Source organism: Delphinus delphis, chromosome 7 (genome assembly GCF_949987515.2).
Source record: "Delphinus delphis chromosome 7, mDelDel1.2, whole genome shotgun sequence".
Classification (NCBI taxonomy): Eukaryota; Metazoa; Chordata; class Mammalia; order Artiodactyla; family Delphinidae; genus Delphinus; species Delphinus delphis.
The window spans coordinates 61,152,642-61,433,029 of NC_082689.1; the positions used below are offsets into that span (position 1 = coordinate 61,152,642).

Below are 280,388 nucleotides of genomic sequence, written 5' to 3' on the forward strand. Positions count from 1 at the left end.
ATAAACAAAACTACCAAAGTATTAGAAGAAACCACAGGAGGATATCTTTAAATTAGGAAGACCTTCCTGGATAGGATAAGAAATCCAGAGGTCGTAAATAAAACTATCAGACTTGACCCAATAAATATTCAAAACATCTGTAAAGTGAAAAGTACCACAAGAAATTTACAAAGTTAAAAGATAACCATCAGACTAGGAAAAAATATTGGCCACATAAATAACAAAGATGATACCTGTAGTATATAAAGAATATTTACAAACGAATAAGGAAAAAACTTAGAAAAATGGGCAAATGATAAAAAAGATGATTTAAAGATGAAATCAAAGCAACCAATAAATAAAGAAGGGGGAAAAGCTAAATTTCTTTAGTTATTAGAAAATATTATTTAGGAATTTCTATATATGTGGTAAATCTTTAAAGAAAAGAAGGGAATGATAAAACATATTCAGGATACTATTTCCTGGGGTGGGGGTGAGGTGGAGAGGAGCACACTGGAAATTTTAACATTATTGATAAATATTTAATTTCTCAAATTGAGTGGTAAATTCACAGGAGTTCATTTTTATTTTTAAAGGTCATAACATATATACATTATACTTATTTTGTGCATGTATGTATCCAATGATTCTTGATTTTAAAAATGGAAAAGCAGGTTTGTTTTTCACTTTTTTGGGGTTTTTTTTTTTTGTTTTTTTTTTTGTTTTTTCACCTTTTATTTGGAAACAACTTACAGTATTTGAAAAAAATTTCAAACTTACAGAAAGTTGCAAGAATTATGCAAAGAACTCCCATATATCCTTTGTCTAGAAGCCCTATTCAAGTTTGGCAATTATCCCAATAATATTCTTTATAGCAAAAGGATTCACTCCAGGTTCACATGTTTGTGATGTGATTTATAATAAGAAATATATATTTGGTCTTCACCCCATTTTTTTGGCACAAAGGTCCTAAAACCCTTGGAATTTTCTAAGCCATAAAGGTGTCTTGATATTCATAACAAACCCCTTTCAACCATACCTGAGTTATGTTTTCTTTCTTTTTTTTTTTTTTTTAAGAACTTGGCTCATTGAAGGAACATGGTGTTTTTTTGTTCTTGTTTTTAGATGTTGGGGGTAGGAGTTTAATTAATTTATTTATTTTTGCTGTGTTGGGTCTTTGTTTCTGCGCGAGGGCTTTCTCAAGTTGTGGCAAGCGGGGGCCACTCTTCATCGCGGTGCGCGGGCCTCTCACTATCGCGGCCTCTCTTGTTGCAGAGCACAGGCTCCAGACGCGCAGGCTCAGTAGTTGTGGCTCACGGGCCCAGCCGCTCCGTGGCATGTGGGATCCTCCCAGACCAGGGCTCGAACCTGTGTCCCCTGCATTAGCAGGCAGATTCTCAACCACTGCACCACCAGGGAAGCCCCATGTTTTCTTTTTAAATTTATTAATTTATTTTTGGCTGCATTGGGTCTTCGTTGCTGTGTGCGGGCTTTCTCTAGTTGTGGTGAGTGGGGCCACTCCTTGTTGTGGTGCTCGGGATTTACACTGTGGTGGCTTCTCTTGTTGTGGAGCACAGGCTCTAGGTGTGCCGGCTTCAGTAGTTGTAGCTCATGCGCTCTAGAGCTCAGGGTCAGTAGTTGTGGCACACGGGCTTAGTTGCTCCACGGCATGTGGAATCTTCCTGGACCAGGGCTTGAGCCCGTGTCCCCTGCATTGGCAGGTGGATTCTTAACTTCTACCAGGGAAGTCCCATACCTGAGTTATGTTAATGAAGTGAGTTGGAAAGCCTGCAAGGTTGGGGATGGTTGCCATGGTAACCAACCTTGTGATAGATAGAAGGTTGGAAATTTCAGTCCCATCCCTTGACCTCCAGGAGGGAGGGGCTGAAGGTTGAATCAATTACCAATGATCAGCGACCTAGTTAATCATGCCTATGTAATGAAGCCTACTTGAAAACTCAAAAGGATAGAGTTTGGCTGGTGAACGCATGGAGGTGTGGGGAGAGTGGCACACCTAGACAGCGTGGAAGCTCTGCACCTCTTACCACATCCCTTGCCCTAGGCATCTCTTCCATCTGGCTGTTACTGAATTATATCCTTTTATAATAAACTGGTATACGTAAGTAAATGTTTCTCTGAGTTCTGTGAGCTGCTCTATCGAATTAATTGAACCCGAGGAGAGGGTTGTGAAAGCTTCTAATTTATAGCCAATTGGTCAGAAGTACAAATAACAACCTGGATTTGTGACTGGCATCTTAAAGTGCGGGAGGCAGTCTTGTTGGACTGAGACGTTAACCTGTGGGATCTGATGCTATCTCCAGGTAGATGATGTCAGAATTGAGTTAATTGCTTGGTGATGTTGTAAAAACACATATTTTGGTTCTGTACCCAGATGTCACATTTCTCTAGTTGCCCTCACCCTGAAACAGTTCTTCAGTCTTTCCTTGACTTCCATGACCTTGACATTTTTGAAGACTACAGGCCAATAATTTTGTAGAATGCCTCTCAATATAGGTTTATTTGAAGTTTCCTTATGATTAGACCCAGATCATCCTGGAACATCACAGAAGTGAAGCTGGATTCTTCTTATTGAACCCCAATATGTAGCCTATGACGTCAATTTGTCCCATTTCTGGTGGCATTGATTTGATCAGTTGCTTAAGATGGTATCTGACAGGTTTCTCAACTGAAAAATTACTCCTCTACCTTTTTGTAATTAATAGGTATTTGAAGGAAGTACTTTGAGACTGTATAGAGCTCTGTTCCTCATTCCTCTTTCAGACTCTAGTATTAGCATCCATTGACGCCTCGTGCCTGAATTGTTACTATGCTGATTGCCAAAATGTGATTTTCTAATTCCATCATTCCTTCTACATTTATTAGTACAGAGAGTGAAATTTCCCTATATTCCCAGATATCCATTACTAACATTATTTTTTAATTTAATTTTTTTGTGTGTGTGTGGTACACGGGCCTCTCACTGCTGTGGCCTCTCCCGTTGCGGAGCACAGGCTCCGGACGCGCAGGCTCGGCGGCCATGGCTCACGGGCCCAGCCGCTCTGCGGCACGTGGGATCTTCCCAGACCGGGGCACGAACCCGTGTCCCCTGCATCGGCAGGTGGAATCTCAACCACTGCGCCACCAGGGAAGCCCTAATTTTAATTTTTATTTCTGTAATTGAGGTATAAATGACCTACAACACCATGTTACTTCCAGGTATACAACATAGCAGTTTTATATTTCTATATATTACAAAATGATCTCCAGTACTATCATTAATTTTTGATAGCCTGGTGATTCTTATTACTAACATCAATTTTTGATAGCTTGATGATTCTTATTTCTCCAGATGTTCAGGTATAAGAGGGAGAAGCCAGTGCTTGGATTGATTCAGAGTGGGTTCAGTGAATGACTTTCAAAGGAATAAGGAAGTTAATTGTTTTGGCAAGAGTGGGGTTGAAGAGATGGACTGTGGGGTCTGACTGGATAATGAAGGAAGTGAAACCAGAGGGAGCTGACAGATTAGGAAGAAATGGAGAGGGGTGAGGACCTAGAACCTTGATGATGTTAACATGGTGGAGAGGCAGGTCTGGAGACATACAAGACATTAGAAGACTTGGGTTCAAGTGTTGGCATGGCTTTTCACTTTGGATTTCTCAGATGTTCACTAAAGCTTGAAAGTGTTTATATTTTCACCTCACTGCTTAAGCACATGGAACGATGCATACCTATTGGAGTCAGGAAGAAAACCAACATTGCCTTCACTTGTGAGTCTGACAATTTGGGGGTCTTGGTGATGTTAGAGTTTTACACCACCAACTTTGATATTTTATTTCCATTTCCTAAAAGAAACACCATATTTTGTTTCAGCTACTATTTTTCTTAATGAGACATTAATTCTTCCAGCTTCTGTTGAAAGATGAGAACAAATGGCAGACCTTTATTGTCCTTGTTCATAATCCAAACAGAAACTTTCTTGTGCTCAAGGTTTCTTACAGAATGAATCTGTTCCTTCATGTAAATACAACTCCTCAATCATCATTATCAGAGTTAATCATCTGTGACCTTTTCAACATTTTTGTTAGGCCTGTAGTTTTATGAGTGTCATCTTCTCTAACTTTGAACTTTATGTTAAAGTAAATATACTTCCTCTTACCATTGTTTTCATGCCCATATACTCCTTCTAACATGTCAAGTGACTCATTTGCAGAATTTACGTGACTGAAAATTTGGTTTCTAATCTTTGTCTCCATAACAGTCACTCATTTTTAAGCCAATTTAGAAAAGCCTTGTGTGCTGCTGAAGCAACAAGTTAAAACATGTTGCAATCTTCTCTGCTGAGATAGTTCCTCCTCTGTTTCGAGGAATCATAGGAAAAAACAACTGGTCTCTTTAGTTTGCAGCACTACTATGTTGCTAACCTGTGGCTTCAATTATCCATACTCCAGAAGAAAGAATACAGTATGGATAAAACAACTAGGAGTATGCTGAGGCTGGCTTTCTCATCAGCTCAGCATCAAAATTCCTATGATAAATACCACCTACTAACACACCGGGACCTGGAGGGTGGACGTGTTCCTCTGCCTTCTCAGATGACTTTTCTTTCTTTTTTTAAAAAAATTTTTATTTTATATTGGAGCATAGCTGATTAACCATGTTGTGCTAGTTTCAGGTGTACAGCAAAGTGATTCAGTTATATGTATAGATGTATCTATTCTTTTCCAAATTATTTTCCCATTTAAGTATTACAGAATATTGAGCAGAGTCCCCAGTGCTATACAGTAGCGTCCTTGTTGGTTATCAGTTTTAAATGCAGCAGCATGTACATGTCAATCCCAAACTCCCAATCTGTCCCTCCCCTTCAACCTTCCCCCTGCCCCGTGCCACCCCCCAACCTGATAGCCATAAATTCCTTCTCTAAGTCTGGCCTGTGAGTCTGTTTCTGTTTTGTAAATAAGTTCATTTGTATCTTTTTTTTTTTTGATTCCACATATAAGCAATTGCATATGTTTGTCTTTCTCTGTCTGACTTACTTCACTTAGTATGATAATCTCTGGATCCATCCATATTGCTGTAAATGGCATTATTCCATTCTTTTTAACGGCTGAGTAATATTCCATTGTATATATGTACCACATCTTCTTTATCCATTCATCTGTTGATGGACATTTAAGTTCCTTCTATGTCTTGGCTGTTGTAAATAGTGCTGCAATAATGAACATTAAGGTGCATGTATATTTTTGAAGTATGGTTTTCTCTGGATATATGCCCAGGAGTGGGATTGCTGGATCATATGGTAGTTCTATATTTGTTTTTAAGGAACCTCCATACTATTCTCCATAATGGTTGCGCCAATTTACATTCCCACCAACAGTGTAGGAGGGTTCCCTTTTCTCTACCCCCTCAGATGACTTTTCTTTAATGGCTCCTTTAAAAATTCCATATTTGTGAATAATGAAATTGATGTATAGAGCAAATACTGTCTGCTTGATTGTCAAACCAAAAATGACTTCCTCCTCTCCTCTTTCTCTTCCTCTTTCCTTTTTCATAAAATGAATGGAAGGGGCTAGCTGCTTAAATGTCAGTCTCACAGCAACGAAGAGCCTGGCTGTGTTTCAAAGCCTCTGAAAGATGTCTAGAGGACAAGGAGGGGGCAGTGGAGGAATCCACACCTTCTCTCATCTTTTCTTCCTCTTAGCCAGGATTCCAACTCATGTCTGTCTGATGCTCTTGACTGCAGATTATGAAAAATTAAGTCTTGAAAATGAGAGTAAGAAAGAAAAAAATGTCATCATGTATATTCATTTGATTTGGGAATAAAAGGGTGCCCTATAATTTAGAATAAGAGAGAGGGATGACTCATTACAGCTATGAAGCTTATTAAGGAAATGAGTAAATTGGTCACACCACCACAACTGTGCTTGTCATCAGAGAAGCATTGTCAATTTCCCTATACAGTTGGGAATTGCTATTCCATACCTTCTTATATGGAATGTAAGGCCTATTCTGGTGTAACAATAAATATTAGAATAGTCTTCAAATCCATCATTAGATGCGGCTATAAAAAGCTGTAACTAGAGCAGATGCAAGCTACCTCAGAACCTTGGAAAGAGTCATTCAAAATTACAGCACTGAAAATACACTGAATTATCCAATGCGATAAAAAGTGTATATATTTTTTAAAAGTATATATAAGATTTAATAGTCATCAGTGTATGAGTGACTTAAGAGTTCTTGGTTTTCTCTTCTTGTCCTTCTTCCCTCCTCTCTGTCTTTCCATTGGTGGGGAAAGGGTGTTTTGAGTAGAGCTTGATTTCCAAAGCACCTGGCCTCTTCAGTCTCAAGTGGCAGTTTCATTTAGAATGCAAAGTGGAACATCTTTTGGATACCTTTCCTATATATTCTATAAAGCTTTACATATGTGAGGGTGTGGGAAGGTGTTTATAAAACACCCTAGAACTTTCTTCCTTAATATCAGAAAGCAAAAAAAAAAAAAATTAAACCACAATTAAGATTTGCCTTTCAAACCCTCAGGTGTTACCTCTAACCAGGTGGCCCTGGTCACCATCAGAGTACTGGAACCAAGAAGACCTTGTTCCTTTTTTGAGTTCATTCTGGACTCTTGGAGTGGAAATGAGCTTGTTCCTACTGGAGTTTAATTCCATTGCTTTTGACTCCAGAAGGACCCCCATGCCTTTTGGCAATGGCCAGGGTTTTATTTTCACACCAGTCTTTCCCAAAGGAAACTCATTCCAAATACTTACCTTTTCCACTGAGGTCTTAGAAGGAAAATGGAATTCTGGTTCATACTGTGGTCTCTTGTAATGTCAGGTCTTTAATGTGATCACTTTCAAATTTAAAAGATCCAAGTGGAAGAACTTTTACTATGCTGGTAATAATTCTACAGAATACCTGAATTCTTACACTGTTACGTTTCAGTATGAGTGGTGATTTTTCTCTTTACGTCTTTGATCTGTTTTCATTCCTGTAATACAGCCCCCTGATTTTGTGAGGGGGGAATAATATGTGGTTTTTGTACAAACATGTTTCTCAATGTGTTATTTTGGAAAAGTGAAGAGAGGGAGTTTGGGGAGATTGGAAGAAATTCATCAAGAAGGCCTAATCTCCCTCTTTTTCAGTGAATAAATGGAACATCATTTCTGGAAAAAAAAAAAGTCATCAGTGTAAAAGGCTATATAATACTTAAAAATTAAGCTTGTTTTGATAGTGTTAAGTTAAATTGATACCCCAAACCAGAAACGTGACACAAAGCATAACTCACACTTATATTTCTTTAGTTTAATAAGTCTATAAATGTTTAGCAAAAAGTATAAAGGCAATATACATTATAGCAGCTTTGTTTGAATCTACTTAGGAAGTGAGATCTGAAGCTTCTCTGTAGTTTTCCTTATAACCTGACAGATAGTCCATTTCGACTAATACTTTGCTTAAATGTATCTTGGTTACTTTGATCATCAAGCTTGGAGATATCTCTCCACTGTTGTTCTGGTGGTTTGATAGCTTTTGTTACCCTTGTCTCAAAGTATGTCTGCAACGAAGTCTGTTTATCTTATATTTCTTCTTCAAGGAAGAAGAAAGATGGTCAGGAAGTAGGAAAGGGTGAAAAGCTAAAAAGCACACTTCCTTTTGGCTCCAGTCTGTAACTGAAAGCTCCATGACATTCCATCCAGAACTGTAGAAGCATAGTCTTCTAGTCATAGTCTAGTGGGGATAGAAATATATAAAAAACAGTATCCAGAGCAGTTGAGAGCATGGACTTTGGCCCCAAGCAGACCTGGGTTTCAATTCTGGTTTCTTCCCTTAATATCTGCATGACTTTGGACAAGCTCTCTAATTCCTCTGAGCCTTAGCTTTCTCATTTGTAAAATGAGGATAACAATAGTACCTGTCTCATAGAGTTTATTGTTAGAATCAAATTAGATAATGCATACAAACACTCCGCGTGGTACCTGGCATATGGTAAGCATTAAAAAATGCTAGCTAGGACTTCCCTGGCTGTCCAGTGGTTAAGACTCCGGGCTCCCAATGCAGGGGGCACGCGTTCAATCCCTGGTCAGGGAACTAAGATCCCACATGCTGCACCGTGTGGCCAAAAACCAAACCGAACCAAACCGAAAAATGCTAGCTAAAAAAACACTGGTGCTATTAATATAAAAATATATTTGTTTTTAAAAAATGCACTAAACCCTTGGTAGGAGATACTCCCATATCTTTGGGGGGATCTTATTCAGCAATGACTTTGAGCCTAAAAAAATGCTATACTTGTACCACTTTGTTAGTTGAGAAGAGACAGGTTCTGGACAAACCTTTGTCCAGTATCCTTGCTGCTTCTTTTTCTTTGATGATCAGTTCTGTTCCAAATTTGATTTCTGTTTCCAGTGACTCTCTCTTTGCCCTCAAGACACCTAGGGTTCTGCATGCTGAGGGCTCCCACAGCAGTGTTTGAGGTGCAACCCAGGGTTTTCTGCCCCTCTCACACCAACGAAAATCTCCTATTTCTATGGTGTGTTTCCTCTCTCTATATATTAACCAGGATATAATTTTTTTGGCCCAGATATATAACATTTATTCTAATTACTTATATGTTTATTCAGTTCCCCCAGCCCATTATGTTATTTATTTGAGTACTTACTACCATGTTTCATTGAGTCTAAATTACATTGACTATTGGTGGTGGTGGGGGAATTGGAATAAGGGGGTCAAGAGGTACAAATTTTAAATTATAAGATAAATAAGTACTGGAGATGTAATGTACAACATGATGACTTTAGTTAACACTGCTGTGTGGTATATATAAATTTGCCAATAGTAGATCCTAAAAGTTCCCATCACAAGGGAAAAAAATGGAGGTTAGGAATGCAGGAGTGTAAGCAGGGAGATTAATTACCAGCTATTTCTTTAGCTCTATAAGAGATAATGCCAGCCTAGGCTAGGGCAGTAGGCTTGGAGGAGATGGGAAATGGTAAAATTTGGAAAATACATTTAGTGTACAACAGATCAGGACTGAATTATGTGGCTGTGAGAAGTGAGAGGAGTGTGGATTCAAAGATGATTCCTAGGATTTTGGTGGGAACAACTACTAAATGATGGGATCATTTGCAGAGGTGGGAAGACTGGGAAAAGAGCAGGTTTGGGGGCAAAAGTCAAGCATTTAGTTTTGGACATGGTAGTTATTAGCCCAAGAGAAGCTGTTGAGAACCAATTGGATATTTGAGGTTGACGCTCAAAGAAAGGTCAAGGCTGGGGACATATATTTTGAACTAATCTGCATAGAGATGTTATTTAAACCCATTCAATGTGATCCTCAATACTGGTCCCTCATTAGAATCACTTAAGATGCTTTAAAAACCTATGAAATCCTGGCTCTGCCCCCAGAGGTTCGATAGAGTTTCGGATAGAAAAGGGACCTGGATTTGGCGTTTCTTTTTAAAAGCTTCTCAGGTGATTCTAATGTGTAGCTAGGCTTGAGAACCAGGGCCAAAGGGAGTGAGGTAGTTGGCTGCAGGAGAGAAGAGAGGGGAAGCATGGATTGAGCCTTGGTGGGCTCCAACATTTAGTGGATCAGAAGAGGAAGCAGAGAGCCCAGCAACAGGACTGATCAGAAGAAGGTAACAAGGTAGGAAGGAAACCAGGATAGTGTTCCAGAGGTCAAAGAAAGACAGAGGTTCAAGGAGGACAGAGTAATCAGCTGAATCAAATACATACTAGAAGGACTAGTATGATAAGGAGTGAGCATTAACTGTTAATTAGGTACAATGAAAGTGTGTTACAAATAGAGCAGGAGATAACAAATGCTTTTCCAGGCTTCATTGTACACATACATATTAAGCAAAGTTGGGAGTTGTAATATGTTTGATAAATCAAAAATAATTTGAAGTAGTAAAGGTAATATAATACTACTGAAAACTATATTCTAAATCCCGCAACCCCCCCCCCTTTTTTTTTAAGATGGCAAATCTAAGTAAATAAGTAGCCACAGAAAGTTTGGGCAACTGAGAAAAGGAAAAAAAATATATTACCATATTCTCTTGAGCTAACTCAACCATTATTTAGTCATTCGTTCGCTTTTATTTGGTGAATTCCTACTCTGCAGCAGACTCTGTGCTGGGGATATAGAAACAAATACAACAAAGGTCTCTTCCCTCAAATAATTCAGGGCCTAGTGGGGGAGGTGAACACATACAAAAATGACTACAAAACAAAGTGATAGGTGATGTAATAAAGGTTATATGGAGCATACGGTGGGAGCAAAGAAGACAGAGAATTTATTGCATGTTAAATGATTATGAAGAGCACCTTGGCAAACTAGAAAATTGCTCATGCTGTAATGTTAGTGATAGAAACCAGGTGGAAAATTGAGTGTACCCCATGATTACAACCATATAAAAATATGATCCCTGAAGTTTTCCCAGTCAAAGAGAATCTTGAACTGAGTTTTGGATGATGGGCCAGGTAAATAAGGTTGGGAAAAGGTGGGAGAAAGAATTCTGGTAACTGGAAGAAGTCAAGGGAAGTGAGACAGAGCATACAACCTGTTTGGCCACTGTAATAACTTTGTTGCTGGAGTGTGGGATTCCCGGGAGGGAGTAACCAGACATAAAACTGGAAAGATAGGCAGGAGATAACAAGATAAAAAGAATCACCATAGGCTGTACTAGAGAGTTTGAACTTTATCCAGTCACTTATGAGTAACCACAGAAGAATTTTATTTTATTTTATTTTTAAAATTTATTTTTTTTTTATTTATTTATTTTTGGCTGTGTTGGGTGTTCGTTGCTGCACACGGACTTTCTCTAGTTGCGGCGAGGGGTGGCTACTCTTCGTTATGGAGCGCAGGCTTCTCATTGTGGTGGCTTCTCGTTGCGGAGCCCAGGCTCTAGGTGTACAGGCTTCAGTAGTTGTGGCTTGTAGGCTCTAGAACGCCGGCTCAGTAGTTGTGGCACATGGGCTTATTTGCTCCACGGCATGTGGGATCTCCCCGGACCAGGGCTCGAACCTGTGTCCCCTGAATTGGCAGGCGGATTCTTAACCACTGCGCCACCAGGGAAGTCCCCAGAAGAATTTTAAAATGGAAAAGCACACTCAAATTTGGTATTACAACTATAACCACAGCAGCTGAATTGAAAGAGGCTGAAAGCAGGTAGACTAGTTAGAGAGATCTTGCAATAATCTAGGTGGAAAATGGTAAAGGCAATGGCAGAAGGATGGATAGATGGATGGATAGATGGATGGATGGAGAGGGATGAATTCAAAGGGCTCTTTAGGAAACAGTGTGGACTTAGGGAATGGTAAGGGATGGGGGTATTAGGAATGTATAGTGAGGGATGACAAGAATGACTCTCAGATCTCTGGTTTAGATAACTATCCCTGTTCTTATTCTTGGCTGAGTTTCCACCCAAGTTAAAAAATATAGGAGGAAAAAATTGAGGGACCTGTGAAACATCCAAGGGAAGATGTGTAGTGATGAGTTTGAATATCCTGGGGCTCAAAAGATATGTGTGAGCTGGAGATACAGATTAAAGGGGCATCATTACCTATGTGATTTATGGAGTGGTTGAGACTGGGCAGGGATGTTGTGTATGTGTCATTTGTGCGTTTTTCTTTCTACTCATTTTATTCTAAGTTGTATCTTTATTTAATTATAATAATTAGGTGTATGCAATTTCCTTTTTCACCTTACATTATACCAAAAGTTTTTCTCATGTTGCACTAGAGTTTTCAAAGCAGTCAAAACTGAATAAAAATATACCAAGAGGATATGCTATAGTTATAGTTGACCTTAGCTTTGTGATAAAAACTTTTGTTCATAGTTTTCTCCCATGTTTTGGATTTTTTCCTTAGGAAAGATTCTCAGAAATGGGAATATATGTGTGTTGTTATATAGTTAATGTATGTTGCACATATACATCCAAATTACTTTCCAAAATGGTTGTACCATTTTCTCCTTGATAGCAATAATGTATGAAAATACAAGTTTAATTAGGTCCTTGCTATAATTTGGTATTATGTATTTGTGGAATGTATATATTTTTATTATATATGTTAAACATTTCATTGAAGTAAAATATACATGCACCAAAGTGTACAAATCTAAGTGTACGGCTTGATGAATTTTCAAAGTGAACGCACTGTATAATCTGAACCTAAATCAAGAAACAGAGCGTTACCAGCATCCCAGAATTCTCCCTCATATACCCTCCAAAGGTGTGCTGAATGATTTCACATTATAGGATGGTTTTAACTGTTTTTGAACTTTATATAAAGGGAATCACATAATATGTAATCTTTTGTTCGACATTATGTTCGTACAATTCATCATGTCACTCGTGTAGCTATGATTCGTTAATTCCCATTTCTGTATGGTATTCTATTGTGTGAAAGTTCCACAATGTATTTATTCTGGTAGGCATTTGGGTAGTTTCTGGTTTGGGGCTATTATGAACAGTGCTGCTTTATGAACATTCTTATATATGTCCTTTGATGAATATATGTATGCATTTCTATTGGCAATGTACTTAGGAATGAACTGATGGATCATAATATATGTATATTCTCAGCTTTGGAAGTTACTGCCCCGTTTTCCAAGGGCACCACTTTTCACTTCCACCAGTGTATGGGAGTTCCTGGTGCTCTACATGCTGTCTGATATTTTGTCTTTTTCATTTTAGTCTTCTGGTGAATGGTATCTTATTTGGCTTCAATTTGCATTTCCTTGTTAACCAAAGATGTTTAGCATCTTATCATATGTTTTTCAGCCATTTGGATATGCTCCTTTTGAAGTAATTGTTCAAGGTTTGTGTCTACTTTTCTACTGTATTGTCTTTTCCTTATTGATTTGTAGGAGGTTAATGTTCTTATTATTGTTGTTATTTTACATATTCTGAATGTGAGTCCTTTATCAGGTGTATATATTGCAAATATCTTCCGACTCCATGTTTGCTTCCACCATCTTAGATAAAGTCTCTTAGTGATCAGAAATTCTTAATATAGTTCAGTCTGTCAAATTTCTTGCTATGGTCAGCACATTTGTGTTCTGTTTAAGAAATCTTTGCCCACCTGTAAGCCATGAAGATATTTCCCCATGTTTTCTTTTTTTTCTAATTAAAAAAAAATTATTTATTTATTATTCATTTTTGGCTGCATTGCGTCTTCGTTACTGCGCGCAGGCCTCCTCTAGTTGCAGCAAGCAGGGGCCACTCCCCGTTGCGGTGCGTGGACCTCTCACTGCGGTGGCCTCTCCCGTTGCGGAGCACGGGCTCTAGGCACACGGGCCTCAGTAGTTGTGGCGCACGGGCTTAGCTGCTCCGCAGCAGGTGGGATCCTCCCGGACCAGGGCTTGAACTCCTGTCCCCTGCATTGGCAGGCGGACTCCCAGCAACTGCACCACCAGGGAAGTCCCCCCATGTTTTCCTTTAAATGCTTTATTTTTTATTTTCATATTTAGATCTGCGATCCATCTGGAATATGTAGTTGGTGTAAGGTAGGGATCAAGATGCATAGTCTATGTGGCCATCCATTTGACACAGTCTAATTTATTGAAAAGATCATCCTTTCCCCCACTGCACTGAGTATTAATATTTTAAGGTTTTTTCCCTCTCTTCTGTTTAACACATGGGAAGTGGAACCTCATTGTTAGACTCAAATTTCTTGATTGTTTGGGCAGTTTGCCGTTTCTTTATTGTATTAATTAAGACAGGATAGTAGCAAATAAAGCACCAAATTTCAGAGGCTTAAAATAACATGGGTTTATTTTGCCTCAAGCAAAGTCCAGTGCCAGTGGGCCAATTTATAAGGCAGCTGGTCTCCCTGCAGTGACTGGGAGATCCAGGTCACTTCCATCATGTGATTTCACATTATTGTGTGGTCTCTATAATCCCTGTTAGAAGAAAAGAGAGTGCTATGGTGGCACATTGACTCCTAAATTCTTGGCCTGGATGGGACACACCCAATTGCAGCTCATGTTCTGATGTCTATATCTAGTAACATGGCCCCATCTCACTGAACGGAATCTGGGAAGTATAGTTTTCCCATGTGCCCAGGGTGGAGAGGAAAAACAGATACCAGAGAGATCGTGATTCCATCACATTCCCTCAATTAACTAATCATATTTCCACTGTGTGAACTGTTTGTCTATTGCCGCTTATCTTTTTTGGGTATCTAATATTCATATTAAATCAAAATAACCTTTAAGATTTTTTGCCTTGGATTCTATTTTGACTTAATAATGCTTCTCTAATTTATTGCAAGCTTGCTTACTACATTTCACCCATCCTTTTCTCTAGTCTTTTTATGTTACTTTATTTAGATGTATTTTTTATAAGCAGCAAAGTATTGGATTTTGATCTTTAACACAATCTGAGAGGCTTTTTCTATTAGTAGGGAATCTAAATTTAATAAGTAAACTGATCATGCTTAGTCTCACTACTGCCATGATTTTGTGCCTTTGTTTTCATACATGCATGCTGTTTCTTTGCAGTTTTGTGATTTGCTCTGCAGACTTGGTTTTGTTTTCTCATATTTTCTACTGTGATTTTTTGAAGGTGGACATTCCTCTGATTCTGCTAGTGGGTTCCTGAGAGCTTTCCACAAATACTTTTAAAATCTACACTTGTTTAATTGTACCAATAAAAAGCCAAACAATAACCTTTGGAAACTATGGAAAAGGAGGCACCAAACATTTTTTTCTTTCCCTGTCACCTGCTGATCCTTCCTTTTGTTTGTCTTCATTAATCTAATCTGGGGTAGTAAACCCAGTCATTTGGAAAAATACAGTTGTTTTTTTCTCATAAACTAATTGCTATTCCTATAAAATATTTGGACAATACCCAAAAGTACAAAGGCCAGCAACAGAAATCTGCCATCATTTTATCACATGAAGACAACCACTGTTAATATTTTAGTATATGTCCCTTCAGTCTTTTTACTGTATACATTTTATGTGATTGAGATTATATTGTATATATAATTTTTATATGCTGCTTTATTCACTGAAGTGCTCTTATAAGCAAACCAGTTGTTTTTGGTTATATAAAATCTTCACAATCATTTTAATGACCTTCTCATATTAGACGAGCCATAAATTATTACCACATCCTTATTATTGTACATTTAGGTTATTTTCAACTTTTAATTATTGTAAATAATATTGAATAAAATTATCTTTGTGCGAAAGGAGAAAAAGCACTTTTTTTCTAATTTAGGATTATTTCATTAGGGCAGATTTCCGGAATGAAATTAGTGGGTCAAAAGGAATACCTTTTTTTTTTTTTTTTTTTGGCCGCTGTGTGCGGCATGCAGGATCTTAACTCCCCAACCAGGGACCGAACCTGTGCCCCCTGCATTGGGAGCAGAAAGTCTTAACCACTGGACCAGAGAAGTCCCAAAAGGAATACATTATTAAAGGATTTTTGATCCATATTGCTAAATTGCTTCCCAAAAGAAATCCCATCATTTTAAATAAAATGTTGTTGCTATAGTTCTTTTAGCATTTCAGACTTAACATCAATTCATCTCTCATTATTGTTTTGGGCATCTCCACCAACTCTTTCCAACCCTATCTTCCAAATCATGAGTTCTTTTTATGATTCAGTGACTCATTTTATGATTCATCAAATTGTGTCAGATTCATGGGAGAATGTTCCTGATATGCTTTTTTGTTGATTACCAATAAAGTCAATGCTTTATGTAACTTAATTTGTTTTCTTTTCTCCATGTTGCATAGCAGGTGACTTAGTTTCAGTGAGGAAAATTACTTTTTTTTTTTGCTTTCTCTTCTGTTTTACTCTATATTTTTGGAACTGTCCATATTTTTTTAAACATCTTTATTAGAGTATAATTGCTCCACAATGGTGCGCTAGCTTCCGCTGCACAACAAAGTGAACCAGCCAGGAAAATTACTTTTTGATACTAGTGTCCATGTCCTCTCCCAACTCATAGAGCAAGGAGAAGCCTATGGTAAATTGAAAGATGCAGTTCTAGGAGGGATTGGAAAAGTGTTTTGAGGCTTCTAAACAGGGGAAAAACGGGAAATAAGCAAAGATCTAACTAGGTGCTCAAGACTATCTGAAACTGAAAATATAATAAAAAAATAGAATAGAGACTTAAGTTGGTGTATGGAATAGATCCAGACTCTGATGGATAAATTTTGAATCTTGAAAAGGAAATAATAAGTTAGATCACTCTGATGCACTTCAAGGCCCAGCTGAAATTGCTCCTCATTTAGGAAGCCTCAAATGTGATCTTTCCTGCCTCCAAATTCTCCCATTTTTCTAGAAAATGCATCATTTTCTACTTTGGATAGCAGTCATTTGCTGGACTATTCTTTGATCATTACCTCTAAGCTACATGTGTGACTCACTCTGCACTTCCACAGCAGCTGGCAAATTGCTTTATCCCCGATAGGTGCTCAACAAATAATTCCTGAAACCAATGCTTATCAGTCTGTAACAGTTTTCAAAACCAATGGATATACAAGTTATAAACCATTCCCAAACAACTTTATTAAGTGCTCAAAGTGAGCAATAGCTAAGTAGATAAATATTTACTTGAGGAAGTTTTCATGGTGGCAGTTTTGGAAATTTCATCGTGTGTTTATTGATTTCAAGACATTTTCTTTCCATAAGAAACTGCCATTCATTTCCCCTCATATTAACAACATTTTCCTTTTTAAAAAAAATACTCCTTTTTATTTTCTCATTAAACAAGAAATTTCTCTTTAGAGTGTATGCCCGCATGCGTGTGTGCGCATGCACGTGTGCAAATACTTAGAATCACAAATGCCAGGTTATTTTTTCTAAAAAAGTTTTTCTAACTTTTTACTGTAAGTGTGCAGTTTCACAAACTAGACACTCATTTCTAACCAGCACCTGGAACAGAATACTATTTGCATCTCAGAAACCCCTCTCTTGCTTCATGGTGACTTTTTGGCTTTTGGGGGTGAAGGGGGAGAAATTCTCATCAATATTTGATGTTTTTATATTGTTTCAAAGTTTCTAAATATGTATGAGGTTATATATATCTCACATTATTTTTTCGTGTATCTAAGAAAGATTTAGCATTTTTTATTTGCTAGGAAAGCATTAAGTGATTTTTAAAAATTAATTAATTAACTTTTTGGCTATGTTGGGTCTTTTTTTTTTAAATTTATTTATTTTTGGCTGCGTTGGGTCTTTGTTGCTGTGCGCGGGCTTTCTCTAGTTTTGGTGAACGGGGTCTACTCTTCATTGCCGCGTGTGGGCTTCTGATTGCGGTGGCTTCTCTTGTTGTGGAGCATGGGCTCTAGGTGCATGGGCTTCAGTAGTTGTGGTGCACAGGTGTAGTTTGCTCTGTGGCATGTGGGATCTTCCCGGACCAGGGCTTGAACCCGTTTTCCCTGCATTGGCAGGCAGATTCTTAACCACTGCACCACCGGGGAAGTCACACATTAAGTGATTTTGTTTGCTTTTTTGTTTTTGTTTTTTTTTGCATTAAGTGATTTTGAAAGTCTTGAAACCATACAGTTGGAAAGATATTGTCAAAAATCAAGTATATTTGATATTAATGTTTATGAAAAGGAACATCAGTTTTTTTGCCTACAAAAAGATTCGGACTGCAGAAACAAAGTCCAGCGTAAGTAAGGTTTTGGGAATCTTTGTTCTTCCCTCTGAAGTGATGAATTTATATTTTAGTTTAATCAGTAAGACTTAGGATGAGTGAAGTGGAACACTAGATTACAATTGGTTTTATATGTTTTCTTAATCGCTTTTCTAAGTAGACTGCTTTGTTAAGGGGTACATTGTTGATTTAAAATCTGCTATGAGCACTGTTTGCTTGTTGCACTTTGTTTTTGTAAACATTTCATAATACTCATGCCCTTGGAGGACAGCCTCTAGTGCTCTTTGGGGGAGGTAATATTGTTTTGAAGCTGATTATAATTTTTAACCTAAGCTGAAATGAATCTGTTTTGAGAATCTAATAATTCCAGCTTTTGTTATGTATAGATCAAGCCCCCCTCCCCCAATGAGTTGACAAACCAAAAGGAAACCACTTCCACTGCTAGAGAGAGCAGAGGAAGTGTAACCTAGCCTATTATGCACAAAACCCTGAAACTATCTCTGCAGGGATTTGGAAACCATAATCTTCAAGCAGTGGCTTTGTGAATTGTGCAGGGCAGGTAGAACACACTCAGTGAAATGAGAATTCTTCATAATCCTATGCAATGGAGTCATCTGTCCAAGCATCTACCAAAAAGAGGACTACTAAGGTGACATGTCACGATGGTAGGGCAGGTATCTTGAGAGCTCCGATCTGTGTGCATACATTCAGACAAAGAAGGAAATCAAATCTGGGGGTGAGTTCAGGCAAGAGGAGACAGGCTGGGCATTTCAGTTCACTCTAATAAAAAGGCCCAGCACACTCCATTTCCTAAACATTTGTAATGTAATATTTCATACATATTAGAGCAGATCTGATATATATATATACATTATAAATATATATAGTTTAAAGAAAAAGAGTAAGGCAAACATACCTCCACACTCTCACCAAACTTAACAGTAGTGCATTTATTGATGCTTTTGAAGCCCCTGTGGGTCCTCCATGATCACATTCCCCCCTTTTCCCTGATGGAAGTACCTACTCTGATTTTGGCTTCTCATTCATTTTTCTTTCTGGTTTTGCCACATATATATTCCTGAACACTATATTATTTAGTTTTGAATGTTTTATAAATGAATCAAACTGCCTTCATCCTTCTTTAACTTGGTCTTATAAATCAGCATTACGCCTGTGAGCATTTTAATTGTTGTATAGTATCCTATTGTGTGAATATACATAACTCCATTTATCTATTTTCTTGTTGTTGGACATTTGGGTGGTTTCCAGTTTTCGGCAGCTATTAACAGTAGTGCTACGGACATGCTTGTTCTTTCTCCTGGTGCACATGAACAAGAATTACTCTAAGATATATTATTTGGAATGGAATTGCCAGGTAATAGTATCTTCAACTTTACTAGGTAATACCTCATTAACTATGTTTTGCTTAGTTCAAAAGGGCTAGGGTTGCCAGGTGTAGCAAATAAAAATACAGGATGCTCAGTTACATTTGAATTTTACATAAACAACAAATAACTTTTTAGTATCAGTATGGCCCTTGCAAAATTTATATTTCATCTGGCAACCCTAACAAGGTCAGTGAACTTTATCAAATCACAAACATTGGCCAATGAAGTGAAAGTGTGAGGGGGTGGGGGAGTATTTGGCCTCTTCTTCCTCTGCTAGCATGGCCAACAGAGTTGTTTACAAGGAGATTAGCTCAGGGGGCTCAGGTGCTTGTGAACCAGCTCTGTGGGTAATTGATTGGCTCAACAATGTATCAGCACCAGCTGTATGCCAAGCAGGTGCTAGATGTTGGGACTATAACTGTAAACATGACAGACAAGGTCCTTGCCCTCCCTAGGCTTTTAGCCAAGGCGGGGAAATGGAGGATAATAAGGCAATGATCTATGTACTGTGGGAGCAGTGGTGTGCTGGTGAGGAAGCCTTGATTTGTAGATTTTGCTGACTTTGGTGTTGTAAATACTCTTACCATGACCAGTTTCAAGCTACCAATGTGACATCATTGAACTCTGAGTTGAGGGAGAGACTTGTACAATCTGCTCTCTGGGTGGTATGAACTGGCTCCAGCAGCCCCCTGTATGGGGGAGTACTAAGAAAGGACATTTCATCCAGTCTCTGGGCTCATTTCTGACTGGTTTGGGGGAAAGAAACTTAAGCATTAATTGTTTCCTCAAATTTAGAAGGAATCAAATGTTAAGAGGTATAAAAATAATTTATTATATCTATAATATTGGATGCTTTGTAAATATTTTTTAATATGGTATATAAATAGAAAAGAGTCTAATAAACATAGTTGTAAATTATGACTAGCCTATAGATCAGGGCTTAGATCTCCCCTTCTTTTTTTGCGGTACGCGGGCCCCTCACTGTAGTGGCCTCTCCTGTTGCGGAGCACAGGCTCCGGATGCACAGGCTCAGCGACCATGGCTCATGGGCCCAGCCATTCCACGGCATGTGGGATCTTCCCGAACCGGGGCAGGAACCCGTGTCGCCTGCATCGGCAGGTGGACTCTCAACCACTGCGCCACCAGGGAAGCCCCAGGCCCTTTTTATGCTTAAATTACTTAAGAAATACATGATTCATTGTACAAAATTTGGCAAAGCAGAAAGTAGAAAAGAATAATTATGCAATCTTACAGCCCAAGGCTAGCCATGCACTTTTTGGGGTACAACCTTGCAGTCATTTGTTTTGCATACTTACAAACAAATCGGGATCAAACCCATGTTTTCTCTTACAATATACATGAAAATTTTATCATCCTTTTCAGTATTCTTCAAAGACATGATTTTAAGTGATGGCATAACATTCCATTTTCAGGCTAAGCCACGGTTTATTTAAGTAGCTCCCTATTGCTGGCAGTAGCCTCTTTATAAGTCAGTGTTGACTATCTTTATAAGCTACAAGAAAGCAGGAACCAATCATTTAATTGTCTTTCCAAGGCAGCACTTGTAACAAAAATAAATCGAAAGTAATTGGATTATGTTATTTGCTGTGATCCTCTAGTTACCATTTAAAATAAAAGGAGTCAGTCTGCATAAAATGTAACCGGGGTTGGTGTAAAGGTAACCCGAGGCTCTGGGGAGGGTTGGGAGGAAGATAACCTACTATCAAATCTCTTTGGTCGGGTTTTGTTTACTACTCTCGAGAGGAGCTGAGCTCCATATAAAGTCTTGGAATTGGTAGGAGCTTTAGAGATCACCTAGTGACTCTAACCTCTTTTTCATAGATGAGGAAATTGAATAGAGAAGGACTGTTACCTGCTGAGACTAGTACCCAGGCCTCTTGACTTCCTTCCTGTCCTGTGCTCTTTTCACCACAATCAGCTAAGCTTACTCTTTTAAAATACTGAGAGAGCATACAGTTGCCTATTACCTATCATATAGGAATTCTTGTTTTGCCTTAGGGTTAATGTGCTTTGGTATAAAAATCTAATGGTAAGGTTCTAGATATGTATCCAAGAGAAAGGAAGGCATATGTCCACACAAAGACTTGTACACAAATGTTCATACTAGCATTATTCATGATAGCCAAAAAGTGGAAACAATGCAAATGTCCATCAACAGGTGAATGGATAAACGAAGTGTGGTATAGTCACACAATGGAATACTCAGCAATAAAAAGAAATGAACTACTGATAAATGCAACAATGTAGATGAATCTCAAAATAATTATGTTGAGTAAAAGAAGCCAGACAAAAGTGTACAAACCGTACGATTCCATTTATCTAAAGTTCTGGAAAATGCAAGCTAATCTAAGTGACAGAAAGCGTATCTGTGGTTACTTGGGAATGGGGGTGTAGGGGAAGAGGAACCACAAAGGGGTAGAGGAAATTTTGGAGGCTGATGGACATATTCACTATCTTGATTTTATAAATGGTTTCAGGGTTGTATACACATCAAAACTTATCAAGTTGTACAGTTTAAATATGTGTAGTTTATTATATCTCGCTAAAATTGTTTAGGGGACTTCCCTGGTGGTCCAGTGGGTAACACTCCTGTGTTCCCAATGCAAAGGGCCCCGGCTTCCATCCCTGGTCAGGGAACTAGATCCTGCATGCCTGCCACAACTAAGAGCCGCGTGCTGCAGTGAAGATCCCGCGTGCAGCAACTAAGACCCGGAGCAGCCTAAATAGATAATTTAAAAAAATAATAAAATTGTTTAATTTGTGAGATGTCCCTCTTAAGTTTGAAAAGCAGAACGTTACTAAAAGCTCACTGAAGAATCTGAAGCATAAGAAAACTAAAATTACCTCTGGAGATAACTGACAACCAAGATTCTATTCTAGTATGACAGTTTATCTGAACAAAACATTACTATGAGAAATGCAAAGTCACAAAAATAAGAAATAGAAATGACATTTTTGTCCCCCTGCATGCCATTTCCTCGTGCCAGTACAATTGCTGTATATCATAATCTTTTTAGTGTTCTATTCAATTTGGCTTTTTAAAGAGAGCAATCGCCTTGTATTTTTCCTGAACTATTAGACAGCTCCTTTATGTACAAGATGCCCAATCCCTGATGTGTCTGCCCGTGTGTGGGTTTGTAGAAAGTTACACTGTACCTATAAATTTCAGCAAATGCTGCAATTTGCTTTAGGATTTTGTAGTCAGGGCTCAGCAGCGGCCCTGGAACTTTCTAGAAACCATGCCCTCTTCTACAAGATGAACCCTGGATAGTTTCCCTAAATATGTGAATTCGCTGATCAAAATTTTCTTAGATTTCCCACCTACTGTTTTAAAACAAAGAACTGCTAGACCACACATAACAGCGCAGAACACCGGTAAAGATTTTCTTTTTTGGAAAACATTCATAAAGTTTTATTTCCATCCCCCCCCAACTTATTTTCTTAGCTCTTTTATTCGATAATCACTCCCATTCTGTAGACGGGGAGAGGCACACCGGTTTTTTTGCACAGTACAGAGGGGCAAGAAAGACGCGACTCTCAACTTTTCAGTTCCATTTTGAGAAATGATCGCATCGAACTCCTGAGAAACGACAGCCCAGCGAGAGCAGAAGCATTTCTCTCCAGGCTGGGTGTGGGTCGGAAGCCAGGCGCGCTTCCGCGAGAGAGAGGGGGAGTCAGGTGGCAGCGGATCGGGCGCGGGAGCCAGTGCTGCGCGGCGGGGGCGCGTGCGGGTGCGCCTCCCTCCGGCCGGCTCGGGGAGGCCACCCCCGCGCACGCCAGTCGGTCGGCCGGGCTCCCGCGCAGCGCTGCTATCCGCTGGTGAGCCAGCAGCGCCCGGCGCCCGCGTCTCCTCCCTCGCGCGCTCGTTCCCTCCCCAGCCCCTCCGCCCCCGCCCCCGCCCCCAACCCCTGGCAGTCCCTCCCCCAAGCCTGCTCCCGCGGCCGACGCCGCCGCCGCCGCTACCGGAGGCGCAGGAGCCTCGCGATAGTGTTTGCACAGGCGGCGCGTGACGCCGCCGCCGCCTGTAACTGATGCAGAGGTTACCCCGCCGCCTCAGCCGCCACCCACCACCCGCCGCCGCCGCCGCCACCCGGGCGACGCCGGGGGCCGACGCACTGCAGAGGTGCCGGCAGGTTCCGCCCGCGGAAGTCTTCTCTGCCGGCGCAGCCCGCGCTCCGCCCGCTCTCCGACCCCGGCCCCAGCGGGCGCCCCCTCGACACCTCTGCCGCCGCGCTCCTTCTCTCTGCCTCTTCTCCGGCGCGCCCGCCGGCTCCCTCACTTCTCCCCCTTTTCCTCCTCCCCGTCCCCTCTCCTCCCCTCACCTCTACCCTCCCCACCTTCCCCCTTCTCGGTTTCCTCCCCCATCCCCTTGAATCTCCCCTCCCTGCCCTCGCTCTCTCGCTCGCCCTCAGCGCGGCCCCCGCCATGACGGAGGCGGGTGCCGGTGCCGTTGCCGTTGCCGCCGCTGCCGTCGCAGGGGGGGAGTCGGGTTCCCAGAAAGTAGCTTGATGAGTGTCCAAAGTAGCAGTGGAAGTTTGGAGGGGCCGCCATCTTGGTCCCAGCTCTCCACGTCTCCAACCCCGGGCTCGGCGACGGCGGCCAGGTCCCTGCTGAATCACACGCCGCCATCCGGGAGGCCCAGGGAAGGTAAGCGCCGTCGCGCCCGCGCCCGCTCGCGGGCCTCCCCTCCTGCGCCGCGGTCCCAGCGCCCCCGCGTCTCCTTCCTCCGACCCCGGGGTGGGGGAGGGGGCGAGGTGGACTCGAGGCCTCCCGGCTCCAGGGAGGTAGTGCTCCGTGTGTGGGTGGTGGTTCGCGGGTGGCTGAGAAGACCGACGAGGGGGTGCGCGCTGGAGGGGCCGGAGCGAGGCGCGGCGCACAGACTCGCCTGGGCTTCTTAAGAGCCAGTCCTGCTGGGATGGGAAGCCTGACCCCGGACGCGAGCCCCTTTCTGCTCCATTTGCTAGTACACTCAGTACTCTTAACCTCCTGGCCTCGGGTCTCTGGTGGATTTTCCCTCTTGGTGAAGCATTCATCCTCGAGCCCCCTCCCCTTCCCTCGCGCACTCCTCCCCTAGAGGCGGTCCCCGCTCTGCGAGCTTTGCTGCCCAGGACCTGGAGGATGCCTCTCGTTTGCAGGGTCTCTGCCCTTTGGGGGGAGCCTCTGAAATTATCAAAGCCGACTTTGATCCCTTGCCTGGCCTCCTAGAGCAGTTTAAACGACAGACTGATTCGTGGGCAGGCTTTTAAAACCATCCCTCCAGATGGTTGCAACTTTGCTTCGCCATCATCATCTGCGTGTTTGTGCGTTCTCTCTCTACTGCAAGTAGGCTACGGTTCTTTGACAGGGTCGTGGGTTTTGTGGGAAATATCTGCGTAAAGGTTACTGCAAACACGCACCAGATCGGTTACAATTGTTTTCTAAGTTTTCTGGCTTCTTGCATGCAAGTGTGCTGCCACCAGATGTAGCAGTTACACAGCTAGTAAGACATCGGAGTGCTTTTGACTAAAATTTCAACTTGCTGTATTTAACTTTAAGTATACGACATAAAATGAAATTTGGGAGAATTGTGGGGGAAGAATAAATGTGCGTAGAATCACGTTTAACGCTCTTTTGTCTGGAAAACGTTTAGCGGTATTCATCAGCAATTGGTAAATGGGTTGTTCACCGCCGGTTGTGTCACACAGGGAGATTGTAGCCACATTTTCAGAAAAAACGACTGGAAGTCCAGTAGTCTAGTGAATCCTTTAAAGATACCAGGAGCTTTGATTTATGCAGGAGTCGGTGGGATTAATTTATCTTGAAAATATCTGTCAATATTTACGACTCAGAGCCTTGACATTTGTTAATCAAGTGGTTTGTGCCCTGAATCCAGTGGTTCAGGCACAGCATTCTTTGTCATTTTGTTCCTGTGAGCATGTGTGAAAGTGACAATAGGCTCAAAGATTGGTATGAATTTGCTCTGGAAAATTCAGGGGAAGGTTTGATTTATGGCATCCATTAAGCATGCTGAATACATTGACATGACATTTCTCCTTTCCATCTCACCCCCAACCCTGAGTTCTGATTATTAGAAGATAAAAGTTTATTTATTGACTCACTCAAATTTAGTACACCTGGAGATTTTTCTTTTTGCATTTGAAAATTTGTAAATGAATGTTTTAAAATCTATTTTGTAAACAGCAGTTGGTGCTTTTAGCATGCTTTTACTTTTGTCTGTACTTTCATTAAGATGCTTAATGATAGTGTTAGGAATGATATGTAATGAGTGATAGTAAATGATGGTCTTGGGAAAGACTCTTTTAAGGCTATATCTTTTTTTCATTCATTTCTTAAATATTTGCTGAGCCATTTCTGTGAGCTAAGCACTGTGCTAGATACTGAGGGCATATAGTGTCGAATTGCTCATCTGTAACATCTGTAATTAATAATTTGGGGGCTGAAAAATCTAGATTGTGAGTTTCTGAGGTTACTGCAACTCTAGTTAAAAAATTTTCATACTATTCTGCAATTTTCCTGATGTTTTAAATTTTTCAGGGGTTGGAATAATTTAGCTTGACCCTCCAAATAACCAGAAATTTTGTCCAGCAGTTTGGATTTTTATGTAACCTGAATAGTGTGTCTCTATTTACTAATGAAATAACAGGACATGCTTTTGTGGAAGTTATACTTCACACCCAAGTACCTGTATGGTGACAGTGGTACATTGCTTTTTTTGACCAACCAGGAAGTAAGTTAAAACTGTTAATTCTCTCTAGGATTATATATATTCATCTTGAAGCTATAGTTTCAGATTTCACAAACGCTAATAGGAATTGCATATATGAAGCCCTAGGTATCAAGATGGAAACATTTTCTTTTGAGTGTGATCCCAGTTTTTATTTTAACAAGTGCTTTGCATCTTTTCCAAGTAACATTAGTATGTTGTGTAAAGTGATGTAAATTGAGAGCTTTGATTGCTGGTGACTGATAGATAGTAAGAACCATTACTATTAATGGAACTTGAGTGTGTGTATCAAGGAGAGAATAAACTTTGTTTGTTTGTTTGTTTCTTTTTTTTTTTTTTTTTTTTGCGGTACTCGGGCCTCTCACTGCTGAGGCCTCTCCTGTCGCGGAGCACAGGCTCCGGACGCGCAGGCTCAGCAGCTATGGCTCACGGGCCCAGCCGCTCCGCGGCATGTGGGATCCTCCCGGACCGGGGCACGAACCCGTGTCCCCTGCATCGGCAGGTGGACCCTCAACCACTGCGCCATCAGGGAAGCCCTAAACTTTGTTTCTTGAAAAGTGGAGCAAATTTAATATATAATAGAAAATTTTAAACTTAAAAGAGATACACACATGTGTATATGTACATATATAAAGTTACATATGTGAAGAACTCCTTTTAAGCAAACTTTACTTTGAAAATGGGCTATTTTCAAAGTTGTTCCATAAGTATCTATAAGCCTAACTCATAAGAATTAGGAATTTATATGATATAGTATAGACTTCTTTCTTCCCTTGGAGTGCCAAACCTTTTCCTTTATCAATCTTAAAATTCTCTGAGAGGTGCTCAGCAGTGTAGCTCTAGATTGCACATTGGGTCTTTTAAACCTGTGGCCAAATTCTCTATCCCACTTTATCTTCTAATCTGTGAATAAGGATGTGGGAAGTTAAGAAATTAAATTTTCAAATAAGGTCAGGTTTGTTTCCGAGGAACCTGGTGTGTGTACTGGCTAGATGAGCAGGTGGTTTTTTTGCATATCAATACATAGGTACTTTTGAATGGGTTACTGCTAAGAGTCAAATAAATGGTTATACAAAAGACTTGGCTTTTCTGTTTCATCTTGCCAGATATGAATAATTTGCTTTACTTTTATATAAATAATGAAAGTAGTTTGGTCAAAAAGATAATATTGCAGTTTAAATAAACTTGCTCTCTGTTTCCATATTTACAGACTGCATCCTTTAGACAAAAGAGTTAAAGTATTTGACTCCAGATGATTGAGTAATACCTGTAGGGAGATGTTAACAGTTAAGTGTACCAGATGGCCCTTTAATTTCTTGAAGTCACCTGCTGGAGCAAGACAGGGTTGTATGTTTAAGGATTCTAGCTCATGAATATATAGATATGTGGTAGGTGCCTCCCTTACAGAGGCATATGTACATATTAGAGGAGAGAGGGAAATCCAAGATAGTTAGAAGTCTGTGAATCTGCCCCTGAGAAATAGGCTGTGCTTTAGCCTTTTTGGTCTCAGGACCCCTTTACTCCCTTAAAAATTATTGAGGAAGAGATTTTATTTATGTGGGTTATGTCTATTGATATTTACTGTATTTGAAATGAAATAACTTCAAAAATGTTTATCTAACAATAACAATCTGATTACATGTTAACAAATTTTAAAATGAAAATAGTCTAAAACAACAACTTTAGTGAGGGGACTTCCCTGGTAGCACAGTGGTTAAGAATCCGCCTGCCAATTCAGGGTACACCGGTTTGATCCCTGATCCGGGAAGATCCCACATACTGCAGAGCAACTAAGCCCATGCGCCACAACTACTGAGCCTGCACTCAATGAGAGCCTGCATTGAACCTGCACTCAATGATAAGCCCACGCACCGCAACTAGAGAAAGCCCGCGCACAGCAACGAAGACCCAATGCAGCCAAAAATTAAAACAAAAACACGCTTCAGTGAGGCTGGTGGCATTGTTTTATATTTTTACAAATCACTTTAATTTCTGGCTTACTAGAAGACAGCTGGATTTTCTTCTTTCAGTCTGTTGAGATATATTTTGATTGAGGCATGTGAAGAGAATCCAACTTCACATAGATATGTAGTTGCAAAAGAATTAATTTTTTTTTTTGCGGTACACTGGCCTCTCACTGTTGTGGCCTCTCCCGTTGCGGAGCACAGGCTCCGGACGCGCAGGCTCAGCGGCCATGACTCACGGGCCCAGCCGCTCCACGGCATGTGGGATCTTCCCGGACCGGGGCACGAAGCCGTGTCCCGTGCATCGGCAGGTGGACCCTCAACCACTGCGCCACCAGGGAAGCCCAAAAGAATTGTTTTAATAGTCTTTTTGGAAGTTATTCTTTGATATTACACCAAAATTCGACAAGTGGCAGTTTTTTTAAAGGTACTTGTGATGTGGAAGTACATTTTATCCCGGAAGTGTCTTCAGGACCCACAAGAAATCTGTGGACCATACATTTAGACTAAAGAAGACACTAAAGGGTGGGAAAAAGTATAGCTGTTTTCAGGCATTTCAATCACATAAATTGAAGAGAGAATGTGTTCATTATGCTGTTATAGAAGATGGACCAGCAGGTGAAAGTTAGGAAGGCGCAGAATGAATTCAGCATCATTTATTGAGAAGAATGTAAAAACTGTATAACTACTAGACTTGGCCAGCAATGAAAGAACTGCTTTAAAGAATTTAAAGCAAACTACGGAGACTTTTTTGGGGGAGGTAGAGATAAATTCTGTAGATTCTTATTTCGTGTGCTATTAGATTAAGTGACTTAAGGTCCCATCCAGTTAGAAATTGCAAACATTCTGTGATTCTTTGAAAATTCGTAAATATAGTTAAACTGTACTTACATATCCATGAATGTTTTTGAATATTCTCTTAAGTCAGTAGCATGAAACTATCATTGACTTTATTAGTCTTTTGCATTTTTATTGTGCTTTTCCTCTGAGGATTTTTCTGTATTTTCTGGAATCAACACTGTCAGTCTTGAAATCCTGATGAATTCCCTGTGAAATATAATAAACTTTGAAGACATTTTAGGGAATCAGATGCTGCTTACGATACAGTTTAGTAGAGTTGTCATATACTTGGGCACAGAATTTTAGAATGCTGTGGGGGGCTGATTTTCAGTTCAGAAAGAGAAACTGTCAGCAGTCTGTATAGTCTTTCATTTGTAATTGTGTATGTGATTTCAGAAGTAATGTGTTTAATCTAATGGTTTTAAAGCTAGAGAGTCTGAAAAAAGGATGCATGAAGGCAAAGCGTTTAAATTGATCTCTCTTGAATTTAAAAATGCATATTAAATAAAACCAGAACATAAAGTGAAGAATTTAAATTCTCATCTTATTGAGAGAATTATGCATGTAATAGCTATCATTACCTATAGCAATTCATATTTTAATTTAATATGGAACATAATTTCTTCTGTGAAATGTATTGAAAGGTTAGATTTTAGGTGCTGGGAAGTCAAGGTTAAACTCCTGTAACTTTCTTGGGGTCAACTTAAGTGTAGTAAGTGACATAGCTTGAGACTTCATGTATTTCTTGCGTTTAGACTTAAAGCTCATTTTCTATAGAAGAGCCATAGGATTAAGTCATTTAGTTTAATAAACTCCTTCATGCTCTTTAATAATTTCCAGAAATCTTAGAATAATTTAGAGGAATGGTGAAGTAGGAGAAGTAGTATGGTAGAGAAGAGGAAGTGCATTGATAATTGGAATCCAAGTGTAGTCCCAATTTTGCCATTAACTAGCTGGGTGACTTTGGGCAAGTTGCCTATCTCTCTGCTTCAGTTTCATAAAATGAGAATTACAGAGCTGAAAGGGACCTTGGAAGCAAATGAATCCAAACCTCTCATTTTACAGATGGGGAAACTTAGATAATTTGCCCAGGCTTTTACTGTAGGAGAGGTGGGACCAAGATTCAGTTTTCTGACTTTCAGCTTAGTGCTTTCTCCATTATACTTTGTGGCTCCTTTTCATCTGTAAAATGAGGGAGTTGAATTCGAAGCCTTCAGAGTTCTCTAACAGCTCAAAAATATTATTTGTTTGACATAAGCACTAATTATAATTTACTGGAGGAAAGTTTGTAGCTTTTATTTATTGGTGAAAGAAATGTTTCTTGAAGAAGCAATGTGACCTTTTCAAGGTTATGTTATAATTTGTTAAGAGAAGATACTCATCTTCATTATTACCAAAAGATTTTTAAGTTTATTTATGAGCATGGTAAGCAGTAGTATGCAAGGTGATCTTGTCTTTTTAATGATCTATATTCTAAAATACTGTTATGAATATATTAAAAGCTGTGTAAATTACATAAATAATAATGTGGTGCCCTGAAGTGAAGTAACTAGGTGATTGTTCCTCAGAAATTATTTCTGGGTTGTTTCCCCCCGAGTTAGATTCCTCTGCTCCTTAGTGTCATATAGGATTGTCTATTTCATAGCACCTTTGTCATACTACCTTTTATTATAGTTTTATTTTTTTGTGTACTAGACAGAAAGGTCTTGAATTCAGAGACTATGTTTTGTTCATTTCCATATTCTCAGTGTGTAGTAGGATGTCCTCGAGCAGGGGTCCCCAAACCCCGGGAGACCGCTGCAGCTGTGGTCTGCAGCCTGTTAGGGACCTGTTAGGGACCGGGCTGCATAGCAGGAAGTGAGTGGCGTTGAGTGAGCAAAGCTTCATCTGCTGCTCCCCATCGCTTGCATTACCGCCTGAACCATTCCCCACCCCTGTCCGTGGAAAAATTGTCTTCCACAAAACCGGTCCCTGGTACCAAAAGGTTGGGGACTGCTGCTCTATAGAGGTGGCACCTAACGAAAAGTTTTGTTGAAGATCTGTTAAAGCTTTTTTTTTTTTTTTAAACAGAGTGATTATATACTTAATATGCACGTATTTCAGACCCAGGGAGATACTCATTTTAGTAATTCATAGGCAAGTTATATTTTAGAGAGTGATAATGGGTAACAATAATAGCTAAAGTTCATTGTTTGCACATGTTAATTCATTTAATTCTCGTAACTCTGTGAGGTATATACAATTATCATTCTCATTTTACAGATGAGGAACCAAAGCACAGAGAAGTAAAGAAACTTGCCCGGTATGACACAGAGTAGTAAATGTTAGGGCTGAGATTTGAATCAAGTCTGCATTTTAACCACTGGGATATATTGCCTAAGATATGGAAATTTAGTTTTGGGTAATTTCTTAGTTTTTCCTTAAGATATTTTAATTTACTAATCAGTCTTTTAGGCTCATTCAGTTTACTGGTAAACTTTGTCATTATTATTTTTTTGCATGAGTTTTGTATGTATGTGGAGATAAGATTAAAAAGAAGAAAAATCCAGAACCAATTTGTACAGATCTTACGTTTCATGGAAAATGTTAGAGGTATACTAATGAAAAATCTTACTTTCATATTTAATAATTAAATTGGGATGCCATTTATCTTAATATTTTGACCTCATACGCTCACCACAGCAATAACAAATAAACATTAGAATTTGAATGGAGAATTTTTGACTGTCCATATAGGAATAGTCCACTTATTGTGGAGGGTTTTAACCTGGTGCATGAGGCTCTGAACAAAATTGAGATGCTTTAGTGGCAGATGTTTGAGTTTTATTAGTATTCAATATGGCAGGGAAAGGAAGCTTGAAGCTTAATCTGATTCATCTTATAAGAAGTATTTTTTAAAACACTTAAAGCTTTAATTACCTTATTGCATACAAAACAGATCCCTTGGTAACATGTATTATTTAGTGTATCTAATGAGAGAAAGAATTTGAAAGGGTTGATAGGAATTCAAAGCATGATGTAGAAAGATGCAGATCTGAAATAGGTGGTAGGTTGTGAAACTTAAATCTTCTCAATGTGGCTTCGCTATTAGGTTTGAAATTTTGTGAATTTCACGAAGACAGGTTATACCTCTATTTAAGTTAAAATGCTTGTATGCTACAAAGATGCAGTGCAAAGCCAAATATGAGTGGTTTGGGGGGCTGACATAATATTTGTTCTCCTTCATTTATATGGATTATTAAAAGTTCGTTCTGCTCATAAATTTGTACCTTTCCCTGGAAACTAGTTTAGTTGGAGAAATGACTTCTAGGTTTAAATTAAACTTTAACCTGGTATTTGCTGGTATTGTGTTAAATGTCATACATTGTGATTTCAGAATTCCACACTTGACACTATGTATGTGCTTCTTGTCTGATGGTGAATATGGTGCCTCTGGAGAAGGTCAGGGGGATTTGCATGAGGCCAATCAGATTCATCCTGTCTTTCATGAGACCTGAGGCATGTTTCTTTTTTTTTTTGACAAATAGGGTATTTTTGCTTTTTTAAAAACATAGTTTTTCCTTTTTCTGTGCACAGATTTTAAAAAACATCAGTGAAGTTACATGGTTTAGTTAACTTTGTATATATATTTTTGCTTATCTCATTTATTTAAAAGATACATATACTTATTAATGATAGGACTTGTTCTAGGCACTTTGTAAATAGTAACTCATTCACTTCTAACAGTCATGAAGTAGGTACTATTGTATCCCTATTTTACAGATGAGGAAATTGAGCCACAGAGAGGTTAACTAACTAACCCAAGGACACATAGAGAATATGTAGCAGAGTCAGGATTCAGACTAGGCTCCTGAGTGCATGCTCTTAACTGTTATACTATTCTGTTAGCATTATTCCACTGAATTTTAACCACAGGGATACTGAATGGATGTACTCTAATTTAGTTAACCATTCTTCTTTTGGTAGTGTGTTAGTCATGATTCTTTTGCTTACCTGTGATAAAAACTTAACACAAGCTTTGGTAAGTTAAAAAAGGAATTTACTGGTTCACGTAACTGGGAATTGTATGTGTGGAGGAGGATGGAATGGCTTTGGAAACAGCTTAGATCCAACATCTCAAATAATGTCACTGAGCCTCTTTGACTCCATTTCTGGGTTCTTCTAGCCTCTTGCTTCTGGAGCCCAGTCACATACCTTTGGCTTAGCAACCACACTTGACAGACAAAACTTTTTCCTAATGTCCACATGTCACTTCTGGGTTGATGCTGATGTATTATGATTGTCAGTTCCTTAACCAGTCACTGGTACCTGGGAGATGTACAGCAAGGTAGCCACTATGGCTGTAGGTAGAGTGAGTTGAGGAATCCACAGAAAGCCATGATTGACGGACCGCTGAAGGTCACACAAATTAGGTGAATGGTAGTTTTCCTGAGGAATGGATCATGGTGAACAAAAACATCTTAACTACCATAGTTAGTTATTTAGGTTATTTCTTTTCTTTATACTTTTACTTTTTGGCTACAATAGATATTGATATAATATCTCTGAGTAAAAGCTCCCCCCACCCCCCGAAGAGGATTCCCAGTGATGGAATTATCAGGGCAAAAAGTATAAAACAATTAAAGGCTTTTGATAACTATTGCCAAATTATTATTTGAAGAATTGTGTTCCACTCATATAGCAGCAATGCATGAGATAGGCATGTATTTTTGAACCAGGCGGGGTTCACCTCATCCTAGGAATTACTGGGCTTAAATATTATTAACACAGTGCCTTGCAGTTAACCAAAGGGTTGCGATCTTCATACTGAACATGTATCTAATCCAGTTTATCAAATGCTTTATTATATTTTCTCCAGGCATTTCTCTCACTACTTAAAAATTTTTCATTTTATAGTTTTAAACAACAAACCCAAAAGGCTAATGAATGGCAGTCCTCGGCAAGCTCTTGGCCCCCTACTCCTCTTTCCTATCAGTGTCTCCTACTTCTCTGACCTAGTTGACAGCATTACACTTAGTTTTTTATACTTAGATATTGGTACCTTATGTTAGAAGCATTATTATGTAGAAGTAGTTACAAGCACATATTTGTTAGATTCCGGATATCAGTTTAGGTTTTGCCACTTACTGTAGTAAGTTACTTGACCTCTCCATGCATCTGTAGATTTTCTTTTTTTTTTTAAATGCTTTTTTTTTTTGGCCATGCGCCTTTCGGGATCTTGGTTCCCCGACCAGGAATCAAATCCGTGCCCCCTGCAGTGAAAGCGTGGAGTCTTAACCACTGTACTGCCAGTGAATTCCTAGGTTTTCTTGATTGTAGGATGAGATAAGAGATAGTAACTATTTCATAAGGTTGTGAGAATTAAATGAGAAATTTGTGGCGTGTTAACAAGTCAGTATGTGTTAACTGTTACTAGTATATTTAGATACAAGGATGCTTTAGAATTAAAAATTTTTTCTTCTTTGTTTCAATGTCAAGAATAGGGAACAAGTACCATCTGGATTAAGATCCTTATGACCAGAGTACACTTGACATACATAGATTGTCTCCCTGGCTTTTTGAAGAATTCTAGCAGGGTTGTGTATGACAGAGGCAGATTTCAAGTGATAATCATAATTGTTAGTCTCATTTCTTTTCACTATATAATATTGTGGTATTTATTATACATACAATTTTTCTTCCTTTGATTTATTTCTTTATTTTACATTTTAAGGATTTGCTTTACTGGGCAAAAGGGCATGAATTTTTTAATGTCATTTAATGTGTATTGTCACTATTGTTTTCCCTATGGGATAACCAGGATTTTAAAATCTGTTATTGCTTCTCAGAAGTGAATCAATTGTCAGAGCTTTAGAGTTTTATAGAAACCTTATTGGCATAGTTTGTTTATTCATTCAGCAAGTATTTTTGGACCTGGAGCATAGCACTGGGTAAACAAAGGTATGTAAGATATAGTCCTTGTCTCCTAGGAGCTTGGGCAGAGTCTAGTGAGGAAGACTACAATTCATAACATGTAATTTATACTTAAAAAAAAAACCACTTTGTGGGTCAGATAAAACAATTTGTGATGCCAATTTCAACTTCTCATATAAACAGAATTATTACGTAATGTGGTTGTAGCCTATCCTATATCAAGGTGTTCTATTCATTGGTCATTTGGTTGCTAGAAAAAAACTTTAGCAAAACAAATTTATTATTAGAAGGATATAGGGCTGAGTGTCTCTTAGAACCCATTTAGGTCTCAAGGGGACTGAACTAGAAACTGGAAATTCAGGAACCACAGTAGCACTATTCTCCTGTGGATCATAGAGCAACCCTCTCCAGTGCTGTGAAGGAAAGTTTTTTAAAAAGGAAAAGTGGGAAGGAAGGAAATTGTATTTCTGTCAATAGGTATGAACAGAATATTCCCTAGAGAAGGGAATTAGACAGTTTTCCTCCAGTTTAACTATTAAATGTTATCATTTGGTTTCAGTTGGTATGTCTTGATTGCTAGTGAGATTGAACTTAAACGTAATATTTATATCAAAAGCCCAGTCTTTAAAAAATTATTACTCTCTAAAGTTCAGGTACTCTAATTTTACTGTGATTCAGTTGATTTTATTTTTTAATGTTATATGGTGCTTTACCTTTCATTATTGTATCACAATATTAATATATACAGAAAATGCACACGATAAATAATGCTCAGTGAATTACTATAAGTCGATGTACGTAACGACCACTCAGTTAAGAAATAGAACATAGGCAGCATTTCAGAGCTCTCTTCCTGCATTCATCAGTCATTCACTACCTTCTCCCTTCCCTCCAAAGCAATCACTATTCTGACTTAATTATGCCTGTTTTGAATTTTATATAAACGGACTCATACAGTATATATATTTTTTCTAGCTGCTTTTGTTTCACGTATGTTTTAGAGTTTCATCCATGTTAATTCCTGTAACTGTTGTTCACTTTCATTGCTCTATATTACTTGTATGTGTATACCACAGTTTATTTATGCAATCTGTTGATAGATGTTTGGGTTGTTTCCACTTCTCTATTATGACTAATAATGCTGTATGAACATATTTATACCTGTCTCTTCATGTACTATTAATTTCTGTTGAGTATATACCTAACAGTAAATTTACTGGGTTATAGGCTATGTGTGTGTTTGCCTTTAGTAGATACTGCCAGTTTCCCAAAGTGGTTGTAACAATTTACATTCCCATGAACAGTATATGAGAGTTCCCATTGCTCTACACCCTCACCGACAGCTGGAATTGTTAAAATTATTTATTTTGATATTCTGGTGGATATCAGGTGTTATTTGTGGTTTTAATTGTCATTTCCCTGATGAGTTCAGAGGTTTACCATTTTTTCATAAGTTTATTGACTTTTGGATATATCTTGTGAAGTACCTGTTCAGATCGTTTGATCAGTTTTCCTTTGTGTTGTTTCTCTTTACAAAAATAAAAAATTAATTGAAGAAATTCTTTTTGTATTTTGGATAAGTACTTTTTTTTTTTTTATTAACACCCCTCCCCAGTTCTGTGGCCTGTTCCCCCACTCCGTTATGGTATTTAAGAAGTATCTCAATACATGAAAAATGTTTTCCTATGTTTTCTCTTTTTTAATATAGGCATTTACAACTGTAAATTTCTCTGTAAGCACTCAATTAATTCACCCTGTAAGTTCTTTTTCTTTTTTGTAAAATGTTACAGTATATGCTGATATATTACACAAGTTGTAAAACACACAATATAAAAATGTGCAGAGGTTAATAAATAAATAAATTTAACAATATTTACAAATCTTTTTTTTAAATTTTAAAATTTTATTATACAGCAGGTTCTTATTAGTCATCCATTTTATACACATCAGTGTATACATGTCAATCCCAATCTCCCAATTCATCACACCACCACCGCCACCCCCCACCGCTTCCCCCCCTTGGTGTCCATACGTTTATTCTCTACATCTGTGTCCCAATTTCTGCCCTGCAAACCAGTTCATCTGTACCATTTTTCTAGGTTCCACATATATGCGTTAATATACAATATTTGTTATTCTCTTTCTGACTTAATTCACTCTGTATGACAGTCTCTAGATTTCTTCCACATCTCTACAAATGACCCAGTTTTGTTCCTTTTTATGGCTGAGTAATATTCCATTGTATATATGTACCACATCTTCTTTATCCATTCATCTGTCGATGGGCATTTAGGTTGTTTCCATGACCTGGCTATTGTATATAGTGCTGCAGTGAACATTGGGGTGCATGTGTCTTTTTGAATTATGGTTTTCTCTGGGTATATGCCAAGTAGTGGGATTGCTGGGTCATACAGTAATTCTATTTTTAGTTTTTTAAGGAACCTCCATACTGTTCTCCATAGTGGCTGTATCAATTTTCACTCCCACCAACAGTGCAATAGGATTCCCTTTTCTCCACACCCTCTCCAGCATTTGTTGTTTGTAGATTTTCTGATGATGCCCATTCTAACTGGTGTGAGGTGATACCTCATTGTAGTTTTGATTTGCATTTCTCTAATAATTAGTGATGTTGAGCGGCTTTTCATGTGTTTCTTGGCCATCTGTATGTCTTCTTTGGAGAAATGTCTATTTAGGTCTTCTGCCCATTTTTGGATTGGGTTGTTTGTTTCTTTAATATTGAGCTGCATGAGCTGTTTATATATTTTGGAGATTAATCCTATGTCCATTGATTCATTTGCAAATATTTTCTCCCATTCTGAGGGTTGTCTTTTCGTCTTGTTTATGGTTTCCTTTGCTGTGCAAAAGCTTTTGAGTTTCATTAGGTAGCATTTGTTTATTTTTGTTTTTATTTCCATTACTCTAGGAGGTTGATCGAAAAAGATCTTGCTGTGATTTATGTCAAAGAGTGTTCTTCCTATGTTTTCCTCTAAGAATTTTATAGTGTCCAGGCTTACATTTAGGTCTCTAATCCATTTTGAGTTTATTTTTGTGTATGGTGTTAGGGAGTGTACTAATTTCATTCTTTTACATGTAGCTGTCCAGTTTTCCCAGCACCACTTATTGAAGAGACTATCTTTTCTCCATTGTATATCTTTGCCTCCTTTGTCATAGATTAGTTGACCATAGGTGCATGGGTTTATCTCTGGGCTTTCTATCTTGTTCCATTGATCTATATTTCTGTTTTTGTGCCTGTACCATATTGTCTTGATGACTGTAGCTTTGTAGTATAGTCTGAAGTCAGGGAGTCTGATTCCTCCAGCTCCATTTTTTTCCCTCAAGACTGCTTTGGCTATTCGGGGTCTTTTGTGTCTCCATACAGATTTTAAGATTTTTTGTTCTAGTTTTGTAAAAAATGCCATTGATAATTTGATAGGGATTGCATTGAATCTGTAGATTGCTTTGGGTAGTATAGTCATTTTCACAATATTGATTCTTCCAATCCAAGAACATGGTATATCTCTCCATCTGTTGATATCATCTTTAACTTCTTTCATCAGTGTCTTATAGTTTTCTGCATACAGGTCTTTTGTCTCCTTAGGTAGGTTTATTCCTAGGTATTTTATTCTTTTATGTTGCAGTGGTAAATGGGAGTGTTTCCCTAATTTCTCTTTCAGATTTTTCATCATTAGTATATAGGAATGCAAGAGATTTCTGTGCATTAGTTTTGTCTCTTGAAGCTTTACCAAATTCATTGATTAGTTCCAGTAGTTTTCTGGTGGCATCTTTAGGATTTTCTATGTATAGTATGTCATCTGCAAACAGTGACAGTTTTACTTCTTCTTTTCCGATTTGGATTCCTTTTGTTTCTTTTTCTTCTCTGATTGCCGTGACTAGGACTTCCAAAACTATGTTGAATAATAGTGGTGAGAGTGGACATCCTTGTCTTGTTCCTGATCTTAGAGGAAATCCTGATCTTAGAGGAAATTCAGTTTTTCACCATTGAGAATGATGTTTGCTGTGGGTTTGTCATATATGGCCTTTATTATGTTGAGGTAGGTTCTCTCTGTACCCACTTTCTGGAAAGTTTTTATCATAAATGGGTGTTGAATTTTGTTGAAAGCTTTTTCTGCATCTTTTAAGATGATCATATGCTTTTTATTTTTCAGTTCGTTAATGTGGTGTATCACATTGATTGATTTGCGTATATTGAAGAATTCTTGCATCCCTGGAATAAATCCCACTTGATCATGGTGTATGATCTTTTTAATATGTTGTTGGATTCTGTTTGCCAGTATTTTGTTGAGGATTTTTGCTTCTATATTCATCAGTGGTATTGGTCTGTAATTTTCTTTTTTGTAGTATGTTTGTCTGGTTTTGGGATCAGGGTGATGGTGGCCTCATAGAATGAGTTTGGGAGTGTTCCTTCCTCTGCAGTTTTTCGGAGGAGTTTGAGAAGGATGGGTGTTAGCTCTTCTCTAAATGTTTGATAGAATTCACCTACCTGTGAAGCCATCTGGTCGTGGACTTTTGTTTGTTGGAAGATTTTTTTTTTTTTCTGTACGCGGGCCTCTCACTGTTGTGGCCTCTCCCATTGCGGAGCACAGGCTCCAGACACGCAGGCTCAGTGGCCATGACTCACGGGCCCAGCCGCTCCGTGGCATGTGGGATCTTCCCGGACCGGGGCACGAACCCGCGTCCCCTGCATCGGCAGGCAGACTCTCAACTACTGCGCCACCAGGGAAGCCCTGTTGGAAGATTTTTAATCACAGTTTCAATTTCATTACTTGTGATTGGTCTGTTCATATTTTCTGTTCCTTCCTGGTTCTGTGTTGGAAAGTTATACCTTTCTAAGAATTTGTCCATTTCTTCCAGGTTGTCCATTTTATTGGCATAAAGTTGCTTGTAGTAGTCTCTTAGGATGCTTTGTATTTCTGCGGTGTCTGTTGTAACTTCTCCTTTTTCATTTCTAATTTTATTGATTTGAGTCCTCTCCCTCTTTTTCTTGATGAGTCTGGCTAATGGTTTATCGATTTTATCTTCTCAGAGAACCAGCTTTTAGGTTTATAGATCTTTGCTGTTTTCTTTGTTTCTATTTCATTTATTTCTGCTCTGATCTTTATGATTTCTTTCCTTCTGCTATCCTTGGGTTTTGTTTGTTCTTCTTTCTCTAGTTCCTTTAGCTGTAAGGTTAAATTTATTTATTTCAGATTTTTCTTGTTTCTTGAGGTAGCTTTTTATAGCTATAAACTTCCCTCTTAAAACTGCTTTTGCTGCATCCCGTAGGTTTTGGATCGTCGTGTTTTCATTGTGATGTGTTTCTAGGTATTTTTTGATTTCCTCTTTGATTTGTTCAGTGATCTCTTGGTTATTTAGTAACGTATTGTTTAGCCTCCATGTGTTTTACATTTTTTTCCCTGTAATTGATTTCTAATCTTAGCGTTGTGGTCAGAAAAGATGCTTGATATGATTTCAGTTTTCTTAAATTTACTGAGGCTTGATTTGTGACCTTGCCAAGATGTGATCTATCCTGGAGAATGTTCCATGAGTACTTGAGAAGAAAGTGTAATCTGCCGTTTTTGCATGGAATGTCCTATAAATATCAATTAAGTCTCTGTGGTCTCTTGTGTCATTTAAAGCTTGTGTTTCCTTATTAATTTTCATTTTGGATGATCTGTCCATTGGCATAAGTGAGGTGTTAAAGTCCCCCACTATTATTGTGTTACTGTCAATTTCCTCTTTTATAGCTGTTAGCAGTTGCCTTATGTATTGAGGTGCTCCTGTGTTGGATGCATATATATTTATAATTTTTATATCTTCTTCGTGGATTGATCCCTTGATCATTATGTAGTGTCCTTCCTTGTCTCTTCTAACATTCTTTATTTTAAAGTCTATTTGATATGAGTATTGCTATTCCATCTTTCTTTTGATTTCCATTTGCATGGAGTATCTTTTTCCATCCCCTCACTTTCAGTCTCTGTGTGTCCTTAGGTCTGAAGTGGGTCTCTTGTAGACAGCATATATATGGGTCTTGTTTTTATATCCATTCAGCAAGCCTGTGTCTTTTGGTTGGAGCATTTAATCCATTCACATTTAAGGTAATTATCGATCTGTATGTTCCTATGACCATTTTCTTTATTGTTTTCGGTTCGTTTTTGTAGGTCCTTTTCTTCTCTTGTGTTTCCCACTTAGAGAAGTTCCTTTAGCATTTGTTGTAGAGCTGGTTTGGTGGTGCTGAATTCTCTTAGGTTTTGCTTGTCTGTAAAGCTTTCTATTTCTCCGTCAAATCTGAACGAGATCCTTGCTGGGTAGAGTAATCTTGGTTGTAGTTTTTTCCCTTTCATCACTTTAAGTATATCATGCCACTCCCTTCTGGCTTGTAGAGTTTCTGCTAGAAATCAGCTGTTAACCTTATGGGTGTTCCCTTGTATGTTATTTGTTGTTTTTCCGTTGTTGCTTTCAGTAATTTTTCTTTAATTTTTGCCAATTTGATTACTTCGTGTCTCGGCGTGATTCTTCTTGGGTTTATCCTGTATGGGACTCGCTCCACTTCCTGGACTTGGGTGGCTATTTCCTTTCCTATGTTAGGGAAGTTTTCGAGTATAATCTCTTCATATATTTTCTTGGGTCCTTTCTTTCTCTCTTCTCCTTCTGGGACCCCTATAATGCGAATGTTGTTGCGTTTAATGTTGCCCCAGAGGTCTCTTAGGCTGTCTTCATTTCTTTTTATTCTTTTTTCTTCTGTTCCGCAGCAGTGAATTCCACCATTCTGTCTTCCAGGTCACTTATCCGTTTTTCTGCCTCAGTTATTCTGGTGTTGATTCCTTGTGTATTTTTCATTTCATTTATTGCATTTTTTCTCTCTTTGTTTGTTCTTTAATTTTTCTAGATCTTTGTGAAACATTTCTTGCATGTTCTGAATCTTCGCCTCCATTCTTTTTCTGACGTCCTGGATCATCTTCACTATCATTATTCTGAATTCTTTTTCTGGAAGATTGCCTGTCTCCATTTAGTGGTTTTTCTGGGGTTTTATCTTGTTCCTTCATCTGGTACATAGCCCTCTGCCTTTTCATCTTGTCTGTCTTTATATGAGTGTGGTTTTTGTTCCACAGGCTGCAGAATTGTAGTTCTTTTTGCTTCTGCTGTCTGCCCTCTGGTGGATGAGGCTATCTAAGGGGCTTGTGCAAGTTCCATCCCGTAAGTTCTGATATGTTGTGTTTTTGTTTTTATTCATTTCAAGCATTTTCTAATTTTCCTTTTGATTTCTTCCTTTGACTTATTGGTAATTTAGGAGTATGTTAATTTCCACATATTTGTGAATTTACCAAATTTTCTTCTGTAATTGATTTCTAATTTAATTCCGTTGTGGTCAGAGAACATACTTTGTGTGCTTTCACTTCTTTTAAATTTGTTGATTCTTGTTTTGTGGCCTAGCATATGGTCTCTCTTGGAGAGTGTTCCATGTGTGCCTTAGAAGAACACGTATTCTGTTGTCGAATGTAGCATTCTCTAGATGTCTTTTAGGTCTAGTTGGTTTATTGTGTTTGTTTTCTATTTCCTTTTTGTTTTTCTGCTTAGTTCTATTTGCTATTGAAAATGGAGTATTGAAATCTTCCAGCTAGTTTTGAATTGCCTTTTTCTCCCTTTGTTTCTGTCAGCTTTGTTTCAAGTATTTTGAAGGTCTGTTATAAGGTACACATATGTTTATAATTTTTATGTCTTACTGATGGATTGACCCTTTGTTATAAAATGTTTCTCTTCATCTCTAAAATTATTTTCTATTGTAACATTTTAATTGCTTTTGTTATTTTTAATTCTTTTTTGAGTTATTTTCTTAGTGATGGCTCTAAGTTTACGTTATATATCTTATCAAAATTTGCTTCAGATTTACACTAACTTAATTCGAGCAGTATATAGAAACTTTATTCTTTATACAGCTCTACTCCATCCTCCCCTTTTTTTGTTATATATGTTGCTATATGTTACCCCAGAATAAATTGTTATAAATATTTTATATGATTTATAGTCTTTTTTAAATAAACTGAGATGAGAAAGGAAAACCCCTTTATCGTTTTTGTACTGACCTTATGTATTATTCCTGGTTCTCTTCATTTCCTCATGTAGGTTTTTTTTTTAATCTTTATTGGAGTATAATTGCTTTACAATGTTGTGTTAGTTTCTGCTGTATAACAAAGTGAATCAGCTATATGTATACATTTATCCCCATATCCTCTTCCTCTTGTGCCTCCCTCCCACCTTCCCTATCGCATCCCTCTAGGTGGTCACAAAGCACTGAGCCGACCTCCCTGTGCTATGCAACTGCTTCCCACTAGCTATCTATTTTACATTTGTAGTGTATATATGTCAATGTTACCTCATGTAGATTTAATTTATACCATATGACGTTATATCCTTACTCCAATAAAGTTTGTTTCCATATGTCTCCTTTGTGCTGTTACTGTCAAATATATTTTGTTTTCTATGTTATAGACCCAACAATACAGTTATATACATGTTGTATGTGTAATTGCTTTTTAAATTAGTTAAGGGAAGAAAGGAGAAGAAATACGCAGTTACGCTCTTTACTAGTATTCATATTTTCTCATTTGATTATTTTGTGTAATTCCTGTTTTTCATTGATATTCTCGCTTGATGAGACATTGTAATAATACCTTCCTTTAATTATTGAAACATGATTTCCTTTAGTTCTTTGAACATATTTATAATAGCTGCTTTAAACTCTGTCTGATGAATCCAACATCTGGGCCCTCTCAAAGTCATGTGCAGTCTCCCTGACCACCAGAGCTGATTGGTTTTGGCCTTGTTTTCTTTGCCTCTTTCCCTGATCTCCCCATTAAGCTTTTGGCTGGTCTGCCTCTATTGCTGTCACTGCCAGCTGTCAGCCTCCACTGACTGCTAGCTTATTGCTCTGTTGTTTTCACTGACATCCCAGGGCATAAATTGCTCCATAGATTGATTGCATTAAGTCAGGTCTCTGCAGAAGCAAAGTGTTGCCAGCCTTTGAGACTTGTGCTGCTTACCTTGAGGAATCTTACTGCCTTTTTCTTTGCCTAGTTCTCTCTGTTAAACTTCTAGCTGGTTTGTAGCTTTGCTTGTTGCTACTACTGTTGTGGAACTACCTGCTTCCTTTTAGTTATTCACCTCCAGGATCTCCATAGTTTTGGACATTGCCCTTAGAAATGAGGTTTCCCCCCAGTCTGTCCTAGTAAAGTCATTCTGTCAGGTGGGATGGACAGAACTTTCTGTTCCTAATGGTCTACCTTTTCCCCTAGGAAGAACCTCTGCCTTGCCTCAGTGAAATTAGGGTCAGAGGCAAGGAGATCACTTCTCTTGAAGTGACACCCACTCTAGGAGTAGTGTGCTGGGCAAGGAGAGTAAATCCAACTTTCATCTTGCCCCTCCTGGTAAAGAACTTCTGCCTTATGAGTGAGGAATTGGGACCTAGTGTTTTTAGCCTACTCCACCTGGAGAAGAGCTTTTCTGCCTTATAAGTGGGGGATGGTTGGATGGAGGGACCCCTGTTCTTTTCATCCAGGACGCCCTGGCATGGAGTTTCTGCAACATGGAGCTGGGGGGTGCAACAGTTGAGAGATGCCAGCAGCCTTCCCCTACTGGGGTGAAATTTTAGTCCTAGGCTGGAGTGTGGGAGCTCCTGTAGCACCTGTCTGGTGTAGAACTTCTGTCACCCTGAGTGGAGGGGTGTAATTGGGAGTGGCTTATGGCCCATATGTCATGGATACTTGCTGTTCTCACCTCTGTTTAGTATGTTTTCTTGAATAAATGTTTTTCCATTTGCTGTGTGCCCTTAGGACAATTTTCAGAGACATTAAATGGTTGGTTGTTTAAAAAATTTTCTTTTCACCAGTTAAATCGTTGTTTTACTGGAGAAATGGTCCACCGAGCTCCTCATGCCACTATTCCTAAAGTCCCACTCTCCGGTATTATCTTTCAGAAGCTTTGTTGTTATTATGCTTTTCATATTTAGATCTGTAATCCTTCCGAAGTTGATTTTTTTCTGTGTGGTGTGAGATGGGAGTAGGTTTCATTTCCCTGTGAGTGTCCTGATGTCCCAGCACAAATTATTGAAAAGAATTGTTCTTTCCCACTGTTTTGCAGTGCTACCCTTTTTTGTAAACCAAGTGTCTGTGCCTAGAGACAGGTCAGTTTCTAGACTCTATATTCTGTATTATGTTTGTCTGTTTTTGTGCCGGTTTCATATTTCCTTAATTACTCTAGATTCATAATTAGGTTGATATCCAGTAAATCAAACTTCCCCTGTTTTTTGATAGGTGGAATTCTAAAGATGTTTTCCCAACATTTCTGTCCAAATTGTTCAGTTGAATACTAACCTAGGAAGTGCTGTGAAGTGATTTTGCAGATGTAATTAAAGTTACTAATCAACAGACCTTAAAATAGTGCGATTATTTTGGTGGGTCCCATATAATCACACAAGCCCTTAAAAATAGAAAAGTCAGAAGAGAAGAAGGCAGAAGAAGGAAGCAGAAGAGGAAAGGGGCAGAAGGAGAGGTCAGAGGGATTTGACTCAGAAGCAATGAAAAGGACTTGACCTGCTGTTACTGCCTTTGGAAGGGGACCATGAGCCAGGGAATGTAGGGAGCCTCTAAAAGCTGAGACTAAACCCCGCTTGATGGACAGCAAGGAAATGGGGACCTCTGTCCTGCAGCTGCTTGGAACTTAGTGTTGCCAACATCCTCAATGAACCTGGAAATGTATTCTCTCCTAGAGTGTCTAGACAGGAACACAGCCTGGCTGATACCTTGGTTTTATCCTTGTGAGACTCTAAGCAGAGAACCAGCTGAGCCATGCTGCACCAAGATTTCTGACCCATAGAAACTGGAGATAATAAATGGGTGTTTTAAGCTGCTAAGTTTGTAGTAACTTGTTATTAGGACAGCAATAGGGAATTAATATACACTTTATTGATTTTCTTCAACATTGCCTTGGCTATTTTTGGCTAATTTCAAAAACCAAACAAATAAACACATCAGTCTGTTGGGGGTTTCATTGAGATTACACTGAATCCATTAGTCATATCTTTATAATAATGAGGGGTATAATTCATGTATATAGTGTATTCCCTTCATCATTTTAATAATGTTTTATAATTTTCTCTAATAAACTTGCATAATTACTGTTGCACTTTTAGATGTTTTATTTTTACTTTTTGATGTTATTGTAAATAGGATCTCTTTTTAACTTTTATTATTTTCTATTTATTGCTTATATGTAGAAATCCAGTTAATTTTTGCATATCGACTTGGTAACCAGCAACCTTGCTTATAATTCTGATAAGTTATCTCAGCTAGATTCATCTTCTATAAACATGCGACCTATGAATGATAATTTCATTTCATCTTTTCCAATCCTTATACTTAATTTGTTTTTCCAGCCTTATTATAGTGACTGTGACCTCTAGTACAGTATTGAATAAATTGGTTATAGTGGGAATCCTTATGTTGTTACTAATTTTAGAAGTGGGGGGAGAATTTTTCAGTATTTTACAATTTATTATATGGCTCTTTTGGGTCTATCCTTTCTCAGGTCAAGGAAATTCCTGTTACTAGTTACTAATTTTTTTGTTGTTGTTGTTCAAATCACAAATGGCTGTTGAATTTTATCAGATGCTTTTTCTGCATCTATTTGAACAATCATTTAACTTTTTTCCAGGTTTTTTTTTAATGTGATAAATTATTTTATTGCTCTTTAAGTATTAAACCAACCTTGTATTCCTGGACTAAACCCAATTTAATTGTGAGCTATAGTTCTTTTTTTTTTTTAACATCTTTATTGGGGTATAATTGCTTTACAGTGGTGTGTCAGTTTCTGCTTTATAACAAAGCAAATCAGTTATACATATACATATGTTCCCATATCTCTTCCCTCCTGCGTCTCCCTCCCTCCCACCCTCCCCATCCCACCCCTCCAGGCGGTCACAAAGCACCGAGCTGATATCCCTGTGCTATGCGGCTGCTTCCCACTAGCTATCTACCTTACATTTGTTAGTGTATATATGTCCATGCCTCTCTCTTGCTTTGTCACAGCTCACCTTTCCCCCTCCCCATATCCTCACGTCCGTTCTCTAGTAGGTCTGTGTCTTTATTCCTGTCTTACCCCTAGGTTCTTCATGACCTTTTTTTTTTTCCTTAAATTCCATATATATGTGTTAGCATACGGTATTTGTCTTTCTCTTTCTGACTTATTTCACTCAGTATGACAGACTCTAGGTCTATCCACCTCATTACAAATAGCTCAATTTCATTTCTTTTTATGGCTGAGTAATATTCCATTGTATATATGTGCCACATCTTCTTTATCCATTCATCTGATGATGGGCACTTAGGTTGTTACCATCTCCGGGCTATTGTAAATAGAGCTGCAGTGAATATTTTGGTACATGACTCTTTTTGAATTTTGGTTTTCTCAGGGTATATGCCCAGTAGTGGGATTGCTGGGTCGTATGGTAGTTCTATTTGTAGTTTTTTAAGGAACCTCCATACTGTTCTCCATAGTGGCTGAACCAATTCACATTCCTACCAGCAGTGCAAGAGTGTTCCCTTTTCTCCACACCCTCTCCAGCATTTATTGTTTCTAGATTTTTTTGATGATGGCCATTCTGACTGGTGTGAGATGATATCTCATTGTAGTTTTGATTTGCATTTCTCTAATGATGTTGAGCATTCTTTCATGTGTTTGTTGGCAGTCTGTATATCTGTGAGCTATAATTCTTTTTAAACAAATTACTTCGCTGATCTTTTGTTTAGTATTTTTACACCTATGTTCATGAATGAGATCGGTCTATAACTTAACTTTCTCGCAAACTTATTCTCTAGATTCTTTTGGGAGGACTCATGGGAGCAGTATTTCCCAGTTTTTGGCATTTTGATAACAGTTTATCTGTGTCTTCCATGTGCTAAAAATCAGTTTTACTGAATATAAGACACTTTATATTTTCTTGTCTTGAATATCTGAAATACGTTATTCTGTTTTCTTCTAGCATAAAGTGTTGCCTTTGAAGAATTAGTTGTTGGCCTACTGGGCTGAATTCTTAAGTATACATGATGCTCCTTCAGTCAGTAGTTTCAATTTTTTTTTTAATTTTCAAGAAAGTTTTCTTGAATTACAGTTTTTACTGTTTATTCTCTTATGGTAGTGCATTTTAAAGACTTCTGTTTTCTGAATGTTGGATCCTTGTTATGTCATTAAGTGGTTACTTTCTCTCATCCTTTTAATCTCTTCATTTGTTTTGATTTCAAAACTGTTCCTCCTTTTTACCCTTTTGTTCTCTTAAAGCGTTATCTGTTGTATGTATTTTCTCTTCGGTTCATTCAGGCTTAATCTTCATTTCTAAAAAGTTTAGGTTTTTTATCAAGGTAACATTGACTTCAAAAAATGAGTTGGGAAATACTTTTTCTTTTACCGTTTTTCTCAAAGAATTTATGTAAGAAGGGTGTTACAGCATCTATTTTTTATTTTATTTATTTATTTATTTGGCCGCGTTATGTCTTCGTTGCTGCGCGTGGGCCCTCCCTAGCTGTGGCTAGCGGGGGCCACTCTTCGCCACAGCATGCGGGCCTCTCACTGTGGTGGCCTCTCCCATTGTGGAGCTTGGACTCTAGGCGTGCGGGCTTCAGTAATTGTGGCACATGGGCTCAGTAGTTGTGGCTCATGGACTCTAGAGCACAGGCTCAGTAGTTGTGGCACATGGGAGCTCATAGTTGCTCCGCGGCATGTGGGATCCTCCCGGACCAGGGCGTGAACCTGTGTCCCCTGCATTGGCAGGCAGATTCTTAACCACTGCACCACGAGGGAAGTCCAGCATCTTTAAATAATTGGTAGAATTCACTGAAGCTTTCTAGTCCTGGAGTTTTCTCTGTAAAGTTTTAAGTAATGGCTTCAATTTCTATAATGTCACAATACTCTTTAGAGTTTTAATTTTCATATCAGTTTTGGTAAATTGTATCTTCTAGGAATCTCTCCAAAATCTCAAATGTGTCTGCATAAAATTGTAAATATTCCCTTGTGAACTTTCTATATCTAGGGTCTATAGTGGTGTCCTCTTTTTCATTCCAGATAGTCACTGTCTGTGTCTTGTCTCTTTTCTTGACCCATCTTACCAGTTCATAAGTCTTTTCATAGAACCAACTTCTGGCTTTGTTCATCGAACTATAGATTATTCAGAAGTATACTGCTTAATTTTTAAACATAAGGTATTTCTAAATGGCTTTTTGTTACTAATTTCTAACTTAGCTGTACCATAATAAGAACTAAAGATATAAAATTTCAGCTTTAAAATTTGAGACTTGCTTTATGACCCAACATACAGTCTGTCTTGGTAAATATTCCTTGTATAGAACAAAAAAGTTTTTTGTTGGGTACAGTTGTTAGATGTGGTGTAATAGGTATATCAGTTATATCAAGTTTGTTTCTTTTTTAAATTGTTATCATTACTTTTTTCGTTTATTTGCTCTTATTCAGAGGAAGATTTGTTAAAATGTCCGAAAACAATTACAGATTTGTCTGTTTCTTTGTATAGTTTCTGTCCTCTTTGCCTTATACATTTCAAATATGTTATAGTGCTTACCTATTAAGAATTTTTGTGTCTGCCTACTGAATCAAGCCTTTTATTATCATGATATGTCCCTCTAGTAAAGCATTTTGCCTTAGAATGTACTTTATCTAGTGTTAAGACAGATAACACTAGCTTTCAGATGCTAAGTGTTTGCACGGTATAGCTGTCTGCATTCTTTTACTTTCAACTTTTGTTTATAAAAGTTGTAAGTCTCTTGTAAGTAACATATATTCTATTCTATTCTATTCTATTTATTTATTTATTTGTGGCTGCGTTGGGTCTTCGTTGCAGAGCGCGGGCTTTCTCTAGTTGCTGAGAGTGGGAGCTATTCTTTTTTGCAGTGTGCAGGCTTCTCATTGAGGTGGCTTCTCTTGTTGTAGAGCTTGGGCTCTAGGCATGCAGACTCCAGTAGTTGTGGCTCGCGGGCTCTAGAGCCCAGGCTCAGTAGTTGTGGCGCACGGGCTTGGTTGCTCCGTGGCATGTGGGATCTTCCTGGACCAGGGCTCGAACCTGGGTCCCCTGCATTGGCAGGCGGATTCTTAACCACTGCGCCACCAGGGAAGCCCCTAGTAGGTTTTTTTTTTTTACGGTAAGCGGGCCTCTCACTGTGTGGCCTCTCTCCTCGCGGAGCATAGGCTCTGGATGCGCAGGCTCAGCGGCCATGACTCACGGGCCTAGCCACTCTGCGGCATGTGGGATCTTCCTGGACCAGGGCACGAACCCGTATCCCCTGCCTCGGCAGGTGGACTCTCAACCACTGCGCCACCAGGGAAGCCCTTAGTAGGTTTCTTCATTTTGAGAATTTGGGGTTAGGATACCCGAGAATATCCATTTATTCGTTAAACAAATACTTATTGAGAGTCTTCTATGTGTTGGGCATTCTTTTAGGCACCTGGATATTTCAGTGAACAAATACACCGCCCCAACCCCCAAATTCCTTTTCTTTTGGGGCTTACATTCTTGTGAGAGGAGGAGATAAGCCAGCTCATTGATACAGTTGCAGACTCAGAATGACTGTGTCTGCCAAGGAGTTTCAAAACTAAGAAGCATTCACCTGTCTTGGCATGGGAAGGAGGTATGTAAAATTAACTTACATAGGGGGTTCTCCATAACCTCAGAAAGCAGAGTAATCACCAGTTCTTGCCTAGAGCTCTGAACATGGTATCTTAGAGTGGTCTGTGGGCTTCAGATACTGTGTCAGTTTTGCTGTAAAGACTAGTGGGCTCAGCATATAGTTGTATTCATGGTTGAGATGTATTATGGTGACATAGTAAAGATGAACAGCCGGATCATAAGGGAAAAAAGCGTAGGGAGAGCCTGGAGGGATCCATATTTAGGCTTCCTTATGTTCTCTCCCTCACAAGAGGGGGCACAGGGAGTGCACACACTTCCCCCGGCAGTGAAATTTAGCAACTTGTGTGCAATGTGTGTGTCCAGGGAAGTCCACTAGAGACTCTGCATTCAAGGTTTTTACTGGGGCATCTTCTTCCTAGTTATACTACATTGTTTGTATAACCTAGGCACTGTGAGCCACCTTATCTTTACGGAAAGGTGGGGATTTCTTTGCTGGGAGGCCTTTCTAAAGATAGCATCCTCAGGTCTACTGTGTTAACCCTTTCCTGCACAGTTACCTAATGACTCTGGATGGAGATTGCTGAGGTGAGTCTGGGGAGGGATAGTAAATATTTACAGTCGTCTTTCTTATCATGCTTTGGGAGTCATTGTTTTAAGGAAATAACCCTACATTCAAATAAAGCATTTTAGGTAGGACAGTTTTGCTGCAGCACTGTTTTTAATAGCAAGAAATTAGAAACCACTTGAATCCCCAATGGTAGGGGAATAATTAAACATATTAATGTATATCCATTTAATGGAATGTTAGGTAGCCATGAAAATAATGTTCATGAAAACATAATAATGTGGAAAATTGCTTTTGTATAATTGGAAGAACATAGGGTAGAAAGCAGTAAGTAGTGTAGGATCTTGACAGTAGTAATGGATGCCAGACAACTTTCTAGTTCTGAAATTGGCAAATGCCCTTAAAACACAAATTTCCTCACAAAAATGTGGGAAAATGTAAGAAGTTAACTTTTTATTATGGGAAAAAAATTTAATTTATTGAAGTAGAGTGCATATTGCAGTGAACCCTAATGTACCCATCACACAGCTTCAATACTCATCAACTTTAACACAAAAGTTGGAGTTATTTGTAAAGAAATTTAAATAAACTTTATTAAACATGTACACTGCATTATATTATTAGGATAGTAACATTAACATGCAGTGAATGTATTATATAAATACATAAGTTTGTAATTTATCTGAAGCTTGTTTTTTTAATATTCATTCATTCATTCATTCATGCTGTTGCAGCATGTGGACTCTTAGTTGAGGCATGCACGCAGGATCTAGTTCCCTGACCAGGGATCAAACCCGGGCCCCCTGCATTGGGAGCCCAGAGTCTTACCCACTGGACCACCAGAGAAGTCCCCTGAAGCTTGCTTTTTATGGCAAATAACTGCTGCTGTCATTTTTATCATTAATATTATTAATTGCATTTATTTGGGGGGAACATTTTTCCCAAAAAAATGTTTTTCGAGGGGGGTTGGAGTAACTGTGAGAGTTTCCGGATATATGACTACAGACAAGGAAAAACAAACCCGAACTGAGAATTGGATGGATGGAGGTTGTGTTATAAGTTTCTCTCATTTCGTATCACTTCAGCAGTTTTTATGTCATCAACTTTCAGAGTCTTTTGCAGATGGTTGAAATTAGAAATGTGGAAACATCTTTGAATGCCGGGAGCTACTATAAAGTGAAATCTTAATTGCTGAGTAAAAAGTATACAGAAAAAAGACTGGAAGAAAATAAACCTAAATGTTAACTTTAGTTATCTTTGGGTAGTAGACAATGGGTGGGATTATTTTAGGTTCTAGTTTTTTGCATTTTTCTGTACTGTTGGCAATTTTGGGTTCGTGACCAAGGGTAAAAAAGGAAAAGACTTCAAATTGCTTCCTTATCGTCACAATTTTATAAAAATACATGTCCCTTTTTACATAAGGCAAATAAATTGGCATTGGGAAAGAAATGTTGGAAAATTTCTATAATTGAAAGAAAACTTTGTATATAAGTCAGACTTTTTTTTGTGTGTGTGGTACACGGGCCTCTCACAGTTGTGACCTCTCCTGTTGAGGAGCACAGGCTCCGGACGCACAGGCCCAGCGGCCATGGCTCACGGGCCCAGGCGCTCCGCAGCATGTGGGATCCTCCCGGACCGGGGCACGAACCCGTGTCCCCTGCATCGGCAGGCGGACTCTCAACCACTGCGCCACCAGGGAAACCCCAAGTCAGACTTTTTAAATGATTGTATAGGTTTGCTAGAGACTACGGTGAAAATTTGAGGGCCAACCTTATAAGCCATGCACTTAGTAAGACTGCATCTGTCACTCTGTTTTGGCAGTTTTGGGATTTAAACACTAATAAAGATGTATGAGAATGATGTGACCCACAATTTCTTTGAATCACTGAACACCGTAAAAAATGGCAGTCATAATCATTTGTAAAGGCACTAGGGGATTGATTATACCGTAGGCCATTGAGTATTGGGTTGAACCATCTGAACCTATTTTATAGATTAAAAATGGTTGAATACCTGTAACTTCATACAGTTGAACCTGTTAAAAATTATAATATTTCATCCTTTGTTCAAATTGGTTTACTTAGTTTGTGTTATATATTTATCTCAAGTTACAGGTTGGTGTTTCTGTTAAGGTTGTAGGTAATAGAAGTTATTACTAAAATTAAACTTTTTTTGTTTTTTGGGTATTTGCTCATTGGGAAATGTGTCTTTCTAGAGGAACATTATGATCTCAGTGGGCTTATGTGCTAATTTATGTATCTGGATCCTAAACTTTGGCACTCTGGAGTTTTACATCAATTCAGAGTTAAGAGTGATGGTTAAAGATTATTTTTATTTTCATCGAGCAGTCTAATTTGTGTTGAACATGTTTATGCACTTAGAGCAGGTAGGGTTCCTAAACAGAGTAGTCTGTTTTGCTGGAAATTTTGTAGATCTGTTAATTGAAAGAAATATATATTTCTTCTTTATATGAAGGCTTAGGCTAGAGAAATTGAAAAGTAAGTGGGTAAATTGGCTTGCTCTCCTGTCTCCTGATAATTTTTTGTTGCTTTCTCTCCTCACATCACTTGTTTGGTGTGCAATTTTGGGTAAGTTGCTTATTTTTCTGGCACTTAGTAAGAGTAAGCAAAAATTAATGAGGCTGTATATTCCAGGAACCTGCTAAGGGCTTACAAATATTACCTCATTTAATTCACCTAACAATCCTGTGAGCTAGAATTTGTTATTACCAGAAATTTATGGATGAGGAGGTCTTTAAGTGGCAGAGCTGGGATTTGAACTCAGTCTTGCAGCAGAGCCCACCTTAGCCCTAAAGTTATATTGCTACAATAAATGTCCGAAGAAATTCATTTCAGGAGTCTTGTTGAAGCCATGATAGAGCCAGTGTTGGTGAAATGATACTTACGTTGAAATCACTGTATAAACATTTAGAATATTTTATCCTTGTTTATTATAATGCATTGTTTTAGATAGTATTTTAATAGGTAGATAGTGCTCAAGTTGGACTTCTTACATGTAGTACATGCAACTTACTTCCTGGTCAGAGATTTCCTTCCCTGTTGCAAATGAACTCTCAAACTTCTGTAGCCCTTCTTTTACCTTGCACGATTGGGATAGAAGAATAGACCAAGAAGGAGTACTGTGGGCAGTAAATCATCGCTGTGCTTTTTAAGGCATGTTAAATGGTTACCTGTGAGGAGTGGGATTTTGGGAGACAGGGAAGTATTCGGATTTTTCACTTTTCTATTTTTGTATTGTTTATTATTGTTATAATACATGTATGTTTTGTATTAGTAATGAGAAAAGGCATGAAACTAGAAAAGATTCTTAAGTAATTAGCACTTTGGTTAGTGACAGGATACCAGCTGACTTCCTAATAGTGAGGAGGTTTTACCAAAGTCCTGTTTGGAGCTTTCCTGGAGAACATGCCTTCTTACGTGTGCAGTCATGTGCTCTCTCGGCAGGCTCTCGTGTGGTGTGCAGTCACGTGCTCTCTTGGCAGGCACTCTTTGTCTTTCACACACACACCCACACACACTCTTACACCCTTCTTTTGGACCATTCCTTTGGGACAAGGGTGCTTAGTTGAGTGGATATAAGTTCTAACAAAAGGCATTGTGACATAACCTCTCAGTGTCTCAATTTCCTTATCTTTAAAATGAGAACTATATGTTGAAATAGAAAAATAGCCTAGTATTAAGATAAATATGTATGTATACATACACATATGTATGTGTGTATACATATATGTATGTGTGATACATATATGTGTATATGTGTATGATTGCTTTTTAAGGTAAATTATTATAAGCTAGAGGAAGAGGAGTTAGTCATGTTATTAATACATTAAAGAAATGAGGCATTGAAGTATATGCTATTCTACCTACCAGGAACTTCTAGCTTCAGGGAGAAAGCTGCAAGAGAGCTTATATTATATATATTATACATGCCAATGTTTATTGGGCACTTGCATTTTAGCATACATATATGGTCACATTTATTGACTACTAAGTGACAGATATAGTTCAGAACTCTTCATATTAACTTATTTTACTCTAACAACTATAAGGTACATACTTTTATTATCTCCATTTTATACATAAGGAAGCTGAAACATGGAGAGGTTAAGGAACTTGGCCATATTGACACAACTTATCTATCTGTGTGTGTGTTTTATTTTTGATGAAAGAAAAAGTAGCTGTCAAGACATTTTTTATTTATAAGAATAAAATTGAAATTAAATTATTCTCATGCTCCAAGGTTATGACAGTATAGAGAAGCATAAACGAGAACTCTATGCCTCACCTCTGGGGCAAGCTGCATATCATTATATGAAAATTCGGTCTCAGGTTGTCTGAATCCTTTGCTGGAAGGGTTATAATTAAAGTGTTTAAAATGACTTATCTTAAAGATAAGGTGAGGTATTAATCTGACTTGGAGTGATTCTAGATCAGACCTGTTTTCTCTTTACCACAGGCTTATGTAACTGAATGTGTATCAGTAGAATAGATTCAGAAACTTGGCTTTTTATACATACTCTTTTCAGTCATTCTAGGTGAAATATGTATGTGTACAATACATAAATATTTGTATGTGTAGTTAGATAGAATGGAGATATATATGGTTCAGAAATAGTTTAGTGAAACAGAATTAAATATAGAAACACACCTATGTTTATATCAGAATGTGACACATGACTAGAGATGTATTTCAGATCAGTAGGGAAAGGTTAAATTTGTGAGAAATTGTATGATATTTCCCTTTGGAAAAAATCCTAGATATGTACAGTTAAATTTTAAGTGAATTAAATGTCCAAATGTTAATATTTTAAATAATTATAAAAAATGTGAGTGGTATTTTTATTGGATTCCTAGGGGAGAAAGTATATTAGGAAATGTATAAACATTTAGAATATTTTATCCTTCTTTATTATAATGCATTGTTTTAGGTAGTATTTTAGAAATTGGAATTTGGACTGCTCTTGTGATAGGTCATTTAACATGTTCATTTAACTGCCAAAAAATTAGAACATTTGGTTTTAAATAGGAGATCAGACAGTGGAATAAATGATGAAATGCAATGTAGTCAACAAAAATAATAAGTATATCCACTAAGTATAGAAAATACTGTATATGAACATAGATATGTTCTATTTATTAACCATGTTAGAGTGGATGTTTAAAGACGAGTCACAAATAATTCTGGAGTGTTAAACAGTGTAAACTTGTTGAATTCTTTTAGTTTCCTATACTTTCAAGTGCATTTTAAAAACTAATGAAAAGGAATGATTTAAATGGAATATTTTATCTTGTTGAAATAATTTCTAACTTTATTATGGTATTTCTGTTTTTAATCTCTGCCTTGTCAGGCATAATGTGAAAAGTATTAATTGAAGAAAGACTTTACTGTTCTGTATAAATCAGCTTATCATATGTAATATGAAAAGTAACAATTAAAACCTGGAATGAATTAAAATATTTTCAGAGTAAAGGAAGTTTTAAATCTAAAAAAAATGAAGTAATGGCTGAGTAGCAGTTGAATCTAATATTAGAAAGGTCTTATTGAACAAACTCATTTCTTTTTGGTAACTGGTATTCTGGTTTTAACCTTTTGAAAACATGCTTTCTAGATATTTTTATTTTGTTTTGACTCTCTGCTAAGGAAGATGAAGACTTAAGGTACTTTAAAAATGAAATAATGAAAAATTGATTCATTGTCATAAAAAAGGTGCTATAACTATAAAGTAATGTTGACCAACCAGAGCTGCTAATATGTCCAAATACATGTGTCCTTTTTTAGACTGACCACCTTGGGAGGCCATACTTGTATAATAATTAACATTTATTGAGTGAGTTTGTGAGTGTGTGTGTGAAAGAGAAGAAGAGAAAGAGGGAAAAAAAGTTATTAGAAGGGGCCATGACAGACTGCTCTAATGGGTCAAATTGTGGTTTTATTTATGTTGATTTCCCTAAAATTGTTCTTCATTAAATAGAATGTGATTGATCTCTAATTTGAGTAGTGACATCTCTTGTTATATGTTTTATGTGAAGTTTTGGGTTTACAGTAGATTTTGGGGAGCAGTGCAGTAAGAATAGTAGCATAATTAGGAGACAGGTGGTTGTATTTTGAGATGGGGTATTCTTTAAGGATGGTATGGTCTTTATAGTGTCTTTTATAATTTTTTTTTTTAACATAGAATGGCTTTTGGGCAGCTCACTGCCATTTCTTTTTTTTTTTTTTAAATTAATTAATTTTATTTTTGGCTGCATTGGGTCTTCGTTGCTGCGCACGGCTTTCTCTAGTTGCGGCGAGCGAGGGCTACTCTTTGTTGCGATGCGCGGGCTTCTCATTGCGGTGGCTTCTCTTGTGGAGCATGGGCTCTAGGCACACGGGCTCAGTAGTTGTGGCTCATGGGCTCTAGAGCACAGGCTCAGTAGTTGTGGCGCATGGGCTTAGTTGCTCCGCGGTATGTGGGATCTTCCCAGACCAGGGATCGAACCTGTGTCCCCTGTATTGGCAGGCGGGTTCTTAACCACTGCGCCACCAGGGAAGTCCCATTACATCATTAAATTTTGTCAACAAAATGTTTGTGCGAAGCTTTTCTCTCTTGTTATATAAACATCTACATGATTATGCCCAGTGGCCTACAGAGACTAAAATATTTATGATTAGGCTCTTTCCAAAGTTTGTGGTGTCCTCTGTTCTATAGCAGTGCTTCTCAAACTTGAATGTACCTAATTTTCTGAGGCTCTTGTTAAAATGTGGATTCTGATTTGGTAGGTCTGGAGTGGAACCCAAGATTTTGCTTTTCTTAAAAGCATCTGAGGTGATAACAGATGCTGCTGTCAGTGGACTGCATTTTGAGAAGCAAGGCTCTAGTATTTAAGGTTAGGTAGATTTTTAGACAGGTATGCTAATATTTGTTAAGCATCTGTTATGTGCCAGGAGTTATACCAGGGTCTTTTGGATATACTGACTCTTTAAAATATCACAAAAACTTCTTAGAAGGTGTTAAGGACCACAGTGGAGTTGGAAACCCTAGTAAGGGTTTTCAGTTAGAAGCTAATTGTTTTGTTTTCCCTTGAATGTACAACTTCCTCTGGGACCTCATGGAGGAGAAGAAGCTATACATCTAAGAAACAAAAACTATGGGAAACAAAATACCACATTGTTAGCTGGTGCAAGTCAATGTGGGGACTAATGTCCTCGTCTTTCCTGCTAAATTCTATTGGGCCAGCAACCAGTTTCCAAGCCAAAGAGTGGACATAGTATATATAGCATATACATGTTTTGTAAACATTTTCTCTCAGTCTCCTGCATGCCTTTTCATTTTTATAACCGTGTTTTTTGAACTAGCAAATTCAAATTTTTGATTAAATTTATCGTTTTCTTTTTTAAAAATTATTTTTTAAGAATTGTGGTAAAATATACATAAATAAAATTTACCATTTTAACCATTTTTAGATGTATGGTTCAGTGGCATTAAGTACATTCTGACGGTCCTACTGCCATCACCACCATATCTCCAGAACTTTATCTTCCCAAGCAAATCTCTGTACCCATTAAACACTAACTCCCTATTCCACCATGTCCCTCAGCCCTTGGTATCCATGATTCTACTTTCTGTCTCTGTGAATTTGACTACTTTAGGACTCTAGTATAATAGCCATGCTATTTTCCACAGTGACAGCACCAGTTTACATTTCCACCACCAACACACAAGGGTTCATACAGTATTTGTCCTTCTGTGTCTTGCATATTTCACTTAGCATAATGTCTTCAAAGTTCATCTACGTTCTAGTCAAAATTTCCTTTCCATTTTATGTATATACTACATTTAATTTATTCATCCATTCATTCATTGGTGGACACTTAGGGTGCTCTTTCCTTTTGGCTATTGGGAATAATGCTATCAACATGGATGTACAAATATCTATTTGAGTCTTTGCTTTCACTTCCTTTGTGGGTGAAGCACACCCACATACACACACTCAGAGATGGAAGTTTCTGGATAATGTAATAATTCTATGTTTAATTTTCTGAGGAACTGCCATACTGTTTTCCACAGTGACTGCAGCAGTTTACATTCCCACCACCAACACACAAGGGTTCAAACTTCTCGATATCCTTGCTAACACTTGTTATTGTCTGTTTTTTGATAATAGCCATCCTAATGGGTGTGAAGTGGTATCTCATTGTGGTTTTAATGTGCATTTCCCTAATGATTAATGATATTAAGGATATCAGCTTTAGGTCTTTATGTTTAAGTATTTGATCCATTTTGAGTTAATTTTTGTATTCGGTGTTAAGGTAAGGGTTCAACTTAACATTTTTGCATGTGGCTATCCAATTTTTCAAATACCATTTGTTGAAAAAGCTTTTTTCCACATAGAATGGTCTTGGTGCTCTTATTTCTGGGCTCTCTATTTTATCCCATTGGTTTATATGTCTGTCTTTATACTAGACCATATATATATGTTTTGACTTTTGACAAAGCCACCAAGGCTATTTATTGGTGGATGCAGAATTTTGCTGTTTTTGTTTTTCAATGAATGGTGGTTAATAAAACAGGAAAACCACATGGGAAAAAATCCTTGCCCTCATACCATATGCAAATATTAATTTAGGATAAATCATGTACCTAAGCAGAAAAACATAAAACTTACAAAGATTGGGCTTCCCTGGTGGCGCAGTGGTTGGGAGTCCGCCTGCTGATGCAGGGGACATGGGTTCGTGCCCAGGTCTGGGAAGATCCCACATGCCGTGGAGCGGCTGGGCCTGTGAGCCATGGCTGCTGAGCCTGTGCGTCCGGAGCCTGTGCTCCGCAACGGGAGAGGCCACAACAGTGAGAGGCCTGCGTACCACAAAAAAAAAAAAAGAAAAAGAAAAAAAAACTTACAAAGATTACTATGGTTTTTTTTTTTTTTAGTTATTTCTGAGATATACATTTTAAAGTAATAACTAGAATTATGATTTATAACATTATACCAGAACATATAAGAGTTTTAGAAATTTCATGTAATGTCTGAAACATTATATTAACATATTTCCATACAAATAACCCAAAGAAAGTTTAGTATTGTTTTTTTGTTTGTTTGTTTGTTTTATACTGCAGGTTCTTATTAGTCATCAATTTTATACACATCAGTGTATACATGTCAATCCCAATCGCCCAGTTCGGCACACCACCATCCCCATCCCACTGCGGTTTTCCCCCCTTGGTGTCCATACGTTTGTTCTCTACATCTGTGTCTCAATTTCTACCCTGCAAACCGGTTCATCTGTACTACTTTTCTAGGTTCCACATACATGCGTTAATATACAATATTTGTTTCTCTCTTTCTGACTTACTTCACTCTGTATGACAGTCTCTAGATACATCCACGTCTCAACAAATGACCCAATTTCATTCCTTTTTATGGCTGAGTAATATTCCATTGTATATATGTACCACATCTTCTTTATCCGTTCGTCTGTCGATGGGCATTTAGGTTGCTTCCCTGACCTGGCTATTGTGAATAGTGCGACAGTGAATATTGGGGTGCATGTGTCTTTTTGGATTATGGTTTTCTCTGGGTATATGCCCAGTAGTGGGATTGCTGGATCATATGGTAATTCTATCTTTCGTTTTTTTTTTTCCTGTATGCGGGTCTCTCACTGCTGTGGCCTCTCTCGCTGCAGAGCACAGGCTCCAGACGCGCAGGCTCAGTGGCCATGGCTCACGGGCCAAGCTGCTCTGCGGCATGTGGGATCTTCCTGGACCGGGGCAGGAACCCGTGTCCCCTGCATTGGCAGGCGGACTCTCAACCACTGTGCCACCAGGGAAGCCCTATTTTTCATTTTTTAAGGAACCTCCATACTGTTCTCCATAGTGTCTGTAACAATTTACATTCCCACCAACAGTGCACAAGGGTTCCCTTTTCTCCACACCCTCTCCAGCATTTGTTGTTTGTAGATTTTCTGATGATGCTCATTCTAACTGGTGTGAGGTGATACCTCATGGTAGTTTTGATTTGCATTTCTCTAATAATTAGTGATGTTGAACAGCTTTTCATGTGCTTTTTGGCTATCTGTATGTCTTCTTTGGAGAAACATTTATTTAGGTCTTCTGCCCATTTTTGGATTGGGTTGTTTGTTTCTTTAATATTGAGCCACATGAGCTGTTTATATATTTTGGAGATTAATCCTTTGTCTGTTGATTCATTTGCAAATATTTTCTCCCATTCCGAGGGTTGTCTTTTCGTCTTGTTTATGGTTTCCTTTGCTGTGCAAAAGCTTTTGAGTTTCATTAGGTAGCATTTGTTTATTTTTGTTTTTATTTCCATTACTCAAGGAGGTGGATCATAAAAGATCTTGCTGTGATTTATGTCAAAGAGTGTTCTTCCTATGTTTTCCTCTAAGAATTTTATAGTGTTCAGTCTTACATTTAGGTCTCTAATCCATTTTGAGTTTGTTTTTGTGTATGGTGTTAGGGAATGTACTAATTTCATTCTTTTACATGTAGCTGTCCAGTTTTCCCAGCACCACTTATTGAAGAGACTGTCTTTTCTCCATTGTATATCTTTGCCTCCTTTGTCATAGATTAGTTGACCATAGGTGTGTGGGTTTATCTCTGGGCTTTCTATCTTGTTCCATTGATCTATGTTACTGTTTTTGTGCCAGTACCACATTGTCTTGATTACTGTAGCTTTGTAGTATAGTCTGAAGTCAGGGAGTCTGATTCCTCTAGCTCCATTTTTTTCCCTCAAGACTGCTTTGGCTATTCAGGGTCTTTTGTGTCTCCATACAAATTTTAAGATGATTTGTTCTAGTTCCGTAAAAAATGCCGTTGGTAATTTGATAGGGATTGCATTGAATCTGTAGATTGCTTTGGGTAGTATAGTCATTTTCACAATATTGATTCTTCCAATCCAAGAACATGGTATATCTCTCCATCTGTTGGTATCATCTTTTTTTTTTTTTTTTTTGCGGTACATGGGCCTCTCACTGTTGTGGCCTCTCCCGTTGCGGAGCACAGGCTCCGGACGCGCAGGCTTAGCGGCCATGGCTCACGGGCACAGCCGCTCCACGGCATGTGGGATCTTCCCAGACTGGGGCACAAACCCGCGTCCCCTGCATCAGCAGGCGGACTCTCAGCCACTGCGCCACCAGGGAAGCCCTGTTGGTATCATCTTTAATTTCTTTCATCCGTGTCTTATAGTTTTCTGCATACAGGTCTTTTGTCTTCCTAGGTAGGTTTATTCCTAGGTATTTTATTCTTTTTGTTGCAATGGTAAATGGCACTGTTTCCTTAATTTCTCTTTCAGATCTTTCGTTATTAGTGTATAGGAATGCAAGAGATTTTTGTGCATTAATTTTGTGCCCTGCAATTTTACCAAATTCATTGATTACCTCTAGTAGTTTTCTGGTGGCATTTTTAGGATTCTCTATGTATAGTATCATGTCATCTGCAGTGACAGTTTTACTTCTTCTTTTCCAATTTGCATTCCTTTTATTTCTTTTTCTTCTCTGATTGCTGTGACTAGGACTTCTAAAACTATGTTGAATAATAGTGGTGAGAGTGGACATCCTTATCTCGTTCCTGATCTTAGAGGACATGCTTTTAATTTTTCACCATTGAGAATGATGTTTGCTGTGGGTTTGTCATATATGCCCTTTAGTATGTTGAGGTAGGTTCCCTCTATGCCCACTTTCTGGAGAGTTTTTATCATAAATGGGTGTTGAATTTTGTCAAAAGCTTTTTCTGCATCTGTTGAGATGATCATGTGGTTTTTCTTCTTCAGTTTGTTAATATGGTGTATCACATTGATTGATTTGCATATATTGAAGAATCCTGGCATTCCTGGGATAAATCCCACTTGATCATGGTGTATGATCCTTTTAATGTGTTGTTGGATTCTTTTTGCTAGTATTTTGTTGAGGATTTTTGCATCTATATTCATCAGGGATATTGGTCTGTAATTTTCTTTTTTTGTAGTATGTTTGTCTGGTTTTGGGATCAGGGTGATGGTGGCCTCATAGCATGAGTTTGGGAGTGTTCCTTCCTCTGCAAGTTTTTGGAAGAGTTTGAGAAGGATGGGTGTTAGCTCATCTCTAAATGTTTGATAGAATTCACCTGTGAAGCTGTCTGGGTCCTGGACTTCTGTTTGTTGGAAGATTTCTTTTCTTTTTTTTTTTTTTTTGCAGTACACGGGCCTCTCATTGTTGTGGCCTCTCCCGTTGTGGAGCATAGGCTCTGGAAGCACAGACTCAGCTGCCATGGCTCACGGGCCCAGCCGCTCCATGGCATGTGGGATCTTCCTGGACCGGGGCACGAACCCGTGTCCCCTGCATCGGGAGGCGGACTGTCAACCACTGCGCCACCAGGGAAGCCCTGTTGGAAGATTTTTAATCAGAGTTTCAATTTCATTACTTGTGATTGGTCTGTTCATATTTTCTGTTTCTTCCTGGTTCAGTCTTGGAAGGTTATACCTTTCTAAGAATTTGTCCATTTCTTCCAGGTTGTCCATTTTATTGGCATAGAGTTGCTTGTAGTAGTCTCTTAGGATGCTTTATATTTCTGCAGTGTGTTTTGTAACTTCTCCTTTTTCATTTCTAATTCTATTGATTTGAGTCCTCTCCCTCTTTTTCTTGATGAGTCTGGCTAATGGTTTATCAATTTTGTTTATCTTCTCAAAGAACCAGCTTTTAGTTTTATTGATCTTTCCTGTTTTCTTTGTTTCTATTTCATTTATTTCTGCTCTGATCTTTATGATTTCTTTTCTTCTGCTAACCTTGGGTTTTGTTTATTCTTCTTTCTCTAGTTCCTTTAGGTGTAAGGTTAGATTGTTTACTTGAGATTTTTCTTATTTCTTGAGGTAGGCTTGTACAGCTGTAAACTTCCCTCTTAGAACTGCTTTTGCTGCATCCCATAGGTTTTGGATCGTCGTGTTTTCATTGTCATTTGTCTCTAGGTATTTTTTGATTGCCTCTTTGATTTCTTCAGTGACCTCTTCGTTATTTAGTAACGTATTGTTTAGCCTCCATGTGTTTGTGGTTTTTACGTTTTTTTCCCTGTAATTCATTTCTAATCTCATAGCGTTGTGGTCAGAAAAGATGCTTGATATGATTTCAGTTTTCTTAAATTTACTGAGGCTTGATTTGTGACCCAAGATGTGATCTATCCTTGAGAATGTTCCATGCGCAATTGAGAAGAAAGTGTAATCTGTTTTTGGATGGAATGTCCTATAAATATCCATTAAATCTATTTGGTCTCTTGTGTCATTTAAAGTTTGTGTTTCCTTATTTATTTGCATTTTGGATGATCTGTCCATTGGTGTAAGTGAGGTGTTAAAGTCCCCCACTATTATTGTGTTACTGTCGATTTACTCTTTTATAGCTGTTAGCAGTTGCCTTATATATTGAGGTGCTCCTATGTTGGGTGCATATATATTTATGATTGTTATATCTTTTTCTTGGATTGATCCCTTGATCGTTATGTAGTGTCCTTCCTTGTCTCTTGTAACATTCTTTATTTTAACGTCTATTTTATCTGATACAAGTATTGCTACTCCAGCTTTCTTTTGTTTTCCATTTGCATGGAATATCTTTTTCCATCCCCTCACTTTCAGTCTGTATGTGTCCCTAGGTTTGAAGTGGGTCTCTTGCAGACAGCATATATATGGGTCTTGTTTTTGTATCCATTCAGCAAGCCTGTGTCTTTTGGTTGGAGCATTTAATCCATTCACATTTAAGGTAATTATCGATCTGTATGTTCCTATGACCATTTTCTTTATTGTTTTGGGTTCATGTTTTTTTTGGTTTCTTTTTTTACGATATGCGGGCCTCTCACTGTCGTGGCCTCTCCCGTTGTGGAGCACAGGCTCTGGACGCACAGGCTCAGCGACCATGGCTCACGGGCCCAGCCACTCCACAGCATGTGGGATCTTCCCGGACCAGGGTACGTGGGATCTTTTCAGACCAGGGCACGAACCCGTGTCTCCTGCATCGGCAGGCGGACTCTCAACCACTTCGCCACCGTGGAAGCCCTTGGGTTCTTTTTTGTAGGTCCTTTTCTTCTCTTATGTTTCCTACTTAGGGAAATTCCTTTAGCATTTGTTGTAGAGCTGGTTTGGTGGTGCTGAATTCTCTTAGCTTTTGCTTGTCTGTAAAGCTTTTGATATCTCCATTGAATCTGAATGAGATCCTTGCCGGGTAGAGTAATCTTGGTTGTAGTTTTTTCCCTTTCATCACTTTAAGTATATCATGCCACTCCCTTCTGGCTTGTAGAGTTTCTGCTGAGAAATCAGCTGTTAACCTTATGGGAGTTCCCTTGTGTGTTATTTGTTATTTTTCCCTTGCTGCTTTCAATAATTTTTCTTTGTCTTTCATTTTTGCCAATTTGATTACTATGTGTCTTGGCGTGTTTCTCCTTGGTTTATCCTGTATGGGACTCGCTGTATTTTTTGGACTTGGGTGGCTATTTCCTTTCCCATGTTAGGGAAGTTTTCGAGTATAATCTCTTCAAATATTTTCTCAGGTCCTTTTTCTCTCTCTTCTCCTCTGGGACCCCTATAATGCGAATGTTGTTGAGTTTAATGTTGACCCAGAGGTCTCTTAGGCTGTCTTCATTTCTTTTCATTCTTTTTTCTTTAGTCTATTCTGCAGCAGTGAATTCCACCATACTGTCTTCCAGGTCACTTATCCATTCTTCTGCCTCAGTTATTCTCATATTGATTCCTTCTAGTGTAGTTTTCATTTCATTTATTGTAATGTTTATCTCTGTTTGCTTGTTCTTTAATTCTTCTAGGTTTTTGTAAAACATTTCTTGCGCCTCCTTGATCTTTGCCTCCATTCTTTTTCCGAGGTTCTGGATCATCTTCGCTATCATTATTCTGAATTCGTTTTCTGGAGGTTTGCCTGTCTCCACTTCATTTAGTTGTTTTTCTGGGGTTTTATCTTGTTTCTTCATCTGGTACATAGCCCTCTGCCTTTTCATCTTTTCTATCTTTTTGTGAATGTGATTTTTGTTCCACAGGCTGCAGGATTGTAGTTCTTCTTCTACTGTCTGCCCTCTGGTGGATGAGGCTATCTAAGAGGCTTGATGGGAGGGACTGGTGGTGGGTAGAGCTGGCTGTTGCTCTGGTGGGCAGAGCTCAGTAAAACTTTAATCCGCTTGACTGCTGATGGGTGGGGCTGGGTTCCCTCCCTGTTGGTTGTTTGGCCTGAGGCAACCCAACACTGGAGGCTACCTGGGCTCTTTGGTGGGGCTAATGACAGACTGTGGGAGGGCTCACGCCAACGAGTAATTCCGAGAACTTCTGCTGCCAGTGTCCTTGTCCCCACGGTGAAACAGAGCCATCCCCCCACCTCTGCAGGAGACCCTCCAACACTGGCAGGTAGGTCTGGTTCAGTCTCCCCAGGGGTCACTGCTCTTTCCCCTGGGTCCTGATATGCAAACTACTTTGTGTGTGTCCCCCAAGAGTGGAGTCTCTGTTTACCCCAGTCCTGTTGAAGTCCTGCAATCAATTCTCACTAGCTTTCAAAGTCTGATTCTCTAGGAATTCCTCCTCCCATTGCCAGACCCCCAGGTTGGGAAGCCTGATGTGGCGCTCAGAACCTTCACTCCAGTAGGTGGACTTCTGTGGTATAAGTGTTCTCCAGTCTGTGAGTCACCCACCCAGCAGTTATGGGATTTGATTTTACTGTGATTGCGCCCCTCCTACCATCTCATTGTGGCTTCTCCTTTGTCTTTGGATGTGGGGTATCTTTTTTGGTGAGTTCCAGTGTCTTCCTGTTGATGATTGTCCAGCAGCTAGTTGTGATTCTGGTGTTCTCACAGAGCACGTCCTTCTACTCTGCCATCTTGGTTAAATCCACTATGTTTTTTACTTTGGGACATGCAAAGTTTTCTTGGAAAGAATAGATAAATAATAACTGTAAATAGAAAAATTAGATAATTTTCACTTCACCAAAATTAGACACTTCTGCTTGTCAAACATTAGGAAGAAAATGGAAAAAAAAATCAGAGCCTTGGAGCAAATGCTCTTCTTATCTATCTATCTATCATCTGACAATGACTGTTTCTGATGTAATAGCAGAATCAGAAAAAAATTGGAAGTCATGGTGATACTTGAAAGTACATTGTCAGGAGTATACTTATAATAGAAACCAGATTTCAGGGACTTAAGGAGGATAGGGCTATAAATCACTAGTTCAAGGAAAGGATTAAATGATAATATTAATAGCATGAAATTCAAGCAAAAGTTCTTTTGTTTTTGTTTTTTCCTTTTCAAAGACATAAACAAGGCAGAAGGAGGCAGGGAGGGACAAGATGCAAGAGAGAGGGGGGTGTTACATGCAAATGCAAGATTCCTTGAATATCAAGAAGGAATGGGATCAAAAGCAAGAACCGTAGGCTTTAGTTTTTTGAAGGAAGCTACCTTTTTGTCTAAGATGGAAGAATGAGGAATGGCCAGGGAAGATATATGCAGGTACAGGAATGCTAATAAACATGGAAGCATGGCCATTATCCATGTAGTCCTCTATCCAGATGAAGATGGAAGGTAATGAAGGGAACTTTAAAGGGTAAGATCTATAGGAATAGCTCTTAACCTTTAGGAGAGGAATGTCAGGGTACATGGAAGTGGTCTAGTGTAATTTATAAATGCTCCCCATGTGATTCTGAATTCTGATAATATCCTCCCTATTCCCTTTGAGAACCAATTATTTATGTCAGTTCTAAGGTTTTATCAGTAGAGAATTAGCAGACATGGATAAAATAATTTTTAAGAGTTTAATTGAACTTTAACTAGAATTTGTGGTGCTTTAGTTTGCATAGTAGCACTTACAGGAGGGCACTCATTTTTCCCCCTTAATCTTCAGGGTTATTGTTTAATAATAGATGTTACCTCAGTTATCTGCTTAATATTTGTGTGTGTTTTTTGTCTGTCTGATAGAAACTGAAAACTATCAATTGTACAAAAAATTATGGGCATGTGACAGTAATAAGAATCTTCCCAGTTTAAAATTAGTTAGATAAAGTATATATAAGCAAAATAAGCAATAATACCACTTAGTGCCAAAATTCTGTATCAGCTTAGAATAGGGAGATTGCATTATGAGAAGTGGTATTTTTCAGGCTATGGACCTGGGTCCATTAATGGCTCATGAAATCCGTTTAATAGCTCACAATCAGTGTTTTTCCTTTTTAATGGACTAGAATAGACTAGAAAATATTGGAGTATACTGCATACTGTAAGAAATATTTGTGGAACTTTTAATATATGTATGTATGTGTGTACTGATTTGGGTGGAAATATATGTCTTAATGTAGATTGCAGTCAAAAGTATTGGAGGGGCTTCCCTGGTGGCGCAGTGGTTGAGAGTCCGCCTGCCGATGCAGGGGACATGGGTTCGTGCCCCGGTCCGGGAATATCCCACATGCCGCGGAGCGGCTAGGCCCGTGAGCCATGGCCGCTGAACCTGCACGTCTGGAGCCTGTGCTCCACAACGGGAGAGGCCACAACAGTGAGAGGCCTGCGTACCGCAAAAAAAAAAAAAAGTATTGGAAATCCACCATCACCATAGATTATTTTGATAAATAAGTGTGGACATTATAAAAATCTTTAAGTCCTTACTTTCATTTGTTTTTAGAGTTCACTAAGTTTATATTTACATCTGAACTAATTACATACACATATTTTGTGATGTGTGTATATAAATACATATATATGTATGTGCATGTACTTTTGTTTTTTTTTTTATCTTAATAGGTGCAATGGATGAGCTTCATAGTCTGGATCCAAGAAGGCAAGAATTATTGGAAGCTAGATTCACAGGAGTTGCAAGTGGGAGCACTGGGAGCACGGGCAGTTGCAGTGTTGGAGCTAAAGTGAGTAAAATTGTAATCTTTATTTGACATTTTTTCCTTGTATTAAATGATATAAAATATATTTTGTAAAGGATCCCTACATACGTACTTAACAGCAAATTATACTTACTATAATTTTTATAATGTGTAGAAAAACATCCAGTGTTTTTATACCTGATTTCTAGTATAGCATAATATATTTTGGGGTATTATGTTATAGCATAATAGGTTATAGGTTTCAGGGGTAAAAAGGAGCTTGGTAGATTGTACTGCCTTTCTCCCATTTACATAATTTTTACCTCTCCTGTCCTTTGTTTTTGCTTCTTCCTTGCCTCATCACCCATGTTTCTACTGTGTGTTCCTATCTGTACACTAATCCACTGCTGCTCACTGCTGCATAAAATTAATAGTGTATCTGTTGGGCCTTCCAGTGGTAGATATCAGGTTGTCTCCAACTCCCCACTACCTCACACTGCAGTGAATTTCTTGTAATTGTTCCCTTATGGAACTTTGTGAGCATTTGTTTAGAATATATTCCCAAGAGCAGAATTGATAAGGCATAAGGTATGTATAGATTTAAATTGAATAAACAGCGCAAGATTGCTATTCAGAACAGTTGTATAAAACTAATAAAACTAACCTGCACTCTTAACAGATTAGTTTTATACAACTGTTTCTATATCTCCATATCCCAGAAACACTTGGCATCATCCAGATTCCTCATTTTTGATAGTCCAGTTGGTACAAAATAATGTATCTTTGTCTTACTTGTACCACCAATTATTTTGAGCATTTCTTCAATGCTTGTTAGCTTTTTGGGAGTCTTATAAATTGTTCCAGTTCTTTGCGTGTTTTTCTGTCAGAATTACTTTCTTTTTCAAACTGATTTTCCCATGTTCCTTGTATATTCTACATATTTATTCCATATTGATTACATACAGTGCAAATAACTTCTGCCATTTTGTCGTGTCTGTTAACTTTGTTCATGGTATCCATCATTGTACAGAAGTATTTAATTTTGTTGTATTCAGACTCACCAATTTTTTTGCTTTATGGTCTGTACCTAAGGAAAATAGTCGTCACCATTAACCATCTGGGTCAAATAGACCTTTTTGCTATGTTTATATTTTGTTATTTTACTAATTTACAACAATAAGAATAAAACTATAATGAAAAACAACTTTATTAGAAATTTTAATATGAATTGAAACATACTGAAAAATCACTTTGTATCAAGTAAATCTTGGTGCACAAACATCATAAAAGATGAAGGATATTGTTATGTGTCCTTTGAGCATAATGAAATGGTCCAAGTTCTTGTTGCAGAATATTGTATGGTGAAGTCCTTCAGTTGAACGACTTAACTGATGAGAATACCATGTTTCCCTTTTTTTTTCCCCTTAGAAATATATTGTCCAATTCATTGATTCTTGAGTTTGAGAACATTCATCTAGGATACTGTCATTTGAAGACTCAGATTTCATTTATATAGTCAGTGTCACCATCATCAGTTTTAGGTGCTGTTATCTCTTTGTATTTATTTTCTGATTTGTCTAATAATTATAAATTGTTTTCTGTCATTTTCTTCTCTTGATTATCTTAAGTGGAAAATGAAAATTTCTTAATTCTCAGCTGGAGTCAATGAAAGCTAAAATCAGACTCCAAAGATGGTTTCTTAGTCATTTATACATTTTTGAAAGATGATGTGGTACTTTGGGCAAGGCAAGAAGACAACTAAAAGATCATAATTTATTTGACTATTGCATCGTCCTTTTAGGTCATTAAATCTGTGTTGTTTTTCTATTTCTACTATAATAAATTATCACTAAGTTGCTCAAAACAGTACAGGTTTATTATCTTACGGTTCTGTAGCATCAGAAGTCTGACACCGCTCTCATTGGGCTAAAATCAAGGGTGTCTGCAAGGCTGCATTCCTTTCTGGGGGCGCTAGGGAAGGATCTTTTTGCCTTGCCTTTTCCAGCTTTGAGAGGCTGCCTGCATTCCTTGGGTGGTGGTTTCCTTCCTCCATCTTCAAAGGCAGCAATGTTGTATCTCTCTTACGGTTCTTTGGCAGTCACATGTTTTGGACCATAGCCTATTTTAAGTACTCATGTGATTAGATTGGGCCCACCCCAATTTGGATAACCTGGTATAATTTCCCCAACTCAAATTTCTTATCCTTAATCACATCTGCAAGGCCCTTTTGCCATGTAAAATAACATTCACAGATTCTGCTGTTTAGGGCATGGACATCACTGGGAGGCCAATATTTTGCCTATCATACCATCATTCTTCCATTTTCTTTTTATTTTAGTGGTTTTTCTTTGTATTAGCATAGTTGGGAATAATTGATGAACAGTGATAAGTAATGATGAGTTCCTAGGATGGTGTAATAACAAAATATAGGAAAAGTAAGATCAGTAAGATCCCATAATGTATTGTAGATTGATGAAAGGCCAGTGGACATCTGGTAATTAATTGCAAGCTAGAATGTGTTTTATTCTATTAAAAATAAATCTTAGTTTTATTCTATGGATTATCTCTAAGAAAGAATAAAAGTCCTGAAATATTAATTATTATAAACAGAATTACTTGAAAAAGAAGCTAAAAAACTAAAATTGGGTCCAGTGGAATCTGATGGTATTCTAAAAGTTAAATACTTCTTCCCCACCCCTGAGGCACAAGGATATTCTACAGCTCCTTTTATTAATTGTACAGTTTTACTTTTATATTTACTCTTTAGTCCAAGGCCTTATCTTTTACATAGTATTGATAGAGATCGAGTTTTATTTTTCTCCATGTAGTAAACCAGTTTTCTCCACAATGCTTCTTAAATTATCCATATTTTCCCACTGACTTGTGCTGGCACCTGTATCATATATTAAGTTGCCATGTGTATATACCAATCTGTGTCTGAGATTTCTCTAATGTTCTGGTGGTCTCTCTGTGTTCTTGTGCCAGTATCACATAAAAAAGAATACAGTTGTATTTTGGTATGTCTCCTTTATATGGTAGAGCAAGTCTCTCCTTTAATCTTCTTTTGTAAGGTTGACCTAATTATTTATGGATCTTTATTCCCTCATATAAAATTTGAGCATCTCTTTATTTGCTTGTTAGCATTTGGGGATTATTCTTCTGTAATAACTTATTTGTATCTTTTTCCTTAAAAGATTCAAATGGAATTTTTATTCTGAATGCATTGAATTTATAGATTAATTTTGGGAGTACTGAAATCTATAAGATTAGGTTGTCCCATCCAAGTACATGAAATGTCTTTCCATTTGTTCAGTTCTCTCTGTAGAGGTCTTAAGAATTCTTGGCTAGTTTTTATGAATTTTGGGGGCTTATTCCTGGATACTTTAAAGTTTTTGTGGCTGAAGTATTTTCTGTTATATTTTCTAGTTGGCTATTGCTGACCTAGAATTTTTTAAAATTTTTATAGGCTGGTCTTGTATGTAGCAGTCTTGCTTTTGGTCTCTTATTGGTTGTACTACTCTGTTGATTCTCTAGGTTTCTCTAAGACAAATAGTTATCTTCCCCCAATTTTTTTTTTTTTTTATATTGGTCATGAGCTTCAGTACTATGTCTTGTTGAGAAGGAATCATCTAAAGTTTCTCCATTAAGTGTTGTGTTTGTTACAGGTTTTGTGTATATAACCATGACCAAATTACAGAAGAACTTTTCTGTTACTGGTTAGTTAAGTTTCTGTTTGTTTTAAAAATAATAAGTATAACAAATTTTAAAAAAAGTTGAAGTTTGCATTGCTGTGATAAACCCTACTTGGTTATGATACACTATTTTATTTATTTATTCATTTTTGGCTGTGTTGGGTCTTCGTTGCTGCACATGGGCTTTTCTCTAGTTGTGACGAGCAGGGGCTACTCTTCATTGCAGCGTGCGGGCTTTTCACTGTGGTGGCTTCTCTTGTTGTGGAGCATGGGCTCCAGGCGTGCAGGCTTCAGTAGTTGTGGCATGTGGGCTCAGTAGTTGTGGCTCGTGGGCTCTAGAGCACAGGCTCAGTAGTTGTGGTGCATGGGCTTAGTTGCTCTGCGGCATGTGGGATCTTCCTGGACCAGGGCTCGAACCCACGTCCCCTGCATTGGCAGGCAGATTCTTAACCCACTGTGCCACCAGGGAAGTCCCTGATACACTATTTTAAAAAATACTTTATTAGGGTACTTCCCTGGTGGTCCAGTGGTAGAGAATCTGCCTTCCAGTGTAGGGGACGCAGGTTCGATCTCTGGTCAGGGATCTAAGATCCCACATGCTGTGGGACAAATAAGTCTGCACGCCACAACTACTGAGCTCACGCGCCTCAGTGAGAGAGCCTGCATGCCACAAACTACAGAGCCCATGCGCTCTGGAGCATGCACGCCACAACTAGAGAGAGAAAACCCTCACGCCACAACTAGAGAGAAGCCCATGCACTGCAACGATGTCCCGACAGAGCCAAAAGAATAAAGATAAATAAATATTAAAAAATACTTTTGGATTTAATACATGATTAACTATTTTAGTTAGGATTTTTACATATATGCTTATAAGAGAAATAGATGCACAGACCTGAAGAGTAATAATTTAGTGAGTTTTGACAAATGTGTACACTCGTAGTAATCCATGTTCCTTTTAAGGTACAGAACGTTTTCATCACTCTACCTTGTCTGTTTTATAAAATAGTGTCACACTAGCTAGCCCCATAAAATGAACTGCTGCTTCTTTCACTATTTTCAGTTTTTTCAACATCCTGTATGTGGTACAAAATGTTCATGGGAAGATGAGTAGACATTTACCTGTAAAACTGTCTTGGCCTGGGGTTTTTTGCAAGGAAGGTCTTTCACTACCATTTAAATTTCTTTAATATTACTTAGTTTATTAATCTATTTCAATTAAGCTTTTCAAACTTATTAGTGTATGGTTATAACACTTTAAAAAATCTCCTTTGTTATTTCATTTCCATTTATTCTTTCAGTTCTCCTTTTCTGTTCATTCTTGCCAGAGCTCTGACTAATCAAAGAAACAGATATTAGTTTTAATCTATTTCACTTTTTTTTCCCCCATTGATTTCTATCATCATAATTTACTTGTTACTTTGGATTTGCTTCGTGGCTGTTCTTCCAGCTATTGAGTTGAATGAATCAGATTATTTATTTATTTATATAAAGACAGAATTGACATACGATAAAATGTATAGATTTTAAGTGTTTGGTTATGAGAGACCCCCCATGGTTTTTATTAAGTTATGTATAATTTACATAGGGTAAAATTCACCCCTTTTTATCATATAGTTCTGCTATAAGTTTTGTGAATGTATACAATTGTGTAACTCCCACCACAATTAAGATATAAAATAGTTCCCAAAATACTCCCCGGTGTCCTTTTGCACTCTACCCCTTTAGGTTGCCTCTGGCAACCACTGATCTGTTTTCTGTTTTTATAGTTTTGCCTTTGCAAGCATGTCATATAAATGGGGTAAGTATTGTAAATATGTAGCCTTTTGAGTCTGACTTTTTATAAGTTAGCTTAATGCATTTCTTTGAGATTCATTCATGTTGTTGTAATGTTACCAATAGTTACTTTTTATTATTTAATAGTATCCTATTGTATAAAATATACAATTTTTAAAAAAATTTTTACTGAAATATAGTTGACTTACAATGTTGTGTTTCAGATGTACAGCAGATTCAGTTATATATACATATATATGTATAATATATTCTTTTTTAGATTCTTTTCTATTATATGTTGTTATAAGATATGGAGTACAGTTTCCTGTGCTATACAGTAGGTCCTTGTTGATTATCTATTTTTTATATAGTAGTGTGTAAAAGTATACCGCAGTTCTTTTTAATCCATTTCTTCTAGATAAGGAACATTTAGGTTACTTTCAATATTTTAAGAATTACAGATAAAGCTACTATAAACATTTGTATATTCCTTCCTCTTAGATTATTAGTTATTTTGAGCTATTCTTTTGTTACAGACTTATAATTTATTGCATTACATTTTCAAAATATAGTTCATATGGCATCAATCCTGAAATGTGCCCTGTTTTATAAACATTTCATGTCTAATAGCTCCTAATTGTATTTAACTGTGATTATTGATGTATAAATTTCAGCTTTATGCATTTCAGCTTGTAGTTTATCAGTTTTTGCTTGATGTATTTTGAGGCTATATTTTTACATGCATATATCTTCTTTTCGTTTCATGACTATATAATTTTTTTTTAAATACTTGTTTTTTTCAAATCTTAAGAATACTATCCTCAACTTTCTTTTGGTTCATGTTAGGTATATGTTTTTCTATTCTTTAATTTTTATTGTTTTTAAGTGTGTTTCTTGTAGACAATATGTCAACTTTTTTTGATGGAATATGAGCATTTTTATCTCTTAAATGGTGGGTTTAGTCCATTATAATTATTTTTATTTTCTGACTTGGTTCTGCCATCTATTGGCTGATATCTTCTAATCGGACTTGACTTTTATTCCCTTCTACTCGTTGCTTTCCATTGGACAAATGGAGTTTTTCCTGATGTTTTAAAGTTACATATTCTAGTTTTGGTTTTATGATGACACTCTATACCCATTTTTTTATTTCTGTTCTCTCAAACTGATATTTATGCATTCCTGCAGGGTCTCCCCTCCTACCCCTGGTTTTTGTTTGTTTGTTTGTTTTGTTTTGTTTTGTTTTTTTGTGGTATGCGGGCCTCTCACTGTTGTGGCCTCTCCCGTTGCGGAGCACAGACTCCGGACACACAGGCTCAGCGGCCATGGCTCACGGGCCCAGCCGCTCCGTGGCATGTGGGATCTTCCCGGACCGGAGCACGAACCCGTGTCCCCTGCATCGGCAGGCGGACTCTCAACCACTGCGCCACCAGGGAAGCCCTTTTGTTTGTTTTTTAAACAACATTTTACTTTGAAAAAAATACTATACCTTTAGAAAAATTGAAAATATTTTACAAAGAATACTAGTATACTCTATCTAGATTTAAGAAAGATAAATATTTTTGCCAATTTTATGCTTATGTATACATACACATCTCTACCATCTCTCTCTAGTATCACTGTGGTCTCTGTGCTGAATGTGAACAGACCTTTTCAAAGAGCCCTGCTTCATTTTAGTGGGGAATGGTACTTAGGAACCAAGCTAGGTATGCTTATTGTTATGTGGCAGTCTCTTAGAAGAATGTTACCTAATGTAGAAGGAATATAGAATCAGAAAATCAACACAGTATTTCCTAGTATAATTATTGATTAAGGTAAGGATCATCAATGGATGCTAAAACCATTTAGTAAAATGTTCTGGAGAACAGTGTTTTACAAGATCTCAAAGTTTCACTCTATAGATTAGTTATTAATTATAAAAGAGAAAATATGCCTTTAAAAAGGAGAGATTTGTTGGTTACCACCATAATAGGTAAGGTCAAGCTTTGCATTGGCAGTGTCACAGAGAGCCTGACATTATATGTATCCTGAGGGTGATGCAATAGGAAGAACACTCATCACCTGTAGTTTTCATGCTGGAAATGTTTGATTTCAATTTAATCATGAGGAAATACTCCTGGGACATCCTGCTGGCCTGGACTCTTTAAAAGTATTCAGTGCCATGAAGAACAAAGGGAAGCAGAGGGACTGTTCTAGGTTGGATGAGACGAAAGAGACTTAGTAGCCAAATGCAATGTGTGAATCCGTGGGTTCTAATTTGCTCCTGGATTGGGAGAAAAACAGTTTTAAATGACATTTTTGAGACAACAGGGGAAATTTGAGTATGGACTGTATGTTGGATGATGATATTGAATTAATGTTGGTTTTACTGTTCTTTGGGGGGTAAGCTTGTATTTTAAAAATACTCATTTAAATTTAAAAACAAGTGTAGGCCCGTGCACAGCACCGATGACCCAACACAGCCATAAATAAATAAATAAATAACGGTAAAGCTTATAGAATGTAATGTAGTGGTGAGCAATGACTCTTACAGTGTTTTTATTTAAATTGATGGTGATAATGTGCCTGTGAAATGCAGTATTAATAGGGGCAAATTTTAATAATAGTGACACCGGGAGTTTGTAATGTGGAAATAAAAGCATTTGAAGGATCATATTTCTGATAGTGATCATGCTCTGGGAGAAGAGGAACAGCGAGAAAGGTAAGAAAATCATCTAGGACTACAGAATAATTCATTAATTTGTCTATAGAGAAGAATAGGGTTATATGTTTGCTAAAAGTAGGAAAGTAATAAGCACAAGCAACAGAGATACTGTACATAGAACTTTTACTGTGATAGGGTATAGGAGGAGGAACAAAAAGAAATTTAGTCTAATAAAAGTGAGGAAGAGAGAAAGAGCAAACAAAAATACTCTATTTTTACCTGCGATTATATAATATGGAAGAAATAAAGCCAAGTATATATTATGATAATAAATGAGAATCCATCTTTAGGCTGTTGACAGGAAACATCCCCCCAAAATGACAAAGATTGGAAGTAACTGGAAAGAAAATAGTTCCGATAATCATAAAGTAAAAGAAAGTAGAATTAAATACAAATTTGAGATCAGTTTCTCTCCAACTTCAGACCCTTCCAAAGACTTCCCATCACATTTAAAATAAAATTCAGTGCTCTAAGTAGACCTTCTGATCTAGTTCTAGACTACCCTATTCAACTAATAACTGTCCCACTACTGCACTCACACTGGTTTATTTGCCATTTGCCTCAAACACACTTCTCTCTCACTGTATTCAAGCTTCTGCTCAAATGTCACCTCTTTACAGTGGCATTCTTTGACTGCTCTATGTATAGGTATGATACCTATACCACTCCCCTTTCTCTACTTAGTTTTTTTAAAGTACTTATTGGTTCCTTTTATATTACTAAATATTTGTATGTTTGTTTATTGTCTGTTTCCCTTCTTATAATGTAAACTTCATGAGCACTTGGACCTAAGTGTTTTTTTTTTCTCACTGCTATATCCCCAGCATCTACAACAATACTAAGGCCCTCAATAATTATTTTTGAATGCATGAATGAGTATCAAATGAAACAGTCTTCAAAACCAAATGCCTGAATGAAACAAAGGTAGATATTTTTTAAGGACTAAGCATCCATAAAAAAGATATGACAGTTATAAACTTTTATATAACAAACAGTTCTAAAAATACATGGTAAATTTATTAAAATACAGCTATATTGAGGGATTTTAATATAATTCTTCTGGATTTTGACTGTTCAAACATATATAAAAGAGCAAGGCTATACAGGATTTGCACAATATGATTATAAGCTTGATTTGATAGATACACACAATCAATACTCTTTATTCAACTTACTTGTAACTTCAAAACCAATACTTACATTGCTTTTGCTGGTCATTCACGGGCCTGTGCATATGCAGAGTGGTGAAAAATTTGAGTCGCCTGAATAAAGTGACACTCTGCCTACATATTCAGCTCTCATACTGTAAACAAGTATTCTTTTCTCAGTTTACTTAATGCCATGTTTTTCACATTTTTGTGCTTTTCGTTGGTAGTTTTACTGTTTAAAATAGCCCCTCAGGGTAGTAGTCAAGTGTTATCTAGTGTTCTAAGCACAAGAAGACTGTGATGTGCCTTAGGGGGAAAATATGCTTGTTAGATTAGCTTCATTCAGGCATGAGTTACAGTGTTGTTGGCCATGAATTCAATGTGAATGAATTGACAGTACGTATTAAACAAGGGGTCTTTAAACAGAAACACACTTTTATATAAAACAATGTTATGGGGACTTTCTTGGTGGTCCAGTGGCTGAGAATCTGCCTTCCAATGCAGGGGACGTGGGTTTGATCCCTGGTCAGGGAACTAAGATCCCACATGCTGCGCGGCAACTAAGCCTGTGTGCCACAACTAGAGAGAAGCCCACAATGGAGACCCAGCACAGCCAAGATATATATATATATATAAAAACAAAAAACAAAACAATGTTATATGTTGATTGGTTGATGAACTTGTGACGAGAAGGTTGCAGGAACCTAATCCTGTATTTCCCTTAACATCAAGGATTCACCATTTGCTAATTCAGTGTTCATAGCTGATAACAAAAATTGGAAGAGAAAGAATTGTTATTCTATCATATGCCACTTTTTTTTCTTATCCCAAGCCTACTTTACCTGTTAATTTTACTTGCCACAGATCCTTGTGGCATGAGTTTGTGGCTCTGTTGCAGGAATACAGATAGGAGGTAAATGTTATAAATTGTACTGCTGTAAAGTTATAGTGTAGCTAACATGTTGGGAGAAGGAGGAAATGTAAAGATTTATTTTATTTTACATATTAAGGAGTCATACACAGTTTAAAGTTAAAGAAAAAAAAGTTTGTTTATTATTTGAAGTGAAAGTAACTGAGGATTTGAAAATAAAAATATATCAGGAAGAAGGGGAAGTTGTGATGCCAGTGAGCTAAATTCTTCATCTTTTATGGAAAGGTCAATAAAGAATTATTGAAATGTAGTACATCCAGTGGAATACTCTGCACCTGTTTGAAAGAAAGGAAGTAGCAAAGGAAAAGGGGAATGAAGAAGCTATGTATTGATTTGGAATTTTTCCAACATAAAGAGAAAAGAAAGCGATGTGGGACGGTCTGCATAACGTTATCTTTTGAGTAAGAAGGGAGGAATCAATGAACGTATATTTAATTTGTTAGTGTAGACATACAGCCTTAGAAAGACGATAAGAAATGAACTGAAGTAGTTTGTTTGCATTACCTATTGAAAATTTTAATTAAAAACAATTTTTTAAAAAAGTTGTTGCCTCTTGGACTTTCCCTGGTGGCGCAGTGGTTAAGAATCCACCTGCCAATACAAGGGACATGGGTTCGAGCCCTGGTTTGGGAGGATCCCACATGCCGCAGAGCAGCTAAGCCCGTGCGCCACAGCTACTGAGCCTGTGCTCTAGAGCCTGACCACAACTACTGAGCCTGAGTGCCACAACTACTGAAGCCCATGCGCCTAGAGCCTGTGCTCCACAACAAAGAGAAGCCACCACAATGAGAAGCCCACGCGCTGCAAGGAAGAGTAGCCCCCCACTCGCCGCAACTAGAGAAAGCGCGTGCGCAGCAATGAAGACCCAACGCAGCCAAAAATAAGAAATTAATTAATTAAGTTAAATTAAAAAAAATTGTTGCCTCTGAATAGTAGGACTAATGCGGGAGGGAAATATTTATATTTCTGTAATGAAATTTTTTCTATGTGCCTGTGTTGCTTTTATATTTTAAAAAATGTCTCATGAATGTCTGCAAAAAAAGCAGCTCTATTCTCGCTTTGAAGGCTTCAAAAGTCTGTGTGTGCTTGCATGTGCACATACTGTATGTCTGAATGTATAAATGATTATGTACTATATTTTGTCACACTCCCCCCCAACTGTGCTCCCTTTTCCTCAATAACTTGAAACTTTTTGTATTGAGATATAATTCACATACCATAAAATTGACCCTTTTAAGGTGTACTTTTCAGTGGTTTCTGGTATATCACAAAGCTGTGTAGCCATCACCACTAAGTCCAGAATATTTTTATCACCCCAAAAAGAAATCTTATAAACATTCACAGCAGCTCCTCATTCCCCTGCTTTCCTACCCTACACTTCATCCCCTGGCAACCACTAGTCTACTTTCTGTCTCTATGGATTTTTCTCTTCTGAACATTTCATATAAATGGAATAATAGTACATAGCATTTTGTGTCTGGCTTTTTTCACCTGGCATAATATTTTCAAGGTTCATGAATGTTGTATGTATTAATACTTCATTTCTTTTTATAACTGAATGTTTCATTGTATTGATGTGTGTCACATTTTGTATATCCATCAATTGGTGGACATTTGGGTTGTTTCCATTTTTGACATGAATAATGCTGCTGTGAACACTCTGATACAAGTTTTTGTGTAGACATATGTTTTCAGTTCTCTTAGTTATATACCAAGGAGTAGAATTACATCACTGTGATATTGACACAGGAAAGAAAAATAGACCAGTGGAACAGAATAGACTTCAGCAGCAGAGCCGTTCATATATAGTAACTTGATATATGACAAAGGTGACACAGCAGTGTGGTGTGGAAAGGGTCGTCTTTTATAATAGATGATGCTGGATCAATTGGATATCCACATGGGGAAAAAACAACAACTCGACCTTCATTTCTTGCCATGATAGAAAAATCAATTTCAAGTGACTGTAGATCTAAATGTGAAAAATAATAAAGCTTTAATAAGAATAATGACAGATTTCATAAATAGGTCACAAAAGGCTCTAGCCATAAAGGAAACCATTTGATAAATGAAACTGTGTTCAGATGATACCAATGTATGAGTGAAAGGCCAAGTCATAGAGGATTCATACCAAGGATATGTAAAGAATTCCTACAGATCAAGAAGGAAAAGACATACAGTCCATGGTCAGAGTTTTAAAAGTCAACTTGTCCTACCAAGCCTATAATGAAAATTAGTAGAAGCATGCTCCATTCTTTTAACCCTACATTTATTCTTTGTAGAGGCAGTCCTTCTCACCTGTAGCTTTTTATTTATTATACTATATATGTTTTATTTATGTCTGTGTTTCTAAGTAAGACTACTATAGTTCTTTGTCTTTTTTTCTTTTTTTTCAGTTTCAGATATTTATTGACTTCCTGTTATAGAAGATGAGGAGTTAACTCTTAAATGATCCAACCCTCTACCCCTGTAGAAATACTCAAACTTCCCTGACCCTATCCTGATTTAGAAATATTTTAGTTTTGGGTTAGGTCATTATTTCATTGTTTATGTTATGACTAAATTTTATTCACAGCTGTGAGATTCCATGATTACGTTTCTTCTTTTTTACAACTTTTTGTTTTTCCTAGAGTTGATTTATTTCTTTAGTTTGTTAGTGTTCAGTGTAAGCATCCATATAATCTCCAGCAGAGGTGTGTAAACCTCTGATTTTCAAATATAAATTTATTTATTTTATTCTTATATTTCTGTAGACATACCCCTGAAATCTTCCATTCTTCCATTCTTACCTAGGCTAGTTACTCTGTTTCTTCTGGGTGCCTGTCATTCTGGAATCCCTCTTCTTTGTCATCATGGAAATTCTTTTTGTGTCTGTCCCATGTTTGAGCTCCTGTTTCTTGTATGCCATATTTTCCTCTTTCTTGGTTTATTCTTTTGTTTTGGTGGAGCAGATTCTCTAGTCACTTCCTGAGAAAAGGTAAATGGGTAGTCAGATTTTTGAGACCTTGCATATTCTCCTCTTCCCACTTGGTTGTTAGTTTGGGTGTAGAATTCTAGGTTGGAAATCCTTTTTTTTTTTTTTTTTTTCGGTACGCGGGCCTCTTACTGTTGTAGCCTCTCCCGTTGCGGAGCACAGGCTCCGGACGCGCAAGCTCAGCAGCCGTGGCTCACGGGCCCCGCCGCTCCGCGGCATGTGGGATCTTCCCGGACTGGGGCACGAACCTGCGTCCCCTGCATTGGCAGGCGGATTCCCAACCACTGCGCCACCAGGGAAGCCCTGGAAATCATTTTAACAGAATTTTGAAGGCATTGTTCCATTGCTTTCTAGCTTCCAGTGTTACTCCTGAGCACTCCAGTGCCATTCTCATTCCTGATCCTTTGTAGGTATTCCTGTTTAGTCTTCTTTAGAAGCTTCAAATCCTTGGCATTTCAATTTGTTTGTTATAATGTGCCTTGGTATGGTTCTTCATTGAACCAGTGTGCTTTGTTCAAAAGTGTGTCCTTCCAATCCAAAAACTAATGTTTTCCAGTTCCTTTTTTTTTTTTAGCATCTTTATTGGAGTATAATTGCTTTACAATGTTGTGTTAGTTTCTGCTGTATAATAAAGTGAATCAGCTATATGTATACATATATCCCCATATCCCCTCCCTCATGCATCTCCATCCCAACTCTCTAGGTGGTCACAGAGCACCGAGCTGATCTCCCTGTGCAATGTAGCTGCTTCCCACTAGCTATCTTTTTTACATTTGGTAGTGTATATATGTCAATGCTACTCTCTCACTTCTTGAAAAGTCTTGAATTATTTCTTTGATAATTTTAGCTGATTAATTTTCTCTTTCTTTTTTTTCTGGAACTCTCATTTGGAGCAGTACCTCTTGGACTGATTCTCTAGTTTTCTTTTTTTGAGGTTTTTTGGTCTCTTTCTGGAAAGATTTCTTCAATTTTATCTTTGAATTCATCCTTTTTTTTTTTTCCTGTGTGTTTCAGCTATCATGTTTTTAATTTCCAGGTGGTTGTTTTTTTGGGGGAGGGGGGTAGTTCTTTTTTTTAATTACAAAAAATGTTATTTATTTATTTATTTTTTGGCTGCACTGCACAGCATGCAGGATCTTTGTTCCCCAACCAGCAGTGGAAGTGTGGAGTCTTAGCCACTGGACCAGAAGGAAAAGTCCCCTTGGGCTGTTCTTGAAATGTTTCATTTTCGTAGTTGGCTGTCACTAGGATATTAGTAATAGTTCTATGTGAATTTTTTTCCTGCTCCCTGGATTGTCTTTTTCTTATGGGTTTTTAAAAAATATTTGTTTATATTTTTCAGACATCTGGTGATATTGGGCTTTGCATATCTATGCTTTTGGCACTGAAACACTTATTGGAAGTATTGTTTGAGTAGGCAGGACTTATTACAGTAGGATGACTTGGCTGGGTCATTTTTCTGAGAGATTTTTGATTCTTGGTGTCTGTAAGTCTTGTCTCTTGAGATGGTTTATTTTCCTAGAGAGAAATTCTGTACTCTCCAGCCTGTAGAGTTTACGTTTGGCTGCTGACTTTCCAGAATTTAGCACAGGAAGGTGCTGAGTCTCTTCATTTAGTGTGTAGACATGCACTTAATGTCTTCTCTTTCCTCAGCTGTGCCTTATGTGTCTCAATCCAGAGTTCTCCCTGGCTCACCTTTTCCAGAGATGAAATCTGACCTCCAATATCATTATGACAAGCTAGCCATCAGTCATATCCTTTTTTGTTCTCATGAATGTAATATGTTATCTTTCTCTGGCTGCTTTCAAGATTCTTTTCTTTTTTAAAAAAAATCATAAATTTTTAAATGAGGTATAGGTAACATTTAAGATTACATTACATGTAAGATTAGATTATGTGTAAGATTAGATTACATGTGTATAGCATAATGATTCCATATTTGTATATGTTGCAATGTGATTACCGCAGCCTAGTTAACATCCATACTTGGTTACAATTTTTTTCCTTGTGATGAGTTTTAAAGTTTACTCTCTCAGCAATTTCCAAATATGCAAATACAGTATTATTAACTATCATTGCCATGCTGTTACATCCTCAAGACTTATTTATTTTATAACTGGAAGTTTGTACCTGTTGACCCCTTTTATCCATTTCTCCCCTCTACCCACCCCCCCAACCCCCCCCTCTGCTGGCAACCACCAGTCTCTTCTCTGTATCTGTGAGCTTGGGGTTTTTTTCTGTTTGTTGTTTTTGAAGATTCCACAAATAAGTGAGATCAGAAGGTATTTGTCTTTCTTTGACTTATTTCACTTAGCATAATGTCCTCTAGGACCATCCATGTCATCGAAAATGGCAAGATTTCCCTTTTTTAATGGCTGAATAGTATTCATATATATATATATATATACACACACACACACACCACATTTTCTTTATCCATTCATCAATTGATGGACACTTAGGTTGCTTCCATGTCTTGGCTATTGTAAATAATGCTGCAGTGAACATTGGGGTGCAGATATCATTTTTTCCCATTGTTTTTTTTTCTTTTTTAACATCTTTATTGGAGTATAATTGCTTTACAGTGATGTGTTAGTTTCTGCTTTATAACAAAGTGAATCAGTTATACATATACATATGTTCCCATATCTCTTCCCTCTTGCATCTCCCTCCCTCCCACCCTCCCTTTCCCATCCCTCTAGGTGGTCACAAAGCACCGAGCTGATCTCCCTGTGCTATGTGGCTGCTTCCCATTAGCTATCTATTTTACGTTTGGTAGTGTATATATGTCCATGACACTCTCTCACTTTGTCACAGCTTACCCTTCCCCCTCCCCATATCCTCAAGTCCATTCTCTAGTAGGTCTGTGTCTTTATTCCCGTCTTGCTCCTAGGTTCTTCATGACCTTTTTTTTTTTCCCTTAGATTCCATATATATGTGTTAGCATACGGTATCTGTTTTTCTCTTTCTGACTTACTTCACTCTGTATGACAGACTCTGGGTCCATCCACCTCACTACAAATAACTCAATTTCGTTTCTTTTTATGGCTGGGTAATATTCCATTGTATATATGTGCCACATCTTCTTTACCCATTCATCTGTTGATGGACACTTAGGTTGCTTCCATGTCGTGGCTATTGTAAATAGAGCTGCAATGAACATTTTGGTACATGACTCTTCTTGAATTCTGGTTTTCTCAGGGTATATGCCCAGTAGTGGGATTGCTGGGTCGTATGGTAGTTCTATTTGTAGTTTTTTAAGGAACCTCCATACCGTTCTCCATAGTGGCTGTATCAATTTACATTCCCACCAACAGTGCAAGACTGTTCTCTTTTCTCCACACCCTCTCCAGCATTTATTGTTTCTAGATTTTTTGATGATGGCCATTCTGACTGGCGTGAGATGATATCTCATTGTAGTTTTGATTTGCATTTCTCTAATGATTAATGATGTTGAGCATTCTTTCATGTGTTCGTTGGCAATCTGTATATCTTCTTTGGAGAAATGTCTATTTAGGTCTTCTGCCCATTTTTGGATTGGGTTGTTTGTTTTTTTTAATTAAGCTGCATGAGCTGCTTGTAAATTTTGGAGATTAATCCTTTGTCAGTTGCTTCATTTGCAAATATTTTCTCCCATTCTGAAGGTTGTCTTTTGGTCTTGTTTATGGTTGCGGATATCGTTTTTAGTTAACTCTTTTTGTTTTCTTAGGATAAATACTTGGAAATGGAAATGCTGGATCATATGGTAGTTCCATTTTTAATTTTTTGAGGATACTCCACACTGTTTTCTATAGTGGCTGCACCAGTTTATTGCATTGGCCAAAAGTTTCATTCATTTTTCTCCATAAGATGGCTCTAGTAGCAGTTAGTTGTCTTTAACTTCATTCCAAACAATTTTGTTAGATTATATGTGACAGCTGTCATATCAGCGTGCATTTAAAAAAAAGGCTTACCAAAATTGGTGAATTTTTGTGTAGCCATTTTAATACTGAAGATGGAAGAAAAACATTTTCGGCCTATTATGCTTTATTGTGTCAAGAAAGGTAAAAATGCAACTGAAACACAAAAAAAGATTTCTGCAGTGTATGGAGAAGGTGCTGTGACTGATCGAACATGTCAAAAATGGTTTGCGAAGTTTTGTGCTGGAGATTTCTTGCTGGATGATGCTCCATGGTTGGGTAGACAAGTTGAAGTTGATAGTGATCAAATCGAGACATTAATTGAGAACAATCAGCGTTATACCATGCAGGAGATAGCCGACATACTCAAAATATCCAAATCAAGCGTTGAAAATCATTTGCACCAGGTTGGTTATGTTAATCGCTTTGATGTTTGGGTTCCATATAAGTTAAGCGAAAAACACCTTCTTGACTGTATTTCCGAATGCAAGTCTCTACTTAAACATAATGAAAATGTTCCATTTTAAAAACAAATTGTGACAGGCAATGAAAAGTGGATACTGTACGGTAATGTGGAACGGAAGGAAGCGATTGTGGGGCAAGTGAAATGAACCACCACCATCCACACCAAAGGCCAGTCTTTATCCAGAGAAGGTGATGTTGTGTATATGGTGGGATTGGAAGGGAGTCCTCTGTGATGAGCTCCTTCCGGAAAACCAAATGATTATTTCCAACAAGTACTGCTCCCAGTTAGACCAACTAAAAGCAGCACTCAACGAAAAGCGTCCAGAATTAGTCAACAGAAAACGTATAGTCTTCCATCAGGATGATGCAAGACCACATGTTTCTTTGATGACCAGGCAAAAACTGTTACAGCTTTGCTGGGAAGTTCTGATTCATCCTCCATATTCACCAAACATTGCACCTTTGGATTTCCATTTACTTCAGTCTTTACAAAATTCTCTTAATGGAAAAAATTTCGGTTCCTTGGAAGACTGTAAAAGGCACCTGGAACAGTTCTTTGCTCAAAAAGATAAAAAATTTTGGGAAGGTGAAATTATGAAGTTGCCTGAAAAATGGTGGAAGGTAGTGGAACAAAAGGGTGAATACGTTTTTCAATAAAGTTCTTGGTGAAAATGAAAAATGTGTCTTATTTTTACTTAAAAACCGAAGGCACTTTTCGGCCAACCCAGTACATTCCCACCAGCAGTGTAGGAGGGTTCCCTTGTCTCCACATCCTTGCCAACACTTCTTATTTCTTGTCTTTTTGATAATAGCCACTCTAACAGGTATGAGGTAAGGTGTTTTTTTTAATCTTTGGTTTTCAGCAGTTTGACTATGATGTACCTAGGTATGATCTTCTTTGTACTTATCCTGTTTGGGGACATCAGTGAGCTACTTCAATCTGTAAATTTATGTCTTTCACCAGTGTTTAGAATTTTCTTCCTATTGCTTTTTCAATTTTTTTTCTTTCTCCTTTTTCTCTCCTTCTATGACTCCAAATTCATTTATGTTAGACTACTTAATAGTGTCCAACAGACAACTGCTTTTCAATATTTTTCTCTCTATTTTTTAGTTGGAATAATTTTTTGATCTATCTTCAGTACTTTCTCCATTCTGCTGTTAATCCCATACGGTGAATATTTTATTTTAGAAAGTGGATTTTTCAGTTTTGCTATTTGCATTTGGCTCTTTTTTATATTTTTATTTCTCTGCTGAAATTTACAATTTTTTCCTTTATTTATAAGTTTATTTTCCCTTGGTGTCTTGAACATACTTGCAGGTAGCTTCTTTAAGATCTTTGTCTGCTAATTCCAATTACCTGGGTTACCTTGTGGTTGGTCTCTATTGATTGTCTTTTCTCTTGAGTATGGGTAACATTTTCTTGTTTCTTCATACGCTTAGAAATTTTCTGTTATATACTGCATACTGTGAATGATACATTATAGTGACTCTGGGGTTTAGTGTATTTTTCTGGAGAGTGTTAATATTTTGGTTATTATTTGTATTAGCAAGCAATTAACTTGGCTGAACTGAAATCTAAACTGTCTCCCCATGGAGGATGGCAGCTGATGTCTCTAAGTCATTTTAGTCTTACCTGGACTGCTTAGAGTCTGATCCACTCTTGCATAGAACAGTGACCAGTCAGAGACATGGGTAGAGTTCTTTGTGGTTCTCTCTCTTTGTGGTTCTCTCTCTGTGGTTCTTTATTTTCCAGTATGTGCCTTCTTACTTTTCAGCTGCTGTGGTAGCTCCAAACTCTGCTTTTCAAGCCAGTAAGACTGCATCTTTTGATTCACATTTCAACTGCTCTGTGCAGCTCAATCTAGGGGTTTTCCCTCAGGCAAAAGCTGTAAAAACAGGAAACCCATCCAGTTCTACTTCCTCCTTCCAAATATTGTCTCCTAACCAGATTCTGCCTATTTTTGGCTGCTCAGCTGCCTTCAGGTAGTTGTTATTTATATTTTTTCCAGAATTTATTGTCTGAGGGAATGTTGGTGTGATAAGAGGTATTCTGTTATTATTCATGGCAGGATTTGTTTGTTTTAAAAAGTAAAAATCTCATGTATTTATATTAATATTTCCAGTTCAATTCAGAACTATAAGGTTTTTATTTACATCTGTATCTTCTTTCTTCTATACCAAGAATTGTGGTTCTGAAGGACATAAAGCAGATGATAGAATTAGAATATCACATAATTATTTATTTACTCCTTTCTATATCTCACATACACAGCAGTCTCAACAATGTGTACTATCACAATGACCAAAGAGATTATGGAAAATAGTTAAAACATTTTTTGCTTGTGCTTTCCATGAATTTCCATAGCACAGTTTTTTAAAAAATTGTGTTAACAACTTTGCATGCATTTAGCCATTAAATTTTATACTCTCTTCCTTGTACTTTCTCATTTAGTCTTTATCAACAAGTAAATAATAATATTGCTTGCCATAAATTGTTAGGTTGAAACTATTCATTTTGGTTGTCTAAAGTTTATTCTCTAGATTCTTTCGGAAGGGCTCATGGGAGCCAGTGTTTCCCAATTTTTGGCCTTATGTTAAGTTTATCTGTGTCTTCCATGTGATAAAAATCAATTTTACCAAATATAAGACACTTAATTCAGATTTTCTTTCTTGAATATCTGAAATATGTTACTCTGTTTTCTTCTGGCATAAATAAAGTGTTGCCTTTGAAAAGTTAGATGTTGGCCTTCTGGGCTGAATTCTTAAGGGTACACAGTGCTTCGGTCAGTAGTTTCAGGTTTTGTTTTTTTCAAGAAAGTTGTCTTGAATTATAGTCTTTACTATTTATTCTCTTACGGTAGTGCTCTTTAAAGACTTCTGTTATCTGAATGTTGGATCCTTGTTACTTCATTAAGTTGTTGCTTTCTCTCATCCTTTTAATCTCTTCATTTCTTTTGATTTCGAAACTGTTCCTCCATTTTACCTTCTCATTCTCTTAAAGCATTATCTGTTGTGTGTATTTTCTCTTGTGTTCATTCAGGCTTAATCTTCATTTCTTTTTTTTTTTTTTTTTTTTTTTTGTGGTACGCGGGCCTCTCACTGTCGTGGCCTCTCCCGTTGCGGAGCACAGGCTCCAGACGCGCAGGCTCGGCGGCCACGGTTCACGGGCCCAGCCGCTCCGCGGCATGTGGGATCTTTCCGGACCGGGGCACGAACCCATGTCCCCTGCATCGGCAGGGACTGTGCCACCAGGGAAGCCCCTAATCTTCATTTCTGAAAAAATTTTTTTCAATTTCTAATGCTTTTCTGAGTTCTGTTACCTTATTTCTGAGTTTTTTGAAATCTGATTTATGTCGTTCTTGCACGTCTTGAGTCATTTTTGTAATGACTTTTATCTCATTTTGAAGTAGTTATAATTTTCACCTATTTAGTGGGCATATATTTCTGGTATGCTTTTATTATCAGGATGTAATTCTGTATCTTTTTTTTTTTCCCTATAATTTCATAGGATTGACCTACATCATTTTCTGTTGCTTACTTTTTTATGGTTTAGGATGGCATTTCTTACAGAGCCCCCTCTACTGTTGTTTTTGGGAACTCTTCAAAAGTGTGGCATTTGGGGCTTCCCTGGTGGCGCAGTGGTTGAGAGTCCACCTGCCGATGCGGGGGACACGGGTTCGTGCCCCGGTCCGGGAAGATCCCACATGCCGCGGAGCGGCTGGGCCCGTGAGCCATGGCCGCTGAGCCTGCGCGTCTGGAGCCTGCGCTCTGCAACGGGAGAGGCCAGGACAGTGAGAGGCCCGCGTACCGCAAAAAAAAAAAAGTGTGGCATTTGCTTTCTATGATTTCTAAGGCTTTGCTCCCTTCCCCACTATTCTCATTCCTTAATCTTCATTGTACCTAATGTGCTCAGTTTTGATTCCATGCTCAGTAGCTTATCCTCATTGTGACACTGTTAGTGAAAGATCAGTTTTAAGAGTCCATAGAGGCTAACTGCCCCAACTTCAGACTTCAGGAAAATGCAGAAACCCAGTTATAGCTGTTTTGGGAGTCTCTGTTCTCAGATGTGTCAGACACTCTGTTTTGTTCTGCTGCTTCTCATACCATGCAGGTTCTATGGTTGTTGGTGATTTGTTCCCACTTGCTGTTTTAGGGAGATTTATGTAGATTTCCTTGTCACCCAATTTTGTTGTAAATGTTGTATGTGGGTTTGGGGATTTAGGGATGCTCAGAAACGTTGCCACTGCCTCCATTGTCCTTGAATCTTTATAATTTATCACTTATTAATTGCTGTTTATGGTGTTCTCTTTTTCAAGTTTGATAATCTTGCCCTAATTAGATTATAATTCCTCTAGTGCTTGAATCTTAGTTCAAATGCTATTTTGTGTTGAAAATAGCCTTTACAGTGTCCAGCATAGCACTGGACATATATGCAATGTATCATATCAGTCATCAGTTTGGAAATTAGTCAGTCTAAGGGTAATTATAGGCTAACTTGCAACCTTGTAATGGTAGTATTAGCAGCTACTCTGGCAAATTGAAGGGAAACGGGTACCACCTGGCCTGCTTGTACATGAAGTTCATTCATATGTCATCTTTGGCATATATGCTATAGTCTGCCTGGTCTAAACATTCCTGGAAGACATTGATCTAATGTACTGATGGTCCAAAAAAGTCGACAAAGTAATAACCATCATAGAAACATATTGGAAACAGAAAATGTTATCCGCCATAGTGATAGTTCATTACTGTCACAGTTCAAAAAATATTGTAAAGGAAATTTAAACACTCTTTGAGTGACACAGTTAAAATGGTCAAGTTAGTAAAAGATTTTTTTAAAAGGCTAAACCCAAACAAACAGAAACCAGAGATTGACCAGTTTGTTAATATGAAGAGGCAAAGGGGTGTGGGTGAGATATGATGGAATTTCATAAGATCGTGATGAAAATTAAGGAACACAAATAATACTTTCAGTTAAAGGAAGCATTAGTTTTTATACATTGGGTAGTAATTTTAGGGATCTTTTTATCCTAACAACATCTCACTTCCTTTGCTTCTGAATTTGATATTCTAAAAAGTCAGCTAACACAAGTCAGTTCCTGAAACACAGCAGAACTTTATTGATTTGATAAAACTTTCCAAGTATAGTGTTAAGAAGTTGGTGTTTCTTATTTTTACTTCATTTGTCTTCCCTATTTAAAGGAATCATTTTATTTTTAATTATAAAGACATTATTTACTTTGTAAAATGTTCCATTTAAAATTACTCCTAATTTTTACCTTTTTAAAAATTTTCAACAGGCCTCAACAAATAATGAAAGCTCTAATCACAGTTTTGGAAGCTTGGGATCTTTGAGTGACAAAGAATCAGAGGTAAGTAACTTCATTTTAAATATGGTGCTATTAATAAGTAAAAGTTGGAATCACTGTTTTTTTTTTAATTAATTTTTTTCCTTCTTTAATACTTGTGCTAAAGGTTAATCCTTGTTAAGTTTTTTGTAGGAGCATTTTATTCTGTTTTATGAAGCAGAGCATTCAAACCGAAGACTGTATTGGACATTAGAAAGAAAATATAGTTTCTTTGGTTATGTAGGTGAACTTGTACATTAATGGTATTGACAGATATTCTTAAGTTACTAGCCGTTCATAATTCTAAGAGATGAACGTGGTTTTGCAATACGTTGTATTTTGCAGTTTTCTATTATTTCTTGTTCTACTTCCCTCTTAGTTTGGTCCTGAGTAAAGGTTGGTTTACTTTCTGAGATACAGAAACACATTTTTTTTCTCTTTTTGAAATTTCTTGTGGGATTTCATGCTGTTGGTTTTCACTTTACATATTTTAAGATATCTGAAAAATCCCCTCCTCCCCCACCCACTTACTCTCCCCACTAAGAAAATATATGGAGTTTTATAAGTAGGTATTTGGATCTATGGTATAGTTCACGTTGAGCATGATATTCTTGATGGCATTTTAAAAAATGTTTAGACAGGAGGTTCTTTGGGTAGTAGCATTCATTTGTTGATGCTGCAACTTCACTTTTTGCAGATACAGTCTGTAATATTTCCTCTTCTCAGATTATGGAGTTCTGTCACTTACTTTTCAACATTTGTGTGTATGTGTGTGTGTGTGTGTGTGTGTGTGTGTGTGTGTGTGTGTTCCCTGTCAATGTTAACTTCTGCTTGATCCATTTTAGTCTTTTTTCTGCTTGGGTTAGTATAGATATATCACCATGATAATAATACCATAGGTCATTAGCACCCAGTAACTCTTAGGCATTTGGTTTTGGTATTCAGTGGAAGGGGAATATCAAAGGTGGCATCTTTTTAAGCCCTGTGTTATTGAAAGCATCTAGGAATCTCTAGGTAGACAGTTTTGTGGAGTTCTGTGCAGGCACCCTGACACTCCAAAGGAGTGTGGCATAGGGCTCTCACTCATCAGGCTTTCCCTTCCACAGAGACAACTGGCAGGCAGCTGAAAGGACTGTGCAAGTGACGGGACTTAATCTGCAGTAGGTTCCCTTGAGGTAAGCGTTAGTAGCCCCTGTAGCACCAGATTATCACAGTTTAGTTTTTATCAAATTAACACACATGAAGTCCTTAAAAATTGTAGGTTTAGATCTTGTCAAAGTACATTTTTTTCAAAAACCATATCAAGAATGTTTTCACTTTATATTTCCTGGATTTTGGAACATTTCTTGATACTGCCACAGATTTGGGTCTATATAGTAATTTCACATGCCTCCTCTTTTCATAGGCTTTTATGTTATGAAGGGCAATAAAATAATTTTAGATATTTCTCTTTTCTGTTCACCAAATCTAGTGTTTCTGATGGATTTTTTTAATAGAAAAACATAGTAAAAGTTAGACCACATGTAATGGTTATATATTTCTATGTTCTTTATAGGTATCTGTATTCCCAGTATGAGTTGGTAGATGCAATATTTGAATTCTTCCAAAAGGATCAGTTTGTAAGAAAATACCACTTCCCTTAAAGGAATTCTAAGGCTCACTTTTGGCTATGTTCTTAGGTTAAAAACCATTTTTTTTTAAAGACCATAATGGTATTTGCACTAAAATACAATTTGGTTCACCATTGGATGTACTTAGCTTTATTTGTGTAGAAATTTTGACATTTGGGGACACAATAGAAAAATCTTAAAATTTTTTGGCTTTTGCTGTTTTGTGTTCTGTATCTGGAATTTCTGCAAAATAATGGTTAAGTTAAGTGGCATAATATTTTGGAAATGACTATGGATTATATGTTTTCCTTAAAATTTGAAGAAGGAAATTTGGGGGGTGGTCTGTCTTTCCATTTAAGAAGTGATTTGTCTGGAAAATGGTTCCCAGGTTTTATTTCTGTACTAGATGCCTTAATGGACTCCCTTGGGGTGAAATTTCATATACATCTCGATACAGATATTCCTATAAGTCATGAATAAAGTTGTTGGCAGTAAACAGCTGCAGGATAGAAGTACTTCTTTTTTTCCCCAGTACACCTAATAGTAAAGTTTATGTAGTATTTCGTTGTCTGCTGATGTCATTTTATTCTTTTGGTAATCCATCCCCTGAACCATCAGATTTTTAAAAATAACAGTTTTTGTTTTTATGGACAAACAGTGCTGAAAGGTTTATTATTATTATTTTTTAATAGTAGTTCTCTACCACTCACCCTTACCCCACCCTGCTCTCCATTCTCTTAGCTTTTCTTCCTGGTATTTATTTCCATATTTTAATATAAATAATATGCATATCTTTTTTGGTTCATCAATTGGATATTATCTGTGACTTCCTCTTAGTATTTATGAAGATGTTAACCTACTAATAACCCCCTGCTTTCTATCCTCTTCTTAATACTGTTTTCAGACACTCAGAACCCTCTTGTTTTCATCTGTCCTTTTACTATTAAAAGTGAAAAGCATCTGATATTGACTGTTGGGTTGATTAAATCTACTTCAACTGAAAATTTTCACTGCAGTTTATATATGAATTAAACTTGCCTTTTATTTCTAAATGTAGAATTGTTAAACAGAAAGGTTTTTTTTTTTTATAATGAAATCGTCTAGTAGATAAGAAGGTGTTGGTCTTGTTTTGCTTTATTTTACATCACTGTAGGTTTATTCAACGGTCTCCAAAATTTTTCAGTAAGCATTTGTTACATATCTATTATCTTCTAGCCTCTGTGCCCAAGCACGGAGTATATAAAGATGAATAGGATACGATTCCTGCTTTCACATGAGATCAGTGTCTAGTAGGACAAACTGTTTCATAAACAGTGTGAGCTATGCTATAATAGATGTAAGCACAAGGTACTATAGGAGCAAAGAGCAAGAAACCCCTAATTCCATCTGCCTGCAGGCGAGAGGTAGGGAAGGAAGAGAAAGAGAGGTCTTCCCTCAAAGAACAGATGATAGGGACTTCCCAGGTGGCACAGTGGTTAAGAATCCACCTGCCAATGCAGGGGACACGGGTTCGAACCCTGGTCTGGGAAGATCCCACATGCCGCAGAGTAACTAATCCCGTGCACCACAACTACTGAGCCTGCGCACTAGAGCCCGCATGCCACAACTACTGAAGCCCACACACCCTAGAGCCTGCGTGCTGCAACTAGTGAGCCCACACACCACAACTACTGAAACCCGCACTCCTAGAGCCCATGCTCTACAACAAGGGAAGCCACCGCAATGAGAAGCCCGCACATTGCAACGAAGAGTAGCCCCTGCTTGCCACAACTAGAGAAAGCCTGTGCACGGCAACAAAGACCCAACACAGCCAAAATAAATAAATAAGTTAATTAATTAATTAAAAAAACTAGTCTCTTTATCTTAAAAAAAATAGAACAGGTGATAGTTAAGTTGTTAAGAAAGCCTATGGATTCATCCCAGAGGACAAGGGCAAAGTATGAGAAGAAAGCAGGCAGAAGCACTAAGATGTGCTTTTGCTTTTCCATGGAAGCATGGCACATAGTTTTGTTCAAGATGTAAGGCAGTGGTTCTCAATCCTAACTGCCTTTTAGCTCACCTGAGGAGCTTAAAAAAGAAAAAACCAAGCTGCCTGGGTGATTCATCTGGTTTGTAAACTTGTGGTATAGAGAAGATATGTAAGAATGGTGAAAGATAGGCAGGGGTCAGGGTTTGAATGCTCTTGTATTTCATAGTAAGGGATTTGGACTTCTTTCTAGGAGATGAAAGGAGAGGAAACAAAACAAGTAGAGATGAAGAAGGCTCCCTCAGGGTGCAATGTATAGGATAGGATGGGAGGGAGGTGATACCTAAGTTGGAAAGACCATTTAGTTAAGGAGTGCTGCTGCCTTTACAAAACTCCAAGGTTTAACAGGAAGAAAAACTTCAAGTGGGGGTTCTAATTACAGTGTTCTCAAGTTTGCCTTTTGGGCTCTGCCTTCTTTGGATTTTGTAACTATTGATGCTATCACCACTCAGGCCCATGCTTCTCAAACTTTAATACGCAAGTGAATTACCAAGGATTCTTACAGGTCTGGAGTGAGTGTTTGCATTTCTGATAAGCTCTCAGATTCCACTAGATTTTAAAAGTAGAAGCAGTAGGGCTTCCCTGGTGGCGCAGTGGTTGGGAGTCCACCTGCCAATGCGGGGGACGCGGGTTCGTGCCCCGGTCTGGGGGGATCCCGCATGCCGCGGAGCGGCTGGGCCCGTGAGCCATGGCCACTGAGCCTGCGCATCTGGAGCCTGTGCTCCGCAGCAGGAGAGGCCACAGCAGTGAGAGGCCCATGGACCGCAAGGGAAAAAAAAAAAAAAGTAGAAGCAGTAGGGTTTGAAGACTGAATGAGGGTAAAGAAGGAAGGGGAGGAGCCTAGGATTATTTAAAGGTAGCTAGCTTTAGGTGAATGGTAGTGGTTTTGAGTGAGATAGACAACACAGAAAGAAGATGAATAGGTTAGTATAGAAGGTAATGAATTAAATTCTGGACAGCACTGAGTTTGAATACCTATGAAATGACCAAGGCAGAGGAGCTGTCTGGAGCTCAGGAAGGAGGTCGGGCTAAAGATGAAGACTTAGTGGGTTTTGGCATACAAACAGGGCTAAGACATTATTTGCTCTTTTACAGTAATGCTAAGACATATTTGGCTTTTTTTTTTTTTTTTTTTTTTCCTGTACGCGGGCCTCTCACTGTTGTGGCCTCTCCCGTTGCGGAGCACAGGCTCCTGACACGCAGGCTCAGCGGCCATGGCTGACGGGCCCAGCCGCTCCGCGGCATGTGGGATCCTCCCAGACCGGGGCACGAACCCGCGTCCCCTGCATCGGCAGGTGGACTCTCAACCACTGCGCCACCAGGGAAGCCCTGGCTTTTTAACTTTCATTTCTCCGTGAGTTTACAGTGAAAATTTCCAAAGGCTGTAAGACATGTGATGATATCATTATTCTGATGATTTATGGATTGTGTATTCTGGTGTTCTAAAATTGTTTTAGTTTTAAATCCCAAAATGGTAAGTAACAGTAGTTATATCCCACATAAGAAAGGCTCTTTGGGGAACTCAACAGTTTTTAAGAGTTTGTAGACGGATTTTGAGACCCAGAAGTTTAAGAACTGCTTTTGCAGATGAACTCATCCTGATAGTGTGTGTAGTGCTAGGAAATGTGAGCAGGCGAGACATGTGTGCTAGAGAAAGAGTAGTAGCAGGTAAGGAGGTGGATAAAAGATGAGAAAGAAGAGGAGGAGAATAATGAGTAGAATTAGATGTTATGGAAGTCAATTAAGATAATGACTAAAAAGTGACTAAGAGTTTGTCACTTAGGCTTACTTTTAGTAGACTAATGGGAGCAAGATGCCAGATATTAGTTGATTAAGGAGCACTTGGAAAGTGAGCATATATTGACTACTCTTGGAAGAATCTTGACTGTGAAAAGGAGGCAGTATCCAGAGTCTAACAGACTTGACCTGTTATGTGCTAGGGAAGGGATTATAGCAGACCTGTGATGGGATAAGGACAAGCAAAGTGCTGAAGAGAGAGGAGAAACTAAACTAAACTTTTTTTTTTTTTTTTTTTGGCTGCGTTGGGTCTTCGTTGCTGCGCGCGGGTTTTCTCTAGTTGCGGTGAGTGGGGACTACTTTTCTTTTAGGTGCGTGGGCCTCTCATTGCGGTGGCTTCTCTTGTTTTGGAGCACAGACTCTAGGTGCACGGGCTTCAGTAGTTGTGGCTCGCGGGCTCTAGAGTGCAGGCTCAGTAGTTGTGGCACACGGGCTTAGTTGCTCCGCGACATGTAGGATCTTCCCCGACCAGGGATCGAACCCGTGTCCCCTGCCTTGGCAGGTGGATTCTTAACCACTGTGCCACCAGGGAGGTCCTAAACTAAACTTTTCCTGGAAGTGGTATGAATGGTGAGTTCCAGACTCTGGGAGGACAGGGTTAGTTGTGGACAGGACTGACTGAGAACATCCTTTCCTCTGATAGATGAATTTCCATACCTAATAACCTTTCTCTTTCTTCACAGTGAAAATAGAGGTTATCAACTGAAGGAAGAATCATGAGTAGGTTGGGGGTGTGAGGAGAATGATAAAAAATTTATGGGAGAGACAAGGAAGTAGTTTACAGGGGAGAGGGGTCACTCATTTAAATGTTTTAGAATGCCTGAAGGAGTTAGAGACATGGTCTGTGCACCTTATCTACTGGCTGAAAGTTCAGATTATTTTATGATGATGAGAGAAGGAGCCCATATTTCCTTTTATCAATGTTTTCCAAGTTTCAGAACCTGCCTGGATCCACCCATTTGCCATTCTCCTTGCAGGACCCTTCCCTCTCTAAACACGAAGATCATCTTCACTTTTCTCTAAATTCTGTACAGTTGCTGTCCCCACTGTACCTTACCCCAAGATGCTGAGATAAATTATCTTGTAGCTCATTTGGAATTTATAATTTATAATATTAATACCATAACCATACCTCCTCCCTACCTTTTCTTTCAGATGTCCTAGAATATATTTTTCTGTTTTATTTCTTACTGTGGTTGGTTATTTGTGAATGAGTATAAGACTGAATATAGGGCTTCCCTGGTGGTGCAGTGGTTAAGAATCCGCCTGCCAATGCAGGGGACATGGGTTCAAGCCCCGGTCCGGGAAGATCCCACATGGCACGGAGCAACTAAGCCCATGCATCACAACTACTGAGCCTGCACTCTAGAGCCCGCGAGCCACAACTACTGAAGCCCGCATGCCTAGAGCCTGTGCTCCACAACAAGAGAAGCCACCGCAATGAGAAGCCCGTGCACCGCAACGAAGAGTAGCCCCCGTTCACCGCAACTGAAAGCCCGCGCACAGCAACAAAAACCCAACAGAGCCAAAAATAAATAAATAAAAATTTAAAAAAAAGACTGAATATAAATCTCATTGAAGTATATTTTTAAGCCTATTGTTACGTGTACGTACCATATACTACATAATGATGTTTGTAAAGCAGACACGTCAAATTATTCTATTTTTGTCTCAATTTAATTTTGAATATTTATCTTTTATACTACTTCTATATAAACCTGAATCAGAGTTGAACAATTTAAAATATATACTATCTTTTTCTAGAACTAAAGTTTATTTCCCACTTCCTTCTGGGTAATTGTCAATTCTTTAACCCTCTATCCACTGGCATTGAATTACTGTTTATTTTTATTTTTTAAATTTATTTATATTTATTTTTGGCTGCGTTGGCTCTTTGTTGCTGTGCGAGGGCTTTCTCCAGTTGCAGCGAGCGGGGGCCACTCTTCATTGTGGTCCACGGGCTGCTCAGTGCAGTGACTTCTCTTGTTGCAGAGCATGGGCTCTAGGATGTGCAGGCTTCAGTAGTTGTGGTGCACGGGCTCAGTAGTTGTGCTGCATGGGCTTAGTTGCTCTGCGGCATGTGGGATCTTCCCAGACTAGAGTTTGAACCCATGTGCCCTGCATTGGCAGGCGGATTCTTAACCACTGCGCCACCAGAGAAGTCCCTACTGTTTATTTTTGATCCAAGTGCCTTTGGGGATTTTTGAGCTATTTAAGATTAAGGATTTTAATTTATAGATATACAGAAGCTGGGACAGTTGTTGCATCTAGACATTTAAACTTAGATGCACTTTCAGAATTGTAATGATTGTAATGAAAGAGGAATATAATATGGATACAGTGCCTTGATTGTCTTAATTTACCTGTAACGTTGATTAATGAAGCCCATTTTATGAAAGAAGATCTAATTAACTTTCTCATTTGAATTTAGTTTCTAGAAGTAGTCTTGGTAGTTAAATCAGATTTTTCCCCTCCTTATTTGAATTGAAGTTATGGAGTTAATTATGCTTTGTTTTGTTCTTTTAAAAAAATAATTTTTAAAGGCCACATTATGTGTGAGTTCTTATTTTCATATTTTGGAGGAAGTAGAAATTAAGAATACTAGGGAATTAGAACTAAAACTACCTTAGCCCTAGCTTGGGGGGGGACATTATTTTCATTTTTAGAGCAAGTCATATTATTTATATAGTTCTTCAATAGTTTTTTAATTTAAAAAATATTTTTTGATATTTAAAATTATATATAGACATATATAATTGATTAAATGGGATGGCTCTGATGTTAGTGAATTGGCTGGATTAAGAAATGAGCATTTCCAGTTTTCACCTAGTTTTTATATACATCCCCATCTCTACTTTTTTATACTTCCTTTTTGCCTTCTAAATAGTGTTTAGCTGAAATGTTTCCTCAAGAAACAGTTAGTTACCTTAGATTGATTGGAAGTATGATTTTATTTGAAAATAGAGATAATACCAGCCTAAAATTTCAGATGGATTTTTTAAAATTCATTTAAGTTTTATATATATATATGTAAAAAATATATATTTTTTATATATATGTATATATGTCTTATAACCTGGACAAATCTTGTCTTTAATGTCTTAGTCTGAGCACCCAATAAGAAAGAAAACTTGCAAAATGAATTTAGTGATGTATAGTTAAGTGTGGCTGAAAGTTAACATTTTTATGCCTATTTCCCCCTAAATGAATTACCTTGTTTTTTACTTTATTCTGTTTAAATCTGTTCAGCTTCTAAAGATTGTTAGATACCTAGTTTAATGCCCTCATCAATTTTAAGAAATATTCTTTGTGTCCTGTAACCTACATTATTTTCTGAAATGTTTTAGCCTGATAAATGCCCTTTGTGCTGTTCTGTTTGATTGGTTCCTCTGTCTTCTCCTTTACTTACCTTCATTTTGGCAGTATTTTCTCACTGATTTCTTCTTACTATATTATTAGGTGAGGTTAGTAAGATTTTGTAACAGCAAAAAAGACATTTTCTCAGTAAGGAAATAAGTTTGTTTTTTTCTCTCTCTGTTAAGACTAATAATCAAACTTAGAAATTATAGTTCCTGTGAAATACCTGGAATTACTTTGTAAATTTTCATTTTATTTAAAAAGAGAAAACTATTTAATTCTGCCACTAAACATTAAAGGACACACTCTTTTTTGTTGTTGTTGTTGTTGATGGAACCTGAGCCCCCTGCAGTAAAGGGCGGAGGAAGTCCCTAAAGGTCGAGCTCTTACAGGAAGTATATTCAGCTAGAGTTATGGAGTGTCTAACTCTAAAATGTGTTGTATGACAGAGTCCACAGCAAAGGAAGTAGGTCTATCCTGGTTGAATATATATATCCTTAGTCTCCTGGAAGGAAAAATAGTGTAAATCAAATGGCCTGATACTGGCTGACTCTGTGCCCCTGTTTCCATAAAGGTGGAGGACTATGTGTGTCAGAATCACCTTTTCAAAATCAAAGCACTTAGGCTCCCTTCTTGGAAACTCTGATAATACTCTGTCTAGATAATTTTTGATTTCTCGTAGATCAATAAATCTTGATTCTGTAGGCCATTTAATAAGAAAGCAAACAAACAGCTGTTAAATGTTTCCCTTTTTAAAAGTACATTTAGTGTGGGTGGGTGGTTTTTAGAGCAAGAAAGTTCTAAGCTGACTGTTGTAAACAAGATTCGAAGAGGAGCATGCCACGTCATTTTAAGAATGAAGTGGACCCTGGTATAGCACTTAATCATAGTAGATGCTCAGTAAATATTTGTTGAATAAATAAATTTAATAATGTACTTTAGTTGTAGTGTAATATAAGGCAGTTTTTGCGTCAGCTACATGTGATTCTTATGTATTCATCAAAGCAAGCTTTCTCAACCTTAACATTATTGACATCTGGGGCCAGATAATTCTCGGGGTGGGAAGGGAGTTGTCATGTGTACTGTAGGATGCTTAGCAGCATCTCTACATGATGCACTAGATATCTGTAGCCCATCCCCCCACCCCTAAGTTGTGGCAACCAAAAATGTCTCCAGATATTGCCGTATATCCTCGGTGGGTAGAGGCAGATCTCCTCTAGTTGGGAACCACCCCATTAATGAAGGAGGGAAAATAAAGTTGTACCATGTTACCTGTGGAGCTAGATTACAGCTCTATAAGTTTCACATCTCTGGGTATGAAAACAGAAGCCCAGAGAGGTTAATTTGCCCACAGATAGTAAGTTAATAGTCAAAGTTCTAATTTTAAAGTGTCTGTCTTATTTCAAAGTGATGTTCTCAACTATTGTTCTATACTCTTTCTGTATAACTAATGTAGTATCTAACTTATTAGATAAATGACCCTAGTTAGTCTTTTGAAAAAAGTGGTATTCTTTTTTGGAAATATTTAGATTTAAGATGATTTATAGTTTGCCAATCCAAGATATGCCTGGACTGGCAGCACTTCACAGATTTTTTTTCTGATAAATATGCTTTTAGACAAGTACATTCAGCACAAGTTGACATTACTGAACAATTTGGTTTCAATATCTTATACAGGTGTACCTTAGAGATATTGCAGGTTTAATTCCATGCCACCATAATAAAGCGAATATTGAAGTAAAGCAAGTCACATGAATTTTTTGGTTTCACGGTGCATATAAACATTATGTTTACACTATACTGTAGTCTAAGTGTGCAGTAGCATTATATCTGAAGAAACAATGTACCTACTTTAATTTAAAAATATTATATTGCTGAAAAAAATGCTAACCATCTTCTGAGCTTCAGCAAGTTGTTATCTTTTTGCTGGTGGAGGGTCTTGCTTCAGTGTTGATGGCTGCTGACTGATCAGGGTGGTGGTTGCTGAAGGTTAGGGAGGCTGTGGCCGTTTTAAAAATAAAACAACAGTGATGTCTGCACATTGACTCTTCCTTTCACCAACAACTTCTCTGTAGCAGCAACGCTGTTTGGTAGCATTTCCCCATGGTAGAACTTCCTTCAAAAGTGGAGTCAGAAAAAAAAAAAGTGGAGTCAGTCCTCTCAGTCCCTGCTGCTGTTTTATAAACTAAGTTTATGTAATATTCTAAATCCTTTGTTGTCATTTCAACAATCTTCACAGCATCTTCACCAGGAGTAGATTCCATCTCAAGAAACCATTTTCTTTGCTCATCCATAAGAAACAACTCATCCATTAAAGTTTTATCATGAGATTGCCCCAATTCAGTCACATCTTCAGGCTCCACTTCTAATTTTAGTTTTCTTGCCGTTTCCACCACACCTGCAGTTACTTCCTCCACTAAAGTCTTGAACCCCTCAAAGTTGTCCGTGAGGATTGGAATTGACTTCTTCCGCATTCCTGTTAATATTGATATTTTGACCTCTTCCCATGGATCACAGATGTTCTTAATGGCATCTAAAATGGTGAATCCTTGCCAGGTTTTCAGTTTACTTTGCCCAGATCTATCAAAGGAATTATATCAAAGGAATTACTATGGCAGCTATAGCCTTATGAAATATATTTCTTAAATAATAAAACTTTTAAGTCAGAGTTACTCCTTGACCTATGGGCTGTAGAATGGATGTTGTGTTAGCAGGCATGAAAACAACATTAATCTTGTACATCTCCATCAGAGCTCTTGGGTGACCAGGTGCATTGTCAATGACCAGTAATATTTTGAAAGGAATCTCTTTTCTGAGCAGTGGACTCAACAGTAGCCTTAAAATATTCAATAAACTGTGTTGTAAACAGATGTGCTGTCATCCAGGTTTTGTTGTCCATTTATAGAGCACAGGCAGAGTAGATTTAAGATAATTCTTAAGGGCCCTAGGATTTTCAGAATGGTAGATGAACATTGGCTTCAACTTCAATTCACCAACTGCTTAAGCCCCTAAGAAGTGAGTCGACCTATCCTTTGAAGCATTGAAGCCAGGCATTGACTTCTCTAGCTATGAAAGTCCTAGGTGCCATCTTCTTCCAAGAGAAGGTTGTTTTATCTACATTGAAAACCTGTTGTTTAGTGTAGCTGCCTTCAATAATTATCTCAGCTAGATCTCCTGGATAACTCATTGCAGCTTCTACATCAGCACTTGCTGCTTCACCTTGTATGTTCATGTTAAGGAGATGGCTTCTTTCCTTAAACCTCATGAACCAACCTCTGCTTCTTCACACTTTTCTTCTGTGCTTCCTCACCTCTCTCAGCCTTCATAGAATTGCTCTGGATTAGTCTTTGGTTTAAGGGGATGTTGTGGCTGGTTTTATCTTCTATCCAGACCACTCAAACTTTCTCCACATCCCCAATAATGGTGTTACGCTTTTTTATAATTTGTGTGTTCACTATAGTAGTACTTTTAATTTCCCTCAAGAACTTTTCCTTTGTATTCACAGCTTTGGCTCAGGAGGCCTAGCTTTCGGCCTGTCTCAGCTTTCAGCATCCCTTCCTCACTAGGCTTAATCATTTCTAGCTTTTTTTTTTTTTTTTTTTTGCGGTACGCGGGCCTCCCATCGCCGTGGCCTCTCCCGCCGCAGAGCACAGGCTCCGGACGCGCAGGCCCAGCAGCCATGGCTCACGGGCCCAGCCGCTCCGCAGCATGTGGCATCCTCCCAGACCGGGGCACGAACCCACGTCCCCTGCATCGGCAGGCGGACTCCCAACCACCGCACCACCAGGGAAGCCCCATTTCTAGCTTTTGATTAAAAGTGAGAGATGTGCAACTCTTCCTTTCACTTGAACACTTAGAGGCCATTGTAGAGTTTTAGTTGGCCTAATTTCAATATTGTGGTATCTCAGGGAATAGGGAGGCCCGAGGAGAGGGCGAGAATGGCTGGTCAGTGGAGCATTCAGAACACACACAACGTTTATTGATTAAGATCACTGTCACATGGTCACAGTTTGTGGCACTGCAACACAATTAAAATAGTAACATCAAAGATCATGGATCACAGATCACCATGATAAATATAATAACGAAGAAGTTTGAAATATTGCAAGAATCACTAAAATGTGATACAGAGAGAGGAAGTAAGCAAATGCTACTGGAAAAATGGTGCCAAAAGACTTGCTAGATCAAGGTTGCCACAGACCTTCAATTTGTAAAAGAATGCAGTATCTATGAAGTGCAGTAAAGCAAAGCTCAATAAAATGAGGTATGCTTGTACTATAGTAGAGTTTTAAAAATATTAGGTGTATTTTTATATCAGCAGAATATAGTGAGTATTTTACTAATTTTCTTTAAGATTAATTCTCATTTTCTAAAATAACTGAGTAATCATGACAATGCACTGGACTTCTCCTATCCTAATGAATTTTCTGTTATATGTCACAATTTTGGTCTGCAGTTCTTAATGGAAGGTTATATATAGAGTAACTTACTAATTTTAGGGATTCTCTAAAGTGGAATGTGCAGGAAATACATGCTATATTATTATATATTAGATTGGCTACATTGCTAATCCTGATGATATATCAGCATTACTTTTGGAGCTTTTAAAAAATACGGATTCCTTTGGTCTCCCTCCAGAGATGTTTCCATTTGGAATGGGGATGCCAGCATGAGCTTTAAATAACAGCTTTGTGATTATGAAGTATAGTCAACATTGAGAATCAGTGCTAATAGATAAATGATAGACCAATTTCCTTTAAAAAATAAAATCAACCCTTTTTTTCTGGTTATAATGCAGTATTGCTATAGAGAAAACTGTAACAATGAAATCCCACTTTTTAAAAAACAAAACACATCAGGTAAACATCTTAAAGGATTTTGGGGCATTCTCATACAGTTTTTTTTTAAAATAATACTTATTGATTAACAAATTTATTCAGTATATATGGTATACTACTATAAAATGAATGGTTTTTTAAAAATTTTATTTATTTAACTTATTTTATTTTTGGCTGCGTTGGGTCTTTGTTGCTGTGCGCGGGCTTTTCTCTAGTTGTGGTGAGCAGGGGCTACTCTTCCTTGTGCTGTGCGGGCTTCTCATTGCGGTGGCTTCTCTTGTTGCAGAACATGGGCTCTAGGCGCACGGACTTCAGTAGTTGCAGCACACGGACTCTAGAGCGCAAGCTCAGTAGTTGTGGTGCACGGGCTTAGTTGCTCCGTGGCATGTGGGATCTTCCCGGACCAGGGCTCCAACCCGGGTCCCCTGTAGTGGCAGGCGAATTCTTAACCACTGTGCCACCAAGGAAGCCCCTCGTACAGTTTTAGTGTGAGTAAAGATTTAATATCACCTTTGATAGTACAATTTGGAAATATCTTTAAATTTTTAAATGTGCATATTCTCCGGCACAGCATTTACACTTAAAAGTGTCTATTCCGGGCTTCCCTGGTGGCGCAGTGGTTGGGAGTCCGTCTGCTGATGCAGGGTACGCGGGTTCGGGCCCCGGTCCGGGAGGATCCCATGTGCCGCGGAGTGGCTGGGCCCGTGAGCCATGGCCACTGAGCCTGCGTGTCCGGAGCCTGTGCTCCACAACGGGAGAGGCCACATCAGTGAGAGCCCCGTGTACCACCAAAAAAAAAAAAAAAAAAAGTGCTTATTCCAAAGACATAATTGTATAAGGACCTAGGGATTCATGTTCAGCCAGTGTCTATAGGGATACTATACAGGATATGTTACTTCATCATGAGTGTCACAATGGGAGAAAAGCTGTGAAATCACGTTCTCAATTTTACTATTACAGGTACTCTTCAAAATGCCAACATTTCCAGACTCAGTTGTCTTGAAAATTTGCTTCCCCCCACCCTCCACAGCATTTGCTCTTTATGGCTGTTTTATTCTGATTGTATGATTTGAAAACTGCTTGTCAGATCATATGAACAGAGGAGGAAGTCCAGCTTTATTCTAATTTTATGGTTTATACTATTTAACAGATAAAGCCTTAAGTCAAAGCGAAAGCCAGAGAAGGGAAAAATGCAAAGAAATAGTTATACTATGTAAATGATAAGAAAATGGCAAACAAAACTGCGCTTTATCAATATCAAAGATTTAGTATGTTCCTTTTAAGCATATGTGAGTGTAAATTAAAATGGGTCCAGGTAATAGGAACCTAAGAAGTACAGCTGTGAGGATGGCAAGTAAGGTAGTTTTTAAAAATTGAAAATAAGATTAAGTATTATATTTCTTTTAGTTACTGATGTGGTTATGGATGCTGTATGTTTGTGGAGGGAGTAAAAATCCTTCAGGCTTTTAAAAATGCTGCGAGCTGGCACACTTTTAGTTACCGGTAAGGCAGCATGCATTTTAGTGGAGGGTTATCTGATTTCGTCTCTTTGGCTCTCTACCATCTTTGATATTACGTATTATTAAATGATAAGTCAATACAGGAGAAAATAGGCTACACTCAAAATTGCGGATATGTTGATTGGGTTTACTTTGAGCAGCAAGGAAATGCTCTTATTTGGTGATAGGATCCCAAAATGTTGCGTACATGAACTTTTTATGCTTTTTATATTGAAATCAGCAAAATAACGGATCTTTTAGGTGTCAAAGATTCAAGCAAACATTTACAGATAATAGTTGGTATTAAAGTTTGACTCTTGGGCAGAGAAAGACTGAATTTCAGGTCATGCCAGCTCAAAATCATCCTGGAATTAGGATATACATATTTTATGATACGTTTTATCTAAATGTAAATTGGATACAAAGCAGCAAGGAAGTTTTCACTACAGAATTTCAGTTTTCTTATAGTGCATTATTCTAACCTAATGTTTATGGCAAAATGTTGGAAGAAATAGTATCTTGTGTCTTTGATATTCTTGACTAGAACATCTATTTTATGTTGATTATTTTTATAAGGCTCCAGATTTCCCTTTTTAGTTCAGTAAATAACAAAGATTTCTCCCACAATTTAAGTTTTGCCTAGAAATGTGAATAAAACATGGTTATTACCAGCTGTGGGCAAAAAGGTTTATGTGCCATTTGTTCAAAGTATAGTGACCTTGAATTTGAGACCTGACTAACTATATGAATCATTGAAATAGCCAATGAGTAGTGTTTTTCAAACCAGTCTTTAGCTAAATGAGTCAATCAGAAAAAAATTCATTCTGACAAGTTTGAATATTGAATATTTTGTAACAGGTATTATTTAATATTAGAGTAACTTTTCTTTCTACTTTAAAGTATTTTCTCCTTTAACAGAAAGAAATTAAATATATCGGTGTCTCTTAACTTTAAGTAGTAATTTTGTTACAGGTGATGCTATCTCACTTTTCTTCTTGTTCTGTTCAGTTGGGGCTGATGGACTCTACCTAAGGTAGAGGTGAAGAATAAATTTTAATATCCACTCCTCTTTTGTTGATGTCATAATATCTTTTCACATACTGTTATAATTTTCTATAATGCATTTATGCCAGTAATTTAAAATACCTCTAGTTGGAGGCTTGTAGAGGTGGTTATCTGTTTTCATGGAACAATCCATATTGCTTTCTCCCTCATTCTGTGACAGCATTAAGGTTCTTATTTCCTTATATTTGGTCTTATTTGCATTGATGAAAGGCAGATTTATTTTTATTGCAAGATAAACCAACAGGCCACATGATTAGATATGAAAACCTTGTTTAATAATCACTGACTTAAATTCCAAATGAAATTGGAACATTAGGTATATCACTATCACCTCTTGAGTCCTTTAGATTTGTCTTTGTTTTTTGAACTTCCTTCCAACTCTGTAAAATGCTATATAAATTCACCCTAATATCTTGGAACATTTAAATATCAGAGTAATCATTCAGGTTTTGGTATGATTACAAACTAGCATTTATAAAGCTGAATTGATTTAAAGAATACCAATTTCTTCTTCCATCATTTTCTCCTAATCACTGTTCCCCTGTATGTCGGAATTCTTTAACTTTTTATAATACTGTAGTCTTTCCATCTTTACTTCAAAGCCAAGTCATATTATTTTGCCTTCCATAATAATCCTTTCCTATTGTGGTCAGTTATAGTACAATAATTGAGAAAGTATAGAGGAAAGAGTGACAGCATTAGTGAGAGCAGTAACAAGCTTGAAAATGTTGTATATAAAATGCTCAATATGTCCAAGTTTTACACTTTACAGAAATACAGTAGTGGCCTGGTTGATGTCCCTTAGATTTTCTAGGAAATCGATTGGTCAGGATCAGTGGTTTTTCAAACATTTTTGAAGCCATCAAGCTCTTTCTTTGAAGAAATCTGATATAGAACCTCAATATTAAAATAAGACATGCTGTGTTCCCAGGGATAGGGTAGAGGTGGGATAGGATGTGTCTCTGGTGGCTAGAGCCTTAGCTCAGCCACCTGCTCCTTCCTTCCCTTTAGTAACTTTGGAGACACAACCTTCTCTCCCCTAAGGTGTCTCTGGAGTACAATTTGAAAGTCACAGATAGTATTCTGAACTTTTTCTTCTCAGTGATGAGCCATTTTAGAGGTTAAATATTTGATGAGTTTCTGCCTACCCTAAATCCTCAAGCTTTTAAATCGCCAAATAAGTCCATACACAAAGGATGTCTTAGGAGAATTGGCAGCATTAGGCTTCATTGAGAGTTTTTGTTTTGTTTAATATAGGTGTTGCTCAGATTATTTAAATTCAAAACCAAAAAAACTGTTTAAAGTACATTTGTCTTAGGGTTAGTGATGTAATACTTAGGGCCTAGACTATAAGTTCTGCGGCTTATGGTTGAGATCAGAGTTGAAATATTGCTTATTTTGCAAACCCTACAAGTTATTTGTAAACTGTTAGGGCAGAAGCTGCTAATTATTTAACAAGTGACACGTGATTGAAGTTTTGAAACATGAAAGTGCGTGGATTATTTGGAGTAATAGAAGGATAGCCATTCAGATAAGAATAGCTTACTGATATAGACTATACACTGTTCTAGATGCTATACTACTTATGTTTCTGGTATGTTTCTCATTTAATCCCCACAATCCTTTTAGGCCATATTATCACCTTTAAAATTGATGAGAAAATTGAGTCTTGGGTTAAGTAACATACTGAAAATTATAGTAAATAGTGGACCCAGAGTTGGATTCTTAGTATGTGTTTTTTCAGAGACTCATGGTACTTTCTTCTGAGGAAATTATGGTCCGTTGAGGCTGACAGAACAGCCCTAAAATAATCTATGAGATGAGAATGAAGTCAAAGGTCAGCACGAGGTAGTCATACTAGGTAGGATGTGGGTGAAAAAAGATTAAAATTCATGGGAAGGCAAAATGGTGTGTTTATAATGCCTACATTTACTTTATAGGCAAATCAGGTATATCTAGATTTCCCTTTCTCATCTTTTGCTTTGTTCAGCTTTTCAGTTTTTTATTAGCTATTTCCAACTTCTTACTCGTATTAGTGTTAGATTACAGTCGTTTTTTTTTGTTTGTTTGTTTGTGTTTGCGGCACGCGGGCCTCTCACTGTTGTGGCCTCTCCCGTTGCGGAGCAACAGGCTCCGGATGCGCAGGCTCAGCGGCCATGGCTCACAGGCGCAGCCACTCCGGGGCATGTGGGGTCTTCTCCAACCGGGGCACGAACCCATGTCCCCTGCATCGGCAGGCGGACTCTCAACCACTGCGATACCAGGGAAGCCCAGATTACAGTCTTTTTTTGGGGGGGGGCGGGGGCTACTCGGGCCTCTCACTGTTGTGGCCTCTCCCGTTGCGGAGCACAGGCTTCGGACGCGCAGGTCCAGTGGCTGTGGCTCACGGACGTAGCCCCTCCGCGGCACGTGGGATCTTCCCAGACCGCGGCACGAACCCGTGTCCCCTGCATCGGCAGGCGGACTCTCAACCACTGCGCCACCAGGGAAGCCCAGATTACAGTCTTAAAATTAATTTTAGTCCTGTCATCCTTTTTTTCCTTCATCTTCCTTTTTCTCTTCATCTTCCTTCCTCAAATTCTTCTCTGGTTTAAAAGAGGGAAGCCTGTTGCCGTTTTTTCTTCACTGTAATCATTAAGCATTTGGGGGGTTTGTTAGTTTGTTCTAAACAAAATGACATTTCCCCCAAAAGACTGTCTCACGTCCCCATTCCAGAAAATTTTAAATTTAGGGAAATTTTGCCTTGGAGAAAAAGTTTTTACTAAGTTACCGTATATGTCTTAAAACAATGAAAATAAAAAAGACCTTAAATATCTTGAAGTCTATATCCAGTAAAGTATTTAATAAACATTATCCCAAATAAGTTTGAGAATTGCCACATGTACTGTATCCTTGCATCCCATCCCCCTTTTGGAGATAGCCAGTGAGTGCTAGTATTTTAATGGTTCTTAGAAGCTTTGTAAATAAATAAATCTAACTTTATTCACCCCCAGTTGAACCACCCTACTATACCTTCCATTTTAAAATGTAGCCTCTCAATCTATCCTGATCCAGTGTTCCTTGGAATATACTTTAGAAAATGGTATGGAACCATTTACAACATTATATATTCTTTAGTTTTCTAGATAGAAAATGTTGTTTCCAATATAGCTTTCAGAATTTTATTATTCTGTTTAGTTTTTTGTTTTGCATGTTCAAAGAAGCTAGTCAGGATTTAAGATGGAAATCCAAAAGGATTGTGCCATGCTTAAAAATTATTATACCATTAAAACTGTTCTGAAAAACCATATTTCCTTGACCTTAAATTATATTTTTTACATAGATTAATTTGGGAAGGATATGAATAAATTATTATTTGGGAGTTCTCCTTTGTTTTATTTTTTTTTAATTAAAAAAATGTTATTTATTTTTGGTTGCGTTGGGTCTTTGTTGCTGCTCATGGGCTTTCTCTAGTTGCAGCGAGTGGGGGCTACTCCTCATTGCGGTGCCCGGGCTTCTCATTTCGGTGGTCTTCTCTTGTTGTGGAACACAGGCTCTAGGTGCGCGGGCTCGGTAGTTGGCGGCATGCGGGCTCTAGGGCATGCGGGCTTCAGTAGTTGTGGCTTGCGAGCTCTAGAGCGCAGGCTCAGTAGTTGTGCACGGGCTTAGTTGCTCCGTGGCATGTGGGATCTTCCCGGACCAGGGACCGAACCCGTGTCCCCTGCATTGGCAGGCGGATTCTTAACCAGTGCACCACCAGGAAAGTCCCCTCCTTTGTTTTAAGATAGATTATAGGGTTCTTTATAAAACTGTTAACTTAGAATTTTTAATTTGGTGATACTTTTATTCCAAGAAGAATAACAGATTGGTTACCACTGAAGTCTGAGTTTGGTAATTTTGAGTATGAAACTAAACTAATGAACTATTTACCTTAAATTGCGGTATGTCATTCTGTCTCCTGAGTAGATTGCTAGTTAGAGTGGATTTCTTTAAGATCTCTGGTTTACGATGTGAAAACATATAGGCAGTTTATTGGACATAATGAATTTTATTTATGAACTTAATGAAAATTTGAAGTATTTTTGTATGGTTGATTCATTCAGTTACTTCTTGATGTAGGATATATAATCATAACACATAGAAGGGAAAAAAGCATTTAGGCCTTGGAAATACACAGAATTGAATTTGATTTGAATCCTAGTTACCTTGCGTAAGTTATTTAATATTTGTTATTTATCATGCTAGGTATGGAGGTGGGAGGAGGAGGTGGGGAGAAAATATAACTTCTGTCTTTAAAGAATTCAGAGATTAGTAACATTCACTTAAACCTCTCTGAATCTGTTCTCTTGTTGGCAGAATGTCAGTGAGAGAACTTAAAATTCCCCAGATAATACTTTGGGGAACCATAGATGCTCAGTATGAGTTAGGTTGTTTATTGTCATTCATACTATTTAATCACAGAACTACTTACAAGAGACATCAAAATATGGATTAAGTCCCTTCCTTGTTGGAGGACTACGTTGCCTTTAGAGATTTATTTTAAGTTGCCTTGATGTTTCATTCATTCAGATATCCTTTGTTCTGGCACCAGACAAACTTGCCAAGCTTCTAGAATTTGAGGGCCCTGTGCCATTGCCTTGTGCACATTTGGTTTTAATTTTTCACTAAGCACAACATTCTGTCAGACTGCACAAAAATTACTTGTTGTTTTAGCCTGATGGAAATACTTCCTATCAGTTAAAAGAGCAAACCTGTAATTTAAGAACAAGCCATCACGTAGGACAGGGCTCTGCAAACTTTTTTTTTGTAAAGGACCAGGTATTTAGGCTTTATGGGCCATGCAGTTTCTGTTACAGCTACTCAACTCTGCTGCTGTAGTGTGAAAGGAACTACAGAGAGTACATAAATGAATGAGTGTGACTGTGTTCCAATAGAACCAAATTTATGGACACTGAAATTTGAATTTCTTAAGTTTTCATATCATGAAATATTCTTGTTCGGTTTTTATATTTTTCAAACATTTAAAAATGTAAAATTTATGCTTGGATTATGGGCCCTGCAAAAACAGGTGGCCAACCAGATTTGGCCATCTGGCTATAGTTTGCAGACACCTGATTTAGGATATAATCTATGAATTTGCTTTGATTGTTGTTGGATAATAATTTTTAGGCATTTAGGTGAATGGTTCTTTTTAGTAGGGATTGTATATATTAAGGTTTGTGTTCTGCTCTTTTTTTCTAGCCCAAGTTTATTTTACTTCTATAGAATATATATGAATAGTAGAAAACTAATGGGAAAACATATGGTGTTTTGTTGTTATTTTGTGGGGTTTTTTTTTTTTTTTGCCCTATCCAGTTAAGAATTTGAAGGGCATCTTTTTTTTTTTTTTTTTTGCGGTACGCGGGCCTCTCACTGCTGTGGCCTCTCCCGTTGCAGAGCACAGGCTCCGGACGCGCAGGCTCAGCGGCCATGGCTCACGAGCCTAGCCGCTCCGCGGCATGTGGGATCTTCCCAGACCAGGGCACGAACCCGTGTCCCCTGCATCGGCAGGCGGACTCTCAACCACTGTGCCACCAGGGAAGCCCCTGAAGGGCATCTTTTAAAGGCTGATTACTCTCAAATTTCTCATCCACCTGAAGTCATATTCTGTAAATGTAAATTTCAGGTACTGTGTACCAGGTCTCCTACACTTCAAATTTTAAAAATTTACACAATAGGGGGCTTCCCTGGTGGCGCAGTGGTTGAGAGTCCGCCTGCCGATGCAGGGGACATGGGTTCGTGCCCCGGTCCGGGAAGATCCCACATGCCGCGGAGCAGCTGGGCCCATGAACCATGGCCGCTGAGCCTGCACGTCCGGAGCCTGTACTCTGCAACGGGAGACGCCACAACAGTGAGAGGCCCACGTACCACAAAAAAAAAAAAAAAAATTTACACAATAGGAAATTTTATCTTTTAAATAAATTGTATGTAATAATTACATGTTTACATTGCATGAACGCTGTTGAGCAAAATTTTTTTTTTACCTCGAAAATAAAAATGACATTTATAGTGATTGTAAAATTTTGCCTGTTAAAACTATAATTTAAAGTTCTGTTAACTTGCTTTCTGTAGACACCAGAGAAGAAACAATCGGAATCATCCAGAGGAAGAAAGAGAAAAGCAGAAAATCAGAATGAAAGTAGTCAGGGTAAGTGAAGCAAAATCTTCCTTAAGAGCCGAAGAGGCATTTACGATGAATTATTCTGGTTTTTAATCAATTAATAATTTTTTTAAAAAGTGTGTTTTTGTGATTTCTATAGATACCATGTAATTTCTGCATTAATAGTTTAGGAATGTACTTTGCATAAGAAATAATAATTATATGAAATTGGAATCTTTTTGTACCACAGGTAGTTTATGGTTACTGTTTTCAGGCTTTTGACATTTCCCTTATTTTTTTAATTTGAGAATTAGAAAGAAAAGTGTCATGTCCAAACCTGACAAGCATTGCCTTTATCACCTTTCTGTCTTCTCTCTTTATATGAATTATGGTATTGAAATGGCTTCTCGTTTTTGAATAAGAACTTTATATCTTACTTTTAGACAAATACCCAAACTTACTCATCCCTTTTATTAAAGAAAAAAAAGACTATATAAAAATGATTGAAGTACTTCATTAAAGCACCATCTTTTTCTTTCCATACCTGTTCTTCATCCTTTCTTTCATACTTACATTTTGTATTATGAACTATAAGAAAATTACTTTCATTAGACTACACAACTTCTTATAATGGACAAAATAGTATTGTCACTTAATTTGGCTTCTCAAAATTAAATACAATAAATTGGGCTCTTAAATCATATGTAATGATGATTTTATACATATATTACATGTTTTGGAGCCACAAAATCTAGAGCCATGAACCCATGGCTTACTAGTGTTTACATGTGGCACTGGCATCAAGAAATATATTTGCAGCAGCTGTCTTTGTGGAAGGAGGGAGTTGAGTCACTCTAGCACCTTTTTCTAAGTTTGTGGTACTTTGTATTTCAGTCTGCCCTGAGGTCTTTTTTGATCTTAGTGTAGTTTCCCCAAGTTGTTGTTAGTGGGCTTGGATTTATTTAGTTATATTAGTTATGATAGATTTAACTTTAGATTTTAAAACTCACTTTTAAAAGCAGGTCCCAAAATAGCCTGGGACTTCTGTGTTGGTTGATCCAACCTGTGTCTTTAAGAAGCCACATCTTTTTCTTTGTGGTCTGCCATCCACAGAATTGTCTGCTTTTCTCTTATGGTTTTAGGACTGTGGCCAGTTTTAATTGCATTTCCTCATTTCATCTTCCACACTTGTATTTGCTTTAGAGAGAGGCTGGTTTTCTGTGATTTTCTTTTTTCCTTGTTTCTTTGATGTAGACTTCTTTAAGTCCATAGCAAACCTCTCCTGTCATCTTCTTGGCCAGAATAGGGTCATGTGTCCATTCCAAAACCAGTTATGTCCAAGAGAGGTATTATTGCCCTTAAAATCAGGCCCATCTCGGGACTTCTCTGGGGGCGCAGTGGTTAAGACTCCATGCTCGCAATGCAGGGGGCCCGGGTTCGATCCCTGGTCAAGGAACTAAGTCGCACATGCATGCCGCAACAAGAGTTTGCATGCCACAACTAAGTAGTCCGCCTGCTGCAACTAAGGCCCGATGCAACCAAATAAATAAATATTTTTTAAAAAATCAGGCCCATCTCTGAAAATGAAAATGGGGTAAAGTTCCATTTAGAAGTACAGGTTTTGTGAAAAAGGCATGATACCTGAACAAAATTGCATTTCTAATCCAAAGGAAGGAAGGGGAACTAGGAACAGAGGCCAGATAGGAGTCAGCCTCTCCTGAAGTTACATGTGCTATGTAGGGGAGGAAATGTTAACAGAATAAAACTTGAATTCAATTAGGGGAAAAAAATTCGGGAAATAGTTTCTGGGTAGGCAACCAAAAAATGTCTCTGTCTTCATTAAAAAATAGCACCTCTTCAGAATCTGCAGGAAAGTTGTTACAGGCAGAAGGGAAGTTCTTTGGTATAAAACTTTTATAGTGCTCCCTGACCTCTGAATAAATCTGTACAAAACCAGTGTTCAAAATTTCTAGGTAGTATTTATAGTCCTGATTACTTATTAGTTTAAAAAAAATTTCCCCCTACCTTGTTCCAAGAAGGAATTTGAGGTTGTTGAACTTCTAAATGTATTGTTTGTTTATCTCAGTAATGCCTGGCACATAGTAACCACTCAAGAAATATTTGTTGAATAAAGTAAGTGAATGAATGTATATAAGTCAGTATTGAATTGATAAATGTATATGTTTATATATTATCCAAAGCTTTTGACTCCATGCTATCATAAGTTTTTCTTTTGTAGCTTGAAGAAATTATTCAGTGTAATTCCAGTGAAGGATGGATGCCTCCCATCTAAAACGCCATATTTCTTAGCAACTTCTTACTTCAAGATTTATAAAACTAATGAAAAGTCCATTTTGTTTCTTTGTTATTTGTCTTTTTTTTTTTTTTTTGGAAAAGTCCATTTTAGAGCAAAACTTTTAATTAAAGAACTGTGATCTGTAATAATTTGTATCACTATCAATATGGTCATATAAGGACAATATTTAAAATCTAGTTTAGTTTTTTAAAAATCCTATTAATTTGGAAATACTTTTTAGAAAATCAAAACATTTTACAAAATAGCATTCATATTAAAGCATGTTATTGTCAGTTTGTTATGGTTTGTGTTGACCAAGCTTTTTTATCATTATTTACAGGTATAAATTGGTTTGTCAATTATACAGCTGCCACTTGTCTTTTTTTTAATTAATTGACATGTTTTTATGAAATTATTAGCCATTAAGCAATCTGAATAGCGTAGTTTTAAAAGCAGAGATCTTTTAATATGATTTATTTATTTGATTCTCCCATAATCAGGACTTTTAAAAATTGACATGTATCTATTGAAATATCATTTGACTTTTGGAATTCTGAAGTCGGCATCTAACCCTCTGAGGGCTCTTAATATTCTTTTGATGCCCATCACTACCCAACTAAAATATATTCTTTTTATTAAATAGATTATTTTTGTGTGTATTAGGGAAATTAAGTTTGGCACATTCTCTTTCTGATATAGTATGTGGTAGATAGTCATGACTGACTTTAAATCTATAAAATTTTTTACTTCTGTATTTTAGGAAAAAGTATTGGGGGACGTGGCCACAAAATTAGCGACTATTTTGAAGTAAGTTCATTGAGAAATATCTTCAGTTCTTAATATAATTTTGCTGTGGGCTGAAATAATTTGTTTGAAGCACAAAGTCAACTTTTGATTATCTGCTTAATTAGAGCAGAACTTCAGTACTATGTGATGTCCTGACTTCTTAGGAATATTAAACTTTACTTTTACTTTGGTATGGCACATCATAATTTTCAAAGTAGTTTCTCCTGTATTTGCTTATATCCAGGAGATAGTCAAAGCAGGTGTTATTAGTATTCCTATTTTACAGATGAGGAAACTGAGAGCCAGAGATATAAAGTAGCCTACGTAAAGGCAAATTCTAAATGGAAGAGCAAAGAGTAGCTTTAAGTCTCCCAGCCTCTAGAATTCTTTCTGATGTCAGTACCACAGCAACAGTTGAGCCCCGTGGATGGAGATTAAATAATGATAGAGATGTGAATCTAAGAGTCCCTGAAAATAGTAAACAGTGGTAAATTTAAATTCTTAGTCTGGAATGTTTCCTTTCTTCTACACAGAGACACTTCTGCCTACCAGTTTTCATTATGAAATATTAATGTGATTATTAAAACAAACATGATCTACTCAGTTGAAAAATATTTATATTTCCTTGAGAGAGAGCAGAATTTGGTGATTAGGAGAAGGGCTGTGTTTAAAATATATATATATTTTTTATCCTCCATTGTTTTTCTTTCTTGAATTTACAGTGTCTAAGCTAAAACTGTTGCAGACTATAAGATACACCTAATGCTCTTTAGTTGATGTCAGTCCCTTAGTGTTAATATCATTAAAAATCTTTGCCAAAGTAGGATCAAATAAACAAATCTCAGGTGTCTTGGATGCCTACTGTGTGCTAAGTGTTACGCTAGGCACTATAGATAAAGAAATTTAGACAAAGCTCCTAGGTTGCAGGAAGCTGTTTAATGAACACACTAGGAAGTCCCCATCTCTGCTGTTCATACATATACCCTGAGATGAAGCCATTAGCAGCAAATTGTTTTCTCCTTCCATTCTTGGTTCAGAAGCATGAGACTTGAGAAAGCTATGGAACAGATTAGGTTGGCTTCTCTTCATATGCAGTTAAGTCATGCACTATAATGCGTGTTATGCATGTAAGAAAGGATTGATTTTTATTAGACTTTGTGCTGTTAAAAAGAAGGGACTTAGTTTGTATAGTTCTTTATAGTGCTGTGAACATTTAGATACTTAATAGATCTTGGGACTGACAGCTCTGTTTTAAGATAGTTGATTATGTTCACTAACATCTACATGTGAACATGTTAAAGTTTCTTGGGATTAGGGATCATACTGGTTTAACAAACATAAGGGAACTGTGCTAAAATTTGAAGGAAAAATAAGACTTGTTCTTTGCTTTGGGGGAATTTGTCTTTGAGTCTGCCACAAAAATAATAATAAGATATATTTAAATTAATTCATAATGCCATATCTAAAATCATATTTGTCTAAACCTGTGTTAATAAATAGTGATGTTTCCTTTTTCCCTCAGTACCAAGGTGGAAATGGCTCAAGTCCAGTAAGAGGCATACCTCCTGCAATCCGTTCTCCTCAGAATTCACATTCACATTCCACTCCTTCCTCATCTGTAAGTTTTTACGTATGTAGTCTTTGTGTCTCAGAGTTTTTGTGTACTGAATGATAACTTTTATAATTTGTCTTTATTGAGACCTTTTACATATATTAGCGTTTATCTTTAAAAAAATCATTCTGTGAGATGAGTTGAATTCTTTTTAATGATTTGATGCTATTAGAACTTTATTTCTGAAAGTAAGATTCTAAAGTTAAAGATTTCCTGAATTAATTATAAGACGTGTTCTTCACTTTGGGGGAATTTGTTCCCCAAAGAAGTAATGTTTCTATAAAAGAATGATGGGACCAGGAATTCCCTGGCTGTCCAGTGGTTAGGAATTGGCACTTTCACTGCCGGGGCCCGGGTTTGATCCCTGGTCAGGGATCTTAACCATTAAATTTCTTAACCACTAAAATGGTAGCATAATTAATTCCTTCCTGGGAATCCTGAAATAAAGAGTAGGCAGCCATCAGCCTCAGATAATGTAGTTTGGCATAGGAGAAGGATCTTGGACCTGAAAATTGTCTTACAACTTTTTGGTTTGTTTCTAACATTTTTAAGACCTAGTTCTTTTATATGCATTTTTCTACATATTAGATTTTATTCTATTTTTTTTACTTTCATTATGTGACAGTTCATTGTCTAACCAGAAAAACAATGTTGGCTTTCAGTAATTTAAAGATGAATTTAAAATTTTAAAAAATCAGAGTATCTCTTATTTACTCAAGTACTCTGTTTTTACTTCCAGTGTCCCTTTCTAGTTCTGTCTGTAGACATATACTTCTTAATGTCTTATTCATTTTGTACCTTGGGGCACATCATATTGCCATATACTAAGTAAAGCATAAGACTCAACAATAACTTTGAGTTGTAGTGATAGCATTGGTACATGATGTAATCTTTTGCTTTCAGTGAATGTATTTTAAAACCAGTGACTAGATAAACCATGAAACTTATCAGTTAATTGATATTATACTACATATGGGCATGCATTATTGTACCCACTACTAAAAGAGTTCTGTATTAAGGTCTTTACAGTTTTACTTTTTGAACCATTATAATCTGTTTAATATTTTTGTTTTAAAATAATATATTTGGCCTTGTTTTAGTTAACAGATTGAAAGCATTAAATTTGCTTTTATGGCACCAGATTGTTAAGTTCCTTGAGGGCACGGCATATATGGCTGGTTGTCTCTTTTATTGGGCTTTATAAGAGGGAGGTACTTCATGAATGCTTATTGAATAAATGGTGATTAAAAATTTTTAAAGTTCAATTATGTTTTTTTTAATTCTTGATTTTTTTAAAATAAATTTATTTCTTTTTGGCTGCGTTGGGTCTTCGTTGCTGTGCGTGGGCTTTCTCTAGTTGCGGTGAACAGGGGCTACTCTTTGTTGTAGTGCGCAGGCTTCTCGTTGCGGTGGCTTCTCTTGTTGCGGAGCACGAGCTCTAGGCGCGCGGGCTTCAGTAGCTGTGGCACGTGGGCTCAGTAGCTGTGGCTCGCAGGCTCAGTAGTTGTGGCGCACAGGCTTAGTTGCTCTGTGGCATGTGGGATCTTCCCGGACCAGGGCTTGAACCCGTGTGCCCTGCATTGGCAGGCGGATTCTTAACCACTGTGCCACCAGGGAAGTCCCCAATTATGTTTTGAATTATTATCCTGATAAAAACTTAAGAAATGTTTAGTTGTTGCTAAGCAAAAGCCTATTTTTTTTCTTGCTAATATAAAATTTTTAATATATTTTTTTAAGGTTCGACCGAATAGCCCTTCTCCTACTGCATTAGTTTTTGGGGACCACCCTATTGTACAACCAAAGCAGTTATCCTTTAAAATTACTCAGGTAAATGGTAATTAAAATTTCTTTGTATGAGAAGCTGGTGACCAACTTTGTACACACAATTAAGATGTCTTCTCTTTGTTTTAGACATGGTCATAAAGTAAAATTCTGTATCAAGAAAGCTAATTGCTAAACAAACCAAAAAAACAGTTTGTAGGGGGTGAGAAGTTGAAACACCCAATTTACTATCAGCTTGTCCTTTGTTACATACTGGTTAAATATATATTTTAAGCAAATTAAATAAACAGAACAACCATAACATGTCACTTCTGTTTACTGATTCTTTTTGAACTTAACATCCAAGTACATATAATCGATACCTTCATGAAAGTGTTATATTTGTTATAAGTGGACATTAAAGCAGTTTGTTCCATGTGTCTGTATTTTTGTATATTCATATATGCCACACATTTAAAAATCATTTGAAAATTAATCAGATATCTTTTACAGTTATTTAGTTTTATGAATTTTGAGTACTAAGGTTTTCATTTTAATTTCATACATGTGACAGTTTTTGGAGGACTGAGATTAAGGATTGAAAAAGTAGATCTTCTTGCTTGCCACCTTAGTTGTGCAGTTTATTGCCATTATACTTCTTCTTTCTGGTTATGTCCAAACTGTTGTGCGTGCATCAAAACTTCTTTCTTTGGATGATCTTTAGGCCAGGATTTATAAGTACATTGCTTTCAGTCAGCAAACAGCTTGTGAAAGTTTTTGCCATGTTCAAAAGTCAGCTAGAGTTGATAGCACAAAGCAGTGGTTATATTGAATTTTAATGAAGAACATATCAATATTCTAAAAATTGAATTAACCTTAAAAATTTTTCTTTTTAAGTTTATAGCACTTATGCTTCTGAAGATATTAAAACTTAAAACTGCAGTGAGACTTTTTGTGATACTCTTTACATACACACACAAACTCCAATACTTTCTTTGCTCTTCAGAATCAGAGTAAAATCTAATTTTATGTTTGCATGCAGTGATATATATATAATGGAGTAATAAAATAGCTTTCTTTCGTTTAGACCGACCTTACAATGCTGAAGTTAGCAGCATTAGAAAGTAATAAAAACCAGGACCTGGAAAAAAAGGAAGGTCGTATAGATGACTTGCTCAGGGTAAGTAAGAAGTCATGGAGGGGAAAAATTTGAGTAAATTATTTGGCAGTAGAAAAACTGGTGAGAAAATACTTATATTGTAAAAAAAACACTATTACTGGAAAAAAAAATAAGCCTTTGCTTTTAGTGTAAGTACGTAATTGAAAGTATCAACCATTAAACGATAAAAACTATTTTATTAGCTCTTTAAATGTGAATTGAGAAACAGTTGGAGAAATAGAAGTTTATAAAATTTATTTTTACTTGATCAACTATCCTAAGACAGATACCCATTTCATGGTAGTTTTTTGTTGTTGTTGTTGTTGTTTTTGCGGTACACGGGCCTCTCACTGTTGTGGCCTCTCCCATTGCGGAGCAGAGGCTCCAGACGCGCAGGCTTAGCGGCCATGGCTCACGGGCCCAGCCGCTCCACGGCATGTGGGATCTTCCTGGACCGGGGCACGAACCCGTGTCCCCTGCATCGGCAGGCGAACTCTCAACCACTGCGCCACCAGGGAAGCCCCCGTGGTAGTTTTAAAGTTAATTGATTTTCTTATAAACCTGACTGCCATTTGACACTATACTAGAGGAAGTAACTATTGCAATTCTGTGATATTTTTAATGGAAACTTTATAAAAAGACACATCAAAAAGTATGCCTAATAGGTGAGTAAGGGGTAAAGCAGTGGTTCTCACCCCTAGCTGCTCATTAGAATCTCTGGATGGAAAGTGTGGAAGACACTTTATAAAAAGTACTGATGCTTAAACTCCACCCTGAGGGTTTCTGATTAAATTGATATGACGTAGGGCTTGGGCATTGGTAGTTTTAACGGCTAATTTAGCCAACACTGAGAACTGTTGGTATAGAAACTCAATGAAACCGTCATCCGTGATCATATAATTACTGATACCTTTGAAACATCCAGTGTGCCTTTCCTGGTCCCATCCCATTCACTCTCTTACATCCCTTTACCATTAACCACTATTCTAAATTTTGTATTTATTTATTATGCCTTATGTTTCTTTATAGTTATATTATATATATCTTATACATTCTTAACATATTATTTCACTTTATTTTTGAACTTTATATAAATTACAAAATTACACTGTTTGTACCATTTTGCCCTGCTTGTTTTCACTAAACATTATATGTGGGTTTGTCATGTAATAGTTTGTTCATTTCACTGCTATATAGTAAGGCATTATATGAATATATTATAATTTGATGGACATTTTATTTCTACTTTTTGCTAGTATGAACAGTTATGCTAAGAATGTTCTTGTACATATCTCTGTGGCACATGTGGAAGAATTTCTCTATGGTATATGCTTAGGAGAGACATGGCCAGAGTACAGGGCATGCATATCTTAAACTCAACTTTATAATAGCAAATTTTTCCCAAGGTTGTTGGATCAGTTTCCATTCCACCAACAATGAGCAAGAAATAATCTTATTGCTTATTATCCTTGCCAAGGTTCATTATAATCATATTTAATTTGGGGGTTCAATTTAATGGGTGTAACAAGGTATTTGTTATTATGCATTCACTTTATTTTTTGAGCATCTTTAAAAATATTTATTAACTATTTGTATTTCTTCCGTGAAGTAAATGATCATTTTTTTTGCTCATTTTTCTTAATGGGTTCCTGTTGTTTTTTAAATTGATATCAGTTTTTTGTTGGCCATATATGTTGATTTTTCTCCCAGTGTGTGAATTATCTTTTTATTTCTTTGTACTGTCTTTTGATGATTAGATCATTTAAAATTTATATGATTAAACATATCTTTTTATTTATAGTTTGTACCAATTATCAAAAGTATACCAAAATAATTTGTTGTTTTTATCCCTAATATCATAAAGATGTTCTTCTATATTTTCTTTTAAAAGTTTTGTAGTCTGCTTTTTCAGTACAAGTTCTCACTGGGATTTATTTTTGGGTATAGCGTGAAGTAAGGTTTCATTTTAATTTCTTTCTATGTAGAGAACCAGTTGTCCAGACCACAGAATTAAAAGTCCACTTTTTACTGCCAGCCCCATCATGCAATCTCGTTTTCATATACAAGTGGATCTACTTCTGTGTTCTGTGTTAAGTTCCATATTCTATTTGTGTATTCCTATACTGGTACAACAGCATCTTTTTATCATTTAGCAGTTGTCTTTGGCTGTTAGTAACAGATAACATAAACAACAGTACTTTAAATGATATACAATATTATTTTTTGAGAGTAGAACAGAAAAGGGGGCTCCAAGTCAGAGCATGAGGGTACAGAGTCTCCTGCCCACTGAGTCACCTGCCCAAAACCGAATCCAGTTGGGGATGGAGGTGGGCCCTTCCATAGCAGGCGCAGGAGGCGCTGGGATAACCCATGGAACACAGTGCCCCTCACTAACACACCCGAGATAGGCTTTCCTTTCCTCTGCATGCTGCTCACCTCTGTGAGGAGAAGGGTGGAGGCGCAGTCTTTCCCTGGCCCCTGGGCTAGTGAGGGAGGCTGGGTGGGGCACTGCAATTGCAGCTGCTACTGCCACACTGACCATTCATCCCAGATGTGACTGAGGAGGGCCTGGAGCCTGTTCATCTGTCCAGGCAGCGATGTGTGGTTGGGCTGTTATCCCCCTGGACAAAGCATAAGGGGCCACGGGCCTTTGAATGGAAGGTAGTAGGTTTTGTGGAAATGCCATTTAACTGGCCGTGCTTTATTTCCGGCCAGGCAGAGCCTTGCTATCAAGCAGAAACAACTGAGCTGCTCAGGCCGTAGGTGTCCGGACAGGTTTCTATAAACAGCAGTACTTTAAATGAGACACAATATTATTTTTTGAGAGAAGAGCAGAAGGGGGCAGCCCAGGTGTGATGGCTTCACAGTGTCATATAGGATCTTGGCTCCTTCAGTTTTTCTGCTCTTTCACTGTTAGTACATGGCCTTCATCTTGAAGATCATATCAAGGTACAAAATATTTATTAGAGGCACAGTTATGATATCTGTGTTCTTAAGCAGAAAACAGGAAGAAATAAAAAATGCAACAATTCTGTGTGCAGCCTTCTTGGGTATTCCACTGAACAACTTCTGCAAGGGAAGCTGGGAAATACAGTCTTTTAGCTAGACATATATCAATCCATAATAAAATGTTGGTTTTCCATTACTACGGAAGAAGGAGAGATTTGGGTGATTATAATGACTCTAGGTTTATATTAAACCTTGATGTGTGGTTGAACAAGTATCATCTCCTTTTTGGTTATTTTTGGCCCTTTGCTGTCTTAGAGAAGTGTTAGAGTCAGTTTTTCAGTTTTCACACACGTAAACAATTTGTTGGGGTTCTGTTTGAATTGCACCTAATGATAAGGGTCTGATGCTAAATTCCATTTATGTTCCTCTGAAAGTATCTTTATTTTACCCTTTTCCTTGGAAAACAATTTTATTAGATACATACTTTTAGATTGGCAGCTGTATTTTCTCCCAGCATTTTTGATGTATTATGTCGCTGTCTTTTGGCTTCCACCATGATTGGCCTAGACCTATGGTTTTCAAAGAATGATCCCCAGACCAGAAGCATCAACATTACTAGGGAACTTATTAGAAATAAACTTTTAGAGCCTACTCTAGAGCTACTAATTCAGAAACTGGGAATGGGTTCCAGTAATCTGTGTTCCAACAAGCTCTCCAGGTTGTTCCCTGGTGACTGACTGTACTAGACTAATCAGACTCATATTCTGAGTTTAGAGAGAAGACCCTTGCCTGAGCGTATGGCTGCCTACAAAGTTAACAAAATTTGTATTCATATGGCCAAGAAAGATGGTGAGAATAGTTAGCTGTTGGATGGGCATCTGCAGTGTCTTCCACTAGTATAATGGAGAAAAAAGTTTTATTAGTTAACAAAAGATGGAAGAGAACTCACATTCATTTTTAAGTGTTAGACGCTTTGTATTACTATATTTCAGTTATTTTTAATTAAATGAGATAGAATGGTGTTGCTCTGTTTTAGAAATAAGAAAACTGAGCTAAGGTTCAGATAACTTGTTTGACTTAGCCCAGATTATATATCCTAGAGTGTGGATTTGAACCCATGGAGTATGGATACAAATTCCATGTACTTTTCCACTACACAGTTAAGCAGCATATACCAGTATTATTCCCATGGTAAGTAGATGTTTTAACAAAATTTTTAGAATCATATTCAAATAATCTTCTTAATCCCTTTATGAAATTTGTTCAAAATGTATAAATATTCTTAAATGTCTCATATACACAAATTGTAGACCTTTTTCATCATCTACTTATGTTGTAGGCTAATTGTGATCTCAGACGGCAGATAGATGAACAACAAAAATTACTTGAAAAATACAAAGAACGATTAAATAAGTGCATATCAATGAGCAAGAAACTACTTATCGAAAAGGTAAGTTTAAAGTTCAATACATTTTCCCTCTCCTTTCACTAGCCCCTTTTACCTTGTATGCTTTTAAAATTTAAATTAATAAAATTGAATGATGATTTTTCCTCCTCTTTTCAGAGTACACAAGAAAAACTGTCAAGCAGAGAGAAGAGTATGCAAGACAGATTACGCCTTGGGCATTTCACGACCGTTAGACATGGTGCTTCATTTACTGAACAATGGACAGATGGTTTTGCATTTCAGAATCTTGTAAAGTTAGTCACTCTTACATTTTAAAAAATTTAGTATTCCTTTGGGTTTTCATTACTTTCAGAGATTATAGATTTGGAATTATGTTCTACATCTACTCCTTACTACTCTTTGAAATCAGAATTTAATACATTTGAAAGGAACATAGAACAGGCATTACAATTTTAGCTTTAGCGTACTTCTTGATTAGTTAGCATTCTTCTGTACAGTATGATGTATTATTCTAAATATGACTTTTCCAGAACATAAACTGACCTAGCTTTTTATAGGTTAGTTGGGAGGGTAATTGTTAAAAGTTTGAACTTCCATTGGAAGATTTATATCTGTATATCTTGGGATTTTTCTGCTTAGTTCTCCCCCCCACCCCCAACCCCCATTCCCCAGTCCTTACTTCAGCACTTGCCTGCTCTCTATTCCTATGGAAAAGACACGAACATTTTCTCTGCAGCCTCAGACATAGTAACTCATAAGTCAGTTGAACTGAGCATGTGGCTTTAGCACTTCTGAGGTCAACTTTAAAATGGAGAAATCGTTGTTGCCATGTTTTCTTGAGTTCAGATGGTTGTAGCTAAGGGTAGGTTGACTGTTTATGTGTTGAGCCGGGATCTATGCTCCTCCTTTTGTTTTTTGGGGGTTTTTTTAGCTGGAAAACTTTTAATAACCTTTAAAGCAAGAGTGGTGCCACCATCTAAATCAGCTTTCCCAGAGTCAGTCCAGTTAAATGGAAAATGGAGGCAAAGCTTTATTTCACATAGTATCACCTAAACACTGCTGTTTCAAACACTGGTTCCCAGAACTTAAGCACAGAATGGTCTTCTCTCTATCTCCAGAATGGTCTCTCTGTCTCAGTTGATTTATCCAGCTTCTGTTCAACACAACTGTGCTGGGTGTGAGGTATACTATAATGAAGGACAGTGTCTTTATGATGGTAGGAAGTTTGGGTTTTAATTCTGTGGATAATAGGGAGCTCTTACAGTGTTATGTGTGGTGTGTGGGGTCAGATTTTAGTTTTAGAAAGGGAGCTGGTGGTGATGTGGGAATAATATTGGAAAGAACATAGATTGTTGACAGTTCAGATGGAGAAGCACCCAAACGAAAGGTGATAAGGCTTGAGCTAAAATATTAACAGTAGAAATGGAGAGTAGGAAATACAGTTGAGATAGAACTTAAAATTTTCGAGTGTTTTTCTGAGCTACTAAACCCAGATCTACAGTTATCCTGGTAATGAATAAAAGAGAAGTTTATATAATATAACCTTAAATATAAACTAATAATATGAATTTAAAATATAAACTCTGCCGGTTGTTAAAATTTCTCCATTGAGCTGTCAAAAAAAGAGTAAAATTGGAGCTTCTGGGTTGGTGAATATGTAGAGATTTGGGGAGGGTATCAGGCTCAGAGAGAGCATGGAAACTCCATGTCTTTTCCCCATACCTTGCCCTATGCATCTCTTCCATCTGGCTATTTCTGAGTTGTATCCTTTTATAATAAAGCAGTAATCTAGTTTTTAAAAAATTACTTGCATTTCTTATTACTAATAATCATTTACTGAGGGCATACTGTATGTTGTTACATATACATATTTTATATCAAGCAGTTGATATTTATCAGTATATATCAAGCTATATATCTGTGATATAACCCAAAGTAGTTGGAGGATGAGAAGAGAAATAAATAAAAATTAGTAATTTATATATATATATATTTTTTTTTTTTTTTTGCGTTACGCGGGCCTCTCACTATTGTGGCCTCTCCCGTTGCGGAGAACAGGCTCTGGACGCGCAGGCTCAGCGGCCATGGCTCACGGGCCCAGCCGCTCCGCGGCATGTGGGATCTTCCCAGACCGGGGCACAAACCCATGTCCCCTGCATTGGCAGGCGGACTCTCAACCACTGCGCCACCAGGGAAGCCCAGTAGTATTATATTGATAATCTCTAAAATTAGGTCATTACTGAATAATCAGGGATTAGATACATATCCATTCCAGTAATTCTTTCCTTTCATTATTTCAGTAGGTTATTGCTGTTTATTTTCATTAATAACATCTTGATTGTACCTGAAACTAGCTTTAAAATTAATTTTTAAATAAATTGAAATTATTTATAACCACTTCAAGGAGAAAACTGGATTAAAGTCTTATTTTAACTTTGCTATTCTTGAGATTTTTCTCCACCGTTTTACTCTTTTACCTAGGTGATTCTTGATTCTTTCCCTCCTACCATGTTCTGCTACTACCTGGCTAGAACCATAGGACAAGGAAATGAATGTAAAACCAATTCTTCATCAGCAGCGTAGAAGTTCTCTAGTTCTGGTTTGAATAGGGGCGGGGGAGCAAGGAATTGAAATATTTGACTTGTTCTAAATCTGAGTATCACCACCATGTAGAGTCTTAAATTTTTTCCTAGTGTGGTGAAGTGACCTAAGAGAGAACATAATTATATTAGAACAAGCTTAAGGTGTTGTATGATGGATGGTTTTTAAAAGCTTCAGTTGGAAGCAGTAATATTTTTACTTATATTAATTGCCCATTTTTCAAAGCCATGTAAATTTTTCTTGCTATTTTCTCTTTAAAGTGTCAAAATTCTTTCTTTCTTCCTAAATTTCTGAGGTCAATTTTTGTTTCATTTCAAAATATCACCTACCCATTCCCAAAATTTGACAGAGATACATTTAGAAAATAACACTATTAAATTCACATTTGTCTTTTGTAAGTTTTTCTTTAAACAGTAAGTAATGAGATACATGTATAAAACCTACTCTTTAACTCTGTTCTTTTTTTTTTTAATAGCTCATTTATTTTATTCAACAAATATTTATTGAATGCCTAGTATGTGCCAGTCACTGTGCTGGGCACTAGGGTATAAAGTAGTTGTGGTCTCTATTCTCATGGAGTGATTTAGTCTAACTAGACAAATTCTGATCAAGTGTCTGTAGGAATATTTGTTAGAAAGGAGGAGGTGGGGAGCTACAAGGTACTATGAAACTATATGTGGCAACACATCTTTTTCTAGTTCAGGGGGTTTAGGGAAGACTTTATTCAGAAATGAATGTTTCAGATGGGATGTGGACAGTGCGAAAGTATTGGTTCACAAGGGTGGGACCATAAGGTTACAAATTTATATTATATGATTTTTCATGTTTAACTAACGTATTTTCATGTTTTAACTGTGAAAAGTAATGGAAGGTTAATTTTCTTTTACGTTTATTTTTATGCAGGCAACAAGAATGGGTGAATCAGCAAAGGGAAGATATTGAAAGGCAAAGGAAACTTCTAGCCAAACGCAAACCTCCCGCAGCTAATAATTCTCAGGCACCCTCTACCAATTCTGAACCAAAACAAAGGAAAAACAAAGCAGTCAATGGAGCAGAAAATGATCCCTTTGTTAGACCAAATTTACCGCAACTGTAAGCCTGCATTTTTTATTTTCCTTTTTTTAAATTGTTGCCAGTGAGCATGAATGTTAGTAATGGATGTTATTTTTAAGTAAGTAGTAAATATCATTATGGCCAGGAAGGCAGGCAGTATTGAAAAAATTTACTTCTAAAATAATAATAAGCCCCCAATCTGAATTCTACCTAAGTGGAGATTTACTAATCCTCTTTTAAAATGAAGACTTAGGTAGCTAAGAAGAGGCTGGAATCCACTTTTTCTTCCATGTCTGAATGATAGAGTCAGTTATCAGTATTGATTATTCCAATTCAACATTCCTATTAGTGTTCCTTTTTCTGAGAGAATGTTAAGTAATCTCAACCTATGAAAGCAGCTCATTCAGAGGTTATAGGTATTGTTTTTCCCTTCTCTTTGTTTTCTAGGTTTTCTGCTCTAATGATGAATTACTTTTTATAATTCAAAAGTCAAAGACATTTAAAAAAATTATGTGTTTATCATAGGAAATTCAGAAAATATGAAAGAACATAATGAAACAGTACAGACCTTGATCCCGTCCCACAGAAAACAGCATTGTTAGAATTTCAGTGTATAGATTCAACCTAATTTATATAATTTTTCTGTTCTATAAGACCTCATATAAGTTTATGTGAGTAGAAGACACATACACACACCCTCCGTTTTATATTTAATATGTTTCTCCTTTGTTGAGAAATAATGTTTCATCTATGCTTTGAAGCCCATCCCCTGCTACATCAGGGACCTCTTCTATTGATACCTCCTTTATTTTACATCTTCAGCCTTTTGCTCTCTACTGGTTCCTTCCTTTCAGAAAACAAAACAAAACAAAAAAATTCTCCCTCAGTTTAAATCCCTCCAGTCTCCATATTCTGTCATCTTTATAACTAGGTTTCCTTGAAAGACTTGCCTGTGCTTGCAGTCTCTTCTGCCTCACTTTCCGAATTGCTCCTTTCTTAACTGAAATTGTTCTTTTAAAGATTATTTCCTTGATGCTAAATACCATAGACATTTGAGTCTTTAACTTGGCAGCATTGGATACTGTTGACTTTTTCCCAAAAGGCTCTTTCTTGCCTTAGTTTTTGAAATAACCTGTTCTCCTAACTTTCATTTTTACTCATCTGGCTACATCTTCTCAGTCTCTTCTTCGGACATCATTTACCTTACCAATTTGTAAAATGTAGGATTTTAAGAATCTGTCCTAGGCCATCTTACTTCTTACTCTATGTATTCTCCTTGAGTATTAGCTACTCCTAGGGTTTCAGTTAGCATGTATATCCTGCTGACATCCAAACTTCTGTCTCCAGCCCACTTTTCTCTCTTGAGTATCATCAAATGTTTGTATCTCAATCTTGAATGTCATATCCTTGCTTAGTTGATATTGGTACTTAAATGCCTCACGAGAGCCTTTAATGCAGCCTGTTCAAAACTGTATTTACTAAACACACAAAATAAAAACTGTGTTTATCTTTATCGTTCCCATTTCAGTCCCCCCGACACCCCCTTTTTCTCTCTCTCTCCACACAGACACCACACACACACACACACACACACACACACACACACGCACGCACACACGCACACCCCTTGCCACCTCCCGTGTTTTTTCAATTAGTACATGGTACCACCATCCTCGCAGTTCCACGTGCCAGAATTCTGGTTGTCACTCATAGCTTTTTGATCGAGATTCCATTTATTTTTCTTAATCCATTTTCATTTTATTTTCCATTAATAAACAGGTGATGATAATCTTATATTTTGAAGTCTAAAACGTACTTCCTTAAGCCTTTCCTAATTTTTGGAGGGGTTGTTGTAAGTTGGAATTAAATCCTTTGGCTCTTGATATTAAAAAATGACAACAAACGATTTACTTTTCATAAATTGGTAAATTTGTTGCTTTAAAAAGTGTAGATGGGTAGATGAGCAATTATACAGGAGAAAGTGTGTGTTAGCTTAACTCCACTCCTGTAGACACCCAATCTTCTAGAGCTCAAATGCGTCCCCTGCGGCCTCTTACTTGGGTTCTCTCTCCCCACCCCTACCCACCCCATCACCTTTCAGCTTTGGTCTAGGCCTTGAATCCATTTTCAACTTGTAGTCAGAATCTCTTTTTCCAAAATAAAAATATGGTCCTTTCTTTTTCTTCCTTGTAAACCTAACATAGCTCTCCATTGCTTGAGTGATATCATCCAGAAAGCACTTCTGACTTGGCAGCTTCTGACCTCTCTAGCCTCATCTTTTGGCATTGACCAGTGCCTCCCACTCACCACTTAGTTTGTTTGTTTTGGGGTTTTTTACAACAGGTTTTTATTAGCTATCTATTTTAGACATATTAGTGTATATATGTACACCACCAAGTTTTAAACTCGAACCCATTGTCTTAATTTCTGCTCATCTTTAAAATCCCATACTAGATATTTCCTCCTCTTGAGAGCTTTTCCTTGATCCTTGAAGGATAGGAGTTAATTAGCACTTTGAGGTATTGCCATAGTACCCTCTGTGTATTCAGTCACAGCATCATCATTCACTCAGTTAATGACACTAGAAACATCTTAGATGTTTGCCTTTCCCTTGTTCTCTGTGTCTATTTCCATAACATTTTTGTATCTGTCAGTCTTCATTACCACTATCTTACTATAGGACCGCATCTCTCTTTTTTTTTTTTAAAACTTAAATTACTGTTTGTTACATATCTCATCGTGTCATTTTCATGTTTAACCTCCTTCACTGGCCTTCAAGATAAAATTCACTCTCATGAAAACCCTTTATAGGCCTTCTTTTTTCTCTCATTCTCCAATGTCTGCCCTGTGCATCCTGTATTAAACTCAGGTCTCTATCTAAATGGACTATGCTTTCTTGTTTCTGTGCTTTTGTACATCTTGTTCCTTGCCTTTCTTTACCTGTCTCACTTTCCTAAATATCATTAAAGTCTTGCCTCCAGTGCCAATTCCCACAGGAAATCCTCTGTGACCTTTTTTCTTCCCAGTTTCTTTCCCATTTCCCCTCAAGGTAGGTGCCTCTTGTACATGCCTGTCAATATTGTAACATTTATCTCACTATTTTATTTCTATACTCCCAATATCTAATCCAGTTCCTGGCATATGGAAAGTGGTCAGTAAATACTAAATTAGAGTACATAAGCATTTGATTGAATTTCATTTTCTCCTTATCAGAAGGCCATTTTGTCTAGTTTGCCACAGGTATTTTGCTTCCGACTTGTCTTCTAGGGTGCTAACAGCCCTAACTATAGTTTATTAGTCGTAGACTTGTCTCATTGCCATCCCATTTTATTGCATATGTTGACTTCGAACTTACACTGCTGTCTGTTCCTGGAGTGGCAAATGAAGTAATAACTACATGGCAGTTAGATTGCATCCTTATACAAATACAGATTTAAATAGGGAAAAAAGCCACAGAAGCACTTTGATTCATATATATTAATTTGATTTTAGCAGCCATACTTTGCAACTGTCTTCTGAAAAATTCTTTTGAATCTCTGTGCAGAACATCTAGCATAGTTATTAGAATAGAGATCATGAATTTTTCATTATTTTTCTATCAAGAAATTAATATAGAAAATAAAGTCACTACTGTGTAGTGGTTAGCATTTTAAGCTCTGTAGTCAGACAGATATGGAATCCAGCCCTGACTCTTCCAGGTTGTTTTTTTGGTAAGCTGTTTTACTTCTTAGAGCCTCCATTTCCTTGTGAAAGTACCTACATCATAATGTTGAAAGGATGATATGAGGTGATGCTTATAAAGTACTTGCATGGTTCCTGGCTCTTAACTAATTTTTAACTACCAGCAAGATTCAGTCAAGTTTTTTAGGTAGTAATTTCTCATTTTAGTCACAAAGACTTACTATTCAGAGTAAATAGTTTGCACAGCTAGTATTAGCTGTGGATAATGTCTAAATGATCCTTGCTTGAATTGTATATTATGAATACATGTTAATCAAGATTTTGACTTCATGTTAAATATGTTTTGTTTTGATTTTATCTGTATATTCTGTGTTTCACGGAGGATGATTGCAAAGTAAACAATATTTTACCTTATATTTTATATGAGTGAAGTTTTAGAGGTCACTTTTTTCTCATTTAAAGCTTAAATTTTAACTCAAGATTATATTTTATATAGCATGAAGTTTTTATTTGATTGATTGCTTGTTTCTGGTAATTAACATAACTGACTTTTTTAAAGTAATAAGATGTATTTTTAGAGCAGTTTTAGTTTACAACGAAATTGAGCAGAAAGTATGGTTTCCATATACCTGCTGTCCCCACACGTGCACAACCTCTCCCGCGATCAACATATCCTGCACCAGAGTGGTACATGTGTTACCATTGATGACCCTACATTGACACAGCATTGACACCCAAACTGTAGTGTACATTGGGATTCACTTTTAGTGTTGTATATTCTCTGAGTTTTTACAAATGTGTAATTGATGTTTTAAAAATCCTGTCTGGGGCTTCCCTGGTGGCGCAGTGGTTGAGAGTCCGCCTGCTGATGCAGGGGACACGGGTTCGTGCCCCGGTCCGGGAAGATCCCACGTGCCGTGGAGCGGCTGGGCCCGTGAGCCATGGCCGCTGAGCCTGTGCGTCCGGAGCCTGTGCTCTGCAACGGGAGAGGCCACAACAGTGAGAGGCCAGCATACCGCAAAAAAAAAAAAAAAAAATCCTGTCTGAAAAAGTCTTTCATTGGTGAATTTAATCCATTTTAATTTCATGTATTTACTTATTTATTAGGGCTTAAATCTCATCTTTCTTCTCATGCTTTCTATTTATCCTGCCTATCTCTGTCCTTTTTTCCTTTTTTCTTACCTTTTCTTGGATTGCTTAGTTTTTGTTTATTTGATTCTTTTTCTGTATTAGAAGTATGTTGTGTTTATATACATACATATATATACACACACACCCCTACCTAAAGACATTGTCTTGTATAGTCAGTGTTCATCTAAACTTTACCTATGTATTTATCACTGTTTTGTTCTTCATTTATCCTACATCTCTGATTTTACCTCAAGTAAGATGTTTTTGCCTAAGAATACCCTTTAGAAATTTCCTTTTAGTGTGGGTCTCTTGGTAGTGATGTCTTTCAGTTTTTGTTGGTCTGAAAATAACTATTTTGCCTTCATTCTTGAAATATTTTTACTGGTTTTATTTATTTTTAAAAATTCATTTATTTTGGCTGCACCGGGTCTTAGTTGGGGCATGCGGGATCTTTAGTTGCAGCATGGGGACTCTTAGTTGCGACATGCAGACTCTTAATCGTGGCATGCAGACTCTCAACTGTGGCATGCAAACTCTGTAGTTGCGGCATGCATGCAGGATCTAGTTCCCTGACCAGGGATTGAACCCGGGGCCCCTACATTGGGAGTGCAGCATCTTACTAACTGGACCACCAGGGAAGTACCTTTACTGGTTTTAGAATTTTAGGTTGGTAGTTATTTGAAGATATTATTTTACTGTCTTCTGACTTAAATTATTACTATTGACAAGTCAGCTGACTCTGTAGAAAGACAGTCTTGAATGGAGCAAAAGCAGTGTTTAGAGATTAGATAACTGAGCATATTTTAAAACAGGTGAGCAAGATCAGTCTATAGATTCATGAAGGCCAGAGAATTCCAAGTAGGATGAATATAAAGAAATACCCAGACACATGTTAATGAAATTTCAGAAAATCAAGGCAAAGAGAAATTCTCAAAAGCAGCCAAAGGGGGAAAAAATATATTAGAAATAAAAGTTAAGAAAGAAAACATTCTAGGCAAATATCAACTGAAAGAAAGCTGTATTATATCAGACACAGTAAGTAAAATTTAAAGCAAAAAAAATTACAGGAAATAAGGTGATTGTTTCATAACTATAAAAGTTTAAAATCACTAGGAACATACAATAATTCTAAATTTGTGTGCATAGTAACATACCCTCAAGACAGATAAAAAATTGACAGTACTTTTAGGAGATATGGACAGATCCACAGATTATAATGGGAGATTTCAACACACACATAGAGAACAAGTAGATAAAAATAAAACAATATAAAACAGAACATATAGTGTGGGTATAGAAAAATTTAGTGGGATTGACAGACTTGACCTAATGAATATGTAATCTCCTAACATTTGCAAACTGTATCTTCTTTTTAAATGTGGACTTTTATAAAAATTGACCATGTTGGGTCATAAAGCAGGCCTCAGCAAATTTCAAAGGATTGAAAGAGTTTATGTAAGACTGACATTATTTCTTCCTTAAATGTTTGGTAGAACTCATGGGTGAAACTTAAAGGATTGGAATCATATGGAATATGTTCTCTGACCACGGTGGAATTAAACTAGAAATCAAAAACAAAAAAGATAGTGCAAAAGTCTCAGTGGAAATGAGAAGATATTTTTAGATGAATGATAGTGAAAGTGCTACACAGCAAAAATTTGTGAGATAAATCTGAAACAATATCTAGAGGGAAATTTATAGCCTTATATACGTATATAGGAAAAGAAGAAAGACTAAGACTTTATAAACTGAACATCTATTTCAGTAAGTCAGAAGATGAGCAGAATTAAAGAAGGAGGAGAAGAAAGAAAAGAGCAGAAATTTTGATACAGGAAACAAACATACAATATAGAGAATCAACCAATCCAAAAAAGGTTTGTGGGGTTTTTTTGTGGGTGAGGGGGACTAATAAAATTGGAAACAAGAAAGAGAGAAAAGACAACCATTATCAGGAATGAAAAAAGGAATGTTGCTACAGAGCCTACAGGTATTTTAAAGGAAAACAAAATATTGTAAATGACTTAAATTTAAAATTTTTGTGAAATGGATAAATTTCTAGAAAGATACAACTTAACAAAATTGACATTAGAAGAAACAAATAGTTCTGTAACTGTTAAAGAAATCTAACCTGTAATTAAAATCTTTGATCATAGAAAACTCCAGGTACAGAGGACTTCATCTATGAATTCTACCAACCATTTAAGGAAGAAATAGTGCTAATCTTTTAAAAACTTTTGAAGAGCAGCTAAGGCAGAAACACTTCCAACTTATTTTATGTAGGCCAGCACAGTCTTCTCAAAATTCAAGAAAGACTGTACAAGGAAGGAAAGTTATAGTCTAATATCGCTTATAAAAGTAAAGGCAGGACTTCCCTGGTGGCGCAGTGGTTAAGAATCCACCTGCCAGTGCAGGGGACACGGATTCGATCCCTGGTCCGGGAAGATCCCACATGCTGTGGAGCAACTAAGCTCGTGCACCACAACTACTGAGCCTCTGCTCTAGAGGCTACGAGCCACAACTACTGAGCCCGCGAGCCACAACTGCTGAAGCCCATGTGCCTAGAGCCTGTGCTCTGCAACAAGAGAAGCCACTGCAGTGAGGAGCCCGTGCACCACAACGGAGAGTAGCCCCTGCTCGTTGCAACTGGAGAAAGCCCGCGCACAGCAGCGAAGACCCAATGCAGCCAAAAATAAATAAATTTTAAAATAAGTAAATTTTTTTAAAAAGTAAATGCAAAAATATTAAATAAAATATTAGCAACCCAACAGATAATATATAAAAATGATAATTTATCAAGACCAAGTTTGATTTGTTTCAGGTATGCTAGGTTGGTTTAATATAAGGAAAATCAATGTAATTTTCTACATAAAGAAAAAGATTATATGATCATCTTAATAGATGCCAAAATATATAAAATTCAGCATTGATCTGTCTTTAAACTCTTAGCAAACACTAGAAGATAAGTTCTTTAATCTACAGTATACATTGGCTTTTCTTTTTGCTTGCACGTCTACATGCTGTGCTTCTGGGTCACCATGCCCCTGTGTGCCCTCTTTCTTCCTCCTGGCTTCTTTCTGCTGCTCCTGTTTAACCAGGCTCAGATGTTACCTCTTCTGTGCCTTCTCCCAGCTTCCTTCAGATAAAAATTTTTTTTCTTTACACTGTGTACTCATAGCTGTATTATCCACGATAGTCACCTTATTTTAAGGTCAGCTAATTAGCAATATTAATCCCATTTAATCCTTGGCCTTTAAACATATTCACAAGTCCCGAGGATTAGGATGTGGCATTTTTGGAAAGTCATTATTCTACCTATACAATCTGCCCTCTGACCCAAGATGCACATCTTTCCCACATGCAAAATCCATTTGTCCTATCTGCAAAGTCTCAACCTCATTACAGCCTTCATTCCACATCTAAAAATCTTATCTAAATCTCATTAATTTAAACATTCTAAATCTCATTATCTAAATCAGTTATGAGTGAGACTGTGTATAATCCACGCTGAGAGCAATTCCTCTTAATCTGTGAACCTCAAGAAACAAGTTAACTCTTCCCAAAATACAGTGATGGAGACAGGCATAGGTTAAGAGTTAGAGACATTTTCCGTTCAAACAGAAAAATATTAAAGGTGTCACTGATCCCAAGCAGTTTCGAAATCCATCCCGACAAACTCTGGTTTCAAGTTCTGGTAATAATTTTTCTGTAGCATGTGGCTCTGCAAGTTTCTGTCCTCTGAGTGTTTTTCATGAAGATTTCTTTTTCATGAAGGTTAACATGCATTTGTTGCTGAGTAGCTTTTTCAACCAGTTTCTTGTTTGTAGAGTTTTGAGTGTTTGGCAGCCTTTCATTTTGTACTCTCTGTCCCGTAAAATCCAAGCTGGTAGTGTTTCTGCTGTTACAAAGTTCCCAAGAATCTTGTGGATCTTTCATGTATGACACAAGGATTCACTCCATTAGACAAGAGGATCCTCTATGATTCTTTTCTAGATAATTTCATCGCTATTTTTGGCTTCTGCAGAGAAGGCTAAGAGGATCTATGAGTCACCCACTTCATCTTTTTAAAGACTGTTTATGTGATGAATACTCTGACTTCTCTGGAGTATTAGCAAAAGGTTGTCCAGACATCCTTCTTTTTAAGAGCAGCTTTGACCATGAATCTCAATTTTGGTGTATTTTGTACTCTGAATAAGATGAGAATTTCTTAAAACATTAAATCCTGGGGGGTTTTTTGGTTGAACATTTCTTCCCTTTGATTTACCTCTCTCTTCTTACATTTTAATATAAACAGTGAGAAGAAACCAGTCCACACCTTCAACACTCTATTTGGAAATTTCCTAAGTTCATTTCTTACATGTTTGGCTTTCTGCATAACTATAGGATACAGTTTTGCTAAGCTTTCTTTCATAATAACAAGGATTCCTCCAGTTTTCAGAACATGTTTCTCATTTCCTTCTGAGTTCTCACCAGTGGAACCTCTACTATCTACTGATGGTCCATTCATGACAATTTAGGTGTTCTCTAAGGCTGTTTGCGTTTTCCGTACTATGCTCCTCGTGGAATTCCTTGCATCCTCACTTGGCAGAGTTGTTAACATTCGTATTTCTGCTAGTAGTCCGTTCAGGGCAGTCTAAGGTTATTTTTAAATCATGCCCCTCAAAATTCTCCTAGCCTCTTGCCCACTGCCCAATTCCAAAGCCACTTCCATATTTTTAGGTGTTTATTATCGGAACATCCCATTTCCAGGTACCAAGATCTGTAGTAGTTTCCTACTGCTGCTGTAACAAATTACCACAAATTCAGTGAGTTCAAACAACACTAATTTATTATCTTACAGTTTTGGAGATCACAAATCCAAAATGGGTCTCCCTGGGCTAAAGTCAGGGTGTTGTCAGGGCTGTGTTACTCTAGAAGAGAATGCATCTTCTTGCTGTTTCCAGCTTCTAGAGGCCCTGCCCATATTGCTTGGTTCGTGATCCCCTTCCATCTGCAAGCCAGCAGTAGCAAGTCAAGTCTTTCTCATGTTATGTCACTGTGATTCTGAGATGTCTGCCCTTCTCTCTGCACTTAAGGCCTCTTGTAATTACATCCCCAAAGGGTAATCCGGAATAAATCCCTATTTCATTTATTTATATAAAGATTTTTTTGATGTGGATCATTTTTAAAGTCTTTATTGAATTTGTTACAATGTTGCTTCTGTTTTATGTTTTGGCTTTTTGGCCACGAGGCATGTGGGATCTTAGCTCCCCGACCAGGGATTGAACCCGCACCCCCTGCATTGGAAGGTGAAGTCTTAACCACTGGACCACCAGGGAAGTCCCTAAATCCCTATTTTAAAGTCAGCTAATTAGCAACTTTAATTCCATCTGCTACTTTAATTCTCCTTTGTTGTGTAACTTAGCGTACTCACATGTCCAAGGATTAGGATGTGGACATCTTTATGGGGCCAGTACTTTACACACCACACTGGCACTTGGTGTAAGTCGTTAGTTCTCAATTCAGGTTTAATTCTATTGTGAACATTGGGCTCTTCAGAAGCAGACTAGTTTCATCCTTCCCACACACCCCCGTTTCTTTTCCCCAGTGATACTTAAAAAAAAAAAAAAAATTTGAGGTGAAATTTGCATAACATACAAGTAGCCACTTAAAAGCATATACAGGGACTTCCCTGGTGGCGCAGTGGATAAGAATCCGCCTGCCAGTACAGGGGACCCGGGTCCAAGCCCTAGTCTGGGAAGATCCCGCATGCCACAGAGCAGCTAAGCCCGTGCGCCACAAATATTGAGCCTGCACTCTAGAGCCTGCATGCCACAACTACTGAGCCCACGTGCCACAACTACTGAAGTCCACGTGCCCTAGAGCCTGTGCTCTGCAACAAGAGAAGCCGCCGCATTGAGAAGCCCGCGCACTGCAATGAAGAGTAACCCTGCTTGCCGAAACTAGAGAAAGCCCGCACACAGCAACGAAGACCCAACACTGCCATAAATAAATAAATAGATTTATTTATTTAAAAAAAAAAAAGCACATACAGTTCAGTGGCATTTAGTGCGTTCACAATGTTATGCAACCACAACCTCCCTTTAGTTTCAAAACACTTTATTCACCCAGAACACGTAATGCGCATTAATCAGTCACTCCCCATGCCTCCCTCCCTACATCCTCCTGGTAACAAATAATCTGCTTTCTCTATGTTTGTTTTCTCTATGTCTGTTTGCCTCTTCTGGATACTTCATTAAAAAGAATCATACAGTATGTGTCTATCCTTATGGCAGTACCACACTCTTTTGATGAATATAACTTTTTTTTTTTTTTCCGGCATGCGGGCTGCTCCGGACGCGCAGGCTCAGCGGCCATGGCTCACGGGCCTAGCCATTCCACGGCATGTGTAATCTTCCCAGACCAGGGCACGAACCCCTGTCCCCTGCATCGGCAGGCGGACTCTCAACCATTGTGCCACCAGGGAAGCCATGATGAATATAACTTTGTTTTAATTTTTGAAATAGGAAGTGTAAGTCCTCTAACTTTTTCTTTTTCAATATTGTTTTGTCTGTTTGAGGACCCTTGCATTTCCATATGAATTTAAGAATCAGCTTTCCCATTTTAGTAAAATGGGTGATGTGTATTTTGATCAGGATTACTGTGGATCACTTTGGGGAGGATTGCCCTCTTAACAATAGTAGGTCTTCTAATTCATGAACACAGAAGTCCTTTCATTTAATTAGTATGCTTTCATTTCTTTAGCAATATTTTGTAGTTTTTAGTGTGCAGGTCACTTCCTGAGTTAAATTTATTCCTACGTATTTTATTCTTTTGGATTCTATCATAAATTGAATTGTATTCTTAATATCTTTTTTAGATTGTTCAATTGCTGGTGTATACAAACACATCTGATTTTTTTTTATAATTTTATTTATTTATTTATTGGGCTGAGTTGGGTCTTCATTGCTGCGCGCGGGCTTTCTCTAGTTGCGGTGAGCAGAGGGTACTCTCTGTTTCAGTGCACAGGCTTCTCATTGTGGTGGCTTCTTTTGTTGCGGAGTATGGGCTCTAGGCATGCGGGCTTCAGTAGTTGTGGCACGCGGGCTCAGTAGTTGTGGCTTGGGGGCTCTAGAGCACAGGCTCAGTAGTTGTGGCGAACAGGCTTAGTTGCTCTGCGGCATGTGGGATCTTCCCAGACCAGAGATCAAACCTGTGTCCCCTGCATTGGCAGGTGGATTCTTAACCACTGCAACACCAGGGAAGTCCCTAGGTTATTTTTAGATATCCATGATCGCAAAATGGTAAGAGTCACTGCCCAAGAAAGTCAATAGTATTTAATATTTAATATTTAATTTAATAGTATTTAGACAGTATTTAAATAGACAATATTTAATACTGTCTATGAAATCTGCTTATTGATGCTTTAAAACCAAGCAGAGAGAAATTAATATATATATACATTTTTTTTTTTGCTGTTTATTTGAAGTTTTATAGTAGTAATAATCAAAATGCAGTAAGGAAATAGCAAAGTTCTGCTGCTGCTGCTGCTGAAAGTTACCGTTAACCTTTAGTGAGAATTGTATGTTTCATATTAGGATTAGACCTATAAAATAATGCTCTGAGGTCAAAGCTTTTGAACTCAATGAAGTATTTGTGTGCATTTGCTTTAGCTATAGGGATGTGGACTATTTATATTTGAACCACAGTACAAACATATTAACAACTGGAACTAGTAAATAGCAAATATGCATTACATTATATACTACAAGATTAACCAAACAGTATTCAACAAACTAAGTTATCATGGAGTTAATTGACATTGATTTATTATTAACTCAGAAGAAAAGTAGCTATTGAAAACTACTACCAACTCAAGACAACAAAATATCTTCCCTCCAAATTGCAGAAATTCCCAGCCATCTGTGTGTGTATTAGCTGTACAGTTTTGCATGATAGCCAAACTTCTTAGTAGAATACCGTATCAAAAATTATAGGAAACTAAATTAGTCATATGAATTTTAATTTATGAATACTAAATTTAGCTATACTTTAACTCAGTAAAAACCAAAGTATAGAATTGTATTTTATTCCTGTATAGAAATAAACAGAATATTTACATATTTTTAAAAAATTAGTTCTGAGCCCATCCTATGTTCAACCAGTGGGCCTAAAACCATATTTTAAGAATAGGAAGTTATGATATTCTTATACAGGTGATTTCCATTGGTGGCATATATACCAATCCAGAAGCTATTTGCCAAAATTCCTATGGCTTTACTTTACTGGGCTAGTTGAGATATTATCAATTTTAGTTTCCAAACCTCATTTTTAAAAAATATCACCTTACCCCCTTCTTCTTTCATTCCATCTGCATGAATGTTTCACATTCACAATGCAACATTTAGTTCTCTGAATTTAAGCAGCCGCTGCAACTATACAGCTATATTCAGTATAATAAAATACAGTGATTGTATTAACCTAAGACTGGGTAGAGAGATTTAATTTTAAATGTTTACTTCTTCACTCTTAAGATATTTCTAATGGAATGCTAACTGAATTTCTTGGAGGTTTTTTATTGTTTCATTTGAATACCCTTTCTTGAGAATTAGTGAATTTAATTAGCATCTAGCTAAAGGGAAATAGCGTTTATACTGAATGTTGCTGAGGGACCTGCACCAAGCGTAAATAAGTCATACTTAGGTTAGGAGCTTAACCAAATACACCCAGAACACATAAGTAAACAAACAAGGGCTTGAATGTGATAGATAAAAGCAATTTTTTCAATATTGGTGTATGAAATGGAAGTTGTTTTGTTGTTGAGTGGTTTTTTTCCTCTTCCTTTCACTTTAATGATACAGAATCATTTTTTCTTAGGAAATGTTATAATATGTATATGTCTTGTTATGGTTCTACATACATTAAACTACAGTTGAACCCTGAACAACATGAGGGTTGGGGCTCCACCCCTCCCACAGTTGAAAATTGAGCGCATAACTTTACAGCTGGCCTCTGTGTCTGCAGTTCCGCATCCACAGATTCAGCCAGCTACAGATCATGTAGTACTGTAATATGTATTTATTTTTAAAAATCTTAGTATAAGTGGACCTGCATGGTTCAAACCCTTGTTCAAGGGTTAGCTGCAATTATTTTTCAAATTTATATAGGAATATTTGAAATAAATAATAAAACAACCATAAAGTACTTTCAAGTCTTATGCCTGTTTATATTTATTAATAATTTGATGGTTTGACTATAGTTTTAGCATCCCTATATCTCAGTTATTCACTAGCACATGGAAGCAGAGAAGGGAAAAATGTCTTAGTTTCTTTCTTTCTTTTTTTAAACCAGCACCCAAATTGGACTGATTCCCTTTGTAGTGATTTCCCAGTACTCTTAAAGTGAAATGAAATTCTTTGCTTGGCCTAAAAGTCCATACAGAAGCTGCCCCCCTGCTTTACGTCTTTTGCTGACAGCATCTTTGACTATGTTCTGATACTTGCATTTTTTCCTCTCCTCATATATCAACCTGTTTCTATCTTAGTGTCTTTGTACTTGCTTTAAGCTATGTCTAGAACATACTCCCCTAGGTCCTTTTTGATATTTAGATCAAGATTACCTCCCTAAAACTCAGTGCAAGTTAGTGTAATACAGTCATTATCACACCACCCTTTCTAATTTTCTTCATAACTCTTACTGTTATTTGGGATTATTTTATTTCTGGACTAAATTGTTTCTCTTCTGCTTTCTTACCCCCACTATGGAGTGTAAGTTCAAACCAGAGTGTAAGGAGAAACTGTCCTTTTCATTGTATCCTTAAGATCTAAATTCTAGAATATCACTTGATTCGTGGTACTCATTAAATAGTTGTTGAATTTATGAATCAGTCAGTTGTTCCATCTGTAAGTATTAGATGTATTCTGAAGAATACCTTCAATAAGATGTATTCTGAGGAATGCTTTTGGCTTATGTATTTTGGGCTGAAAGTTGTCAACATTTTAGTATTTCCATTTGATTAATTTTATCTTATTTTTTGTTGGTTGTTAATAAGAAATAATAAGTGTTAATCTTAATATCTAGAATTACAATTCCATTTTGACAGGTTGACTTTGGCAGAATATCATGAACAGGAAGAAATTTTCAAACTTAGACTAGGACATCTCAAAAAGGTATGTGAAGCATATGCTGGATTTTTAGTTTACCAGAGGTTGTGGAAAGTTGTGTTATAAGTTTCTTATTGAAGAAGTCAAAACTTAAGAGAGAAAGCACTTAAATTAAAAACTTTGGACCAAAAAAGAGGGGCATTAAAGTTGCATTTTTATGTTGAATATATTAAAATAACATTCCTTTACCTTGTGGCAACTTACAGACATTTGAGATGCTGATGATACCATGTCCCTGTAATGGAGGAATGATTCCTGGCCAGACCTCCAGGTTCTTACAATTACTCTGTTAGATGCTATCTTTTTGTTAAAAAGTGCTTCATATTTAAGATGAAATGTAAGATTCCATATTGTTTGTGTCCATTTCATAATAAATTGAAATAAGTGTAAATTAATAACAAACATGTTTCTTTGACTTAACTTTGAAGACATTGAATGCTCAATTAAATGTTTCAATTAAAATATGTACATTGGCAAATTTAGAAGAACCTGATCATCAGTAATAATATGAAGTGATATAATTTAGAAAAACATTGTTATATGTTATTAGTAAATTTTTATAATGTGTAGCTTTGTACTTATTTGTAAACTCTGAAATTGTAATCAGTTCATTGTTTTTTAGTTCAAACCACTTAAAGAAATAATAGAGTAGATTTTCCCCCTCAAAATGAAGTTACCGACAGATATAAAATTCTTTGCCTTTGATCCAATTTTTTAATTCTGCTTTCTGCTTGTCACATTACTTACGTTTCTTTAATAGGCTGAATAATAGCTAAACCTGAGTTAGTGAACTAATTGAAGATAGTGTCTATGAAGTCATCTCCCTGGGGTAGGGTAAGGTAGGTCAGAGAAGCCCATTCTTGCAGCAGCTACCATCTCACTATAGATGTTTTTGTTTTTGGAATGTTATCACCATGCTTCAGATCCCTGCCATTTAACTACAGGGAAAAGAAGAAAATTATATTTTGTGTACATATGTATGTGTGTATATGTATATACACATATATATATATGTGTAATTTGTGTTAAGTGTTCTTTACTATGTCATATCTGTCTATTCCCCTGCTCAGAAAAGTTTCAACCTAAACTACTTGAACAGTAAATTCTAAAATGATTTATTCTGCTCTGTTTTGTTTTTGTATTCTATTGTAATTATTGACATTTCTCTTGCTCTTTGGTGTAAGTAGGCAACTTCAGTCTGTTTTGTATCCGATGGAGTTGTAATGGGACTACGGAAGGGAAGAGGGGATTTTGTAGTTCATAATTAGTACAAGTATTTGTCTGCCCACTTAAGCTATTTTGATAATAAATTCATAGAGACCTGTGTTTGATATCCCATATAAAGATTTATCAATTATTTTCTAACCAGCCTCTCATGATAATGGGATACTAAAGAATATAATTAACTGGAGGGTTATTATTTTCACATATAATAGTAAATTTCAAGTTACTCTTTCTAATGAGATTTTACATGTTTTATTTTATGAAAACTTATTATAAAATCTGAAATTGTAAAGCAGTTAAATTAGGAATCAGCTATTTGTATTACAAAAACTTAAAAGGATTCAGAGGAGGGTTTGTTTTTATTTTTGGTTGGTGGGTGGTTGGTTGATTTTAAAGCTTTCCTGGTACATTGAAAATATTTCATTTCTCTGAAACACTTCTATTTTGTAAGTGAGGTACATATACTTAAATGTCTAGATATTACGTAAACAGTTGTAAGCTGTTGTAGATTACTACACCTTTTCTTCTAACCTCCATATTATCTTCTTTCCCAGTGTTTGACTTCTCCATTTTTTGTATTTACTCATTCTTTCTAATAATTGTCCCCTTCATGATCTTTTTCCTATTTAATTTTTTTTCAGCTTTTATCAAATTTACTGAACAGTTTTAGATTTCTAACTTTATCTTCTTCTTAACCAATTTACAACATTACTTTTCTTTGATCTCCGTCATGGAATATTTTGGGAGAGTGGATGAAATAATGCTGAAATATACTATCATGTCTTGAATTCTCACATTTTCTTCTGAAAGACTATTTTGGGTGAGGAGAATGAATGCATTATGAAGAAAGTGGCTAGTAGTACATACAGAGAACAAAATCGAGTAAGTAGTGTCACCTTAGAGCACAAATAAATAGCAGTTGTCTGCTTACCACTGGATATTAACTTTTGAGTCATACAATTTAAAAATAATAATCATTCAGTTACATGTGTTAAAAATAGGTTATTTGGCATTCTAAAGCACAGTTGGAAAGTAGGGCATTAAAAATAGGTCATTTTGTTTTCTAAAACACAGGTAGATTGGACACTTTTAACACACAGAGAGCAAGCTTGAGTTAAAAGAAAAGATGTTATCACCTCTACCTTAAGCCAACATGAACTATGCCCTGACATGTAACTATATAGCTTCTGCCATAGGCTGGATCTGATCTGTATTTGGTGTCCATGTAACCTGCATAGGAATTAATCATGTGACCTACATCAGCTTAGGGTTTAGATATGAAGCCCAGCATACTCTTGCATTAGCAAGGGTGACTCTTAGTCTCCCTTTAATAAAAACTCTTGAAGTTAAATGGAATTATTAGATTAAATTTGTTGACACCAAAGGAAAAAATGTCCATCATTGACAAAACCCATACCATTTGGACATAGGAGACTAGAAGGCCTATTTACTTTTTCTTGAGATAAATAATTTAGGATGTGCATTGTGTTTCATAAAGATAATCATAATAATTGAATAGAGAAGCTGAAATATGAGAAAGTATATTTACCATTGAATAAATCATAAAATTCAGTTCATATTCTATACTATTCTGTAGGGTTAGAAACATAATAAATCCAAATCCAATGAATCTGTTAGTGTGATAGAGTAACAAATGAGAGTTGAGCAGTAAGTCCATGGCTAAAATAAATACATACTTCTGGCAACCACCAAATAGTAAATGTAAACTTACTTAAGAGCTTATTTTGTTTTGAAATTAGGAAAGTTATTATGCAGCATCATCTTTTTTTAATATAGCAAGGATTATTTAATATTTATTGTTTTAGTTATTAATCAGTTTGTGAGATTATTGCTCACTCATTCACCAAAATTCACTTTATTTCCACACTGCCTAAATCAGGCATGATTCAAATTCCCATTTCAGGAGAATTACATAATATTACATTTTATTCACTTTGAAGTTTTAACCATTCTAAAGTGAACATTAATGTTAAATTTGAATGCCAAGATCTTCTCTGTTTGCTTTGTCTAAATTAATACCGCTAGTAACTGGCAAAGCGAAACTTGAACCTTTTCTCACTGCTATTTCTTTTTTTTTTTCTCCTATTTCAGTGGCAGTACCCTTACGCTTTATTCCTACAGTTCTCTAGTTGTAGATAAATAGCAAGTTGATCCTTTTGTATTCAGAAGAATTAATTCACTTGTAGCTTTCTCTGCATGTTTCTTAGAGTAGTGTGAATGTTTGCTCTTTTTTTTCCCCCCAGAAACATGCTGTTTCATTTTCATTGCAGATAAAGGAGAGCAGTTAAGTTTTCCACACACACATACTTCTTTCTTTCCCTTATATATTACTTTCCTTGGGTATCCTGTTAGTGACTGTTCTATCAACTAGAATATTTCTTTATTATTAGCTGCTTCATTGTTTTTCATTCTAAGTTTATTTTTAAAGGTCAACAGGGAAAAGCACTTTTTTTGGCTAAAATGTGTGAATACACTCTAGTATAATTTTACCTTTTATAGAGCTAAAGATTTAATTGAATAGAACAGAAAAGAACTATATAGTAAAGTATATGGAGACTGTACAAATTATTCCTAAAACTTATTAAAAAATAACTTTTTTGCTACTAGTAATTATGCACAAACTTCCTTAATTATCACTCATTAAAAGCTTGTAGTTGCAATGGGAATAATTTCCTGTCTTCAAAAAGTTGTTCCTTTGAGGCAGAGCAACTAAATCCCATTTAAAATCCCATTGCACCTGTGCCACATGTGGAGTCTCTGGATTTAAGGAAACTAATAAACCACATACCAGTTAGCTTTTATGGTTGATCCTGTTTTGATACCAGTCTTTGATACATTTTAGTCATGGGAAAGTCATTTATCTTTGTGATTTGAGGAGTTCTGCTAGGTTGTTGTTTGTATAGTTCAGATCTTTATTCTGGAACTGAAGAAAACTACGTGGATGTGCTTTCCAAGAATTGTTACTAAACTAACACAAACAACTTTTTAAAAAATCCCTGAAAAACCGTTTTCCTTGTAATAGAGTATCTCCGTAGTCATATTATCATTTAAAAGATACAAGTTACCAATCATAATATGCCAAAATAAAGAGGAAGTAAGAATTTTGAAAGTTATTGGGACCAATAACTATGTCATGCCACCGCTATTATTCAAGTTTGTGATGTGAACAACACGTGGAGGTGTTGCTCCTTATTTTCTAGTCTTCGAATTTTTTTGTCTTCTGGATTTTAAATATTTGATTAGTTGGAGAGAATGCATATAGAAGATTTGACATCTCAATGTGGAATATTAGATAGTATTGTAGGGATTGGCTTTAATGTATGTGTTTTGGGTGTGTGTGTGTGTGTGTGTGTGTGTGTGTGTGTGTGTGTGTGTGTGTGTGTGTGTGTGTGTGTGTGAGAGAGAGAGAGAGAGAGAGAGAGAGAGAGAGAGAGAGAGAGGGAAGCCCTGAATATAAGTGTCAGAAATTTTTATTGGAAAAACATAACCAACTTGTAATTGAAACAGGATTAGTCAAGAACCATCAGCACCAACACAAGTGTATCTTTGCAGACCGAAGCAATCAGCTAAACAATTACAGTCATCTCAATCTCTACTAAAACAAAAATCGCATCCAACATGCCACCTGACACCATTTCTTTCTCTCTCTCTCCTTTGCTCCTTGCGATGTGGCATTCATCTCTCCTTGTGCCTCCGTTCTGAAGAGATAACAGTATAGCAACAACTCTGCCACTGAAATCCTGTTCTCTGACCGATTTTGGCACCTGCAAAGAGAAACAACCAGTAACAGGCAGCCGCAGCATCAGTATTAATCTTCCATGATGAAATCTTTACAGGTCAAGAACAAGCACACAGCTCTTTTCTCACTCCTTCACAGTGGACCATGCAACTAGTTGAAATGGAAGACAATGGATTGTCTGCAAGCCTTTTGAACAGTGGAGGATACAGGGCATTGGTTTTAGGTGAATTAACCCCCAAATATTCTTGAAGTTTGATATCTCCTTTGGTCTTTCTTTCTAGAATACCACTGTCATCTGATTTTTCAAATCCTTAGTATGACCACAAAGAATAAGTTTGCATATGTGGCATCTCGTCACTTTAGTTTCGAATAAAAGTATGAAAATAATTAATGCTAGAGGGCTTAATCTCTAAAACTGTGTGTGCACCTTTATATTCAAGAAATTTTTTTCTCAGAGCCAACCACATTGTACATTATGTTTCTCTAGAACATAACACAAGATGCTACTTGTGTAGGAAGTAGTTTTCAGTGGAAATCTAGTGAAAATGCATTACACTAGAAAAAGTCACCATTAAGCCCATGAAGAATATTATGAGGTTCCTGACTTCTTGGCATGTGTGGGCAAGAAAAGTGCCAAGAAGAGTGTTGGAATTCTAAACTTGACATTTTGTGCTTAGTACTGCTTCCATTTAAAAATGAGTACCATCTATGAAAGCTGCCTGTGCTGAGAGAACATGGAACTAGCTGTAGATAGGAAAGCTCCCAGTGTATACTCTACTTCCTACTCTCATTGTAAACCTACATATTCCTGGCTTTTTCCCCACCATTTATAATTATACATCTTAACTTGGTAGTAGATGATTGTTCACTTACCAAAGTGAAAATTTAGCAGTACAATGTGTTTTACTTCTGTAGTGTTTGATATTAATCCAGTTGTTATATAGGCAATGGAATTTTTTTAATTTTGGAAAGAATCTTAGAAGTCAAGTTAACCATTGGTTAGAGCAGGGTTTAATTTATTCAGGTTTGTAAGTTCAGTGTAGAGATCACTGTTTCACAAAAAAGAGAGAACAATTGCTTGGCCACTGGCCAAGAACTGTAACTCCATGCCGTTTATATGCATATGTACAGAGAGAGTCTAGAAGATTAGGTTCTTCTCATTATTGTGTAGAAAGTTAAATCTTTTCATACTTAAAAAAAATACGGAATCCACCAAAGTCCTGAAAAAAGGTTAAAAGGAGGCAGAAAGCTGGAGGAAAGTATAGTAGTAAGGCATTGTACCTGTATGTGCTAAGGCTTGGTGTCAGTACCTTGGCTAGTGTTTTTAACATCAAGGAATTTCATCCCCCGAATACAGTACCTGTGATTTCTTTTTCAGTAAGTGTACTAAATATTTAAAGTTTGCCAGAGAGTTGAACTGTTACATATATTTGCTGCTGAGAAGATAGGGTTGGATTTGTTTAAACAGAATGGGGGAACTGACAGAATTAAAACCCGTCCATTTTAACACTTACTCCCATTTAAGGGTTTTGATGTATATATTTATGCATTTGAAGAGAGATTAATGACCCCCCACCCCCCAAAAAAGGAAATGAAGTGCAGAGAGAGGAAAACATTAAGGTTCTAAAGTAATTAAGTCAGTTAAACACACCTGAGGTATGTTTGATGCAGTATGCTCCCCTCAGTAATATCCAGCTCAGTGATTGAGGATGGGCATGGAGGGAGCATATATATAGTTAGGAAAGAAAACCTCCCTAGGAATTTCATAATATTTGTCCCTTCTCCTCCTCCTACCCTAGTCCTCAATCTATACAACCATACTCAAGCAAAAATAGGATTATGGGCAGTAGTTTCAAAACCCATCTCTATACATTGAATGTGGTTTTTTTGTTGGTTGGTTCATATTTCCAATGGCTCATGTCTCTCATATCCATATTTAAGATATATTAAAGAATATAATGGAGAAAAATTTAAAGACATTTAATAAGGATAAATTTGAAGTAAATCGGTAAAAATTTTCTTAATTCTTTTTTTCTGCACTGCCCTTTCTGTTAGCCTTTAATAGTGCCTTTTGTTAATTTCACATTTCGCTCTCCTGGTGATAAACTTTTAGAATGACATTATAAATATTTAATGAAATTAAAACTTAATTTGAGGACCTGGAGATACTAACTTTTGAGGGATTCGTATTGCTCATACTACTAAATGAATTTGGTGTTCAACTTGTTGAAACCTCATTCTGAACTAGTTTTCCCAGATGGACTAATGCTGTTATGGTGCTGTTGAATATATTATTGTAAGTGATAAGCTTTTCTCTGCTTTCACCGTCTTCATAATATACCACACAGAATTCTTCTGCCAACCCTCATGGATTATAGGCAAGCTGAGAACGATATATCAGAAAATACTTTCTGTCTTATCTTGGCTTTATAGAAAGGCTGCTCTTCGAAATTGAGGGTTTTTTTTTGTGGGGCTGACATGTAACATACATTAAAGATTTGCTAAAGAAGTTTAAACTAGGATGTTTAATTTTTTTAGGAAATCCATTAGTTTTACATGTGAAAATGCATTTTATAACTCTTTAAGCTTTATAGTTTAATGCCTACACACCCCCACTTAAAAAACAAAATTGCCATTAAAGGAAATGCTCAAAAATACCCCAAATCTGCCTGGCAGTTTTAATCTGACATTTTACAGAGATTCTGCTGTTGCTGTAACGTAATTTTAGCTTAGAATGTTAAGCCAAGAGGATACTAAGTTGCCAGGAAGGACTTTGATTACAAATAGAAAGCATTTCTATGCTAAATATCTGGTGAGGGACAAACTGGTTTTACCGTCCATATAAATTTTTAAAAGTTAAAATTTTAGAAGGTGGTATGTTTTGCAGGTTACTTAAATGATGAGGCAATATTGAGATCTGTTGTATACTTGTCTAACCTGGGTATTTTAATATATTTAAGTAATTCAGAATATTAGATCTTATTTTAAAATACTGTTAAAATAGCTGTAGTGTGTACTGTTAAGGTCCATTGCTATATCTTTTTGTTTAAATGGAAAAGAGCCATGACCTGTTATTGTATGTGATTACCAAACCTACCTCTCTCTTTAATGGGATCTTTTCTTACTCATGTCCCTTCCACACCATAATTGTCTACAGAGACCAGTTCCCTTCCAGAGATGCTGTTTGTTTCTTCTTAGACCTTCTCTGCTTTAATTGCTTAGCTGGTGGATGACTTGAGGATTGAAACTTGGTGTTCTTACTAAACATGATCTAGCTGTCTGAATTGCCTCTCTTTTTTATTTTAATAATTTGGACTACCTTTGCCATGCGTTACAGGAGTCCATTCCATAATGATTCAGATCAGTTTTGAGCCCAGGTCTGCCTTGCTTCTCCTGAACCCTCTGAAAACAATTAATTCTGAGGATGGCCCAGAGGCTAATGTCAGTCTCAAGCAAGGAGAGCGTGGCCTACAGTATATAGATCTTTGGAAATGATCTGCAGTAAAGATAAGTTTAGTTGCTAAGACTACCATATTCTAGACTGTTGTACCTTGGGGCTAAACCAAAACTGGGCCTTGCCCCTTTCTGTAAGGAGAGGATACTAAGCAGTATTGCCTAGTGTTTGCCTAAAAGTATGTGTATTAATCTGTTCAGGCTGCCATAACAAAATACCATAGACTGGACAGCTTAAACAAGAGAAACGTATTTCTCACAGTTCTAGAGGCTGCAAGTCTAAGATCAAGGTCCAGCAGGGTTTAGTTTCTGATGGGGCTCTCTTCCTGGTCTGTAGATGGCCATCTTCTCAGGCCTTCACATGATTTTTTTCTCTGTGCTCCCACAAAGAGATGGTGGGAGCCACTAATCCCATCCTGAGGGCTCCACTCTCGGGACCTAAGCTAGCTCTAATTACCTCACAGAGTCCCTTTCTCCAGATACTATCACATTGGGGTTTAGGGCTTAGACATACAAAATTTGGGAGGAATACAAACCTTCAATCCATAATAGCATGTATACTTTTTCTCAGTGGGATTTGAGAGAAGTTACTTAGAGTTATTGAATTATCTTTCCTCTAGAATTGTGTCACTTTAAGGTCCAGGATATTGTGGAATAAATATTAAATTACAATATGGAAGATGTAAATATATTTCACTGAGGACTATGGAGGATTTATGTCTATTTGCATATGACTTTGTTATAGTTCCTTCCCTTGACATGCCTCTTAAATACCTAGGATCCAGCTTTTCTTTTAAACTAGTGCTCCTGACATTTTGTTTCTTCCTGTAAACTTTACAATTCAAACTGAATGAAGCTTGCCTGTGCTTTTGTATTGTAAGATCTTACGGGGCATACTTGTCATGTTTTATAGAGGGTAAAAAGCTTGCTTAGCTGGCACAGACGTACATTTTATTTTCTTTAGTAAGTATATTATGATATTGATTACTGCCATTGTATAAACATCTGAAGATTACCAAAAATTATAAAACAAATGTAATTATGTGTCAACAATCTAGTTGAATCTCATAATTATATATTTATGAGTTAATAAAATTTAATATCTATAAATTCATTTTTAAAATAGTATCCCCATACCACATTTTTCAAATGAAAGCTGAAACAAATATTTTTGCTGGTATTCTAATAGGCATTTCACCGTTTTATCAGATTATTTAAAATTATACCAACTTACTAAGTGTTTACTAGCTTCCTACATGTATAAGAAATTAATGGCAGGTTTTAAGGCAGCAGACATTAGTAATCTGAAGAAAGAAAGTTACCACTTTCTGTGTTCTGTGGCATAAATGAATTTGAATTTTTTCATACTCATGGGCACAGCTATATGGCCAATTTCTTATTCTACTTTATATAACTAAATGGAGACAACTGAACTGTGGTTTGATTTTATTGTTTCAAAGCTTTTTAATCTATTTCCTCTCCTTATAATGAATCTTCAGTTATTTAATCCCCTGGGACATTATCTTACCTTTTTTCTTTTTTCATTAAAATTAGAAATATTTGTGACTGAAGCTACATTAAATGAGGAAATTTCAGAGACTTTAGTGTATCTATTTTAGAAAACTCTCCCCAAAATTTTAGAAAAGTTCATCTTCACTTAAATTTATTTATTTTTCTTTCTTTTTTTACTTAAATTTTATTTTGAAGGTTTCTGTGTATCATCTAATGCCTAATTTACATTAAATATCTCTGCAACAAGTAGTGGTTGTTTCATTTTAAAATAACTGAAATAATCTTAAGGTCAGGTGGAATATGAACAACATACTTAGATTTAGTTTTTTAATCTGTGAATGTTTGTTTTTTGTTTTTCTTTATGATACTTAGAATATTCCTTTCACTTTAAGCCTTAGATACAGGTGTAATAGACTTTATATCTCTATTATCTGCTTTACGATGAAGTAATATTTATATTTTCAAAGTAAATTTCAGAACTATTAATTTTTTGAGATAAAGGATTTTAAAAAAAAATCAGAAGATAAATCATTAAGAGACAGTGCTAATGAAAAACAAATATTTAAATAACCTCTATTCCATGTGGTATAGATTTATAACGGTAGTGGTACACATTTAGGCCAAGGCAATCTGGATTAGTTTACTTAATAAATAGTTATTCAAAAATATTATAAAATTGGGCATTCATAGAACTTTTCACTGAAATTTGTTATGTTCTTGTTTGTTAAGTAGTACTTAAATTTATACTGACAAATCAAGAGGTATGTGTGTAATGGGTGATTTTATTTGTTTTGGTGTCTAATTTTTTTAAATGTTCTAAAAATTATATATTTTGAGACATGAAAAATATTTATCAAAATGTTTAGATTAAATGAATGTTAAAGTAAATTTCTTTAGGATTTGCCTAGGTCTGCTCTGATAACTAAGGATCTGCCACAGCTATTCGTAAAATTTTTGTTTTAAGAGTCTCTTTAAAATTGTAGTGGGATTTATCCAAAGTGAGTGGTCAGACTGTGTGTGTGTGTGTGTGTGTGTGTGTGTGTGTGTGTGTGTGTGTGTGTGTGTGTGTGTGTGTGTGTGTGTGTGTGTGTGTATTCCAAATGTTGTAAGGTCTCAGAATAATCAGTAGTTCTGTCTCCTACCTTTCTTCCTCTTTTAACTGTTGTGAAATATCTTCATTTCATTTGTTTTGTACTAGTAAATTATTCCCTCGTAAATTAAAATTTGGATGTACCAGAAATAAAACTTTGAGCTCATTTTGTGTTATAAGTCAGTTTCAGACTACCTTGCAGTCATTTTCAGTTTAGACATTATAAAAATAGATTTCTTGTGGTATAGAATAAAAGTCAGCATCTCGTTAGGTATAAAGATTTTCATGTGGAGGATGGTTTCTTGAAATAGGCTTTTGCCTTATCTCTTTCTATCTTTCAGGCATTGAAAAGAGCACTTTGGTCTTTTAACTCAGTGGAACTTTATAATACACTATTCTTCCCATCACTGTAAAAAATTGGTGCATGAGTAAAAATATCTTTTTTATATCACAAATAAATTGAGCTTGTTATAGTCCCCTCTCTTCATTTTCAGGAAGAGGCAGAAATTCAGGCAGAACTTGAACGTTTGGAAAGAGTCAGAAATCTTCACATTCGAGAGCTCAAAAGAATAAATAATGAAGATAATTCACAGTAAGTCATTATTTGTATTTCACAGTTTTACATAATAAAAGTTTTTTCTCCCCTTGGAGATCATAAACAGAGTATTTCCTTGTTGGGGGGCTTCTCACCATAGACCTCAAGTCCTTCCCATGGCTCAGAAGGCCTCGTTTGATCTGGTCTCTGGCCACCTCACCACCCCATCTCTCTCATCCTCCCCTCACTTATATGTCGTAGACACACTGGCCCCCTCAAACATGTCTCACTTGTTCCCTCAAGGCTTTTGTGCTCGCCATTTCCTCTTCCTGAAATGTTCCTCCTCTAAATATCTGAGTGGCTTACTCCTTATTTCACTCCCCATGGTCATTAGAGAAGCCACCCTGTCTAAAATAGCAGTCCTTGCCTCACTCCATCCCCTATCTCAGTATCCTTGCCTTACTTTATTTGTTCTTAGCATTTATCACTATTTGGAATTACAAATTTTTTTTTTCAGTTATTTTATCTGTTTCCTTTCACTTGAATGTAAGCTACATGAGAGCAGGGACTTAGTTTTGTTCTTGCTATATCCCCAGAACCTAGATCAGTGCCTGGCATATGGTAGGCACAGAATAAATATTTGTTAACTAAATACCAAAGTTAATATTATAGTAGTGAGGAAAAAATTATTTCAACCAAAGGGATTTCAGTAAGCCATGTATCCAGCATTATGTAAAAACTGGAGAAGAAATAGAAAAGTAGTTTAAGTTATAGTCTCTGTCCTTAATCCCTAATCATCAAAATGACATTAAACGCTAAAGGAATTCAAAGGATAGAAAATATATGTGGGCTGGTGGGAATTTTATGAAGAAGATAGAAATTAAGCAAGGCATTAATTGGATTTAGTCAATGTAGAGGACAGGAAGGATGTCTTTTTACACTTTAAGACTTATGTAATTTAAATCTTCATGACCTAATACAAGTGTCAGAATTGGAAGTGGCCTATTTCTGCCGTGAAATACAAATATCTTACTTAAAAGAAGGGCTATTTATGATCATCTCTGTATGAACGCAATCATTCCAATGTATAATGTCAGTGAAATAATATAGTTATGTAATATCCTTAATTGTACCAGATGAAAATTCTGATAACGCAGATAAGACAAAACTAATTTAAAACTGGCTCTTCTGAAAATTATGTCCAAACTTGTGGATATTACTTAATCCACTTGTTGAAAATTAAATAAATTGTTACAGCTTTACATTTTTCTTTTCTTTCTTTTTTTCTTCTTTTGGCTGTGTGGCTTGTGGGATTTTAGTTCCCCAGCCAGGGATTGAACCTGGGTCATGGCAGTGAAAGCGCCAAGTCCTAACCACTGGACCACCAGGGAATTCCCTACATTTTGCTTTAAAACTAACAGAAATCTCTTTTATTTATAAGTTCTCAGGAAAAGCTTAAATTATCAAAGCTGTGTTGATATTGAATAAAATATCATGTGTTTGCATCTGGAATTATAAAGCTATCATTGATATTTTTTTTCCTTAAATATCAAGAGTGTACATTTTGGAACCACATTTTTCTGCTAACCCCTGCCATGTATTAGCTGTTGACCTTGGACAAGTTACTTAACCTTTCTGTGCAGTAGTGCCCTCATCTGTAAAATAGAGGTAGTAGCAGGGCCTACTTCAAAGGGTTGGTTAAGAACCAAATGAGATAATACAGGTGAGTGCTTAATGTATAGCAGGTGCAATAAGCTTTAAATAGTAATAGTATTGTCTGTGGTGGTTTTTTTTAAAGGATTTCTTTTTTGATTGGGAAATAAATTTTTATTTATAAAAGGCAAAGGCTGTAAAATTTCACCATGGATGAAAGCCAGTTTATAAATATAATTATTTTTAATCATATATCAATATTATAAAACTTGATTAACTGTAACTCCCAAAATAAAAGTATATTTTTCCAAGGGAAGTAATTCCTGCTGAATAGATACGGGATTTCATAAAGCTCTTAGTAATACAGTAGTCGGTAGGTCTTTATCACAGTGCTATAATTGGTCATTGAACCTGAATATTCGGCTATAAATGTTAAGCTTTGTGAACACCAGAGCGTTAAGATGGGTGATAGTCATGCAGTTAGAGAAGGAAAAGAAGTATGGAATGGAATTCAAAATTAGCAGAAGAGTAGCTGAAAAAGAAGTAGCTGGGAGTAGAATAAGAGCTAACTTTGTTGTGGACGAAACCTTTTTGTGGGTGTTTTCATGTGCCTGAGTGTTTTTTTCCCCACCCTTAAGGTTCAAAGATCACCCAACGTTAAATGAAAGATATTTATTACTCCATCTGCTTGGTAGAGGTGGCTTTAGTGAAGTGTATAAGGTAATGTACATTTTTTTCCTGTTCTTCATACTAATATGACAAAGATATAGGAATATGTGGTTAAGAAGTACATGTCTTTTTATTGATTTTATGATTTTTTGACTGTTTTTATGTCCTCTCATTACAAAAAAGAGCCTGTGGTGGCTTACACTGTCTTATCTCAAGAGTCTAAAAACTATCCTTGTGCCTTTGCAGTCCCTCTGATATTTGGTACCTGGTTATCACTAGCCAGTCTGATACAAGTAATAACAACCATTAGAATCAAGATAGGCAGGTAGCCATTTAATATAGTACATTTATGGAAAGGTTGTATCCCTTAATTTAAACATGTGTCACAAGTCTTACATGTCCTGAATTTACCCTAATTTCTACCTATTTTAAGGCCAGTGTTTCTCAAATGTGTATTTATAAATGTAGAAATATTTACTCATATGTTTAATGCTTTATACCTTACTTTTTTTCCACTTTATGTTATCTTTCTGCCCAACCTTTAAATATTGCAGTTCCTATGGTCTCATCATTCTTGTGCTCCTTTCAGATATATCCCCCTCCCATTCACTAAGTTATCACCTATTTGATTTCAGATACAGATGTATAGATACATAGCTATCTACCCCACACTCTCCTTCTGAGCCCCGTACCTGCTGGTTTATATGACTTAATCTGTTCACCTCATGTGGATGCTTCATAAGCACTGCAAACTCACATCTGAAATAGAAGTTATCTCTTCTCCCAACGCGCCCCCCCCCCCCCGCTTTTTAACACTGCTCCCTACTTTAATACACAGCACTGCCATTTACCTGCCCAGTCCCTCAAGTGAAAAACATAAAAGCCATCCTTCAATTCACCTTGCCCTTAACTCCCTTCCCCCAACATAACCAGTCCCTGGTATCTGTCATTATTAATGTCATTAAGCTCTCCTAAATCCAGCAATGACCCTTCTCCCTCTCTCTTAGTGCAGGGCCTCATTGTCTCTTGTTGCATTGCCTAGCTGATCACCTTTTTTCTGGGCATTGAGTTTCTCCAGTTCATTTGTGTGTGCTGCAGCTAGAGTGGCCTTGTTGTAAAATGCAGTCTGATCATCTCACTCCCCTGCTTATAAGCCCCAGTGGCTTCCCATTTGCTCTTAGCATAAAGTCACATGAAGGTCATAGCTTCACCTTAAACTTCAATTCCTATAGAAGGCTTCCCTGTTAGTCTGCCTTTGATTAGCTCCTTGGAACACTTGGTGCTTCATTATGTATTGGTATAGTCAGCGATTAAGACCTTGGGTTCTGAAGCCAGACAGGCTGGGTTTGAATCCTGGCTAATTCTGACTGCTGTATAAACTTGGGCTTATTGCTTACCATCCTCTGCCTGTCTTCACCTGGGAAAGCTAATAGTACCTACATCATAGGATCATTATAGTGATTAAATGAACTATCACAGGAAAATCACAAAGAACTTCGTTGCTGAGAAATGTAAGCTCATTAGATTATTAGAAATCCTCTCTGTTCAACGAGACACCCTGTATCCAGTTCTGACTCTGGGGCAAATTATGGGATTTGGATTCAGAGAACTTCATTTCTGATCTTGGTTCAACCATGAACTATTTTTTGTTTTGTTAACTTGGATGAGCATTAAGTGTCACCCATCAAGAGTGATCTGTGAGCTCTCTTCCAATTCCTATTTCTCTGATTCTAATGGTAGTTCATCCTCAGGCACTTAATGGTTGAGTAGTCTTAGGCCACAAGGTAGAAAAGAAGGTCATAATGTTGCTCACTGTGGACCTAAAAATCACCAAAAGTATAGTTAGCTAGCACTAGCTCCGCCGAGAAGTTGCCCGGCTTCTGAGCCTACTGATAGCTTTCATGACAGTCTTCTGCCACTGCCCAATAGTATTTCCATTGTTTTTAGCCCCATAGATAGGGTCTAAAAGGGACTTTTCTTTTGGAAGAAAAGGCTTCTGTAGAAATTAGACAATGCAGATTGTGGGTCCCTAATGACTTGAACCCTCATTACTGATTTAAATACTAATGACAGCCCCTCCGACCCCTTCAAGTCCTTTCATTGTTGCCAGGTCGCTTGGTAAACAAAGTAGCTGACTGTAAGTCAAAAAATTGACTCTTCTCTATACCAAGGTGGAAAGCATTGAATCAGTTGCTCGGTGACTACCATCTTAGCTTTATGGGAAGGTATACTTTACTCTTCTAATCTTGGGAGAAAGATATGTCATATACAGTTATTATCATTATACATGGATGATAACTTTATTAGTACTTAGAATTTTATTTTCTCCTATTTTTTTACTATGATTGCCTTTGAGTTTTATAAAAGCTTTTTTGCTTTCTCTCACATGAACTTCTTTTATTCTCTTCTATTATATTTCTTAAAACTTAACTTTTAATATTATAATGAGCTAATGTTTATTGGATATTTATTATGAATCATATATTATTCTGAACACTTTATACGTTTCACCCCATTTAGTCAACAACCCAAACTTCATGAGACTGAGGCTATTAGAGAGGGTATTAAGCACAAAGTCATGCAGCTAATAAATTCATCTGACTCCAAAGTGAATATTCTTAATTACTGCATCCTATATTATTTCTGATCCCATGCTTTTATAATTTCGTGACAAGCAGTTTACCCCTACTGCTTATTTTAAGGTTAAATTGATAGAGGCAGTGGGAACTAGGAACCTTCTTCCTAATAAATATGTAAGCTTTTAGTGTTTTAAGGGAGCGCTTTTGTGTAAAAGTCACAGTTGAACCTAAATTATTAATTCCTCTTTAATGATATTCATTGTTTTTAAAAAACATTTATAAGTCACCTGAAGCCTTAAAATATTGATCATTCTTTATTTAAGAAATAGTCTGGTCATTTGAACAAACAAGTATAAAACCTTTTTTGAGCCCAGATTAAGGAAATATTACTGATAGAGTTAGGTATGATAATTACATATGGTTAATGGTTATGGTTATGTTTAAACAGTTTCATAATAAAAGTTTAGAATTTTTTTAAAACAGTTGGGAAATTGTTAGGAACTTGTTAATTTTCAAATGGGGGGGGGAAGGTGGAGTTGCTAGGAAAGGATACAGGAACCCACCAAAAAAGTATTACAGCCGCCTGTTTTCCTGGCCACTTACTGCTACTACCAGTATAGAGAAGAATGTCTATATTAAAAACAGATAGCTTGGGACTTCCCTGGTGGTGCAGTGGTTAAGAATACACCTGCCAGTGCAAGGGACACGTGTTTGATCCCTGGTCTGGGAAGATACCACGTGCCGCGGAGCAACTAAGCCCATGCACCACAACTACTAAGCCCATGCACCACAACTACTGAAGCCCGTGTGCCACAACTTCTGAGCCCGTGTGCTACAACTACTGAAGTCCTCGCATCTAGAGCCCGTGCTCTGCAACAAGAGAAGCCCGCACACTGCAACAAAGAGTAGACCCCACTTGCCACAACTAGAGAAAGGCCGTGCACAGCAACAAAGACCCAACGCAGCCAAAAAAAAAAAAACAAAACCCAGAGAGCTTTATTGTTTTATCTTGATTCAATATATTGGCACTTATAAAACTTGAACGTGAAAATTCACATTAAGGTTTTCTCTGATTTAGCACCATGGAATTTTTTTTTTTTTTTTTTTTTTTTTTTAAACGGTACGCGGGCCTCTCACTGTTGTGGTCTCTCCCGTTGCGGAGCACAGGCTCCGGACGCGCAGGCTCAGCGGCCACGGCTCGCGGGCCCAGCCGCTCCACGGCATGTGGGATCTTCCCGGACCAGGGCACGAACCCACGTCCCCTGCATCGGCAGGCGGACTCTCAACAACTGCGCCACCAGGGAAGCCCTGCACCATGGAATTTGTATCTTGTTTCTGATAATAAATGTGCCACTGAACTATATATAACCTTAGCAGGGATGACTACCAAAAATCGTAATGTGTATTCTCATTCCATATTATTGCAAAAATTATCACTCAAAAAAAAAAAATCTCTTCACTATTCAGTTGGTCTTTGGTCCAAACTCTTCTATTCCTTGAATCCTAGGCTTTTGACCTTTATGAACAAAGATATGCTGCTGTGAAGATCCATCAGCTTAATAAAAGTTGGAGGGATGAGAAGAAGGAAAACTACCACAAGTAAATATTAATTCTTTATGGTTTTTATCAATTTTGAAAATATATTTAATTGTCATGGAGAATTAATATATTCTCTTTCTCGTAGACATGCCTGCAGAGAGTATAGAATACACAAAGAACTGGATCACCCCAGAATAGTTAAACTCTATGATTATTTCTCCTTGGATACAGATACGTAAGTGAATATAAAAGGATTTATTTTTTAAGAAAAGACATGTTGGCTTTTGCTTCCCCTATTCCATAGTGATAATATAAATACTCTTCATTTGTCCATTGTGATTCTGAATTATTGGATAATATTTTATGTCTGATTTTTTTCTCTTCTCCATTGTAGGTTTTGTACAGTGTTAGAATACTGTGAAGGCAATGACTTGGATTTCTATCTGAAGCAACATAAATTAATGTCAGAGAAAGAAGCTAGGTCTATTGTAATGCAGATTGTAAATGCACTAAGATATCTCAATGAAATCAAACCCCCTATTATACATTATGATCTTAAACCAGGTAATTAATAAAATTTTTGTCTAAATTAAGCTTTAAAGAGTGTAATTTTTAAAAGTCTTACTTGCTAAGTTATCCAAAAATATGCTTTTTGGTTTAGTTTTTAAAAGTCAGTGGAATACTAGTGGTAGTAGCTGAAGTGTTTTTAAAATTTATATCACTGCATTTAAAAACTATATTTTAAATGTATATCTTAATTGATTAAAAATTTTACATATGTATGTTAAGTGTATTATTTCCCAAAAGTCCAGCTTTAGTAGTAAAGATAATGTTTTTCATTTATGTTTCATTAAAAGAACTTTATACTTTGTTCTTAGGGAACATCCTTCTGGTAGATGGAACAGCATGCGGAGAAATTAAAATTACTGATTTTGGTCTGTCCAAGATTATGGATGATGACAGCTATGGTGTAGATGGAATGGATCTAACTTCCCAAGGGGCAGGCACTTACTGGTAAGTGTATTATTAAAAACACCAAAATTACCTAGATTAGTGCCCAGTCTTTTTAATGAGAGTTTATTTTCGCCTACCTTTGAGATTACTGTGGTGTGATGAGAGTACTGATATGAAGTCTCTGAGTTGAGAGACTACTATCATCAGTCCTGTTTTCTCACCTGGTCTTAACTGTAACTATCAGCAAACCAGAGGAAGAAAAACTTGGCATCAGCAAGTGACTACCAGCTAGTTCCCTACCAGCCAGAAACTCCTAACATGGAGAATTTGTGAATCTTGTTCTATAATGTTGGAGTGATGTTTATCATGAGTAATGATACTTAATATAATATCTTAGCTATTAAAAGCAATAACTAATAAGCATTAAGCCCTCTCTGTAGAGGTTTTGTGGTTACAGTTTTTAAGATGGATGTTTTGTCAATAATGAATGAAAGAGAAATTTGGTACAATCTTGGTCTTTGGCCTTAACGCTCAAAAATCTTTTTAATAACTTCATACATACAGATATAAATCTAGATAGAACCATAGATTCACTGATACGAGTCTAAATGAATGTCATTCCCTTCAGAGTTACCTACGTGTTGACAAAAATTACTTCAGTGTGAATTTTCAAACTTAGTATCAAATTTGCCAAAGTGGAGAACATAGACTATAAAATTTCAAAACTAATTTAGTTTTCAGAATAAATTAGTTTAGCAAAAAGAGTGAAATCTTAAATGGAAGGGAGATAACTACTCAGCTTCACTGAGCAGGATGGTGACTACAAACATAAATGTGACTTTGGAGTCTTCAGAACAATCTTCACATAGCCTGGGCAATAATAACCAATTCTATAAAATGCCACAGGTTGGTATGGACTTTACTTTTCAGAGTAAGGATTAGTCATGTTCCATGTATTCATTTAAAGCCAGTTTAGAGTTTCAAATTATGCTTGTGGCATTTTTTAGGAATATAAGATAATGTATCATAATTTTCTTTCAATATATATTCTTTAAAAGTCTATCATTCAAACTAGTAACTCCTTAAAAGTCAGTACCCTCAGTCAGTAGTCTTTAGACTTCTTTCTTTTAGCAACAAGGCTCCTTTTTTCACCACAAAATCTTAGAATCCTAATAAAACCAACAAAAATAAGGCTTCTTGGTAGAACCCTGTATTCTGTGGCAGACAGCTTGAAAACCATGTTCTAAGTAATAGATCATCCTTCCTCTGCAGAGACTCCCACCATACTGTTTCCCTCTCACTCTGGCTTCCCTAGTGCAGGGCAGGGCAAGGAAATTTCCCCCTGACAGATGGGCATGAGACAGGGAAGCTTATGTTTTAGGGTGCTGTGCAGGAAGAAGATACAGTCATGGCATTTCCATGTTAGGAACCTGGAATTATATACTTCTTGTAGAAACAGCTTTCCCCAAAATGGTTAGTTTTTTATTCATATACAAACTTTTAGAATATAGGTATGTAGTGCTTTTACACATCATCCCCAGAAGCTTAAATTATTTGTCAGTATCACTTAGAAGAAAACGAGTTTTGTTTCTCCCTTCCTCTTGGGTCTCAAATGCAAGCATCCACTAAATCCTGCTGTTGTTTTCCCCGAGTAGCTTTGGTATCTATTCCTACACTTCCTCTCCTTGCTTATATACCCTTTTACCTTGAGAGACGGTATAGCACAGTGTTTAAGAGTCATTCTTGTTTCAGTTACACACACATAAACCTACAGAAAATATACGCTTTTATTCATAAAACAAATCTGGCTTTTTATTTGATTTGGAGGGTAGGAAAGGATTTACATCACAAATAGGTTATTGGTCATATGTGAATGTTCTGCTGAATTTAAACGATTTTAGCATAGTGAGTATAAAACTAAAAAGAGAAGCTTCCCATTTAGCTGTATTATTCCTTTTCAGGACTTTGTAGTTTATCTAAATTTTTGAAGTGTGAGATGCTTGCATCCTGATGGAGCTTTTTATCAATACTTATAACCTAAGGTTAAAAGTAAAAATTTATTTTTACTTATATGTATTTTTACTTTTTAAATAAATTTTACAATCTATTTTTACCTTTTCTTTATCTAAAATTATAAATTTATAAATAAAAATAGTATTTTTGAATGCTCCATATATTTCTGATGCTGCTACTGTTTGAAACTGTACAATGAATTAGCGCTGTAATGGAGGTAACATCTGCCTGGAGGGACGCAGAGAAGGCTTGTGAAAGTTGGGTGGGTCTTGAAGAAGAAAGGGTGGTCACTGTGTGAACTGGAGTAGTTAAGGAAGGCATAAGAGGTTGTCATATTCAGAAGCATTGCGGGGAAGCACAGTGTAGGGAACCAAGTGAATCGGCTTTGCCTAACCAGTTTGAGGGGCTGGGGGTCAGGAGAAGAGATTTTGGAAATTTAAGTTGCTGCTAGATTAGGACAGGTCTCGTGTTACAAGCAAGAGATACGAGGTCTTGCCTGGGCAGTGAGTGAGGCTGAGGTTCTTTAAACAAAAGAACTGGCTGATCAGATGTGTGTTTTAGGAAGAGAACTTCCTACAGTTTGAAGATTGGTGAAGGGGGGATAGGAGAGGATTTCTTCTGTTAGTAGATACTTAGAACATTGTAATTTCTAATGATAATTTATCATTTCTGTAGATCATACACTACAGAAATGTATATAAGTTGACCCTTGAACAGTGCAGGGGCACCGGTCCTCTGCACAGTCAAAAATCTGAGTATAGCTTGCGGTTGCCCTTCATATACGTGGTTCCTCCACATGCCCGAAATTCAACCAGTCAGGGATTGTGTAGTGCTGCAGTATTTACTATTGAAAAAAATCCTCGTATAAGTGGACCCGTGCAGTTTGAACCCGTGTTGGAAAAGGGTCAACTGTATATTACACACTTTAACCACAAAGTTGTTTGTTTTGGCTCTAAAGTCAAATGATACAGGGATACAAATGCCTTAAAAGTTAGGACTTTAATCAGTGAAAATCACCTAAGGGTTTTTGTATGGATAAAATGAGTGTAAGATTTTACATTTAGAAGGTTTTAATTTATAAATTGTTAATATCCTTTCCTTTTTTCCTCCCCCCAAAACCTAGGTATTTACCTCCTGAGTGTTTTGTAGTTGGAAAGGAACCACCGAAGATTTCCAACAAGGTTGATGTGTGGTCAGTCGGAGTCATCTTCTTTCAGTGTCTTTATGGTAGAAAAGTAAGTTGAAGTATAACAGATTCAGCTATATGGAGATAAGTTGAATTTTCCCCTTTTAAAGTTTCATTAACTTGAAGTCAATTTAGTCAAGAATTCCAAGAATTCAGACCTGGTTGAGGCAACAACAAAAAAACCCAAAATAACTGTTTATTTGGGGTTAGGAGCAGACTGGGAAGCAGAAATACATGAAAGCACTTGAATTGTGTTCCGCTGGACTACAAAAGCGGAGGAGGGTGCTTATAGGCAAAAAACTGCAAGCTTACACAAATTGTCAAGAATTAGGATTGGAGCTGGCAAGAAGTAAGGGTGCTTGTTAAGCAAAGATTGGGGTTTGAAATGATGACATAGTTGTGGGGGAACTTTGAAAGTACAAGGTTGCAGCTGGCAATTGCTAGCAGATAGATACGGTTTTGAAAACATCTAGTGGTTTCCTTTAGTTTGATACAGTTCAGAAAGTTCAGGTTTTCTCTGATGCAGGAATGTGTCTGAAACCACATCCACAATGGCCACCCAGCTCCATTTTGGATGCCTGAACCATAGTTACTCCATTTGATTTTTTAAATGATCTTAAATATATTATCACTTCCTAAAATTTCTGTGGATCAGAACTATTTTAATGTCACAACAGCTTCTTTGGCCTGCTCTTTGCCTTTTTTTCTTTTAAGAAGAAGAAGTAACTAATCTGTTAACAGTGCTAACGTTTTTCTGTTGCTAGGAATAAAGGAGTCAAAACTGTTCATGATCCTCCATTCTCTCCACTTCCTCACCTCCTCTACCCCGTTCCCACCCCACACACACAGTTTGGCCTGAGCATGTTTCCTCCTGTGCTTCCTCAGGGAAATTCCATCAAACTTAGTACTAATTTTTCCCAAACCTCTCTTTACATTGAAGTCAGAACTGTAAGCTACCATAGATATCCTTATCCCATTCAGTCCCTCCATCAGTGTGAAAAGAGAGATTCAGGGACTTGTCTGGGAACTCACTGCATGTTAGGACCAAACCCAGAGCTGATTCATTTAAGTTAGTGTGTCATACTCAAGGTATTTCACTCTTTGGACTTTTCACAGATGTGTCCACTACTTCTCCATCTCTTCTCTAATTAAACTTAAATTTTAAACATTCAGAATAAAATTTAAAATTTTTTTGTTTTTATTTTTATCTTAATTACTTACTTATATAGCAATGGTATTATTTTCTGTTGCTTATTCACAATGTTTTGGCTATGCTAAGGATTGATCAGATGCCTGCTGTCAGTTATAACCTTGTTTCTATGAGAATGCATCCCAGCTTGCAAGTAACTGAGAGTAAGATTTTTTTAGAACACAAATCATTTGTATCTTGGGGATTCTCTGATAATATCTGTTTAAATATTTTGTGAGATAAATTTCTCAACATTGTATTTTTTTTTTTTAAAGCCATTTGGTCACAATCAATCTCAACAAGACATTCTTCAAGAAAATACAATATTAAAAGCCACAGATGTCCAGTTCCCTGTAAAACCGGTTGTAAGCAGTGAAGCAAAGGTACTAAGTTTATGAAAATAAGCTTTGTGAAGTAAAGATTGCAGCCACAGGAAAAGCTGTCCAGTAGGGGCTGGTGATTTGCTCTGGAGAAGAGTTGCTTTAGGCCTTTGGTTGTGATAGTTTTTAAGGACCCAAATATGGTCTGTGATTCTTTTAAGAAGCCAGGCAAAGGAGAACATAATCTACGATTACATTTACATAAAGTTTAAAACAAGCAGAACTCAATTATGGTGTTTAAAAGTCAGGATAGCTGTTACCCCAATAGATTGGGGGCAGAGCCAGTGCCTGAAAGTGGGCATGAAGAGTCTTAGGAGTTCTGATAAAGTTCTTTTTCTTGATCTGTTTGCCAGTTACATAGATATATTCACTTTGTGCTGTACACTCTATGCTCAATAGGAAGAAAACACTAGGGCAAAAATGGCATCATACCCTTTGGCCAAACTAAATTGACAGTACTAAGTGGAATGAGGGTGAAAAGAGCGTTTTACAGAAGAGAAATTCCAGAAAAAGAAGACTCCAAAATTTGGAGGGAGAAATGCAGTATTCCATATTCAACACAGTTACAGGCATACCTCAGAGATATTGTGGGTTCGGTTCTCTACCACTGCAAATAAGGCGAATATTGCAATAAAGAAGTCACACATAGTTTTTGGTTTCCCGGTGCACATAAAAGTTATGTTTACATTATGATGTAGTCTGTTAAGTGTGCAATAGCATTATGTCTTAAAAAAATAATGTACATACCTTAATTAAAAATACTTGCTTGCTAAAAAGTGTTAACCATCCTCTGAGCCTTCAGCCAGTAGTCTTTTTGCTTGTGGAGGGTCTTGCCTTGCTGTTGACGGCTGCTGACTGAGCAGGGTGGTGGCTGCTGAGGCAATTTCTTGGTCTCTTCCTTTCATGAACCATTTCTCTGTAGTATGCAGTGCTGTTTGAAAGAAGTTAGTTCTACTGTGGGTAAAAAGCTTTCAAAATTGGAGTCAGTCCTCTTAAACCCTGCCACTGCTTTATGAACTAACTTTATGTAATATTCTAAATCCTTTGTTGTCATTTCAGCAATTAAGTTTGCAGTCTTACATGGGTGCAGTTCATGACCTCCCCCAAACAGTTACAATAGTAGCAGAAATCACTGATCACCATAACAAATATAATAGTGACATAACAAATATAATGGAAAGTTTGAAATATTGCTAGAATTACCAGATGTGACACAGAGACACAAAGTGAGCTGTTGGAAAAATGGTGCTGATAGATTTGCTCAATGTGGGGTTGCCACAAATGTTCAATTTGTAAAAAAAAAAAAACAAAAAAAAAACCGCAGTATTTGCAAAGTACAGTAGAACAATGTGAGCCTGTGTTGGAAGTCCTAGCCAGAACAGTTAGGGAAGAAAAAGAAGTAAAAGGCATACAAATCAGAAAGGAAGAAGTAAAACTGTCACTATTTGCAGATAACATCATTTTATATATAAAAACCCTTAAGACACCACCAAAAAAGTTAGAACTAATCAACAAATTCAGTAAAGTTGTGGGATATGAAATCAATGCAACAAATTTTTATGTATTTCTATATACTAATAATAAAAGAGCAGAAAGAGAAATTAAGAACACAATCCCAGGGACTTCCCTGGCAGTCCAGTGGTTAGGACTTGGCGCTTTCACTGCTGGGGCCCAGGTTCGATCCCTGGTTGGGGTGCAGCCAAAGAGAAAACAAAACAATCCCATTTACAGTTGCATCAGAGAGAAAAACTATAAGACATTGATGAAAGAAACTGAAGAAGGCACAAGTAAATGGAAAGATATTCCATGTTCATGGATTGGAAGAATTAATGTTAAAATGTCCATACTACTAAAAGCAATCTACAGATTCAGTGCAATCCCTATCAAAATTCCAACAGTATTTTTCACAGAAATAGAGCAAACAGTCCTAAAATTCATATGGAAACACGAAAGACCCAAATAGTCAAAGCCATCTTGAGAACAAAGCTGAAGGCCTCATGCTCCATAATTTCAAACTACATTTCAAAGCTATAGTATTCAAAACAAACAGTACGGTATGCCGTGGAACAACTAAGCCTGTGTGCCACAACTACTGAGCCTGTGCTCTAGAGCCCACGAGCCATAACTACTGAAGCCTGCATGCCTAGAGCCTGTGCTCCACAACAAGAGAAGCCACCACAATGAGAAGACCGCACACCACAACGAAGAGTAGCCCCTGCTCGCCACAACTAGAGGAAGCCCGCATGCAGCAACAAAGACCCAACACAACCAAAATCAAATAAATAAAATTGATTCTTTTAAAAAAAAAAATATGGTATTGGCATAAAAATACACAGATCAATGGAACATAATTGAGAGCTCGGAATAAACCCACACATGTATGGTCAATTTATGACAAAGAAGCCAAGAATATACAATGGGGAAAGGGTGGTCTCTTCGATAAATGTTGTTGGGAAAACTAGACAGCCACATAAACAAGGATGAAACTGGACCACTATCTTATGCCATACACAAAAAGTAACTCAAAATGGATGACAGTCTTGAACTTAAGACTAGAAATCATAAAACTCCTGAAAGAAAACATAGGCTGTAAGCTCCTTGACATAGGTCTTGGTGAGGAATTTTTGTATTTGACAACAAAAGCAAAGGCAACAAAGTAAAAGTAAACAAGTGGGGCTGCATCAAATGAAAAATCTGCACAGCAAAGGAAACCATGAACAAAATGAAAAGACAACTTACCAAATGGGAAGAATATTTGGAAATCATACCTGATAAGGGATTAATATCCAAAATATATAAAGAAATCAAACAGTTCGATTAAAAACAGAGGATCTGTATAGGTTTCTTCCCAAGGAGGACCTACATATGGCCAACAGGTGCATGAAAAGATGCTCAGCATCACTCAGTCAGGGAAATCCAAATCAAAACCGCAGTGAGAGATCACCTCATACCTGTAGAATAGCTATTATCAAACAGACAAGAAATGAGTGTTGGCAAGGATGTGGAGACAAGGGAACCTGTGTGCACTGTTGGTGCGATTGTGAATTGGTGCAGCCAATATGGAAAACAGTGTGGAGGTTCGTTGGAAAATTAAAAATAGAACTACCATATGATCCAGCAGTTCTACTTCTGAGTATTTGAAGAAAACAAAAACATTAACTCAAAATGATATGTGCATCCCCATGATCATTGCAGCATTATTTACAGTACCCGAGACATGGAAGCAACCTTAGGTGTCCATCGTGGGATGAATGGATAAAGAAAATGTGGTGTGTGTGTATATATACATATATAAAATGGAATATACTGTTCAGACATTAAACAAAAGGAAATCTTGCCATTATATGTCATGTCTTGTCGTTATATGTCATATATAAGATTCTACATATGCCATTTTATGTAGAATCTTAAAAAACAACAAACAGAAAAAAACCAAGCTCACAGATACAGAGAAGAGAGGTGGGTGGGTGAGGGGTGGGCGAAATGGGTGAAGGGGACCAAAAGGTACAAACTTCCAGTTATATAAGTCATGGGGATGTAGTGTACAGCCTGGGGATTATAGTTAATAATACTATATTGCATATTTGAAAGTTGCTAAGAGTAGATCTTAAAAGTTCTCATCACAAGAAAAACAATTTTATAACTACGTATGGTGACAGATGTTAACTAGACAATTGTGGTGATCTTTTCACAATACAAATGTCGAATCATTATGTTGTATATCTGAAACTAATATGTCAATGTTTTTTTAATTACCATATGATCCAGCATTTCTACTTCTAGGTAGATACCAAAAAAAGTGGAAGCAAGGACTCAGATATTTATATACCAACATTCATAGCAGCATTATTCACAATAGTTAAAAGGTAGAAACAATCCAAATGTCAACCAAGAGATAAATGGGTAAACAAAATGTAGTACGTACATGCAGTGGAATATTATTCAGCCTTAAAAAGGAATGAGGCCCGTGAGCCATGGCCGCTGAGCCTGCCCATCCGGAGCCTGTGCTCCGCAACGGGAGAGGCCACAACTGTGAGAGGCCCACATACTGCAAAAAAAAAAAAAAAAAAAAAAAAGGAATGAAATTCTGATGCATGCTACAACATGGATGACTCAAACATCATGCTAAGTGAAAGACACAGAAGGACAAATAAATATTGTATGATTCCACTCATATAAGGTACCTAGAATGGCCAGATCATAAAGGAACACAAGTGGTTACCAAGGGCTGGAGGAAGGAGCAATGGGGAGATACTGTTCAATGGGTGCAGAATTTCAGTTTTAGATGATGAAAAAGTTCTGCAGATGTATAGTGGTGATATTGTATAGCAATGTGAATGTACTTAATGTCACTGAATTGTACACTCAAGGGTTAAAATGCTAATTTTTATGTTATGTATATTTTAATCTCAATAAAAAGGAAAAATATGCAGCTTTCCAGCAATAAGTTTAAATGGTAGTAATAGTATTTAGATTGTAAAGTGAACTACTAGGGGGCTGTGAGTTGATAGTTGAATTTGGAGTGATAATTTTACTGCTACAATTTTTTTTTAATTTATTTTACTTATTTATTTTTGGCTGCGTTGGGTCTTTGTTGCTGCACGTGGGCTTTCTCTAGTTGTGGCAAATGGGGGCTACTCTTCATTGTGGAGCACAGGCTCTAGAGCGCAGGCTCAGTAGTTGTGGCTCTCAGGCTCTAGAGCACAGGCTCAGTAGTTGTGGCGCATGGGCTTAGTTGCTCCGCGGAATGTGGGATCTTCCCGGACCAGGGCTCGAACCCGTGTCCCCTGCATTGGCAGGCAGATTCTTAACCACTGCACCACCAGGGAAGCCCTATTGCTACAATTTCTTAAAAAATTTGAATCCCCAGTGAAGTAAAATCTATTTATTGTCTTAAATGTGTCCATCATCTGTAGTATTTAGTTGATTGATATTTAGAAGAGGAAAAGATTTTAATTGCTGACTTTTTTTTTTTTAAGGCCTTTATAAGACGCTGTTTGGCATACCGAAAAGAAGATAGGTTTGATGTGCACCAACTGGCAAATGACCCCTATCTTCTCCCACACATGAGAAGATCCAATTCTTCAGGAAACTTACACATGGTTGGGCTGACAGCATCCCCTACACCCCCTTCTTCAAGCATAATTACTTACTGACTTTCCTCCAAAATTGGCATGATGTCTTTGAATTGCTTCCAGATGCATACTTGAGTTTGAGAGCTTTTGAGTGTTTTTGTTGTTTTCTTTTTTACACAGGATATGGTTGAGAACTGTTTGTGAACTGAAGTTCTTCATAGCATCGTTTGTATGAGAGTGGATCATGGGCAGTGAATAAATGTACACTTCTGACTGTAATCTTGAGCAGTGAAGGGTGACTGCCTGTTGCACAGAAACAGGAATACCATGTTAAGATAACAGAACAATGGTTTTTTGGGGGGAACACTGTAAATAACGTTTATAATACTTAAATACATTTGGTTGTTACTAGAGAGTTCTAATATGAAGGGTGGTTTTTCATTATTTAAAAACACATGGAAAAAATATGAGACATATTTCTAACACAGGAACTATCTAGTGCCTGGATACATTCTTCAGCATTCAGCAGTTTATCTGCTGCAACCAAAGTAAGAACTGAATGACAGTGACAGTTGTGTTTTATAGTAATAGAATGTGAGAGTTAGACTCTTTGGACAAAGTTATTAGACTTTTGTCATTTGCCTATTCTGGCTTTTACCAAGTTGTACCTCGAAATCACATGTCCACTTTTTTCACTGGTCATGTTAAAGGGAGAGCTATTCCTAGATACATTACACCTTTGACAAAGTGAGCTGCTTGTTTTGAAATCAGCTGAAGTCACTAAATTATAATATCTCCAGTGTTCTCAACATGTTAGAATTGTTAACAGGTATTTTTCTTTTGTTACCAGGCCTTGTTCATTCAAACAAGTGACAATACGTAACCAAATGCAGACCAGTTCTATGCAGGATAATGATAAATTCCCTTCTAGCTCTATTGTAAATTGTGTACAGATGTCATATTTCAATTACCGAGTTTCAGCAGCTTATTCTTGTACAAATGTTTAAAAATATGCCTTTTCTAATTGGATATTGTATTTTTTTTAAGTCTTCTTGAAGGCGCTTTAATTGCTGCTAAATGATGTTGCTTCTTTGCTAAAAAAAATCAAATGACCTCCTTAAAGGTGCAAGTTGACTGTACATTATAGAGAGATTATTAAAAGCAGGCATTTATTAACAATCAAGGCATGTAAAAATGATCCGTGTTGGACATAAAGAGCTCTCGAAATCAGTTTCTTGGTTTCTAGGGCTGTGGAGCACATATATACTAGATTTATAAATTGTTCGTGGTAATCCTACATTTCTAGAAAGTTCTTATCAGCAAGGTGGGATGATGGTCCCTTAAACGAGTTTCTTGTGGTTTGTACAGATTTGTTAAAATGTGAACATTTTCTAACTGCCTTGTATGGTAGAAACCATTATTTTTCAGGATGCTGTATGTCACTCCTCTAAGAAACTTCCTTATCATCACATTCATAATGCTGATACTTACATGTAAATTGTCCATGTTGCCGAAAAAGGAGGCTATGCTTACCACAGATTCCCCTTAATATTGTACAGTTAAACCATGGCTCTTTGTTCTTTCATTGTACATAGACACACTGTCTCTTTAAGATGCTGCTGAAATTGTAGAGAATGTAGCCAAAACAGTAATAAACAATGACAGTTAAAATTTAAAGACTATGAAGTTACATTTGAAGGGAGCTTTCAAGATTTAGGACATTGACTGACTTGGCTCCTTAAGAATTAACTGAATAAATTCTTGAAGTATACTTCAGGATAAGTATGAAGCGTTTCAAGCTGTTAAAGTATACCTAATAACCATTATCAAAGCTAATCCTGGGTAAGTAACACTTAGCCATATCGGGAATGGTTTAAGGGCTATACCTGTTCCTCTGCAGATGAAGATAGAAATCCTATTAAAAAAAATATTGATGTGGTAATGGAATGTAGCATCAATTGAGTGCTTTAGGTGCTGTCGGCCAATTTTTCAATTTTGTTTGAGTGAGTTTTCATCTTTCTGAATCCTAAAATACTATGTTCATATAGTAACAGTTATTTGAAGTCCTGAATTAAAAGAAAATAATCAGTTTGTTTAAAATTTTGGTGAGATATTTAAGTGGATGTGTACATCTAACATGAGATTGAAGAAGTGGTACAGACCTAGATCACAGGTCTTGACCACACTATTTTCAAATGAATGAAAGTGACTGCTACTGTCAAAATGCAGAAAAGGAGGAAAACAAGCCATAAAATGAAAGTGCTTCCCTGGGTTTAGGTAATCATCTGTTTAGAGTCCAAGATGTGTAGGCAGTAAATGAGTTGAGAGACCATCTATTCCTCCTAAAGTTTTTCCAAAGAAATGATACAGATTTGGGGTAGTATGCCCATATCTCAGCAGGTACAAGATAGCTCTAATTGAGCCAGAGTGAGTACTGTTACCTTCACCTGGGAAACTGGGATTTGTCACTAAGTAGTTTCAGTCACTCTGGCAATCTTTGGCTCTAACATCTTGAAGCTTACATTGTTTTTTGGTCTCCTGAATTCTGTCCTCAGAATTAAAGTATTTCCTATATGCCTAAGACAGTAGCCAAGGTCTTCTCCCTTTAAGCACTGCAAGGTAAATGTACAGTTTTTTGCATAGAATTTGAAATCTTTGTTTGGTATGAATTAGCTTTAGTGCATGCATGTTGAGAGGAAGTAAGTGTAGAAACCACCCTAATTTATTAAGTCTGGAGTTGGGTAGATATTTGGTTGTTTTTCAGAAATAAAGTTTCAAGTCTATTTTTTACTTGCTGCCATCCCCTGCTCCTTAAAAATAATTTTCAATTTAAATAGTACATAAAATGTGAACAGATACTTTTACAAATACCTCATTACATGAAACCAAAATGGTAGAATTTCAGTGAAACAAATTTAAAGAGTGTATTCTGTTTTGCTGTTGATCGTTGCTTATTAAATGCAATAATGCTGATTACCATCAGACGTTATTAGCTGTGTTTTGCAGTGGTAGTGCAGACGGTCCAGTCCTATTAGATTGTGAGTTTACTCTTAGAATTTACATTACCGTTTGATTTGTGTGAAAAAGACAGCCTTACTCTTAGTCCTTTAAAATCACATTGGCACGTCTTACTCTAATCCCACTTTAAATTTTGACATGTTATCTGATCATTTTCCTCCCAAGCTTAATCTGTTTCAAAAAGTGTTTTAGCACCTAGTTTTTAAATAAAATTGTTAGAATTCTAGTTCTTGGATTTCAGGAATTCTGTAACAGTTTTAGAATTTCTATAACTTATCTGGTGATCTGAATTACAACATACACATCTCCATTTACCTTCCCCTGCTTTCATCTCCCTCCTTTTTTTTCTTCTTTTGAGGATTTTTCTCCCTGGGAATTCTTGGATGTTTGAATGGGAAAGATTTGAGTAAATGTATATAAACTGACTTCAAAACGATTGCATAGAGCCAGAGGAGAACTTAGAAGAGTCATCTTTCATTAGGATCAAAACGCATAGTTTTCACCTGGAAATCCTCACCCATTTAAAATACTAGAGATGTAGGTTACCTACATACCTATGACTTTTTAAAAAGGCAGTAACAATAATACTGGTTAAGAATTCATATCTTAGAACCAGATTCTTTGGGCTTAAATGTTGACTGCCATTTCCTACCTGTGTTTCAGGTTCCTCATCTGAAAATGAAGATAACAGTGTGACCATACAGAGTGGTTGCAAGGAGTAAATGAGCTCACATATATAAAACCCAGCACATTGTAATACCACGTATATAAAGCTGCTATTATTATTATTTTTTTTTTTTTGCGGTACACGGGCCTCTCACTGCTATGGCCTCTCCCATTGCAGAGCATAGGCTCCGGACGCGCAGGCTCAGCGGCCGTGGCTCACGGGCCCAGCCGCTCCGCGGCACGTGGGATCCTCCCGGACCGGGGCATGAACCCGTGTCCCCTGCATCGGCAGGCGGACTCCCAACCAATGCGCCACCAGGGAAGCCCTATTCTTTTTTAAGACTCAAAAATTGTTCTATTGCTTTTATCCTACATACAAGATGCAGTCTACTTTGCTTCCTGTGATAAATTTTCCTTTAAGAAACAGTTTTACAATACTTTATTCATTTCAAATGATGATTAGATTACCTGAAAAGGGAAGGTGGTGGGGTGCAGCAACAAGAAAAAGTAACTCTGTCTCAACTGTAATTACCCAAAGGATCATACCCTAACCATGTAGGCTATTTCATCAGAGGAAATTCTACCGTACATCCTAGGGTTTTCCTTGATAGTAGCAACCATTTGAGGTAGGATAGGTGGTATTATCCCAGTTTTTTCACAGAGGGGGAAACAGTTGGAGAAAAGAAATAACTTGGTAAGACCACATAACTAATAAATGACATCAGAACTAAAGCCCGGCTTTTGGAGTCCTAGAGCCAGGTTCTTAACCATGCTAACATTTCGCTTGCCTCTTTATTATAAAACTTGTTTACTGTGTTAATGATTCTTCAAAATGACAAAAATGAACAGATAGAAACATAACTGTCACCATAAAAGAGCAAATATAAAGAATTCTTCAACTGTTAGGTCAGGAGTGCCATCTGAGCTGTGCCTTGATGGCTGGCTGTTAGTCATGTCAGAGAGGGGCTTCTGTCCAGATTCATTCTAGGCAAGGCAGAGAGTGGGTCACAGACCTTTTCCTCTTCTCACACTTGTTTTTCATTGCATTTTTAATTTAAGTCAACGATCAGATTAGGTTCTGCTTAACTTGCAGGGATCAGTTAGTTCACCTTTCTCCTCCTCAGCCCACTTTCATGAGCATAGAAGGTATATTCTTCCTCTCCCTGCAGTGGTACTGGTTGGTCTCTAATAAATCTGGAAAACTGACTCTATTAAGTCAAAAAACTTGAGAAAGTCTTATAAATCTAATGAAATTACCCATGTGTGGTGCTCCAGTGCCAAGATCACAAATGAGTAATCCTGACTTTATCAAGTGACTCTCACTTTGATTTTTAAAAGTCTGTTTGTAATTAAATTTTTCTATAAATACGTGATCCATTTTCATCTGAAGAACTTAGGCTGTTCCCGTAACCAAATACGTAAGCTAAACAGTATACGTGCATGACCAGCACCCCACTGTTCTTGGTGGAGTATATGGTATATTTGGTTTAAATACCATTGATATGGTCAGATGAGGATTTTTTTCTAGGATAGGACAAAGTTACATACTAAAATTACCTGATCTAAAGAATGAGTATGGTTGATTTATGTCATTCATATCGATCCTATTTCACCTCTTTATGTCTGCTAATGACCAAATTCATAACTTCCTTTTAAGGAGGTATTCAGAAGAGTGAAAAGTGGGGAAAGTCTGGGTTTTAAAGTCTGACTTGACTTTGCACCTGGCTTTGCTATTTAATAATTGGATGACCTTAGAGAAGTCACTGACTAACCTCTCTCGGCTTGCCTTCCACATCTGTAAAGTGTATATATTAATAGTACTTGCGGGCAGGCAGCTGGGTGGGTGTGGGGGGGGGGGGCTGCCGGTGTAGGGACTGTGGCAGTGCGCGGGGACGCCGTACAGTGGCTGCAGGGCTGAAGAGAAGCTACTAAAGTTCCTGTGGACGCAAAGTAGAATTTCACAAGAACATAATGGATGGAGAAGTGAAAACCTATGGTGGCTGTGAGGGCTCTGCTCTGATGCCATGTATGTCAAATTGGTATCTTCGGATGGTCATGAATTTATTATAGAAAGAGAACATGCGCTAACATCAGGACAAAAAAGGCATGTTGAGTGGCCCAGGTCAGTTTGCTGAGAACGAAACTAATGAAGTCAATTTTAGCGAGATCCCTTCACATGTGCTATCAAAAGTATGCATGTATTTTACCTACAAGGTTCGCTACACTAACAGCTCTATGGAGATTCCTGAATTTCCAATTGCACCTGAAATTGCACTGGAATGGCTGATGGCTGCAAACTTCCTAGATTTGTTAAATAAAATAAATTATAATAAACTGTTAACTTTTTTTCAGTATTTAATACCTGTAGTTAGTAGTTTTTTCGTATATAGCATGTTGCCTGTGTGCAATTGAACTTTAAAGTTCGTTGCAAAGCAGATAACCTTCTGTTCTTTTGCATAGCAATCAGAGTTGAAATTTGTTTGCTACATCAACAAATTAAGGACATTTTTACAAATTGAGAAATAAAGATGCCAGTTCATAGGTGTTTTTGCCTTATCCTTTGGATGTGATTTTTTAAATTAGAACAGTGGTGATATAGTAAATGCTGAAATTTAGGCATAAATTCAACACGTTCTACAGGTAAATAATGGGGCTACATGTTTTTATGTTTTTAGTGTTGTTTTAAAAACCTATTCTGATCTTAATAGCTGTCATTAGCATTACTAGACTTATGCAACTGCATATAATTGCATTATAAACAAATTTATAACTTAGCCAAAATATTGATTTTTATAACTGTCAAAGACAAGAGAGTTGAAATTTCTTATGTGTCTTTTGATAAACTGCAGTATTGTTTAAGTGTATCTTGTCTTTTTGTTTATTGCTACAATTTAAGAACTTTATTTAAAATCAGTTTTGGAAGATTACTAGGTACAGCTTTTGGAGCAGAGACTTCTTGAACTGTAGCCACATGGTCAACAAGTAAACTACATGACTTTAGTTTCATGTGCATTTTGCATTTTGGCCAATCCATTGACTATAATGTCTCCTTTGCAATATTCATTCTTACACAGTCCCTTGTGATTACACTTCTCATTATTTAAATGTTTTAAAAGACTCACTGTGAACTTCATCTAGATCCTAAGAGCAAGACTTCTGACAATTCTAGTCTTCCTCCAATCAACTGAAATGTTATAAAATATGAAAAACGTGGAGAGATGCAGTACAAATCTAATAATGCACTTTGATATAGTATATTAATTATCTTCTATTAAGGTATGTCCCACTAGACATGACATCCATAATTTGGGTCTTCTGAACTCAAACTTATAAAACAGGTCATTCAGCTTTTACGCTAAGACAAAAAAAATTTTGAAGAACTATAATAGAGCGTCTCTGCTTAGTCGTGGAAAAAGAAGCACTAGAGTTGGGGTTATTATTGTCTCTATCTTAGTAGTAAAACAAAGCTGTTATTATAGGGTCTATAAATTTAAGTCTTCAGCTTACTTCTTTAAGACTGGTTCAGTATGGACCAGTTTTTCTGGAACCTGCAAAATCCATAAACAACCAAGATCGATAAAAGTAATTTTTCCTCTTAGAAGACCTAACATTGTTATTGAAAGCAATTAAATATAAATGTTAATTGCATATATTTTAGTAACATCTTAAGACATACTGTTACATATTTTAGTATAGAATTATCAAGTACAAGAATTATATTCTGGGGGCTTCTCTGGTGGCGCAGTGGTTGAGAATCTGCCTGCCAATGCAGGGGACATGGGTTCGAGCCCTGGTCTGGGAAGATCCCACATGCCGCAGAGCAACTGGGCCTGTGAGCCACAATTACTGAGCCTGCGCATCTGGAACCTGTGCTCCGCAAAAAGAGAGGCCGCGATAGTGAGAGGTCCCCGCACTGTGATGGAAGAGTGGCCCCCGCTTGCCGCAACTAGAGAAAGCCCTCGCACAGAAACGAAGACCCAACACAGCCATAAATAATAAATAAATTAATTAAATTAAAAAAAAATTCAGGGCTTCCCTGGTGGCGCAGTGGTTAAGAGTCTGCCTGCCGATGCAGGGGACACAGGTTCGTGTCCCGGTCCGGGAGGATCCCACATGCCACGGAAAGGCTAGGCCTGTGAGCCATGGCCGGTGAGCCTGTGCGTCTGGAGCTTGAGCTCCGCAACGGGAGAGGCCACAACAGTGAGAGGCCCGCGTACCGCAAAAAAAAAAAAAAAAAAAAATTCTGCTACTTGGTGACAAATAATGCTGATTATAAACCTAAGTGGTGATCTTAAAGGTCAAGGTGATAGCTAGAATACAGTTTAACTTTGATCCATTTTAGTAGGTTACTTTATATGTTAGGTCCAGAAGTTACCTGAAGTTCAAAATATTGAAATAGAACTGAAAGATTAGGAAAAGCTGTATATCTTGTGGCACATGATACTTGCATGTTAATAAAGACTATTGACTGAAAAGAAAAATAGTACCTGCCTTTCAGGCACCTAGCACTAAAAGTGGGTTCAGAAGGTCCTCCAACTAATATGGCATGAGCTCTGACCAGTCAGAACAAATGCTGGCCATAGTGCAGAAGAGAGGGTCAAGAGTAATTGTGGGACACTCTGAGGAAGGGATGGGACCAGTTGGGGTAGGAACTCGGGAGACTCCAAGCAGCAGCCATTTATCAATCAATGTGGAGATGTTTCTGTATTTTAACTCATATCTGTGCATAGTTGCTTAGTATGAGCCCTGCCTGTCATCAGTGACGTAAGGTAGACTCCATAAATGACTCCCTTCACTCCAGCACATGCAGCTATTTTGGAAGTTTACACAGCTAATGACTTGCACATCCAAGGCACATGACTATTTTGGGTTGGAGACCTAACTGGTCTCTGTTTCCAGAACTTTTTTCTTCACTTTAGAAATGCTATTTGGATCTCAAGATTGTTTCTGTTCAAGCCACCATGAATATTAAATATCATCATGGTGGTTGCTGGACTGATGAAAAAATTAATGTTTCTTTTTGACAATTTAGACTTCATCAGTAGGAATGTTTTAGAATTTTATTCCTGTGAGCTTCCTTCCCAGAGGTATGGAATATATCCACACATAGTTATTAGTAAAAAACTTTTTCCCTGATAGTAACCACAAAGCAAAAATCTACAGTAGATACACAAAAGATGAAAGAATTTAAGCACACCACTACAGAAAAAGCATAAATGAAGAGAACAAGAAGAAAGGAACAAAGGAACTACAAAACAGGAAACAATTAACAAAATGGCAATAAGTAAATACCTATCAATAATTACTTAAAATGTATATGGACTATATTCTCCAATCAAAAGATAAGAGTGGCTGAATAGATAAAAAGGCAAGACCCATGTAGATGTAAGGACACACACAGACTGAAAGTGAAGGGATGAAAATAGATATTCATGCAAATGGAAACCAAAAGCTGGAGTAGCTATACTTGTATCAGACAAAATAGACTTTGAGACAAAGAAAGTAATAAGAGATAAAGAAGGGCATTATATAATGATAAAGGGATCAATTCATAAACAGGATATAACATTTGCAAATATTTCTACACCTAACAAGCATATAAGTATATAAAGCAAATATTAACAGATGTAAAGGGAGAAATAGTAATACAATAACAGTGGGGGACTTTAATATTCACCTTCGTGAATGGATACATCATCCAGACAGAAAATAAGGAAACATCAGCCGTAAATGACACAGTAGGCCAGATGGACTTAACAGACTTGAACAACATGGGTTGGGGCAGCAACCCCCCGTGCAGTCAAATTCATGTATAACTTTTGACTCCTCCAAAACTAATAGCCTAGTATTGGCCAGAAACCTTGCTGATAACACAATCGATCAACACATTTTGTATGTTATATGTATTATATACTGTATTCCTAAAATAAAGCTAGAGAAAAGAAAAGAAAATGATAAGGAAGAGAAAATACATTTACAGTACTGTACTTGTTGATACCGTAAGTTTACATTGTTTACAAGATGAATCATCTGTCAGTAAAATATTGTCTTATACAAAACACTGCAGATATATGTATTATTAACACTAGACATCAAAAATGAAAAAATTCATATTTATTTACAGGTATAACAATTCATGCATTGATAATGAAGAAGCAGTAATATGATCGTTTTATGGTAGTCTTGTGTAATCCATAGGAATACATCACAGTATCCTAGCCTACACACTAATGAATGAATCACTGAAAATTTTATGGCACAAAGTATCAGTCGTACTCATAATATAGTATTGGAAACACTGTTACACATTTAAAAAAAAATTTATCTGTGAAGATAGGTTGATACTCAGTTTTCTCTAATTACGAGAGAGAGGCATACTGTATGGTAATATAATTCTTTGAAAGCAAAATTATAAAACAGTAAGAAAACTAACACATTATTAGTTTCATATTAAATATCACTCACCTTATGTCTATGTAAGGATAGACTATCCACTTCAATACAAGTCTTGTGCACAATGTTCTACACATATATTTTCGTATATTTATTGAAAAAAAAAATCTATGTATAAGTGCCCCCACACAACTCAAACCCATGTTGACAAGAGTCAACTGTATATAGAACATTCTATCCAAAAGCAGCTAAATACACATTCTTCTCAAGTTGCACATGCAACATTCTCCAGGATAGATCATATGTTAGGCCACAAAACAAGTCTTAATAAATGTAAGATTGAAATCATATCAAGAATCTTTTCCATCCACAATGGCTTGAAACTAGAAATCAATTACAAGAAGAAAACTGGAAAATTCACAAGTATGTGGAGATTAAACAACATACTGCTGAACAACCAGCAAGTCAAAGAATAACTCAAAATAAATTTTAGAATACCTTGAGACAAACGAAAATGGAAATGCAACATAGCAAAACTTAAGAGATGCATCAAAAGCTGTTCTAAGAGAGGTTCATAGTGATAAATGCCTATCTTAAGAAACAAGAAAAATTTCAAATCACAATCTTACTTTACACTTCAAGCAAAAGAAGAACAAACAAAACCCAAAGTTAGAAGAAGGGAAATTATGAAATCAGCAGAAATAAAACAGGGGCTTAAAAAAACAATAGAAAACATAAAACTAAGCTGGTTCTTTGAAAAGATAAACAAAAATTGACAAAACTTCAGCTAGACTAACCAACAAAAAAGAGGACTCAAAATCAGAAATGAAAAAGATGTTACAACTGATACCAAAGAAATACAAAGGATCATAGAGACTGCTATGAATAATTATACATCAACAAATTTGACAACCTAGAGAAAAGGATAAATTCCTAGTAACATACAACCTACCAAGACTGAATTATGAAGAAACAGAAAATCTGAACACACCAATTACTAATAAGGAGATTGAATCGGTAATCAAAAACCTCCCAACGTGGGCTTCCCTGGTGGCGCAGTGGTTGAGAGTCCGCCTGCCGATTCAGGGGACACGTGTTCGTGCCCCGGTCCGGGAGGATCCCACATGCCACGGAGCGGCTGGGCCCGTGAGCCATGGCCGCTGAGCCTGCGCATCTGGAGCCTGTGCTCTGCAGCGGGAGAGGCCACAGCAGTGAGAGGCCCGCGTACCGCCAAAAAAAACAAAACAAAAAAACAAACAAAAAAACCTCCCAACAAACGAAAGTCCAGGAACAGATGGCTTTACTGCTGAATTCTACCAAACATTAAACAATACACACCAATTCTTCTTAAACTCATCCAAAAAAAAAAGACAGAAAAGGAGAGAACACTTCCAAACTCATTTTACAAGGCTAACATTACCCTGACACCAAAACCAGACAAGGATGACACCAGAAAAGATAATTACAAGGAAATATCCCTAATGTACATAAATGTGAAAATCCTCAACAAAATATTAGCCAACCTAATTCAACAATGCATTAAAAAAAATCATGCACCATGACTGAATAAGTGGGATTTACTCCAGGAATGGAAGGAGTAAATCATCTGCAATTCAATATCATATGCTGCATTAACAAAATGGATAAAAATCTTATGATCAAAGGTATTTCTAAATGGGCTTAGGAGATTAGCATGCTTCATTTCCAGAATATTTCTGCAGTGATTCAGGAGCTGGAGACAAGATGGCAGAGTAGAAGTACTTGAGCTCACCTCCTCTCACAAAAACACCAGAATCACAACTAACTGCTAAAGAACCATCAACAAAAAAAGACTTGAATCTACCAAAAAAAAAAAAGACATTCTACACCCAAAGACAAAGAGGAAGCCACAACAAGGTGATAGGAGGGGTGCTGTCATGATCTAATCCAATTCCACACCTGCCAGGTGGGCAACCCACAAACTGGAAAGTAATTATATTGCAGAGGATCTCCCATAGGAATGAGTTCTAAGCCCCATATCAGGCTCCCCAGCCTGGCGGGTCTGGCATTGGGAGGAGGAGCCCCCAGAGCTGGTTTTGAAGGCCAGTGAGGCTTGAGTTCCAGAGCTCCACAAGACTGGGGGAAACAGATACTCCACTCTTGGAGAGTGCACACAAGTTTTTATGTGCACTGGGACCCAGGGCAAAGCAGTCACTCCATAGGCGCTGGGGCCACACCTCCCTGAGAGGTGTGGAGGGTCTCCCGGGGAGGCAGGGGCTGGCTGTGGCTCACTGTAGGGACAAGGACACTAGCAGACACCCCAGGGAATACCCATCAGCATAAGCTCTCCCGGAGGTTGCCATTTTGGCACCAACACCCGACCCTACCCAACAGCCTGCAGGCTCCAGTGCTGGGATGCCTCAGCGTCCCAGGGTGGGAACACAGCCAATGCCCATCAGCAGACAGGCTGCCTAAAGTCACCCTGAGCCAAAATCCACCTATAAACACACTCCTTGACATGGCCCTGCCCACCAGAGGGATAAGACCCAGCTTTAGCCACCAGTGGGCAGGCACCAGTCCCTTCTACCAGGAGGCCTACACAAGCCCCTAGACCAACCTCACACACCTGGGGGCAGACACCAGAACCAAGAAGAATTACAATCCTGCAGGCTGAGGAATGGAGACCACAAACACAGAAAGTTAAACAGAATGATATATGTTCCAGATGAAGGAACAAGATAAAACCCCAGAAGAACAACTAAGTGAAGTGGAGACAGGCAATCTACCTGAAAAAGAATTCAGAGTAATGACAGTAAAGATGATCCAAGATCGTCAAAAAAGAATGGAGGCACAGACCTAGAGAATCCAAGAAATGTTTAATAAAGAACTAGAAGTTTTAAGGAACAAACAGAAATAAACAATACAATAACTGAAATGAAAAATACACTAGAATGAATCAATAGCAGAATAAATGGGACAGAACGAATAAGTAAGCTGGAAGAAAGACTGGTGGAAATCACTGCCAGGGAACAGAATAAAGAAAAAAGGATGAAAAGAAATGAGGACAGTCTAAGAGACCGCTGGGACTACATTAAATGCACCAACATTCATATTATAGGAGTCCCAGAAGGAGAAGAGAAAAGGCCTGAGAAATTATTTGAAGAGATAATAGCCCAAAACATCCCTAACATGAGAAAGGAAACATTCACTTGAGTCCAGGAAGTGCAGAAAGTCCATGCAGGATAAACCCAAGGAGGAACACACTGAGACACATAATAATCAAGCTGACAAAAATTAAAGACAAAGAGAAAATATTAAAAGCAACAAGGGAAAAGCAACAAATAACATACAAGGGCATAAGGTTATCTGCTGATTTTTCAGCAGAAACACTGCAGGCTAGAAGGGAGTGGCATGATATATGTAAAGTGATGAAAGGCAAAAACCTACAACCAAGAACACTCTACCACCAAGGCTCTCATTCAGATTCAATGGAGAAATAAAAAGCTTTACAGACAAGCAAAAGCTAAAAGAATTCAGCACCACCAAACCAGTTTCACAACAAATGCTATAGGAACTTCTCTAGATGGAAAAGAAACAGACACAACTAGAAACAAGAAAATTATGAATGGGAAAGCTCACCAGTAAAGGCAAACATACAGTAAAGGTAGGACTCTTCCACAAACAAATACGATATTAAAGCCAGCAATCGTGAGAAGAGGAGAGTACAAATGCAGGATACTGGAAATGCATTTGAAATTAAGAGACCAGCAACTTAAAACAAACTTGTATATATACAGACTGCTATAACAAAACCTCATAGTAACCACAAACCAAAAATCTACAATAGATAGACATGCAAAAAAGAAAAAGCAATCCAAACACAACACTAAATGTAGTCATCAAATCACAAGAGAACAAAAGAGGAAGGGAAGAAAACAGACCTACAAAAACAAATCCAAAACAACTAACAAGAAGGCAATAAGAACATATATAATTACCTTAAATGTAAATGGATTAAAGGCTTCAACCAAAAGACATAAACTGGCTGAATGGATAGAAAAACAAGACCCATATATATATTGTCTACAAGAGACCCACTTCAGATCTAGGGACACAGAAAGACTGAAAGTGAGGGGATGGAAAAAGAAATTCCGTGCAAATGGAAATCAGAAGAAAGCTGGAGTAGTAACAGTCATATCAGACAAGATAGACTTTAAGATAAAGACTATTATAAGAGACAAGGAAGGACATTACATAACGATCAAGGGATCAATGCAAGAAGAAGATATAACAATCATAAATACTTATGAATCCAACACAGGAGAACCTTAATATGTAAGGCAAATGCTAACATAAAAGGGGAAACAGACAGTAGCACAATAATAGTGGGGGGAATTCCCTGGTGGCACAGTGGTTGGGGGTCCGCCTGCCAATGCAGGGGACACAGGTTCAAGCCCTGGTCTGGGAGGATCCTACATGCCACGGAGCAACTAAGCCCATGCACTACAGCTGCTGAGCCTGCACTCTAGAGCCCACAAACCACAACTACTGAGCCCACGTGCCACAACTGCTGAAGCCCGTGCGCCTAGAGCCTGTGTTCCACTACACGAGAAGCCACCACAGTGAGAAGCCCACACACTGCAATGAGGAGTGGCTCCCGCTAGCCGCAACTAGAGAAAGCCCACGTGCAGCAATGAAGACCCAACGCAGCCAAAAATAAATGAATAATGAAATGGAGAGATGAAGCTATGTCTTAATATTAAAAAAAAAAAAAATAGTGGGGGACTTTAACACCCCACTTACACCAATGGACAGATTATCCAGACAAAAAATAAATAAGGAAACACAAGCTTTAAATGGCACAACAGACCAAATAGATTTAATTAATATTTATAGGACACTCCTCATGAAAGCGGCAGAATACAGTTTCTTCTCAAATGCTCACAAAACATTCTCCAGGATAGATCACATCTTGGGTCACAAATAAAGCCTTGGTAAATTTAAGAAAATTAAAATCATATCAAGCATCTTTTCCGACCACAATGCTATGAGATTAGAAATCAATTACAGAAAAAAAAAACTGTAAAAAATACAAACACATGGAAGCTAAACAATAGGCTACTAAATAACCAAGAGATCACTGAAGAAATCAAAGAGGAAATCAAAAAATACCTAGAAACAAATACAATGAAAACAAGATGACCCCAAACCTATAGGATGCAGCAAAAGCAATTCTAAAAGGGAAGTTTATAGCAATACAATCCTACCTCAAGAAATAAGAAAAATCTCAAATAAACAATCTAACCTTACTAGAGAAAGAACAAAAAAAAGAACCCCCAAGTTAGTAGAAGGAAAGAAATCATAAAGATCAGAGCAGAAATAAATGAAATAGAAACAAAGAAAACAGTAGCAAAGATCAATAAAACTAAAAGCTGGTTCTTTGAGAAGATAAACAAAATTGATAAACCTTTAGCCAGACTCATCAAGAAAAAGAGGAAGAGGACTCAAATCAATAAAATTAGAAATGAAAAAGGAGAAGTAACAACTGACATCACAGAAATACAGAGGATCATGAGTGACTACTACAAGCAACTCTATGCCACTAAAATGGACAACCTGGAAGAAATGGACAAATTCTTAGAAAAGTACAACCTTCCAAGACTGAACCAGGAAGAAACAGAAAATATGAACAGACCAATCACAAGCAATGACATTGAAACTGATTAAAAATCTTCCAACAAACAAAAGTCCAGGACCAGATAGCTTCACAGCTGAATTCTAGCAAACATTTAGAGAAGAAATAACACCTATCCTTCTCAAACTCTTCCAAAAAAAATTGCAGAGGATGGAACACTCCCAAACTCGTTCTACGAGGCCACCATCACCCTGATACCAAAACCAGGCAAATATATCACAAAAAAAGAAAATTACAGACCAATATCACTGATGAACAAAGACGCAAAAATCCTCAACAAAATACTAGCAAACTGAATCCAACAGCACATTAAAAGGATCATACACCATGATCAAGTGGGGTTTATCCCAGGGATGCAAGGATGTTTCAATATCTGCAAGTCAATCAGTGTGATAGCCGACATTAACAAATTGAAGAGGGGAGTTCCCTGGTGGCCTAGTGGTCAGGATTCTGGGCTTTCACTACCATGAGCTGGGTTCAATCCCTGGAGAGGGAACTAAAATCCTGCAAGCTGTGTGGTGGCATGGCCAAAAACAAAAACAAAACAAATTGAAGAATAAAAACTATATGATCATCTCAGTAGATGTAGAAAAAGCTTTTGACGAGATTTAACACCATTTATGATAAAAACTCTCCAGAAAGTGGGAATAGAGAGAACCTACCTCAACATAATAAAGGCCATATATGACAAAGCCATAGCTAACATCACACTCAATGATGAAAAGCTGAAAGCATTTCCTCCAAGATCAGGAACAAGACAAGGATGTCCACTCTCATCACTTTTATTCAACATAGTCTTGGAAGTCCTAGCCACAGCAGTCAAAGAAAAAGAAATAAAAGGAATCCAAACTGGAAAAGAAGTAAAACTGTCACTGTTTGCAGATAACATGATACTATATATAGAAAATCCTAAAGATGCTACCAGAAAACTACTAGAGCTCATCATGAATTTGATGAGGTTGCAGGATATAAAATTAATACATCGAAATCGGTTGCATTTCTATACACTAACAATGAAAGATCAGAAAGAGAAATTAGGCAAACAATCCATTTACCATTGAATCAAAAAGAATAAAATACCTAGGAATAAACCTATCTAAGGAGGCAAAAGACTTGTACTATGAAAACTATAAGACGCTGATGAAAGAATTTGAAGATGACACAAACAGATGGAAAGATATACCATGTTCTTAGATTGAAAGAATCAATATTGTCAAAATGACTATATTACCCAAGGCAATCTGCATATTCAATGCAATCTCTATTAAACTACCAATGGCATTTTTCACAGAAGTAGAACAACAAATTTTAAAATTTGTATGGAAACACAAAAGACCCCAAATAGCCAAAGCAATCTTGAGAAAGAAAAACAGAGCTGGAGGAATCAGGCTCCCTGACTTCAGACTATGCTACAACTCTACAGTAGTCAAAACAGTATGGTACTGGCACAAAAACAGAAATATAGATCAATGGAACAGGATAGAAAGACCAGAAATAAACCCACACACCTATGGTCAGTTAATCTACAACAAAGGAGGCAAGAATATACAGCGGAGAAAAGATAGTCTCTTCAATAAGTGATGCTCGGAATACTGGACAGCTACATGTACAAGAATGAAACTAGAACATTCTCTAACACCATATCCCAAAATAAACTCAAAATGCATTAAAGACCTAAATATAAGACTGGGTACTATAAAACTCTTAGAGGAAAACACAGGCAGAACACTCTTTGACATAAATCGCAGCAATATCTTTTTGGGTCCACCTCCTAGAGTAATGAAAATAAAAACAAAAACACACAAACGGGACATAATTAAACTTAAAAGCTTTTGCAGGGCTTCCCTGGTGGCGCAGTGGTTGAGAGTCCGCCTGCCGATGCAGGGGACACGGGTTCGTGCCCCGGTCCAGGAGGATCCCACATGCCGCGGAGCGGCTGGGCCCGTGAGCCATGGCCCTGAGCCTGTGAGGCCACAACAGTGAGAGGCCCATGTACCGCAAAAAAAAAAAAAAAAAAAAAGCTTTTGCACAACACAGGAAACCATAAACAAAAAGACAACCCACAGAATAGGAGAAAATATTGGCAAATGAAGTGACTGACAAGGGATTAATCTCCAAAATATATAAACAGTTGATGCAGCTCACTATCAAGAAAGCAAACAACCTGGGCTTCCCTGATGGTGCAGTGGTTAAGAATCTGCCTGCCAATGCAGGGAGACACGGGTTCAAGCCCTGGTCTAGGAAGATCCCACATGCCACGCAGCAACTAACCACATGTGCCACAACTACTGAGCCTGCACTCTAGAGCCTGAGAGCCACAACTAGTGAGCCCCCATGCCACAACTACTGAAGCCCGTGCGCCTACAGCCTGTGCTCTGCAACAAGAGGAGCCACCACAATGAGAAGCCCGCACACTGCAACGAAGAGTAGCTCCCACTCGCTGCAACTAGACAAAGCCCACACGCAACAATGAAGTCCTAACACAGCCAAAAAATAAATAAATTTAAAAAAAAAACCAATAAAAAAAATGGGCAGAAGATCTATATAGACATTTCTCCAAAGAATACGTATGGATGGCTAACAAGCAAATGAAAAGATGCTCAACATCGCTAATTACTAGAGAAATGCAAATCAAAACTACAATGAAGTTATCACCTCACACTGGTCAGAATGGCCATCGTTAAAAAATCTACAAACAATAAATGCTGGAGAAGGTGTGGAGAAAAGGGGATCCTCCTACACTTTTGGTGGGAATGCAAATTGGTACAACCATTACGGAGTACAGTTTGGAGGTTCCTTTAAAAACTAAATACAGGGGCTTCCCTGGTGGCGCAGTGGTTGAGAGTCTGCCTGCCGATGCAGGGGACATGGGTTCGTGTCCCGGTCCGGGAAGATCCCACATGCCGTGGAGCAGCTGGGCCCGTGAGACATGGCCGCTGAGCCTGTGCGCCATGGCCACTGAGCCTGTGCATCCGGAGTCTGTGCTCCGCAACGGGAGAGGCCACAACAGTGAGAAGCCCGCGTACCACAAAACAAACAAACAAAACTAAATACAGAACTACCATATGATCCAGCAATCCCACTCCTGAGCATATGTTTGGAGAAAACCATAATTCAAAAAGATACATACACCCCAATGTTCATTGCAGCACTATTTACAATAGCCAAGACGTGGAAGCAACCTAAATGTCCCTTGACAGCAGAATGGATAAGAAAGATGTGGTGCATTAATGGATGGAATATTACTCATCCATTAAAAATGATGAAATAACATCATTTGCAGCAACGTGGATGGACCTTGAGATTATCATACTAAGTGAAGTAAGTCAGACAGAGAAAGACAAATATCATATGATATCACTTATATGTGTAATCTAAAAAAAGATACAAACGAACTTAGTTACAAAACAGAAACAGACTCACAGACTTCAAAAACAAACTTATGGTTACCAAAGGGGAAAGGAAGGGGAGGGGTAAATCAGGAGTTTGGGATTAATATATACACACAACTCTATATAAAATAGATAATCAATAAGGACCTACTGTATAGCATAAGGAACTCTACTCAATATTCTGTAATAATCTATATGGGAAAAGAATCTGAAAAAGAATGGATATATGGATATATATAACTGAATTACTTTGCCATACACCTGAAACTAACACACTATTTCAGATCAACTATAATATAAAATAAAAATTAAATTTAAAAATCTTATCTCAATAGAGAAAAAACATTTGACAAAAATTTAATTTCCATTTATGATTCAAAAAATCTCAACAAAGTGGCCTTGAAGGAACATATTTCAACATAATAAAGGCCATATATGACAAGCTCACAGCTAACATCATACTCAACAGTGAAAACCTGAAAGCTCTTCCTCCAAAATCAGGAACAAGAGAAGGATGCCCACTCTCACAACTTTTATTCAATATAATATTGGAAAGCCTAGCCAGAGCATTTAGGCAAGAAAAATAAATAAAAGGCATCTAAATTCACAAGGAAGAAGTAAAAATGCCACTATTTGCAGATGACATGATATATAGAAACCCCAAAGTCTCCACACACACACAAAACTGTTAAAACTAATCACAAATTAAATAAACTTTCAGGATTCTGAAACAATACACAAAAATCTACTGTGTTTCTATTCAGTAATAACTATCACAAAGAGAAATTAAGAAAACAATCCAATTTACAATTGCATCAGAAAGAATAAAATACCTAGGAATAACTTTAAGCAGAGAGATGAAAGACATGTACACTGAAAATTATAAGACACTGATGAAAGAAACTGAAGAAGGCACAAATAAATGGAAAGATATTCCATGTTCATGGATTGGAAGAATAGTGCTAAAATGTCCATACTAGTCAAAACAAGCTACAGATTCAATGCAATCCCTATCAAAATTCAGATGGCATTTTTTTCACAAAAATAGAGCAAAAAATCCTAAAATTCATACGGAAACACAAAAGACGCAAATAGCAAAAGCCATCTTGAGAAAGAAGAACAAAGTTTAAGTCCTCATACTCTGTGACTTCAAACTATATTTCAAAGCTATAGTAATCAAAACAAACACAAATATAGATCAATGGAACAGAATAGAGAGCCCAGAAATAAACCCATGCATATATGGTCAATTAATTTATGACAAGGAGCCAAGAATATACAATGCGGAAAGGGCGGTCTCTTCAATAAGTGGTGTTGCAAAAACTAGACAGCCACATACACGAGAATGAAACTGGACCACTATCTTATCTCATACACAAAAAGTAACTCAAAATGGATGACAGTCTTGAACTTAAGGCTTAAAATCATAAAACTCCTAGAAGAACAGGTGGTAAGCTCCTTGACATAGGTCTTGGTGAGGACCTTTTTGTATTTGACAACAAAAGCAAAGGCAACAAAAGCGAAAGTAAACAAGTGGGACTACATCAAATAAAAAAGCTTCTGGGGCTTCCCTGGTGGTGCAGTGGTTGAGAGTTTGCCTGCCGATGCAGGGGACATGGGTTCGTGCCCTGGTCCGGGAAGATCCCACATGCCGCGGAGTGGCTAGGCCCATGAGCTGTGGCCGCTGAGCCTGTGCTCCGCAAAGGAAGAGGCCACAACAGTGAGAGGCCCGCATACCGAAAAAAAAAAAAAAAAAAAAGCTTCTGCACAGCAAAGGAAACCATGAACAAAATGAAAAAACCTACCAAGTGGGAAAAATATTTGCAAATGTCATATATATGATAAGGGGTTAATATCCAAAATATATAAAGAACTCATAAAACTCAATAGCAAAAAACTAAACAATCCAGTTTAAAAAAATGGACAAAAGATCTGAGTAGACTTTTCTCCAAGGAAGACATTCAGATGGCCAACAGGTACATGAAAAGGTGCTCAACATCACTAATCATCAGGGAAATGCAAATCAAAACTGTAATATCACCTCATACCTGCAGAGTGGCTATTATCAAAAAGACAATAAATGTGTTGCTGAGATGCAGAGAAAAGGGAACCCTCATGCACTGTTGGTGGGATTGTAAATTGGTGCAGCCATTATGGAAAACAGTATGGAGGTTCCTCCAAAAGTTAAAAATTATTCTAGGACTTCCCTGGTGGTCCAGTGGCTAAGACTCCATGTTCCCAATGCAGGGGCCCCAGGTTCCATTCCTGGTTTTGTAACTAGATCCCACATTCATGCCACAACTAAGAGTTCAAATGCTGCAACTAAACATCCTGCGTGCTGCAATGAAGACCTGACGCAGCCAAATAAATAAAGAAATAGATAAACATTTTAAAAATTATTCTACCATTATGATCCAGCAATTCTGCTTCTGGATATTTATCTGAAGAAAATGAAAGCACTAACTTGAAGATATTTGCACCTCCATGTTTATTGCGGCATTATTTATAATACCCAAGACATGGAAGCAACCTAAGTGTCCACTGATAGAATGAAACGATAAAGAAAATGGGATAAATATACATACAATGGAATATTATGCAGCCATTAAAAAGAATAAAATCTTGCCATTTGCAACAAAATGGATGGACCTTGAGGGAATTATGGGAAGTGAAATAAGTCGGACAGGGAAAGACAAATACCATATGACCTCGTTTATGTGTGGAATCTAAACAAATGAACAAAAAAAACATGTTCATAGATAGAGGATTGGTGGTTGATGGGTAAGGGGTGAATGAAATGTGTGAAGGGGGTCAAAAGGTACATATTCCAGTTATAAAATAAATAAGTCAAGGGAATGTGACATACAGCATGATGACTATACTTAATACTATTGTATATTTGAAAGTTGCTGAGAGTACATCTTAAAAGTTCTCATCACAAGAAAAAAAATTTCTAATGCTGTATGCTGTCAGATGTTAACGAGACATAGTGGTGATCACTTTGCAATATGTACAAATATGGAATCATTATATTGTACATTTGTAACTAATATATTGTTATATGTCAATTATATCTCAAGAAATATTACTTCACCCCAATCTCTTCATCTTCAAATAAAGGTAAAGCGTCATATATTATTTTCTTCAAGGAAAAAAAGTTGCTTGGAAAATCAGACAAGTCAACATATCTAAGTGGTTTCAGTTATGAATAAATTCAAGTAAATCAAGGAAGGATTTTCAAAATGGGAGTGATTTAGCAGCTTATATCTTTTAAATGATATAAACTGCTAAATGAGAATCCCATCCTTTACAAATGCTCTTTGAGCATTTAGAAAATAATGCACTCAGGGATGCTGTAAAATGGGTTCTCATCTAGCCTAATCTGACATTCCTCAAAGATCCTTCCAATTCATCCAACAAGAATTTACAGAGCATGTATTCTATGTCAGACACTCTGGAGTCTGATGATACAGAAGAAAGCAGAAAAGTGTCCTTCTGGAGCATAGAATCCAATAGAGGAAACAGACAACAGTTAGAGAATCACACACAAAAAAGTGAAATTATATTGCGGTAAGACAATAATGTGATAAGTGCTACTGAAAAAAATAAAAAGAGGTACATAGAAAAGTCGAACGTCTGTGGTACTCTAGCATAAAATAACTAAGATCATTTCACTGTAACAACTCCTCACTTCAGAAATGAAATAACATGACATAGTCACACCCCCCAAACTATCAAAAGTGCCAAAGCATACCCTGGGCTGAAAACTGAGAATACTGGCAATAACAGCTGGCAATACTCCGGGTATTTAGGGAATTCTAATCTGAAGCAGCTCATAGATATACTTTAACGCTATCCATTCCCCTTGACTCTTCAGAAGAGAAACTTTTGGACAAATGTTAGCTGTGAAAAACTGGAAATCACTTAAGCTAAAAATCTTTCCTTGGTAATTCTCCAAAAAGGTACTCTAATAATTTGAGTCATTTTTATTACATGTATGAACTTAAATCCCCCCAAGATTATGTTACTGATACTTTTGCCAATATTTTATATAATGCAGTTCTCTCCAGACACCACTCCATTCTCTTAAGATAACAAAGAGCTGCTAGTATCTCACGTGTTTCAGATATTTCGAGGTTTTAATTTTTTCTCAGTTAAGAAGTTTTATGGGGACTTCCCTGGTGGCGCAGTGGTTAAGAACCCGCCTGCCAATGCAGGGGACATGGGTTCAAGCCCCGGTCCGGGAAGATTCCACATGGCGTGGACGAACTAAGCCCTGGGCCACAACTACTGAGCCTGCGCTCTAGAGCCCGTGAGCCGCAATGACTGAGCCCGTGTGCCACAACTACTGAAGCCCGCGTGCCTAGAGCCCATGCTCTGCAACGAGAAGCCACCGCAATGAGAAGCCCGCACACTGCAACCAAGAGTAGCCCCCGCTCGCGGCAACTAGAGGAAGCCGGCGCGCAGCAACGAAGACCCAATGCAGCCATAAATAAATAAATAAATAAACAAACAAATAAATAAAGTTCTATGAATTCTCCCAACCTATTATAAGTAAAAGAATAAATCTCTGAATATCATCTTTTGAGAGCGAGAATCCCATCAGACTCTCTCCAGATTCAATTCCTTCCCACAACTTACTGTTTCCTCTTAAGCAAAGAGCTAAGCCCCCAATCCTAAAACAAAAACAAACAAACCCATGCCCCTCCCCCACCCCAATTAGATGGGGAATGAGAATACAGAGCCTGTGACCTGGGTGTTAGACAGTTGTGCGCAGCCCTCACCCTATTGTCACCCTAGGTCACGTGCACAGCACACCACCAGACCCCCCTCTCCTCCCCACTGACAACTGTCTCCCCTTGGCGGAGGGACGATTGTGGTCTCCCCCCGCCGCATTCCGTACTTCCTCCAGGAAGGCGTGCCGCTCCACCCTCACATCCCTGTTGAGGGTCCCGGGCCTGGGGAAGTTCAGGTGGGGTGGGCGCCCTCTCTGCCGGTCCTACTCTAACCTTCACCGCACGGACTTGCTCTCATCTGGGTCCCATGGCTAGACTCCAAGCTAGATGAGGACACATCCTGATGGCCGCTCATTCAGCAGAAGTCAGGTGCCTGCTGTGAGCCAGCGATGTGCTAGGTGTTGCAGAGACGGTTAAACCGGACACTGTCCCTGCCACCAACGCGTGGCAACAGAAGGTGCAACCCTAGGGGCGGCCTCCCCTCCTCAAATGTCACATTGCAGCACTTTCCAACCTGAGTCATCCCCTCCGCATGCACTTGTCCACCAGTCTGCAGGGGCAGAAAGATGCCTGCCCAGAGAGAGCTGCAGCCCAGACGCGTGGCTCCCCTTCAGCTGCTGAAGCTCCTCCAGGAGCCCGCGGTTAAATGGCCACGACTGACTAGGCTGCTTCAAATGGGGTTCTTATCTCAGCTAAGAATCCTGATGACTGCACTGTCTCACTGTTGACAAAATCACTGGCATTTTAAATTCTGATAAAAATGAGGGTACTGTTAGCTCTGGCGTGCGCTAAGACCATCATCCCCTAGGCGCGGGCACAGGACCTCGAGCTTACCTCTCTACCCTAGCTCTCCAGCTGCCTCCGTATCTGCGTGTTCCCCACGAGGCTGGGAGCTACCCACCCTTCCCATCCCCCCACCGCACAGGTTGCAGCCAGGCTGAAAAAACAAATGAATGGTTCCTATTTCCACCTGGGTACCAGCCCCAGCTCGACCAGCCCTATAGTTGTGAGCCCGAAGGAGAGTCATTTTACCTCTCTGGATTTCACTCTCTTCATCTGTAACATGAGAAATTGAGGGAGAAGATCTCCAAGGCCTCCCAAGCTCTCTCCCTGAGCCATGTACATCGGTAATTTTTTTTAATCACGCAGGGCTGAAAAAGCACGGGTCCATCGGTTGCTTTTCTGCACCCAGGTGTAAAGGGTTGCCTTGCCTGGAGAGGGGCTGCAGAAGAGGAAGAGGCCTCACCCCACTGGGTTTCTGGCTCTTCCCAGACCTCTACAGACCAGGAGAAAGTGAAGGGGCTCCCCAGCCACACGGAGAGCAGGGCGCTGGGGATGGGAATGAGTTCTTCCCCCCGCAGGGCAGCTCTGGTGTGACTGAGGCCAGTTCCTCAGGGATGCCTCCCACGCTTTCCCCTCCTACTTAGAGGGAAGCTGCCAGCAGTTCCACCTTAATTTTTGGTTTTTAAGTCTATGTTCCACCTACTTCATTTAAAAAAGGCTTGCTAAGGGCTTCCCTAGTGGCGCAGTGGTTGAGCATCCGCCTGCCGATGCAGGGGATACGGGTTCGTGTCCCAGTCTGGAAAGATCCCACATGCTGCGGAGCGGCTAGGCCCGTGAGCCATGGCCGCTGAGCCTGCGCATCCGGAGCCTGTGCTCCGCAACGGGAGAGGCCACAACAGTGAGAGGCCCGCGTACGAAAAAAAAAAAAAAGCCTTGCTAAAAGGGAAGATTTTCAAACCTCTGATCTTTGTAAAGGGCAAACTCTTTACTCCCTTGCAAAAACAAAACAAAAAATCTTCTATCAACTCCCCATTAAGGTACAGTCTGAGCTCCCTGGCACCCAAGGCTCCCCTCCAACCCCCAGCTGCAACTGCTGCTACTCCAGAGGTCGCCCTTCGCTTTCCAGCCACCCAGAGCAATGTGCGGTTCCAGAACACACTGTGTGCCACGTACCTTCGTGTCACTGCGGACGCTGTTGCCTCTGCGGACCATGCGGTTCTACTTGCCTGAAAGCCTCTCTCCGTCCTGCAAAGCCCTGACGTCACCTCCGCCGGAAGCGCCCTCAGCCCTCCTCCCGTGGAAATCATCCCGCTCCCGGGCTCCTCGTGCCTTACACTTAGCACAGTGGATACTAAATTGCTCATTATCAGCAGCGTGGGGGGTGGGGGGGGAAGCCTGTGGATTCAGATCACCTGGGCCCAAACCCAGCTGCCCCAGTAGGTGCGCCCGGGCCTGTGAGTCGGGAGTGTGTGCCCCGCGGAGCCGCGCGGAGGATGAGCGGGGCCTCGAGCCCTTCTGCCTTCAGAGGGTTGGTGGGCGGTGGGAGGTGCACCCATCACAGGCCGTAACCTCAGTGGGGAGCCTGGGGCTGGGGGCCGAGGGTGAGGGAGGATGGGGGCTGGGAATGGTGGGGAGCAAGACCCTGCGCCTCCCCCACCGGGTCCTCAGACTTCTGACGTTTTTCTTGAAGTATCTGAGGGGTTCACAGACACCCGTAGGGCTTTTCATTTTTATCTTAACGATCCTCAGGTTGATCTATTTACTCTAAAATTATGTTGAAAGAGGACTCCTTTTGGTGAATGCACCCGTGCTTTTCTGCAACCCCACGCAGCTGAACTCGTCTGCGGTGGAAGGGAAGTACGGGACTAAGTCCCCGAGCCCTTTTCCAAAGAACAAAAAAGCGCCTACACCCTTGGGGCCGCTCCCGCGACGCCCCAGCCCCGCCCAGGGGCCCTGCGAGGCCGGCCCGGAGACCCCGCGGCCTCGGACGGGGCGCGGCTTTTCCGGACTTGCGGCGCCACCTGGTGGCCGAGGCGCGCACTGCGGGCCGGGCTCCCGTTCCACGTGGCCTTGGAGACAACAGAAGTCCCTGGGCAGAAGTCAGTGTTGGGCCCTGCGACCAACCCGGTGTGTGGGGACAGAACTGAGGCTTGGGAGCAGACAGACCTACCAGGAGTCAGCTCCTACCCCAAAGTTTCCCGCTGTGTGAACTGGAGGTTTCTTCTCTGGTAAATGGAGAGCAGTACCACCTGCTGGGATGCCCGGGAGAATTAGTAGAAAAACGTGCCCAACTCGCCGCTTGGAACCTGTTGTCAACTCAGTGCTTCTCTTTAAATTGATTCCTTTCTCACTAAAGTTTATTTATAAAGGAAGCTACTTTAGCCTCATCTTATGAAGCAGCTCTATTTTTTCAATATGTTAAAATAAATATATAGGTAATAAAATTAGAAAACAAAAATTTCCTCCATGGACAACGGGCAACACCAGTCCATGGGATCAAGTCTAGAACCTGTGCCTGCCCAGGGGACCCTCTTCTTTCTGTCTTCTGCCTCCTTCCATGGCCATAGTCACCCCTCACCTGTCCCCTCCTGCAAGTCCCCAGTGGATGGGGTTCTCACCTCATGTGATAGCATTTGCCTAGTAGAGATCTGAATTTGGAAAAATAGATTTCACTGTCTCTGACGTTTCATACCCTTTTTATTTCTGGTCATACCAGAAAAAGAAAAACAAAAACTTGGGAGAGACGAAGGAGGGTAAATGCTTTATTAAAATCACAATGAGCTCTGAGCCCTCCCGACTCAGGCAATAGGAACCTGCTTCTTCTTGCTTTTATTCAGTTCCCTAACAAGACAGATGGCGTTTGCTCTCACATTTATGTTCCCCATCGCCCCAAAGCACACAGGTTTTTCAGCTGCTGCTCTCAAATGAAACAGTGTTAGAACTGCGAATACTTCATATACCTGACAGCTGGCATCATTTCCGGAGATCTAAATGCCAGAACAATTCCTAGAGACAATGTGAACTCTTGCCATCATGTCTCTGTGCTCAGCAGAGCTATCTGAACCACACAGGGACATTTCTGGACAAACTGATTTACAAACACAATATCACAGATCATTACAGTGCAGGTCTATTAAGGCAGATGTCTGATAATTCTAATCTAGGGCCAGTGCTAGGGATTTCTTAGTGGCGAGCTTTTACATGCTGCTGCCGAAGGCCAGCACCTCCCCTCCAGGCTAGGCAGTCCTGGCTCTGTAAGTCCCCCATTTCTCTCCTACGTGAAAATAACCCTATTGTTTTTGTTGACTGAAAAGTAATTCAAATATGTCTTTAAAAATTCTGTTGATGTACAAGTGTATGAGAAGTTCCCATAACCCCACCCCAGGCACCCTAATGAGAGTGTTCCTTGGCGATGTTTTCCTCACCTCCCCCAACCTCAGGCAGACTTACTAGTTCCAGTCTCAAACTGGGCCAGCCTGGCCAGAGCTGGGCAATTGTAAGCGGCTTGCCTCTCACCAGGATTCGAGGCCATAGAGCACAGGGCAAGGAAGCCAAGGAATTCAGGCAGGACCTCTCATTACCTACTCCTTGGTCCCTAAAAAAGAGAACTGATGGGGCTTCCCTAGTGGCGCAGTGGTTGAGAGTCCGCCTGCCGATGCAGGGTACACGGGTTCGTGCCCCAGTCCGGGAAGATCCCACATGCCGCGGAGCGGCTGTGCCTGTGAGCCATGGCCGCTGAGCCTGCGTGTCCGGAGCCTGTGCTCCGCAACGGGAGAGGCCACAAAAGTGAGAGGCCCGCGTACCGAAAAAAAAAAAAAAAAAAAAAGAGAACTGATGGTATATTTCAAGAGATTTGGTTGTTAAGGTAAATAACTAATGGGTTTTTGGTCCCAGACTTGGCTTCCAGAAGAGGCTGGGGAGACCCAAATTCCTGTCATTGTCCAGACACCCATTTCTCCCCCAGGTTTATAGTTTAAGGGACTGCTTCAAATTTTGTCAACCTTAGCACCAATTTCACCATGAGTCATGGATCCAAAATCATGTCCATGAAAGATCTTGTTTTCTGATCCTGGATCCCCTAGGCTCTGGACCCTCCAACTTTTTGAAGCCCAGGCTTCCCACTCATCCCTACCAGGATAAAACTTCAGACGCCTGTGGACTGGGCAGGTGGAAGAAACCAGTGGGCCAGGTGGCAAACAGGCGGGTGTAGGCTCAAGGGGGCGTTTATTTCCTTGTGGGGCTGAGGAACTAGTGTTGCCAGATGTGGGGTAAGAGAAACCAGAAATCTGGATTTATGTGAAATTTTCTGATTTTAAAATGTTGGCAATTAATTCACATTTAAAAATATACAGCGTGGCTCAAAGGAACGAGTCTGGAGGAAGCTACCTCTTGTTCACTGGGTAGACTGTCCTACAAAGCGCTTTGCACAGGGCTGGCTCAGCTCCTCCCTTCAGTATCTACCCCACGAGTCGAGGCCTGTTTCTATCTAGTGCCAGGAAATATGGTGCAACCTTAACTCTAATAACACAAAGTCCCTGAGCCCACGTCCACCAGCAGATGGAGTGTGTTTCCCCATTTTGTTTGAACTGGCGAAGAGTGACCAGAGGGCACGGTGCTCGTGTAACCCCCTGGAGAGGCTGCTCTCCCTGCACTGGTCAGTCCTCAGCTGCTCTTTAACAGTGAACTCTGTCCCCAGCCCTGGAGCTTCTGGGTGCCTCTGCCACTGGCCGCATCCCTGTGAACAGTGCATTCTCTCTGTCTCTGTCCCTCTCCAGCTCCCAAAGTGATGCCAGCCTGGGAGTGGTTTCACCTGCCCTTCCGCTGGCCTGTGGTTCTGGTGTTATTTCCCCATTCTTGTAGTTAATCAAATTGGCTCACATGTAAGAAGCTGACAAAGGAACGTGTTGGTTAGCAAGACTGGAAACTGTTCTTCCTAGATCTACTACAAACAGTATCATTGATAAAAGGATCCCTTCTCTAACGTGTGCACTTTGCTAAGTGGTGAAAGTGTCAGCAGACAATGGACTTTCTGTTGCCTTATTACTTCAAGTTATAGACCAGCCTGTCTCAATTATCACCCAGGAGGTGGTGCAGGGCCTCTGCTAACTGGACCTGGGGAGGGGCAGGTATAATGAAGGAGACAAATGTGTTTAGTGTCTCTCATTCTCTGAAAAGCTTTCCAGAACTCAGGAACCCAGGAATCCATATTCTCATAGAAGTGGTTCTAATTTGACCCCCCTTGCTGGGTGGTCAGATAATTAAAGGGGAGGCCGTCACCCACAGGCCCCGGCCGAGCCATTCCTGAACATTAGTTGCTGCCTCACAAACGGGGAAGGTCTTTTTCAACTCACTTTCTTTTTCAATTTTCAGGAATTGAGCTAAAGCCAGCTGTTCTAAGGTAAGCACGTTTAGTATGGGACTAAGCATAAAACAGGAACACAAAGTGTAAAGACAAAAGCATCCTCACAGAGTATCAGCTAGCAAAGTGGCCTTCAGGTGACAGCAGCCTCCCGAGTCTCCTCCTTCTGCTCTGAAACTCCTCCCTCCTTTCCGCTCTTTTCAGGGCTGACTGCCCCTCCAGCTTCCACTGCTAGACAGACTTCCTCAAATGCAGATGAGCTTGTCCGCACGGAAATCCTCCAGTGACTCCTGTTTTTAAGACAAAGTCCCAACTCCCCAGCCCGGCACTCAAGATCTGGCCCTGTGCGCTCTACTCCTCACCATTCCTCTGCCCTCAAATGGTCTCTGCCCCTCCTTTGCCTAAATAATTCTTCATGTCAAATGTCATCTCTCAGAAATCTCCCTGCTCCCACCCCAGCACCCTGGCCAAGCTGCCTCCTCTGGCTCCACCGAATCTTGGGCAAACGGAGGTGCTGTGCGGGGGCCACGTGAGGGCTCGGCGGGGGCTGCTCACGGTGCCTCACTAGTCACTCTTCTTCCTCCTCAGTACATGACAGCGTAGGCTTCATTCCTCAGCCTCCCGTTCAGCTAGAAGTGGCCATATAACTTCACACTGGCCAGAAGAATGTAAGCCAAGGTGCTGCGTGAAACTTCTCTGAAATGTCCCCCAAAGAGGGGGGCTGGCCCTTCTCTTCTGGCTGGAACGAGGAGGGCATGGCGGGGCCTCTGGCTGCCATCTGGGCCCATGTGACGACTTTGGCAATGGAAACCACACCAGGCAGAACTACAAGGCAGGAGCTGTGGTCTCTGACATTGCCAAGGGCTGGTCCTGCCTCAGCCAGACCACCTCCAACTCTGAACACGGGAGAGAAAATAAACTTGCTTGTTTAAACCACTGTTATTTTGAGAATTGTTCTGATAACTGGGCCTATTCAGACCAGCGCCCTCCCTGTCACTGCCTCGTGCCTCTCACGTGAACGTAGGCACACTGAGTGACCCAGGGGTTCGAAGCTAATTCTGACTGCCATCCTCACTGCGGGGCACATCTCCATGGTTAGAGCGCTATCCTCGAGTGCCCTGAGCACTGACCACCCGAGCTGTCCCCTCTACAAGGCCACAGTGAGTGGTCCACTGGTAGGGACACTATCTTTTACATCCGTGTTTCTGGCCACTGGTAAAGGATATGCTACTGTCTATAAACACCGAAACTGGTTTTTCTGAAGGAAGCAGAGAATATCTAAAGTGTTTTCCACCTCAGCAAGATCCAATGAGCCAATCTAGGCCAAGTGTGTGCCCATCTTCCAAGTGAGTACTAAGAATCCCTCTCTCTCCCCAGAGCTTAGCATTTTTTATATGCTTATAGACATTTTACTGGGAAGATATCAGGGCTGCTGTCATCCTCAGATGCGAACTGTGACCTCACAAGAGTTAAGAATCACTGCACTGGAAAAACTACTGTTAAAGAAACTGTCTTGAAAGCTTAAAAATTACTTACTTGCTTTCCATGAAGTATCTCCTTAACATTTTTTTAAAATATGAACATCTTTTAGAAAGTAATAACAACTTGCTCAACTTTTCCTACCCTGGAAAGTAAAAAGTTGTAACATTTAAGTATGCTTGTGAATATTTTCCTTACCTGTTATAAGCTCCATTTCAAAAAACAGGATTGTTAACTGCGAGAAATATTCTAGAAATATTTATAATGCAAACAGAAGGAGCTATGATTAGAGGTGGAGCCTTCTTTTATCGTTTAGCTTTAAGTATGAACCTGGCTCCAGAAATGGACCTATCCTAAAAACTGGCTGGCACTGGGTGGGCGCTGATAACTGTAGTTCCCAGCTAGTGATCACAGACCAGTTCCACGCGCTGCTCCCCTGGCAACGTTCATGCTAGTGCCAAGTCAATAACCGATCAATCTTTCATCTTATTTAAAAAAGAGATATAATATGCATTTAATTTCATTCAATAAATCAATTCCACATAACTTACCATCTCTTAGAAAATTCAGGAGACAGCAAACATCAGACATGAAAAATTACATGAACGCAGTGTGATGCACTGGAGAGGAACGAATGCACCATGGCAATCAGGAGTTGTAATTTAAATGTACCACAAGAAGAAAAGCAAAACTACTGTAATTTATTGCTGTATCTATGCTTCCCAGTATAGCTATAATATTATAAGTAGCTACAAAGTGCCACCTTCTGGTTTAAAACTGTGGAACATCATCTTTATTTCTTTTTAAATGCCATTTTTTGGTGGACGTATAACAACGGCAGCAGTTACAAAATGTTGTCTGAGTACTTTTGAGAGCTCAAAACAAAGACCTGTGTAAAGGCTGAATAAAAAGATGTTCAATTAATAGTGCACATAGTGTAACTTTAACAACATCTTTCATTGGAATTTTCGTGTAAACCTTAATAGAGATGTGACTCACAGAGACCAAAAAGTAAAGTATCTTTTCCTTTCACGGTTTACTGAGGTGGTCTGCATTCTCGCAAATGATTTACAAAATACAAGAAATGCCGCATGTGGGTATTAGGCGTGAAGTATTTCATTTTCTTACAGAAGGGGCAGCAGGAGGACAGGGAGCCTAGTGGACACCCTGTCGCCACCTTTCCCAAGGACGCACGCCCTCAAGAATGGCAGTGGAAACCTGGCAGCAAGCCACCCTTACAATTCTTTTTGGTTGTTTTAAAATACAAGCACTTCCTGACATTTCCCTCCCCGGCCCATGAGCCCCACCCCCACTTGGCAGGATACAAACCCACGTCCTCTTGCTTAGTTTTCCCCTCAGAATTATTTACAAGATGCTTACAGATAGGGTACAAACTAGTATGAAATTAACGGTAGTTTGCGTTTCCAGACACACTCCTGTGGTGAAATAAGCGCACCACGCCAATTCCGAAGGCCGGTCCAAAGCTAAGGTGACTCAGAGGCATCTGCATCCGTAACCGCAGAGACAGGCTTCTTGCTGGCTGGGATGGATTCGCCGACTCTGTCCTCAACAGCGGCCGGGGCCTTGGGAGTGGGGGGCGTCACACCCACGGTGAGCGTGGACGCAGCATCTGCCCTTGCAGTGGTCGGGACAGGGTCGGAGGGTGGGCTGCCGGTGGGTGGGAGAGAGGACAGCAGCTCTGTGGAGGCTGCCGTGGAAGAGACCTCTGGAACCAAAGGAAATGACGGGAGGAACTCGGATGGCATGGGGAGAGGTGCAATGCCAGGTAAGTTTTGGGGAGGCAGGGAAGGAAGAGGTGGCAAACCTAGGACAAAAACGGCATAGATCACACATCCTCCCAGCACTAGAAGAGCAGCAGTCAGCATCACACGACTATTAATTTGCATTTCGTTAAGGAAACAGAAGCTGAGGAGAGACAATACAAATCACAACTTCTGATTATCCTCAGTTGGAGGCCAGGACAGAGTTAAATATTCACTGCAGGACCAGCTGGCCAGGAGGAAAGGTTCCCTCATGTGACTCAGCCCAGAGCTCAGGGAGGAAATGATTCTCCCAGCCAGGATGGACAGGAGCCCACCCAGCCTGCGATGCAGCTACACCGAGTGCCCAGCAGGAGGACTCCACTCTCGGGGGCAAGCTGCAGGTGGATTTAAGCTGCCCTCTGGACAGACAAGAGGAAGAGGAGACACAGGGGCCAGGCCTCCTGTGAAGGTTTCGCAAGGGAAGGGCCTGCTGTGTAGCCCCTGGCATTAGCCTCACCAGAAGTACTCAGCCTTTATAACTATATTTATAGTATAACTATTTATAGTACACTTGGCGGGTTTACTGTAATGATTTTAAAATGCAGATGAAGGGAAAGAGTATTACTTCTTTAAGAAACAAAGGAAAAGCAGGCTGTAAAACAGGTTTGGGGCAACCTGGGGACTGGTGAAACCCTTAATACTCTTAGAGTCTGTCAATCTGGGGAAAGGGCAGAGCCAGAAGCCAAGAATACAGGGCACAAAAGAAAAGACAAAGGGAGCACTGAGACAGTAAACATTAGTTTGAACTTATTGACTTCATTTGTTTTTTAACCCATTGCACTGAAAAGCAAATGGGTTAATGAGGATGGGTAACGAATACACGTAGATGATGAGTGTTACAACAGGGGCCGTTAGAAATGTGACAATGCCACTGTATAATAAGATCACTCGTTGACATCACTGATGGGCCAAATTCCTGAGATTAGCAATTAAAAGTCAGACCTGACTTGTGGCCATCTCAAAGCTAAAGATAATCTGGGCAATCATTAACCAGAAGAGCAGACTTGTGGGGACATTCTGCTGCTTCACTTTCATCAGTGCACAGAATACGAGTGTAAACACTCTGAATATCTGTGAACTTAACTATTTGTAGCTAAAATCTCTCACAGTTTTTGTTATAAAAAATTTGTTAATAACGAAGAATATTTATCAAGTAGCAAGCCCAGCTAGCCTCAGCCACACAAAACAGGTGTCACTACTCCGCGGGTGGCAGCTGCCCAAAACATGAGGAGAATCACAGGGAGTTCATCTGCCCCCACTGAGTGAACTGCGCACACCTCCCATCCAACTCAGCCCAGCAAGGCCACGCCACTGCTCTTTATTTCTACAGCTGGCCTTTGTGGTGCTTGAGCTGTCAGGTGCAGGAGAGGAGAAAGGGGGAGGAGAGGCAGCCAGGCAGGGGAGCAGCACAAAGACATTCCTCCTCCTCTTCTTTTTCAAGCTTTTTAAATAAAAAAGATTGATTTTTATTTGAAGCAGCTGAAATTTGTTAAACTGATCTGCCCTTGCCAGGAAAAGACTGAAATAGAGGACTGCCTTTCCTGGATAAAGCTTTTTATTAGACAGAGTCCTAGGAAGGCAAGATGGGCAACATACCCGGGTTCATGAGTTCCGGTAAGCTGACACCTGGCACGACGTGCGGGGCAGGGAGGTTGAGATTGGGGAGGGCAGGGAGGTTTGGTAGTCCTGCTGGTAAAGGCATCAGACCTGAAAAGAAGGCAGAGAACAAAAGATAAACCATCCAATCCTTGCATATTGAAAAAAATACTACCCACTTCAAAGTGAGAATACCAGAAGTCCACTTACCGCGGGGCAGTTTTATATCATAACAACAGTAACAATAAAATCTCTCCCAAGTGAAGCATCCTTCTATACCTAAGTGATTAGAAGGCTAAGTGGGTAAGGGTTAAAACAAACACACACTTCTGAACCCAAAAGCAAGAATGATGCTGGCCTATGTCTTGGAGAAGGGGCTGATTTATCTCAGCAAACATGGAACTGATTTTCTTTGATGGTTGAGGTTTACAGTCTCTCAGGCTTTTTTTTTTCTTTTTCCTTTTTAATTTCAGACTTACAGTTGCTAATTTATATGAAGAATCCCCATGTATATCTTTCACTCTAACTTCTCTAATGTTAACATTTTACCACACTTGCTGTGTGCACACATTTGGTTAATGGCTTAATATGTCTGTGTAATGACATCTTTAGCCATACAATTAAAGGCTCTCACAATGCAAGTATATATTTGATCACTGAAATAATATCTGATCGTTATCTGCTGGATAAAGGGACTTGGTCTTCACTGGGAACAGTAAGTGAAATAAACAAAAATCTAACCTAACATTAGAGCTACTGAAGACTCAAGTAAGGAGTGCTCTCCTCCAGGACACAATGTCTTATTCACTAAACAACAACCAGAAAGCCCTGTGCTGAAGGACGGACAGTCTATATACTCCTTATTCCTGCCTCAGGCTGCACTGGGGGCAGGGAGGATGGTTGGCTGGGGTTAAGGAGCCCAAGGCTCAGCAGCTGACTAGCTGGTGACAGCAGTTGATTGCCACTTGGTCTCACTTAACACAAAGTTACAGCAGAGACAGAATGAGAGTAAAAGACATAAATAGTCACCGCATAGGTAGAAATTTTTTTCATTGTTTTCTAAGATGCAAAATATCAGTAAAGCTATTGTTATTACATATATGTCTCCTGCTACTTACCTGGTAATGTAGTAGCTGGGTTCATTGGCGGCACAGAAGTGAGGGACTGGTTTACTTGTGGTGGCAATAATGGTACTGTTGGTACACCTAAAATAAATGCACAACCTTTTAAAAATTTCAGTTGATAAGGAGTGAGCAGACTATCTCGGACAGTCTTCCGTCCCTTCCCTCCTGCCATGGTCAGGTCTTCACTCAGTGTGACTTTAGTCAGTTGGTCTCTAGCTGCATCACTGCCACAGCTCATCCACCTGCTCTGCCCTTGGCCCTTCGCAATGGCTGTTAGCAGACCGTGAGCCAAGAGGGCGGGGGGCTCTGCAAGCCCTCCGCAGCTAAGTAAAACCGGGTAAGAGTTTTACTCCTGACCTAAGCGGGGCTGGATTAGAAAACTGTTTTGGAAATGGGATACAAGGATCCTAATCAGTTTCTATTGGGCTCCTGACCTCAAAGGCCACGTACACCTGGGGCTGCTGGGGGGCTATATGCCCCATGAAACAGTGAATTCTGGTCTGTGAAAGAGAATGATGTAGATGGCCTGAAAGAGACAGAAGAGCATGTGGACCTCCAGAGATGGGGAGAATGACCTGGTTTCCTGAATCTTCATTTCCTTTTGACCTTAGGTTCTGTGACACTCCTCTGAAGTCTAGTACATTCCCACTTTTACTGCTGTTAGCTTGAAGTGGTCATGTTCTTTACATTCAAGTAACTCTTACGATACCACCTAATGAAGATTACCTATTAATGTTTACCACCTACTCATGTGGGAGGTTTCGCTGATGTCCAAACAATAGTAATACTGCACATGGATTCTAGATTTTGTCTTACAGAGATCTGCTTAAATATGGTAACAAGAATGAATTGTGCCTGAAAGTATGAAGCAACCATTTTCAGATAGCTTTTAAAATTTAGTTAGTCATGTGTTTACTTTTTTGCAGAAATTGGAGCCATGAAAAAATAGGAGAGGGTTCTTTGTTTTATCAGATTCTCAAAAGGGCTGGACGGTTGGTTGGTGTGTTCAGTCTTTAAAGTTTGGGTGGGGGGGCACCTACTATATGTCAGACATTGTTCTAGGCACTGAGGAACTTTACAGCATAAAGAAAATAGAAATCACTACCTTCTGGAAATTTACATTCTGATAAGGGGCAGAAAAAGAAAGGGAGACAGGAAGTGTGAGAGGATCACATCGATTAATGTCATTTCAAAATGATATATTCATTTTCTGAAAATTTCTTAATCCAAAATTTTCAAATCCACAGAGGTGTTTTTTTAAAGCACATACTTTAATGTTTCTACAGTTACTGTTTGGGCTACTTTGCAGCAATATAATTAAAGCAAAGACAGAAAAATAAATGCCTAACAAAAAGTGGGTTCTCACATGTTATAATGCTAGAACATCTGAGTGTTTTTAAATTTATTTACTCAAAGTGAAAATGCTGATTTCTTTCAGTCTCCTTTGAGCAATTTCTGCTTTATTTATGTCTCTGTCTTTTAATACTCAAGAAACCATTTCTCTACAGTGTAATAAGACCAGGGATCTCAGTGCATGTGCATATATGACAATATAAGTATAACTGTAATGTAATTAGGGAAGATTTAAAATGCCTCTCAAAAGAAACTGGAACTTGAAGAGAGATGTCAGCTATCTCCTAAAGCCAGAACACTTTGCACTGGAACACTCACTGTAAAGCCAGGTGAGAGTTATCAGACACAGATTGGATTGCTGTCTTGGGAAGTCTATCCAGGAATAAACTAAAAAACCATTTCTTACATCTGATGGGATATAGGAAAAAAATCTTAACATCATAAAAAGAACTCAAACACTGCTTGAATGAAATAAACTTTAGAATCTCTTCCAAATGTATCCATGACTTGATACTGATGACATTAATATTTAATGTCATCCAAGAAATACTCTAAAACTGGACTGTGGTGATGACTGCACAACTCCATAAATTTACTAAAAATCATGAATTCTATACTTGCAGTGAGTTAATTTTATGGTATGCAAATTATACCTCAATAAAGCTGGGAAAAAAACCCAGCAAAGAGCAGGGGGTAGGGAGGTACGTTATCATACTGATAACTGGCGACGCTGGGCGGTGGGGGCTGGTTGTTCTACTTGTTACGCAAATGAATCTTTATTAATAGTCATCTAATTTTGAATATGTTTCAAGTTTTTAATTGTAAAAAATAAAAAATTTAAATTTCATACGTATCTTTGGGAAATAAAACAAAGACTCTGAAAAGATCTGAGATTTGAACCTAGGGGACAAGCTCCAGGGATCATACTGTTGACTGCATCTTGATGGGCTGTTTTAAATCCATTCGAGAACAAAGTAGAATATGATCAAATTTGGGATATAAATATTAAAAAAAGAGCTCAACAATAAAAGGCTATTAATGAAATAAAACTAAACCATGTCACAGTATTTCATCCACTTACTCAGTATTAGTTGAGTATATAATATACTCTTGGTATAAAGAAAGAAAACCAGGAAACAGGAGATTTTAAAAAAGGAAAGGATAATTCAGAAAGAGTCATGTACCACAATGTGCATTGCAGCACTATTTACAATAGCCAGGACATGGAAGCAACCTAAGTGTCCACTGACAGATGAATGGATAAAGAAGATGTGGCACGTATATACAATGGAATATTACTCAGCCATAAAAAGAAATGAAATTGAGTTATTTGTAGTGAGGTGGATGGACTTAGAATCTGTCATACAGAGTGAAATAAGTCAGAAAGAGAAAAACAAATACTGTATGCTAACACATATAGATGGAATAAAAAAAATGGTTCTGAAGAATCTGGGGGCAGGACAGGAATAAAGATGCAGATGTAGAGAATGGACTTGAGGACACGGGGCAAAGTGAGAGAGTGGCATGGACATATATACACTACCAAATGTAAAACAGATAGCTAGTGGGATAGGGAGGGTGGGAGGGAGACGCAAGACGGGGGAGATACGGGGATGTATGTATATGTATAGCTGATTCACTTTGTTATAAAACAGAAACTAACACACCACTTGTAAAGCAATTATACTCCAATAAAGATGTTAAAAATAAATAAATAAATAAATAAAGGAAAGGGAAAAATAAACTCTATCAACATACCAAGTTAAGAACTGTATCATGTGACCAAGCAATTCTAATTTCTGGGTATATAACCAAGAAAAATGAAAACATATGTCCATGCAAAAACTTGTACACAAATGTTCATAGCAGCATTATTCATAATAGCCAAAAAGTAGAAACAATCCAAATGTCCTTCAACCGATGAATGGATAAACAAAATGTGGCATATCCATGCAATGGAACATTATTTAGCCATAAAAAAGATGAAATATTAATATATGCTATGACATGAATGAACCTGGATAACACTATTCTAAGGGAAAGAAGCCAGAGAGGAAGGTCACAGAAGACCACACATATTATATGAAATGTCTAGATTAGAAAGAGAAAGTAGATTAGTAATTGCCTAGGCCTGTGGGATTGGGGGAAAACAGGGAGTGACGGGGTACAAGGTGTTTTTGGCGGGTAATGAAATGTTCTAAATTGATTGAGGTGATGGTTGCAAAACCCACTAAATTGTATATTTTAAATGGGTAAATTCAATGCTATGTGAATCACATCTCCAGAAAGCTGTTGAAAAAAACCAAAACAAACAAAAAAGGAGTATATTAGGTAGAACAAGGAGTACAGAAAAAGAGGAGATAGGCCTATGTCCCCTGAGCAAGACTGAGTCCCTAGGAAAGGAATGGTAAACTGCTCACTTTTGTATCCCCAGTGTCTACTACTTAGGGGATATGCAAACATTTGTTGAGTAAATAGGGCTATTAAATAGAAATTAAAGGTAGAATCCTGACTCTACAACAAGATAAGCCCAAGATCTAAACTTGTCTGAAAAGAGGTTCAAATGCCTGTGATGATTCAGTACCAGCTTTCAGACAGGGCCTGTCAATGCAGAGCACGTTTACAGTTTTCAAAGTACACTGGCATCAACTTTTAAAATTCTACAGCTTGGGACAGAAAACAGTATCGTGTAAAACAAAGTAGACTGCAAACAGAATCTATTTTTCTGCACACCTGTACTGAGAACATTACTGACAGCTGGTGGAGTTGAGCTAATAGAAAGTCCAGACAGACTCTGTTCAATTTCTGTAGTTCCTGGTGATGACAAAGACGGGGGATTAACTGAGGACAGCTGGACCTTCCAAAAAAAAGAAAGAAAAAAGGAAAATTACTCAAATTTACTTAAAAGAAAATATAAATATTGGCTCTCACCGGTCCTACAGATACCTTTTTCGATCATGTATTAACTGTCAAAAGTTTTCATCTGGCACTTTGGCTTTCAGACACTCCTTCCTAATTTTCATACGTGCCAAGGACCACGCACTGTAAACATCTCCCCCTCCTGTCACTTCCAGTCTTTTAACACATGGCATCTAGCCCATCATACACACTGTTATAGCCACTTCGACACCAGGAAGAGATTCTCTCTCCTCCTTCCTAGCCAGCCAAAAAAGATTATACTCAACCCTTAAAGCACCACTGCTTTCTTCTTCTTTGAATTCTCAGCCAGTTTTGTGTTTTTAATTTTCACTGCTCATGGAAGAAGTCAGCTGAAGTCTTAATACCATGATAGATTCCTTAAAAATTTCTTAAGATGTCTAACCTCATGAGTCCTCATCAATGAATGAATGTGGCAGCCAGATCTCTACCTTCTGGGAGCATGGGGTGGGGGTGGGAATGAATCTATATGGACTTTACAGATGGGTGGATGGGTGATTTCACCTCTGAATCCTCCAACTTATGCCAGCTCCAGTGCCCTCTGGCACATTCCAACATAACTTGTATTCTGGCCCTTCTCCCTAGCTGCCATTTCACCCTCTGGTCTTCTCAGACTGCCCATAGCGCCTCATCTGGGGCAGAGAGCACTGATTGGGACAGCAGATATGATAGCAGGAGTCTGAACATACAACAACACTGGTTCTAGTTATGAGCCAATGGTGGATGGGGGTGAGGAGAGGTTACACTTCCCCATAGCTCCCCTTCACTTCCTCTAGAACTGGGGATGGCCCAACCATGCACCATAAAATGACAGTGGCAGCAGCCCTTTCTTTACAACTGTAGCATTTTCTTTTTGAATGTTTGGTTTTTATTTAGTCATGCATAAGAGTTAACTGTCCTGTAAGGCCTGCACAGGAAACATTTTAAAAGCCTATAAGCCTGCAGAAATACCTCTTATTCCTTAAAAAGCCTCACTTTGATCCTGCAATACTTCCCACACCCCTAGTTCTCTTTGCTTTCCCAGTCAAGTTTCTTGAAATAGGAAGCAGCAGTTATCATCACCTTATCACTCACCACTCACCCTCTATCTCCTGTAAGTTGGTATCTGCATCCCATCAAGCCTTAAGTTGCTCTAGCCCAGGACATGTTTTTTCACTCCTTCTCTCACCTGACTTCTCTGCAGTACCTCACATAGTTGCCTATGCCCCCTTTCCTGAAGCTCTGTTCTCTCCCTTTGGCCTTCTCCTGAGCTTCCTTTGCTGAATGCCCTTTCTCTGCCCATCCATTTAAACACTAGGGATGTTCAAGATTCTGGCCTCGGTCCTCTGACCCACCCAGGCCCAGTCCCTTGATGATTTTTATTCATTTTGATCATTGGATTAAATTACCCTCTCTCTGCTGATTCCCAAATCTGTATCTCTAGCCTCGCCCTCTTTCCTGAAATCTAGAACCAGAAAATATTCATTTGGATATCCTACAGGAACTTCAAATCCAACATGTCAATATTTAACTCATCATCTGCCCAGTCTCAAATAAGTGCTACCACCCCACACATCTATTCATCTGGGTGGAAAGTTATGGTATAATCAGGCAGTAAAGTTATCTTACCTCCATAAATCCATCTTTAAGAGGAGTAATAGGTGTACCAGTCATCTGTCCTGGAAGAGAAATTTTCTTTCCTTCTTCAAATGGGCGTGTAGGTATTCGATGCAAATAACCATATCCAATGCCACATCCTAGGCTATGAAGATATATTTTTCTTAAAGTTATCATCACAGCTTGCATTTTTGAGGTTTTGAAACAGAAAAACAAATCTCCATTCTTTTAAATACTGTCATCTTATCAGAAGTCTCTTCTGACAACCCTTTATTAAATAGCACCCTTCTTCCCACCACAGACACTAACCGTACTCTCCTTTATTTTTCTTCAAGTATTTATCACCATCCAACACATTGCCTATTTATTTGTTTATTTTGTCTCCCCCAATAAAATGGTAAGGTCCTTGAAGGCAGAGACCTTGTTATGTTTACTGCCTTAACAGTTCCTGGCACATGGCAGACACTAAATAATTATTTGCTCAATGAATCACATATAGCCTTTCCACTGAAGAGCTCCAAGCACTTTTGCATGTTGATGTCATTTACACAACCTATAGGTCTATTTCAGAACCTGACATATATCAATCCAAATTAATCCAGATTCCTTCTAATTCATCCTCCCAATGACACCAGAGGTATTTTTTTAATAAGATACAATCACTTTCTAGAGTGATCTTCCCGTAGTCTGTTGTCTTCTTTCCAGAGTCTGTTGTCTTCCCAACATTCCCTTTTCCTTCTTCCCTTTGGAGAACTACTCCTCTGCCGTTCTGTGCAGCACGGGTGGGACTGTCAATCAGGGGGCCTGTCCTGCCCAAAACAAGGAGTGGCTCATGACCAGAGCCAGGCCAATTTACCTCTCTTGCCCAGGGCTGCAAATCTTGGAAGCGACAGAAAAAACCAAAATGGCTTTATCCCTTCAGTAGAAAGTGATGAAATTGCCAATTAGTTCTTCCTTTCTAAATCCCTAAGGGTGTCTGAGTCCTGTCCTTTCCCATTGTGAGTCTTTGATTATATGAGTGACTCCGTAGCTATAAATTCATGTCTGCTGCAGCTGGTTTCTACTACTTGGAACCAAAGAACCCTCACTGTTACAATATTATAGAACTAACACTGCCCGAAGTATATCCAAATTCCTGACCACGGTATTTAAGGCTTTTCACAATCAGGTTCCAACTTATGTTTCCATCACAATTGCCTTTATTTTCCAAACTACTTGCACTTTCTGAGTAGGACGTGCACAGGTATCACTGTGACTCTCTCCTGCCAGGGCATCTGTTATTTCCATGGGTACTACTACCACCAAAAGCGGGGAGAGCAGGCAGTGGCCAACTTCGGCTCTTCCTTATCCAAATGTGATTTCATAACAATGCTTCATATTAAAAAATTACTTGTTCCCTCTTCTCTCACTTTTCCTCCCTATACCATCAAGCTGCAAATTTTACTGAACTGGATCTCAGATAGATTTAGAGGAAGAAAGAAAGATTAAATAATTTATACTGATCAAATACAAGCCTTTCAGAGGTAGCTACATTTAAAAACAAGGTGCTTATTAATCAAAAGAACTAAGTGGTGGTAGAGGAGGCACTTGAGGCAAGAGGGAGATCTCCATAAATTTAAAGACAGCCCAAGAATGAAGCTAAGAAAAATGTGCTGTAATGAAAGTAATGTGGTCAGCCTCTGAGGAAGGAATGAAAACCAGAGGCACACATATGCCAAATGGGGGCGGACTCAGGAAAGTGGTCTGTATGGGCCTGTCTAAAGCAACGGCTGATCAGTGGTACTAAACCACGTCAATAGGAAAAATGTCTTCCATAGAAAAGGAATAACTGCTAACGTCTAGAGAAGAAGGGCTCCAAGAACAAGAATGTAGCAGTATTTAGTCAGCGTAATTAAAAATTAATGAACTAGTAATGTTCTTTGCTGCTGAACTTCACCATCTAGAATCTCTTCCTTAAGACTTTGATTTCATGCTCACCAAGCAATCTTGTGGTAGTAATAGGATCTAAGTATTATTCTAACTGGAGAGGGGGTATTTTTCTATTGTAAACTGAAAATTTGCCTCTCTAATGATGACAGAAGCTTCTTTGCAAATTTAGTTTATATGAGTCAGTCCCTCTGAAATGAAATCAACTTTGAATACCTTAAGAAGATCATCTTTCTGTGTGTTTACAAACCTGGACAAAGGACAACGATAACTTGGTCAAGTATGGCCCCCAGACAGGCCACATTTTCTATCTCATTTTCTCAAATTGCAACAAGTTAGCATTCTGGTGGCAATATACATTTAGCTGTAGAACCTCAGGTAGTGTGGGTAAAGGTACTGTGAGCAAACAGGCTTTCTCCGTCTGCATCAGCTAAGTCATCCTTTTCCCAGCAAGTGCTGGAACTTTTATAAAACACTGGTAGAAGTTTCCAAACTCTAGGCTTTCCTATAATTCTGGTTTACACTCAACAATTTCCTCAAATTAAAAAAGGTTCTTAGAACTTTCAAAACAATGAAAAATTTCAATTTAAACAGTAGACAGAAGACCTAAAGATACCATGTTAAGTCAGCATGCTTTGCTTTGGTCTGGCCTTTTGAAATTAGGGAACTGACTTGATGAACAGTCCCAGAAAACTGATTTTATAAAGTTTGCTTTTCTGCTTGGCTTGATCCTCTTTCTAAATTGCTTTTTATTGTTGTTGCAATTTTGTCTAACTTTTGGTTAAAATCAGCCTGTCCATTTCTAAAAGGTAACAGTTTCCACAAAGTGCTAAGAAATTTCCCCAGCAGCTAGAGAAAGTTATACTGTATTGTCCCACTGCTGAGGAGGGAATTTTGGGAAAATAAAATAAAACTGAAAACTATTTTAATAAAATAACAAAACAAAAAAGTTTGTTAGATCAGAAAGAAAAGGACTGGGTATGTGTACCATGCTCAATAAATATGTGCTTTAAAAATATGAATTATTGGATTCAATATTCTAGGTCAGCTCTTTCCTTTTCTCAAGAGAAGTCTTACAATAAACCAATAACTTGTTTCAAAATAAAAACAATGTTTACAACACATCTGACTGGTAAATTTAAGTAGTCATAACTTAGTCTAAAAAATGACCTTACCTGCCTTCTCCACCCCATGCAGAATTTGGTGTAATAATCACTTCTCGACAGTTATCAGTGTCTGTATTATACACATAAAGTTTCAATGGTTTTGCTTCATGTGTTTCAATAAGGCTGAACAGATCTTCAGACTGCAAAAGCATTACAGAGAAAAATGTTTTTGTTACTGAACTTTAGAATAGTAGGTCTCGAACCTGACTAATATCTAAAACAACAAAAACCTAAAACAAACAAACAAAAAACACACCTAAAACAACAAGAATGAAAAAAAACGACATACACAAAAACCAGATTCTGGGCCCTGCTGCTGGACATAAAAATCATTTCTTAAAACCAATACTCCAAACGAGGTTTAATTCAATATATTACCTATCTACACAATGCAAGGCCTCATGTCCAGTTCTGTAAGACCTAGTCAGCAATTTTAGTAAAAGTCTTCTATACCCAAATTCTACATATTCTGCTTACTATCCATTATTAAGACCTGGTTCTCTGGGTACCTTATTTTTTCTCTCATTTGTGATTTAGCAATATATACTTCCACTAGCTAACAGACAAGGAAAAGGATCCAACTAATACAGCTAAGCCAATTTTGTTACCTTAGAAAGGAGAAGAGAAAAGGAAATCAATAATCAAGACGAGGATTCGATTTAATCTTGAGGTACAAGAGATTTCTAATATATACCATACACAAAATCTGTGCAATTGCCAGAGTGTATGTTTTTCCTCACAGCTGTACCTAGTAAGACACCTCCCAGATTTCTGTTTAACACCCTGGAGCGTAAGCTATCTTGATCAGCAAAGACCTAAATTTCAACTTTAAATGTGAAGTGTGCAAATATACTTCTGAATTTAAACATTAATGAGAAAATGTTAAATAATTGTTAGTATTAATAAACAAACAAATTACCTCATTCATGACCATATCTGCTCCAATGATATAATCACTATGAGGTCTAAGACCTGCCAGTGCTGCAGGAGAATTTGATTCCACTTCCTAGGATGACACAAAAACAACCCCCCATCAAATTACTGCATATAAAATAATCTTCCAAATTGTATAGTTCAGTCCTTAATTACAGTAATTTAACCCCCCCATATTTCTCTTGTTAGAGATGTCAGATCAGAAACTATAGGCTATATATATATTTAATCTCCCAAGCATTAAACAACCCACAATATTTAACAAATATTTAAAACATTTCTGTAGCTATTTGCTTTATTTTATTTTTTAATATTTATTTATTTATTTGGCTGCGCCAGGTCTTAGTTGCAGCACTTGGGATTTTCGTTGCGGCATGCGGGATCTTTAGTTGCGGCACGTGGGATCTAGCTCCCTGACCAGGGATCGAACCCGGGCCCCCTGCATTGGGAATGTGGAGTCTTAACCACTGGACCACCAGGGAAGTTCCTGTAGCTATTTGCTTTAAAATACCTTCTTCTAATGGATAAATCATTAAAAAATAGTTCTTGGGCTTCCCTGGTGGCGCAGTGGTTGAGAGTCTGCCTGCGGATGCAGGGGACATGGGTTCATGCCCCGGTCTGGGAAGATCCCACATGCCGCGGAGCGGCTGGGCCCGTGAGCCATGGCCGCTGAGCCTGCGCATCTGGAGCCTCTGTTCCACAACGGGAGAGGCTACAACAGTGAGAGGCCCGCATACCGCAAAAAAAAAAAAAGAAAAAAGAAAAATAGTTCTTAGGCATCATATTTGCTTCTCTTCCTCAAGTTGTTTTTCTTTTTCACTAATCCATATTTTAAAGCAATCAATTCTGATTTTCAGAAACTAAATATAGCCTAATAATACCCCTACAATCTCACCAAATTGGAGAAAACCACTATTAAAACACCTTTCTATACTGTTTCTTAAACTGCAAGTAACAATTCACAGTTGATACCTACCAACACATGCCAAACGTTTTCATTTGCCCCATCAAAGCTGCAGAAACGAATGCTCACTCCCAACAAGCCCTGGCCACCCCACATGTTACTTGGTGTGACTGAGGTCTCTCGCAGCTCCAGTGTTTTACTACTGTAGATAAGCATTTTTACAGGCTTTTCAACATTTGCTTTCAGTAGATCCTTAAGAGTATCATTGTCTTTATTCTGTAAACACATAGAAATTTTTCTTAATAAAAAACATTTACTTAACAGTAAAAATCTAATGTTAATATCTTACCTTAAGCATCCCATGGCCCTATTGGAATAATATTATTAACATAAATAAAACATTCAATAGGTGGAGGTTTCATTAACATTCAAATACTCCTCAAAGTAAAAGAATGTCAAGAAATTAAGAACTTATGTTAGTGTAACAGAGCAGGACCCTATGGAGCCTTCCTGGGACAGGCCTTTCCCCCTATCCTCTGCTGTAGTACCTCTCTGAAGTACCCACATAATAGTATCTCATGAATATTTCCTGAGTTTTTCAAATACTAAAAACCACCACCAAAAGGAAGAAATTAACTACCTGAAGATCATAACAGGTAGCCTCCAGACCTACTGGTGGCTAAGGATTGATCACCATTAACCAGAGAATTGTGCATGAGCTGATCACATACCGTGGGACACCCCTCCCCTCCCCTTGCCTTTAAAAATGCTTTGTTGAAACCCTTCGGGGAGTTCAGGTTTTTCTGAACATGAGCCACCCATTCTCCTTGCTTGGGCCTGCAATAAACCTTTCTCTGCTCCAGACTCTGACATTTCGGTACTGTCTGGCCCCACTGTGCGTCAGGCACATGAACTTGTGTTCAAATAACATTAGGAACAACTCCATAGCTGACTATGGAATTACAGAATTTGCAAGCCAACATTATTTGAAATGATCCAGGGCTTCAATGATAAAAAACCAAAATACTCCACAAGAAGACATATTACTAACAGAGTTGGTATGACTTTGATTTTAAAAATCTAAAACATCTGCTAGAGTTGAAGTTTAACTTTAGACTCTACTCCTACATATACACTTTATTTACTACAAACTGGCAGGAAAAGAAAACGGAAACAGTATGTTAAATATTTCATTAAATAAATGAATAAAGGCCATTACGTAGGTGATGTTGGTAGTAATGAACAAAAACTTAAGACTGTTGTGAAAAAATAAACCAACGAAGCAGCCATTGTCATAAGAATTTCCTTTACTGAAATTATAGTTTCCTTCCTATTGGACTTTACTACATGTAAACTGAAAGCAACTTATAAAAAGTGGGTTTTTGTTGTTGTTGTTGTTTTTGCGGTACGCGGGCCTCTCACTGTTGTGGCCTCTCCCGCTGTGGAGCACAGGCTCCAGACGCGCAGGCTCAGCGGCCATGGCTCACGGGCCTAGCCACCCCGCGGCATGTGGGATCTTCCCGGACCAGGGCACGAACCCATGTCCCCTGCATCGGCAGGCGGACTCTCAACCACTGCGCCACCAGGGAAGCCCATAGAAAGTGGTTTTAATTGTGCACTTCTGGAACACATCTCTGTATAGTTTTGTAACATTATTTCTATTGATATATCAGGGAATTGAGCAACAAGAAAACTGACAAGTTACTTGAGAATGAGTCTTTACTAATCTATTTGCCAATAACCTACAAAAGTCTGACATCTTTGAAAAAGCAAAAGAGCAACAAAACCACATCTTTCTGCTTAGAAAAATTAAATATTTAACATATAAAGTAAAAGTCTCCAGTGATTTTCTTCTCCTAAGATTATTACTGGAGTGTGAGGTATAGTATTCTATATTTGACATTCTCATGTTTACTAACACAGGGTTATTTTATTGGTATCATACTCTAAATAATGTTTGTAACCAATGAATAAATATCCATCCCAGATAATCTGAAAAATTCCATTTTCAAAAGATTACAAAATACCATAGGCGTAACTATAAAAAGCTGAACTTACTAATCTCGAACCATTAATAGAAACAATAAAGTCAAAGAAGGGCTCCAGTCCAGCTCTATGTCCTGGGGAATTTTCTTGTACCTGTAAAAACAAAAATGCCAAAAATGAAAAATGCAAAGCTTAATTATGAATCAAAAGCTAAATTTTAATACCCATCACTTTTCAGTAAAAATAGATTAATTTCATTGATACAGGTACCCACTAGTTCTCTTATTTCTCTTTATCTCCCAGATAATGTCCCTGCAGCTCCCTAAATTCTACTCATTCTTTAAATTCATCTCGTACATGAGGTTTTTCCTCTATGGTTCTATTTCACACCACTTTCTGCTTTTTGGGGGGTGGGGGACAATCCTCCCAGCATTTAGCGCATGGCATAGCAGACAGTTAATCATTACAACTGAGTGGCAAATTCAAATTAATTTATTCTACTTATTACATGACTACTACTAGCAAGGCACTATTCAATTACAAAACTAATGTAGGAACATAGCCACTGTTATCAAGACATTTATAATCTGTTGAGGAACAGGCAAGAAGAAGGAGAGATGGAGGACACAGACCTCTAATAGCTGTAATACAAGCCCAAAGATGTTAATGGTTATAATGGAGGTACAAAGTTCTAAGGGGAAGATTAAATCTGACTGAAGAAGTCTCACAGAAAAAAAATGACATTTGAATTGTGCTTTAAAAGGGGGTAGAGGGCTTCCCTGGTGGCACAGTGGTTGAGAGTCCGCCTGCCGTTGCAGGGCACACGGGTTCGTGCCACGGTCCGGGAAGATCCCACATGCCGCGGAGTGGCTGGGCCCGAGAGCCATGGCCACTGAGCCTGCGTGTCCGGAGCCTGTGCTCCGCAATGGGAGAGGCCACAGCAGTGAGAGGCCCGCGTACCGCAAAAACACAAACAAAAAAAAAAAAAAAAAAAGGGGGGGGGGTAGAACTTTCAAAGGTGCAGATGGATAAGGGGATGAGAAAAAACATTTGAAAGTTAAAGACATAATATGAGTAAAAACCCAGGGGGAGCCTGAAAAATGAGGATCATAATATGGTATACCTAGAGCCAACAGGGTGGTATGGGATAGAAATAAATTATATGCAACATTTTGTATGAATCAGCAGTTTTCAGGGTGTAACGATCCATGGCTTTCCTCAGATTCTCAAAGGGTTTCTCCTCAATCCAAATAAAGTGTTAAAACCATGGATTTTGTGCAATTCTTTTATTTTACAGGTGAAGAAACCATCTTATGACTTGCCTATGGTCTTACAGCTGGGTAGTGGTAGAGGTGAAACTCAAAAGTATATAACTATTAGTCCAGTAAGAAGGCTGGAAGGAAAGAATGGAGCTAGACTTACAGAGGATTTTACATGGAAGATTAAGATTACCTAGTTTCTCAACAACTCAAATGTTTAGCATCCCCAATTTGAAATGGATTAAAATAAACTATTAAATTTCCTAAATTGCAGTAATATAAATATTGGTAGCTAGTTATGGTAGTAATATGACAAAAGAGCAAAAAGTTAATACAGAACATTTTGCATTTCCTCTAAAATATTTTCATAACGTTTTAAGGAATTTTTATTCTGCTTGATGTTACTAAATACTGTCAAAACTATCCCATGAAAAGAGTTTGCATTGATATTTGTAGGCTGAACTTATATAACAGTCTAAACAGTTCTAATAGTCAATTCTGAGGCTAATGCAAGTAACAGATCCACATCCATCCATACATCAATCTGTAGTTATTCACATAGTAACAAATCATTTTAATGCTTTCAAAATGGAACCCAAATTGTTCCCAGAATATGTCCCTCTTATACTGGACTTCTTGGATTAATGAGACTTGATCTTGGATTAATGATACATTCATTATTATTTGTATTAATGTTACCTTTTATTCATTTAAAGCCAAATTATACTATCATTGCCTCTGAAGAAGTAAAACTAGGTTTTCTTCATTTGTCACAGTAAGGAATAGTTAGTTGTCCATTATAAAGATGGCTCAATGTTTAACTTGCTAAAACTGTTTGACCTTGTTTTATGTAAAATTTCCTGCAAATGTGGGATTAAATCATTTTTGTAAATTAAATGAGTTAAATATCAAAGGGACTTACTATTTAAAGGTGTTGGCTCTCTAATAAAAATAATCAGTATATACTGTTTATTTTCTTTATACTCAGTTTTCTTAAATGGGGGCTATTTTATATTCCAAAATGGCAGATAGATTTCTCCTCAAATGGCAACTCTGAAAGGAAAATGGTGGCTGCCTGGAGCTATTATGAGAAGAAAAGAGACATCAAGTCACAGCTAGCTGGCAAAAAAAGTCATAATACTCTAGGTGTAAGATGCCTGCCTATTAGGTTCCTATCAATTAGGTTCGAAGTGCCTGAGGTGTGAAAAGAGAATAATTAGCACAGACCCTAGGAGCCCCCTCAGAAGGGAACTTCTCATTTAATGGGGTCCACATCTAATCATCTAATTCTCTGACTGGAAATGTTTCCAAACGATCATTTTATCTAGAAACCAACTAGTCCATTGATCAATTTCAGACTTCTCCACTGAGGCTGCCAACACTTTACCTTTTAGTTAAAAAGGGCTAAAGGCAATACTTTTGTAATATCACCACCAACCAAGAAAGGAGATCCCACACACTGATTCTTATCATGCCACCCTCCAAGTATCAAGTTTTACCACTATTTGTTTGAAATGGAAAGTTTCCAATACCATTAGAATTGTTCTTCCCCATAACTCTAAAAAGATTTAATAGCTAAACTTGGATTCTAAAATAAATAAATAAATGTAAATAATCCTTTCTCTATTTTCATTTGCTAGAAACATCGATATCTCTGTTTCTAATGGACCCTGAAATTAATTTCTTTCCTAAATTTATTTACATCATTAGTACCAGCACAATTCTGGCATCTAGGTATCTTAATTACTACTAGGAAGCCAGCAGAGGGAGCCCTAGAAAATGCTCTCTTTGACCCTAATTCATTTAAAGAAAATTTCCTATATTTCATAGCATGGAAAATAAATTCTACTACACCACAAATTAAACATCCACAAAGGTAAGTTCCTCTGGCAGTACTACCCACTGACAAGAATCTCTTAGGCACCTAATCTCTCAAGCATCAGATTACCACTTCAATACTTTGTCCCCTATGAGGTCTCATGATTGTTGATTCGTGTTTCCTTCAAACCGTCTTAATTTAAAAAAAGAAAAAAAGAAAAGAAAAAACATATATACCCGGCTCCATGGGCTATTTATTATTGGGCCAAATATCACGCAATTTAAGATGAATAGATTAACTTTGAAAGTTTAATAATTAAGATTTTACATGGGGCTTCCCTGGTGGCGCAGTGGTTGAGAGTCTGCCTGCCGATGCAGGGGACACGGGTTCGTGCCCCGGTCTGGGAAGATCCCACATGCCGCGGAGCGGCTGGGCCCGTGAGCCATGGCCGTTGAGCCTGCGCGTCCAGAGCCTGTTCTCTGCAACGGGAGAGGCCACAACAGTGAGAGGCCCGTGTATCGCAAAAAAAAAAAAAAAATGTACAGTGAAAAGATAATAGAATTTTAGAGCCAAACTGACTTGATTTTGAGTCATGGTTTGCCTACTTATTAGTTTTTTGAGCTTGGGAAAGTTTATCTTCCTGGGCCTCAATCTTCTCATCTGCAAGGAAGAGAAAATGCCAGCTACTTTACGAGAATATTGTATAGATTGAATGAATTTAAGTTCACAAAATGCCTAGTGAAGTCTCTGACATATGATAGGAGTCCTACAAATCTTAAACTCCTCTTCCTAACTCCACAATCACCACCTGAGGGCAAATCTTTATAACCAATTAATTCCTGGACACTACATTATTTTTCTAACCATGTATTAATTATCTCTCACCTCTTAAACAAAAAAAGAGAAAAAGACATAGAACGTCAGTCAGCTAGGAAGAGGAGATAAATCATTTTAAAAAATGTTGTCTCTCAAAAATCAATTCTATATGGACGTCAGATCTAAAGGTCAAATGTAAAACAATAAAGCTTTTAGAGAAAAACATAGACTATCTTTGAGATCATCAAGTATGAACACTTTTCCTTTTTTTTGGCCATGCTGCATGGCATGCGGGATGGGATCTTAGTTCCCTGACCAGGGATCAAATCCGTGCCTCCTGCACTGGAAGAGCCTTAACCACTGGACCGCCAGGAAGTCCCAAGACTTCTTAAACTGAACACAAAAAGCTAACCATAAATTTTTAAAAAACTGATAAACTTTACTAAAACTATGAACTTCTGCTCATCAAGACACAATTAAGAGAGTGAAATGATACAACATAATATCCAACAAAGGAACTGTATTCAGAACAAATTCAGAATTACTGCAAATCATTAAGGAGAGTGAAACCACAATGAGATACCACTTCACATTCACAAAACCTGCTAAAGTAAAAAAGACAACAACAAGGATTGGCAAGGATGTGGAGAAACTGGAACCCTCATACTAAAATGGTGCAGCCTCTGTGGAAAACAGTTTTGCAGATCCTCACAATGTCAAACAGAGAGTTACTGTATGACCTAGCAATTCCACTCCTAGGTATATAACCAGAAGAAATGAAAACATGTCCATGTAAAAACTTATACACAAATTTCATAGCTGCTGGAAAGTGGAAATGTCCTTCAACTGATGAATGGATAAACAAAATGTGGTACACTTACAGAATGGAATATTATTTGGCAATAAAAAGGAATTAAGTATTGATATATGCTACAACATGAGTGAACCTTGAAAACATTACACCAAGTGAAAGAAGCCAGTCACAAAGACCATATATTTTATGATTCCATTTATATGAAATGTCCAGAATAGGCAAATCCATAGAAAGTAGATTAGTGGTGACCAGGGGCTGGGAGAAGGAGGAAAAGGGAGCAACTGCTAATGGGTAGGGAGTTTATTTCTAGGGTGACAAAAAGGTCCTGGAATTAGATACTGATGATGGCTGCACAACTCGGTGAATATACTAAACAACCAATGAACTGTAAACTTTAAAAGACTGAATTTAATGGTATGTAAATTACATTTCAATAAAGCTGTTTAAAAAAGAAGACAGACAACTTAACGAAATAGAGAAAAGATTGTAGCAGACACTAAACAAAAGAGGATGCTGAAGTGGTCAATAAATATGAAAATGTGGTCGACTTCAACAGTCATCAGGAAATGCAAATTAAAACCACAATGGGATACCACTACACACCTATCAGAATGGCCAAGATGAAAAAGGGAAAATACCAAGTGTTATGAGGATATGGAACAATCAGAAACCTTAATTGCTGCTAGTGGGAATGTACGTTAGTAAGCTATTTGGCAATATCCATACTAAAATACACACATCTTTGCAAATATTCCACTATTTAGTATACCCAGTAGGAATGGGAATACATATGTTCTCCAAAGGCATACACAATGTAACATTCACAGCAGCACTATCTGTAACAGCCCCAAGCTAGACTGGAGGAGTTCAAGGCTCACCTGTTAAAACATTCTCTTCACATGTTTTATCAAAATAAATCAAAGAGCATGTTCTCCTGATTCTGACCCAATGCTGTAACTTGTGACATATGAAGAAATTTGAAATAAAATTCTAATGCTAATTAAATGAAATAAAAACCCATCACTACATCATAGCTTCCTAGAAAAGATCTGCATGTTAGAAAAATGATGCTGAAAGAAACTGGTCTGCCTCAAAAGAAACTAAAACTCTGGCAACATGCCATCTTATTTTATACTCTTCAAATACCAACTCGGGTATTTGTTTCTTATGGAAAGAAAACTTGCTGTGTGATCTCAGGCAATAATCTTTCTGTGCTCCTTTTCCTTAGCTGTAAAGTGAGGAGGCTGACTAGATAGTCTCTAAGATTGAATGACTCACCATGAAAGAAGTCTGTTGTTAAGCTATCTATAGATTTTACAGTGTAGATCAAACCCAACAAGATCATTTTTAATTATACAGACTGTAGGTCATTTTAGTTCAGGTGTTTAGTAACACTGTGGCAAAGCAATGAAAAGGACACTGGCACTCACCTATCTTTTAAAATACAGATGTAAAATTTCCTCAAAAATGAGGATCTTTAAAAATTAACAGGGACATTTATAAAATTAATGGGTCAGATTTGATCCAAAACTTAAACAGCAGTGACGTACAGGGTTAGGTACATGGACAAAAAGTAGCTGCTGAATGACTAATTAAATGGAAATATTAATTAAAATGTTTACAACAAGTATATTTTAAGCAGTATTGGCACTATAATAGTTGTTCTCAACAGGTGACACAATAACGTAAATGCTAACAATAAAGGTAACAGCTAACATTTATTGAGTTTTTATCATATTCCAGATGCTATGTTAAGTGCTTTACATGGAATATGCCATTTAATCCTCAGAATAACCAATGAAGTAGACAGCATTTTTTAATAAAGAAATTTAATGTGCTCAAATTTTTTCCAAAATATTTTCATGTATACTATCTAATGTGGTTTTTAGTAAAAAAACAAAATCAAAAACAAAAGGTGGAGGAGGCACTACTCTTATCCCCACTTTTCAGATAAAAAGAATGAAGCTCAAAGAAGTTCAAAGGTTTGCCCAAGGGAAGACAATGAAGTGATGGAGTGACACTAGAATCTAGTGATTCACAAGGGTGGTCTCCAGTGGTCTACTATGATAGTCTCTCAATGTATCCATGTCCACAAGATGACAAGGTTCCTTACTGCGGATAATGTGCTTACATGATCCCTCACTGATGCTTAAAAAAACAAACACACAAGCAAAACCCAAAAAACCCCAGCACTATTCTCTTCATGCTGTAGTAAATTGATACGCGATGCCAAGAGGACCTATACAGTCTCTCAAAGTAACTACTTTGTTTTTGCATATGTTGTTTGGAAAGAAGTCATCTTACTTGATAATCACAACTCCCAAGGCAATCTACAGTCAGATTCTAAAGCACATATCAAATCTTTATGGATATTTTCTAGTTTAGATTGTTAACTGCTTTTTTATTAGTAAATCAATCAATATAATCCTTTTGGTAGAATATTAAATGAATGTACTGATATTAGTGGTTATTCTAAGTTCAATTCTTCTGAAAATTTCAGGGGAATTATTAAAAAGCCCTGTCAGTATCTGACCCAGAAAGGCACTGAAGCCAGTTCTGTGCACTCTACTACTTACTGACCAGAGACAGAAACCATAATTACCCACCAAGAGCAGGTCTCCCCAAATGAGGATCCTGAAGATCCATACATTAAAGCACACTTCATCACAAAAATATATAAGGGTATACAAACAACATGACACTACTAATTTGTTCAAGGCTTATTAATATCAGTTAAAGTTTATGTCTAATTATACTGACAATTCCTAAAAGTGTCCTAAGGTTCACAAACATTGTATTTCATGGCATTAACAAAACATTCTTTCATAATAAAATGAAGTATTCTGATTCCTACATTTGAAAGCAATATCAAAGAATGTGTATTAAACAATTTCACAGCCTTTTATTAGAAGAGATCAATTTTGGGAGCAGGTTAGAATCTTCAAATCGTGTTTATAAAGCTTTTTCAATTATAACTTTATATTTGGAAAACATCAAATAACCCAACTGTTTTCTTTTTATACCCACTGTTTCAGAATAAGTGAGAAGATAAGGGATAATAGTGAGATTTTTATGTTTTTCAAATGGGGGCATGAGTTTAAAAAGTTAGAGAAACACTGGGTTAGAATAAAAAAAAATTATGACTATCAAATAATGGGATTTCACTTTCTCAGAACAAGTGCCCAGTTGAAATCTTGCAGGATTTCATGTAGATTACTTAGGTTCCATTAAAAAAAGAGCACATCTAGGGACTTCCCTGGTGGCACAGTGGTTAAGAATCCACCTGCCAAGGCACGGGACATGGGTTCGAGCCCTAGTCTGGGACGATCCCACATGCCGCAGAGCAACTAAGCCCGTGCGCCACAACTACTGAGCCTGTGCTCTAGAGCCCGTGAGCCACAACAAGAGAAGCACCGCAATGAGAAGCCCGCACACCGCAACGAAGAGTAGTCCCCACTCACCGCAACTAGAGAAAGCCTGTGCGCAGCAGCAAAGACCCAAAAACAGCCAAAAATAAAATTAACTAATTAATCAATTAATTTTTTAAAAAAGTATAGGCAACTCTTAAAAAAAAAGAAAAAGAGCACATCTATATAATAGTAGATACGGTCTAGGTATTCTGTTTTCTATAGAAATAATTCCACTTACTCTCACTTTCTCCTCTAAGGAGAGTACCTAATGCTGCCCAGTCTGCAGCAAATGGCTCAGAAGATAAAAACCTGTTATTACACTGGAGACACAATTCATCTCAATGGCCTTTCCTTCAAAACATCCATCATCTCAAAATCTCTCTCAGAGGAAATTATAAGGAACAGTGAACATGACATTTTTCATATCCCCATACTGGTGTGAACACTGGTTCCAGAATGTCCTCAGATATCCTCCATTTCAAAGAATATTAAGTGTGGAGTGGAATTAATTTGAATATTTTAATTTAGAAACATCTTATAATGGGCATCCATGAGGCAACTCCAAAAACGTAATTTTGAAAATGGTCTTGTTGGGTTTACTTGATAATTAATAGAAAATCTAGACAAGAATTCTGTATTCAACATACTGCAACTGTAGTAACTTCTAACAAAACTGAGAAGTCCTGGCTAACATTTCTCCTGCCTTATGTTAGGATTAGAGAATGGGAATAAAAGTGGTATGCATGGTGAATGCGGAACCGGACCCAATGCATAAGGGAATCAGAAATACAACGTTCTTTTTCTTTTCTTTTTTTTTTTTTTTGGCCATGCCCTGCGGCTTGTGGAATCCTAGTTCCCCAACCATGGATCCAACCTGTGCCCCCTGCAGAGGAAGCAAGGAATCCCAACCACTGGACAGCCAGGGAATTCCCTATAATGATATTTTCAAAAGAAAGCTTCTGAACAAATTTTAAAATCTTTCACTAGGAATCCACTTTCAAAAAATAATTTTTATAACTATATTTTTTGTAAATATACAAATATTTCATAGTCACTGTGAAAATTTGGGGTAATATATTAAAATTTAAAAGGAATAAAAATGTCACCATCCACCAATAATCATTTTAATATCCTGGCTTATTACCTTTCCATTTTATTTCCCTAGGCACTCAAATGTACATGCACACACACAGAGGCATACCTGTGACCACAGAGTGTTTTGAAACATAATTTTCACTGAATGCACAGAATTCCAATCTGTAGTTAGGCCTTGATTTATTTAACAATTCCTCATTTGTTGGATATTTAGGTTGTAAAGCCAACATCCTATGATAACTTTTGGCCATACTGTACTTGATTATATCATATTACTCAAAATCTTTGTGAAACATGGCTAAAGGGCAATGGTAGGCACAGGGAAAAAAAAGACGAGGAAAAATACTTCAACAGTATTTACCTTTAGATGGCAGGATTACAGGTAATTTAGGTTTTTTGTTATACTTTCTGAACTTATCCAAATGCTCTCTAATGAACACGTGCCGATAATCAGAAAACAATGTAGTAATTTACTAAAATGAAGACCAATGTTTATATAAAGACATTACAATTCAATAATATGGGAAAATACATTTTAAGTGAAAACGAAAGGTAGGATTTAAGGTTGTAGATATGTATTTGTAACAGCAAAAGACTAGAAAAACTAAATGTCTAACACCAGGAGGTGGTACTTAACCAAACTATGGTATAAAAGACTTACTATGGAGCTAGGTGAAGGCAAGAGGCAAATCTCTGTGCGCTGCTATGGAAAGATAGACAAGACACTTTGCCAAAAAAGACACCAGGGTGTTTAACCATATGTAGCATGTTATTCTAACAGTTACAAAAGGAAACAAAAAGAAACAGTGAAAGGTTGGGGGGGGGGGTGGATTCTTTTACACTCATAAAACATTTTTGAAAGGATACATAAACTATGATACATAAACTATGTTGGTTACTTCTAGGGTGAGTATGGGGAGTTGGGTATATAATATGATCACAAAATGAAAATGTGCCTTAATACATAATAGATAAAAAGGTAAGTACACTGTTCATAGCAGAAAATCTGGAAACATTTCAAGGTTGTCCCCTAAATATTTTTTAAAGCAGAATCTAATAATGGATATGAAAAAATAACAGAGGAAACATAAAGGTCAATCTCTGAATTGTAGGAATACAATTTAAAAATAACAGTAATAAAACAGCAGTGTATATGGGTGTCACTATAAATTGGTATTTCAAAACACAATCATACAAGTTTTTATCACTAGCAAGGAAATGGCCAGGGAATTGTTAAAGAAAACTAACTTCTAATTAAATCATTCTAGAACTTGTTAAACATGGGTGATTTTATTACATGATTATCCTGCCATATTTACTCTGGTTTACAAGCTCAGTAATCCAGAGATGAAATATACAACCATAATTTAGGCAATAACAAATGAAAAGAAAATTTTTATATGTTGAGATTTAACAGAGTACTTTTCCCCTCTAAAAACAAAGATAAAGAAACCAATTACAGAATCAGGGCAGAGTGGGTTAGGAACTCAGAAACATTTTTAAAAATTCTCCTAAACTAGATGATCATTACTATTTTAAAGTTCCCTCTAATAAAATTCAAATGAAAAAAGAATTATTTCATCTTTTGCAACATTTATGCTCCAGATGCAGACTGGAAACTAAGGTTGCCCCTAGTGCTTCTAAAAATCATATTTATAGAATAACAGTATCTGCACTACTGAATATGTATGAGTGCTGATTTTCGGAGGTGCACCTATGTAAAGAAATACACTTCAACTTGTTTAACGACGAACGTAGTCATTAACAAAAGTCAACAGAAGTCACTGAACTGGAATCCTTTTGATACGTACACCTTTCTTACAGACTTTTAACACTCATTAATACTGTGCTTTACCTAGCGCGTAATTATAAAAATATCACGAATCCCCAAGGATTCATGGCCACAATCAGCAACTGTGAGAATCAGCTAGTAATACTGGATAACATACTGCAAAGCAGAGAACTCAGAATCAAACCAGAGAATAGAGAAAGTACCGCCACTAACTTTAACTTCACATCTGGGATCTGACAATTCTCCTTCCATTTCCCCTATCAGTGTGGCACTTGGGGGTTGGTTTAGCTAAACAGAACAGGAAGGTATTATGGTTTATTTATAGATTCCCTTTATTTTCTGGGAAAACCATCCTTTCCCACCAAGCGTATGGCTTCAAGAGGGATTTTTAGCAGAGTGGAGAGACAATTAGACGTGATAATCCTGAAGATCAGAAAGGTGATTGATAACGGCCCTAAGAATGCTGTCTCACCTAAAACATGGGACCTAAGGAAGAAGACGACTAGCACCAGGAAGTGCACTTTCCCACTTTCAGTGAAAATGCTCTTGCCTGTGAGGAGCTATCTATTTACACTATATTATGTCCTGAAATGGTGCTACAGATTGGGGTCACTTTGTTGACAGTCCATCACGTTATCACTCAACGCAGGTGTCACAACACACAACCAACACTGCCTCTTTTAAAGGCTCCCAGTTCCTTGAGGAAAGGACCACACGCTCCGTACAACCCAGGCTGTTCATAACTGGGGCTTAGCTAACGCCTTTCGAGATACTATGTTTCTCTGCATCCCGGTGACCGAAGTTGCTTTCCTTTATTTACCTGGGTTTTTTTTTTTTTTTAAAAACGTTCCTCTCCATTACCTCTTTTACACTGTGGATCTAAACCTTAATCTCCACCACACCCTGAGCAGCCTTAGAAAAAAGAGAACGGAAGTTCCCACCGCCAGGAAATGTGGAAGAGGAGGGTTGGGAAGGTCAGGAGCGACACAGGAGAGAAAAAACCACAGTCAAAATCAAGTAGATTTAAGTCCGTCAAACCTACTTCTAGGCCATTTCGTTTTGTTTGCTTAATTGGCCTTTTCGGACACCCGGACAGCGCGGAGGAGAATCAACACCTGCCGTCGCATCCACCGCCTCTAGTTTGCGGGTTCCAGGCTTCCTTTTCTCGGAAAACTCAAACGCTACCTTCACCATCACCTCTTTTGCAGACTGCGCCTGAGCCTTCCCTAACTTTGGGAGCTAAGAATGAAGGGGTGGGGGCAGAGAAGGCCGTGAAGAGGAAAGGAGTCAAGGTTGCCCTCTCGCCTGGGCCGCTCCTGGCCAAGTCGCTGGCTGCCTCTTCTGGTCCCAGCCCGTCCTCCCGGAGCGGCGGACCCGGGCCCGGGGCGCTCCGGGGAGGCGGGTTGTGAGCGGCCTCCTGAGCCGGCCTCGGCCAAAGCAGCGCCCGCGGTCGCCTCTCCTTCGGGAGAGGCCTGGCTGCCCCGGGAAGAAGCCCGTCGGAGCCTCCGCCTCCCTGCGGCCGGGCCCCGCCTCCAGCCCGCCGCCCCCGGGCCGCCGTCGAAGCCCTTACCCGCAGGACGTGGTAGCCTTCCGTGCCCCCGCCTGGGATCTCGACGCTCTGCGAGGAGCCCATGGCGGCGGGCGATCAAGGCGGCCAGGCCGGGCTCCGCGCTGCTCCCCGCCCCCCCCCGCGCACCGCCCTCTCCGCTCCTCCGCGTAGCACTTGGGACGTGGCACTCGCAGCCTCAGGAGAGCCGGGCCGCACTGCCCGCTGGGAGATCGTCGCCGCGGCAGCCAGGGCCGCTGCGACGCCGCAGACAGCGTCACCTGGCGCGAGCCACCGGGAGGGGTCTGAGCCCGGGAGGCAGGGCTGGAGTGGAGTGCGGGGAGAGGCCTATTCGTGCTCGCGAGAAAGCAGAAATACGGTTCATCCAGTCGCTACACCTTACTACGGGTCCCTGGGCTTGACAAGATTCATCTAGACGCGTTCCCGCTCTCCCGAAAGAACGGTCGCTTGACTGTAGCTCCCCCTGGTGGCCAGAGGCCGGGAAGGGGCTCCTGCTGAAAAGAATAGGGGCGGATGCAAACACAGCGAGCTCCCTAATCTCTGGGTTTCTGAACCTCTAGGTCTTGTCCCCAGGTTGCGCAGAAGATTGTGGTAGTGGCTCTCCGTGGGCGGAGTACCGTGTCCGCTCCGCTTAGCTCAGTTTTATAAAGGAAAATATCCTAAAGAGTTATGGAGGACCCACCAAAGTTCTTTTTGTTTCCCTAATTGTGAGAACAAGATCAGTCTATCACAACCTGAGCGATGCCCTAGTGGGAAACACAGTTGGATGACCTTGGCGTTGCACCGCCTGCTGCTGGGTTCCCCATTCCACTTCCTTTAGGTAGCCAAGTTGTACTCACACTTTTCCTACTCGGTTGCTCCTTTGGTCCCTTCCCTCCAAAATTCCCAGTTATTGCCCAGGGGTCAATTTGGCCATCACTAACGGTGGATCAACCAGATATCAGAACATGTGTATTCTGATGTGAAGCAACGTGAAGTAACTATTATCACCCATGAAGTATGCCAGACCAAAATGTTTAACTTGCTCTTCTCATACCTTTATTTAGATCTTCCAGTTTACAGGAATACAAAGGAGAGAAGAACAAGTAAAATGACTTCATAAGGAAACAACCAGACAAAAATAAAAGAAACGGGCTGTTCTTTAGAACAGCTGGCCAGTTCTTTTCATCAAGTCAGAATAATAAGAAAGGGTCTGGGCTTCCCTGGTGGTGCAGTGGTTGAGAGTCCGCCTGCTGATGCAGGGGACACGGGTTCGTGCCGCAGTCCGGGAAGATCCCACATGCCGCGGAGCGGCTGGGCCAGTGAGCCATGGCCGCTGAGCATGCGCGTCCGGAGCCTGTGCTCCGCAACGGGAGAGGCCACAACAGTGAGAGGCCCGCGTACCGCAAAAAAAAAAAAAAAAAAAAAAAGGGGGTCTGTACTGGGTTAAAAGAGATATGAAGGACATAACCAGGAGATGAAATGAAAGGTCTTGAGTTGGGGGCTGATTTGGAGATATTAGCTGTAAAGGACATTCTGGGCTCAATTGGGAAAATATGAATACTGAGTGTTTGAAGAAAAGCATTTACTGTCATGGAAAAGTGGAAAGTATTGGCTAAAAAAAAAAGGTTATAAGACAGGATATGTCTGTAAACAATATGAAAACATTTTTGTAAATAAAATGTGTTAATACATAGTATGGATATGAAGATGTGGTTAGGGTTACAGTGGTGATCCCTGGGTGGTGACAGAGATGTTTTGTTTCTGCTGGTTCTACATTCTAAAATGCTCATGGACTGCTTTTGTAACAATAAAAGAGTATTTAAAAATAAAAAATCATTTTTCTTTCTTTGCTGTCAATAAACCAATACAAGGTTTTTAGGAGACCTAGTACATACATAAATGAATTCTCCAGTTATTAGGCTCGTCAAGGACAGAGAATGCAGTGGAGTCAGCTCTGTGTTTCTAATACTCAGCAGAGTGCCTGCCAGCTAATTTAATGAATTTGATGCAAATTAATGAATTTGACACAAAGGAATACGTGTAAGAGCTAGGTTTGATGATAATATTCTTGTTCTGCTTGGCAATTATAATCCTCTTCATGGTGGGGTCATAAGCTGTTGCTATGTTGCGTGGTCAAAATTTTTGTTTCCCAGACGTCTAACACGAGCCATGGCTTGCAGAACCCTGGCTGTGGACCTGAAGTAGCCCATGAGCAACTCCAGCCCTTCCTTAGAGCTATAATGTGTCTCAGCCATTTACTTTCTTACCTTCTTGATATTATTCAAGCTCATCCATACATCTTGGGATGCTCTTTCCTACATTTTCTACTTCAGAAAATTCTAACTAATCCCTTAAGGCCTATCTCAAATGTTACTTATTTATCCTTAAATTCAGAACGACCCTCTCCTTACTCTGAGTTCCTGGAATAGTTAATTCTTTCATTTCTGGTAGCATCATCATCATCACAGGCCTGTCTTCCACCATTTATAGTCCATTCGTTCAGGGTGGGGACCATATTTTTCACCTTTATATTACCAGTTCCTCGTTGAGAGTTGGGAACATGGTAGTATTGTTTGTTGATTTGAATTGAATGTGTGTGATTGAAGAGTTTCCAAACCTTTTCTTTTTCAGGATCAGTTAATAAGTTACCTCTGCTGTTCCTATTTGTGCCTCATCAAAACCTGTGTTACTTCTTTATCAGCAATTGGTAGGGGGTGAGGCGCAAGGCTCACCTGATTTGGGATTAAGACTATGTGATAACCATTGCTCCTGTTTTTCCTGGTGCCACTCATTTTCCTCTTTTACTTGGGAAATATGCTCAGAGGGAAGCGAATAGAATAAATAAAAGAACAACAAATGATGTTGCCAAAGCTAATATAAATTAATATAACATGATGGAGGGGAACACATGGGAAATTATTGTCCAAGTCAGTCTCAGTTGAAGTTGGAATCTGCTGCAGGCAAGTTGGTATTTTGAAATATCACAGGCAGCAGAAAAATGAAGCCCAGCAAAAGCAAATATCTACAGACTTAAAAAAGTCAAATGAGATGAAATCTATTTTTCTGGAAGAAGAAGCATCTGATACGCAATTTTGTGTGTCTCTTCTGGGTTTCATTAATCCTCCAGATTCTTTTGGCTATGCAGGGCCTTTTGTGTTTCTATACAAATTTTTGAATTATTTGTTCCAATCCTGTGAAAAATGCCTTTGGTATTTTGATAGGGATTGCATTAAATCTGCAGATTGCTTAGGGTAGTATGCTTGTTTTAACAATATTAATTTTTCCAATCCATGAGCACAGTATATTTTTCCATTTGTTTGTGTCATCTTCAGTTTCTTTCATCAATGTCTTACAGTTTTCCAAGTACAGGTCTTTCACCTTGGTTAGATCCTAGGGTTTTTTTTGATTCAATTGTAAATGGGGTTGGTTTCTTAATTTCTCTTTCTGATAGTTTATTGTTGGTGTGTAGAAATGCAACAGATTTCTGTGTTTAATTTTGTATCATGCAATTTTACTGATTTCACTTATTAGTTCTAATACTTTTTTGGTGGTGTCTTTAGGATTTTCTATATATAGTGTCATGTCGTCTGCAAACAGTGACAGTTTTACTTCCTTTCCAATTCAGATTCCTTTTATTTTTTTGTCTGATTGCTGTGGCTAGGACTTCCAATACTATCTGAATAAAAGTGGCAAGAATGGGCATCCTGGTCTTGTTCCTGACCTTAGAGGAAATGCTTTCAGCTTTTCACTGCTGGGTATATTGGCTGTAGGTCTGTCATATATGGCCTTTATTATGTTGAAGTATGTTCCCTCCAAACCCACTTTCTGGAGAGTTTTTATCATAAACGGATGTTGAATTTTATCAAAAGCTTTTTCTGCATCTATTGAGATGATCATATGATATTTATTCTTGAATTTGTTAGTGTGCTGTTATCATGTTCATTAATTTGTGGATATTGAACCATTCTTGCATCCCTGGGATAAATCCCACTTGATTATGGTATAGGAGCCTTTTAATTTACTGTTAAATTCGGTTTGCTAATATTTTGTTGAGAATTTTTTCATCTATGTTTATCAGTGATACTGGCCTTTGATTTTCTTTTTTTGTGGTGTCTTTGTCTCGTTTTGGTATCAGGCTGGTGCTGGCCTCACAGAATGAGTTTGAAAGCATTTCTTCCTTTTTAATTTTTTGTAATAGTTTGAGAAGGATAGATGTTAACTCTTCTTTAAATGTTTTGTAGAATTCACCCGTGAAGCCATCTGATCCTTGACTTTTGTTTTTTGGGAGTTTTTAAAATTACCAATTCAATTTCATAAGTGGTAATCGGCCTGTTCATATTTTCTATTTCTTCCTGATTCAGTCTTGGGAGATTATATGTTTCTAAGAATTTATTCATTTCTTTTAGGTAGTCTATTTTATTGGCATGTAATTATTCACAGTAATATTTTATGAGTCTTTTTATTTCTGTGGGGTTGGTTGTAACTTCTCCTCTTTCATTTTTTATTTTATTTATTTGGGTCTTTTTTTTATGAGTCTGGTTTATCAATTTTATTTATCTTTTCAGAGAACCAACTCTTAGTTTCACTGATCTTTCCTATTGATTTTTAGTCTCTATTTCATTTATTTCTGCTCTGATCTTTATTATTTCTTTCCTTTTACTAACTTTGAGTTTGTTCTTCTTTCTCTAGTTCCCTTAGGTGTAAGGTTGGATTGTTGTTTTGAGATTTTTCTTGTTTCTTGAGACAGTCTTTTATCCCTATAAGCTTCCCTCTTAGAACTGTTTTTGCTGAGTCCCATAGATTTTGGATTGTTGTGTTTCCATTTTCATTTGTCTCTTTGATTTCTTCAGTGACCCATTGGTTGTTTAGTAGCATATTGTCTAGCCTCCAGGTGTTTGTGTCTTTTGCTGTTTTTCTCTTGTAGTTGATTTCTAGTCCCCTAACATTGTGGCTGGAAAAAATGCTTCATATAACTTTATTCTCCTTAAATTTATTGAGCCTTGTTTTGTGGCCTAGCACATGATCTACCGAGCAGAATGTTGCATGTTGACTTGAAAGGAATGTGTATTCTGCTGCTTTTGGATAAAATGTTATCTGTATATATTCTAATAGCTGTACGTTTTTACACCTCCCCCCCATGTTTAATGTTTTTGAGATCACATTTTACATCTTTTTGTTTTGTGTATTCTTTAACTACTTATTGTGGATATAGATGATTTACTTCTTTTGCCTTTAACCTTCCTACTTGCTTTATAGTTGGTTGATCTACTGCCTTTACTGTGTTTGCCTTTACCAATGAGACTTTTGCTTTTGTAATGTTGATATTTCTAGTAGTACCCTTTTCTTTTCCACTTATAGAGGTCCCTTTAACATTTCTTGTAAATCTGGTTTAGTAGTGCTGAACTCTTTCAGCTTTTGCTTGTCTGTAAAGCTCTTTATCTCTCCTCAAATCTGAATGACAGCCTTGCAGCACCAGTGTCCTCATGGTAGAATGAGTTCCCCAAATGGCTGCCACCAGTATCTCTATTCCTAGGGGAGCCTCAGTTGCCCCCTACCTCTCTGGAGGTCCTCCAAGATCAGTAGATGGTTCTGACCCAGGCACCTTTCAAATTAACACCTCTGTGCTGGGAGTTGGAGTGTGTGAGGTTTTTCATGTGCCCTTTAAGAGTGGAGTCTCTGTTTCCTACAGGCCTCTGGCTCTCCCATACTCAAGCCCCACTGGTCTCCAAAGCAAGACATTCTGGGGGCTTCTCTTCCCAATGCAGGCTGGGTAGTCTGATGTGGGGCTTGGACCCCTCACTCTTTGGGGAGAAACTCAGCAATTGTGATTATCCTCCCGTTTGTGGGTTGCCTACCTGGGGGTGTGGGTCTCACCTATACTGTGTCTCTGCCCCTCCTATCTGTCTCATTATGGTTTCTCCTTTATATCTTTAGTGGTAGAAAATCTTTCCTGCTGGTCTTCAAGTGATTCTCATAGATCGCCGCTCTGTAAACAGTTGTAATCTTGGTGTGCCTGTGGGAGGAGGTGAGCCCAGGATCTTCCTACTCTTCCATCTTGGCCACACCTCTCAAGTCCTTTTTTTAAAAAGTGTATTGAAATCTAAGTGGCTGGGAGTAATATTATTCCAGGAAAACTTTGATCTTACTTTAGTACATATAAAATGTCATTTGCAAATATTGATACTTTAGGAACAGTAACATATTACTGATGTAACCAGGGGCCACAAACTCATTTGTTTATGGAGGGAATGAGTTGGGCTGGATACAGGTGGAGGAAGAGAGAGGCTAAGTAACTTGCCTAAATTGAAGCAGCTGATGTGTCAGAACCAGATGTGGTACCAAAGTCTTTGACCATATGTTCAGAAATCCTTCCATTGCACTAATAATTAGAGCACTAGCAATTAGAGCACTAATAGTAGCCCTTATTTATTGAATGACAGCCGCATATATATCTTACACCCTTAACAGTTTATAAGCATTATCTTTAATCATCAAAATAACTTTGTTAATGAAAGGTGGTAACTTCATTTTTTTAGAAACTGGGTTGCAGAGAAGTTAAGTGATTTGCCCAAGATTCCACAGCTAGTAAATGGTAAATCAGAGTTCAAATCCAGACTTATCGATTTCAAAGTTCATGCCCTTTAGCTACACCATGCTGCCTCTTCCAGGAATGGAAGTTGAACTAAAGGGTTGTAGCTGAGTTTACATGCTTACCTCTCTTTCCAAGCTGGAGGAGGGAGAATTCAGCCCAGGGCTACATAGGAGAACACTGAAGGTAGCTGCAGGGTTTGTCCTGTTTCATAGTCCTGTGTGCAGCAGGATAGGGAAGTTAAACTAGGGACCTCACTATTAACATTTTCAAAACCTCAGAGCTAGCTGGAGAAGCCCTGTTATTGAAGAATACATTTTATTTTATTTTTTTGGCCACATGGCTAGTGGGGATCTTAGTTCCCTGACCAGGGATTGAACCCGGGCCCTCGTCAGTGAAAGCATGGAGTCCTAACCACTGGACAGCCAGGGAATTCCCATAGAATACATTTTAGAAAAGTTCAGAGACTACATTTAGGTTTTGGTCAGAACATGTTGCAATATTGCTACATTGATATTTCTAAGATATTGTGAGAAAGAAACCCTCCACTCTGATCAAGCATCTGGAAACTAACCACACATTTTCAGTAAATACAGCACACTGAGGAACATGTTAAGCAAGCAAACTCCAGACTGTGGGCAACTACAGGACAACAACCTAGTTTCTTCAGCGAATAAAATGCAAGGAAAAAAAAAAGGGGAGGGAAAACCTATAGATTAAAAAAAAAAGACTTAAGAGATATATAAACAAAACACAATGCGTGGCTCTTGTTTGGCTCCTGATTTGAACAAACTAACTGGAAAGACATTTATAAGACAACCTGGGAAATTTGAACACTGACATTTGATAATATTAAAGAATTATTGTTGGGCTTCCCTGGTGGCGTAGTGGTTGGGGGTCCACCTGCCGATGCAGGGGACATGGGTTCATGCCCCGGTCCGGGAAGATCCCACATGCCGCGGAGTGGCTGGACCCGTGAGCCATGACTGCTGAGCCTGTGCATCCGGAGCCTGTGATCCGCAACGGGAGAGGCCACAACAGTGAGAGGCCCGCGGAAAAAAAAAAAAAAAAAAAAGAATTATTGTAAATTTTTTAGGTAGGTTAATAATTATTCTTTTAGAAATACATACAAAATTGTGAGGGCTTTGGGCTTTCCAACTTCCCTGTGTCATTTGTGATATTTTTAGATCTTATTACTTTAAAAAAATAACTTTTACTTATTAATTTTTGAATAGGTAATATGCTCGTTTGTAACAAGATTCAACAGATAAAAAGAATGAACAGTGAAAACTAAGTCTCCCTTTGACATCTGTGGCCAAGTCACCCAGGAAGTTCCTTTCCCTGGAGGCAACCAATGCATATCCTGTTGGAATCACTCGATGTAATTTATTTTGATGAAAGTAGTAACAGATCCAACCTAATTTTTCCCCAAATAGTTACTCAGTTGTTTTAAAACTATTTAGTGCATTATTCACATTTTCTCAGAAGAAATATAACTTGAAATACAACCTTTACCAAATACTAAATTCCCAATATATATTTCATTCTATTTTGTATATAATCTTTCTATTTTGTCCCATTGTCTTTTCATGAACCAGTGTCACATTGCATAAATTACTATAGTTTTCCAATATATTTCAATAGCTGGTAGAGTGGTCACTTTATTATTCTTTCTTTTCAGAATTTTCCTTCTATCCTTGTTTGTTTATTTTTCCATATGAACCAGATCAAGGAGTGGCAAACTTTTTCCATAGAAGGCCAGAGAGCAAATATTTTAGGCTTTGCAGCCACTACATCTCTATAGCAATTAGTCATCTCTGCCATTGTATAGTGAAAGTAGCAATCAGCAATAAGTAAGTCAGTGGATGTGCCTGTGTTCCAACAAAACTTTATTTACAAAACCAGGATGCATTAGACTTGGCCCATAGGCTATAGTTTGCTGGCCCCTGAAGTAGACAAACTCATTTGCCTAGTTAAAAAAAATCTTAGTATTTTTACTGGGATCTTGTTAAATATATAGATCAATTAGAGAGAATTAATCTATACCTTTATGATGTTGAGTCTTTCTATCATAGAATGGAAATGACTATTTGGTTAATGCTCATTTGGTATCCTTCAGTAATATTTAATTTTTTCCTATCTATTCAAATATACATTCAGATTTAATATTTTAGTTCTCATTATTAGAACATTAAATGTCTATGTGTTTAGATATTCCTTGGCTATTTTCTATATCTACAATTTTCTCTTGAATCCTCTTTATCATTGTTCATCTCTGTTTCATTTTTCTTGCTTTTCTTAATCCTGTCCCCATGTTTCTTACAATGTTTCCAGTAAAGTATTTCTCCTTTGTGTTGCCCTCAGTGTGGGCTGTGTTGGAATGCTTTCAGTTGCAAGTAACATAAGCCAACTAAAAGTGGCTTATAAGTTGAGGAAATTTTATTTCATATAATAAGAAGTTTGGAGACAGAGAAATTCCAGAGTTGGTTAACACATGGTCTCAGTGATGTCAGGGCACAGGGAAGGTGAGCTTCTCTCTGCTTCTCTTAGTTTTTCACACGTGAAAACAAGATGGTGGTGGCAGCTCCACACCTTACATTGTCATGTGACAGCATATGAGAAGAGAACATATTTTGGCTTTGTATCTTTTTTAAGACCAAGGAACACTTTCTTAGAAGCCATCCAGAACACATGTTTTATCAGCCAAGGTTGTATCACGCCTGAACCAGACTCTGACAAAGAGAATAGAAATACCAGACTTGATTTAGACAAATTGGTACTTACCCTTGGGACTAGGGAAGGGCCCATGAAGCAATTACTATAAAGCTTTGGCAATCAAGTCACAGTGATGTTGGCTTCAGTATAGACACACATATCAGTGGTATAGAATAGAGAGACCTACATATAAGGTTAATTGACTTTTGATAAAGGTACTCAGGAAATTCAATGGAGGAAGGATAGTCTTTTCACAAAATGGTACTGGAACAATTGCACTTCCACATTGGACATCCAAAAAAAGAAAGAAAGAAAAAAGAATCTCAACCCATATTTTACATTATGTGCCAAACTTAACTCAAAATAGATAATATACCTAAGTGCAAAACTTTAAAAATTCAAACTTCTAGAAGAAAACAGAAGTAAAGATTTTTTACATAGGACACAAAAAAATGTAAACCGTTAAAAAAATGGTACATAACACTTCATCGAAGTTTAAAATTTTGGCTCTTCAAAGACACTTAATAAGAAAAAGAAAAGATAAGCCACATAATGGAAGAAAATATTGCAAAACACATACCTAATAAACATACACACAATATATAAAGGACTGTAGTAACTCAGTAATAAGAAAACAACCCAATTTTTTAAAAGACCAAAAGGCTTGAACAGATATTACACACACACACACACACACACAAATGTACAGATGACAAATGAGAATATGAGAAGATGCTTAACATCATTAGCTTTATGGAAATGAAAACTAAAACCACAATGAGATACCACTACATACTTATCAGAGTAGCTACAATAAAAAGAGCTAACCATACCAAGCACTAGCAAGGATGTGGAGTAACTGCAATGCTCAAACATTGCTGGTGGAAACGTAAAGTGGTACAGCCACATTGGACAACAGTTTGACAGTTTCGTTTGAAGTTAAACAAACACCTTATGATACAGTGATCTCAGTCCTAGATAATTACAGAAGATAAATGTCTAGACAAAATGGGTATACAATAACCTATATATAAATGTTTACAAAAGCTTTGTTTATAATCATCAAGACTGGAAACAACCCAATGTTCATCAACTGGTGAATGGATAAACAAACTGTGGTGCATCCGAACAGTGGAATATTACTCAGAAATAAAAAGGAACAAACTACTGATACAATCTGGTTGAATCTCAAAAGCATTAAGTGAAAGAAGCCAGATGTAAAAGGCTGTAGATTCTATTTATATGTCATTCTGGATAAGATGATTTTACAGGGTCAGAAAACAGATTTGTCCTTGCCAGGGAGTGGGGATAAGGGAAGAAAATTGATTACAATTCCTGCTTAAAGTGTCGGCTTGGCTAAAGGCATAGTTTTCTCCATCTCATATGTATCTAACTGCATAGGAGGGTATTTTATAAGATATCAGTTGGACTTCTTGAGTGAGACATTGTTTTATTAGAAAATTAGAATTCTTCCATGAAATATATGATTTTTAAAAAATATTGAGAGGCCAACAGTGAGTGAAAAGATGGAATGTGGATAGAAAAAAATCAGAAAACTCTTCATAGAGAAAATAACCAGAGTTGTGATTCAAAACAAATTAAATGTTTTGCTACATATAATTTCAAATGAGTCTTTGTAAGAGGTTGGCTTATGCTAAAGAAAAAGTCTCAGGGCTTCCCTGGTGGCGCAGTGGTTGAGGGTCCACCTGCCAACGCAGGGGACACGGGTTCGTGCCCCAGTCCGGGAAGATCCCACATGCCGCAGAGAGGCTAGGCTCGTGAGCCATGGCCGCTGAGCCTGCGCGTCCGGAGCCTGTGCTCCGCAACGGGAGAGGCCACCGCAGTGAGAGGCCCACATACCGCAAAAAAAAAAAAAAAGAAAAAGAAAAAGTCTCAATGATTTCCCAAATCAGGATGGGTTTGGATGTGCAGATTGGGGGAAGGGCTTGGGAAAGGTGAACTGCTCTGTGTAATATAGGCAAAGGATTAGAATACTGGGGAGGGGTGGGGACCAGGAGGAGAGAAGAGAGCGACACTAGCATGGTGGACATTTGCATGGGTGGAGGGGGAAAAGTTAAGGACCCTCAGGGCAGAGCACCCCAAAGGGTCTCCCTCTGACTTTGAGTGCCACCTTATACAGCCATTAAGCAGACTCTGAGGGATGGAGTTGTCCAAGCAGGGACAGGAGGGTCCATGCCCCCAGAGAGCTTATGTCCTCAGTCAACCCCCTCCAGCATGAGCCAAGGATGCCATGTTCCTTAGGCCACCCCCACCATTGGCCTAGACTCTCTCTTTGTGGATATGTCTCTGCTGGTCAGCCAGAAAGTGCTTCTCCAGCCCTATCCTGGAGGAAAATTTCTTTCAATGAGAAAGTTCAGTCCAGGTAGAGAAAATCAATGAGTTCTCATGCTAATATATTCCTTGCCTTTGCTTTTGCTGTTTCCTGCTGAGAAAGCCCTTCTTACTATTTCTATCTTCAGTGAACTACTGCTCATCTTTTAAACTGAGCTCAAGCCTCGCTATAGGAAGCCTCCCTTGACTACCTCCCATCTGATGAAACGTTTTGTTTACTTTACCAGATGATAAAAGTGATACATGCTCATTTAAAAATACTACAAAGGTGTATAATTAAAGTAATAAAAAGTTCACTAACTCTCATACTCTAACTCTACCCCTCTGAGATAACCAGTGTTAAGATTTGGGTATGTATAGTACCATTTCTTTCTCTAGACAAATACAAACTGATACAAACCTATGTACATACACATGCATTGTTCTTTTCTTCTCTCTCACACACAAAAGGGTTACATTATACACCAGATTTTGCAGTTTGCTTTCCCTCTTCCTTTCATTTAATATGTGATGAACATACTTCTATTTTAATAGCAATATCATAGTTCCCAATTAGATGTTTGTGACAATGTCTAATTTTTATTTTCTATAAAACTCCTAGAGGAAAACATAGGCAGAACACTCTTTGACATAAATCACAGCAACATGTTTTTTGGATCTGTCTCCTAGAATAATGGAAATAAAAACAAAAATAAACATATGAAACCTAATTAAACTTAAAAGCTTTTGCACAGCAAAGGAAACCATAAACAAAATGAAAAGACAACCTATGGACTGGGAGAAAATATTTGCAAACGATGTGACCAACAAGGGCTTAATTTCCAAAATATACAAACAGCTCATACAACTCAATAACAAAAAAACAAACAACCCAGTCAAAAAAATAGGCAGAAGACCTAAGTAGACATTTCTCCAAAGAAGACATACAGATGGCCAATAGGCTCATGAAAAGATGCTCAATATCGCTAATTATTAGAGAAATGCAAATCAAAACTACAATGAGGTATCACCTCACACCGGTCAGAATGGCCATCATTAAAAAGTCTACAAATAATAAATGCTAGAGAGGGTATGGAGAAAAGCGGACCTTCCTACACTGTTTGTGGGAATGTAAGTTGGTGCAGCCACTATGGAGAACAGTATGGGTGTTCCTTAAAAAACTAAAAATAGAGTTGCCATATGATCCAGCAATCACACTCCTGGGCATATATCTGGAGAAAACTCTAATTTGAAAAGATCTATGCACCCCAATGTTCATAGCAGCACTATTTACAACAGCCAAAACATGGAAGCAACCTAAATGGCCATCAACAGACGAATGGATAAAGAAGATGTGGCACATATATACAATGGAATATTACTCAGCCATAAAAAGAAACGAAATTGAGTTATTTGTAGTGAGGTGGATGGACCTAGACTCTGTCACACAGAGTGAAGTAAGTCAGAAAGAGAAAGACAAATACCGTATGCTAACACATATATATGGAATCTAAGAAAAAAAAAAGTCATGAAGAACCTAGGGGTAAGACGGGAATGAAGACACAGACCTACTAGAGAATGGACTTGAGGATATGGAGAGGGGGAAGGGTAAGCTGTGACACAGTGAGAGAGTAGCATGGACATATATACACTACCAAACGTAAAATAGATAGCTAGTGGGAAGCAGCCACATAGCATAGGGAGATCGGCTTGGTGCTTTGTGACCACCTAGAGGGGTGGGATAGGGAGGGTGGGAGGGAGGGAGACGCGAGGGGGAAGGGATATGGGAACATATGTGTGTGTGTGTGACTGATTCACTTTGTTATGAAGCAGAAACTAGCACACCATTGTAAAGCAATTATACTCCAATAAATATGTAAAAAAAAAAAAGAACTTAAAAAGAAAGATGTGGTATATATACATGCAATGGAATACTACTCAGCCATAAAAAAGAATAAAATAATGCCATTTGCAGCAACATGGATGGACCTAGAGATTATCATACTACGTGAAGTAAATCAAACAAACATCATATGTTATCACTTCTATGTGGAATCTAAAAAATGATACAAATGAACTTATTTACAAAACAGAAATAGACCCACAGACATAGAAAAGAAATTTATGGTTACCAAAGGGGAAATAAATTGCAGTGGGGGAGATAAATTAGGAGTTTTGGACAATGCCGTGTTTCTATCTTCACTTGTTCCCTTGCAGAAATACGATTATTGAATGCAATATTGCAGTTGAAATGAATAAACTAGAGCCACATATATCAACATGGATAGATCTCAAAAGTATAAGGTTAAACAAAAAAGCAAGTATATAGGGGCTTCCCTGCTGGCGCAGTGGTTGACAGTCCGCCTGCCGATGCAGGGGTCACGGGTTCGTGTCCCGGTCTGGGAAGATCCCACATGCCGCGGAGCGGCTGGGCCTGTGAGCCATGGGCGCTGAGCCTCCGCGTCCGGAGCCTGTGCTCCGCGACGGGAGAGACCACAACAGTGAGAGGCCCGCGTACCAAAAAAAAAAAAAAAGCAAGTATATGAATAGCATAACACTCTCTACATAAAGTTTTTAAAATGTAAACAATATTGTGCACTTGCGCTGTTGGCTCTCAACCCCACTCCAGCCCTTTCTGTGCACCCTTCTGTATTGCAAAGGGCTGGAAACCTGTGAACTCCATGTTGCAGGTTCCCTTGTCACCTGGCTTCTAGTTAGGTTTTGCCAGTGCCAGGCAAAACCAAAGAAAGGGAGATGCCATTTTCCTTTCCATTCCTGGCAGTGCTTCCAGCACACGTGGCAGCAGCAATAGCAGGGGGTGACTGAAAATGAGCATTTCAGTAGTATCGGTGGCTATTTTAGCAGTGGCAGTGCCAACCTGTAGCACCCCAACAGGGAAGAAGGCAGGTAAGTAGATACTCTGATCTCATTTTCCTCTTTACCTCTACTTCTGGCCAGCACTTTCCACTGTCCAAAACTGACTGGAAATCCGGTAAAGAGTCCAGTGGGGCAGTCTGTACAGCTCAGCTCTCTGAGTTCAAAGAAAGGTGCGGAATTGACCTGGAGGGGCAAGTGGATGAAACTGATCATAGCCTCCTCATTCCGTTTACATCTCCAGCCCTTTCTATACTTCTATAACCAAATCTCAGTATTAAACCTCCCTTGTGTCTACTACATAGTTTCTGTTTTCCTGACTGGACAGTGACTGATTCAGTATAGTTTATGGATATACACATATGTAGCAAAGGAACAATAACTTGCATGGGAATGATAAAGTCCATGTTCAGGATAACGGTTCCCTCTGGATAGAAAAGAACAGAATGGAATTAGGGATAAGTACATAGGCATCATCTTCTGTATCTAAAATATTTAACTTCTTAAGCTGGGAAGTGAATATATGGATATTTTAAATTATTCTCTATGTTTGTTATATGATTATCTATTTTTTCATATGCCAGAACTATTTTAGCCATCCTCATAATTATATACGTGTATTTATATATATGTGTGTGTATATATATATATATATATATATATACACACACACACACACACATATATATGAATACATCAATGAATGAATATGAATGAGACCTGACTCTGAATTCTGACTGTCAGTTAGATCTCAAAAGTATAAAGTTAAACAAAAAAGCAAGGAAATGTATAGGATGACACTATCTACACAAAGTTTTTAAAATGTAAACAGTATGGTGCCCTTGTGCTATTGGCTCTCAACCAACTGAGAGCCAACTGAGGTAAGTTAAGCTACTTAAGTTCTCTCAGACTTTGCATCCTCACCCATAAGGATAAAGATAACAGTGTCTACCTTTTAAGACTATTGTGATGATTAAGTGGGATAATATGCAAAATGTCCTAGCACAGTGCCAAGAACATGGCCAATCATAGTTTCCTCCCTCCTGAACTTTCAGGAAGAATAAGGACTTGACTTTGATAAACTTTGAATTACAACAATTGTGCTCTGCCTCGAGGAGGTGTTTGCTTTCTTTTTTAAAGCCTTTAATGTTTCTTTTCTGATTACAAGAGTGGTAGTTGTTCAATGTAGAAAGTTTGAAAAATACAGAAACATATGGAGATGAAAATTTCAATATATGGTAATTCTACCCCTCATAAGTGCTACAAATGTATACAAATCTTAAAAATTAGAATAACACTATATAGTTCTGTGACATAGTTCTTTCACTTCACAACGTAAGGTAAACATTTTCCTATGCCATATATTCTATGACATCACTTCTGCAGGCTGTACACTATTCAGGTGGCTGGGATGTTTAGGTTTTTCTAATATTTCACTCTATAGTTAACGCTGCGATGAACTTCCTTGTTGATAAGTCTTTGCTTACATTTCTTATTATTTCCTTGGACAAAGTACTTGTCGGAATCTTAGTCAAGTTGCATGTGCATTTGATGGCATCTTATGCCTTTGGCTATCTTGCTTTCAAGAAAGATTGTACAAAAAGAAAGAGTGTACCAATTTACACTGCCTTTAGCAGTGTTGGAGAGTACTACTTTGCCACATCAGGAAATTACTTTTAAAAAGAGAAATTAGAACAGACATGAACTTAATAGTGGAATCTACCACAATCGATTCTAACTAGTTTGCTGTTTAAAGAGTAACAGCAAAGTACCACATCTTCACAGAGAAGAGGACTTCCATGGGCCATTGAAATCTAGTTTTAACAGGCTGCCATGCAGAGGGATTCCAGTCATGCTTTCAAGGGTTAACTTCTATCTGGGATCAACTAAACATTGACACCAGCTAGAGGTGATTTGAACCCAACTGATCTGTGTATTTTCTAAATCCAGACTAGATAGTGATACACTAGTTGGAAAATGGTGAGAAGACAAGCCAAGTACTCTACTCTGTTCCTGGCCGAGGCCTGAGACTTGGGTTTCTTGGGTCTTGAACATTCAGTTCTTAACTTTTATCTACCTCCAGATTGAAGGGTCTTAGATCCACTCTAAACTGGTTAAATGAGAAAAAGGAAGATAGCAAAAAACATCAGCTAATAAGATCTTTCATTCTTTGTTAATTAATTTGTGCAACTCTAACCCTCTGGCACCTGCTAGCTTCACTGTACTGGAGCCAACGGATTTCAAAAATAATTAAAGTTAATGAGCTGCTCTTTGTGATAGGATGCTGAAAACTTAACAGCCATAATTAGTAGGAAGTGCAAAGTGGGGAAAGTGTCACTTGCTGATAAATAGAATTTCTTCATCTTGTAGATACAAGAATTCTGCCCATATGTGAAAGAGATGCTCTATTGAGTCAAAGAAGATGTATGACTGGGTTTACAAATTGGAAGTAAATTGAAGAACAAGTACCAACCTTGAAAATGATATCCCTAGGCTAAAATCAGACTCCTCCCCCCAAAGTAGCAAAATTAATGTGTCAAAACGTTGGTAACAATTCATGGCAAAGTCTCAGGCAACCTCAGAGAGTCGGTCATTACAGTTGACGGCCCAAAGTAGGGCATCGACTTTCCGTCCCTTGGTAACAAAAATAAACATGGGAATTATGGGTACTGAGGAGTCAAACAGTAAATTGGCAGCCGCTCTCTGTGAGTTCAGACTGGGTATGATTTTTCAGTGTGGAGTTCTTGGAAACAAATGCAAATGAAGTCTGGCAATGGCTCAGTGGCTGGGAGGAAGTGACGAATCTGAGCAGGTGGAATCTCATCTAAATGTGGGGTTTCCCCCAAGGGATCCTGCATTCTATTTTAAGATGATTTTAGGTGGTAAAAAGTCAAATGTGTCTTTTTCATTTTAATGTTTATGGATTTATTGTAATTCATATTTAAACCATTTGACTAGCACATCAAAACCTTCATTTCATATTTATAAGAATAATATTTTTTTTCAAACTAATGTATTCAGGTTTAAAAAATGAGATGAGTTTAAAAATTAATTAAATAGTAATATAGGTGGAATTTCGGTTCTGTCCCAAATTGAAAATTTGGAATGTTGGGGAAAATTTCAAGGTAACTATTTTAGGAGCTTCTAATTATTTCCAGGGCTTTGAAATGTACTACATTTCATCAAATGTAAGAAGCTTTTAATTGTACAATGAACCGTTATATAATATATCATGAAGAAACAGAGAATGCTGCTAACTAAACTATGGCCCATTCTTTCTTAGCACTTAGAATTTTGTTTTGTATTCAGTGAAAGCTCTCTTTTATTCTCACTAGGTACAATTTTTTTTTTTATCATATACTGCAGTACTCTGTTTCTGTGCCTTCCTGTTTGTATAGTAACTTTAAAAAAATATACATTTATTTACTTGGCTCCGTCACATCTTTGTTGCGGCACGCGGGCTCTCTAGTTATGGCGTGTGGGTTCTAAAGCGCAGGCTCAGTAGTTGCCGAGCGTGGGCTTAGTAGCCCCGTGGCATCTTAGTTCCCTGATCAGGGATCAAACCCGCATCTGCTGCATTGGAAGGCAGATTCTTAACCACTAGACCACCAGGGAAGTCCCTGTACAGTAACTTTTGATCTAAATCATAGTGTAATCTTTTTGAAGACATTTTAACAATGATCAATTTCAAGTCTTATGGTACTGACAACGTAACTAACTGAACTGAAGTGACAGCCGAGCTCCTTTGATCACGGTTGCTCATGAGAAGGCAAAGGCAAAGCTTTCTAGCTGCATCCAATTTCAGAGGTGAAAAAGGTGAAAAAAATGTGTGCCTTAGAATTAGTGACATACAATAACACCTTTTTAAAGGTCACTAGGAATTGTTTCTTTTCTTGTGCCCCAGGCTTTTTTTCCCCAAGAGCAGAGATCACCAACAAAGGTAAGGTAATTTAGAAAGCCTTAAAGGAAATAATGAGTTAGATATCAGAGCCCCGTGACACTTCATATTATCGTGTGATGTACAGGATCCTGACTCAGTCATAGCCCAGCTGGTGCGAGGGAGCAACTTCTTCACGCAGAAACTCATTACACAATTGTGATGTACATGCAAGATTCCCAGCCAACTTGAGGGTAGAATTTATGTAGGATTCACCTCCGGCTTCATGCCTTGCACAAAACAGGTAATAGACGAATGATAGTTGACAGGACAATTAGTTGTAGACAATTTACAATTTCCCTTCTCAATGAAATAATAATCTTTCGGTAGTGATATTCTTTAATAAATGCTCACTATGAGTGAGCATTACGAAGACATACTATAGCCAGAGCACTGTTCTAACTGCTTTACATTTATCAACTAATTTACTACTTCACAACCCCAAGGTAGATCCTGTTATTATCCCTATTTTACATATGAGGAAACTGAGGCACAGAGCCGTCAATTAACTTGCCCAGGATCACACACCTTTGAAATGTCAGAGCTACATTTGAATGCAGGCAATTCGACTTCGCATTCATGCAGCCTAACCATTATACCTTATTGCCTCTACCATATAATACTGAAGAGCTATACTAAAAGAATAAAAATGCATATGATTGTCTAAATACACAGCGACTCAGTAAATGTACAAAGTAAGCCATGCTCCCTGGATTCTCAATAAACATTTGTTTATTGATAGTTCAAAGAACGCCGTAGAAAAAAGTACCCCACAGTGTTTTAAAATGAACAATAACAAAACCCACGCTGGCAGTGAATGCGTTGGAGAGGGTTGGAAGACTGATCTTAAAGCTTTGGGGACTTCCCTGGTTTCCAGTGGTTAAGGCTCCAAGCTCCCAATGCAGGGGGCCTGGGTTCAATCTCTGGTCAGGGAACTAGATCCCGCATGCCGCAACTAAGACACCACATGCTGCAACTAAAGATCCCGCACATGGCAATGAAGATCCCACGTGCTGCAACTAAGACCCACCAGACAAACAAACAAATAAATAAATATTTTTTTTAAAAAAAAAGCTTTGACCATGAAGTCAAGGTAAAATGTCAAACCAAGACAAAAAGTTTCAGGCTCTCCAAAAATCACCTACAATGGACGCACTACTCAGCAGTCCTCACATGGGCCAGCCACAAGTCAAGTCCAGGCCTGATCTTGACCACACAGCCTTGAAACAGCATTTGGAATTTAGCGAACTACAGCAACCATATACCTTGAACTGAAATCAAGTATTATGAAGTCTCTCAAGTTATCATCTGAATTCTGGCAGGCTGTGGTGAATACTGCATTAGGAAAGTTAATTAAACTGAGGAATTGAATTTTTCTTTTTTAAAGCAATGGCCATTGGGTGTTAATCAGCTGTAAAGAAGAAAGCAGAAAGCTTCTTTTAAGGGAATCCATAAAAGAGCTTTGCCCTGTAAGCACGGTTGCCTCACCTCTGACCTCCATAACTGAGAAAGAATTTGGCTCCTGCAATATTCTCTGTGAAGTTAGCAGCGTGAATCACTGCCCCCAGCAAATGAGTTTTCTCTACTGAGAATGAATTCTCCTGAACGGATGAAACAAAGGTCTATGTTCCTGAATAGCTATTATTTATTTGGAAGATTGCTACAGATACTGCAAAATCTGCTTCCCACCTCCACCCACCTCCTCCCACCTCCTGCAAGCTGTGGTATTTAGCCGCTGGTCCTATGGAACAAAACACACAGAAAGGAAAATCTGGTCAGGCAAGTGATATGCCCGGGGTGAAATGTGAAACTTGCCTTACAAATACAGAGACACACAAAATGAGGGACTTACTTATTATACTACTTCATACCTTTGAGATAATCCACATAACTGAATTATTGATTTTGGATTGTGCCGGATATTTGGGGGCAGGCAAGGAAGAGGGGCTGAACTCTACTGATTTTGAAATCTGAGTCAGTCGTAGTGAATTACTAGACAGCTGCCACAGGGAACATCCGGAAGTTTCCATTTCTCTCATGTCAGCAGTCTGGAGATTTTCACATTAAAAAGTTGTAACACACATCACTGTAAAAACGGATAGATGTTCCATTACCACTGTTAGTACTATTTCCATCACTACCCAGCACAAACTCTTGATAAGTTTGCCTTTTGTGAAAGCATATTCCCCTCTGGTGAGTTGGCTGGGAATAAGGTAATATCACTTCTTCCTGCTCCAGGGAAACCATTTAAGGCATGCCATCTCCAGGTCCTGTCTAATCACATGGTTCTATAAAAACAATGTATCAATCAGTGGAGCCCATTTCCATCCATTCAGATCCTATTCCCTTTAGTGTTCTGATTATGTTTTCTAACTATTTCAAATGAAATAGCCCTAGTCTCCTGAATGCTGAAAATCAAATCTCTTTGAAGAAACAAAAACCAAATAGTTATATACGTAACAATATTTCTGTTGTGTATTTATTTATTTTGGCAAGTGCAGTCCCTGGCTCATAGTAAATGCTCAATAAATATTTATCAAATAACCAAAGCAGAAATGTGTGGTGGATATCAGCGATGCAGCTAGATATTTTGGAGATGCCGCAAGCCCAAGGCATCACTCATTTGTCTTCTGGTGACTTTTTCTCAATGATGCCTCCTGGACTGCTCTGGATCCTTCTGTGCCCTGATCCTGCTATGACAGCCAAGGTTCCATTAGTCACCTGGAGAGCTGCTTCAGTTCCCCCCACATCGTCAGGAGCCTAAGCTCTGCATCTCCTCCTCTGTGTTCTGCTGTGGGTCACCCAGGTGCTAGGGGTACAGGGTGGGGCTGTGGGGGGCACATGGGCCTATCCGTTAGCCCCAGGTACCCTAGAAACCTTCCATGGTGACTCCCTCCCTCTTCACCCCTTCACCTGTCACGTCTCATCCATCTGTCACTTTTAAGGTGGCAGCAGCTATGCCTATACAAGAGCGTCCAGAGACAGTCCCAATGGAAAAATGGACATAGGACACAGACAGTTTTCTAGGGGAAAATACACAAATCTCCAAGAAAAATAAACAGAGGGAACAGATTCCACTGGTTATCAAAGAATGCAAAATTAAAAGTAATAGGATATACCTACAAAAGTAAAATGATTGAGGGAGAGGATGGGGAAAATGCAAAATCATGTTTGAGGAATGTAAATTTATACAACTTACTGAAGGACAATTTTATGTATAATATCCCTAAAAGAAGTTTACTGTTAAATTCAGGAATTTCACTTCTAGGAATTTTCCTAAGGAAAAAGAAATGAGATGAAGTTTATATCCATGGATGTTCAATACAACAATATTTATAATAGCAAAAATGGGAATTTGGTTAAATAAATTTTGCTACATTCTTAGAATACTATGTAATCCTTAGCATATAAATACATATATTTTTTTTTGACATGGAAAGATGTTTTATATATTGTACTCAGTGAAAAAGCAGACCACAGAACAGTTGGTTGGATGGGATCATATTTTTGCAGAAAGATTTCTAGCATGTTTTGGTTAGGTAAAAGTCTGGAAGGATATATACAAAATATTAAGGGTGGTGAGAGTATGGAAGATTTACAGTTTAATCTTTCTGCTAATATGTATTTCTACTTTCTGGCAAAATATGTGTGCTATTTGAGTAATAAAAAATAACTGCTCATGCGTAGTGAAAAATATAGATGTTTTCATTTTTCTATTTCTAATAAGAAAACCCACAAAATTATAGTATTTTAAAGCTGAAAGCTTTCTTAAAGAATACTTTTTCTTATTTTACAAATAAGTGGACCGAGGCCCTGGGAAATTAACTGACTTGCCCAAAAGTGTCACCTAGAGGCCAAGTCAGAGTGAGGGGCTGAAAAGGAAAAACCCACCCAATTTTCCCCTCTTAGGAACTGGGAAAAATCCAGTTCTCCCCTACTCTTTTTTTTTTTTTTTAAGTAGAAAAGGATAGCTTTATTACTTTGCCAGGCAAAGGGAGACAAAGAGGGTTCCTGCCTCAAAAAAATATGTCTCTCCTCTACTCTTGTGTCCTTCTTTACTCTCACCCAGAATACCTTACTTCTGGTCACCAAATATGTGGAAGTTTTTCTCCACACCAGGCAATTCTCTGTGACACCAGCTGGGTATCCTACAACTTAACTAAATTCTGACACTAGCATCAGATCCCACAGGTTAAGGGCACGGTCCCCCAAGCCTGCTCCCACCCCACTTCAGATGTCAATTGCAAGTAGTAGGTCCCCAGATCATTCACAACTTCTGTCCAATTTGGCTACAAAACAGAGGTTCTCACAACTCTCTCCTCAGGTTCGATTAATTTGCTAGAGGTGCTCATAGAACTCAGGGAAACACATTTACCAGCTTATTAAAGGAGATGATAAAGGATACAGTAGAACAGCCAGATGAAGAGATACATAAGGGTAAAGTCGGGGGGGGGGGGAGCCGACCTGAACACAGGAGCTTCTGTCCCCAAGGTGTTGGAGTACGTCACCCTCCTTGTGTGGTTGTGTTCGCCAACTTGGAAGCCCTTCGAACTCCATACTTTTGGGATTTTATGGTGGCCTCATCCCATAGGCATGATCAATCATTAACTCCATTTTCAGCCCTTTTCTCTTCTCAAGAGAATGGGGGTGGGGCTGATAATGCCAAGCTTCTAATCATGGGCTTGGTCTTTCTGGTAACCAGCCCTCATCCAGGAGCCTACCCAGAGCTGCCTGATGGCGGGGTGGGGGTGGGGCTGGGGGAGGCGGGGCAGAGACCAATATACATATTTCTACTACACATCACAACCGCACAGGGGCAGAGTCAGAATCTGAACCCAGTGGCAGCTCATTGCTCTTTCTAAAGCGACGTGGTATCTCTGAAGGGGGCCTGAGCACACGTGTGTTGCCAGGAGGACTTGTGTGGCTTGTGTGTCTGTAGGCACAGCCACTCACTGGCTCTCAGTAGATCTTGAAAATGACCCAGACCACAGGCTGCTGAACAGCTGAAAGAAAACTCTCAGAGCATGAAAAATGCTCTGCCAGTCTGCCTGACAAGCTGTATTTTCCCACTTGGCAGATGAAATCCTCTCCCGAAAAAATGCTATATTATAAAGAACTCCTTTCTCTGAGGTGTCAATGACATCTTTCATAAGGAAGGCTCAAAGGTGATAAAGTGGATGGCAAGAATAATTAAGCCAGCCCCTCAGCCAGGAGGAGACTAAATGGACCAGCCTCCATTCAGCGCAGGTTGGATCACATGAACAGATCAGCTAAGATCAATAAAAGAAAAAAGTAATTAGAGATTCTTACTGATGTGTGCCGCCCCTGCCATGAGGTTAGTTCTTGAGGTGACATCGAGAGGCCTCACTGATTCAGCTCTGGGATCTGGGTGACACTTTGAATTGATCCCTGCATCTTTACATCTATATAGGGGGCAATTAGCCTACATGTGGTGGAGCTCTTAGGCAGGGCACCCTCCCCTCATCCCTCCACCCAGCCTCCCCCTTCCTGTTACTCCCAGCCCCCTTAGGCTTCCTCCAGGGACTTGGACCAAAAATCCAGTAAGATTTAAAATCATCTTCCTCTGGTCAGGCAAAGAGCCATCTTAACATCTTTGCGCTGGTTAGAGGAATATTTTCAGCTCAATAACGATAAAACCTTCAGTTACTGAGTTGATCTGGCAGCTATATATTTTTCCTGAACGGGTCTTTTGTACTTTTTCCTTGAATTGATCGTTTCTCCTTGCTTTCCAGGGGACCTTGGGCTAGGAGGGCTCAAGGATGTCTGGGGAACTTATCCAAATGGTGAGCCCTACTTGCATTAGTTTGGGTTAGGTTAGGCTGCATTTACAGAAGAATACGCATACCTGCCTTAAATTGACCACAGTTTCTCATCAGTGGTTCTCCGTCCTGGCTGCATCTGAGTGTTACCTGGGGGGCTTAAAACTACGGATGCTCGTGCCTCAGCCACAGATTCTGATTCCATGGGCCCTGGGCGCTAGATTAAAAGAAACCACTCTGTTCCATTGCTTTTAACCCTGGTGACATATTAGAATTACCTGGGGGTGCTTAAAAAAGCAATGCCCTGCTGGGGCTCCACCCTGCGATGCTGATTCAATTGGCCTGTTGAGAAGTCCAAGTGCCGGTAGTTTTAAAGCTATCTCAGGTGACACTTATGTGCAGCCAGGGTTGAAATCCACTGACCTCGATGCTCTAAATTAGCTTGAATGACCTGACTCAGAGGAGTTCCAGAATATGGAAAACACTTGCTAATGAAATCACTGAACTCCATTGATCATCTTTAAGGAACTGTGAAGAATGTGTTGGAAGAATAGTAGGAGTGGTTTTGGAAAGCCTTGAGATGGGCAAATATGATCCCAATTTTCAAAAAGTCAAAAAAAAGAAGGTGCTCTCATCTGTAGTTCTGGCATTTTGGCATTAAGCCTCAGCAATATTTCTTTTTATTAAAATTATGGTTTAACAGCAGGGACCCAGATGTACTTGCACAGGTTCAGTAAGAAAAAGATGCACCAAACTAACTATATTCCTTATTGCAACAGGGTTGCCTGATTTTTAGATAAAGGGTGTGTGTGTATAAGTTCATCAAATTTCAGAAGACATGCGGCAAAAGTGTGTATGTGTGTTTGTGTTAAGGTAAGGATCCTCAGGTAAGGAAGATCCATGTTTCTCAAGCTTTATTGTGCAGTGAATCCCCTGAGGATCTTGTTAAAATGCAGATTCTGAAGGTCTGGAGTAGGGCCTGAGAGTCTGCATTTTCACAGGCTCCAGGTTGTTGCCCAAGTCCAGACTCCACACTTTGAATAGCAAGGGTGTAGACTGCACAATAGTACAATTCGTAGGTTAGTAAGCAATTAAACAGCTGTATCAAAAGATTGGTTGGAGAGGGTGTGGAGAAAAGGGAACCCTCTTGCACTGTTGGTGGGAATGTAAATTGATACAGCCACTATGGAGAACAGTATGGAGGTTCCTTAAAAAACTAAAAATAGAACCACCATATGACCCAGCAATCCCATTCCTGGGCATATACCCTGAGAAAACCATAATTCAAAAAGAGTCATGTACCACAATGTTCACTGCAGCTCTATTTACAATAGCCAGGACATGGAAACAATCTAAGTGTCCATCGACAGATGAATGGATAAAGAAGATGTGGCACATATACACAATGGAATATTACTCAGCCATAAAAAGAAACAAAATTGAGTTATTTGTAGTGAGGTGGATGGACCTAGAGTGTGTCATACAGAGTGAAGTAAGTCGGAAAGAGAAAAACAAATACTGTATGCTAACACATATATATATGGAATCTAAAAAAAAAATGGTTATGAAGAACCTAGGGGCAGGACAGGAATAAAGATGCAGACGTACAGAATGGAGTTGAGGACATGCGGAGGGGGAAGGGTAAGCTGGGATGAAGTGAGAGAGTGGCACGGACATATATACACTACCAAACGTAAAATAGATAGCTAGTGGGAAGCAGCCGCATAGCACAGGGAGATCAGCTCGGTGATTTGTGACCACCTAGAGGGGTGGGATAGGGAGGGTGGGAGGGAGACGCAAGAGGGAGGAGATATGGGGATATATGTGTATGTATAGCTGATTCACTTTGTTGTACAGCAGAAACAAACACACCATTGTAAAGCAATTATACTCCAATAAAGATGTTAAAAAAAATAGGATAAAAGAATTTCATTAAAAAATGGGAAAAATGTCATTTTTTAAGGGAGCAGAAAAGAACAAAACAAACTTAATTCAGTGTTTGTAGACCCAAAGGTTAGAAATACAGTGGAAAATCTTGTGTCTGGATTACTATGTAGGTGTCAGGTTTGCTAGAAGAATCAAGAAAGAGCTCTAACACCGAAAAAGGAAAAAAAAAAAAAGATTGGTCAGTGGGTCACTGTCATAATGGGGGGAGGTTTCTGTGGTTAGGATCTGGTGTTGTTTAAGAATATTAATAGTAGCTTAGACATTTATAGGATGCTTATCAAATTTTCCAATGACATGGAATGGAGGAGAGAGCTAGTGACAGAATCAACACCCAGGTAGCTTTCAACAGGGTTTTTTTCTCTGACCCAGAAGGATAGATGGCTCATGTCACAGTCTTTTAGAACCTGCTTTCTGATTGGCCATATAACTAACTAGATGAGTGGTCTTAGGCAAATCAGTTACTCTCTTGGACTCCCTGTCTCCTCTGTAAAATGAATGGGATTATTAGTTCGAATTCTGTTAGTTGCATGTGACAGAAAATCCAGCTCAAACTACAGTAGTCCCCCCCCCACCGCTTATCTGTGAGGGACACATTCCAAGAACCCCAATGGATGCCTGAAACCACAGATAGTACTGAATCCTATATATACTATAGTTTTCCCTATATACACATACCTATGATAAAGTTTAATTTATAAATTAGGCACAGAAATGAATAACTATATAAAAATAGAACAACTATAACATACTGTAATAAAGGTTATGTGAATGTGGTCTCTCTCAAAATATCTTATTGTATAAATTTAATGCCTTTTTCATCTTAACACTTATCACACACTGTGGCCATAACTTTTGCAATCTGAGGTGTGACAGCAAAACTTCACAAATTTTTTTTCTCCTTCATGATTTCATAAAGGTTCATTTTTACCTAAGATCTTAGTAACCTTAGCATGTAATTTTTCTTATTAAGTGGAGAACTTGCACCTTTTCACTTAAAGGAAGCACTTTGTAGCATCTCTTTGGCAGATCCGAAATGCTAGCATCACTACTCCTGTGCTTGGGGCCATTAGTAAGTAAAATAAGGGTGACTTGAATACAAGCATAGTGGTAAGGGAGATGGCTAAGTGAGTAAAGGGCAGGATATACTAGACAAAGGGAGGATTCACACCCCAGGCAGGATGGAGCAGGGCAGTGTAAGATTTCATCATGCTACTCAGAAAGGCACACAACTGAAAACTTATGAATTATTTCCTGAATTTTCCATTTAATATTTTCAGACCGAGGTTGACCACAGGTAACTGAAACCACAGAAAGCAAAACCGCAGATAAGGGGGGACTACTGTAGTTTAAGGGGGAAAAAAAGGAATGAATTGGCTTCTTTGGGCACAGTTGGATCCAGTAGGTCAAATTGTATTATTAAGGTTCTCCCTCTCTCTCTCTCTCTCCATCTCTGTGTTCTACAGGACTTTCCTTGTCTTCAGCCTGCCTGCAGGCTTTCTCACGTCATGGGGAAGAGGGCACCTGGCAGCCTCAGGGCTTGTTAGTTTAACAAAACACATCTATCAGAGAAAAGACTAAATGGTCCTATGGGGGTCCCATATCCACCTCTGTACCAATCACTGAGGCCAGGTTAGAACAGACTCAGCCTGGATCATGTGCTCACCACTGAGGATGGAAGGGACAGGACACCATAAGGGACATTCCAGTCCAGCACACTGGGAAACGGGTGGTTTCCTCGAAGAAATGATGCTGAGTGACTCAATACATTCAGGCAGATATCAGCAAATCCTCACACCTAAACATCACAGAATGATGAGGGCAAAATTCTTTGTAATACAATGCTGCTGAGTTGGCACGAGGTAAGCTTGCTATTCCTGGTCTCTAAAGTCCCATTTTGTAAGACCGTAAGCTGTGCTTGTGTAACATCCTCCAGTATCAGTATTTTTTCTGGAGAAAATTCCTTGAATTCCAAAGGTTGACAGAGTAGGTATTTAGGCTGTTGGGTGACCCTCAAATCACACTTTCCCTCCTAAGAGGCAGGTCTTGGTGGAGCAGTGGCATTTAAGGAGGCCTGCCCACACTGCACCCTTCTGGGAGAGTACCTGCCCACAGTCTGCCGAGGACCCTTCTGCCAGCCCCTGATGGCCTCTGACGCCTCCGTGCAGAGGTTAGCCACTGCCCTCGGATAGGCATAGCTTGGCCTGAAAAGATGATATGAATTCTCACAAGCTGTCTTGAAAATTAGAGCTGAAGGATACAGAGGGATACAGAGGATACAGATGTACACTTCATCTACAGTGACCTGTGGGATGAAGTAGGAATGAAGTACAGGGTGGGCTTTGTATAAATTAACAGAGGAAGTTGGTTGAGACTAAAAAAAAAAGGAAGAGTAGATGCACAGAGAGAAAGAGTGAGAGAGGGAGGATGAGACCAGTGGTCTTGGGCAAGGGAAGCAGGGGTACAGAGAGAGAGATGAGGGATAGCTGTGGCTACCTATTCAGCCACATGAGCCATGGGTTTTGCCCAAGAAATGGCTACTCTTCAGGAGGTCACCTGTGTCCTCCTCAGGTTTAGGCCCTGGTTTGTACCCTGGCTTGTTGTGAGGAAAAATCACCTTACCTGTGGGTGATCCTCGGGATGGGGGCCACTGAAGCTATAAATATTCTAAGAGGTAAATTAGAGACTTGAGATGGGAGTTACTGGGGCAGTTCTACTGGCACCACTGAGTCTGAGAACACGGTGGAGAGTGAGGCCCTTTGGGGAGGCACTGTGTGACCCGGCAGGGGGAGGCTGGAATGAGAGGGACGAGGGAAGAGCGCACTCCTGTGGACCCAGGGAGGACAGCAGGAGAGGGAAAAGCTTCTAGCGCTGAGAGGATGGGGGGGAGGAGAGAGAAAGGACATCAGGAACCCCACACCAGGTGCAGTGACAATGAAATCTTTCCAGCACTCTGGGATTAGGGTCAGACCTGCTGCTCTGAAAATGGCTGGAAAGCCAGGTACGCTGAAGCAGTGGGAGGACAGAGGGCTGTCAGAGCTGGCGCTGATTCTCAGTCAGTGGCCAGCCAGCTCATCCAAGGCTTTTTAACGGTTTGGCATCTTACCGCTAACCCCCTGGGCTTGGGGGCCCTCTTCATTAGGTGAGTATCTACCTGTCCTACAGATACCTTGGAAGAGCTAAAAACACCCTGAAAAGGGCATTTGGTTTATTGAAAACAAGGAAATAGAATCTGGGTCCCCTGGCCCAGTGTTCATCTGTTGGGCTATTAGTGAGGACTCCTTAGTCATAGCTAATGGGACCCGCTTCATTTACAATATTTATTCCGCAAATACTACTGACAGTCTACTGTGTGCTTGGCCCTGGACTTACAGTGGAAAGATAAATATCAATAAGAAAACCCCAAATCAAATAAATATATAAGTTACAGTAAAATCTATGGAGACAAAAAACCAGAATACTGTGAGAGAATGGGGTAGAAGGATAGTTTGGGTAAAATCTTGGTAAGGTCTCTGGGAAGCACTGTCTTTTAAGCTAAGACCTAAAAGATGAGAAAGTGCTATTTGTGGGAAGAGGACTTCAGGTAATGGAAATACTAGGGTGAAGGCTGCAAGGAGGAAAATATGTAGTTACAGCATAAAAAGCAAGGAGAGCAGGGGTCAGAAATGAGGTTTGAAAGGGAGCCCAGACAGTGTGGGACCTTGAAGTCTGCCGCATACAAGTTACCCAAACTTAGTGGCTTAAAACAATAAACACTTGTTACCCTTATGGTTTCTATGGATGAAGGATTTGGGAGAAGCTTAGCTGGATGGTTCTGGCTAGGAATTTAATGAGTTTTTTGTCAAAGTGTTGGCCAAGGCTTGACTGGGGCTGGAAGATCTGCTTCCAAAGCGGCTCACTTACATGGCGGGCAAGAAGAGCTGGTTGATGGTTGGGGGGCCTCAGTGCCTTTCAACTTGAGTCTCTCCATAGGCTGCTTGAGTGCCCTCAAGACACAGCTACTGGAGTCTTCCAGAGTGGGCAAGACACAAGAGAGCAAGGTGGGGGGCAATGCCCTTTACAACCTGGTTTTGAAGGTCACACACTGTCCATTCTACCCCATTCTCTTTGTTGGAAGTGAGTCACTAAATGCAGCCCACATTTCAGGGGAGGGAGTTTATCCTTCACCATGGGAACGGAGGAATGTCAAAGAATTTGTGGATGTATTTTAAAAGCATCACTTAGGCCATGATAAGAGACCAGTTGAAGCAGAACTTAGGGCTTCGCTATAAGGCTGCAGGGGGAGCTCATGGAACCCTAGGGAAGGCAGAAATGAAGCTGAGCGTCAGCCGGGGCTGAGCCCAGGGGCTGGAACGCTCTCAAAACACTGCACCTTTATCTCTAGTTCTCTCCTGTTCACTTCATTCTCCTTCCTCTTCAGATTGGCTTTCTTGCTTCCCCTGTCCACAGGGTGGCAGGTAACATGCACCTCCCACCCCCAGCCCCTGCTCCTGAGATTGCAAAACACACACAGACCAACTAAGTTCTCAGTCTCAATTCCAAATTCCTGGGCCAGAGAACTGGATTAGCCCGACTTTGGTTAAAAGTTTCCCTCAGGTCCAAGCAGCTGTGACCAGGCAGTGGGGACTTGTAGTATAAACATGGCTGCCAGTGCCCAGCTCTGTGGAAGGGGATTCCTGAGAGAGGGAGAGCTGAGCGGCATCCCAGCAGTGTCTAACCGCAGCCTTTCTATCCATCTTGTCAGTCTGTCATTTCATCCCACACAGCCAGCAGATTTTCTACAGGTGGTAGTTCCATCAGTTGGAGCCTTCTAGAAGTAGATGAGTTTGATCACAAGAATTTTGAAAGTGTAGTAGGTCCTGCTTGTTAAAAAGGCCCCTAGAAAGGACTCATGAGCATTTTATGGGGTACTTTTGGAGACTGTTAAATAAAATGGTTTAGTCATAAAACAGTTGGAGTTAATCAGTTGAATAAAAATATAAGAGGACTGTTTCAGTGAGTTAGCTAGTGTAAGTCTTACTAAAATTAGAAATGGGAGCCAATACCAGCAGCCAGACAGCACATGAACAAAGATCTTAATAGACATATTAAAGTGGTTCCCAGGGCAACCTACCAGTGAAAGGCAAGAGCTTTTATTTTGGAATAGCTGCTGCAGAAAATGAGGGCACCAAAGACTCAATCTCAACGTCGTCACTGGGCTGTTTTCAGGCAGGGACTTCTATTCTTTCAGCAGGGAAGTTAGGATGGTGGGCAGTTTCACGGGCTACACACATATTAATAGTTGCAGGAAGGTAACTTGACATCAGATTTCAGAATTTCATGTGACCTCCCCGTGGTTGAAGTGCTTTTAGATGGGGAAAGAATCTTTTATTCACTCCCTAGAGGTAAATGTACAGAGCAATTACCACGAATAAAGGTAGCACGGGGCCTGGCACCAGAGACTATCATAAAAGCAGGCCTTGCTCAGATGTGCATTGAACGTATGAAGTTGAGAGGAGGAGAAGGCAGAAAAGGAGTTTAATGGGACTGAAAGCAAACTTTAAATTCCTAACACTTTGGCCTGGGGTCAGTTTTGAATGAGAAGTGTGTTTCCTTGCATAAAAAAATGTCTGGCGATAAAACAGGTAAACAACAGGAACCTACTGTATAGCACAGGGAACTATATTCAATATCTTGTAATAACCTATAATGGAAAAGAATCTGAAAAAGAATATATATGTGTATATGTATAACTGAATCACTTTGCTGTATACCTGAAACATTGTAAATCAACTATACTTCAATAAAAAATGGAAAAATATATACATAATAAAAACATATGCAAATAAAAAATATCTGGGGAGAGTCTACTACGGCCTAGTTTAAAAGGGAAAAAAGTAGAGAAGAAATATTGTTTTTGAGTACTTAAAAGTTAGAACTCTTTTAATGGGCCTCATCTATAGAAAATATTTTCTGAGATGTGGGCCGTAGTAATACATTCTAGTCTGGGGTCAGATAGCTGAAACGAAATGGTGGTGGTAGGTGTGGGCACCATAGTCAAGGAACTTTGAAGGGAGGACAGGGCCAGGTTTGTTTTGGGTAAGGTAAGGGGAGCTGACTTAGTTTGAGTCATCTTTGTGGCCTCTTGTGCTTTCACACGATAAACACAATCTCAGAACTCTTCCCTTTAATTCCACTGATTGTTTATCTAATGCCATTCACGCGTCAAGGCAATCCATCCAAAGGTAAATGTACTTGTATAGGCAGGTGTTCCCATTAGAGAAATAAAAAATGGAAGAGTGTGTTAATTTTCACAGCCAACAATATTGGCCCACATTATTGGACTATTATTATAGTTAGTTTGCTGTCTATTTATGTGTTGGTTACTTTTTTAAAAAATGATAGCATCAAGTATAATTATCAAGTAATCTTCAGGGCATAAAAAGGAGCTTCATTCAACTCCTCAGTAATAACACTCACTACTGTACTCTCTAAAAACAATTGGCTAGCTACTTGCAGCTTCCAAAAAGCTCCCAAATCTGGAAAACTGCAAATTACATAGTAATGACTATTGAGGTTCTGTGGTAACTTCAGTCATAATTTCAATGTAACTGGTAGAGCACAAATGATTATGAATTATGTGATATATACAACCTATTTACAGGGAACTCACATAGTTATTTGTGGTATGAATAAAGCAAAGCTTAAACTGAATGTTAATTTTAATAAAAATCACTTTTAAACTTCATTTTCATTTGAATGGATACCATCTGTTTCAAGGTACTAGCACAGAGCAAAATAAAAATGAACTTCAAAAATACAATTATTTGTTGTTTCCCAGCTTCTCAAATCTAATGCTGAAAGCTCATGAATGAAACAAGAGATGTTGATTCAGCATCACTTTCCAGGGCAGGGGATTATCAAAGACATCAATAGGCATTCATTAAGAATATTAGGACAACAAAAAAGCAAACAACCCAATCAAAAAATGGGCAGAAGGCCTTAATAGACATTTCTCCAAAGAAGACATATAGATGGCCAATAGGCACATGAAAAGATGCTCAACATCACTAATTATTAGAGAAATGAAAATCAAAACTATGATGAGATACCACCTCACACTGGTCAGAATGACCATCATTAAAAAGTCAACAAAGAACAAATGCTGGAGAGGGTGTGGAGAAAAGGCAACCCTCCTACACTGTTGGTGGGAATGTAAGCTGGTGCAGCCACTATGGAAAACAGTGTGGAGGTTCCTCAGAAAACTAAAAATAGAATTACCATATGATCCAGCAATTCTACTCCTGGGCATATACCCAGACAAAACATAATTCAAAAAGATACATGCACCCCTATGTTCACAGCAGCACTATTCACAATAGCCAAGACATGGAAACAACCTAAATGCCCATCGACAGATGAATGCATAAAGAAGATGTGGTACCTATATGCAATGGAATACTACTCAACCATAAAAAAGAACAAAATAATGCCATTTGCAGCAACGTGGATGCAGCTAGAGATTATCATACTAAGTGAAGTCAGAAGGAGAAAGACAAATACCATATGATATCACTTATATGTGGAATCTAAAATGTGACACAAATGAACTTATCTCTGAAACAGAAACAGCCTTACAGACATAGAGAACACACTGGTGGTTGCCAAGGGGGAGGGGGTCGGGGAGGGGGTCAGGGAAGGTGTGGAGTGAGAAGTTGGGGTTAGCAGATGCAAATGATTATACATGGAATGGATAAACAACAAGGTCCTACTGTATAGCACAGAGAAGTATATTCAGTATCCAATGATAAACCATAATGGAAAATATCAATAATATAAAAAAGAATATATATATGTATAACTGAATCACTTTGCTGTACAGCAGAAATTAACACAATATTATAAATCAACTATACTTCAATTAAAAAAATTAGAAAAAAAAGAATATCAGGACTTGTTCCTAAGCTTACTAAGTAAGAAAGCTCTTGAATTCCAGTTTAAGTTTTCAGATTTTCGGTCATTGTTTAGCTTTAGAATCATCTGAGCAAACTCGAGACTGAGGTTTGATCACAAGTAGTTTTCTTGTGCGGCAACTCCAGGAAACACCAGTGAGGGGCATGAGGTCAGGAGGGCAAGGAAGTGGGCAATTGGGGGTTGGTGCCGCTGAGGCATCTGGAGATGACAAGGAAGGAACCTCAAAGTTGTCCCAAACAGGGGGCAAGGAAGTTGGGGTATTTATTCACTAACACCTTATCTGGACGTGTCTAAGGGATGCTTCCAGGGCATTAACTCTCCAGGCTTGCCTTGTGTAGAAGAGGACAAGCTGGCGAGATTGCTTCCTCAGACAGAGGATCCCATTCTCCAAAGCACCCCTAAACTGAATGTTGTTCATATGCAGCAGACTTTTTACTAACATTTTGGGGTAACAGAGGGGATTTATATCTAAATGAACATATTTATTCTAAATACACAGAACATTACAGTGAATATTAAATACTGCTATTCTTAAAGGTCCTTGTCATCCGTCCCCAGAGAATTTCTCACCAGCCATCCTTTTCCTTACCATTTGTTATATGTTGAATTGTGTCCCCCCCAAAAAAAAGACATGTTGGTGTCCTAATCCCCAGTACCTCAGAATGTAACCTTACTTGGAGATAATGTCTTTACAGAGTAAATCAAGTTGAGGTCATTGGGGTGGGTCCTAATCCAATATGTCTGGGTGCTTATAAGAAGGGGACATTTGGACACAGAGACAGATGCACATAGAGAGAAGATGATAAGAAGAGACACAGGCAGAAGATGACCATCTACAAGCTAAGGAGATAAGCCTGGAATGGACCCTTCCCTCAGAGCCCTCAGGAGGGACCAACACTGCCAGTGCCTTGATTTTGGACTTCAAGCCTCTAGAGCTGTGAGACAATAAATTGTTGTTTAAGCCACTCAGTTTATGGTACTTTGTTAAGGCAGCCCTAGGAAACCAATACACCATGGTACCCAGATCCACCCTCTACCAAGACTGTTCTCTTTCTCTCCTATATTCCTGCAACCTTGCTCTTTTGCACAACACAGGAAGATTCTAATTTTCTCTGATTTTACTGTGAAAAGCAACTGAATTCTCTTTAACTAACTCTTTCCCATCTAGGTTAATCTGCAAGGAGCCTACTTGTTCATAACCAATTCCATCCATCAGGCTGTTTTTGTAAAACAAAAGAGTAGTTCTCTTCCTACCAGTCAACTTCTGGCCTACCAGAATAAAGACTTCTCTTTGCACCTAGATTCGGCCATATAACTATGCTCTGCCCAGTGGAATATAGACAGAAGTGTCCTCTGGTAGCTTCCAGGAACTTTTCAAGGAAAATGACAGGAGGTATGAGCCCTCTCCCCTCTTCTTTGTCCTGTCTTCCTTCTTATTAGTTAGATTATAGACTTTGGCTGGACATGGAATTGTCATTGAGGACCAGGAGGAAACCATTCCTTGGGAATGGAGGCCATGCCTTCTAAAACAAGATCGAAGGAGCCTGGATCCCCGAGGACTTTATGGAGCAGAGCCTGGACTGCTCATTTGGGGACTTTTACATATGAGAAATAAACTTTTTTTTTTAAGTTGCTATTTACCCACCCCCCTCCCCGCCATTCACAACTCAACCCAATCCCAACTGATACATTCCTTTAGCTACAGCTCTATCACAAATTAGAAAATTATTTAGTGTTCGCCAGTTGGAATTTCTTAGAGAAAGATAGATCTGTCTAGCCCCCTCTTTTAATGCTTGCAGCAGAGGTGACTGGCTTCCACCAGAGATTTTGTTCCCTTTCCACTGTGTAGAGTTGTGGTTGGGAAGGTGCTGTACAGTCTGGACTACGTTTCCTAGTCTACCTTGCATGTAAGTGAAGCTGTGTGTGTCACTTATGAACCAAAGCTCTTAGGAAGCACCTGTTCTCACTTCTGCATCCTTTCTTCCCCTGTGAACCAGACAGAAGAGAACTCAGGCCACCGGAGAGGGTAATTAAATGGGAGGAGACTGGTATCCTGAGTTACCATGTAGAAAGCTGCCTGCCAAATATCACATAGAATTGTAATATGTAAGAGAAATAATTAACACAAATTTGTAATCAACAATAAAATTTAAAAAGAAAAAGGAAGGAAAAAAAAAAAAAAAGAAAAAGGAAGAGAAATAAGCATTCTTTGGGTTAAGCAAGTGAAATTGAGAGGTTTATCTGTTACAGCAGTTAGCGTTACCCTACCACAGTGCAAATCTGTACATCAGGGTCCCCCTTCCTGACTATGGATTGGCTGCCTGTGGTAGACTATATCACTGTTTAGCAATATCTGGTTTCCTTCCCTAAGGAAGGATTATACTTCCCACCCTCTTGATTCCAGGCTTGGCCATGTGACCTGCTTTGGTCAATGAAATGTGAATAGAACTGATATGCTTAATATCCAGATGGAAACCTTTGTAAGAGTCAAAGCATGATTCATCACCAGAAAGGGAAAGATTAGCAGCTGGCCTGCAACCCATTCTCTTTCTCCCGGGGATACCAACAGGTAGTAGGGGGGATTCAAAGACAGAAACTATTCCTTGTAAATGTGCTAAGCACACCTCCTGATGGCAGATAATGGAGAGTCTTCACCTATAGAATGTTATTAGCAGGAGGGACTTGGTCTGCTTGGTTGCCTACGGTCAACATATCTGGAATTTATGCATTCACGGGGCATGGCCCACTGGGAAACTCTCAGTCAGCTACGTCATGACTAGAGTATAAACTGGAGATATTTCCTAGCTGAAAGCCTCCCTTTTTCCAAGTGATGCCCTTCTTAAAACCTAGATTTAGATTTTAAATCTAAACAAGAATATTTTCTAATCCAGAAAGAAAGGGAGAAATGCAGTGACAGTCCCAAATTTCTCCATGTTCACTTGTAACTTGGAATTGCCTATATCTATTTCTTTTTGAATTTTAGAATTTTATTTTATTTATTTTTTATACAGCAGCTTCTTATTAGTTACCTATTTTACACATATTAGTGTATATATGTCAATCCCAATCTCCCAGTTCATCACACCACCACACCCCGCACCACTTTCCCCCCTTGGTGTCCATACGTTTGTTCTCTACATCTGTGTCTCAATTTCTACCCTGCAAACTGGTTCATCTGTACCAGTTTTCTAGGTTCCACACATATGTGTTAATATACGATACTTGCTTTTCTCTTTCTGACTTACTTCACTCTGTATGACAGTCTCTAGATCCATCCACATCTCTACAAATGACCCAATTTCATTCCTATTTATGGCTGAGTAATATTCCATTGTATATGTATACCACATCTTCTTTATCCATTCATCTGTTGATGGGTATTTAGGTTGCTTCCATGACCTGGCTATTGTAAACAGTGCTGCAATGAACATTGGGGTGCATGTGTCTTTTTGAATTATGGTTTGCGGTACACGGGCCTCTCACTGCTGTGGCCTCTCCCATCGCGGAGCACAGGCTCCATATGCGCAGGCTCAGTGGCCATGGCTCACCGGCCTAGTCGCTCCACGGCATGTGGGATCTTCCCGGACCGGGGCACGAACCCATGTCCCCTGCATCGGCAGGCGGACTCTCAACCACTGTGCCACCAGGGAAGCCCTGTTGGAAGATTTTTAATCACAGTTTCTATTTCATTACTTGTGATTGGTCTGTTCATATTTTCTATTTCTTCCTGGTTCAGTCTTGGAAGGTTATACCTTTCTAAGAATTTGTCCATTTCTTCCAGGCTGTCCATTTTATTGGCATAGAGTTGCTTGCAGTAGTCTCTTAGGATGCTTTGTATTTCTGTGGTGTCCGTTGTAACTTCTCCTTTTTCATTTCTAATTTTATTGATTTGAGTCCTCTTCCTCTTTTTCTTGATGAGTCTGGCTAAAGGTTTATCAATTTTGTTTATCTTCTCAAAGAACCAGCTTTTAGTTTTATTGATCTTTGATATTCTTTTCTTTGTTTCTATTTCATTTATTTCTGCTCTGATCTTTATGATTTCTTTCCTTCTACTAACTTTGGGTTTTGTTTGTTCTTCTTTCTCTAGTTTCTTTAGGTGTAAGGTTAGATTGTTTGAGATTTTTCTTGTTTCTTGAGGTAGCTTGTATTGCTATAAAGTTCCCTCTTAGAACTGCTTTTGCTGCATCCCATAGGTTTTGGATCATCGTGTTTTCGTTATAATCTGTCTCTAGGTACTTTTTGATTTCCTCTTTGATTTCTTCAGTGGTCTCTTGGTTATTTAGTAACGTATTGTTTAGCCTCCATGTGTTTGTGTTTTTTATGTTTTTTTTCCCTGTAATTGATTTCTAATCTCATACCACTGTGGTTGGAAAAGATGCTTGATATGATTTCAATTTTCTTAAATTTACTGAGGCTTGATTTGTGACCCAAGATGTGATCTATCCTGCAGAATGTTCCGTGTGCACTTGAGAAGAAAGTATAATCTGCTGTTTTCGGATGGAATGTCCTGTAAGTATCAACTAAACCTATCTGGCCTATAGTGTCATTTAGAGCTTGCGTATCCCTATTAATTTTCTGTCTGGATGATCTGTCCATTGGTGTAAGTGAGGTGTTAAAGTCCCCCACTATTATTGTGTTACTGTTGATTTCCTCTTTTACAGCTGTTAGCAGTTGCCTTATGTATTCAGGTGCTCCTATGTTGGGTGCATATATATTTATAATTGTTATACCTTCTTCTTGGATTGATCCCTTGATCATTATGTAGTGTCCTTCCTTGTCTCTTGTAACATTCTTTATTTTAAAGTCGATTTTATCTGATATGAGTATTGCTACTCCAGTTTTCTTCTGATTTCCATTTGCATGGAATTTCTTTTTCCATCCCCTCCCTTTCAGTCTCTGTGTGCACCTAGGTCTGAAGTGGGTCTCTTGTAGACAGCATATATATATGTCTTGTTTTTGTATCCATTCAGCGAGCCTGTGTCTTTTGGTTGGAGCATTTAATCCATTCACGTTTAAGGTAATTATTGATATGTGTGTTCCTATTACCATTTTCTTAATTGTTATGGGGTTTTTTTTGTAGGTCCTTTTCTTCTCTTGTGTTTCCCACTTAGAGAAGTGCCTTTAGCATTTGTTGTAGAGCTGGTTTGGTGGTGCTGAATTCTCTTAGCTTTTGCTTGTCTGTAAAGTTTTTGATTTCTCTGTCGAATCTGAATGAGATCCTTGCCTGGTAGAGTAATCTTGGTTGTAGGTTCTTCCCTTTCATCACTTTAAATATATCATGCCACTCCCTTCTGGCTTGTAGAGTTTCTGCTGAGAAATCAGCTGTTAATGTTATGGGAGTTCCCTTGTATGTTATTTTTCCCTTGTTGCTTTCAGTAATTTTTGTCTTTAACTTTTGTCAATTTGATTACTATGTGTCTCAGCGTGTTTCTCCTTGGGTTTATCCTGCCTGGGACTCTCTGTGTTTCCTGGACTTGGGTGGCTATTTCCTTTCCCATGTTAGGGAAGTTTTCAACTATAATCTCTTCAAATATTTTCTTGGGTCCTTTCTCTCCCTCTTCTCCTTCTGGGAGCCCTATAATACAAATGTTGTTGCGTTTAATGTTGCCCCAGAGGTCTCTTAGGCTGTCTTCATTTCTTTTCATTCTTTTTTCTTTATTCTGTTCCGTGGCGGTGAATTCCACCATTCTGTCTTCCAGGTCACTTATCCGGTCTTCTGCCTCAGTTATTCTGCTATTGATTCCTTCTACTGTATTTTTCATTTCAGTTATTGTATTGTTCATCTGTTTGTTTGTTCTTTAATTCTTCTAGTTGTTCATTCTTTAATTCTTCTAGGTCTTTGTTAAACATTTCTTGCATCTTCTCGATCTTTGCCTCCATTCCTTTTCCGAGGTCCTAGATCATCTTCACTATCATTATTCTGAATTCTTTTTCTGGAAGGTTGCCTATCTCCACTTCATTTAGTTGTTTTTCTCGGGTTTTATCTTGTTCCTTCATCTGGTACATTGCCCTCTGCCTTTTCATCTTGTCTTTCTGTGAATGTGATTTTTGTTCCACAGGTTGCAGGATTGTAGTTCTTCTTGCTTCTGCTGTCTACCCTCTGGATGAGGCTATCTAAGCGGCTTGTGTAAGCTTCCTGATGGGAGGGACTGGTGGTGGGTAGAGCTGGGTGTTGCTCTGATGGGCAGAGCTCAGTAAGACTTTAATCCGCTTGTCTGCTGATGGGTGGGGCTGGGTTCCCTCCCTGTTGATTGTTTCGCCTGAGGCGACGCAGCACTGGATCCTACCCAGCTCTTTGGTGGGGCTAATGGGGACTCTGGGAAGGCTCATGCCAGGGAGTACTTCCCAGAACTTCTGCTGCCAGTGTCCTTGCCTGCACGGTGAGTCACAGCCACCCACCGCCTCTGCAGGAGACCCTCCAACACTAGCAGGTAGGCCTGGTTCAGTCTCCTATGGGGTCACTGCTCCTTCCCCGAGTCCCGATGTGCATACTACTTTGTGTGTGCCCTCCAAGAGTGGAGTCTCTGTTTCCCCCAGTCCTGTCAAAGTCCTACAGTCAAATCTCGCTAGCCTTCAAAGTCTGATTCTCTAAGAATTCCTCCTCCCTTTGCCAGACCCCCAGGTTGGGAAGCCTGATGTGGGGCTCAGAACCTTCACTCCAGTGGGTGGACTTCTGTGGTATAAGTGTTCTCCAGATTGTGAATCACCCACCCAGCAGTTACAGGATTTGATTTTATTGTGATTGCGCCCCTCCTACCATCTCACTGTGGCTTCTCCTTTGTCTTTGGATGTGGGGTATCTTTTTTGTTGAGTTCCAGTGTCTTCCTGTTGATGACTGTTCAGCAGTTAGTTGTGATTCCAGTGCTCTCGCAAGAGGGAGTGAGGGCACGTCCTTCTACTCTGCCATCTTGAACCCATCTTGGAATTGCCTATATCTTTTGAATTATTAATACATTTTAGTATCAGGTAGGATCTATAATCCCTGCGTGTTTGGTCTGACAATTCAACCCCTTGTATTATCTCAGCCATTTTCTTGTTTTTGTTTTTTTGGTTTTTGTTTTGTAGTGACCAGCAATGCTCCAGTAGGTGGTTGTCCCTTCAACCTCTCCTGGATTGAGGACAATCTGGAGAGGAACCCCCACCTGACATGTTATGGGCAGGGAGTATGATCTGGAAATAAGCCTATATTCTTCTCCCATCCCATGTTCTTTTAAGCCACTAATAACGTGGGTGTTGTTTCTTAAGGTAGCATAACCTAAACTATCTAGACTGTCCTGGCGTCAAGCACCTGCTCCTGGCCAAGTGCTGGGTTGGAATAACATGCTTAGGCCCATACCTTCATCAAGATTGTCTAGGCAGGACAGTCCCAGAGAAGAGGGTGTGGGCAGGTAAGTATAGGTCATGTTTACTGCCTTACTGCCACATTATTTCTGACCACTGGCACTCTCCAAAGTCTTCTGCAATAGGACTGAGCAGATGTATTAGTCAGAATTTTTTTGATTGTGAGTGTCATAAATTCAATTCAAATGAAACTGGACCACTATCTTACACCATACACAAAAATTAACTCAAAATGGATTAAATACTAATACATTAAATAATGTAAGAAACCATAAAACTCCTGGATGAAAATATGGGTGGTAAGCTCTCTGACATTGGTCTTGATGAGGATTTTTCGTATCTGACACCAAAAGCAAAGGCAACAAAAGCAAACATAAACAAATGGGACTATATCAAACTAAAAAGCTTCTGCACAGCAAAGGAAACCATCAACAAAATGAAAAAGCACCCTGCTGAGTAGGAGAAAATATTTGCAAATCGTATATCTGATAGGGAATTAATATCCAAAGAAGTATAAAGAAGGCATACAACTCAACAGCAGAAAAGCAAGCAATTTGATTAAAAAATGGACAGAAGATCTGAATAGACATTTTTCCAAAGAAGATACACAGATGACCAACAGACACATGAAAAGATGCTCAACAACACTCTTCGTCAGGGAAATACAAATCAAAACCACAATGAGATATCACCTCATACCTGTGAGAACAGCTTTCATCAAAAAGATAAGAAGTAACAAGTGTTGGTGAGGATATGGCAAAAAGGGAACCTTTGTGCACTGTTGGTGGGAATGGAAATAGGTGCAGCCACTGTGGAGAGCAGTATGGAGGTTCCTCAAAATTTTAAAAATACAACTACCATATGATCCAGCAATTCCACTTCTGGGTACTTATCTGAAGAAAAGAAAACTAACTCAGAAAGATAAATACTCCCCCATGTTCACTGCAGCATTACAATAGTCAAGACATGGAAGCAACTTACACGTCCATTGATGGATGAATGGATAAAGAAAATGTGATATATATATGACTATTATTTAGCAATAAAAAGGAAGGAAATCTTTACATTTGCAACAAGGATGGACATTATGCAACATGAGGGCATTATGCTAAGTGAAATCAGCCAGAGATAAGTCAGAGAAAGACAAATGCCACATTATCTCACTTATATGTGGAGTCTCAAAAACAAAAACAAAAAAATCCCGAAGCTCGTAGATGCAGAGGACAGATTGGGGGTTGCCAGAGCTGGGGGTTGGGGAGTGGGAAAAATGGGGAAAGGGGGTCAAATGTACAAACTTCTAGTTCTAAAATAAATAAGTCATGTGGATGTAATGTATAACCTGGCAACTATAGTTAATACTACTGTATTGCCTATTGGCAAGTTGCTAAGAGAGTAGACCTTAAAAGTCCTCATCACAAGAAAAAACATTTTTTTGTAACTACATATGGTGATGCATGTTAACTAAACTTATTGCAGTGATCATTTCACAATATATCCAAATACGGCATCATTACGTTGTACACCTGAAACTAATATGTCAACTATACCTCAGGAAAAAAACACCTCAGTTCACACCGGCTGAAACATTCCTTATACCCACACTCCTGTGGGCCCCGGAAGTTTTGGCCAGGCCCAGAATGTGCACGCAGTGTATAAAATACAGAACGGGTCAGAGGACTGATGGTCCCTGGCTAGAATGAATATACTGTATTTCTGCTGGCCGGGGCCACTGCCTTGAATACTAATGACCTTCTAAATGTCAGATCTCTGTCTTGAGGACCAATGAGTTCCAACCTGCCTCATCAGGCACCCCAGATTCCAGACCCTCAGCTTGTTGCTGACCACAGCTACGTGTAAGCCCCCGTCAGCCCGCAGCTTCTCTGGTTCCCAGCTCCTGCCCTGAGTCCGGCAGCCGCGGAGTCCCCTTTGTTTACCCCAGCTCTCGGGGCTCTCTGGCTCTCCTGGGCCACTCTCTGCCAGCCCGAATCATCTGCTGCCTCCACCGCAATGTGAGGGGCAGCTTTTGAGAGGCTGAAACACCGTTTACACCCCTGCGCCTGGTAGGTGAAGCAAGGAAATAGGAAATCAAACCTGGGCTGGCCACGGAAGCCGGCTGAGTGTGAGTCCGCCGTTTGCCCACTAGGTGACGTCTATCGAGCCTGAGGAGAGAAGGAGAGCTTTTCTGTTAAAGCAGCACAAAGGAAGTGTTCTGCTGCTTTTCTTTTTCTTTTCTATTTTTTTCCACCCACCACCATCGCCACCGCCACCACCTCCAACCCTAAAAATAACATGAAAACAAGGCACCTTTCTACTTCTCCCTCCCGGGAGGATTCCAGCTTCTCTGACTGCCCGGACTAAAGTTAAGGCAAGAAGGCTGTTCTTTTCATCAAGTCCGAAACGACGGCCCAGTGAGTTTCGTGTGCTGTTAGGTTGTAATTGGAGCCCGCTGAGAACCTGTAACCCTCACCCCATTCCATTCCTTCCTTTCACCTGATTTTCTCCAAGGCCCACAACTAAGTTTCGCCACAGGTGTTATTTTTCTTTTCTCTCTTCTCTCCTCTCCGCTCCCCTCCCCACCTCCCCTTTCTTCTCGTCCCTTCTCTCCAGGTGTTTTGTATTTTGTTGTTTTCCTTCTAGGAAAGGGTAGGGCAGCTTGCCTACTATCAGGAGAAAATAAGATTCTTGGTGCTTATTCTGCCATTACTGTAAATTCGTTGTAAAGATTTCTAATAACCCTAACTCTGGGGGGGGGGGGGGGGTAAAACATGAACCTGTTCTATTCGTCTTCCAATCTGTAGCCCCAGATGTTGAAACTTTCTTTCTCACTGTGTAGGGGGTCCCTTGGCAATAGCTTAGATTCCATAACTTACTTTTCACTCTTGATTATTAAAAGACAGTCCAGCTTTTCAAAGCTGTCCACTCCCCCATCCGTACAGGCTGGCGGCTCACCGACCTGACTGGGAGGGGCAGGGCCGCGAACTGCTGGTCCTTCTTCCTTCTGCCCTCACCTCATCAGGGAAGGGCTTGTATCTCCTCTGGGAGGCCGCCCGCCCTTCAACCTCCAGGCTCCAGCTGCTCCAGAGTGTTGGGTCTCAGCTCACAACCCTGACAAATCCCTTCTCTCCTGTCTGGAAAGGTGGTGGGCTTGGAGGGCTGGTCAGCAGCTACGGCTGCTGTTAGAAGGACCAGTTCTACCACCACCCAGTAAGCTCTGGGCAAGGTGAGCGACCTGGCGGTGGTTTAGCAGGTGAAGTACTTACGGCTTTTTATCTCTCCAGTTGGATCCTAAGTACCAATTTTGGGGCAAAGAGAAAAATCCCACTTGTTAACCTGCCACAAAGTACAGAACCATCCTTCACACCCGCTTCCCTCCCCCTTCCACATGCCACGAGGACCAGCAACACAGGCGGACTCTGAAACAGCTCACCAAGCCACATCCTCCTGCCATTTGTTCACGCCCGCTGGAGTGGCCTGAGTAGCGCAATGATGGCCAGGTTGTCCTGGTGTTGGAGCAGAAGCATCCGGAGCCCTGGCAGCAGGATACCTTTGTCCTTTTTCAGCCTTTTCTCGGAGGCCTATGAAATGTACGTATGAGTGGGGAAAGTACCCTCAAAAGTTAACCACTCTGAAGCCATGTCATGGGAGTCTTTGCTCTAGCCAAACTTCATCCAGTAACTTGAGGTCCAGGCAGAAGGCATAGCCCTTCCCACAGAGCCACTGGACTCTAGTCCCCAAACACCCCCATGGGGGTTCCACTCTGCTATGTGGCTCCACAGCTATGCCAGCTTGTGTTCTAAATTTCTCAGTTTGTAGTGAAATGAATTCTTTTCTTACCACCTCCTCTTCACAGATTTCTGGTATCAGTTCTTAGGAATAACGCAAGGTCTCCCTCTCCGAAAAACTAATCTCAGTAAGACATTCCCTGATGAACTTAACAGATTCCTTGTCTCACCAACTCATTGTCCTTGGACCATTAGCTGTCTCTTTTCCTCAGATGAGGATTTTGTCGGGAGGTACCTTGGCCCCAGTGTACATTTAACTCATGGTGGATCTTACCCATAGGCCCCCCCCCCCCAAATCTTCACATCCTTATCCCTGGAATCTATGAATGTGTTACATGGTAAAAGGGAGTTTACAGGTGTGATTAAGTTATGGATCTTACAATAGGGAGATTCCCTTGGATTTTTTAAGTGGTCCCAATATATTCACAAGGGTCCTTATCATGGAAGGAGGGAGGCAGGTGAGTCAAAGACGGAGATGTGAAGTAGAGTCATGAGCCGAGGAACTCAGACAGCCTCTAGAAACTAGAAAAGGCAAGGGAACAGCTTTTCCCCTAGAGCCCCCAGAAAGAATGCAGCTCTACCTTCAGAACTGCA

At 38.5% G+C, this 280,388-nt stretch overlaps 2 protein-coding genes, 1 non-coding gene and 1 pseudogene across 5 annotated transcripts; 2 read left to right on the plus strand and 2 right to left on the minus strand.

Moving 5' to 3' along the window:
* The first annotated feature begins 23,373 nt into the window (after positions 1–23,373).
* On the plus strand, positions 23,374–178,656 carry TLK1 (tousled like kinase 1). Its single transcript, XM_060016602.1, has 21 exons — positions 23,374–23,648; positions 68,443–68,561; positions 91,406–91,477; positions 113,736–113,811; positions 116,820–116,866; positions 118,368–118,463; positions 120,195–120,284; positions 121,306–121,398; positions 125,666–125,776; positions 125,891–126,027; positions 129,239–129,427; positions 144,279–144,345; positions 155,873–155,970; positions 158,205–158,286; positions 162,322–162,413; positions 162,499–162,588; positions 162,748–162,917; positions 163,232–163,367; positions 166,444–166,555; positions 167,971–168,078; positions 173,055–178,656. The coding sequence occupies exons 1-21, from the start codon at positions 23,510–23,512 to the stop codon at positions 173,229–173,231; spliced, it is 2,301 nt and encodes a 766-aa protein (XP_059872585.1). The 5' UTR covers positions 23,374–23,509; the 3' UTR covers positions 173,232–178,656.
* Positions 157,233–157,304, minus strand: TRNAE-UUC (transfer RNA glutamic acid (anticodon UUC)). The gene has a single exon. It is a non-coding gene; the product is annotated as a tRNA-Glu (tRNA).
* On the plus strand, positions 178,651–179,677 carry LOC132428567 (elongin-C pseudogene; annotated as a pseudogene).
* Positions 179,678–204,360: 24,683 nt separating this feature from the next.
* GORASP2 (golgi reassembly stacking protein 2) lies at positions 204,361–234,754 on the minus strand. 3 transcript variants are annotated; one of them, XM_060016605.2, is made up of 10 exons: positions 234,570–234,754; positions 222,067–222,147; positions 220,081–220,284; positions 219,091–219,177; positions 218,181–218,311; positions 215,092–215,224; positions 213,280–213,403; positions 209,188–209,274; positions 208,070–208,180; positions 204,361–206,376 (listed from the first exon to the last, which is right to left on the minus strand). In XM_060016605.2, exons 1-10 carry the CDS (start codon positions 234,630–234,632, stop codon positions 206,135–206,137), a joined length of 1,263 nt encoding a protein of 420 aa, XP_059872588.1. In that variant the 5' UTR covers positions 234,633–234,754; the 3' UTR covers positions 204,361–206,134. The 3 variants fall into 3 exon arrangements, with proteins under 3 accessions (XP_059872588.1, XP_059872587.1, XP_059872589.1); XM_060016604.2 differs by having other exon boundaries at positions 204,362–206,475; positions 234,570–234,753; XM_060016606.1 differs by lacking the exon at positions 234,570–234,754 and adding an exon at positions 234,042–234,529 and having other exon boundaries at positions 204,362–206,475.
* Positions 234,755–280,388: the final 45,634 nt, after the last annotated feature.

Excerpts from the sequence above, each read along its gene's own strand:
- TLK1 (XM_060016602.1), top strand. The coding sequence starts at position 23,510 with ATGAGTGTCCAAAGTAGCAGTGGAAGTTTGGAGGGGCCGCCATCTTGG. Across the intron at positions 113,812-116,819 it reads TCAGAATGAAAGTAGTCAGG|GAAAAAGTATTGGGGGACGT; the intron begins GTAAGTGAAGCA and ends TCTGTATTTTAG. Across the intron at positions 118,464-120,194 it reads ATTCCACTCCTTCCTCATCT|GTTCGACCGAATAGCCCTTC; the intron begins GTAAGTTTTTAC and ends TATTTTTTTAAG.
- GORASP2 (XM_060016604.2), bottom strand. The coding sequence starts at position 234,632 with ATGGGCTCCTCGCAGAGCGTCGAGATCCCAGGCGGGGGCACGGAAGGC. Across the intron at positions 218,312-219,090 it reads CAGATATGGTCATGAATGAG|TCTGAAGATCTGTTCAGCCT; the intron begins GTAATTTGTTTG and ends ATGCTTTTGCAG. Across the intron at positions 213,404-215,091 it reads TTAAAGATGGATTTATGGAG|GTCCAGCTGTCCTCAGTTAA; the intron begins GTAAGATAACTT and ends TTTTTTTGGAAG.